At 44.0% G+C, this 288358-nt stretch overlaps 1 protein-coding gene across 1 annotated transcript; it reads right to left on the minus strand.

Moving 5' to 3' along the window:
- Positions 1-36113: 36113 nt before the first annotated feature.
- Positions 36114-218340, minus strand: LOC147732851 (nicotinamide N-methyltransferase-like). Its single transcript, XM_086957396.1, has 3 exons — positions 218178-218340; positions 105724-105931; positions 36114-39990 (listed from the first exon to the last, which is right to left on the minus strand). The coding sequence occupies exons 1-3, from the start codon at positions 218329-218331 to the stop codon at positions 39549-39551; spliced, it is 804 nt and encodes a 267-aa protein (XP_086813522.1). The 5' UTR covers positions 218332-218340; the 3' UTR covers positions 36114-39548.
- Between the last annotated feature and the right edge of the window lie 70018 nt (positions 218341-288358).

Raw genomic sequence — 288358 nt, forward strand, 5'->3', positions numbered from 1 at the left:
GTTGTGCTTCCTTCCAATACTGGACTTTCGTTTGAACATAGACATTACCTCCTTTGTCCGAGGGTTTTATTAATCTTGTTTTATCATTCATGAGGCTCTGTAATGCTGACTGTTCCATACGATTGATGTTACTCTTTAAGGATTTATTTTTCTTACTCGTTCGAAATTTGAGTAGATCATTTACTATAGCTTCTGTGAACACATCTATGGCATCGCTGGCACTGCGGAATGACACCTGGTCCCAGAGGTTAACCACTAAAAAGCTTGCGTTCACTAGATCAACCACAGTCTTAGCATCCTTCACTAAGAAATTGGAGAGGAAGCCGCGAGGGGAGCTTTTGCAAATATTTAAAGCAAAGTGCATCACAGCCGCTATGTATGGGGCAGGAGTGTGGGGCTTCGTTGATACCCTTCCACAGCAGCAGGTGGAAAACTTGTTCTTGCTGTATATTTTGTCTGCTCCTCCTAGCACGTCCTCCTTTGTGTGCCGTGAGGAGCTGGGTCTCTCATTCATCTCTGATCTCGTTAAACTTGAACCAGTACTCGTATGACATAGGATTTGGACCAAGGAGCAGACAAAGTTAAATAGAGATATCCCGCAAGACAATTTGAGTTTGGATGGGGCCGTAAAGAACCCCTGGATTAGGTTTTTAAGTAGCTTCATGAAGGATCTTGGTCACCCGGAATATTTTACGAATCCCGCGACTATGTCATCTGTGTCGGGAAAGGCCCTGAGAATTGAGGGTCTTCAACTATTGGGCTCGTTGAGAATGGCAGGGGAAATAGCAAAACCCAGCGTTATGCACCACCAGTTAACACTTTCCTGTATGCAAACGGAGCCTTAGTTACTATTCGTACCAGGAGCCTTCAATAGGATGCTTCTGACAAGATTTAGATTGCTTAACGTTCATAGATTATTGACAACACTAATCATGAACGACTGGTCCGGAAACATGACACTTTGACTTTGTGACAAGCATTCTGAGCAGTCCACGATTCACCTAATTTTCTTTTGTAAATTTTAGGTAGAGTTGAGGAAAGTGTGGGTACTTCCACTTTTAAGATGTCAAGGTGTAAGGCAATGTCACCCAGCTTTTATCTGGTTGCAGTTACTGGAAGATGAACACATTGCGTGGAGAGTAGCCAAAGTTCTAAAGAAAGCATTCCATCAGAGGAAACGTATGTTATTTGGTGCTCTGTAATCTCTGGGACTTCCTCCCCTGTGAATGCTGGTTTTAAATGTTGTATCTATATGGTTTTATGTTACCTCGAAAATATTGTTGTGTACTTTTAGTCTTTACTCAGTCTAATTCACAATGAAATTTTATATGTATTTTTGTATGTCTTTTTATGATTGGTACAATAACAATCGAATAAAGCTTTCCTTGACTTGACTTGACTTGACTTGACTGAGTTCCTAAGAATTAGATATAGGGTATTCCTAGAGTTTTGCTATTACAAAAAAGTTAGATAAATGTGCATTTTGGGTGCCTTTTAAAGTTTAGGCCCGGCTACGCAAACTGTCGAAAATAGGAAGAATGAACTTTTACAGACTGTTGCTGACTAATGAAAATCTGCTCTTAATTTTTGGGGTTAAGTGTATACAAAGATGGTTGCAATTAGGTATCAACAGTCTACAGGCTTTTTATTCCTCCACTTTAATTGTCTCATTTGAGGAGTTAAAATATAAGTTTGGTATTAACCATAGAGAATTTTTTAAATATCTGCAAGTCAGGGACTATCTGCAGCGTAAGGGGGTTGGTTCAGTGGGCTTTGGTGTAATTGAGCTGGTCGAGAAAATGACAGCACGCGGCGAAAGCAGAATCCGGAATTTATATCATATTCTGAATTCAGAGATGAAAGGTGATCTCAAAGTTCTTGTCAAAATGGCAAGAATAAGTATTGATATCGGATTTGTATCTCTATAAAGCTCTTAATTTCTCGCAATCCGTTCTTATGTCAGCTAATTTGCAAGCTCAATTCTTTAAGACCTGCTTTATGTTATACCACAGGCCCGCTAGGATTGCAAAATGGGGAAGGGCAGAGGTGTGAACTGTCCTCGCTGTTCCATGTTTTGTGCTGATATACTGCATATGTTTGCCACTTTTAGTACCCTTAGCCCTGTAAAAGATGAAATCACCAGTTTTCTTGAATATAAACTAGAGATAAAAGTCAGTCTGACCCCACGTCTCATTTTATTGGGAGTTCAAAAAGAGGGACGGTTATAGAAGGCAAAACCTTTTTTGGCAGTGTCAATGTGTTTTTTAAAGACTGACTATAGCATTGGCTGGCTAGATCCAAATCCCCCGTCGTTCCAACAGTGGTTGAGCCAGCTATTGGTGAGCTACAATCTGGAGAAGGCTATTTATGCTAGGAAAGACAGACAAGCAAAGAAAAGGGGAAATACAATTTGGACACCCCTAAGTGGTTTGTTAAACACCTAGATATGTAAATGGCTCATGGGGAGATTTGTCTTTCCTATATGGCAGTGGAAGACCCAGGAGGTCAGGCTATAACCTTTTCTATGTCTCTTTTAAATAGCCAAACTAGCTTTAAAGGTTACATTGTGTGGATAGCAAGACGGTTAGGAATGTGTATATGTATATAAGGATTGCTCCATTGTTTGCATTTCCTGTGGGCAAATTGAATGCGAATGGGGTATGAGACCCTCAGGTTTAGGATGGGTCCGTCAGTTTTATTGGCATTATTAGAGGGGTGTTATTTATTGTCAATGTTCATTCTTGCACAATGCACTTTATAGTAGGACAGATTACTTTGTTAGGGGTAAATCTGCCGCCCGGTTGGTCAGCTCCAACTCTATAGTGTGGTAAAATAGAAAAGATTGTCTTTTTGGTTATATGGATGGATCTTTGTATGCTCTTCGTGTATAGTGATTAAACTCTAAACGTATGGGGCTTCCAGGGTGTTTATATTGATAGAAAATGTGCATTAAAAATAATTACAAAAAAAAAGAGACAAAAGCAAGTGGGTGGAGGGGCAAGAAGAAGAGGGGCCAGGGTGTGGCGAGGAAGCAACAGGGAGAGGGAATGCAATAAGCGGATCTCCAACATAGGTTTCACTGTACAACCGCACAAAACACGCATCTGCTCAACCGATAAAGTATGCTGAACTTCCAACACATGTAAACATGCACAGATCTCACTGTGAAACTGGAACACAATTAGCAAGGCTGCTTTTACACTGTCCGTCCACAGCTGACTCTAGAACACCTACTCTGCACTACACAAAAGGATTGTATGCCACATAGACGCACAAAGCAAAACTGCCCTGCAAAGCTGCAGATACACAAAACATGACAGTCCACTGGCATAAAAACCCCTGCATACATTACAAAAAATAGTCACTACAACAATTTGGCGGAATTATAAAGGAGCATCAAAACTCTCAGCTCAGCTCTGGATAAATTTTACCTGGTCCCAACATTCTGATTCACGTGACCCTGCGTCATGAAAGTGACTGAAAGGATTTGTCCAATGACTGTGCAGCCATGAGGGGACACATAAAGGCGGGCCATAGGGGGGCAAGCTGGCAGCACTGGCCTGAGGAGTTCTAGGCGCTCACTGTTATATGCTCAGCCCTCTTTCCTTCTGGTCGGATGACTGTTCTGACTGAGAGCAGTGATGGAGCGGCAGCTGAGCCAGCACAACAACTAACTGTGCAGCAGGGACTGTGGTTCAGTGTAGCCCCTGAGGTAATCAATATCAGGGACACTTCTGTTTACATTTCACATTTAACTAAATATTGTATTACTTTAAATACGAAGAGCAGCTTTCACCATTCCACACGTGGGCTGGGCTCCGGTCTGGCACTTAAATCCTCATTACCTTTACACAAAAGGAGTATTCCTGCTGTTTTCCCAGAGCTCTAATAAATGACACTAAATTATAGAAAAAAGTAATGACAAACTTAAGCATGCATCAGTCGAGGAGAGGTGAGGCGCAAGAGTGTAAATATGGAAACAAGGCTAGTGATCCTTAGTTCCTACAGTGTTTATTATTTTATTTACCCCAACAAACATAACTGAATGAACTATGAATGATGTCACTATTACACGTTAGGTTGGCATTTAACTAACAGGAGGGTTCTTGTTTAGGTTATGGAGGGCTGTACTGTGATAACTTTCCACCAGTGCAAAAGCAACACGGCACATCCATTTCTACCACTGGCAAAACGCATGTGCACTAATGCCCTTCTGGCACTGCGGTACTGCCCTATAAGTCTGTCCGTCCTTGGCACCAAAGAGAAAAGCAAAGTATTATTTGATGGCGACCACAATCTTTAATATGTTGCAAGTTCTGTTTGCCTGTTGCAGCAAAAAATGTCTGCCTTGTGTGAGTGCATGTAAATCAGAGCCACTTCTCCCAGCTTTGGTCGTGCAGGCATCATTTCCTCCTCCAATCACCTTCTCTCTGTAATAGAGCAGCCTCCTAGGAGCTGCTAAGCAGTATGAGCTGTGTTCTTTCTTGTGTACTTTGCATGTATCCCTTGTCAGACCCTTCAGTTTATCGCGATTTCGCAATTCACGAAAAAATCGCGAAATCGGCAGATTAACGCGATGGCCGCGATAATAACCATATTGGTTGCGATATTTCAAACAATGCCTTTTATTGGCTGTGCGCGCCGCCGCCCCCACTCGTGTGTGTCAGCAGCTTCCTGGGACACACACAGACAGTCAGTTTTCAGATGGCTGCCAGCCGCACCCGAGTACTTAACAGGTCATTAAAAGACCTTTCACTCGTTAATGAGGCTTTGTGTTTCACGCCCCCGCCTGTTATCCTCGGCTCTGGCAGGTGTCAGGGGCTTGCGGGGGTTTAGGTGGAATCAAGACTAGACTGCGGAGGGGAGGAGCTACCTGGCCCCTCCACGTATTCATTTTACTACTTATGCAATGCTGCTTGCTACATGCATGTTAACTATTAGAGTCAAAATTTCCAGTGCCAAAATACGGCGTGCACGTGAGCTATCGTCATCCGACTGCGGTGCCAGCTAGGGGAGTCCATGGGAAATACCGGAATCTATACTTTCAGGGCCAATATGCTGCATACACTGTAAATGTCAACATCATATATTACAACATTGGCATAGGGCATGTGCAAGAGCATTGAAAGTGAAATATGAAAATGTTTGCATGTGATATACATGCTAACGGTCAGAGTCCTGTATTAAATTGCGGACATGTGGAAACTCCAACAGTTAGTTATTGAATTACCAAAATGCTGAAGACGAAGGAACTATCAACATTATATCTTACAGCGCCACTGTGTGGCGTGCTCAATAACTGCAGCTATCCTTGCTAACAGTGCCAGCACAGTGCAGAGACACCAACAGCATGTTTTAAGTGTGGTAACGTATTTACCGGTAGCCAGGGCTACTGGAATTATGAGGCAGAGGTGTACCAAATTATGTGTCAGTGCTAGCTAAATTATGTAGCAAGAAAAGGCAAATTAAGCTGTGTAATGCGGTACATTCTGTGATAGTATTACTTAATTGTTGCCATCTTCACACATGGTAATATTATCTGGGGAAACATTTCACTTTGTCAGTTCTAATTTACCTCCGAACTACAACAATAAACATCTACAAGATGCCCAGTCAACCTTTGCAAAGGGCCTTCCAGTGCACAAGGACACGTCACCATTTGGCCCGTTTGGGCTCGACAATTTCTACTGAAGCAGGAACAAGACTAACTTGAATGTGGATGATCCCTACCTTGGGCAAAGTGAGCAAAACATGGACTGGAATGAAGCCCAAGTGATTCCCACTGGTCGAAAGTTCAGCAAGGATTCCACCTACTTCCATGTTTCTAATAGGATTTATTTTTTAGAGCTCCCAATAATCGCCCTAGAGCTCCTATTAATCACCCTGGGGCTCCCATTAATCACCCTAGAGCTCCCATTAATCATTGTACCGACCATGACAGATCCCCATTAGTCAGACCCTCCAGCTTATCGCGATTTCGCAATTTGCAAAAAAATCACGAAATCGGCCGATCCGTGCAAATGCCGCGATATTCAAACAAACGCCCGTGAAATCCGCCGTTTCCGTGAGCCGCCAATATCACACAGTGCAGTCAGCACACATGGCATCGGGGAAAGAGCCAGAAGCCAGAATCCAAGGCTGCTCCTGCATGCAAACCCCCATACTGGCACATCGAGCAGCCCGCAGCGGAAAGAGAGCCAGCAACCCTGCCAGGTAGCGGCACAATGTCTGCCATGCCCTGTTGCTCCGCTCAAACTCACCTGCTGAGACTATGGTAAGAGGCCTGCCAAGCTCTCTCCTGATGAAAAGGACCGACTCCAGTGTTTCAGCAACTCCTGCAGATTGGGGCGAAAGCGGTGATGAGCTCTGCCTGTTATCTTGCTGGTCCGTGAGGAGGTGCGATAAGCGGATGCACACACCTGCAAGGAACACGGCACAACTCACAGCAAGAAGGGAGAGCTGTAGAGGCCCCAACCGTAGAACATGGCAGTCGCGTAATAGACCATCAGCCGGCCTGAGACGAGGCCCCTTGCCTGCAAAGCACCCAGCTCACAATGCCCTCGCCACATTGCCTTCACTCCATTTACCAGAGGAGGGTTGCATTTTGAAGGAAGGCAGCTGATGGGTTGGTGACTGCCTGCCAGCAAGAGTGGCTGTGTATGGCACCACGAGGCATGGTGAACTCCCATTCAGACCGGCTGAAGGGGATAAAGGTAGCCAACACGCATGGACAGTAAGCCCCAGCCAGCATCGGCACCTGCAAACCCCAAAGAGCTGCCCCGGCCTGAGTGCATGGTGGCATCTGAACAATAGCAAGGGATATTGGACATGTCTTTTCACAACACCAGCCCCGGGGAAAAGTATGTACAGCATAAAAGGCCTATGCAACACTGGACAAAGCACAAGACAGCATGGCTGGCAGTGCCCCTGTGTGAACTGCTCCAAAATAAGTGAGAGAGATAGAGCATAGCCCTCCGCTCAAAGCTTCACTAGACTGAGCCCCAGCACCATAATTTGCAACCCTGCACATCGAGTCATCCCCAGAAGACAGCTAACGGCGCTGCAGTAGGAAGAAAGCTTCCTCGTGAAGCACCTAGAGCCCCACACTGAGGGCAGAACTCACCAATAAGTCTTCACCCACTGAAGTGCCCAGTCAGGAGGAGACTGCTCTCTGCTTTTACCCGCAGCACCAGCACAGGGTGTCCCTCCCCGCACCGGCACTCTCAGTACATGCTTTTCGAGGGAAACAAAGTGTCTAGGTTGTAATTAAACCAAATATACATAGCTTCATGTTGTTAAATAACTAAAAAAGCTAAGATATTTGTGTTTGTTGTAAGAAAAATGGCCAAATAAAATAACACAAAATTGCCGCTCAATTTCCATTTTTGTGCCTCTAAATTTGCGAATCCATGCCGCTATATCCTGGTGGTCTGCCTTGTGTTGCACAAAATACTACTTTTGTTAAGTAGGCCGAATGTAATAATTGAGTTGACACTACTGTATGCAATATTTTTGATAGCTTAAAAAGCGATGGAAACTCAATCTAAGCAAAAAGTGGCCTTCTTGAACTAGCGTCAGAATAACATTTTTCATTAATTAAGTAAAAATTATTTAAAGGGTACAAAACCTTCGAGTTTGAGTAAGAATTTAAGTGAACACAGACACAGTGAATGAGTAGAAGTGTTTAACTGTAACGCATTTAGGGTGACAGGCCGTAGATCCTTTGCATAATAGCTTCCACTCAACATTCCAAACAAAAGCTGGCATACAAATTGACCTTTTATACAATTGTGCATATCGTGTACGACTATGTTTATCACTCTGGTACTGTTTCTCATACTATACAAGTTTATAATTCCTTCTTGCTGTATGTAAGTTCTTCTTTGTGACTGTTCCTGAACCTGTGCATTTTTGCTTGCATCACTATGCTACTATCACTGAACTTGTGATACGCGGGTATTGTCACTGGACGTCATAATTTAATGTTTGTTAGTGGCCCTAGAGGTTCTTGCTGCTCAAATGGGAGTCATTTCTGATATTTACATGTTTTTTATGTCTTCATTGCTTTATTTTGCAGGCAAGAAAGTATACCTCATTGTCATTGAATTGTCACTCATAATTACACTGAAATTATAAAAATATCAGGCATAGCAATCTGAAACCTTGCCAGCTATGTGCTTGAGCTAAAGTAAGTAGATACAAAAACATGTGTGCCCTCAACAGCCCACAACGAAAGTGGCATACATGATTTTTCTCAGAAACACAAATATATGCTTACATACCACAGACATATTGGCGCACATTCACTTGAATACCATTTCAATAAAGATGTTACTGTAAATCGCGTTTTAATCGTGCTTCCTAAAACAACTTGCATCCGGGAACATAATAAGAATTTAGCCAGCGGTTGGAGATGGCCCAGAAAAGAATTGTATATGAGCTAATTTCAGCACCGTGAATAATTTCCTCTCCCGTCTCCAAGACGTAAGGGATTCAATGGCTGTTTAAAAATCACCCACCTGCAATGCGTGCATTTCTAACAGCAGCTCTGCTCCGTATGCTGCTCCTTCTGCCTGCTGGAGCCGAGGTTCTTCTCTCCTGGGGTGTGCGGGGTAGCTGGAGGCTCGTCCAGCTGTCCATAGGCAGAACGTCTGGAGTCTGGGAAGAGAAGGGGATACATAGGGCCGGACTGGGAACCACAAACGGCCCTGGCAAAGTGTTCGGACACGCACTTTGCCACTTTACAGGGCCAATTTTACAGCTATGCTGCAAAAACGGCCCTGTAACAAAAACGGCCCCCAGGGGCCCAAAACCGGCCCCCACCCGTGCGGCGCACAGAGGGATTGCCCAGTGCACGCTATGGCCAGTCCGGGCATGGGGACGGCCCAGCAGATATGAGCCTGCATCTACAAGTTTTCTGTCATTTTTATCTTTTATACTGGTATTGAAGACTGGCTGCTGCCCCTAAACAGTGCTATGAATAAATCATAGTGTTTCCTAAATGTCAAATACATCATTATCTGATTGTGTTTTTTCATTATTCTGTTCTAAGATTCTTTTCCGCATTGATTTTTGTTCATCTATAACCTACGACCCAACCCAGGAAGGGAAAAACAAAACATTATTGCAAACATGAGAACAGCATAAGGGGGTCTACAACGATATTGCGTCGTTGAGGTTATCGATTTGAATGCAGAGTCACACGACCGATTCCAATTGGCAATGCGATGTATTATATTGTGATACAATGATACTAAATTACAATTCACATTTCTAGGGGTTAACCAGAGAGGGATCAAAGCTCATGCCAGAAATGTAAAAGCGTGTTTAATTACGAAAAGGAACTGATGAAACTTGATGAAATAATAATGGCTAGTGTCGGAAAATAAAAGAGAAAAAATTAAATAGAACGCCACATTTACGTGTACACATTCACCTAAAAAATAAAAATGCTAAGTTAATGTAGGAAATTTGTTACTTGCCTGATGAGAAGGTTTTATGCAGATTTTCCACGCCTTTTATTGTGATGCATCCATAATACTTTGCCAAGCGTGTGATAGTCATGGGGACAGCCAAATTGTGCTTATTCAACCACTCGGGTCCTTATCTACAAGCCCCTTGCGCCGCTGTTACGTCACTTTATCCTATACTAGCAGCCCGTCCCGACGTTGTCCGGGTATGAATTGCTGCCGGCCAGTAGTATATTGTTTTGTAGGATTTCGTTTTGATAGCATTTCTTATCTGTGACAGACCTGTGAATTGCTCCGATTCAGGATGCACTGCTGATGCACTTAGACGTGCGCGTTCAGTAGTGTTTGAACTCGAGTTTCCCTACTTTATTTTTCCTTGCAATATTATATAGCGCGAACTCGACAACATGGCATGAGCACAATTTACATTACAGAAGAACACATTCATTTGTGGTAGGCACAGGGAGACAAAGCGATTTGCCTGGAATCACAGGATGTTGAGCTGATGCCAAGATTTGAACGTAGCTCCCCAGCTCTAAAGTTCGCAATTCTAGAACTTGTGGCGGGAGGTGTGTCTAAAAGTGTATGTCGGTGCTGGCCATCAATGAGAGAGACCTGTGCATTTTTTAAATCGGTGGTGAAAAAATATGAGTATGTTGCTGGATATGTGGGCCGCCGTGCCACCAATGTACTTACCGGGGGAGGGTAAACACCCATTATTCCGCAACTTTCTTTCCCCATACCATCACTCTGCATACTTTCATTACGAAAGTACCATGACTCCGCAATGCCATTAAAACGCATGGCATTACATTTTATATGCTTTTACTGCGCATACATTTACAACGAAATTCCTTTTAAATGCATGAATGGTAAAAGCATGTTTTTCTTAAATGTTTGGCTAAGGTAAGTATGGGTATAGGGGTATATTTTTTGGGGTACTGAGGTATATGTTTTGGGGTGTTTGGGTATTTTAAGTGTTCAGATATAGTTTTGGGTTATGGGGTACAGGGGTAGTTTTAGGGTTTAGGGATAGGTATGGGTTTTGGGGTACAGGGGTATTTTTAGGGTTCAGGGCTAGGTTTGGGTTTTGGGGTATAGGGGTATTTTTAGGGTTTAGGGGTAGGTTTGGTTTTTGGGGTACAATGGTATTTTAAGGGTTCAGGGCTAGGTTTGGGTTTTGCGGTACAGGGGTATTTTTAGGGTTCAGGGGTAGGTTTGGGTTTCGGGGTACAGGGGTATTTTAAGGTTTCAGGGCTAGGTTTGGGTTTTGGGGTACAGGGGTATTTTAGGTTTCAGGGGTAGGTTTGGGTTTTGGGGTAGAGGGGTATTTTTAGGGTTCAGGGCTAGGTTTGGGTTTTGGGGTACAGGGGTATTTTTAGGGTTCAGGGGTAGGTTTTGAGTTTTGAGGTACACTGGTATTTATAGGGTTTAGGGTTAGGTTTGGGTTTTGGGGTACAGAGGTATTTTTAGGGTTTAGGGATAGGTTTCGGTTTTGGGGTACAGGGTATATATATAGGGTTAAGATGGGTTAGTGTTTAAGGGTGTTGGGGTATTTTAAGGAGTAAGGGTGGGTTATGATTATGGGGTGCAGGGGTATTTAAAGGGAGCAGGGTGGACACCCGGAGCTGGAATGTACAGAACCTGGGAAGGAAAAACAATGAAATATTGGGCACAACGCTAGCTTTTTTTCCGTAATCCCACGCCCCGCACACGCCCATACCCCTAGCACACGCCCACAGCACATAATATGAGACATGGCATGAAGGGCAGAACGTGCCACACGCCCCCAGCGTTTATCACGCCCCCAGCACACGCCCATAGCACAACGCAGACACACCCACAAGGGACTACTTTGCTGGCACGGTTCTTTTACCTTTTAAATGTATATGGTGGGCGTCTGCATAGCCTATGTCCTTCTGCTGCAACTGCTCTTTCCAGCGCTGTATTGGGTGTTGCGATTGGTGCTTTGCTTCCTGAGATTACCCGCCTCAAAGGTTTGGGCTCTCTCTTTATTATATTAGTATAGATTAAAAGGGACGCACCAGCGGCGCAAGGGACTTGTAAAAAAGCCACTGAGTTTACAGCTTTTAACAGAGCAGGGCCAACCAGTAAATCCAGCTACAGCTTCAGTCAGGAGTTGGGGAAACTCTTCTAGTTACCAATGTACGCCTGACCTATTAAGTGAATGAATTGGTCCTTAGTTAACATATTGCACCTTGGGAGAGGATAAGTCACTGAAATATGATTGCATATCTTTTTGGTAACGCAGTCTAGAATATATATATGCGTTAAGTACATATCCTGCCAATCTTCAATGCCTTTCATAGTGTGTGTGGGTGCAAAGAAGGGGTCCTTCTGATGGGACCAGCCCCCCTCTCACACTCCCGCGTACATCCACATCACCCGTCCCGATTGATTGCTCTGACACATACTGTAGCGTTCTAGTGTTTCTGAGGGTCTCGGCTGAGCCCAGAAACACCACTACACATTGTATCACCTCCTGGCCAGGCGTGGGCAGAAGGCTATAAATAAATGGGCCGGGGTCGCTTGGGACTTCCGGTCCAACATAGCAGTTGTGGTCTATGTGTCCTCATTATTAGCGTCTGTACCCTCGTGCTATCCTTGCCCCTTACCCTGGTCAGGCTGTGTCCCTGCTGGCACCCAAGGTAGCTCTCAGCCCCCCTACAACATACCTACATGTTGTAATCATACCAGTTTACACCTGGTACGTAATGAGCATAGTTGTTAGCCGTCCCGGGTGATAACGCTCTTACAGTTTACGACCCACTGATGGCAAAATGTTCCAAACTAAACAGGCAGACAATAGAAAAAAAACGCATAAATGTTGTCTCAGAACGTCTGCCATACCAATTATTGGCCCACTGCCACACTATCTTCAGTGCATCTGTTTCAGCAGCAGAGGCCATGTTCTTGCCCGAGAATTCTGTGGTTCATGCCAGGAACAGATTTTAGAATCTTGTGATTGCGGGACTTTGGCCCTTAACGTAAACCATGTTTTTTCCACTTACTTCATCATCAGCCTGATTCATGAAGTGAAATTGCGCCCGCAATCGCTGCGAAAACGCAAATGCGGGCGCAATTTCCGTAATCAGCATTCAACAACAAAAAAGCGAATTCGCTAACACATATTTGCGAAGTCGCTAATATAATCGCAGAATCCCTGCTGCTGAGCATTAGCGATTCGGAAATTGCGACACACCACGGAATCTGCGAAAACAATAGCGAATACGCAATAGAAAATCGCTATCGGCATTCAAGAACAATCGCAATGTGCGAAAAACCCAAAAATCGCTATTTGCACGGCGCTAAATAAGGACAACTCAAAGCAGGTGGTAACCATGAAAGGCATAGAATTTTTTTTTCAAAAAACCGTTGACCTATCACCAACAGGGCCAGGCCTGACCAATCACACATAAGGACATTCAGCAGCAGCATTAGGCTTTCCACAATGCCAGGGATGTACATGGTGGTGAGGCGGCGAAGGCTACAGCGAGCAGCACGGAGGAGACGCATGAGGCAGGCAAGGATTTACCGGCTGCGGGTCACCTTGCTGGGCCAAACCAGAGAACAGATTTATGCTAAATACAGGCTGAATGGGGAAATGATCACCTGGCTGATACAAGAACTCGACCCCATCATGCAGCACCCAACAAGGCGAAACAATTCTGTGCCCACACATGTGCAGGTATTGTGCAGCCTGCACCTCCTGGCCTCCGGCAGTTTCCAGGGCATAGTAGCCGCTGCTGGGGGGATATCCCAGCCCACCATGTCACGCTGCCTCCACACTTTTGTTGACGCCATGCTCAGCCAGCTCCACCGGTACATCACATTTCCCACGAGCCAACAGGAATTGGACCTCACTAAAGTACAATTTTATAATGTTGCACATTTTCCCCATGTCCTCGGATGCATAGACTGTACCCACGTCGCCATCTGCCCACCAGCTGGCACGGAGTATATGTACCGCAACAGAAAGTGCTACCACTCCCTCAACATACAGATGGTCTGCAATGCCAAGAGCATCATCACTGACATTGTGGCCCAGTACCCAGGGAGTACCCATGACTCCTTCATCTTCAGGCACAGCGGACTCCACACACGACTGATCAGGGGAGAGTTTGGGGAAGGACACCTACTTGGTAAGTACACTTTGTCGACAATGTCACATTGCTATGAAGTAACTGCGCTGCACAGGCAATCAACATCTGCTCCTCTCATTCAGGTGACAGTGGCTACGCCCTACGGGAATACCTCCTGACCCCTTACCTCAACCCTGCCACACCTCAGCAACGGCGCTACAATGTTGCGCACATCCGGACAAGGAACTGTATTGAAAGGACATTTGGCCTGCTCAAGAGCAGGTTCCGTATACTGCACAAGACAGGTGGGGCCATGTATTACAGTCCTGCAGCGTGCTGCCGCATTGTGGCTGTCTGTGCTATGCTTCATAACATTGCTACCAAGCGGCGGATACCAGTTGACATCTCAGGCAGTGAATCTGAGGGGGACGACCGGCCACCAGCAAATGCGCACCATGCACGCGGGGAGAACCCAGCTGAAGGCCACAGACGTCGCAACCACATCACAGATAACTATTTCTAGCCCTCCCCCTTCCCCCACCCCACATATCACAATTGCATGCTAAATATAATGATAACACAAGGCAAATGTATGCTTCAAAATAAATGTATTTCTTTGATTCACAACAGAAAAGGGACATGGAAAGAACGATTTACAAAAAAAATACAGTATTCCAGCATACTGCATGTTATTTTGCTTGGCAGGCTTATCCTCAGCCTGTGCCTGTGTCCCTGACACAATGTCAATGCTGCTTCCTGCGCACATTTCCCAGCCGCCTTTGAGGCTCCTCATCCTCATCCTGGCCAGATGGACCAGGCGTAGCCCTGGTGCTGCGCCTAGGTGGGGGGGCCTGCGTGGCAGAGTTGCTGCTCACGCTGGAGGCAGCCTCACTCCCATCGTCTCCCCCAACGACGGCCGGTACCACAGGTTGGAGCAGTGGGACCACGGCGGTGGTCAGGTGCTCCAGCACTCGGGTGATCTCCTCGCAGCACTGGACGAGCTGGTGCTGCTGGGTCATTGAGCGTCGGGAGAGCTGGGTGGTGGCATTTGCTGCCACATAATTGGAGCGACTATAGGTTGCCATCTGGCTCACCAGATGGTGGTGGCGCCTGCGTGCAGCACTGCGCTGCTTCCCCAGCGCAGCAGTGTTGGCCTCCATAGCCACCGCCATGCGCTCAATGGCCGCCGTCATGCGGTCCACCCGCTGGCCCACTCCTGCCACATTGCGGCCGATCTTCTGCAGCTGGAGCTGGATGGCTCCTTGCTGCTGCGACTGCCTCTGGTGGAGACGGAGCATTCGCCGCTCCACGGACATGCAGGCATGGAGATGCCCTTTGCCCCTCCTGCTCTTTTGCCGCTGTGCTGCGGATGTGGCTGGTATTTACAACAAGGGTTGGTGAGGGACAGAGTCTCTGAATTAAGCAGAAAGCTCTCACCCAGTCAAGAGATCAGGGCTAGATCCAACACCGTTTTTTAGCTCACTGCACCATCCCAGTTTCAAAACCTGGCTGTATGCAAATTAGTCTGTTCCTGTCCCAGTGCATGATGTGAACAGGGCAAACCAAACTACAAAAGCCAATTCTTACACTGGGAAGGAAACAAGCTCCCGGGGACCGGTTTCTGGCATTACAGCCGTCTTCGGCCCGGTTTGCTTGAATCCTGATGGTGCAATGAGCAAGGGTCTCACATCTGAGAATACCCTTCCACGCTTAGGGTGGACAAAAATATTTACAACAAGGGGTGGTGAGGGACAGAGTCTCTGAATTAAGCAGAAAGCTCTCACCCAGTCAAGAGATCATGGCTAGATCCAACACCGTTTTTTAGCTCACTGCACCATCCCAGTTTCAAAACCTGGCTGTATGCAAATTAGTCTGTTCCTGTCCCAGTGCATGATGTGAACAGGGCAAACCAAACTACAAAAGCCAATTCTTACACTGGGAAGGAAACAAGCTCCCGGGGACCGGTTTCTGGCATTACAGCCGTCTTCGGCCCGGTTTGCTTGAATCCTGATGGTGCAATGAGCAAGGGTCTCACATCTGAGAATACCCTTCCACGCTTAGGGTGGACAAAAATATTTACAACAAGGGGTGGTGAGGGACAGAGTCTCTGAATTAAGCAGAAAGCTCTCACCCAGTCAAGAGATCAGGGCTAGATCCAACACCGTTTTTTAGCTCACTGCACCATCCCAGTTTCAAAACCTGGCTGTATGCAAATTAGTCTGTTCCTGTCCCAGTGCATGATGTGAACAGGGCAAACCAAACTACAAAAGCCAATTCTTACACTGGGAAGGAAACAAGCTCCCGGGGACCGGTTTCTGGCATTACAGCCGTCTTCGGCCCGGTTTGCTTGAATCCTGATGGTGCAATGAGCAAGGGTCTCACATCTGAGAATACCCTTCCACGCTTAGGGTGGACAAAAATATTTACAACAAGGGGTGGTGAGGGACAGAGTCTCTGAATTAAGCAGAAAGCTCTCACCCAGTCAAGAGATCAGGGCTAGATCCAACACCGTTTTTTAGCTCACTGCACCATCCCAGTTTCAAAACCTGGCTGTATGCAAATTAGTCTGTTCCTGTCCCAGTGCATGATGTGAACAGGGCAAACCAAACTACAAAAGCCAATTCTTACACTGGGAAGGAAACAAGCTCCCGGGGTCCGGTTTCTGGCATTACAGCCGTCTTCGGCCCGGTTTGCTTGAATCCTGATGGTGCAATGAGCAAGGGTCTCACATCTGAGAATACCCTTCCACGCTTAGGGTGGACAAAAATATTTACAACAAGGGGTGGTGAGGGACAGAGTCTCTGAATTAAGCAGAAAGCTCTCACCCAGTCAAGAGATCAGGGCTAGATCCAACACCGTTTTTTAGCTCACTGCACCATCCCAGTTTCAAAACCTGGCTGTATGCAAATTAGTCTGTTCCTGTCCCAGTGCATGATGTGAACAGGGCAAACCAAACTACAAAAGCCAATTCTTACACTGGGAAGGAAACAAGCTCCCGGGGACCGGTTTCTGGCATTACAGCCGTCTTCGGCCCGGTTTGCTTGAATCCTGATGGTGCAATGAGCAAGGGTCTCACATCTGAGAATACCCTTCCACGCTTAGGGTGGACAAAAATATTTACAACAAGGGGTGGTGAGGGACAGAGTCTCTGAATTAAGCAGAAAGCTCTCACCCAGTCAAGAGATCAGGGCTAGATCCAACACCGTTTTTTAGCTCACTGCACCATCCCAGTTTCAAAACCTGGCTGTATGCAAATTAGTCTGTTCCTGTCCCAGTGCATGATGTGAACAGGGCAAACCAAACTACAAAAGCCAATTCTTACACTGGGAAGGAAACAAGCTCCCGGGGACCGGTTTCTGGCATTACAGCCGTCTTCGGCCCGGTTTGCTTGAATCCTGATGGTGCAATGAGCAAGGGTCTCACATCTGAGAATACCCTTCCACGCTTAGGGTGGACAAAAATATTTACAACAAGGGGTGGTGAGGGACAGAGTCTCTGAATTAAGCAGAAAGCTCTCACCCAGTCAAGAGATCAGGGCTAGATCCAACACCGTTTTTTAGCTCACTGCACCATCCCAGTTTCAAAACCTGGCTGTATGCAAATTAGTCTGTTCCTGTCCCAGTGCATGATGTGAACAGGGCAAACCAAACTACAAAAGCCAATTCTTACACTGGGAAGGAAACAAGCTCCCGGGGACCGGTTTCTGGCATTACAGCCGTCTTCGGCCCGGTTTGCTTGAATCCTGATGGTGCAATGAGCAAGGGTCTCACATCTGAGAATACCCTTCCACGCTTAGGGTGGACAAAAATATTTACAACAAGGGGTGGTGAGGGACAGAGTCTCTGAATTAAGCAGAAAGCTCTCACCCAGTCAAGAGATCAGGGCTAGATCCAACACCGTTTTTTAGCTCACTGCACCATCCCAGTTTCAAAACCTGGCTGTATGCAAATTAGTCTGTTCCTGTCCCAGTGCATGATGTGAACAGGGCAAACCAAACTACAAAAGCCAATTCTTACACTGGGAAGGAAACAAGCTCCCGGGGACCGGTTTCTGGCATTACAGCCGTCTTCGGCCCGGTTTGCTTGAATCCTGATGGTGCAATGAGCAAGGGTCTCACATCTGAGAATACCCTTCCACGCTTAGGGTGGACAAAAATATTTACAACAAGGGGTGGTGAGGGACAGAGTCTCTGAATTAAGCAGAAAGCTCTCACCCAGTCAAGAGATCAGGGCTAGATCCAACACCGTTTTTTAGCTCACTGCACCATCCCAGTTTCAAAACCTGGCTGTATGCAAATTAGTCTGTTCCTGTCCCAGTGCATGATGTGAACAGGGCAAACCAAACTACAAAAGCCAATTCTTACACTGGGAAGGAAACAAGCTCCCGGGGACCGGTTTCTGGCATTACAGCCGTCTTCGGCCCGGTTTGCTTGAATCCTGATGGTGCAATGAGCAAGGGTCTCACATCTGAGAATACCCTTCCACGCTTAGGGTGGACAAAAATATTTACAACAAGGGGTGGTGAGGGACAGAGTCTCTGAATTAAGCAGAAAGCTCTCACCCAGTCAAGAGATCAGGGCTAGATCCAACACCGTTTTTTAGCTCACTGCACCATCCCAGTTTCAAAACTTGGCTGTATGCAAATTAGTCTGTTCCTGTCCCAGTGCATGATGTGAACAGGGCAAACCAAACTACAAAAGCCAATTCTTACACTGGGAAGGAAACAAGCTCCCGGGGACCGGTTTCTGGCATTACAGCCGTCTTCGGCCCGGTTTGCTTGAATCCTGATGGTGCAATGAGCAAGGGTCTCACATCTGAGAATACCCTTCCACGCTTAGGGTGGACAAAAATATTTACAACAAGGGGTGGTGAGGGACAGAGTCTCTGAATTAAGCAGAAAGCTCTCACCCAGTCAAGAGATCAGGGCTAGATCCAACACCGTTTTTTAGCTCACTGCACCATCCCAGTTTCAAAACCTGGCTGTATGCAAATTAGTCTGTTCCTGTCCCAGTGCATGATGTGAACAGGGCAAACCAAACTACAAAAGCCAATTCTTACACTGGGAAGGAAACAAGCTCCCGGGGACCGGTTTCTGGCATTACAGCCGTCTTCGGCCCGGTTTGCTTGAATCCTGATGGTGCAATGAGCAAGGGTCTCACATCTGAGAATACCCTTCCACGCTTAGGGTGGACAAAAATATTTACAACAAGGGGTGGTGAGGGACAGAGTCTCTGAATTAAGCAGAAAGCTCTCACCCAGTCAAGAGATCAGGGCTAGATCCAACACCGTTTTTTAGCTCACTGCACCATCCCAGTTTCAAAACCTGGCTGTATGCAAATTAGTCTGTTCCTGTCCCAGTGCATGATGTGAACAGGGCAAACCAAACTACAAAAGCCAATTCTTACACTGGGAAGGAAACAAGCTCCAGGGGACCGGTTTCTGGCATTACAGCCGTCTTCGGCCCGGTTTGCTTGAATCCTGATGGTGCAATGAGCAAGGGTCTCACATCTGAGAATACCCTTCCACGCTTAGGGTGGACAAAAATATTTACAACAAGGGGTGGTGAGGGACAGAGTCTCTGAATTAAGCAGAAAGCTCTCACCCAGTCAAGAGATCAGGGCTAGATCCAACACCGTTTTTTAGCTCACTGCACCATCCCAGTTTCAAAACCTGGCTGTATGCAAATTAGTCTGTTCCTGTCCCAGTGCATGATGTGAACAGGGCAAACCAAACTACAAAAGCCAATTCTTACACTGGGAAGGAAACAAGCTCCCGGGGACCGGTTTCTGGCATTACAGCCGTCTTCGGCCCGGTTTGCTTGAATCCTGATGGTGCAATGAGCAAGGGTCTCACATCTGAGAATACCCTTCCACGCTTAGGGTGGACAAAAATATTTACAACAAGGGGTGGTGAGGGACAGAGTCTCTGAATTAAGCAGAAAGCTCTCACCCAGTCAAGAGATCAGGGCTAGATCCAACACCGTTTTTTAGCTCACTGCACCATCCCAGTTTCAAAACCTGGCTGTATGCAAATTAGTCTGTTCCTGTCCCAGTGCATGATGTGAACAGGGCAAACCAAACTACAAAAGCCAATTCTTACACTGGGAAGGAAACAAGCTCCCGGGGACCGGTTTCTGGCATTACAGCCGTCCTCGGCCCGGTTTGCTTGAATCCTGATGGTGCAATGAGCAAGGGTCTCACATCTGAGAATACCCTTCCACGCTTAGGGTGGACAAAAATATTTACAACAAGGGGTGGTGAGGGACAGAGTCTCTGAATTAAGCAGAAAGCTCTCACCCAGTCAAGAGATCAGGGCTAGATCCAACACCGTTTTTTAGCTCACTGCACCATCCCAGTTTCAAAACCTGGCTGTATGCAAATTAGTCTGTTCCTGTCCCAGTGCATGATGTGAACAGGGCAAACCAAACTACAAAAGCCAATTCTTACACTGGGAAGGAAACAAGCTCCCGGGGACCGGTTTCTGGCATTACAGCCGTCTTCGGCCCGGTTTGCTTGAATCCTGATGGTGCAATGAGCAAGGGTCTCACATCTGAGAATACCCTTCCACGCTTAGGGTGGACAAAAATATTTACAACAAGGGGTGGTGAGGGACAGAGTCTCTGAATTAAGCAGAAAGCTCTCACCCAGTCAAGAGATCAGGGCTAGATCCAACACCGTTTTTTAGCTCACTGCACCATCCCAGTTTCAAAACCTGGCTGTATGCAAATTAGTCTGTTCCTGTCCCAGTGCATGATGTGAACAGGGCAAACCAAACTACAAAAGCCAATTCTTACACTGGGAAGGAAACAAGCTCCCGGGGACCGGTTTCTGGCATTACAGCCGTCTTCGGCCCGGTTTGCTTGAATCCTGATGGTGCAATGAGCAAGGGTCTCACATCTGAGAATACCCTTCCACGCTTAGGGTGGACAAAAATATTTACAACAAGGGGTGGTGAGGGACAGAGTCTCTGAATTAAGCAGAAAGCTCTCACCCAGTCAAGAGATCAGGGCTAGATCCAACACCGTTTTTTAGCTCACTGCACCATCCCAGTTTCAAAACCTGGCTGTATGCAAATTAGTCTGTTCCTGTCCCAGTGCATGATGTGAACAGGGCAAACCAAACTACAAAAGCCAATTCTTACACTGGGAAGGAAACAAGCTCCCGGGGACCGGTTTCTGGCATTACAGCCGTCTTCGGCCCGGTTTGCTTGAATCCTGATGGTGCAATGAGCAAGGGTCTCACATCTGAGAATACCCTTCCACGCTTAGGGTGGACAAAAATATTTACAACAAGGGGTGGTGAGGGACAGAGTCTCTGAATTAAGCAGAAAGCTCTCACCCAGTCAAGAGATCAGGGCTAGATCCAACACCGTTTTTTAGCTCACTGCACCATCCCAGTTTCAAAACCTGGCTGTATGCAAATTAGTCTGTTCCTGTCCCAGTGCATGATGTGAACAGGGCAAACCAAACTACAAAAGCCAATTCTTACACTGGGAAGGAAACAAGCTCCAGGGGACCGGTTTCTGGCATTACAGCCGTCTTCGGCCCGGTTTGCTTGAATCCTGATGGTGCAATGAGCAAGGGTCTCACATCTGAGAATACCCTTCCACGCTTAGGGTGGACAAAAATATTTACAACAAGGGGTGGTGAGGGACAGAGTCTCTGAATTAAGCAGAAAGCTCTCACCCAGTCAAGAGATCAGGGCTAGATCCAACACCGTTTTTTAGCTCACTGCACCATCCCAGTTTCAAAACCTGGCTGTATGCAAATTAGTCTGTTCCTGTCCCAGTGCATGATGTGAACAGGGCAAACCAAACTACAAAAGCCAATTCTTACACTGGGAAGGAAACAAGCTCCCGGGGACCGGTTTCTGGCATTACAGCCGTCTTCGGCCCGGTTTGCTTGAATCCTGATGGTGCAATGAGCAAGGGTCTCACATCTGAGAATACCCTTCCACGCTTAGGGTGGACAAAAATATTTACAACAAGGGGTGGTGAGGGACAGAGTCTCTGAATTAAGCAGAAAGCTCTCACCCAGTCAAGAGATCAGGGCTAGATCCAACACCGTTTTTTAGCTCACTGCACCATCCCAGTTTCAAAACCTGGCTGTATGCAAATTAGTCTGTTCCTGTCCCAGTGCATGATGTGAACAGGGCAAACCAAACTACAAAAGCCAATTCTTACACTGGGAAGGAAACAAGCTCCCGGGGACCGGTTTCTGGCATTACAGCCGTCCTCGGCCCGGTTTGCTTGAATCCTGATGGTGCAATGAGCAAGGGTCTCACATCTGAGAATACCCTTCCACGCTTAGGGTGGACAAAAATATTTACAACAAGGGGTGGTGAGGGACAGAGTCTCTGAATTAAGCAGAAAGCTCTCACCCAGTCAAGAGATCAGGGCTAGATCCAACACCGTTTTTTAGCTCACTGCACCATCCCAGTTTCAAAACCTGGCTGTATGCAAATTAGTCTGTTCCTGTCCCAGTGCATGATGTGAACAGGGCAAACCAAACTACAAAAGCCAATTCTTACACTGGGAAGGAAACAAGCTCCCGGGGACCGGTTTCTGGCATTACAGCCGTCTTCGGCCCGGTTTGCTTGAATCCTGATGGTGCAATGAGCAAGGGTCTCACATCTGAGAATACCCTTCCACGCTTAGGGTGGACAAAAATATTTACAACAAGGGGTGGTGAGGGACAGAGTCTCTGAATTAAGCAGAAAGCTCTCACCCAGTCAAGAGATCAGGGCTAGATCCAACACCGTTTTTTAGCTCACTGCACCATCCCAGTTTCAAAACCTGGCTGTATGCAAATTAGTCTGTTCCTGTCCCAGTGCATGATGTGAACAGGGCAAACCAAACTACAAAAGCCAATTCTTACACTGGGAAGGAAACAAGCTCCCGGGGACCGGTTTCTGGCATTACAGCCGTCTTCGGCCCGGTTTGCTTGAATCCTGATGGTGCAATGAGCAAGGGTCTCACATCTGAGAATACCCTTCCACGCTTAGGGTGGACAAAAATATTTACAACAAGGGGTGGTGAGGGACAGAGTCTCTGAATTAAGCAGAAAGCTCTCACCCAGTCAAGAGATCAGGGCTAGATCCAACACCGTTTTTTAGCTCACTGCACCATCCCAGTTTCAAAACCTGGCTGTATGCAAATTAGTCTGTTCCTGTCCCAGTGCATGATGTGAACAGGGCAAACCAAACTACAAAAGCCAATTCTTACACTGGGAAGGAAACAAGCTCCCGGGGACCGGTTTCTGGCATTACAGCCGTCTTCGGCCCGGTTTGCTTGAATCCTGATGGTGCAATGAGCAAGGGTCAGATCTTGGAGTGCGAGCTGCAGGTGTTGTGGCAGCTGGCGTCGCAGGTGCGGCAGGCACTGGAGGCACATTGGTGGGGGGCCTGACCTTGGCTGGCGGTGGTCCTGCGGATTTTGCTGCAGGTAAGGTGGTGGGCCTGGCTGCTGGTGTTGCCGCAGCGGCAGGGGATGGTGGCAGGGTGGCGGGTAGTGATACCTCCTCCTGGGCCTCCTCGACGATCACCAGCCTCTCACTGTCACTGCTATCGTCTGCACCTGTGAGGGTAAGTGGATACTCATTAGGTGCATGTGACTGTCAGACGTGCAGATGTTACATGCATGCTGGGTGACATTCCCTGGATGGCTGTGGATATGTGCGCTTAGGAACCTTTCAGGCCGCATAGTGGTACAACTACATTGTGGACATACTACGTCTCCCACAATGCCTCAGGGCATTTCCTGATGCACAACATAGGCATGATTAAGGGCCAATGAGTGAGCCTATTTGGGCAGGGACGGTCATAAGGGACAGGGTCGCAGTCGCATGCCACTTACCTTGGGTGTTGTGGGTTGGGCGGGAGGAGTCCAGGGAGGTCACACCAACACACGCCTCCCTCTCCAGGGTGTCCTCAACCTGGTCCTCCAGGGGGGTGTTGGGTGGGACAGTCGGTCCACCACCTCCGGTGCCTGATGACTCTCCGAGACGCGCCGCCACCCTCTCCTTGGCACGCCCTCGGAGGTCGTACCAGCGCTTCTTGATCTCTTCCACCGACCTTGCCGCAACACCAACTGCGTTCACGCTGGAGGCAATCCCCACCCAGATCCTCCTCTTCTCCTGTTCGGGGACCCTCCTTGAGTTTGCACCAAACAGCTGGGCGTGGTGGGCCACCACCCCTTCAATGAGGTTCTCCAACTCCGACTCGGAGAATTTCAGCTTGCGCTTTCGGCTAGCGCTGTTGCTGGGGCCGGGCAGTGGTTCTTCAGCCATGGCGTGCGCAATTTCTGCCGGGTCGGGAGTCGCTATCGGCGGTTTGGCGGCTGCTTTCCGTCGTGTCGAGTCGGATGATTGCGTCACTGTGGTGTTTGGAGGTGGGATTTGGCAGCTTCCTGGTTGTGATGTCATCACGGTGCTCGGAATGCGTAATCCCGTATTTCCGGATCCCGCGATAATGCGACACGCAATCCCGATCGCACGGGATTGCGAGTCGCAAACCCGTGCGATCGGGATTGCGTGTCGCAATCCCGATCGCTGGTGGGCGGAAATTGCGATTTTTCTGCGTTTTTTGTAGGTCGCTAACGGGATTTGCGCCCGCATGCGAGTCGCTATTTTTTCCCCGAAAAATACATGAATGCCGTTTTGCGTTTTCTCAATAGCGAGTCGCTATTATTCGCTATTAGGGACACGCAAAACGGCCCGTACATGAATCAGGCTGCAAATGTCTTAGGCAAGCAGTTCATAACATTTTCACGTATGTGGGCTCCCATTGAATCGTTGCTGGAATCTGGGTAACCCACTGAATCCTTAATAGAAGACGGGGACCCCCGGGCTAAGCAATGTTTGTGATTTGAACTTTAAAACAAAACACAAAAATACAAAAAAACAAGAATACCTCAAACACAGGTTCAAACATCTATTTTTATATACCTTATTCTCTTTTATGAGTTAATTCCAATGTTATTTAATTTTGTACTGCAGTTGCTAGCCCCCTAAGGAGGAATCGCAGACACTCAAGTGTTCTTATGACACACATTAAGAGCCACTGTCACAGGGTATGCCCAAAAGATTTCTCTTTTATTCAGAAGGTATGCTAGGTACGATTAAAAACTTGGGGCCTCATTTATCGTTTTGTTTGCCGTAGGCCAACGCGGCAGGCCTTGCTACTGCGCTGCCCCATGGCAAAGAAAAGGACTTGAATGAGCCGTATGTATTAGATACAGTGCATTCCTGTCCCTTTCCCCTGCACCGGCCGACAATGGGCGGGCACCTTGCACCATGGTGCAAGGATGCTTGCATTGTAGGGATGATTATTTTAGTGGAGGAAGAGCACCCATCCTACTCAAAAACAATCACAAGAGGTTTTTTCCTATTTCCATGTATGCTGCAGAATTCAGTATTTCTCCTTGTGTCTCCCTTATGCCTCCCCTGGGAAGGCGTATGTTTCTAGAGCTGCCTCAGACTTACAATTTCTCATAAATCTGGGTCAGTGTCAAAAAGCCAAGGATATTGCTGGAATGGCCCCCAGCAACACCCATGGAACGTCCCTTTCATGCAGTTTTCTGCATGAAAGGGGCACATATTTCTAAGGCCAAGAAAAGCCAAATAATATTGCTTTATGTGGCCTTATAAATATACCAGTGGCAAATTGCGCCACCATAATGTCAGCAAAGTGAAGTTCCGGTGGAGAAGCTGGAATGTATGTAAATTGATACTTGTATAGCACACTCTTCACCCGCAAGGGTCTCAAGGCACTTGTACGAATACCGCTGTGGAAACCATCCTGGCTTTCCCTGTGAGGCGTCCACGCCTGGGCACCCCCAAGGCATCCTTAGCGTTGTGGGGGCCGTTGTGGAGATTAAGCAAGCTATTGCCCAGAGTTGCAGAGTGGGACTCTATGATTGGAATGGTCACCGAGGCAAGAATTATCAGGTCCGTGCAATTTTTTAGCCCAAGACCCAACCCTGGTCCCAGGCCAGACCTCTGCATCAGGGTCTGCCGCTCTAACCATCGAGCCACACTTCTTCACCATGTATGCTGAAAACAATGATTTAAACATCCACTTAATTTCGCCTATGTGTTCCATCTATCTCTTGTGCCCAATTGGGTCGAAATACAATAAAGAGAAGTGAAACAAACACCGTAATGGGAATGATCAAAGTCCTGCACAAAATTGCTGAATGTTTGGGTTGAGTGCTTGTATGCTGCTGATAAAAAGTGATGACCTCACCTATGCACCAGGGGTACAAAAACATGTTCATTATTAGCAAAGTGTGAGAACGATCATGAGCTTTACAAATGTATGACATAATCATGTAGGGCGTCTATGCTATGGAATTAGTCGCACAAGTCATACTGGGCCGTATATATGACATATGAGTGCCTTTTCCAGATCCTACTTGTAAAAGTTCAACTAAGTTTCCGAAAAAGGTTACTTTGAGAATCCCTGACAATGTGAAGGCGAAATAACGGGCTATGGTTAAAAAGAATAAAAAGTTTTCACCGAGCAAATATTAATTTTTCTGTCTGTATGTCTTGCACGGCTGTAAGTTGTTCGTAATTACAACTCATAAACATTGATGGGAGAAAGTAATTGAAAAATATGAAACAGTCATTATAGAAAATAACACCAATTTGTCTGCAATGACACTCTATGTTTATAAGCGTCTGACTACAGAAGTGCTCCTTCTTATGTCCAGGAAGTAAAAATGACTGTATGTTGGGGTAATTCAGCATCATTGAATATATGACTGGCACACGTGCCTACAAATTTGCTGTGCTAATTAGGCATACTGTCTACACACTTCACAATTGGGTACCCCACAAAATTTTGTGTTGCAGTGTCCACGAAAAGGTGTTGATGAAGTTATATGACAAAAGGAAGACTGAATGTTTTCAGCAATTATTTTTTTACATTAGTTGTAATATCACTGGTAAGCAAACATTCAAATAACAGGTATGAGTGTTATTTCTCAACATTTTGTCTTGCATGTTAATGAATGCAAATAAGATAGGAATCATTCAGCCCTAAAGAAGTCAAATGACCCCTTTGGGCATTAAAGATGGCCGAAACATGTAGTTGAAATAAACGGATCTATGAGAGATTGTTTTCAACAGACATCTTTGCTCATGATTTTATTCATGCCTTGGGTACCCTCTCACTAAAAGAGAAATGTTTTGGTTATATCCTAAGATATCTTAAATTAACTGGATCCCTGTTTATATCCAGAAGAACTTATTTGGAACTCCCAGCACTTCTCATAGCCAAGGAGATAGTATTTACCTACCTGAATGGGGAGAGTACACCAATGCTGAAATATGCCACAAAGAATCGTGGGTGAGGTATTTTTTTCCAATATCTCAGTACACCTCTGATGCACCAGGACACGACCAATAGAGTCCATGAAGAAAAACGTATGTACCTTGCATGTTCAACCAAGTACTACATCTTCAGCACTTGACTCTCAGTGGTAGTGCGGGTTGAGCAGTCCAAGGCTTCTGGGGGGGTAAGTGCAAAGGGTACAGAGATGCACGACTCAAAGTATTGTTGCTTGGATATGAATTTACCTTTAATAAATGAAAAGACAAAATGCATTTGGCAAAACTGGAGCAAGTTGGTTTGATTAAGCGTAGTGGCTGGGAGAGCCACAACAGAGTGTGTCTGCTCAAAGTCTCTACGTATACAAAGTTTTGATTATTATTATATACAGTTCATAAGGTACAGAAAGGAATTTTCTACATTCCAAAAAAGCTTTTCAGTCATAAATCAACAAGGGCGGTCATCTGATAAGGCCAAAGATGTCTCCTGACCTCGGGGAGATCTAGTGTGTGCCTGTGTATATGCGTTCAGTTTTCCGACTTGAGGGACCGTGGTCGCTGCGTGTGATTTGGATGTTGTATCCTGATTGGTTGAGTGTTTCTATCTCCATGTGGTATCTTTCATTGTGGTATTTTGGGGGGGATGCAAGCCCTTGGCCAAATGTGTTTTCTAGGGGCCAGTTTCATCAGACCTATTTGTGGTGCAACTTTCTATCTGTGGGATTGATCAGAATCAGTATTGTGTTTGAGCTTCGCAGAGGACTCTTTCAACCACCTTTCGAGAACTTGTTGTGAGGTAGTCAAGTTTTTCAGTGTTGACAGCTTTATGGATTATGCAGGTTATTTTTTAATATGACTCTTGTATTGATTTGGAGAAAGTTGAGTATCTTAAGAGGCAAGTGATTTTTTTTATAGCTCCTCTCCCGAGGGAGAAGTCTAGCTGATGCATTGAGTGTCGATTTCATAGGGATATGCGTTTTTTGGGTACTGGTGATTGTTGCATTCCGCAGTGCAGTTTAGTGAGGACTAGAGATTACAGTAATTTTTAGATCTTCATGGAGAATGAAGGGTTTGATTTTTTTAGCTGTTTCAATATGTAAAAGGCACTTTTTGCTGAGTCATTGACATCATCCTTCATGCTTAAGTTTTTGTCACGTGTAATCCCTAGCGATTTAACTGAAATAGCGATGGATGGTTTATAGTTTAATGCAGTTGGGTTGTCAAGCAGGTTATGGCTGGGATAAGACTTTCCTTTTGGCTGGATTAAGAGGAGTTCAGCTTTTTGGGGGTTAAGTTTTAGGTGGTTATTGGTCAGCCAGGATTGTACTAATGGAGAGAATGTTCTTTAGTTGATGGATGTCTTTAGATGACAAGATTAAAATGTAGAGTTGGTGTCATCTGCATAGAAATGGTGGGCAATTCTGGCTTGTTACAAGATCACTGGAAGGGGTCCCATGTAAGGGTTGAACAAGCCAGGGGACAGGATTGGTCCTGGGGGACTCCTTGTGGAACTGATGCTGCTGGTTAGGTGAAATTGTTTAGTTTGATTAGATGAGATCATTGGTTAAGGTATGCGGTAAACCACTGAAGGACAGTACCATTGATGCTGGCACACTGTGAGAGTGTGTTTAGTAGAATGTTGTGGTTGATAGTATCAAAGGACGCAGAGAGGTCCTGGAGGATTAGGAACCTGGCCTGACTATCTTCTAGATATCAGTAAGTTATCTGTGATGTTCAAGATTTCAGTCTCAGTACTGCAGACTTTCCTGCAACTCAGATTAGAAGGTGTCTTGTAGGTTGAATTTCTGTATGTGGTTGTTGAGTTGTAGGAGCACACATTTATCAATAGTCTTGGCAAGGAGATGAAGTTTGGCTGTAGGTCGTAATTTTTTTAAGTAATTTGGGTCGACGTCTGGCTTTTTGATGATGAGGTGACAGCCAAGCTTGAAGGAGGCTGGCATGGAGCCACTAGATAAAGAGGGGTTAAGGATTTTAGTGCAAGTAGGAGGGATGTCGTGTATGAGATTTTTGGCAAGATAGGAGGGAAGAGGATCAGAGAGGTGGATGTCGGCTTTATGCATGCAAGTATTTTTCTGATTTTATTTTCTGTGATATTTTCAAAATTGGTCCAGGTTGCAGTGTTTTTCAGTTGTATGTGAGTGTGGTTTGTGTTCTAGCTCACTAGAGGGGGTAGTGTTTGGAGGTACCACCATTTATTGGAGTTGTGGCAGTGGGAACATCATCCTTCATAGAGGGTTCATCATTGGTAAGTAGTGAAGAAGTAATGAAGAAGAGTTCAAGCTTTGTTATTTTTTTCAGAGAAGAATTTGGGGAGCTCTTCACAGCGCGTAGTTCAGTCATTAGTGAAATGTTGTGGGAAGGAGGTTTGATGATTTTTGCTGTTAAAAGTGTCTTTAGGTTTGTTTTGGGAGTGGTCCAGATGTTTTTAGAAGAAGAAGGATTTTACTCTGTAAAAATGTTTTTTGTATTTTAGGTGTTCAGCTTGGTGGAGAAAGGGATGAGTCCCAGTGAGGGTTGTTTCGGCCAGCCTAAGTTGTTGTTATTAGGATAGTTATTGAACCAGGATCTGGAGGGTATACTTCCTGATTTCTTGGGTTTTAAAGGGGCTACAGTGTCAAGAAATTCTGCAATTTTTTTTGTTACAGTTGGAGGTGAGGTGAGGTTGGGTGGAGGTTGAATTCAGGAACTGATTAGGGATTCTAACTGTGATTGAAGGATTTGGTGTATATTTCTCACCCGTGCTTAGGAAGGTTAGTTTTGGTAAGGAGCTTAGGTTGGATGATATTGAGATTTTATAGAATTAGGTGCTGGACGGTCCAGTCGGTGGGTAGGCTGGAACAGAGAGAAATTGTATTATGGTTGGAAATTATTGCAGTGTTAGAGTGTAAGAGTAAACTGACATATGTAGATTTACTCATATGTGGGGCCTATTCGCATAGATACATTTACGCAGGTGTAAATCTACACTTGTACATTTACTCTTTCACTTTTCAGTAACTTTACTAATTTTGGCTATTCACTATTTACAAGTGTAAGATTACTCAAAAGCGTAGACTTAAATGTCTCAACCCCATGATACAGGGGTTGATGTTAAATTTATGAGTGTAAAGCCACTGCTGCCTAAAAAGAGCAAGACCAGCAACACACTCCCATAGTACAAGACTTATATAAAGCCCCAGAGAAAATACTGTGTATTTAAAATAGATTAAATGATTTTAGAAAGATAACACATATAAATTAATTACATTTTTAATTTTTTTTTTAAATAAAACATCTTTCCTATTTTGTTTTTATCATATTTTAATAACCTTTTTATTTAATAATTACTGTAACATTTGTTTTTATTAAAATAACATACAAATTAAATAATGTTTTATTAGTTATATACATCACATGCAATCATTAGTATTCCATTACAAATATAACTGTTTTTAGTTTAGCTGGAATTTTCTTTTATTTAAACATTAGTAAAATATGTTTATTTATATTATTTTAACACATGTAAGAATATTAAATGTTACTTTCAAATTCATTTGTTTATGATGTAGCTTTTGTATTTAGTTCTACAATGAAAATAATAAAATAATTTACAATAATATTTAACATAAAATTATTTGTACTCATTTTTTTCAAGTTTAATAAACTGTTTAACTGTTAGCTATACTGTGCCATACGGAGAACTCCATGTGGGGTGTAGTTTGTAAATAGTGATGGGCTTACTGTTTGTGGATGGGTGAACTCCCAAAACCCCTTCCTAAATCTTCTTTAACCACTCCCTAAACCTTCCTTAAGCCCTTCCTCTATCTCCCATAACCCCTAATTCTTCATCCCATAAACCCTTTCCTTTAGTGGTAAATATCCCCTATTATTTTCTAATCGCTCCCCTCTGTCATTACCACATTACTATTAAAAGCGTAGACTTATGTGTGCGCAGACTCCACAGTCAGGGAGGCAATCTTTACTAAGAAAAAGATAGGGGAGATTGAGGATGAACCTCCACATGTATGTTTGTGAGTGGCATTTTGTCGTAGGTTTAGTAGAACGAGTCTAGTACTAATAAACATCCTACAATATTCAGCTTGTTAAAATGCCCTTTGTAGGTTTACCTTTTGGGAAGAGTTCCAATCTTTTTAACAATTGTTTAACGCTGTATGCATTTGAATTGAATTTTTATATGTTATTCACTTTTATATTTGTAAATAAAATGTTACTGCGGATTAATAAACTACTTTATATGTTTTTAAGCTTTAGTTTTCTGAAATATAATATACCACACCTTTGAAGTTACGATGTCCAGTACAAAATAGTGTGTGTGTGCTTTCGAGGGTAACGTTACATTTGTGTAGTTTGTAGCATTTGTTGCAGACGTTTTCCAAAAGAAACTTTGGAAAACGTGTTTTGGCAAACAATTCAATGACATTACCAAACTCACATTCAATATAGCAACACGGAACTAAGTTAATGGTAATCCTGAAAATGTTCCACGGATTTGTCTAATATTAGTAAGAGGGTGTTTGTCTGCTTATGTTTTTTTTTTGAGGGGGGGTGTTTATATGCTTCTGTTTTTTTTTTTGGGGGGGGGGGTTAACAGCTTTTACAGGGTGTCAGACAACATTTTCCCCCAAGGCAGTGCCCCTAACCCGAAATTTATATGGCAAATTGACACATTTTCGGTTTTTCGTAAGTTCAGTGAACATATGTTGAATTCCACTAATCCTGATTCATACAACAACTGAACAAAATCTTTTTGTTCATGTAAGTATCACTTGGGGGCTCATATTGTATGTAAGTAAAGCCAGAGAGCCTTTCACTGAAACAGATTTTCATCATGGTGTAAGAATATTTGTAAAGAGGCACTTTAACTGTAAGTACTTTCAGGGCATTAAACTCATAAACTTAATTGATCATTCTAGCCATCATCTCATGTTCGTTTAGTATGGAAGTAGATTTCATTCTTTGTTTTTCAACACAAACTCTCCTCACTTTCTTCTAGACTTTTCAAGCTGCACTCTTTACTCCCGGCTCAGCTAAAGTCTGATCTTCCCAAAAATGCTGCCTGAACCCTTTAGTTTTCTAGCACCAGAACCTCAAAACACATACCGATTTCCCCAACTATATACATATCCACTTGCTATAGTCTCATGCTTTAAATGTTTCTACATCCGATCCTCCATTGCCTGTTGTTATGATAAGAGCACTCAGATGCAGTGTTCCCAGTTTGAATGGCCCTCCCAATGCAAATTCTTACTGCGAGTTGACAAATCGAGCAGGCCACTAAGGAGGGCACACAGTTGGTAATTATAGTCGTCATTTTGGGGACACTATCTCCCCTTAAGAATTCCTACACTAAATATTTTGGCCACATAGGTCAGAGAAATTGAGTGCCAGTTTTACAAGGAAAGTGACTCAGTGCATGCCACAAGTCATTTTGCTGCACTGCACTGAGTCACTTTCAAAGCACAGGGATGTGACATATTTACAACAATATGTTGCATCTCTGTGCTTCCCCCTGCGCTGGTGCACAAACTTCTGCCATGCATTGGCATAGGCACCCTCGCACCATGGTACAAGGATGCCCTTGTCATGGGGAGATTGTTTATGTTCAGGAAAGGTTACTTTCTTGCACATAAAGAATCGGAAATTGTGTTTTTCAACTTCTATGTGTGCTGCATTAGCACACGTAGAACTTGCAAAACGGCATTTATTTAAAGGATTGTTTATGTGCATTGTCCATAAACAATCATCAGAGGTGATTTCCTTGTTCTATGTATGCTGCAGAATGCAGAAAGCATTGAAAGATGTAAAAAACGAAGAGAAATGAATACATTTCTCCTTGTTGCACATCCCCTATGCCTCCCCTGGGGAGGTGTAGCATTCAGAACATTTCCAGATTATGATTAGGAAATGTGTCAAGTTCCATGGATGTTACGTGGGAACACCCACAGCAACACCCATGGAACACCCCTTTCAGGCAAAGTGCTGTGTTTAAAGGGGCAGTTTTTACGAGGACAGGAAACCCCTTGCAGGGTGGCTTTTCATGTCCTTGCAAATATGGGGCAGAAAAAAGCGCTGCTGGTGCGTCACAAAATGTGACGCATAGGCAGCACAAAGGGCTTGTGAATCTGCCCCTTAGTTTTAAGTGTTTCAATAAATTGCATTGGATCCATATGACAATAGTATCTAGCACAGCCATAGATAGCACTGATATATTGGTCATATGATCCTGCCAAGGGCTAAATCACTGGTACAGAAAGGAGCTCTATCTGTGAGACCTTTATAGCAAAACTACTTTGAGAAAAAAATGCAAAGGATTACATATTCATTTAGGTGCTCACTTCAAGGCTTTATCTTTCACACAGAACATTTGATGTTAATTGCATTTCCATATTAATCTTCTATGTAGGCTTAAATATTTCCTGATTTTTTTCCTTCAGATGCCATTCAAACCCTAGTCCAAGATGGGACCCAGAACTCCGTCTTGTTTTAGAATTATGACACTTTCACTTTGTGTATTGCCTCATGTCTGAAGTTGAAACCTACATGTTGATTTCTGGGATTAAATATTTAGATTTTTACCCCTTAATATATTTGTTTTCCTGGGCACCCCACCCCTTACATGATTGACAGTACCTTAGAAATGTGCCCTACCTTCCTCCTGCAGTCTGATGAGTTCTGTCCTTTTATTCTCTTAGGTTCCATTCATGCATGATCTAACTTAGACTCTCGTTGAACTAATATGTCTGTTTTGCTTCAAAGTTCTTCGTGGCAGTATCCTCACTCTGAGCTCTGAGACTTGTATTTTTGAACACTGGTTACCAACTTGACATCCGAAGTGGCAAGGGATATATAATTCCAGTCCCCATAATTCGTGCAGAATTTCAGCAAGGAGCGACAGGTTATCCACCAGATATTTCCTCAAGAAGTTGCACCTGTTTTGGCATATCAAATTCTGGTGCTCATGTATTACTTTTAAAAACAAAGATATTGATTTCTAAACTGCCTTAGAACTTTAGAATGTTGAGAGCTCAGTTGAAGACAATGAAGTAGCGAAGGCCTGAATAAACTGGTATATGACCTGCTGCTCTCAACATTCCAACGTCCTAATGTCCTCTGCCTTTCTCTTTGCCCTGCCTCTCGAAAATAAATGGATTGAGCAGGGGAAGCAAAATGTGGAGGCAGTAAAGCAGGGCACACAGAGCCTTTACCCTTAGCCCAGGTATCTCCAACCAGTCTATCACGAGCTACCAGTAGCTCCCAGACACTTTCAGATTAGATTGCAGCCTTGAGTTAATTTTTCAATAAGCACAGGGTAACATGTTTCTTTTAAAGTTAAGGGAAGGCTGTGTTTATTTTACTTGATCCTCATCAGGTTGCAGATACCCGGGCTTGATGATGAAAAGTGCTGGAGTCAGATTTATGACCCAGGGCACAGAAAAGAAGAACTCAAGCACTGAGGCAACTCTTAAATAAAAGTCCCTGTCAACTCAATATTGTAGCTGAGAATAAAATGATATTTCTGAATGCTTTTCAATGGGAGAAAATAAAATGAAATGTTACCTTAAGGATGAGCTCTTCATTTCAATTTTCTCCCATTTTAAAGTGTCAGATTTACAAGAATAAAAATGTCCTTTTTACAGCTGATAGTCATTTTTTATAAATGGGAGAAATTTCTGGTAAAACAACTTTTTCTATGAAACATTAAGCATTAATGTCTTTCTCCGCTTTCAATTAAGCCAAATATGTCTTAATGTTTTAGGAACGTTTCTTCAATTAAAATTCCTCCCATTTAAACAAACTTATTTTTTTGTTATAAATATGGTACCATGTCTACAGGACACTGTGCATAAGACTGTTTGTAAATGTGACACTTGGAAATGGGAGAAAATTTAAATGATGAGTTTTATGGAATGCATATAAACAAAGTTCACGCTTCAGTTTCATATTCTAGACACCGTCCCATATCTATAAGTGAAAAATACAGCCATCATTTTAGGTGGGAAAAATATAAAGTGCAGAAAAATGTTACATTTTCTGAACATTTTTGCAGACCATGTTTCTGCACTTTAAATTTCTCCCATTTGGGTTATACATGTAACGGTGCCAGATATGGCGAAAGGTATGTCCTGTGCCACACGTACATTAGACACAGTCTCTCAGTCACTCATACACATATATCCCAATCATACGCACACATGTTGATACATCTCCAAAGACCACGCTCTCACGGATACTCATGGCAGCCCTGCCATAGTGCCACAAGTCAAATTATTGTGTTCAAACCATAGTATCTGGCTCTTTGGATATTAGGTTAAAAGCCAATTAAGCTAGCTGTGAGTCTTCTGGTAACAATACCCGAGTTGCTTAACCTTCAGTAGCTCATGAGGATTTTCACTGATCAGAAGTAACTCTCACTACAGAAAAGGTTGGAGATCCATGCCTTAGCCCCTCCTGTAGCTCAGTGTCACAAGAGCTTCAGAAGGAGGAAGTGGTGAATGCTTCCCAGCGTCCCGATCTACCTCTCCAAGGAGAACCAGGGGATTATTTATGACAGCCTTCTTTCAAAGCTCTTGTTGTGAATGATCAACAGTGAACAGCCATGGCCTGGCATATGGCTGTTAACAATGGAACTTTCACAACAACAGCTGTGAAAGAAAGGCATCAGAGCCTCAGGGATTTTCTACCCCCCTGTCTCTGATGCCTTTGTATTCTCAATTATGATGTTCTACACTCATGGAGAAGAATGCTGTAATAGCATTATAGCCCCCTGTAGCTAGTCCATTCCAGCTATTAAAGGCCTGCTCTCTTGTTAAAAGTCTTTGCCTTAGCTCAGTCCTTTAACACTATAGTGGACCTTTAATGGCCACAATAGTCCACCACTTTACTACTGCAGCCTATAAAGCTATATCGCATATGTAATACTCAATGCACTTCTAAATTATATTTTGCTTGACCTTTCAGAATGGATGTAACTTTTTGCACCTTGTAAATCTCAGCTGACCACTCTGAAGGCAGATTTTCACTATTGTTGGTCCTTGCCTGAAATAAATGTTATCAATTAAAAATAATCGAGGGTAAACAAATGGCCAAAATGCAATCAATGCCTTCTGCTATCCAAGAAAAGAAGCTATTGTTGACACAGCTAGGCCCAACATGACTGATGATCTTGTATTTCAATGCGATGACGCCAAAATTAAGTCCAGACTAAGTTGAGTTTATTATATTTAAAAGTGTATTAATTTGGGTCACCTAAATATTTTGTGCTGCAAGTTAATTCAAACTGTTACGGATTTTAAGCACCAGCAGTAACTTTTTTATTACATTGTTAAAGAAGGTAGGCTTTAATGCTACATAGGCACAAACACAGGTAATGTAAATGCAAGCTTCTTTATACTACTTATGAGAAATACTCCTGGGACAAAGAAAATCTCAATACAGTGTGCTGACTTCAAAAGAGATGCCTAGCAGACAATTCCTTGCAAAAGCATATCAAAAAAACTTTAAAATGTGAAACCAAAACATAAGAAGCCAATCATTCAACACAGTAAAAGCAGAGAAAGTATTGTGAACATCATATAAGGAAACAGGAAAGAGAGTTATTTTTCTACATGTCATAGCACAAAATTTCTAAAAGAGTTCATGATGACCATGTCCTTGGTGGAGATTCCGGTCCGGATGCACTTGCATCATCACTTTGTATATGTAGATGGAATAGTTCCCATTTCTGCTCTTCTTGTGGTTGTTTCTGTCTTTCCTGGGAGGTTCAACAGTGCTCTCTTGGAGCCCTTTTTGGGAGCTGGAACAGGCCTGGTTGGTTGAGGCATGATCCACACTGAGCACTTGTAGTGAGTAATTGTCAATAGAATAGTGGTGCTTTTTTTCATCACATATAACATAAACCCAGAATTAATATTTCATAAAGGCACTAAATAATGTTTTTTGATTTTATGACACGATTTATCCAGTTACACAGTTGAATATATTGTTTCCCCAGGTATTCTGGGATACCAGGTGTCATCCTGAGAAGTCAAAGCACGTCAATATAGCTCATTTGTTGATGCTGAGCTTGCACTTGTGATCCATTATTAATGTATTTGTTGCTAGTTAAATGTCATGGACTCCACATGCAATGGTCCGATCAAGACCTTCATTACCTCATTCCATGAGAGAAAACTAAAGAAAATAGGATAGGTTTTCTTCCCTTGAGTATAAGACAATAACAAAGGGATTATTTCTGCCCTCACTCTTTTCTATCTTTTCATATAACATTTTTTAATCTGAGTTAAACTATTTTCCCTTAAGTAAATTGATCAAAAAATGTTTGATAGTTCTGCGATTTCCATTTGATGCTTCAGCAATATGTCTAGATTCAGGGCTCCATTGCGACAGGGCTGGCCCGATTAATTCCTGTATGTAGGTACAGGTGGTTATCATACTTACGAGAATTATGGGTTTAGTGGCTAGCACCACTCTTCTGCTGTTTACCGAGAATACATTTCGGCAAATCAAGCCTGTTGAAATGTATCACAGGAAAAATGTCCAATAATGAGAGAGACATGCGGTTTTTCCAGTAGTCACCAAAGGCCAAATGCTCATAATGAATTGTCATGTATCACATCCGATATATTCCAACACAACGGAATAAGATGCTATGGGGTGCGATAAATATAGGCCCAAATACTTGGTCCCTAATATAAGGGACTCAGGGGCATATGTACAAGCCCCTATCGCAACAGGAACGTCACTTTTTGTGATGTTCCCATGGGGATAAGGGCCGTGCCTTATGTACAAGGCAGCGTTAAGCCACTTGACGTGGCTAAACGCTGCCTTGTACGTAAGGCACCATTTCACGCTATATTTAGCTTGAAAGGGGTTTGCAGTAGCTGTTGTGGTAGGCCTTCCACCGCAACACCCATTGTATTTAACGCTGCCCCCTATGTACAAGGGTGGTGCATATAGGAGGCAGCGCAAAAATTTGGACCAGGAAAAAACTGGTCTTAAGTTGGCAAAACTAGGGGAAATGCATTATTTCTCCTCGTTTTTGCTTTTTCCATGTGTGCTGCCTTGTGCAGTTTTTGGAGGGCATCTACAACCAACCGCCACTGCAGTAATAAAAGTATGTTTGCAGAGCAGATTTCTCTTCTGCACAGGGAAATCAAATAGATGTATTTGGATTTTTTTAATAGTGCAGTGCCCACGTGCTACGGTTGGGTGCCTTAGTAACTGCACATCTTTTTTTATTAATGAGGTATGTCCCACATCTCTGCCCGTTCTGGCCACCCCACCATGGCATTTCACTAATAGCATATTCTACGTTGGTCACTTATGCAAGTAGCAAATTGGTCACCAGCAGTAAGGAAACAGCACAAAAGCTGCATTTAATTTGTTTATACAAGAAACTCTAGAGACTGAATAAAATATAAGCATACTATTATGCAAAAGTCACTGACACTTCCTACACTAGTTTAAATTGAACATCTTTGGCACAACAGAATTAGCATACTATTATTTGTATTTCTGAATAATATTAAATAACACAAGAGTTGGTTCATTAGTTTTCTTGCAGCTGATGTAAGGGCACATGTAGTGGTACTCTTTTATATATTTAGGAACTAAAATGTTGTTTTCTTGAGATTATCAATTTATTAGTGACTCCTGATTGCTATGGAAAATATACAGGTGTCAGAAAACTCTATGGTACATGCCAGGTACATTAAGGAAATGGATTACATAATCTACTGATGTACTTGCTTTCTTATGCTGTGAGACCTAGAACCCTACAGTCGTAGGGCATTCTGGGAGTAATCTACCCTAGGAGTATACTTATTGAGGAAATTCCACCCGAGTGTGGAGACTCCCCCAAGACTGGGCCTCCCACACGAGCGCGGAGGATTGAGTAGTTTTACTTACATAGTTCCCCCTGCCTCTCTACTCTTGAGATCGAGGCATTGGAAATTATTTAGCCATCACCCTTGTTTACACTCAGCATTCTTCAGAACAAATGCATAATTCAAAATACAAAATTACCTGAAAGGCAAATAGTGAGGCTTTAGACTTTAATTCTGCAGATTTTATTTCTGGAGATTGTTTTAGCCTCTTGAAAGGAGGGATTTCTCTTGAAAAATTCAGACAGGAAAGGTCCACAAATGTCGCCCACAGTGCCTGCCATGTTGTGCATGGAACTTCTGGGGGGTACCACAGGCACCCCCCATGTGCACCCCCCACCCCTCAGAGTACCTGGGGGCCCGCAACGGGCCCCCGCAGTCTATTCCTGCATGCCTTTCCGTGGCGGCAATGCCGCCACAGAAAGGCATCTTTTGGCACTCATGGTAATATGGCTGGCGGTGTCTAACAGACACTGCCACCACTTTAAACCCTTTTCTGCCCGGTCAACTCGATGACCGGGGCAAAAAAGCTGCGGATGGCCTTTCCATCCGGGGGGGTCCCCCCGCCATAGTAATATGGCGGGGAAATGGGCGGCGGTTGGGGTCGGATCACAGGCGGATCGCCACCGCCATGTTGGAGGTGGCGATCTGCCCGTGATCTTAATGGGCCCCTAAATCTCTTTGTGCCCTAATTTAACCACTTGCTTATACCTTTCCAAAATGTTTGATTTTATACTATTGATTTACTTAGATGTTTTTTGCGCAAGTAAAAAGATAAACCCGTAAACATGAGCATCGTTAGCACAATCAGGCTTCTTGTTAAAAACAATAGGCTTCATCTTCATCTCTTTGATAACATACCCATTACCAGTAATTGTGGTCTTGACAAAGTCTTCACTAAGGTTTAGATCAGGAAATAGTTTTTGACCAACATGGTATTTATTACACCCAATGACTCCAATCAATACTAGATGCCCACCTGTTTTTAAGAGTGTTGTGATATTTCTAAGGGCCTGTGTGTAGCTGTTCAAATCTGTGCAAGCAGCTTCTAAGCACAATGAAGTGACCAGGCAGTCTGCTGGTGGCAAGATGACTGGATTAAGTGGATTGCTCTCTGTGACGTCACATTTAAGAACTTGCTTGACTGTAGCTCTTATCTTCTTTTCCTTCTCAGCACATTTGGTCCTAGAAATGAATTGGCAACATTTATAGTATACAATTAACATGTTGATCTTCAACCGCATTTACAGAGCATACAAGCATTGCTTAAAACATTTCAATATCATCTAATTTATATGTTCATTTACTACTAAACAACCTGTTTGCGACCTCTTGTCTAACTTACTGTCTCTATTAAAGCAATTGTATCTTGAATAATGTTGCCTGTTAGAGTATTTCTGCCTTGCTGTCTGCTTAAAGCTGCTGGAGATAGGCGTTTCGGTGAGCTGGTGTCTCTGTGGCTTAAGGTCCATCAGGTCAGGGTTTTTTTGCTGATCGAACCACCTAAAATTCTCACACTGGAAACCCTGCAGATTTCCAAATCTCACTGAGTCAGTGGTTAATTTGTGTGGTGGTAGGAGGGAGCCAAGAACATATTCCAGTCCACCAGAACATAGCTTGACCTGCAGGCATCATTCTATCAATTCGGTAAAAGGGGATTCTCTATCATCACCAACAACGTACTGTCCTTCTGTTACCACTCTTCCTTCTTGTACATAATAACATATGTGTAGACTCGCTCTGTATAAGTGCATGTGCATTATATATGTATATATATATATATACATATATATATATATATATATATATATATATATATATATATATATATATATATATATATATATATATATATATATATATATATATATATATATATATATATATATATATATATATATATATAATTATAGTTAGGACCTAGTTTCCAGGCGAAAAGCATTTGTACATTTGCCAATACCTTTAGGGCCAGTTGATGAATCTCATTGACATTTTCTAAACTGACATGACGCTCCCTTCAGCTGCTATCTTGAAAGTCTCAGGGTGATCCATCGAATGGGGACAGAGAGCAGGGAGTGCCTATAAGCAATTTTCCCCTTGTTAATTCCCACAGGACCTTTCGACATGGCTACAGCCCGAACTGCTAAATGGAAATACACCAAATATGCCAGGAAGGTAGATGTTGGTCCAGGGAAGTTCCTTTTCGTGATTTGGTGTAAATCTGTTCAGTAGTTGCAGGTGATATGTAAAAGTTTTTCAGATATGCAACTGGGGACGTGAAGGATCGGCGTACCCACCTAAGATCTTGTGCTCTGATTGGCTGCCAACCCCTCAAACCAGGAAACATTGGCAGCTATCTTGTGTCTCGATTGTACCAATTAGCAGGAAAAAACATTACAAATAAAGAAAAAATGGTAGGGTAGAAACACCCTCACCCCCTTTCCTATTGGGGAGCCCTACAAGAGCCATGCAGGAACAAAAGAAATATTCAGTGGGAGTTGAGCTGGGAGCTGAGTGCTGGGCAAGTTGGTGCCCTAGTAACACGCCAGCTACCTACAGCTCCTTGATCTGAGTCTCCTGTTAGTGGATGCGTGACGGTCTGGAGAATGAGATCAGGCATTTGCATCTGAGGCGGTCCCTGCTGGGTGTAACGGGAGAGAACCCTCACAGCGTCCGAGGCAGTTTTCCTTGTTTTGTCGTTACTGCGGCTCTGAAAATAATCTGTTGCCTTTCAAGGTCTTCTCCCTTTTGCTTTGCTCCAGCAGTCCCACGGAAATATGGAATGTACCAAACACTGGAGGGTCTAGTATCATTCCAGAAACAAGTATCAGGGAAAAAAATGGAGCAGAAATCCTCTGATTGGGGATAAGCCTACCTCTCACCCGCTTCTCCTGTGACTTTGGTTAAGGCATATGCAAGTATAAGAGGAACAATTCAAACCCCAGAAAGCCAGCTGCAGCTGGATGAAGCAAGTATCTTTCCGAGATATAAAGAGGATGTACAGATTGAGGATCAAGTCTCGACTCTTGGTAATGAGGGCGTAGGGTTGGCCAGCAATACATGGATCAATCTGGAACTACCATTGACTGGAGCAAAGAGTTGGAGATTAGATGGGGCAGAGTTGCAAGCCACAGGTAGGTCTCCTTATATACTATGAGAAGTTATTTTCTTTGACCGATGTCTCAGACCTTTCCAATTTGTGTAATATTGTTTCATTCTTAACTGACGAGCCGGCTTCTTACTCTTCCTCTAGTAGTTGCCCAGATATCCATCTTATCTAGCACACCATAAAATATTGTTGTAAAAAACAGAAGAAAGGAGGAAAGATTGTTTGAGAGGGTAGTGATAAGAGCAGGGGGTTATTTCATTGGTGTATCTGTGATGGGACAGAAGTCGTAGAGCACGGCTGGCTGCTAAAAGTTACATGGAACAATTAAGAAAGTAAAACAAAACATGCTCGGAAATTGCAGTAAGAATTACTATGGTTAAGAAACGCACAGAGTATTTAGACACTGAAATGAATGCACTAAGAACTCAGAAATCCTCTCAGGAAACAGTCATGGTGAAGGTCCTTTTGGAAGTTCGAAGATAAAGACAATGGGTAACAAAAGAACAATCTGAGATTCTTGGGGATGCCAGAGGGGGTGGTGGGACAGGACACAAGAGTCTATATGGTCATTGTACTAAAAGGAGCCTTCTCAGAAAAGTGCAACTGGAATTGGAATGTTGAACTCCAATTGGCCCATAGATTTCCTCTGATGGGGAAGAGGTTGCAGCCTAATGATCCTGAGAGGTCTCAGGCTATGTTGGTTTATTTCGGAACTTCTTGTTACATCAAGAAATATATGATCTAGCTCACCCCAATGCGAAGAGAGAGGTTGAGGATTTTGCTTTTTTTGTTAGACGTGCGTTTGCGCTCGCCACGGAAATGGGAAATGGGGGTTCAAGTGTTTTTTCAAAACCCTGCCCAGCTAAAATTCTGTTATCAGGGCTACACTCATAGTTTTACGTCTGAGATTCAGGCCCAGGAATATCTAAAAGAACTTGGTGGAGGGTCAGTCACTGTTTCTAAAAATACTCAGGAGCTCATGGGCGAAGTAAGGCATAAATGGGCTGTCTTCCCTCTGTGATTGAGGGGTTGGGGATAAACCGCACTCTATATGCTGTGTTTTATTCTCTCTTCTTTTTTGGGCACCTACCTTCTATTTGTTATTGTATTTCTTCTTTTTGACAGGGAGCTGGGTGTGGGGGGGGGGCAGGAGATGTCAGCTCCCTCCAGTGTCATTATTCAGGCAAGTTGCCTGATTGCTGAATTGGTGGTAGGGGTGGGTGGGGCCCTGGTTGTGGGTCGGGTTCAGAGGGTGGGTGGGGTTTGCATTGGGAGGGTGAGGGTTGGGGGTACTACACAAGCAAACAGATTAATATTTCAGAAATTTGTTATCAAAGAAGAAAGTGTGTATCTGCCTGATTTTAGGTGTTTAGGGGTGGGGAAACTTAATTGGATGGCAAGAATCAAGTTTAAAAACTAATGAGTTGAGAATTGCAACCATCAATATTTGCGGGCTTAGTGATGGGAAACAGAGTTATAGAGTTGCTTTTGAATTACAAATATTAAAGGCTGACATTATTTGTCTCTAGGAGGCGCATAATGAAGAGTCACTGCTATCACTGTTAGTCACTCTTGGGTTTAAATTGATTGGTGAGACAACGGAAGGGACACGCATTTATGGTGTGGTTATTATAGCATGTAAACCATTAGGGCACCTCAAACTAGTCCATACAGATAGTCATGGGGGTGAGTTATCGCAGAATTTAAATCGCTGGGACAAAATTCACTTTATGTTCCACCTATGAGTTTTTATCAGATGACCCCGGGTTATTTGACTGGCAGCCAAGGGAACAAGCTGTGACAAGCAGATAGGAGGAGTGAATACTGCAGCAGCAGGAGGTCCTGGTCCAAGAGGTGAGCTACGAGATCCGGCAGGCGCAGGAGCGCAATAAAAATGCCCGAGGGAGCCTTTGCTTTACTTACTGCACATTGCACTTTGTCCTTCATCCCTTGCTATTTTGGTCCAAGACGAGGAGCTACGAGATACGACTGGCGCAGCAGCGCCATAAAAACGCTTGAGGTTTCCCGCGGTGCGGGACGCGGACCGGGGCGAAAACCGGGCCAAGAAGGGCCCGTCTGAGCCTATCAGAGACCGAAGGAGCCCGGCCCTGGCCAGATTATTTACACTTATTCTGTCACCCTGAGCACACTAGTAATACATTGGTATTTGGTCTATTTGTGTTTAGGAAATAGTCTCTAATCTCTCTTGTTAGTTTCAGGCCACGTCATGAGTAAACGCAAGTTGTTAGCAGGGAAGTGGGTTGTGGGGATGCTGGATGCATTTTTGACAAGGGCTGAGTCTGCCTTAATGCATGAAATTGTTTTAACTGAACGTAGACTTTCGCTTGAGCCATTAGCAACCCGTCTCACTCATTACCCCTTACATAGGAAACTAGCATCTCCCAAATATCCAACCGTGATGAAACTACTCTGCCCCATTCCCCAGAAATTGATAGAGAAAATTCTAACCCCTTTGAGGCCCAGGTGTCTCATGCCGATTCAGTTAGACCAATCGTCATTACCAGGAGTCAAAAAAAGAGAAATAGTCAAGCGAGGGGCGTCACTCCTCCTGCGAAGAAGAAAAAGGGGCAATGTTCCAACAGGCAAAAAACATGTGGACGTGAAGCCACGGCTGGTGTGTGTGGGTTAAATCAGGATTTTGTTCTTTCCCCTAATGCTAGTGAACCAATTAGTAGATCTATAGCCTACAATCAAGGGGTGTTCTGGGAAAAGTTGGAGGAAACATTCTCAACCCTCTTAAAGCCTCTATATACCTTGTTAGCTAACACTGAGGGGAGGCTGCTTAGTCTGGAAAGACATAATAATTGCCTTCCAGTAGTGAGGGCTGATGGTCTTTCAGGTAGCTCTATAGCCCCTTCTCTTACTAATAGAGGTGATCACTGGATAAATCATTTTCAGGGTAACACTTTATTGAGTGAACCATCATCCCAACTTGAGTTGATCCACCAAGTTACATCAGGCAACCCTGTACAACCCCGGGGCACTTAACCAGCACCCGCAAAGGTAACACAACAGGAGGTTCCCTATCCTGGGCGGGGCAGATCCCAGGGGTATGACAATATCACATCTGATTCTGAATGGGTGACAGTAGGAAGGGAGGGTCTATTGCCGGGTGAAGGGGCTCATAATTGAACCAGGCTGGGTATCCAATTGTCTGTCCAAGGTAGTTCACAGGGTTTAGGAAGATTGCATCTTCCGCCAGAAGCAACACTGTATTCTGTAGTGTTGGTAAATATTTCCCCATTGCCATTAGGAGAGGTCGAGCACTGGTCTACCCTGTGAAACAAAGCCTTGCATTTCTTAAGTGGAAAAACAGGACTGAACTCTACACTGTTCACAGAATTCAAGATGGCCCAATGGATTGGGTGGTTTGGATTACCCAATAAAACCCTGCCCGGTGACTGTGTTGTGCTATCCTTTAGGTCTCAAGCCTTAGTCCAAATAATTTTAGATAGGGTGGGAAATTGGCCAGTCAGGAGAAAATGGATAAGTGTTGTCCCTCTAGGTTTCTTTTACCAACCCCCTAGATCCCCTCAGTTTCCCTTAGCACAGGGTTTTATTGGAGGCCACCACGATACAGATATGCTGTCACAATTAACAACTATTTTGAGCCCCTCAATGACCTGGAAGATATCGACTGACTGTCTTGTATTTCCCAGCAGTCAGAACCGGGTGGTGGGCTAGCATTAGGTCGAGACGAGGGTCCCTCAGAACAGGCAGACAGCTCAGTTTGCAGCAACGTCCCTACATGCAGTTGAAATCTGACCCAATATCGAGCGAAGGTGATCCAGTATTTCTGGATCAGCGACCAGAACCATGTGTGCAATGTATTAGCCCAAGGGAGAGAAGATGGCTCAACTAGATCATCCCCTTAGGTGTATTGCCAACTAGTCCTTTGCCTATCCCCACGGACCCCATCCGGAGGATTACCTCATGAAATATCTTGGGCTGAGCTCTAAAATCCAACACCCTGCCTGGTGGGAGGTCATACCAAACGTTGATATAGTGGGACTGCAGGGAACATGGTCCCTGGATCCAATTCACATCGATGGTTTCAAGACGTTTAACACCCAGTCTGATAGGGTAGAAATGCAAGTTACACTGGATGAAGTGAATAGAGCGCTCTCCCATAGCCTGGGGGGCAAGGCCCCAGGACCACACTTAGTGTCGGTTGATTTATTTAAATCCAATATCTTCCTTTGGGGCCCTATAAGAACCCAAGTCATAAACGCCAGTTTTAGAACATAAACACTAAAGACCTGGATGGAATCAATAATCATCCCAATATTTAAAAAGGGTAATCATCATGACCCGGGGTGCTACAGACCAATTTCTCTGCTTGACTCAATGGTAAAAGTGGTAGGTCGTATTGTCCTGGAGCGTTTGCAAGACTGGGGGGAAGACAATCAGGTACTGTCCGACTTATAGTATGGCTTTTGAGAAGAACTAGGCACTGCAGAACAAAACCTAAACCTGTCTATTCGGATTTGCAAATATACAAGAGCAAAAAAGGGCTGCCTGCACCTGTTCTTTGTGGACCACAGAGGTTTTAATGGCACAGACAAAAAATGCCTTGCAGAGGTTCCTTGACAGATTCAATGACTTCATGAAAGACCTATGCCTTAGCATTAATGTCTCGAAAACTTTTGTCATGAGATGCGGCAAAAGGTTCCAGAGAGTAAGGGAAAAGTTTTTGGATGGCAGAAAGATAGCCACAACCAGGAATTTTTTGTATCTCGGCATCTTATTCAACCAGAATGACACCTGGTCCCAGATGTTAACCACTAAAAAGCTTGCGTTCACTAGATCAACCACAGCCCTAGCATCCTTCACAAAGAAATTGGAGAAGAAGTCGCAAGGGGAGCTTTTGCAAATATTTAAAGCAAAGTGCATCACAGCCGCTATGTATGGGGCAGGAGTGTGAGGCTTCGTTAATACCCTTCCACAGCAGCAGGTGGAAAACTCTTTCTTGCTGTCTATTTTGTCTGCTCCTCCTAGCACGTCCTCCTTTGTTTGCCGTGAGGAGCTGGGTCTCTCTTTCATCTCCGATCTCATTTAACTTGAACCAGTACTCCTATGGCATAGGATTTGGACCAAGGAGCAGACAAAGTTAAATAGAGATATCCCGCAAGATAATTTGAGTTTGGATGTGGCCGTAAAGATCCCCTGGATTAGGTTTATAAGTAAATTCATGAAGGACCCTGGTCACCCGGAATATTTTACGAATCCCGCGACTATGATATCTGTGTTGGGAAAGGCCCTGAGAATAGAGGGTCTTCAACTATTGGGCTCGTTGAGAATGGCAGGGGAAATAGGAAAACCCAGTGTTATGCACCACCAGTTAACACTTTCCTGTATGCAAACGGAGCCTTACTTACTATTCGTACCAGGAGCCTTCAATAGGATGCTTCTGACAAGATTTAGATTGCTTAACGTTCATAGATTATTGACAACACTAATCATGAACGGCTGGTCCCAAAACATGGCACTTTGCCTTTGTGACAATCATTCTGAGCAGTCCACGATTCACCTAATTTTCTTTTGTAAATTTTATGTAGAGTTGAGGAAAGTGTGGATACTTCCACTTTTAAGATGTCAAGGTGTAAGGCAATGTCACCCAGCCTTTATCTGGTTGCAGTTACTGGAAGATGAACACATTGCGTAGTGTCAGAATACCAACCACTTTAGTATTAGTACACAGGAACAGAGATGCTAGCTCCCAAATCCCTTCAAACAGCAACCCGGAGCTTGAACCAACAAGTCTCCCAGTCTGCTACCTTAGAGGGAAGGGGGAAGTGGATAAAATAACAAAAGCGAGAAGAGAGAGAGTTCTGGTGGTTCCTCTCATAGTCCGTCTAGCAGACTTCCGTTGAAGAATTACCTGCAAGAATTTACGATGATTAAAAACCCCTCCTGTAACCTACCCACGTACTCTATCACTCAGGTCTACTCTTTTGTTTTCCTACCATGCTAATTCCAGAACTCTGCTTCTCTTCTGATTTCTTTCTTTCGTCACAAGATGTCATGTGCTTACAGGCTTCACCTAGTTATTCTTTCTGTAAAACACAAAACTCACTTAATATCGTGTGCCTTCTCTATCCCTGACCTTTCCCTATTATAGTTTACCACTACTTACTTTATTAAATCTTCTGTGTGTTCTAAAACTCTGTGGTGCCTGTTTGTTTTCTTCTTTTATTCTTGTGGGTCTTTCTCTTGCTCTATAATAAGATAGTCCTATGATTAGTCTTAACCTTCTTTTGCTTAACTTCTGTACTAAATATATGGTTCTTATTAAACTCACTTATACTGTTGCGGTGTTGTCTTTCTCTTTAACTCTGGTCCGTGTTGTCCTTCTTACTTGATCTCCTTTCACTATGTTTTCACTAGAGAGAGTACTCTGCAGATGATTCACTGAACTCTAAGGGCAGCTATGTATTCAGGTAAGTCTTTAACTCCAAAATTGCATTCTTAAACAGCGACTTGGATTAAGTAACCTAATATAACACTTAGCTCTTGTTGTCTTCTTTTTCTTCTCAGCTCTGTTCCTGTGGCGAGCCGGAACACTCGGGCTTCAACTTCTCCGGCTGGAAAAACTACCTCAGCGACGTCTTCTTAACTGTCACTCGAGGTCTCTAAGGTGCCGACTGACAGAAACGGCACAGTTTGTTTGACAGAATTAGGAAAGCGGGTACGGAACTCTAAAAAGGGGCAAGGAGGGAGGGAGTAAGGGAAAACTAACTAACTAATAAAAGGGTGAAGGGTACTAAGAGCTTTCCGAACGGAATTGGCAAAACTCGGGGTCTCTCTGACACTGGTCACGAAAACGTTCTTCCCCGGGCAGAGACTCAGGTGAAGTGCGCAGTTCCCCGTACTCGCGCGCTTCACCAGCAATCGATAATTACTGTGGTGATAAGCTAGACCGCTGACCCAGCTGAGCATTGGCGGCCATTCTTAGGTTCCATTGGCAGACTAATTTAGTCCATAGGTTTCCCTGAAGATTATTCTGTTTACAGTTTCCGCCAGACCGCGCTATCGTACCGATCTGGAAACTTGGGGTTCTGACACGTGGAGAGTAGCCAAAGTTCTAAAGAAAGCATTCCAGCAGAGGAAATGTATGTTATTTGGTGCTCTGTAATCTCTGGGCACTTCCTTCCCTGTGAATGCTGGTTTTAAATTTTTTATCTATATGGTTTTATGTTACCTCGAAAATATTGTTGTGTACTTTTAGTCTTTACTCAGTCTAATTCACAATGAAATTTTATATGTATTTTTGTATGTCTTTTTATGATGGGTACAATAACAATCGAATAAAGCTTTCCTTGACTTTAATTGACTTGACTTGACTGGGTTCCTAAGAACCGACACTGTGGTCTTAACCCATTATTATGTGTGGAGATCTGAAAATTCATCTGCCTGTGAATTAGCTATGTGAAGATCAATACAAATACACAGGGAAGAAACCTAAAGTATTTCAGTCCCTTATAGGAATTTGTAAAGACCGCAGGCTGACTGATAAAGAGACCCAAGGAAAGTGGATACACTGACTTTTCCGCACCACATTTGATGCATTCACGATTAGATTTGTCCTTGTCTCCCATACACTTGGGCAAGAATGTAACATTGAAAGTAACCCATCGGTCATGTTTGATCATAATCAACCTATTGGAGGTTTGAGTGTGCTCTTTCAATTAATGAAAAATACCTGCAACATATGATGAAATGGATCGCAATTTCCTTAAAGACAATTTAGGGAGCGCCCTGTTGGGTGTAGTATGGGCCACCTTGAAATCTGGGATACAGGGGAAGACTTTGCAGTTTACTTTAAACAGGGTAAAAAGAGAAACAAAAAATGCAGAACCTCTTTACTATATTGGTGGCAGAAGGAAAGAAATTAATTATGGCCACACAGCAGAAAGAGAACGTACTTGTGGCCCAAATGAGGGTAGCTCTAGCCAAAGCAGAAATTAATGAAATGACAGCAATAAAAACAGCGGACAAATTTACGGTATGGAGGGCGAAAGTCTACGAATGTCGTGAGCAAATAGGACATCATGTGGATATCAGAGCTAGACAGAAGGGTGGGCAAAGTGAAATGCAAGAAATAAGAGACTCTAAAATGGACATAGGCTCTGACCCAGTTGGCATTAGGACTGCATTCAGATATATTAACAAACCCTATCTACAGAAAGTGTCAAAGTAGATGAAGAAGTTGTCCCTTTTACTAACTAAATTCAATAAAGATGAATGGGAGGGTATGAAAGGGTCCCCTTCATAGGAGGAAATCTTAACTGCATTGAGTAACCTTCCTGCAGGCAATGCAGTTACAGACAGCTTACTTACTGAATTTTATAAGGTGTTTGCGCCAGAGCTGAAAGATTGCCTAACTACATTGTTTTCACAAATATTTAATGGATTACTCCACTGCACTCTTGGTCACTTGCAAACATTCCCCAAGAAGAATAAGCCTGTTTCTAAACTCGGCTTTTACCAAGCGATTACATTAATTAATGTGGACTTTTGTTTATCTTCAATAATAAATAAGGTGGTATCTGAACGATAGCACAGGTTTATACCCGGCAAAAGTAAAACGGATCATATCAAAAGCTGCTCAAGCTGCAGGAGAACCTATGGCATTAATTCTGCTGGATGGAGAGAAAATATTTGATAGGGTTTCCTGGCAGTTCCTATGGGCTGTAATGCAGAGAGAAGATCTTGGGCCCAAATACATCTACAAGCAGTTAAGGCTCTGTGTCATAGCCAAGAAGTCAGATTGTTTGTTGCGGGAGAACTTTTTAAGTTGCTTAAGATCCTTTTGGGGGACAAGGGTGTCCTTGTTCCCCACTCTTATTTGTGATGTGTATTGATCCGTTTGTTCTCAGGCTTGAGCAAAATAACTTATTTCCCCCTATGTCTTTTAAGGGATGGGGTACTAAAACTCTAGCATATGCTGACGAAATAGCACTTGTGAACCCAGTATATTGTGGCATGGAATTGCAAATTTAGCGGCACAAAAAGCAAATGTATTGGCACAAAAATGGAAATGGAAAAATGGAAATTTTGCAGCATTATTGCAACACTTTATTTTACTTGGGATCATTCTTTTCCTGTCTTAAATCAATGGAAACTGTTTTTTACAGACTTTTTCACTTTGAAATAGCCATGTTTAAAGTGCCTGGGAGTGTTTTTTGCTATATTATCCTTTGTGGTAACATTCTGGAGCAGAGGTTAAAACCAGCACAGTAGCACAGGGAGACTTCAGAGACTCCACTGACTCCACTGACCACTGACCATGGAGACACCCCAGATCATGGCGATGTGGATCAGTTTCAACAAAGCTCGCAGATGTTGCACAAACTTTTTTAAGCACCAGCGTCTCATAAATGACCAACATCGACTTAACTCTACGTGTGATGTATCAGCGACATACAGTTACCAGACCACTATTTCATCAATTAATGAGTGACACGGTGAGTCATCAACATGCAAATGTCACTCATTTGATCTGCAGAGAACGCAAGGTCTTGACTTGCAGGTGCCTCAACACACAAACCCCTGGAGTGGCCGAGGATGCTGTGACCCGGAAGTTTCCTGTGTGCCAAAGTCACTTAAGCGGTAATACCAATGGGGTAACCCAGTCACATGCAGTACCTGGCGATGGGCACATTATACGAGTAGTGGTTTTACAGTGTTTTTTTAACATATATATATATATATAAATATAAATATATATATATATATATATAAATATATATATATATAAATATATATATATATAAATATATAAATATATATATATATATATATACATATATATTACCTACTGGCGATAGCCAGTAGGTATATATAGTTAGGATTTTTTTCCTATGGGACTTTTGAAAATTCTATGTCTAATAACTTTGGCGTTTGTGGACGGAATCGGCTGAAATTTTCAGGAAAATGGCACATTTTGTTTCTGAGCAGCTCCTGAAAATTTGGGGGGGGTTCGTCAAGGGGGGGCCGTGAAAAAAGGGGGGTCCCAAAACGCGTTTTTCCCATGTTAATTTCCATAGGGCGGTTGGACTCACTTTTAGCCCGAACGGCTGAATGGATTTTCACGAAACTTGGCAAAATTGTAGGGACTGTTAGCCCGATGTGCCTTTGCTAGGTCTCAATATATGTGCTTCAGTGGATTTTGAGAAATTAACGTTTAAATCAAGATATATATCTGTAACAGCGCTCCGGGCAGCGATCCGGTTAGCGAACTTTTCGCGTATCGGAACTTTGCAAAGCGAAGCTGATTGGCTCTCCGGTGTCTGTCAACATTCTAAACAGTCCGGTGCGGCCGCCATCTTGTCTCTCGGTAGGATCGAGAGACAAGAGGAGGCCAAAACAAAGGGGGAAATGAAGGAAAGGGGGCAAGGTAGACCCCTCCTGACCCCCTGGGATTGATGAGGGGGATATTATAGAGCCACGCCGGGCCCAAAAAAAAAAAAAAAAAAATCCGATTTTTTCGCCGTAGAGACGCGTCTTGGTTCGCGAACCGGGCAGCTAACCGGGCAGCTAACCGGGAAGCTAACCGTCAGTGTAACGGGAGTCTGAGGAGTAGCTGATTGGCTGTCAATATTGTAAACAGTCCGGAGCGGCCGCCATCGTGTCTCTCGGTAGGATCGAGAGACAAGAGGAGGCCAAAACAAAGGGGGAAATGAAGGAAAGAGGGCAAGGTAGACCCCTTCTGACCCCCTAGGATTTATGAGGGGGATATTATAAAACCACGTGGGGCCAAAAAAAAACAAACAAAAAAATCCGATTTTTTCGCCGTAGAGACGCACCTTGGTACGCGAACTGGGCAGCTAACCGGGCATTGATGAGGGGGCTATTAAAGTTCCCTGGGGGGTGAAAAAAAAAAATTTGCGATTTTCGCGGTAAAGGTGCTTCCTGGTACGTTAACCGGGCAGCTAACCGGCAGCGTAACGGGAGTCCGACATATTGTGTTTTTTGAACGTTTGTGATATGTGCACGTGTGGATTTTGTCTAATTAAGGTTAAAAAATATATATATATCTTTAAGCGTGTTCTGGCGCGCTTACGTTTTGGGTTTGGTTTGCGCTGCAGAGACGATACGTCACGGTTATGCGATGCATCATGAGGCGTCTCACGGGCTACGTGATACGTCACTTAATAAAGAATATATTTTACAGCTATAGATATTAGCTTTTAAAAAACCAATGAAATTCACAGAAAAAACCATAGGTTATAGACCATATATAGTTAGGAATTTGCATTTACAAAACCTTGAAAATTCACTGAAAAAAACATAGGTTATAGACCATATATAGTTAGGGATTAGCATTTAAAAAACCTTATTTTATTTGCACAAAACCATTGAAATTCCATATATAGTTAGTTGCACTAACTATATATCGCGGACCCGCAATCCACTGCTAATGATGTCACATATTACATCATTCATGACATGGTCAGTGACATCACTGATGACATCACTGATGACATCTCAAATGACATCACTGATGACATCACTGATGACAACACCCAGTGACTGTATGTTTCTGTAAAGTTAAAATATGTCTTACATATTGAAGAATGAGTGGATGTATAAGTGTCTGGATGAAGGATTTAGTAGGTGCATGACTGACTGTATGAGAGAATGATTAAATGTGTCTCACTGAGTGCATGGGTTAGTGATTAAAGTGTCTTAATTTGGCAATCAATATTTATGTTCTTCTGTAAACTGCTGCATGTTTAAATCAGTAGCTATATCAGTAACTATATGGGTTATTGAATGGTTGCCCAAGTATTTGTATGGGAGACTGAGTGTGTGTGTGGGTGGCTGGGAGGTGTATAACTCTGTGCATAGATGTGTGAGCGGTTGATTCCCTAGGTGTATGGGTTCAAAAGTGCATGTAGAAACAGCTGTATGGACAGTTGACTGTGTGCATGAGTATATTGGTGAGTGAATGGATATCTCAGTTCTACATGTCAAAGTAAGTACATATGTAAAGCACACTCCATGTGAGAGTTGACATATATAAATAACTGAACATAAGAGTCAGTGAATGTGAGAGTGGCTGTATGAATCATTGTGAACTTGTATCAAGGATTGTATAAGAGAGTAAATATGTGTTAGTATATGTTTGAATAAGTAAGGTGTGTATAACTGTATAGTTAAGGAAATGGAGATGTGATTGATTCTTTGCATGACTGAATAGGTGTGTGAGTAACTCCATGGATGTGTGACAGTCTGTGAGTGCCTGTTTACACTGAGTGTATCAAAGGTTATATTAGAGTCTGAAGATGTATTATCACATAAATGATATCATCAGTGATGTAATCAGTAATGTCAAATGAGATGTCAGTGATGTCATCAGTGATGTCATTTGAGATGTCATCAGTGATGTCATCAGTGATGTCATTTGAGATGTCATCAGTGATGTCATCAGTGATGTCACTGACCATGTCATGAATGATGTAATATGTGACATCATTAGCAGTGGATTGCGGGTCCGCGATATATAGTTAGTGCAACTAACTATATATGGAATTTCAATGGTTTTGTGCAAATAAAATAAGGTTTTTTAAATGCTAATCCCTAACTATATATGGTCTATAACCTATGTTTTTTTCAGTGAATATATATATATATATATATATATATATATATATACACAAAAGAAATAATACATGTACAACATAAATCAATAGCACAGCATTGTATCATCAATGAAAATCCCTAACAAGATATGATCTATCCTATTTGCTGTAAAGGTCTGGTTGGGAACAATGCTTATCATTTGAATGTCGACGTTTCAACCCCTTAAAATAATTGTTTTGAAAAGTTTGAAAAGCATCACCGTTGGGTCTTCATCAGGACTTAAGATCAATAATTGTGTATTGCCTTCTGAAAATGTATCTCGAGGAAATGGAGAAACACTGGAGGTATTGAATAAAGGAATTACACTATTAGATCGCTGTGTAGAAAAGAGTGCAGTATATTTAGAAATAACCATCTCCTTAGACTTAGAAGTAATTGTTAAAAATAATTTAGAACCATTTATGGAAAAGCTAAAAGAGATCTGAGCAGATTGATTAACTTGCATTTGTCCCCAGAAAGGAGGTGCAATATACTAGCGATGATCTTTTTCCCCAAAATCTTATATTTTTCTGCACCATCCCCTAGAGTTTGAGAATATATGGTTTAAAAGAATGGAGGATCTGATTTCTCGGTTTGTCTGGGCATACTCTAAACCCAGAAGGGCTTTACAATTTCTGACACTGACAAAGGATAGAGGGGAGTGGGGTCCACCAAATTTAAATTATACTATTGGGCTACCATGCTTCAAAATTGTCTGTGGTTATTGTAAGAAAGGTTGCCGGGTCAAGTTGGGGCGGATTACTCTCCCACTCCCTTTGAGGTATCGATTGGTAAAGACGTACAGGGATGTTTTTGGAGACAAATCGAGGTTAGCTATTTTAAGTGAGTTCATTTTAAGACCCTTCAGAGCACTTTTAAAGACAATGGGGATAGGAAGGATTGAATTTCGATACTGCAATAGGTAATATTGGGAATCTACCATAGATTTTTGCTGATCAATATTTTTTACGCTGGGTGAGCACAGGAATAAACAGGGTATGATATTGTTTTCTTCTGTGGGGATTATCTTGTTTCAAGAGCTCAAGAATGACTTTAATATTCATCAAAGAGATTTTTGTAGGTATCTTGAAATATGGGATTTTTTGACATGTAAGGGAGGAGGCCTGGCTGGGTTCCAAAGGCTCGACCTTGTGGATTTATTAATTAGCAGATAAAAATGCTCCATTGGCGGTATTTATAGTTTTCTAAATAAACTTATGAAAGACGATTTAGTTAAACATTCCCGGAATTGGCAAGAGAAATTGGCCAAATCGGAATATAGCTTTCTGAAATCCTTCTTAATGGCAAAAACCACTTTATTGTCCTCAAAGTTGCAAGTACAATATTATAAAGCATGCTTTTTTTCTGTATGATACACCCAACAAGATAATTAAATGGGGGAATGGTAAGGGATCACGATATCAAAGGTTCCAATTGAGTACTTTCGACTATAAAGGAAAAAAATACTAAATTAATGATAAGCTAAAAATTAAAATACATTTGATTCTAGCCATAGTTTTGCTGAGGGTACAAGAAGGGGAGAGTTGTACTTGAGATAGAGTGCTTTTATTTAAATCTCTGACCATTCTTCCAATGTGTATTGCTTCAGCCTGATTGGATGTAAACCCACCCGTATTTCAGCAATGGTTAGCCTGGGTTCATGCAGTTTGCAATCTAGAAAAAGCTATCTATTCATTAAAGGGGCACAGGGTAGAAAAAAAAGGTCTGTTGAGGTAGGCTCCACTTATAGTTTGGATTAAACAAGGTAGACAAGGTAGCAGGCTTGTTGATTCTGCTTTATTAAACAGAATGTATTTGAATTATAACAGATTTTCACTATGCACATTTAGAGTTTAAAGAGTTGTCTTTGCTAGCTATACTTCTAAAAGGTCTGGGTTTTCCCCCCTTTTTTATATGACGGTGATATCTAATAAAGTAATTTTTTGTGATTATCATTAGTTGTGTTGGGGAGTGGGGGGGGGTTTGGGATCTACTCCTCGGATCAACTATGCTTTTTTGTGTAATTGTATTGAAATATAATGATAATAATAATACAAAAATATATTTAAAAAAAGGGAGTTGAGCTGGATCAGCGACTCCCACCGCAAATTAAAAAAAATAAGCGCGGTCTCCCGCACTTCATTCGCAATCAGCCCCCACATGGGCCAGGTCCTGGGGGCAAGTGTATATACTGATGAGGATTGCGCACATGGCCCCCCTCCTTGAAAAAGTAAAGCCCTGGAGACCACCCCCACTCAGAGGCATTTTGAAAATTGTATGAGGCTGCCCTAGGGACCCCAAATGTCCTGAGGACTGCCACCTCCCCAGTGCATATTATTATTGGATGTCAGGGGACCTGTACCGTCCCCCCACAGCCCCTAAGACTGCCAGCTCCTGGGGACAAAATTCAACAATAATGTAGGGGGGAGTTATGCCCCTTTGCATCCCCAGGGCCACTAACTACCTAAGGATAAATTGAAATAAGTGTTGGGGGCCCATGGGGAACCTCTGCAGCCCGTGGACTGCAATCTCTCCTGGGGAAAATAACAAAACAGAGCGTGTGGGGCCCCAGGGCCCCCCACTGCCCTGCGGACCTCTACCTCCCCAGGGCTAGGGATGTATTCTGCATTGAAGGGGGGGGGGGTGGCCCATCTCCTGCAGTTTGCTATGGCTTGGCAGAGCATTACGGCTCCCGCCAAGCCATAGCAAACACAGCTCCACTTTGAGTAACCAAGAGCAGAAAATGCTATTGCCTCCTCAAAGTGGAGCAGAATTGCTTTTGGACAGAGGGAACTGCATGTTTAGCAGCTACCTCTGTACAAAAGCAATTCTGGCTCCGCAGGATGTGAGGAGCCAGCAGGGACTACAGGGGCATTGAGGCTCCCCACCCGGTCCCCAACAAAAATGACTGGGTGCCCTGGGTAGGACCAGGGCAATCAGTTTGGTGGCCCTGCCGCAGGGGATGCGGTTCCCGTGACAAAATCAGCCCAGGAGGGTGGCTCCTGGCCCCCCTTGGATCTTTTAAAAATATAATGAAGGGCATCCCCCGAGAATGGAAAAACCCCTGGTGAAGGAGAATCTAATTCTGCTATGACTACTGGTCTAAATGCTTTATCCGTCCCTGTTACTATGGGTTCAGTTGCTCCATTGTATCAGTCCGAAAAGGGACCATCTCAAGTACATGTGGCAACAATACCTACTAGATTGTCGGAAATTAATCTCATCACATGAGAACTGAATAGCTAGAAAATTAATCAGAATGTAGCATATGCCAGAGAAAATACTGTGACACGAGGAAATGGGATGGGAACTAGTGAGAGAACAATATCTATGATGGAAGGAAGACCAGACCCTTTGACTGGTACTTCTGAAAGAATTATAGAAACACCAAGTAGAGGCCCACAGTCTATGACAGGGAAGGTATCACAAATGGGGACTTAACTATTGATGACACCTGATGCACTGCATTTAGTTGAAATTGGTGGGGAGGCCCAAGAAGGAGAAGTAAGTAAATCCATGGGGCCCTCTCCAGAAGAACTTGATGAATGGATTAGAGATATTGCTCCAATGACTATTGGAAAGAATATTGCAGGGAACAACTGTAAAGAGATGGACGATAGTACAGGTAGTACCTTAGGTATAGGTAGGCTAAAAGTAGAACTAGAAGAGATAAGATTGGGAGCACTTAGTCCAGAGAGGTTAGCAAAATACTGTGACAATGAGTTACTGTTCATGTACAACATCATAGGATAATTTTTCTTTCCCCGAATATTCTAGTCCCTTATACACAACGAAAGATTAATAGGAGAGCCTAAGTGAGGCAAATATACATCGTATCGCATGAGTTACAACGCATATGATTGCAATGCGGTTGTTACAACGACTGTGTTGTTACATTGCAGTACCATTACAACGCAAGTCATTACAACAACTTGTTCGAGGCGGGCACACTAAACTTAGGAATAGTATCATTTACTATTCCAACACCTTCCCTACTGTTGCACACACTGGAGTTGGAATAGTAAATTATACTATTCCTGCACCCCATAGAGCAAGTCGCTGTAACGACATGCTTTGTAATGGTACTGCGATGTAACAATGTGGTTGGTGTAACGACCACGTTGTAATGCCATGCATTGTAAGTACATACGATTTAAAGGACTATATTCACCTAAGTGATGTTGGTAGCAGGTGGTAGTAGGTTCTAATAGATTCGAGATATTTAATGAGAAATGGGCACGTTGATTTTGAGCCTAAGCTATACAAGAGGGGATAAGTGATACGCAAACTTTTTTCCTCCTCAGACCCTGCTTTCCCTGCATCAGTTTTCTGGTAGCTTGACGGATGGTTTAGCATTGGCAATCAAAATTGGGATGAAAGGTTGATGTTGATGTTGATGTATAGATTCCTATAAGTGTAAGGTTCAGTGAGAATCTTTGATTGAATGATAATCCTGATGACGAAGAGACGACCAGACCAGGTATTTGAAAGTATAGATAGGATTGTGGAATTGTGATCCCAAAGGTGTTATGTCTTTTATTTTTCTGAAAATTATTATAGATGCATTGTCTTAAAGTTGAGAATGGTTCCAACGTGGCCTAAGATCCTGGGATATACACCTACGGGTAGGTTTCAGTGTGGCATACACTGAGTACATTTGTCTGTTATTTTAGGAGTGCTGTGCATGAGACATCATAGTCAGTGCCACCAGTGAAGAGAAACTTTGCGAGAGTGTGACAGGTTAAGATCATTGGGAATTGTCCTAGAGTGCACCGGGAAGAATCCTAAAGATTTTCTTTAATGTGAAATCAAGCTGGACGATGTTTTACAGAGTGTGAATGGAAAATTTGTGACTGTATGAAAATCTGTAATTTCTTTTAGTAGAGAAGACAAGAGTTGATTTATGTTTAATGCATGTGCTGTGTGAAATCATGTTGAAAAAAAGAAGAACACTGAAATTGTAAAGGGAGCGTCAGAGCTGCAAGGTGTTGAATTGATGTCCTAAAATAGATGATGAGTGCAGGGAAAAACCTGTGAAGAGATGGACGATAGTACAAGTAGTACCTTAGACATAGGTAGGCTAAATGTAGAACTAAAAGACATGATATTGGGAACTATTTGTCCAGAGAGATAAGCAAAATACTGTGGCAATGAGTTACTATTCATGTGCAAATGTACTACTCAAAAAGCTAGGAACATACCTGAGCAATTTGTTGAGGTAGCTCAGAAATAAGTAGTGGATGTACATAAATCAATGGCATTGCAGAAGACATATCATTTGGATTTTAATGACAAAGATTTGGAAAGTTTAAACCCATCAGGAATAAGATTGCAGATTAAAGGGTTGTTAAGTACCCTCAAACGATGGGGAGAAGTAGAGAGATGGGAAGGCAGATGGGCAAAAAAGTAAGAGGAAACAGTAGTGACTCTGCCTCTGTATTCCATTACTGAAAGAGAAAATGGGGAAGAAGAGACAAAGGCATATCCCATGAAAGAGGTGCCAGGTGGAGGTTATGTTCATGTCACTTTGACTAGGTCTGACATATTGTCATTCACAAATGATTTTCCAAAATTGAGAGACAAACATGTTGAGTGTTATATGCAAGTCAAGAAATTTGTAAATGATTCATAGGTTTTATTAAAGGTTTTGGATACCTTACTTCACATTGTGGTCCTGACTGATTTATGTATAGGGTATAAGATTGCGGTGATTGTCCAGAAACAGAATCTGCTAGAGATTCGAAAATAAATGCACCGTCACCAGATGTAATGAAAAAATACAATTAGTTCATTACCTATTTGAAGGGAACGATTTTACCAAAGGAAGCAGATTAAGTGAAAAGAGACAGGATGACTTAAGAATTAAAGGAGACTGTGCATGCTTAATATGAGCCACTTCAACAGGCATTCAAGCAATGTAGTGGAATTGACAGTGTGTCAGAAAACGATATGGGACATTTTGTATATCGGTTTGTGTATGGTATAAGACCTCAAATAGGTGCAATGATAAATCAATGATACAGCAGCAGTTGATTTGTTGGCAGAGTAAACTGATTCTGCTCGAATGAAATTCTTCGGTATGCAGAATATTGTGGATATGACATAGATTCTCAGCATAAAAAGTTGAAAGAAAGGTTAATGTTGGCTCCGTTGAAGGCAGCGAAAAAAGAGTAACATGGGTTTTTACATGGATTTTTTAGGAATGATGCAGGGAAATGGTCAAACAATCATTGGAATGCAAGGTGTAGCAGGAAGCTTGCCACATAATTTGGTGTCTCAAGGAAAAGGGACTTCTATAGAGACATTGAGAAAGACTTATGCATGTCACATTTGTGGCAAGTGCGAGCATTGAAAGCACAAGTGTAAATTCAATCCAGCAAATCAGGTGACTGGACAGCCATACCAGGAAAGGTGATGCAGTCTCAGACAGGTGATGTGATGCAGAGTGAGCCAATGTAGGGACAGAGAAATCAAAATTTGAATATGATGCAAGCTTCTATGCCTCATTTGAATGGTAAGGTGTAGAAATACAATGTGAACATGGGTTTCCAAACCAACAATCAGATAAATACGAATGCACAATTAGCTTCACAGTACCTAGTGCAAATTGCTGACAGTGATTCTGAAATGTGCCAATGATCGTGCCTGGGGGGGGGGGGGGGGTAAAAGAATGTGTGCTCGGCGCATCCTTAGAGGAAGACCAGTGCGGTCCCTATGTGGATGGTAAGGTAAATGGAATACCTATTTTATTCCTTGTAGACACTGGTGCTACCCGTTACACTGTGAGAAGTGTAGAAATTCCCAACCTAACCCTCTGGGGAGAAAGAATCCAAGCTGTGAGAGTTTTTAACTAATTGATATCAACCCCTGTGACTGAACCTGTACAGGTAAAGATTGGGTCATTTGAAGTTTTACATACATTTGTGGTGTGTGACTCAATTCCAGTAAATTTGTTACGAGGAGATCCCTGGTGTAAACTGCATTGTTCCATCTATTGACAACGTAAAGAAATATAATTCGACACTAATGATGAAGATGTGGTATTCAAAATGGCCAAACAGAAAACAGAAGTGGACAGATTGTTTCCTATTCTCACATAAAATAATTTGCTGCTTGAATTAAAAGACACAGTGCTACCAGACGTTTGGGATTTTACAGGAAAGGATATCGGATTGATGAGGGGAGTAGCTCCTATCCGAATAACTCTGAAGTCAAATGTAGAGTTTCCTAGAATGCCTTCTTACAATACGATTCTGGAAACCATTGCAGGTATATCACACTTTATTTAAATGTAGGTATACCAGACATATTGTTTGATTTATATTCCAGCGATTTTTAATGGGGCGTTTTTTGATTGTATTGTAGTACGTAAAACGCCAATAAAGTTGCCCCAACATACAGGCTAGACTTTTATTGTCGAACTAATACGAATGCAGATTTATTTATAAGCATACTCCCAACTCTAATTAATCGGGAGTGCTTTTAAACATGAAATATAATTATCCTTATTGCTTAATATATTTGGCTGGTTTGATTTAGACCTTCACCCACATATAAGTTTTTTGAGGCATCTATCTTTACAGTATTACACCAACAAGGAAATTAGATTATCAAAACCGGCAGTTCGAAATCATCTTTGTAGTGTATTTTTTTATTATAAAGTTGTTTCCTTTCCGTTTTTTAACAGCTAACAACATTATATCCCCAAAATACCAGGGACCCTAAATACGATAGGAAGTATCAATACCTCGGGTATTTTCAAGGTAACAGAACTATTAATGTATTGTTTATTCGTATGCTATTTATAAATCACGGCGAGTGAATAAATCATGAAACTAATTAATAATAATACAGGCCATATCATCAGGCTACCAGTGTACCACTAAAGTTCGGTTTTCTATTGAATTGAAAACGGATTTTATTAATATATTTCTATCTTAAAAAACAATAGGTGATTATGACCTCCATATCTGAATTATGTTCAGGTTAGTTTGTTTAGACAAGATTAAATAGCATTAACAATATTGAGAGCTATTGATTATTGTTATAGAAAGAAGAAGGAGGTCCATATCTAAGAATTAGCTGTCTTTTAGGAACAAGCGTCTAATCCTTAATTCCTACATCAGTCGAAATTATTTTTTTAGTAAGTAAATATAAACATCATACAGAGATATACTCGCTTCATTTATGTAAAAAATTAACATAGTTCTTGATTTCCCCAACTTTTATCTTTCAGATATTTTTTTATCAAAACAAAGAAAATAACTATATCGATCAAGCATTTATATGCTTTTCTACGAGCTATTAAGTAAGTGTCTTTTAGAGCTCCATATGTTTTCAATTAAGTTTCTAGCATTCTAGATTTTTTCTCTTTTTACCATATCAAGGTTTAAGTATACATGTGTTTTCTTAAAGTGATGTTTTGAGTACTCAAATTTCATTTTGTTCAGGCTGTCAGTAGACAGTAGGCCGTTTGAACGGATAGGGGCTAAGTCAGAAATAAAAATGATATTTTTATATCTTAAAGGCAAATGTTCATAAATGTCTCAAAAATAATGTATTTACAGGTACATGCATCAAAGGATTTTGCGATCGCAAACGGTGCGAATCGCAAAAAATCGGCCGTTTGCGATCGCAAAATCCTCTTTTGGAATGCATGAAGGTTCAAGGCCCTCGCAATTTAAGAATTCGCAAATATTTGCGAATTCTCAAATTGCGATTGCATTTAAGGAATCGCATTTTGCGATTCCTTAAATGCAATGCAAGAAACCATTTAAAATTGCGAATTTGCAATTAGGGGTTGCAAATTTCCACGAGGGGTGAACCTCGTGGTAATTTGCGAAAAATTATCAAAATGCTCAAATTAGCATTTTAAACACTGTCATGTTACAGACACACATGTCCTTAGGACATGTGTGTGTGAAACATGCACTTTAAAATACATGTCAGGGGTGCAGGAGGGGGTCCTTTGGACCCCCCTGCACCCATGGAATGCATTAACATTTTGCGAATCGCTAATTGCAATTCGCAAAATGTCAATGCCTTCCCATTGATTCCTATGGGCCTTTTGGCCCATAGGAATCAATGGGAATTGCGAAATCGCGAATTAGAATTCGCATAATATTTGCGATTCGGTAAAAATTGCGATTTTTACAGAATTGCAAAAATTATGTGAATAAATTGATGCATCCCATTTTGCGATTCTTTATTTGCGATTCCTTAAAAATCGCTAATAAGGAATCGCAAAACGTTTTTTTGATGCATGTCACCGTTAGATGTTTTAACGAAACAGTGGATTATCATAGACTAAGATAATCAGAGGCTTTGATTTTTTATTGAGAATAATAAATATTATTTGTATATTGATTATTATATAGTAGTTTTAACACTTTTATAAAAAAACATTTTTTGTAGGTTATGGTAATTTCCTGAGAAGGCGTGTGATATGCCGAAACGCGCAGCAATAATTAATTACTACAAGAAGAAATAATTTTATATGTGTCATATTTTTGTGATTTAAATGTGAACTATTTTGTAACTGTATGTGTAACCTTGTATTTTAAGAATTGTATTGCTTATGTTATTAATTTTTCAGGATGCTTTGAACTACATGGTTTTTAATATGAGTGAGAGATCTATAGAAATAATTGAATAAAACTAGTAACTCTTTTTAGACATTTTTCCATCCATTTATTTCTGGCTTATCCTCTGTTTATTGGTGCATGAATGATCCTTTAGTTGCCTAGGAACTGTTTTCTACATTCATATCACCCTTTATTGACACCCTGATTGAACAGGAATCTTAAGCAAGATTTTGGGAAGTCCATGCAATTTATCTATCATGGCTATTTGAAAACCAAATCGAAAACATGGGTTTTTCAAGGACTTGCGGAAAATAAACCAGATTGTGATATCATGTTGTCTGGTTGTTTTAAATCTTGCTGTAATTATATACCAGATCCCTTGCAAAGCTGAGTAGTTTTCTGTTATTGATTTGTATCACTCCCTTTTCTCCATAGCTTTGCATCTACATAGCCAATATTTGTTTACATTATGGTTCAGAAACTGTGTCTTGGCATGGTGCCGAGTTCCACAATGGTATACAGAAATTCCTTTGGTTGTCAATCAGATATTGAAAAGAAATTTTGAATCATTGGGGAAGCCAAATTACTCTGTGTTAGTACAATACATAGATGATTCATTCGTGGCGTCAGGTACCCAAGAGGCTTGTGTTTGTGACACTATTGCTTTGTTGAATCCTTTGGCAATAAGTGGCCATAAAGTGTCACCAGTGAAAATATAATCTTGCAAAAGAGAAGTTCTTTACTTGAGACACCACAGTGGGAAAGTGTTGCAGGACCAGATTACTGCCATTGTGCAGATGAATCCACTAAGCACATAAAAGGAAGTTTGCATGTTCTTGGGAATGGTTGGCTACTGCCGACAATGGATTACAAACTTTTCCTTGGTAGCCAATCCTCTTCAAAGGCTTACGCACAAAGATGTATCAGATCCAGTCCCATGGGATGAATAATGCATGTGCTCATTTAATGAACTGTGGGTCAGATTGTTAGGATTTCCAGCGTTGTGAATTCCTGACTTTATCAAGAGTTCTACTCTGTTCTGCAGTGAGCGTGAAGGTTGTGCACAGTCAGTTCTAATGCAAATAAATGGAACTGCTCACAGACCTGTTGCATACCTCTCAGCTATTTTAGATTCTGTAGCTGCAGCGTTGCCTGTATGTCTAAAAGTTGTTGCTGCAGCTTGTGTGAGTCTGGAACAGTGCAAAAGCATTGAGCTGGGTCATCCTGTGAAAGTGCACGTGCCCCATTCTTTTGATATTTTGCTTACACATATCAGAACACAACATCTCACAAGTAGTCGATTGACTAAATATGAACAAGTGATTTTGGAAGCAGAGAATGTGACTCTAACAACATGTACGAGGTTAAATCCAGCTACCTTGATGCCCTTAACCGGACATGAAGTTGTGATTGATGAGGCATGTCATAATTGACTGCATGTGACTAAATTGTGCACTAAACAACATCCTGATATTATGGATGTTACTTTATCGAATCAGACCATGTGTAGTTTGTGGATGGATCATGTTTGAGAGACTCTGGATGTACTTTGCGAGCTGCATATGATATTTGTATGGTAGTGTAAGTAGTGCAAGGGTCATGGTTGAAAAGAGGATATTCTCCTCAAGTGGCTGAGTTAATTGTACTAACCAGGGCTTGCAGCATTACTGAACAATTGAGAGTCACTACCTTCACAGACAGCCAATAAGGATTTGGGGTTGTCCTTGATGTTGGGCAGTTGTTGTCTCAATGTGGGTACATGACCTCTTAGCGTTTACCCATAGGAAACGGAGAACCATGAAAAACCTATTGGTGTCACAGCAACTGCCGGCACTAATTGCAGTAGTGAAGTGCACCACACACTGCCAGGGAAAGGGTTATGTGACAGTTGGAAACTGCTATGTGGATGGGACCACATTCTATTGCGCTCTAAATTCTCACGTTTTTAATGGGTATCCGTTAAAGGAACAATCTGATACCACAGAATGCAGACTAATGTTTTTCAGTTGTACAAACATGGGAAGAGATCAAAGAATTACAGGATGCAGTGCCACAAATTGAAAGAGAAGGATGGATTAAAGCAGGGTGCCTACATCGACAGGAAGATGAGTTGTGGGTATCCCTTGACAGGAGGCCAGTCTTATCCAACCATGGTCCTGCACATGTGGGAAGAGATGCTATGTTGTACCTCTTTTGACAAACCTGGTTTAATCCCTGATTCAGAGCCATTGCAGAAGTCCTATGTTAGAGATGTGTGGTATGTCAACAACAAAGTGCAGTGAGAAAAACATTTGTCAGCACAAGTCATATTAGAAAATCAGCGGGTCCTTTCAGCAGGATGCAGATTGACTTCATGGAGATGTCCCTGTGCAATGGATTAAAGTATGTGTCACTGATTTTGTGTCAGTGCTCTCGTTGGGTGGAAGCCTACCCTACAATGTGTAATGACAACTTAACAGTAGCTAAACTGCTACTTAGAGAGCTAATACCAAGATTTGGATTTTGGATCTCTTTGGAATCAGATATAGGATCTCATTTTAATAATGAGGTGATATGAATGCTTTGTGCAGCTCTCAAGATTGAACAGAAGCTACATTGTGCCTATCGACCTGAAGTGCCATGATTGGTTTAACATAGTTACAACAAGGGGTGGTGAGGGACAGAGTCTCTGAATTAAGCAGAAAGCTCTCACCCAGTCAAGAGATCAGGGCTAGATCCAACACCGTTTTTTAGCTCACTGCACCATCCCAGTTTCAGAACCTGGCTGTATGCAAATTAGTCTGTTCCTGTCCCAGTGCATGATGGGAACAGGGCAAACCAAACTACAAAAGCCAATTCTTACACTGGGAAGGAAACAAGCTCCCGGGGACCGGTTTCTGGCATTACAGCCGTCTTCGGCCCGGTTTGCTTGAATCCTGATGGTGCAATGAGCAAGGGTCTCACATCTGAGAATACCCTTCCACGCTTAGGGTGGACAAAAATAGTTACAACAAGGGGTGGTGAGGGACAGAGTCTCTGAATTAAGCAGAAAGCTCTCACCCAGTCAAGAGATCAGGGCTAGATCCAACACCGTTTTTTAGCTCACTGCACCATCCCAGTTTCAGAACCTGGCTGTATGCAAATTAGTCTGTTCCTGTCCCAGTGCATGATGGGAACAGGGCAAACCAAACTACAAAAGCCAATTCTTACACTGGGAAGGAAACAAGCTCCCGGGGACCGGTTTCTGGCATTACAGCCGTCTTCGGCCCGGTTTGCTTGAATCCTGATGGTGCAATGAGCAAGGGTCTCACATCTGAGAATACCCTTCCACGCTTAGGGTGGACAAAAATAGTTACAACAAGGGGTGGTGAGGGACAGAGTCTCTGAATTAAGCAGAAAGCTCTCACCCAGTCAAGAGATCAGGGCTAGATCCAACACCGTTTTTTAGCTCACTGCACCCTCCCAGTTTCAGAACCTGGCTGTATGCAAATTAGTCTGTTCCTGTCCCAGTGCATGATGGGAACAGGGCAAACCAAACTACAAAAGCCAATTCTTACACTGGGAAGGAAACAAGCTCCCGGGGACCGGTTTCTGGCATTACAGCCGTCTTCGGCCCGGTTTGCTTGAATCCTGATGGTGCAATGAGCAAGGGTCTCACATCTGAGAATACCCTTCCACGCTTAGGGTGGACAAAAATAGTTACAACAAGGGGTGGTGAGGGACAGAGTCTCTGAATTAAGCAGAAAGCTCTCACCCAGTCAAGAGATCAGGGCTAGATCCAACACCGTTTTTTAGCTCACTGCACCATCCCAGTTTCAGAACATTGCTGTATGCAAATTAGTCTGTTCCTGTCCCAGTGCATGATGGGAACAGGGCAAACCAAACTACAAAAGCCAATTCTTACACTGGGAAGGAAACAAGCTCCCGGGGACCGGTTTCTGGCATTACAGCCGTCTTCGGCCCGGTTTGCTTGAATCCTGATGGTGCAATGAGCAAGGGTCTCACATCTGAGAATACCCTTCCACGCTTAGGGTGGACAAAAATAGTTACAACAAGGGGTGGTGAGGGACAGAGTCTCTGAATTAAGCAGAAAGCTCTCACCCAGTCAAGAGATCAGGGCTAGATCCAACACCGTTTTTTAGCTCACTGCACCATCCCAGTTTCAGAACCTGGCTGTATGCAAATTAGTCTGTTCCTGTCCCAGTGCATGATGGGAACAGGGCAAACCAAACTACAAAAGCCAATTCTTACACTGGGAAGGAAACAAGCTCCCGGGGACCGGTTTCTGGCATTACAGCCGTCTTCGGCCCGGTTTGCTTGAATCCTGATGGTGCAATGAGCAAGGGTCTCACATCTGAGAATACCCTTCCACGCTTAGGGTGGACAAAAATAGTTACAACAAGGGGTGGTGAGGGAATTGGCTTGGTAGTTTAGTCTGCCCTGTTCCCATGATGCACTGGGCCAGGGACAGACTGATTTGCATATAGCCAGGTTCTGAGCTGGGATGGGGCAGTGAGATAAATAACGGTGATGGATCAAGCCCTGATCTTTGGACTGGGTAAGAGTGGTCTGCTCAATTCAGACACTCTGTTCATCACCACCCCCTTTTGTAAATCGATGATTGGTTTAACAGCACAATGGAACATTAAAGTTCCGGTTGGCAAACGTGTGTGCGTCTACTTCTCTGAAATGGCCTGATGCTGTACCCTTGGTGTTGATGAGTTTGTGAATCATCCCATTCAGGAGAACTGGTCTGTCAAGATAATAATGGGGAGGGCTATGAGACAGCCTGCAGTCCCAGCAAATCAGCTTGTGAATATAACTGATTATTTGGTACTCAATTACTGTAAAGGATTGGCTGATGTGGTGCATTCTGTGACTCACCAGGTTGCAAATGCTGTAACCTCAGCACAACAGGAGCAGTGCCATGATCTGTGCCGGGGTGACTAGGTACTAGTGAAGAAGCACTTGTGAAAAACTTGCTTAGAACCTCGGTGGCATGGCCATATCAAGTGATACTTGTAACCACAACTGCTGTCAAATGTGGTGGTCTGCCGAATTGGGTAGACTCTGCCCACACTCGCCAAGTCCCATGTCCCCTTGAAACTGCAGGACCTGTAGTGGATGAGACATGGTAGCAGAGAGAATTCCAACTCAGGTCAGTCACTGTGTAGAAGGGGCGCCAGCTACTGGGTCTCAAAACACGGATTCAGACTAGAGTCAAGGAGAGTTGATCCTAGTTGTTAACACGGGTCAAGCTGAAGGGTATCAAACTAGGTGAATCATTGACACAGCTAACGTGAACAGTGTAAGGGAAAAGTAAGTGCACAGAAGAGACCAATGGCCCATAACAAGTGAAAGGCTGAGGCACATCCTGATTGAAGGGAGAATACCTCTAACTGTGATCAAAGTTTTGAGGCAATCTGAGCAAAGTGATACAGATGAGCCTACAGTGCGCAGAACGAAAAGAGCAAGTGTACCAAGTTAGAGATATGCTGCTCCTGAGTGGATGTATCTAGCAGCTGGAAATGACTCTGAGAAAGCATGTTAGGCTTTCTGCTTCAAAGACTGCAACTCACAAAAACCACCTTGAAAGAACTGTTACGAGAAAAGTAAAGGAGAAAGGCTGTGAAAACATTTCATGTGACAAAGTACACTGCAATATGCCGAAAAAGTGAACTAAAATACTGCAGAGACAAGAAAAAGAGACAGATTGTTAAAAGGCACAAATAAGGTAATTTCTGCAAACCTCACCTTAGAAAGCATTATTTAAGCAAAAAAAATGAGTTACCTCACTAGGAGTTGGAAAATCCAAATCAGTCTTAAGGCATAAATGCATATATGCTTGCTTCTTAACTATATCTGTCATAATATTTGTATTGTTCCTGATAATAATAAACTTACCACACACTGTATAGGTGGAGCCTAATATTAACTCAAACCCAAGTACTAAACTGATGGAAGAACATAAGGATCTGGGTGTAACTAATGGATTAACCTATGCTAGTTTACACCATGATCAGTCTAATAATGGCCTCTCATTAAACGTGTTTGCAAAATTACGGTATGAATATGCATTTACCTTGTTTGCAGGGGATTGCTATGTGTTCGTGCAATTACCTTCCATTAACATATGGTATTTCTAGTAGTGTGTCAACCAGCGTTTTCCATTGCAAAGGACTATTTCAATATTACTATTCAAGTTACAACTTAATTTTATCTGAAGTGCCTGTCAAGAAAAATGTAAATGTTGCACCGGATGCACAAAATGCAGAGATACTGGGAGAATTCTTTCAACCTACATAAACCCCTTGGCCGCAGCAGTAATTCTGCTGCGGCGGTGTGGGGGGTGAGCGCGGCACCGCCATGCTTGGGACTAAACCACGCCGTCATGAGTCACGGGCGAACTGTGCTCATGACGGCGTGGTTCCGTCACGACCCCGCCCACTCACTAATTCGCCTGCACAACCGGGGAATCAGTGCCGCTTGGGCGGAGCGGCCGCAGCATGATGGAACCACTCCCTCATGAGCACACGCCGGCCGTGGCTTATGACGGCATGGTTCCGTCATGCGCAGGGAAGGGGTTAAGTATAGATACAGTGTATGCACATCAACACAATCTGAGGTGTGCTTTACATAGCATACAGAAGGATTTAATTAATTCTGAGGAAATAAAGAGGAAATCTGAATCGCAAATAAGGATACCACCATGGGCACACAGGGAGGGTGAAATGAAAAAAGGGTAAACACATGCTGCCAAGGCTCTAGAAAGCCAAACGCGCCCTCCACGAAACGGGAACACCCGCGGTGGAACGTGGCATAGGGCAAGGTGAGGCAACAAGTGAGCAAACTACGAGCTACAGTATTGTGCAGCCCATGAGGAAGGGGGTGGCTCCCTGAAACGCGTCAGGCGTTTGAATGAAATGTGAAGCGGCAAGGCATGCTGAACTGTAAACCCGGAGGGAAGAGACCTACAGTGTGCCTCTTAAATACTTAAGGCGCTTCGAGGATTGATGTTGTTACACGGCGGCCTGGCCGTGAAGAGAGCACCATCGCCTGCTGTCACTGAAACGGAACTGGCGGCAAAGCGAGGTTTGAAGTCCCGGACTTTTGGGACTGTTTGGAGCACAGGACTCTGCTTTTAATACAGCATGTCAAATCGCAACACAGCCTACTTAAGGCAAGTAAAGACAAGGCATTATTAATGATTGGACACTCAACCTTACTAAAAGGAATAAAAACAAACAGCATCAATGGACCACAAGTCCCAGTAAACCCTGTTGGCATGACGCACGAAGCACACGCCCACTGAGGGGCTTGTTTCTAATAAAAGGTCCAAATGAAATTGATGCAATATCGTGTGCCTTCATTTGCAGCCCATGAGGAAGGGGGTGGTTCCCTGAAACGCTTCGCCGAGTCTGCCCTTTGCCACCAGAGCCGACTGTAGCCCCAGGAGGGGGGTCTGCGGTAAAGAACTTGTGCTGTAAGCGCTGTGGGGCCAATATTCGAAGCTCCACGGGACTCCACTGACCAGGAGTCCATGCGGGTCAACACCTGTGCTTGGTACCACCCACATCCTCATCGCCACCTGAAAGAACCTTGCGGAACCCGCTGGCGCAGGTCCCGCTTCGCCGAGTCTGCCCTTTGCCACCAGAGCCGACTGTAGCCCCAGGAGGGGGGTCTGTGGTAACGAACTTGCGCTGCAAGCGCTGTGGGGCCAATATTCGAAGCTGCACGAACTCCACTGACCAGGAGTCCGTGCGGGTCAACACCTGTGCTTGGGACCGCCCACATCCTCATCGCCACCTGAAAGAACCTTGCGGAACCCGCTGGCGCGGGTCCCGCTTCGCCGAGTCGGCCCTTTGCCACCAGAGCTGACTGTAGCCCCAGGAGGGGGGTCTGCGGTAAAGAACTTGCGCTGCAAGCGCTGTGGGGCCAATATTCGAAGCTGCACGGGACTTCACTGACCAGGAGTCCGTGCGGGCCAACACCTGTGCTTGGGACCTCCCACATCCTCATCGCCACCTGAAAGAACCTTGCGGAAACCGCTGGCGCGGGCCCCGCATCGCCGAGTCTGCCCTTTGCCACCAGAGCCGACTGTAGCCCCAGAAGGGGGGTCTGTGGTAAAGAACTGGCGCTGCAAGCGCTGTGAGGCCAATAGTCGAAGCTGCACGGGACTCCGCTGACCAGGAGTCCGTGCGTGTCAACACCTGTGCTTGGGACCGCCCACATCCTCATCACCGCTATTTAACATCGATCACTTCCCACGCAGCGGGACGCGCGTGGGACGTGCCGGGCGAAGCCTGGGCAAAGGGGGGCCGTCTGTGGCCGTCCGGGGCAGGAGGAGGCAGGGCTGGGCCACCTCCCTTACATCTATCAGCAAAAGGTATAGTACACCTATAGTTCATTGCTTGTTTGTGGGGTTGAGGCTCTGGAACAATGGGGAAAAGAAAAAACCCAGAGGATCCCGTTGATGTTGCTGGAGGGGCTACCAAGGGAGGAAAGCATGCTATGAGACAGAAATGCAAGACCGCCAGAGAGCGCCAGCCAAAAGCCGGGGAAAATTGTGTTATGGAACAGATGGACAGAATTGATGACTTGATCCTTGATTGTACTGATTTGCTAGTAGACACCCCTGGCCTAGGGATAAATGTGAGCGATGTAGCTAGTCCAGGGGTGGGTAAGGGTAGTAAGATCAAATCAAGGGGCCAGCAGTTATTCCTAGAATGTTTATGGGTAAACTTCCCATAGGGGATAATTCCCCAGCATCTAAGACTACCGAGGTCAACTTAAATGAGAGTGAATTAGATGTGGGTCAGAATGCAGAAAGCTCCACCAATTTACCCTGTACTAATAGGTTTACTGTCTTAGCCCAAATAGAAAATTCCAATCTAGACAGCAGGAAGGACATAATAGGAACTGGTCTAAGTCCAGCAGAAAGTACCCCCGAGATATTTCCCGGGGCACCTGATTATCATGACAAACCATTGTTTGACTTAGTGAGACCATTTATGCGCCCTAATTAAGGGTATGCAAGTTAAGATTGATAATTTAACTACTGTTGTTAACAACTTAAAGGTGGAACAATCTAAAAATGCTGTAATTCCCAAAATCCCTACTTCTAACCAGGCAAGTGCACCAACTCATGTAGGAAATGTCACTGCCTTGCCAAGTAAAAATCTCTTACCAAATACCGAGGTACCCAAAGATAGTAGAATTAATGAACCTGTTAGATCAGGGAATTTAGGGCCTGTGGAGAAACGCCAATCCGATGGGCACAGCTCAATTCCAACAGAGGGTGCAACATGGCAACCTGCGGATAATCGACCATCTAGATTAATTCAAGTTAGGCAAAATCCCCCACCTAGCAGGCAGCAAATGGGCCACTTGGGACCAAACACTGGTTTCTCTAAATCTAATTTTAATTCCACCAAATCATCCCTAGTATATTTGATTAATATACCCAAGTTACCTGTTGGTAGAGAACGTGAAACCCCCGACTCTCTCTCCAACAAAGCTATCCACTGGATTAGATATGTGAGGGGATGTAGATCAGTGATAAGGGAGGATATACAGTGTGCAACTAGGCTAGTTTTCCAGGGTGATCCCTATGACTGCATAGAACTTACTTTTAAAAACCCAATGGTAGCTGGAGAACTATTAAACTTGGAATTTAGATCTTGTTCCCCAGATCACTCTAGGATCCAGATGAGAGCAACTCCCCGTCAATCCTGGGAATTCATAAAAGGGAAACAGGTTGATAGTTCATATGGGGAAAGTTCGACATTAGATTTGAACGATTGACTTATATTTCCATCGCCAATTGAACTAGTCAATGAAGCAGACACTAGTGACACCCCAATTGAGGAATCTGGTTGTACCCTAGTAAATTCTCCCATAAACCAGACCCAACTCGTCTATCTCGCTGATGAACCTATTCCCCCTAATACTTGTCAAAATTCCATAGGGAAGGCCTGTCTTGTACCTTGTGTTAGTGACCCGGGATCTCTACTTTCATGGAACATAGCGGGCCTAAAAACTAAGCTAGAATCACCTGAGTGGGCATCATTCATTAGAGATCATGAAATATGCCTATTTCAGGAAACATGGGCAATGGAGGAAGTGTATTTCCCTGGATATTTAAACTATAGCATCCCTGCAGTGAAGGAAGGGAGGGGCAGGCCATCCGGAAGATTAACTATTTGGTTAAGACAAGACCTGGGGGTAGTAGTAAAAAACATTCCCACTAACTACAGAGATCTCCAGGTCCTAAGACTTAAGTTTCCAAATTCTGTACCAGTCTACATCTATATTTTTTATGCGAGAAGTACGGGGGTAGAAAATTGGAGGTTCTTGTGCTCTTGGAAAGCTTACTGGAAAGCCACTGCTCTCCTTTCAATGTAATAGTGGAGGGGGATTTTAACGTAAACTTTGAGCCTCTTATGAAGGGAAGCTGGAATGTGCCGGAGGAAGAGGACAGAGAGTGGGGGATTCCTAAATTGGAACTTGAACCCGTTAATAAATGGTCAGACATAGCGGTTCAAATGAATTCTATTTGCCTAAATAAAGGCCTAAGAGCAGTTAATGGAAGGTCTGAAGGTGATAAGGCCGGGGCACTCACATTTAGAAGTGGCATATGTAAGAGTAGAATAGATTATATTCTGCTTAACATGGGCCTGTGGAAATATCTTCAGGACATGAAGATTATAGACAGGATTGAGAGCGACCATAACCCTTTGTCTATTAATCTTACCTACTGGAAATCTCCTGATCATCTTGGGGCCGTATTGACTCCCACTCCCTCTCTTGATATTGTGACATCAAATGACTTGCACCACGTTCGTTGGCCCAAAGTTTCCCTTCATAAAGAGAATTTGGATTTTATAACTAGTAAGCTTGGGCAGGCGAAATTAGATGTATTATTGTTATCGGAAGGGGACAATAATATTTTAAAATTACAAGATGGAACTAGGATTCATGAGGCTCTTTTTGACAAACTTAAAAGCCTCTTTGTTAAGCCCTGCAGGAGGGAAGGTTCCTGCGCATCGGAACCACCACGCTGGTATTCTGGTGAATGCAGGGAAGCCCGCCTTGATCTGGGAAAAGCAATCAAATCTGAGTCCATTGAGAATTTTAGGGCAGCCAGACTGAAGTACAAAAATGCTGTCTTAAGAGCCAAGCGTGATTGGGATGAGAAAAGGTGGAATGACCTTAAGGAAGCAGGTTCCTGCAAAGATACCCATAGGTTTTGGACTGTCTACAAGTGGGGCGTGGAGGGCAACCCGGTTAAGCCACAGAATTGGGTCCCCCAAGAAAAGTGGGTAGAATATTTTCAGCCACAATATGCCAAGGGCCAGGACCCGCAATTAACAGTGGAAGTCCCTTTTGAGCCCTTAGCTGAAGATCCTTTTACTTTGAAGGAAGTTCAGTGTGCACTAGACCTAGTGGTCCCTGGCAAAGCTCCAGGTACTGATGGCATACCCGCAGATCTTTTTCTGCAAGACAAGAATTCATGGGGTTGTTATATACTTCTTTTGGCAAATATAGTCGCCAGGGGAGCCCCCATACCTAGTTCTTGGAACGGGGCTGAGATCATTCCCGTTTATAAAAAAGGTGATAAGACACTGCCAGGCAATTATCGCCCCATCAGCCTGATTGACACCTCTCAAAAAATATTTGGCAGGCTGGTTTTAAATAAAATTCTTGATTGGGAACGCAATAACAAGATCTTATCCCACTTGCAGGCAGGGTTCAGAACTTCAATCACCACGGTCGACCAGGTGCTACATTTTGCTATGTTGTACTGGAAGACCGTGCTGATTGGACATGGAAGTTTATATGCCGCTTTTATAGACTTAAGAGCGGCATTTGACCTGGTTCCTCGTTCTACTTTATGGAGAGTCCTTGGTGGCATGGGCTTGCCAGGGCCTCTCTTATCGCTGGTAAAACGACTCCACGAGAAAAATTATGCTCAGATTAGGTGGGGGCGTCCAGGGAATGTTACGCCGCAGTTCCCAGTGGAAACTGGAGTACGCCAGGGTTGCGTCCTGGCACCAACTCTATTCTCCTTATATATTAATGACGTGGCAAAGATTTTAATTGACTCCAATATCGATGCACCGATTCTTGCTGGAGCAAAAGTCCCTATTTTAATGTTTGCCGACGATTGTCTTTTAGTTTCAAAAACTCCCAGCGGGCTTCAAATGGGCTTGAAGCTTTTTGAAGATTTTTGTACCGCTCGGGGCTTAGAAGTAAACGTGTAGAAATCAAAGTTTATGACTTTTAACGCTTCTAAATCTTTTAAGGGTACTGTGAACATGAACCAGCGTCCTTTGGAAAGGGTCCAAGCCTTTACCTATTTGGGTGTATGTATTGACCGCAATTTGTCTTGGAAACAACAAATTGAATTGGCCACCCTAAGACATAGGCAGTTAACTGGAGCTCTGTGTTTGGAACACCAGAAGTCTTTCACTAAGCCTATATCACCGGTACTGGCGGTCTATAATGGTAAAGCAGTCAGCTCCGCTTTGTACGGGGTTGAGATAAGGGGATGTGAAACCCTCAGGGGGATGTCAATCTCTGAAAATTCCTTTATAAGGAATTTAATAAAACTCCCTCAGAGTACTCCTATGAATCCCCTCTTTTATGATCTAGGGTTATCCCCAATAGCTTCCTTACGTCCAGTTTTATACTGGAGAAGGATTTGGACTACGCCGGAACTCGAGATTTTTGCAAGAGGCCTCCTTGATATTATTCATAGTGACATCTTTCATAAGATCAAGTGGTTAGAGCATGTTCGGGGCCTCTTGACTTCCAGTTGGGGCATTCACCAGCAAGTGGGCTTCAGGGGCCAAAGCTGTTTGTCCATCATGCTTAGCCCGTCTGGAGACCATTGGACACCTGCTTTTTGAATGCCCAGTATACATGGAGCCCCGGAGAATTTGGCTTCGCCCGATGTGCAGGTTATTGGGCACCGACCGGGGGTCGGTGGCAGTTTGTATTATCCGCTTTTGTACTGATATGACTGTTTGTATAGCAGTGGCAATATATTTGGGCTGGGCCTGGATTATTAGAAGTAGAATGCTCAAAGAATAACATGTAATCACCGTACTGAAACCAATTTTTACCTATGTACATATTCACTTTAATTCCTTAGATGAAATAGTTTTATCTGCAAATGAACTTGAGGGTTTTTATGTATATATGTACAGCTTTTTAAAAAAATGTTAGTCCTATGTCTAAACTCTATTTTTATGTACTGTTTGCTTTTATGACTATCGTCGAATAAAGCCTGTCTGAACTATAACTAGGCAACATAAGGAAAAATAATGCATAATGAAAAACACATCCTAATAATACACTTGCTGGGGCCAGTGAATGTGATAATATCCTCCTACTTGTAGGATGGTGGGGTCAATATTTAGCAGGAGTAGATCCTGTATTTCCAGGAGCATATTATGTTTGCGGGAGAAATGCCTATTATAGGCTACCAAAACAATGATATGGATCTTGTTACATGGGTATTGTTTTTCCAAACATTTACCATGTGGGACAAAACAGTGGAACCAATGAAAGAAAACACACACGCTTGAGAAGGGGAATTAGTGCTGCTGAAAACATAAGGGATATTTTTGGTGCCGTAATACCCTCAGTTGGGTCATTCTAAATTTACACAAATTTCAGACACTTTCAACTGCAGTTGATCAGCTATAAAATGATGCTGCACAGGGATCCCTTGTTATGGATACTGAAATAGTTGATATCTGATCTATGGTTTTACAAAACAGACTTGCTATATATGTACTTCTTACAGAGTGTGCTGCATGTTAAAGGTTCAACAGTGTTGCATACAAATCCCTGAGAAGAGCAAAGATTTGCAGACATATATTAGAAACATTACTACCCTAGGAAAAGAATTAACAAAACTGAAAGCAGATGCTGCATGGGTATCAATTGGAAAGAGATTTTCATCAGTTAGAAATTGGTTTGCCTCGTTGGCTGGTAGCTTAGTGGGAGAATATTGACACCATTACTCACAATTGCTATTGGCTTACTAAAAATAGTAACAATTTATTAAAAATGACTTGAGAGAGAGAACATTTTAGAAGTACTTAATACTGACATGTATTTCATGAAAGAATCATATTTGAATTGATAAGAAAAGATTAACTGCATTCAGAAAATGTGTGCACTTTAATATTATTAATATTTCGTGATTTATGAGATTTTTGCTTAGGCCTCTAAAGATTTTATTTTCTTAGCTAACGTTAAGTCATGTGGAAACTGTCACCCCAGCTCCATGAGAATTTTCTCTAAAGTTTTTTTTGTTTAGAGTTTTATATAGCGCAAACTCGACCAGAAGATATCAAAGCACGTTACATGAGCACCCGTTTTGTTACAGATGGACACTTTCATTTTGTTAGTCACAGTGAAATTAAGTGATTTGCCCAGAATCACAGGATGTTGAGCGACCCTGCTGAGACTCAAACCCATTTCCCCATCTTTGAGGTTGACCGCTCTAGCTGTAAGACTACATGCTCCCCCCATTTTACATTTGTATTCTTGTTTACAATGGACTCACTTCTCACATGTAGCACTCTCTATTGAAATTGTAACAACTTTGTTGCATCCCAGCCGAAAAACATCTGGGAACGTACTGAGGATAGATGACAAAATGTGCTGCCTACTTTCAAGGATGTTACTAGACACTAAATAACTGGAATTTAATAATGCTAAAGAAAACACGAGAAAAGGAGTACTTAGTTGTTCCGAATTTGTATATTTTACAGATCATCACATAACAGCCCATTGTGAGTGTCCAATGAAACTACATGGACTGATGGAATCAATACTTTAAGGGGTGTAAACTTGGATGTATTGGAGTATAATTGCCAAAATTAAGGAGAAGTCAAAGGCTGGCTTGTTGTCTGACCAATCCCTGCCCGTCATGCTGTTGGGTATTTCTTTGATCTACGCGTGTTGCTTGTCCTGAACTTTAGTCTTTCCTTGCCTCTAATCACTCGTTCTCAGTGGCTCAGACGCTAACGAACAGAACCTGTGCTATTGTTGGTTGATAATCGGGCGCAGGAAGATAAACTTTCCTGGCTGAAGGGTTATTATGACTCCTGATGTGGCTATCAAAGCTACATAACAGACACAGACTGATTTCTTGAGGATAGAACCTGAAACGGCATTGATTTGATTTGCATGAGCATCACTGAACCTGTAATTTCTCATGCACTTTGTGGTTTTCTGCACAATGGTAAGCTGTTACTAAATCTGATGTTTAAAGTATTTCTGTTCATACTGCATTCTTGAGGCGTTAGATAAATGTTTTCTTTTTCTTTTTTTCTTTTTTTTATCATCATCATCATCTTTATTCGATGTACCGAAGGAATAATCATAAAAGGTATATACAATAGGAAAAATCATGCAGTTTAAGACATGTATGTTAAATAAGCTAAAAATTCTAATACTTTTTTATATGTAAAGTGACAGAGCATACACTTGAAGTACTAGGACATCAAATCTAATAAAAGAATAAAATGTGTACAGGTATGGTGCCAGGGACAAACTTTCCCTTTACAGTACCAGACCCACAACACTATTTAAAAAGAATGTAAAAACTATTTCCTAAAAACAACATGCTCTTTCTTTTGGCTAATTCACACATCAAAAAGCTGACAACTGCAGGACATACACAGGGGTCATTGAGTTGCAACAGGTAAGATAGGGCCGTTTTACACTTGGAAAATGTATGACTATGTATCAGGGGTGGTAAAAATCTCCTTGTGAATGGCAAATAAAATTGACAAAAGAAGACAAAGTGTGAAATTGGTTTTCAAGAGTGCTCATCACATGGACAAATCCAAATGGAGTCCGAGGAATACTGAACTAGGGGAAAACAGATTAACCAACAGAAGGAGCCTAACCTGAACCTTGCCAGAAGGGTTATCTCATACACATTTGACACATATAATAAGTATAGAGCAGTAGTTTTGACCATTTGGATACTACAGTAGTCTCGGACTGCAGGTTTGGCCACTTCCGTGTGTTCCCTGGTTGCTGGTTTATACTTAAAAAATCAGTCCTGTACCCAGTTTCTATCTTTCTTCACAATGGTCTCGGGATGCTGAGACAAGTGTGCGCATCCCAGCACCGAGAAACTCTCGCTGATAAATTTTAACCATGGGATAATGAGATCCTGAAATTGTGTGCAACATTACAAGTGGAGAAAAGACACTATTGCAATTTTCAGCCAGAGGCTTCTAGCATGGAAGAGCAGGTAACTGGCACACTGAAGTCTAGACTACCAAAGTGTGTGCTTCGATGTCTTTGAAGTGGCCCGATGCTTTTCCTTTTGTGTTGATGAGCATTAGCAGTCCTGATTCGAGGACAGGACTGCCCCCCCCCCTCCCCCCATGAGATAATTATGGGCAGAGCAATGAGATTGCCAGCTGTACCTACAAATGTGCTTGTGAACATTACAACTGACATAATTCTTGATTGCTGCAAAGGTCTGGCTGATATAGTGTGTTCTGTGTCTCACCAGCTTGGAACAGCCACTGCCCTGCCACATCAGGAGCAGTGCCATGACCTCAGTCCCAGCGACTAGCTCAGAGCCAAGATGGCTCCCCGGTGAAGAGCTCCAGCCGGGGTCTCCCAGCAAGACATAGCCTTTTTGGCAAAAATCCCTGGATTTCCACCTCCTCCGGGGATAAACCTACTCACCTGGATTTCTGTCCTCAACTGCGGTCCTCAATGCTCCATTCCTGCGCTTGTGAGCACGAGATTCTCATCATAATTATGGGATTGAGGCTTTCTTGCGTGGAGTTCCAAGACCAGCATGGCTGATATCCGGTGAAGCCGCTCCGTTCAGCTAATGGGGAGTCTGGCCCAGGTAACTCGCCGCGGCCAGCACCTACCCTGCAGGGCATTGGGCACAGCTCCCCTCTCAACTCCGATGCTCATCTTCCTCCTCCCCCGCCTTCTCTCTGAAGTCCCTGGTGAGCAACGTTCGGCGGAACCCTTTACAATGCTACCGCTGCCTCTCTGATCTCTGAAGGTGCCGCTGAGGAGCCAGGCGGAGGTTCTACCCTCCTGTCTCTCCCCCTGCCTCCGGGCTCGATTGCCGCTGCCTACCCCTACAGTTACCTCTCCTACTGCGCCTCCCACAAGTCAACTGGGACGATTTGGGATTTAGCGGAGGTAAGAACTTTTGGCACTGCTCTATGTGGCGTTTTGAGCCTGCCACTCTCCCGTCCATGCCGGAGAGGCACCCATGCTTGTTCCTACTTTTCTGCCTCCTGGTCTATTGGTCTGATGCCCTGGCACCCGTAACAGTTCCTCCCGTGACCTATCAACAACGGATCAGACAACGCTGCCCAGAACATTTGCACACGGACTGCACAGCTGTGACTCGAAAATAGACTGCCCCCACCCATGACTGTCTGGCTCTTTTCCCCATCTAATGCCTCTCCATTAAACCAGCTCTTATTTTTCTTTTTTCTCTGGACTTAGCCCCCCTGGCTTCTGGACTTGAACCCTTATGCTCCCCGCCATTTTGGGACTATCTTCCACTGCCTCTCCTACCCTCGATCCGCCATTTTAGCAATCCCTATCCCGTCCTCCATTCCCGCTGGTCTCCTGCTGGGCGACTTCGCGATTGTCTCTCATTCGCCACGTACCTGCTCCTCGTTTTTCTGATTTTGTTGACTTCTCTGATGCCTTTTCCTTTTTGTTTCTCTCCCACTTTCCCATCCTTATTTGCTTTCCATACCTTTTCCTTTCTGTGCTCCCCCTTTTTTCTTACCCTGCCCCTTAAGCTGTTTGTTGCCTCCGTTCAACTTCTGCCTTTACTATTATACCTTTTGTTATTTGTTGCCTCATCATGCGTCTTCTTATTGCCATCCTCGAGTATTCTCATATCCTTAACTCGTGGTTTTTTTTCTACTCTGTAACATTGTATAATTGTCTTGTAAACTTGTGTAACTTGCTTCGTGCTGATACTCTGTAAAGCGCTCTGATACTTTGGGATCTAGCCAGCGCTGTATAAAACTCATCAAAATAAATAAATAAATAAATAAAATTGGTTCTGGTGAGGAAACATGTTTGGAAAAGGGGCTTGGAACCTCAATGGAGTGGGACTTACCAGGTGATTCTGGTAATGACCACCTCTTCCAGAATTGTCAGCTGTGACTGAGAGACAGCAAGAGCAGGTTAGACAAGCTGTAGGGAACCAGCAAGTGTCTAAAACAGCTCGCTTGGTCTGAAGAGGGGCCTTGAGGAGTCAACCGTTGAAGCTGAGGCAGGAGACTCTCATTCTGTGGCGTTGACTGAGCCAAATTCTGACCATGACAAAGGGTCTACTGCTGTTATAACACAAGTGGGAGCTGGAGAATGTTGGTCAAGAAGGCAAGAGAGGAAGGAACTGAGTTTGAGTGAGAGATGCGTGCTAAATACTATTTCGGAGGGTACGGAGGAATCTAGCCCGAGTGGCAGTGAGGTCGAAAGGTTTGCACTCAGGAGATAAAAAAAAGCTGCAGTACACTATCGGAGGTACACTTCCTCTGAATAGACATTGTTTGTTCCAGATGACAGAGAGAGAAAATGTTGGGATTATGAGGATAACAGTGCAAATCAAAGAAAACCTCAGTGAGCCAAAATTGTGGCTGAACAGTGTTTTGAATTTACCTTGCCATTGAATAGACTGACATGATTTATTATTAACATGATCGCTCATTGAACTTGGAACTGTTCATTCGCTAAAGACATTTAAATAGACTTTTTTGAGTGAATTAAGAAGATTACCTAGGCTGATGAAGGGTGTCTTTTAGAAGAACATAGAGTACAGCTAGGGAAGACGCACAAAGACTTTGTCAATAGTTCCATAATACATTGTTTTGCCATTTGCACAGGTGAAAACTGACAGATTTTGTTACTGGTGGGATTGTATTCACCAACATCTTCTTGTTTAGTGGAGACAAGATCTAGAAATACTCCTAAAACACTACTTCCTACAGACGGTAGTTTACATTCAATGGATGGTAAAAAAATGTAGGTAGATCCATCAAGGGGAGATTTTTCTGCAAATGTTTATTTTAAATTGCTTTATGAGTACATTGACACTATGGATGCAAGGAAATGCTATGCCGGCACGCAATTACCAACAGCAGCTGCAAAGGGCATCACCTATTACTACATTTCTCTGACTTATGGGGTTGCCTGTAGCCTTTTGATGAGTCTTTTGCATGGACAAGGTCATTTCCAATTCTGATTTAGTTCTTTCAGAGGTTCCCATGTTTAAGCATTTAAATCACCATTCCAATGCCTAAGAGATGGAGACAGCGAATATGATTACACTTTTTAATATGGAGGAAATTGGCAATTATTCATGGGACATCAGAAACCTGTTATTCCTGAAGTTTATTATATTTGTGGGGAATATTCATACTTCAAATTAACCTAAGGATGGTATGGTGTGTATTATTTAGGTATAGTTTTTTAAAAAATGTATCAAGTGGAATATTTTTATGATCTTCTGTGGGATGCAAATTCCAACCTTACAAGAAGTATTACTGGTGCTGATTTTGTGGAAGATATATTTGTGCAATGATCCCATATTTAGCTGTGATTTTGAATGACATCAATATTAAAAAGTTGTCCACCTTAGAGGATACATTGCCCAACTAATACAGCAGGAACTTTATTGGTTATAGATTAAGAAATTGTAGCTATAAGATCCATGGTTTTACAAAACAGGCTTTCTTCAGCCAGCCTCCTTGCAAAAGAGGGAAGAGTTTTCAGGATATTACTTTTACTTTACTTTAGAAATCTTTATTTCGACCGTTTGGTCATAAAAGATACATGTACAATAAAATCACATAAATTCCGACACAGTCATATAAAACATCAATGCATGCAGTTAAAACCATAACCAGACAATGCAAGTGATTATTTAAGAAGTAAGCAATTCTACAATCTACCCAGCAGTTTTTAAAAGACGACTACGCGTATGCCAAACATTCATAAAGAATTTGGAAAGTGCAAAGACAATTGGGCCGGAAGCATCACTTTTCAAAATCCTGTACATCGGTCCATATTCCCTGCCACCCAAATTCTTAATCAAGGGCAGCAGCCAGTACTTTCTTGCTGCCTTGTATGCCGGGCAGAAAAAGATCACGTGCAAGTCGTTCTCCTCTTTGTCAGGACAAAGAGGACAGGACTTGGTAGAAGGGACTTTTGACCAGGTACTACAAAAGGACCGTAATGGGAGTGTGCTGTATCTCCACTGGAGGAATAGCTTTCTAGAGAGTATGGGGTAAACAGGGTCCAAAGCTTTCTCAAATGTATAGAGATCCTTGGTTTGCAGGAATATAGAGGAAAGGGACCCCTCCGTCTGGGTAGCTATAGCCCTCACCCTTTTGTGTTCGTGGTACAGCTTCGCCAATGCTCTCTTAGAGAGTCTTGGTGCTGTATCTGCTGGTTCAGTCCACAATTCAGGGAGCCCCATATCTGTGCAAACTGACTGGATATTTTGGACCCAGGGGATACTAAGCACCTTAGGATGTTTTAATAATTCGACCAGTTCCGCCCTATAATTGGCGAGATTGTCACTGCTCCAAAGCCTGCGCCAGAAGGCAATGGGTCTTAGGCTTATCTCGTCGGCAAGTGGCCGTAGCCCTAAATCAAGCCTCAGGGGGAGAAGGGGTGTGCTGGGGGGAAGTGCGGTAATTTGCCTTAAAAACCTGTTTTCTGTATGAGACAAATTCCGACATGGAATGTGCCCCCACAATTCAGCCCCGTACAAAATAGCCCCCCTTGCCTGTGCCTTATATATCTGGATTAGGGCCCCCAATGGACGGTAGGTCGAACCGGTCATCATCCGGGAAATACCCCCGGTAGTTTGTACTAACTTAAGGTTAGCCCTAGTTTGATGGCTCTCCCAGGTCATGTTTTCATTGAGTGTCACGCCAAGATATTCAAACGTGGCTACTCTTTCCAGTCGTACTGCTCCCAGTAGGGGATTTGGACGCTGTTTAGTGTTTGGATTCAATACCATATATTTGGTTTTTGAGGCATTGATTTCCAACCCTCTATCCTGGCAGAAGGCCACAAAAGCATCAAGTATCTTTTGAATGCCCATGGATGTTTTGGATACCAACAGTGTGTCGTCCGCGAACATTATTGCGGGTACACTGTTGCCATTCAATTTGGGGGCATCTGTGTAGTCGGTGGCGTTTAGATGGGCGATTACCCCGTTAACAAAGAGGCAAAACAGGGTCGGCGCCAGCACACAACCCTGTCTCACCCCTCTGCCCACGGGAAATCTATCAGTCAGCTCCCCCGACCTCCCACACCTCACCTGGGCATAATTATTATGATGCAGCCTCTGCAGGGTCAATAGAATATCCGGTGGGACACCCATCCCTGCTAAGATGACCCATAGTTTACCCCTAGGCACAAGGTCGAAGGCGGCTTTTAGGTCCACGAAAATCGTGTACAGACTACCGCCTTCAAACCTTACTGTCCTCCAGTAGATCAGATTTAGTCTGAAGACCTGGTCCACAGTTGATACCCCTTTCCTAAAGCCTGCCTGGTATGGACTGAGGGCGCCCACCTCCTCAATCCATTCCTGAAGCCTGTTCAGGAGGACCCTGCCGAACAGCTTCTGTGCTACATCTATCAGGCTAATTGGTCTGTAGTTGGCTGGGAGCAGGGGGGATCCTTTTTTGAAAATCGGGACCACCTCGGCCCCCAGCCAAGTACTGGGGATTTCCATCCCACCAAGGACACCATTAAAAAGGGCTGTGAGGTAGGGCGCCCAGACAGTGGACTCCTGCTTGTACAGGTCTCCCGGAAGCCCGTCTAGCCCAGGCGCCTTCCCCGAAGCCAGGCCTGAAATAGCAGCTGTTACCTCACTCAATGTTATTTGGTCCGCCTGCAAGCCCTGTCTCACTGGTTCAATTATCACAGGAATTTCTCCAGGCTCAGCACTATATAGCGTCTCGAAGTGGGCCAGGATATTAGATGTCCAACAAAGCTGTACTTACATTCCTGAAAAGAGCAAAGACTTGAAGAAGTATATTATGAACATTATTGTTAGTCCTGGCACCATCGGCGTGGGTCTCCCTTCAATTTTTTTTGCTGTTGTCTCCTATGTTTTTGCTATGTTTTGCTGGTCTAGATGCTTTGGCACTTTTCCACTGCTGTTCAGTGCCAAAGTGCAAGTGCTCCCTGTTGTAAATTGCTGTAATGGATTAGTGCCTCCATGATTGGCTTATTTGATTTACTTGTCAGACCCTAGTACAGTGCACCATGAGTCCCCAGGGCCTGTAAATCAAATGCTACTGATGGGCTTGCAGCACTGATTGTTCCACCCACAGAAGCAGCTTGTGAAATATGGCTCAGGCCTGCCATTGCAGAGCCTGTGTGCAGTCTGGGACTGCCATGTCGATTTGGAAAGTGCACCCACTTGCCAGTCCCTAAACCTTCCCTTTTCTACATTGTAGTCACCCCTAAGGTAGGCTGAAGGTACACCAATGTGCAGGGTGCATTGGATGTGAAAGGTAGGACAGCCCTGGTGTGTGTGGCATGTCCTGATAGTAAATTACAGCCAATTTAGTTTTTTACTATTGCAAGGCTACCTGTTCCCATAGGCCAGAATGGGCAGTTTGATTATAACCTCTTATAATCATAACTGACCCAGGAAACCAGGTAGAAAAACGAGTTTAGTATGCCTGAACTCAGAATGTTAAAATACATATTTTAGTGTGGGTGATTTTTACATTCTGTGTATGAAAATAGCCCTTTTAGAAAGTAGGTATTTTCTTGCCTACCCATCCAGTATTACTCTGCTAGGTTTGTGTATTCCATATCTGGTTGTGAGTGACAGGGGGCTGGAGAGGGCTTTAGCTCCAGCAGTCTGATGAGTCAGGGCTGGGCTGAATAGGACCTGGGCTGAATAGACAGTAGGGGGAGGAGATTCCCTTTCACTTGCATGAGCCTACATCGAATAGAGAGTAGGGGGTGGAGATTTCTTTTCAGCTACTTGGACCAGTTCTGCTTTCAACAATGATGTTTCCACCTCCTGCCAGGAAGCTGCACCAGGGAGGACAGAACTGGTTTTCACTAGGTACAGACACTCTGTGCCTTCAGAAAACAAAGGATTTAATGGTATAAATATTGGGACTCAGACCCCAGAACTTTAGATCACTTCTGGGAATCAATGCAAACCTTTGCCAAAGAGAGAAACCAAGAAAGCTGAAGGAGGAGACTGTCCCTCTGCGGTTTGCTGTTTGGGGTTGGCCTGCAGTGGTTACTTATTGCCAAGGAAAGGAGAAGAGGAACTTTGTGTGTACTTTATCATCTCGAGGAAGATCTCCAAGGGCTTGAAGCTGAGCTTGCCTCCTGTTTTGAAGTCTCAAGGACACAAAGACTTCACTTCCAGCTCCCCTGAATATCCTTGCTGGGAATTCTGCCTGCAGAGAGGTGTCTGCTGCTATTTTTGGGACCTCTAGAGACTATGTGTGGCTGGGAGCTGGAAGCGGGACGCAACGAGGAAGAAGGGTGTAGCTGGTGCAGCTGTTGCTGTTGCATCGCCAAAAAAGCTGTTTGCCGACGCACTGCCGAAGAAGTGCATTGCAGCACCGGAGAAGCGTGTCGCCGCTGCAGAGGTTGCTGTTGCATCACCGGAGAAGCATGTTTCAGGGCCTGTCGTCGCTCAAGAGTCCACTGTATTCGCCGCACGGCCATGGGTGTGATCGCATTGCATCCAAGTTGTCGCATCAAAGATGCCATTTTTCGCATCCCACCGGATCATCGCATTGCATCGAGGCGCTATCTTGTTGCATTGTAACCGGAACGCAGTAAGAAACTGATGCATCACCTCCTCTCTGGTAAGGAATAGACGCATCACATCCCCTGCACTGCAGTAAGGAACCAACCCATGACCTCCCCCGAAGCAAGGAACCGTCGCATCACCTTCCCAGCTACCCTTTTGTTTGTATTGCGTTAACCATCCCCGGTACTTTAAGTGTACAGTGTTGCATTTACCATCTACATTCAACTAAGCTATTTCTACCATTTTAAAGTCATATTCTTGATATTGTATTGTGGATTTTTGTTGTTTGGTCTTGTGTTAAGTCTAGTAAAGAATACTTATTTTTCTAAACTGGTTTGGTGTCCATTTGTAGTGTTTTCACTGTATTAATGTATGTGTTCACAAATGCTTTACACACTGCCTCTGAGATAAGCCTACCTGCTCGTGCCAAGCTACCAAAGGGGTGAGCAGGGGTTTGTTTAGGAGTGTATCCCCCTCTACCTGACTAGAAGCAAAGGTCTCAATTTTGGGCAAAGGTGCAAACCATTGCCAACTAGAGTCCCCCAATTCTAACATCTACTCATTAGAAGGCACATGTGAATAAGTTAGAAAGGACAGGTGCTTGGGAAGCGATTTGAAATGGATTTTCAGCAATAGGTAGATGGTTTGGAAACCTAAGAATTGGAATATTGGGTCCATTTTGAAGTCCCTTGTGATAATTGCTTTTTGGACAATATTTCTTGTTCTAATGTTTATGGGGTACAGGTGGGTGCACGCAAGAATGGTAGTCAATAGGAATAGAGCAGATGTAGAATTAGAGGAGAGTGAAATAGATACTAAGATGATATGAAACATCTGGAAGAGTCCAGAAAAAAATTATGAAATCCATGAGCTTTTGATAGGTCCATCTGATAATAGTCATATCTTGATTATGATGGCTAAAATTGTCAACAGAGGGGGGTTTGGAGCAGTGCAATTTAGACTCCACCCTTAGGTGTCATAGAAGTGCAATATGTATGTGCACTTGATACTATATATTTTGTGTGCCTCAACTTAATTTATGTGAATGGAAGCCTTTTTACGTATTACTGAAGTGCATTCACTGTGTAACTTAGGGATTTATCAATGTGTGTGTTCTAATGTTTAGGTTAACATGAATATTTGTAGTTCTTCATATTTGCACCTATATTTCAAGTTATATTACATTTATTGAAAGATCATTGGATATGCAAGCATAAATTCATTTCTTTGTGTTTTGCATTGAATCTGAAGTTATACGGGCATATATGATCACATATTCGAAGTTGAAATGCTTGTCTAATCTTAGCTTCAAGTTCAAGTTCAAGTTCGGGCATTTATATAGCGCACTACTCACCCAGAGGGTCTCAAGGCGCTAGAGGAAGGGGTTCATTATTCATCGAATAGCCAGGTGTTCAGATCTTTTCTGAAGGAGATGTGGTTCTGAGTAAGGCGGAGGTGGGTGGGGAGTGAGTTCCAGGTCTTGGCAGCCAGGAAGGAGAAGGATCTGCCGCCCATGGTGGATTTTCGGATGCGCGGGACTGCGGCGAGGGCTTGATTGGATGATCTTAGTTGGCGGGTGGGTTTGTAGAAGGACAGTCGAGTGTTGAGGCATTCGGGTCCTAGATTATAAAGGGCCTTGTGTGCGTGGGTGAGAAGGCGGAAAGTAATTCTTTTGTTGACGGGAAGCCAGTGGAGGTCTTTTAGGTGTCCGGAGATGTGATCTTGGCGCGGGATGTCTAATATGAGTCTCGCTGACGCGTTTTGGATGCACTGGAGTTTTTTCTGTAATTTTGTTGTAATTCCTGCGTAGAGTATGTTGCCGTAATCCAGTCTACTCGTGACCAGTGCATGGGTGACAGTCTTTCTTGTCTCGAGGGGGATCCAGCAGAAGATCTTTTTGAGAATGCGAAGGACGTTCAAGCAGGAGGACGAGACGGCGTTGACTTGTCTGGACATTGAGAGAGAGGAGTTTAGAATGAAGCCAAGGTTACGTGCATGGTCTGTGGGTGTGGGTGCTGTGCCCAGAGCGGAAGGCCACCAAGAGTCGTCCCAAGCTGAGGGGGAGGATCCTAGGATGAGCACCTCCGTTTTGTCTGAGTTGAGTTTTAGGCGGCTCTGTTTCATCCATTCGGATACTTCTTTCATGCCTTCGTGAAGATTGGTTTTGGCGGTGTTGGGGTCTTTGGTGAGGGAAAGGATTAGCTGGGTGTCGTCGGTGTAAGAGATGATGTTGAGGTTGTGTTGACGCGCGATGGAGGTGAGAGGACTCATGTAGACGTTGAAGAGGGTGGGACTGAGTGAGGATCCTTGAAGTACGCCGCAGATGACTTCGGTGGCCTCTGAGTAGAATGGGGGAAGTCGGACTCTTTGAGTTCTCCCAGCAAGGAATGAGATGATCCAGTGCAAGGCCTTTCCTTGTATGCCGATGTTGCTGAGGCGTTGTATAAGGGTGCTGTGGCAGACTGTGTCGAAAGCGGCGGAAAGGTCGAGTAGGATGAGGGCCACTGTTTCTCCGTTGTCCAGGAGTGCTCGGATGTCGTCGATCGCTGCAATGAGGGCGGTTTCGGTGCTGTGTTTGGCTCGAAACCCGGATTGAGATGGATCAAGGGAGTTGTTGGATTCAAGGAAGGCGGCGAGCTGGCTGTTGACAGCTTTCTCGATGACTTTGGCTTGGAAAGGGAGGAGGGATATGGGTCGGTAGTTTTTCAGTTCTGAGGGGTCTGCTGTGGGTTTTTTCAGAAGGGCGCTGAGTTCGGCGTGTTTCCAGATTACTGGAAAGGTAGCAGAGTTGAAAGACCAAGTTGATGACATCGCTGAGTTGGGGTGCGATGATGGAGTCAGCTTTGTTGAAGATGTGGTGGGGACAGGGGTCAGAAGGCGAGCCAGAGTGGTTTGAGTTCATGAGGCGAATGGTGTCTTCAGTGGTGATTGGGTTCCAGGTACTAAGGTAGTTAGTTGGAGGAGTGGGATCTGAAGGGGGTGGGGCGGGTTGATCACTGGGAGTATTCTTTAAGCTGTAAGCTGTTGTGGATGTCGGCAATTTTGTTGTAGAAGAAGGAGGATAGCGCATCGCAGAGGTCTTGGGAGGGAGTGATGTCGTTGGATGCTGAACCAGGGAGCCTTTTTGCTGGCTGATTTCAACTGGTGCTTTTTCAGGGGTGCTAATTCGTCCACACTGTGGGTAATCCATTGCCTGAGGGTGGTGGCCGCTTGGTCTGGGTCCATTGAGAGGGTGGGAGGGTTTTGGTTGAGGGATGTGAGGAGTTGGTCGGTGGTGATTTTGTTCCAGTTTCTCTGAGGAATAGGTTGTGGATGGTTGTGGGTCAGGGTGGTTTTGTAGCTGAAGTGAACACAGCTGTGATCCGTCCGGTGGAGAGCTGTAGTGCGATTGAAGGAGATGTGCTTGCTGGAGGTGAAGATAGGGTCGAGCGTGTGTCCGGCTGTGTGAGTGGGGGTGTCAACAAGTTGTTTGAGTCCGAGATTGGCCAGGTTGTCCAGAAGGGTGGTGGTGTTGCTGTCGAGTATGTTTTCAAGGTGGTAGTTGAGGTCTCCTAGAAGAATGTAGTTCTCGGAGGCGAGGGCGTGCGGGCTGACGAAGTCTGTGATGTCGTCGCTGTATTGAGTGCGGGTGCCTGGAGGCCTGTAGATGAGGGTGCCTCTAAGGGTGGTCCTGGGGTCGGTGTGGATCTGAAAGTGGAGATGTTCGGCGTTTGCAAGATTGTCGTCGGAGCTGGTTGTGATTTTGATGGTGTTCCTGTGGACGATGGGGATGCCTCCTCCTGTTTGATTGGTGCGGTCTTTTCGAATAATCTTGTAAGCGTCCGGTATGGCTATGGCGATGTCGGGAGCAGAAGATGTGTTCATCCATGTTTCAGTAAGGAAGGCGATGTCAGGTGACGCAGTGTCGATTAGGTCCCAGAGTTCTGTTGCATGTCTGTGGACCGAGCGGGTGTTCAGTAGGATGCATTTCAGGCGGTTGGGTTCGGGGCTGTGTGTGGAGGAAGTGGGTTTGGTGAGGGTCCTGAAGCAGTTGAACTTGCAGGAGAGGCAGGCGAATGGGCCGTGGGTACGTCCTGGGGTAGCTTCGCAGCATAGTGGGGTACATCCGGGGTTGAGGGCGAGGAGAGTAGCGGCATCATATGTGACTCTAGAGGGTTGGGAGCGGCGGGGACCAGGGGGTCTGGCACTGGGCGCGGTCCAGGCGTGGACAGGCGTAGACGGGCTTACCTTTGGCGCACCTTCGGCGCGCATGGGGCGCGTCCGCTGCGCGTGGACGCTGCGCGTCGTCTGTACTGACATATGTAGATAGTGGAGGGGGAGGGGCGAGGGAGGGTCAGCAGGGAGGCGGGAACGTGATTGGAGGGACGGGCTGGGACTGCACAAACAACAAAATGGCAGCAGCAGTAAACAACAGTGATCAGGGAGAGGTTGGGGCGAGCAGTGAGCACAATAATAAAACACACAGCAGCGCTATGGTTACAGCGCGTTAAAGCAGAGTGCAGCGCTATGAAATGTGGCAAAATGAAATGCAGTAACAGCACAAGTAGCGTCTAATCACAGGCACAATGCGACTCTAACAAATGTGGCCAAATCAAATGAAGCTACAAAGCACAAGTAGCGTCTAAACACAAGGCACAATGCGGCGCTATGAAATGTGGCGAGATGAAATGTGAAACCAATTGATTGCAAGCAAAGCCGAGGCAGCGTGGAACAAAAAGCGCTATGATACCAGGAGGAATTGCGTGGAGCGACCGCTTCTGTGCAGGACAGGACGGTCACAGCTCTCAGGGGGGGTGGGGTCGGCCTCTACTCTTAGTGGGAGGGAGGGTCAGCAGGGAGGCGGGAGCGTGATTGGAGGGACGGGCTGGGACTGCACAAACAACAAAATGGCAGCAGCAGTAAACAACAGTGATCAGGGAGGGGTTGGGGCGAGCAGTGTGCACAATAATAAAACACACAACAGCGCTATGGTTACAGAGCGTTAAAGCAGAGTGCAGCGCTATGAAATGTGGCAAAATGAAATGCAGTAACAGCACAAGTAGCGTCTAATCACAGGCACAATGCGGCTCTAACAAATGTGGCCAAATCAAATGAAGTTACAAAGCACAAGTAGCGTCTAAACACGAGGCACAATGCGGCGCTATGAAATGTGGCGAGATGAAATGTGAAACCAATTGATTGCAAGCAAAGGCCAGGCAGCCTGGAACAAAAATCGCTACGATACCAGAAGGAATTGCGGGGAGCGACCGCTTCTGTGCAGGACAGGACGGTCACAGCTCTCAGGGGGGGTCGGGTCGGCCTCTACTCTTAGTGGGAGGGAGGGTCAGCAGGGAGGCGGGAGCGTGATTGGAGGGACGGGCTGGGACTGCACAAACAACAAAATGGCAGCAGCAGTAAACAACAGTGATCAGGGAGAGGTTGGGGCGAGCAGGGAGCACAATAATAAAACACACAGCAGCGCTATGGTTACAGCGCGTTAAAGCAGAGTGCAGCGCTATGAAATGTGGCAAAATGAAATGCAGTAACAGCACAAGTAGCGTCTAATCACAGGCACAATGCGGCTCTAACAAATGTGGCCAAATCAAATGAAGTTACAAAGCACAAGTAGCGTCTAAACACGAGGCACAATGCGGCGCTATGAAATGTGGCGAGATGAAATGTGAAACCAATTGATTACAAGCAAAGCCCAGGCAGCGTGGAACGAAAAGCGCTACGATACCAGGAGGAATTGCGGGGAGCGACCGCTTCTGTGTAGGACAGGACGGTCACCTAAAGACTAAAGGCCTTAAATCTCAAATGCATTTTCCTTGTTTTGAGTGTTCTTTCTATGCAGGTGCATTCTCATGATTTCATAACTAGAGAAAAGAGTATTGCTGTATTATTGATGGTGAGGCCTGAGAGGAGAAATGTTGGCACCATCATGAAGAGCTAAGAAGCTGAAGAAACCTCCTATTCATCACGTTTCAGGAATGACGAGATAGTCAAGGTTACAGTGACTGTCCAAGATGTAGGATGGGAGATTTAATGAAGGTTGCGGATATCTACTGTGGAAACAGGAAGGAAAGAATAGTTGCATTTTTGGTGATGTGAAATTACATTATTGTTCTAGAACAGGCTTCTCCGAGTAGCTCGTGAGCTACTTGTAGCTCTCCAGCTACCTATAAGTAGCTCTCCTGTGTGCGGCCTAATCAACTAAGCTGGAAGCTTGTGCATGGTTGAATTCATATGTGTACTGTTAGACTTGGCATCTTTTGGCATGTTTCCCCTGAGTTTTTGCTGACCTCCCGGTTTTTTACTCTGTTTTTGCTGGGGTAGCGTTTCTGCACACTTTTTGCACTGCTGATCAGTGGTAAAGTGCAAGTGCTCCTGTAGTAAATTGTGTTATGGATTGGTGTTTCCATGATTAAATATTTGATGTATGTGTCAGTCGCTAGTAAAGTGCCATGCGTGTGCCAGGGCATGTAGATCAAATGCTGTTGGTGGGCTGCAGTGCTGGATTGTGCCACCCACAAAACAGCCCATAAATGTGACTCTGGCCTGTCATTACAGAACCTGTGCGCACTCTGGTACTGCCATGTTGACTTGGCATGTGCACCCACTTGCCAGGCCCTAACCTTCCCTTTTCTTACATGTCAGCCACCCCTAAGGTGGGCCCAAGGTACCCTGTGGGCAGGGTGCAGTGTCTGTGAAACGTAAGATGGCATGTCCTGTTAGTGACTTAATGCCAATTTCGTTTTTCACTATTGCAAGGCTACCTGTTCCCCACAGGACAGAATGGGAAGTTTGTTTATAACATTTTATAAACATAACTGACCCTGGGAACTAGTTAGGAAAATAAAGTTTAGTATGCCTGAATCTAAAGATGCATCTTTTAAGGAAGGTGATTTTTACATTCTGTGTTTGAAAATACCACTTTTAGAAAGTAGGTTCTTTCTTGCTCAGGCATCCCATGTGCCTCTGCTGGGATGTGGATTGCCTGTCTGGGTTTTGGAGGACAGAAGGCTGTGAAGCAGGAGTGGCTCCAGATAGTCTAGGTGGGTCAAGGAAGGGCTGAATAGACCTAGGCTGCAATTGCATGGGGGAGCAGATTTCCTCGCACCTCAAAGGGCCTGGTCTGCCTCTTACAAGACCCTCTCCACCTCCTGCCAGGAAGTCACACCAGAGAAGGAAGAACTGGTTCTGGCTGGGCACAGACACTCTCTGCCTAAGATCAAAGAATTTTGGGATATACATATTGGGGCCCAGACCCCTGAACTTTACAACTCTATTGACTAAGAAGACTGCCAAGAAGAAGAGCCAGAGAAGCTGTGAGAAGGACCTACAGACCTACAACTTTGCTGCATGCTTTGCTGTGTTGGCCTGCAGTGGCTGCTTCTGTATTAGGCAGTGAAAGGACTGGACTGAACTTTCTGCAGTCTACTTTGTGAGTTTCTCCAAGGTGCTTGAGGTAGAGCTTGCTCCCAGTTGACGAAGTCTCAGGAACAGCACTGGGGCCTGCTTGTTTTGTGCTGCAACAGAAGAAAAGCAACTTGACAATGTCCATGACACCCCTGCCAACTCCGTGTCTTGGAGGCACCGCAGAGGGCACCGCAGCACCGCGACCTGGTCTCCCTAATGCCACCACCGAGCCGCTGATCGCACCGCAAGCTGTGGGCACCACATTCCGCAACACCTCGCTTCACGACGCCGCCTGGGTATCACCGACGACACCACTCCATGCCGAAATCTACACCACAGATTGCACCATGGTTCGAGGGCACTGCTCAAAGTTACACAACGTACCGTCCTCATCCTGCACCACAGCGTTTGCCTACCGATGCCTTCGACTCCAGTGTTATGTGGCATGGCTCTGACTTTGAAGGTGCAATCCTGGGAGTTGAGTGAACTCCATCATTAAATGGTATATCAGTTGGCATATTAGTTTGTTTGATGGAATGCACAAGAGTTGGTGTAGGATAAAATGATGGATGACGTGAGAGAAGAAGACTGACACTTTTCGTATTTTAGAAACTCGCAAAGAACCAGAATGCACTTGCAAAGTCTAATGTGGAATACCAACGACCTGGGAAATAGGAAAGAGAAAAGTGGTGAGGAGATGTAGGCCCAACACGTCCTTCCCACAGGAAACGCATATTTTGAGAACCTCCTTTGGTTTCTTGGCTGTAGTAAATTCATAATTTGCTGGCACTTTCAGGATTCTTTAGAGGGTACCAGGCAATGGAATACCCTTCAGACTCTTCAACGTTTGAAGGAACTCTAATGGTTACTGTGTGTGGATGGAGGGACTGAGGGAAGTTGTGAGTGTATCCTTGTAATTGTCTATGCCCCTCACAGACAGCAAAAGCTGACCCTGCACTTAAGTACACCAGATGCAATGCAACTTTTTCATCGCACTACCATTACAACGCAGTCATTACATCGCAACATCCCTTACATCACATTCCATTACAACACAACCATTACATCGCATGACATTACAATGCATACCATTACAGTGCATGCCATTACAACACACAGTACCCTTACACTATGCAACACTCACCCTACTGTTGCACCCCCCTGGAGTTAGAATAGTAAATTTTACCCCTACACTATCCAACACTTACCCTACTGTTGCACCCCCTGGAGTTAGAATAGTAATTTTTACCCCTACACTATCCAACACTTACCCTACTGTTGTACCCCCTGGAGTTAGAATAGTAATTTTTACCCCTATACTATCCAATACTTACCATAAATGCAATGTAATGGTATGTGTTGTAATGATATGCGTTGTAAAGGTAGTATGCGGCGTAATGGAATGCGTTGTAAAGGTAGTTTCTTAAAATGCGATGTCATATCATGCGATGTAATGGAATGCGTTGTAAAGGATGTGGGGATGTGAAAAATGTGTTGTAAAGGCATACGTTGTAAAAGTATGCAATGTAACATCAAACAACCTGTTATGGACTGTGTACCCATTCTGGGAAATATTGAAAAGGGGGAAAGGGATGAAAACAGTGTGGGGGTAATGAAAAGCCCCAGAAAACAGAAATGATGGAATAGGAAAAGTACTTTCAAGATGGACTTAAAATGCAAGTAAACATCTGCTGCTATATCATAACAATGTACTAAATGCAGCCTGATTAAATAAATGAGTTGATAATAGACAATTTAAATTAAATGTTAGGTTGTACAGAAATATGAGTGTGATTCTCAGGGTTGAAACTGACATCATAGTGTCTCTTATTATGCCACACCATTGCCAAAATATTACGTTAATATTGCAAAAGGGATGAGCTATAGAGTGCAATCAATCACTCACTGTAATTGCTAAAATTCAACTAGGAGCTAATTCGTATGCAACGAGGAATTGTGTCATGGTCATGTGCTTTCCCCAAAATGGAGACAACAAAATCCTACCGATATACCTGCTACCTCAGAAAACTAGCTCTTCCATCTTTTCCCATTTGGATTTCCTACAGGTGGTATAAACATGCGCAAAATTTCCCATTGTTTCCTGCAAAATGCACACTTATCTAACCCTTTTTTAAAGAGAGTACACATGCATTTGTAATGGGAACTAAATTGACAATGTATGTGAATACACATACAATTCGAGTTTGAGCAGTTGCAAGACTTGAAAGCGTTGGAACAATGATGTTTACTCCTCTTTATCAAACGTAAAAGTGTATTCAATTCATCCACCTGGTTGATTATCTCTTCTGTTTCATGTGTGAGAGAAATATATTAAGGTTTTGATTTTATGAATCAGGGAATGCTATTGTAGTAATCAGTACCACCTTCTGTGTGCCTAATCGAAAGTTACATTCACAAAATGTTCTTGTATCATACCTTTTCTTTCTTTCGATAACTTTATTTCTGTCTCAGCGGACCATAAAAGTACAGAGTAAAATGCATACAAGCACTACAATAAAATGGATAAATAACATAGAACAAGACAAAGACAGTCACAACCATATATGTACACCTACTACACAAAATTAAAACCATTCCCTAAGTATCACATCATAAAATCAGATTAAACCATTCGGTATAGTTATCGAAAAAGTACATTAGATTTTCTACAAATATTTGAATCATCCAATTATTTCGTAAAAAAAATCTTAGTTTATGCCACAACCCGTTGAAAAAACGGGAAACGACAAAAACGATAGGGGGGTGCGTATCATATTTTAGTACTCTAAAGAACTTAGAACATTGTCTAAAGCCTAGATTTCTACAGATGGGTTTCACCCAGTGTTTACATACAGCCTGGTAAATGGGACAGAAGAAAAGGACATGGATCTCGTTTTCAAGATGGTATTTACATACTGGGCACTCAGTATTTTTATTTATGTCCCATTTGCTGGTAAATGACATAAGCGGAAGACTGCCCATCCTGAATTGCATGTATAATTTCCTTGCCGAAGCTGGATAAATCAGGTCTAGGAAGTCTTCCTTTTTTTAATCCTCTTTTACTTGAAGGAATTGAAATGTCAATCTACCAGCTGTAGAACTCGCATGAAGAGACAATAGATTGTGATGCCTATAATGGTAAACCAGATCTGCCCTGGATATTGCCGGGCACGCTACTTCTGGTGTTCCCCATAACTCAGGTAAACCCATCATGCTACAATGTTTCTTGATGTGGGATAGCCACAGAATTTTATTAGTTCTTATTTCAGCCCAGACATCCCTGAATTCATTTTTATAAGGAGCTAATTCAGGAACTGACCATAATCTTCTCCAGTATATAAGTGGCCTTAAAGCCACTTCCTCCTCAATAGGGAGTAGCCCTAGGTCCAGCCGGAGAGGTACTAACGGGGTACTAACTGGAATTTCCAACAGGTTCCTCATAAATGTGTGCTCTACCCTTATAAGGCTAGTAGGCCTATGGTGCCCCCAAAGCTCCGCCCCGTAGATGGAAGCTGCTCTAACCTGTACTTTATAGATTTCAATAATAGGAGCAGCAGGCTTAAACTCAGATGCTCTGTGTATCTTCGATATTCCTCCCACCGTTTGGGTTAACTTTAGAGCAGCCTTTGCTACCGGAGTATCCCATTCCAGATGTTCCGCAAGGATAATGCCCAAATGCTCAAAGGTTTTCACTCGCTACAAAGGAATGCCATCCAATACTGTATTTGCGCGGGTCTGCCTGGGTGGATTGAAAATCATAAATTTGGTTTTAGATAAGTTTATCTCCAGGCCTCTCAATGCACAGAAGTCGGCGAAGCCATCCAGGGTACGTTGGATACCTATTGATGTCTTGGACAACAACAGAGTGTCGTCCACGAACATCAATGTAGGAACCCGACCTGAAACTAGCCTTGGGGCATCAATATCCTTGGCACCAAGTAGGTGGTCTATAAGCCCGTTAATATATAGACTAAAAAGGGTGGGGGCCAGGACACACCCCTGGCACACCCCCTTTTTTACCCAGAAGCGAGCTGACAGTTCTCCATTCTTCCCGCACCTAACTTGAGCATAAGTTTCGGAATGGAGCCTTATTAGAACATCCAAGAGATATAGTGGGATACCAAGATCTAGAAGTACACTCCACAGTTTTTCCCTGGGGACCAGATACAATGCAGACCTCAGGTCAACAAAGATGAGGTAGAGGCTGCCACCCTCCACGCTCACTATTTTCCAATACAGGACCTGAAGTCTGAATATCTGGTCAATAGTTGATGTACTCGTCCTAAAACCAGCCTGGAAAGGGCTCAAGATCTCATTTTCCTCAACCCAGGCCTGCACTCTTTCTAGGATAATTTGTCCCACCAACGTTTGAGTGATGTCTATCAGGCTAATAGGCCTGTAATTGGATGGTAGTAGGGGACAACCTTTTTTGTAGACCGGAACTATCTCTGCACCACGCCAGGTATCTGGCAGGTCCATTCCCCTTAGGATGGTGTTAAACAGAACACAGAGATATGTGGCCCATATTTTTGGTTCTGACCGAAATAGGTCCCCTGGAAGCTTGTAAAGACCGGGCGCCTTGTTAGGTAGTAACTTGACGATAGCAGATTCAACTTCAATGGGAGTAATCTCCTGTACCCCCCCCCCCAATCGATACTCATGGAGGAGGCTTAAAGTTGAGAATGATAAATCGTCAATGCCCGGATATGCATAGAGGGTTCCAAAGTGGGCTTTCCACACTGCTGGTGCTATATTGGGTTCTGTCGCTGATCTACCCTCCCTCCCCCATCACTAACTATTGCCCAAAAAGATTTTGAATCCTTGCGCTGTAGAGCAATTCTAAGATCATCCTATTTGTTAGCTTCCCAGTCCTTCTTCTTGAATTGTATAACCCGCTTGTACTGCAACCGAAGTTGCTTTATCCTCGGCTTATCCCTGGCCTTTATAGCTTCTGTTTTGGCTTTACGACAGATGGCATTATACCAGGGATGAAGGGGGACCGGTTTTTCTTTAATACTTCCTTCCTGATAAAATACAGCAAGCAGCTTAGAGGTCCACTGATTGTGTATTTCTAACGGCCTACCATGCAGCCCTACTTGAGTGGCCAATGGCCCGACCTCAGCCATTTCTCTGAGGTACAGCACTGCCTGCTGGTATATATGTGCTAATTTATTTGGGGAATCTTGTATATGGGGCCATTTTACTCTCCACCTATTGTTATGTAGCAAGAGAGGTTGTTGTATTGGATTGGGCACTACTATAGGATTGGACTGGCCCCAGCTCCCTGGCTTAAATGTCATAACTAGAGCGTTATGGTCACTATCTTTCCACAGGTGGATCTGAAAATCCCAGACCCTATCCCATGATCTAGATTCGACCAAAATGTAATCTATAGTCGAAATTTGTCCTTCTCTATTGAAGGTGGGTAGGCCAGGTCTATCCGATTCAAACCTCGCATTGCAAGCCCTCAGAGAAAAAGAAAGGGTAAACAAGTTTATTTGGAGGACCAGCGGCGTCCATGCTCTGACAGGTGGTATCATGGGTTCCGGAATATGCCAATACTGGTTCTCATTATCTTGGTCATCTAGGCTTGCGTTGTTAAGGGGCTCGAACTGGCAATTAAAATCGCCCCCTATTATTAAAATAATTTCAGGGTCGAGAGTCAGTATGTAGTCTCTCAATTGATCAATGACTCTGGACTCTTGCCCACTCTGCGTAAGCCTTGAGTAGATATTAATTAGGGTGATTTGTATGTTAGCTGGAAGGGATAGGAGAACACATTGTATGTCCTGGAAATTTGTTGACAACCGCTCTACTTTAGCACCGAGGTGCATACCCACCCAGGTGGTTAATCCAACAGATGGTCTACCCCTACCCCTCGTTGTGGCTGGTATGCTAAAGGGGGCAAAACCTCTCCATTGGTTGTCTTCCAGAGCCCACGTCTCCTGCATTAGACAGACATCATACTTTTCTACAAACAAACCCCAATCTGGGCAAAATAACTTGTTTTTAATCCCAGCCAGGTTCCATGAGAGAATTTTAATATCACTGTTTGCCTCCCACACTGTGAGCTTCTTTTGTGCCCTGTTGCACCTGACTACCCCAGGTAATAAATCATCAATGTGCATCCCCACCATCCCAAGGTTAGGCCCCTTCTCCCTCGGTGCTCTATCTCGGACCCTTCCCGTAACCATTGTAGTACCCTTACTACTTACACCCTCCTGTGTTACTAAAGACGGAGCACCAGACAGTGCACCAACATGCTTATTCCTATTGACCCCCCCTGCCAATACCTCTAATTGCCTCAGGTGTGCTCTCAGCCCCATGATGACTATGTTGGTTAATGGGGCGTTCAATACCTGGTAAACCTTCCCTGGCATCTGGAGAACCTGTTTCATCAACATTGGCGAATGGGGACAAGCTGCACCTCGACCGTCTACTTGGTCCAAAATGCTAAATCTGTTATTATGATGGAACATGGCCAGTGCAGGGATATGGTTATGGGCTCCCTTCCAGTTGACGTACCCTGTCTGGACTTTATGACCCAGGATGTCCCCATCCCCCCAAGGCTGCCCTCTTCTAGTAGAATCAGAATTAAGGTTAGTGAAAATGGCCGGGTAAAAGTAGGTTAGGGGGAGAGATTTGATTTGCTTTACTGAACAACCTACAGCCCATGTACAGATATGCTCAACAGACCATCTGTTCCTAAGATTAATTACAACACAATCGCCCTGAATATTTTTCACCCGAGGCCCCACCCAATCCACTCGTCGGGCAAAAAGGATTTCACTAGATACCTGATTAGGGAGAGGCCTGTTGTAGTTCAGCCAGTGAATGCATTTGTTTTTAAGCTCACGGTAAACCTCCTTTATTCCCTGACTCAAAACAGAAACCCTACTAGAACTACCACGTATGGTATAGACTCAGGAGGAAGATCTATAAGTGGTAGTACATTCTTTGATACATCAGAGATCTTAACGATGTTTGCTGGAGGTTGATGTCTTTCTACCTCTCTGTCCCCCTCATTCTCCACTCCTGTTCATTGCTAAATCATTGAGCACAACAGTGTCACTAGGTTGATTTGGCCGTTCATCAGGTAATACAATTGGGGCAGATCATTCCACTACATTATTGGGGGCAAGCGGGGTTACAGGTTGGCAGACTGCATTTGTTGTCCTAGTCAGCCCCTCTGGATTTCCAGTACCACCTTCAGCCCGCATACCACCCTCTACCTGTGCGGGGACAAACAAGGTTTTGAGGTGCGAAAGTCTGTCTTCAATGGAGTTCAATCTATTATAGATAGGAAGACAAGTCTCAGTAAATATGTTTTCCAATTTGGCCCAGAAGTCTTCCCCAAGCTCGGTAGGGAAAGCATCACCAGTACTTAATGTAGTCATAGACCCGTGTACAGTGAGTTGGGGTGTATCAGGGCCAGCTGCAGTTCTTGTTGGTGGGCATGTCCCCAAGTTGCTACATTTCTGGATTTTCACTTTTCTGTTCTTCAGGGTGGATCCACCACCCTTTCTTTTGACTATTGGATCTGATGCCAGATTAGTAGCCCCCAATTTAGAACTAGATGCGGACCGGGTTTGCAGTCTCGGTATTGTTGGTCCAGGATGCTCGTGATTTTGTGAAGAGATACATGGATCGGGGGGACTAGACAAGCTACCGGCAGCTTGTGATAACTGGTTACCCTCACCAGTATGGCCTGAAGACACAGTATCAGCAGTTAGTTGTGGCACTGGTGACGACGCCAGGGCCAGCCTGCCCATTGACGACCGTTTGTCAAAAGCCGGCTCCTTAGATAGCCACTTTTCAGTCATTTCAATTTCATGTGCTAACACTGAGGATGCCCTGGTTAAAAATTGGTCCAATGTGCCCACAATAGACCCACCTGGTAATGACTTTCTCCCCTTTCCCACCTTAGCCGTAGCCATTATCTAATTTTATTATAGTACAGCTACTTCGATAGTCCGTAGCAGCATAGATACAAAAGGCAGTCTTAATAATCCACCATGAACGTACTAACCTTCATATGTTGCTTGAATGAAGGATTAAAGGGGGGGGCCCCGTCCCGTCTTCGTCTGTGCTCGGACGGGCTCAGACGGGCCCGCCCTTGGCCCAGGCTTGGCCCAGGCTTGGCCCGGCGCGCACGCGCAGCGGGTGCCGCGAGGAGTGAAGTACCGGCTCAGGGAGGGGCTGATTGCTCCCTGGTGTTGTCGGGACCAGGGGCGCCTGTAATGTAGTCCTTGCTGCTCTCCACAGGTTCCAGAAACTGCCCCCAACAGAGTCTCCTTTCACAAAGCGGCACCCGCTGGTATCATACCATTTGTTGGGGTTTGTTTTCTGTCAGTGATGAAAGGAGCCACTCATCTGCCACCGTCTATCAACCAATTCACACCAAAATAAGCTCAAAGGGGAATGATCATGTGAACAGTCACTGTTGAGGCTAATGAAACAGTGCATAATTCAGCAGTAACGATATCCTCCATAGTAATCATGGTGTCAATCACAAGAATCAATTTTAAGTTTATCTGCTTTACCTGCACAGAGGGTTTTAGTAAGTTTCAGTTTCTATTTGAATTTTCAAAGAATGTACGTACTTCCCTTAAGAATAACTGTCATAAATGCCCAGTGTTACTCACATACTTGCATGTTTTCATATTACAATGTACAAAATGCATTTTCACATGCGGAAATGTGAAGTTCATGTTTTCGCCCTACAGTATTTTATTGTAACTCCAGAAGTGACATATTGTTCATTATTGTTGCTCGAAGGAGAAACTGCTTGTCCTTGGACCCACTAATTGTAAGGGTGCTACCTCCTATTTCTCACCCTTGAAACAGATATACTTCTATCCTTGAAGAGTAAGGGGCAGTATTGTTGCTTTAGCTGCACTTTTTGCCGCTAAAGCGGCGATATTCTTATCGCCCTATTAACAAGGCGGCGCTAACATGCATCAGCGCATGTTAGCAGCCGAATTTCTAATGCTACACATCTTAGCGATATACACCGCTAATCAGATGCAAAGTAGGCGTTCCTTACAAAACTCCATTGAATAACATCGCAAACACAGCTTTGCAGTATTATCAACGGTGCCCCAGACCCACAAAGCGAAGAGAAAAGGCGCACTAAGCCCCCATTATCGCATTATCCTAACACCTGAATAAAACCTGACTTAGCATTAATGCCTATGGGAGGTGGATTGTATGGTTAAGTACCCACTTCTCTATTACCAGGATTTTCATTAATGCTGTGAAATCATCGCTGGATTTCAGACGCTAATGATCATTATCGCAGTCTATTGCTAGATTTCTTGTCACCTTTTAGATAAGCGTTGATAATAACGCGCTAACTCGGCGATGAAATCCAGCGATAGCTGGCAATAGAAAAAAACACGCTAAGCGCGTTCTGCAATATTTATTGCAGTTTGTTGATAATATGCCCCTAAATCTATATACATTTTCTGGGTGCTCACGTCTTTGCGTATCTATAAACTTGGAAGGTGTGCTTGCACCATGGAATGGTCACAATCCCTTCCTTCTGAGCGGACATCACTGTGAGATTTGCACCGTACAGTTCTCCACATTATTGCCCACATGCATCAAGGTAAATTGCATTCGCAAACGGTGCGAATCGCAAAATTCGGCCGTTTGCGAATGCAATTTCCTTTTTTGGGATGCATCATGTTTTTTTATTTTTTTGCAATTTAAGGAATCGCAATTATGTTGCGATTTCTTAAATTGCGATTGCATTTAAGAAATCGCAATTTGTGATTTCTTAAATGCAATGCATGAATATTTTTTTTTGCAAATTCGCAAATAAGAAGAGGTAAATTACCATGAAGTTGAACTTCATGGTAATTTGCTAAAACTTTAAAAAATGCACAAAAGTGCATTTTTGAAAGTTTCATTTTACACACACACTTGGGGCATGTGTGTGTGAATTTTTTTTTTAAAGTTACATTTTAGGGGTGCAGGCCTTGGACTCCCCCCTGCACCCTTGAAATAGCATTCTCATTTTGCGATTCCTTAATTGCGAATCGCAAAATGAGAAATCGCTTCCCATTGATTCCTATGGGCCTTAAGGCCCATAGGAATCAATGGGAAGGGATTCCTTAATTGTGATTCGCAAAAATTGTGAATCGCAATTAAGGAAAATTAAGGAATCGCAAAAAATATTGCGATTTTTAAATGCATAGCATTTTGCGATTTCTTAATTGCGATTCCTTAATGTTCGCAATTAAGAAATCGCAAAATGTAACAATGATGCATGTGGGTGAAAGGGAATTAGTGAAGTAGATTGTTTTAAAGCATTTTGAATGTATAACCGCCAAAATATGCTTTCTTATATTTACCTGTCGCCTTCCAGCTCACAAACCATGTTTAAAACTGGGGTCCAATCAAAAGCGCCCGGCTCATTTCTCAGCCACCTCTCATATGCTTGGCGAGCCACGTCAGTCCAGTCACTTGCAATGATTTCCTTAAAGCACTCACACGCTGATATAATCGTATGGATGGAGGGTCCGGAGCCAATGTCAATAAGGAGATCACCTTTCACTTCACCTGGAATACAAAAGAGGAGTAGGTCAGGCTGGAAGGAGAAGGCAGTGCAGTTTTCGACAAAAAAGTTCTTCTGAAAGGTTGATTTCTCCCAATAAACTGAATGACTAAAACTCAATAAAGAAAGCCAATTGCGCTATTTACTGTAAAATAACTTGACGGTAAATGTACTTGGGAGCTAGGCAGGGATGGGACAACTTCCTTAGGGGGATTTGTACATTGTTTCTTTATCTCAATGTGGGTCCTTCTCACAGACGTGCTTCTGTTCCGTCAAAACGGTCTCTGCTCTCTCTCTTACTCGTTCCTTAACATGAATCTCCTTCCTTCTCACATATTCGTCCTCCTCCCTCACTTTTTTTTCCCGTTTCAGGCTTGCCCATCTCTTAAGTCCTTTGCTCCTAACACTTCTCTCACTCCAACAGCTTTGCTCACGTCCTCATCTCTCTCTCACTAAAAATCTTTATTTGTTCCTTTGCTTGATTTTTCACCTAAGCATCCTTCATCATTCACTCTTGGGGTGCTTTTCTAGGTGCTGATAGGAAGAACACACACTTGCAGTGCGGGGGGAGTGGCTAGGGGGAGTGGCGGGGGGGGGGGGCTACAGCTGCAGCTGTTCACCATTTCCCAGCCTATGCTCAAGGCTCAAGAAGTCTCTCAGTGAATCACGTGAAAACCTTCACTGCAGGAGAAAGTGCTGTGTGCACAAAAACTTTGGACTCATCTGTTGATAAAAAGAATAACACAATAGAGTGTAAATTGTTGATAAGTGCCATATATTCACACTACTGCAAAAATAGATGGGAAGATCTGGTACAGAAATGTCTAAGACCAGTTAGCACCAAGAAAAAATCATATGCATTCGATGTGCAGCTCTGAGTGACGTATATTATTGCTACTAAATTGTCCCCCTGTACTGGAGTTCAGAGGATGAAATGCAGAGTGAGTCATGCCTAAATCTTAACTTAGGGCTTGGATATGACACACAGTTGTTTATTATAATGTTAAGTTGCGGTTTTATTTAGCACGAGCAAGACCTGTAATTGCCAGAGCACTTTACACAACAGTCACATACTTCAAAAGAGCTGTTAATGTAAGAAGACTATAAACATTAACATTTTGATATTGTGTAAGAGCAGTTTAGATAATATTAGTGTCCATTATGATTGCACTAAAAAATAAAGTTGCATATACACGCAATCAAAGACTGCTGATTTAGTATGGCATTATCAATGTTTTACTGTTATTTGAAATCATAGCTCCTCCCGACGATCTTGTATTTTTTTGTGAATATTTGGTAGTGAGCAGTGGGTGCATTCAGCAACTGGTCCAGGCCAAGTTTTACTAATGCTTTGTATTGGGGTTTGATCACAAAAGTGACACCAACCCAGCACAAATAGTTGGGATGGGACTTATTATCCAACACAAACTCGGATTTGCATTGACAAGTTTTCTAAACGAACTCAAAGTATCTCTAGGCATTTTTCTGCTTCATGGGGCATTCCATGCACGGCACATGGGCATTCTCATGCAACTGTCCATTGATTATTGGAGTAAATTCCAATCTACTAACATTTCCAGACCAGTATTTGAACCAAAACCTTATACCTCCTAGAGGCCGGCATAATGTCGAGAAATGTTTTAATTTCTCCTTATTTGGTTAACTTTGCAGTGTATTGCACACAAAAGTGGGAAAAGTCAGACAAATAGATTCTCTACTAGAAGGGTCCATTTTAAGTACAAAATCTATGGTTTAGAAATTGCACGTAGGGTGGGTGGCTACTGCGCCAGACAAGATGGCCGCCTGAAGGGATAGCTCAGACGTACCGGGACCTGCTCTTGAGCCGCCGGTGTGCTTCCAGCGCTGTTTCATGTCAGAAATTGCCCGCATATGTAACCGGAATATGTGGTGACTCGGGTGAGCTAATTTTTGTACTTAAGTGGGCCGCGCTTATTTATTTTTCCTCTGTCGACGCATCTCTGTCACAGCGCCCGCCATCTTAGGCGCATATCGGCAACATGCATTCGCCGAATTGGAAATATCAACATTACTGAACACTCTTGTTTCTTGCAGCTGTCCTCTTATATGCGCATCTCACCTTTATCAAATAAGGATTTTTTCTGCCCTATACAGCGCGACGTATGGCTATTTTCTCCTTTACTATCATGCGTCACAAAATGTCTGTCATTATGTTTCCTCAGTGAATTCCATCATTTGTCTCACTCATTGTATGCTTCAACTCTCACCTCAGGCCAATTGAGGAATAACTGGAATTTTCATCTACAAATTAACACAGCTGCATTTCCTTGTTTTATATCATAATGTCAACTTATCAGCTCTTCTGATTACTGTTCTTCTGCAACTTGATGTCACCACCTGCTTCTGTTACTGGTTGAGTGCGTTACAAGAAGTGTAAACGCATCCTTGAAACTGGGCACACCCGTCAGGTTCGTCATATAGAGACAGACTCCGTTTTTAGTTATGACAATCAATTGTTTATTCAAAGAGTTATCATATTCTTTAGTTGCAGAGGTTCATAGGTTCATGTTTTCCAACATTTTTGTTCGACCACTAGAAAATAATTGTTTGTGATTTCAAAAATGCTCCGATGCATTTCGGGCACGAGGTGCCCTTTGTCAAGGAGCTCTGTGAACACAATAAAACGCTTTTACAAATCAGAACGTGACTCAAATAGGATTGCATTTAGATAAGTTGCATTTTTCTTGGTGTACGAAGAAGTGCGTGGAAGACATGCATAGTGTGGGGTTGAGTGATGACTAAGTACCTTATAAACCAGTGTGGATGGCTTAAAAACGGGGTTATATTGATCGTGATGGGCAGGAAGGTCAGGGAAAGTACTGACATTCCTGGGTCATAGAAAGTGTTGTGTCTCTGAAAACAAAAAGGTGAACATGCGTATTAGATGTGGTTTGGACCCGGAGTTAGCGGATAACGCGGGTCCATGTCGGGGCTTCGACTTACTTGGGTGTGCAGGAAGGGGTGGGTCGACTCAGGATTCCACGGCGGAGTTGTACACAGCTCGCGGAATGTTAGCGGAGTGAGAAAGTGTTGGTTATAGTGCGGCTCGCGAAGTGGCGGTCACGTGATTTGATGGTGAAAACGGATAAGGGACTAAGGTGTATCGGTGAATGTGGCGGCCATCTTAAAATGGGGTGTGTGATTTATGCGACTGGTCAAGTGATTGTAGGGGCACGGGGGAATGTAAACAATATGTAATGTTCGTATACTCAAGCTGGATTTACAAAATATGCAGAGTGAAACATATTTCCCGCCCAGGGTACTACAGAAAACAACTAAATTCAATTTGGTCATTAAGACCGTATGGCTTCATCGCCTGTAGTCTATAGATCCAAGCTGTTTCGCGTTGTAGAAGTATTTTATTATTGTCTTTTCCTTCCTTTTTGCAGACAGTTTCTAGCACCAAAAATTTCAACTGGGCCACATTGTGATTGAGTTCATTGAAGTGCATTGCAATGCTTGATTTTTGGTTTTTGGTGCAAATGTTTGATTTGCGCTCGTTTAAGCGGACTTTTATTTTTCTGGTGGTTTTGCCCACGTATATCATGCCACATGGGCATTTGAGTAGATAGATCAAGTTGGTTGAATCACATGTTGCATCCACGTGCAATTTGATTTGGAACCCTCTCATGGGGTGACTTATACTGTTTCCCTTAATGATATTTTTGCAGCTGTTGCAATTGTGGCATGGGCGTGTGCCAGTGTGAGAAAGTTGTTCCATGGGTTTTTTTGACAGGATTTCTTTCAGATTTTCAGTCCTGGTGAATGCAAGATCGGGGGATTTTCAAATAGGTTGCCAAAGTCGGGTTCAGATGGCAGTATGCGCCAGTGCCTGAGGATGATGCTCTTGTATGTTTTGCTGGAAGTGGAGTATCTGGAAACTAGTACTGTTCTATTCTCCTCTTTTTTCAGAAAGCCCTCAAAGGATCCACGAAAAAAGAGGAGAATAGAACAGTACTAGTTTCCAGATACTCCACTTCCAGCAAAACATACAAGAGCATCATCCTCAGGCACTGGCGCATACTGTCATCTGAACCCGACTTTGGCAACCTATTTAAAAATTCCCCGATCTTTGCATACACCAGGACTGAAAATCTGAAAGAAATCCTGTCAAAAAAACCCATGGAACAACTTTCTCACACTGGCACACGCCCATGCCACAATTGCAACAGCTGCAATAACATCATTAAGGGAAACAGTATAAGTCACCCCATGAGAGGGTTCCAAAAATAAATTGCACGTGGATGCAACATGTGATTCAACCAACTTGAGCTATCTACTCAAATGCCCATGTGGCATGATATACGTGGGCAAAACCACCAGAAAAATAAAAGTCCGCTTAAACGAGCACAAATCAAACATTCGCACCAAAAACCAAAAATCAAGCATTGCAATGCACTTCAATGAACTCAATCACAATGTGGGCCATTTGAAATTTTTGGTGCTAGAAACTGTCTGCAAAAAGGAAAGAAAAGATAATAATAAAATACTTCTACAATGCGAAACAGCTTGGATGTATCGACTACAGTCGATGAAGCCATACGGTCTTAATGACCGGATTGAATTTAGTTGTTTTCTGTAGTACCCTGCGCGGTACATATGTTTCACTCTGCATCTTTTGTAAATCCAGCTTGAGTATACGAACATTGCATATTGTTTACATTCCCCCGTGCCCCCTACAATCACTTGACCAGTCGCATAAATCACACACCCCATTTTAAGATGGCCGCCACATTCACCGATACACCTTAGTCCCTTATCCGTTTTCACCATCAAATCACGTGACCGCCACTTCGCGAGCCGCTCTATAACCAACACTTTCTCACTCCGCTAACATTCCGCGAGCTGCGTACAACTCTGCCGTGGAATCCTGAGTCGACCCACCCCTTCCTGCACACCCAAGACATGGACCGGCGTTATCCACTAACTCCGGGTCCAAACCACATCTAATACGCATGTTCACCTTTTTATTTTCAGAGACACAACACTTTCTATGACCCAGGAATGTAAGTACTTTCCCTGACCTTCCTGCCCCTCACGATCGATATACCCCCGGTTTAAAGCCATCCACACTGGTTTATAAGGTACTTAGTCATCACTCAACCACACACTATGCATGTCTTTCACGCACGTCTTCGTACACCGAGAAAAATGGATCTTATCTAAATGCAATCCTATTTGAGTCACATTCTGAATTGTAAAAGCGTTTTATTGTGTTCACAGAGCTCCTTGACAAAGGGCACTTCGTGCCCGAAATGCATTGGAGCATTTTTTGAAATCACCAACAATTATTTTCTCGTGGTCGAACAAAAATGTTGGAAAACATGAACCTATGAACCTCTGCAACTAAAGAATATGATTAATCTTTGAATAAACAATTGATTGTCATAACTAAAAACGGAGTCTGTCCCTATATAACGAACCTGACGGGTGTGCCCAGTTTCAAGTATGCGTTTACACTTCTTGTAACGCACTCAACCAGTAACTAATCACGACGTACATGGACGGTTACGTCACTTGTTGGAGCACTCAAAATCATCTAAAAATCACATGAAACCTTAAAACAACACCAGCAGTGTAGCACGCCATCAATTATCAATATTGTACCACCTGCTTCTGTCTCACTTTTTTCTCTTCATGAAGTTGTCAGCTCTTGCCAAGTGATAGCTCCTCTGGAAAGCTTAGATATCACGGTTACAAATAAATATGCACGACAGTTACTATACTTCTTGAGGGACAGATATCTATGGGAAAGCTGCTCAAACCCAAATTTGTTTTTGTTTCCATGAATCATAATACTTTGGTTACTCCTCCTGCTTCCTCATTATCAGACTCAGACTCTTCTCTTATCACAGGTCAGATGGCTGGAGTACCTTCCAATCGCAATTCTCCATCACAATCTACTTCAAGCAAACCTTCTCCATATATTTCCTCATCTAAACGCTTGAAGCATGACCCTCCATCTCCTGAAAAATCATCATCTCCCATTTCTATGGAGTTGCTTTTGGAGGAGACACACGCATTACGCCTGTATGTGGAGGAAACTAATAGTAAAATGCAATTTCTTGAGAAGTGGTCTACAATGGAAAGCAGAGTGTCTTCAATGAAACAACAATTCTCAGAGGTACAAGAAAACTCTCAAAGACTTTCTTCCTTAGAGAAAGCATTCCTCAGTCTTCAACAACATACGGAGGATTTGGAAAAACAGAAATAGTAGGACTAACCTACACATATATAGTCTGCCAGAAACTCTGGAGTGGGACAACCCTGTCTCTTTTTTCTCCTCCTTTCTGCCGAAACTCTTGGACATGCCCTCTACTACTTACCTTAGCATTCAGAGAGCTCACAGACTTTGTCCTCATCCTTCACTTTCTACATCTCCGGTTAAACGACGAGGAGTCATCATTCTCTTTTTGAAGTTTACAGATCTGATCTCAGTTCGTTCCACAGCTAGAGTTAAACATCAAGTTTCTTGGTTTGGTCAAAAGGTATTTCTTTCTCAAGATGTATCCAACGCTACGGCGACCAGAAGGAAGGACTTCCTGAATCTTCGTGCACCTCTTCGAGCTCTTGGCGCTAGACATGGACTGTTTAACCATTGCATTTTCCAAGGGACATACCAAAATCAAACATGGTCTTTTCAAGACCCTGCAGAACTTTGGAACTTCATTCATATTTATAATTCCAATGCTATGTACACTGCTGTTTCTTCAAATGATTGATTACCTAATCTTTTTTCTTTCACAGGGTTCCTGTTAACTCCATCTCAATCTTGTTGTTTGTATGTTTAGTATAGAAATATTTGGATTGATTCTGCTGGTATTATGTCTCTGTTGTCCCTTCTAATAGTTTGTAAGTAAGTCCCATTTGTTTTCTCATTCATGTCCTATTAGTCTGTTTTAGTTTGGCCAATACCTAACTTTATCCTGTCTATCTAATGTGTAATGTTTCTTTTTTGTATATTCATGCAGGTTCATCTATTTATTTCCACTACATCTGGTCTGCTTTTCCTTTACCCCCTAGTCCTGATATGGCCGGACTTCCCGTGATTGGGTGGTTCATCTTTTCGTGTGTCGTTCTTGCCCCAGTGTGTCTCCTTTTGCCCCAGTGTGTCTACTTTTGTCCCCCACAGGTATTTGTTTCAGTCATCCTTTTTGGATATGTACTGCCTCTTCTAGACTCTATTGTGTCCTCCCCTCCTCTCTCTTTTTCTGTTTTCTGTTGGAGATTTTTTCCTTCTCTCTTAATCTGATTCTTTCCCCTTTCTCTTTTCTCTGTCTCCTTTTCCTTATTCTCATTTCCTCTTCCTTATATTATCATTAGCTGACTCCGAAGTCCTCTTTTCTTTGCCCCCTCTTTTCTCTTCTATATGTATTTATTATTTCTTACGGATTTTTCTACAACATGTTTACTTTTCATTGCATTTTTAGCTTCCCCTTGATTATATACTCATTTGCATCTCCAACATGCATTATTGTGTATATATAATGCTACTCTTCTACATTCAGAGTTATTACATGGAATTTAAAAAGGTTTAATAACCCTATAAAGAGGCAGAGAATTCTTTCACATTTAGCTTCATTTAAGTCTGGTTTAGTTTTATTACAGGAAACTCATCTATCTGAAGCTGAAGCTATCATACTCAAGCGCAATTGGGTGGCTCTGTTTTGACATCTCCTACAAATACAACGAAGAATGGGGTCATTATTCTTTAATTGTTCTGTTGTAACACAAGATATTGATTCGGATGGTAGGTGGATTTTGGTCAAGTTATTAATCAATAATATCCCTCTCACTGTGTTTAATCTTTATGGTCCTACTCAACCTGATCCCACTTTTTGGCCTACCATTACAAACACGTTTTTTCAATATAAGGATGAATTTTTTATACTTGGTGGAGTCCGTAATCTGATTATAGATACCTTTATTGATCACAAATCCCAAGTATGTTGTACATCTCATGAAACTCATAAACAATGTCTTAGTACTCTAACCAGACCCATCTACTTGATGCCCGGAGGTTATGTAATCCTGACCAATCAGAATTTTCCTTTTCCTCCCCTCCACATGGTTTCCTTTCCCGGATTGATTATCTTTTTCTCTCTAAATCCTTGGCCCAGAATCTTATCTCCTCTTCGATCAAGCCCATTCTGATTTCAGACCATGCTCCAGTGGTTGTTGATTTTGACATATTTCCTCCTAGTTTTAAATCTTCCAAATGGAGATTTAATTATTTTCTTCTACAAGATCCATCTTTCTCTTCTTCCTTCACCTCTTTTGCTGAAGAATTATTTTCTATAAATAACACCTCTTCTATATCCCCAGTCTCTGTGTGGGATAGTTGTAAGGCCACTGTGCGTGGTTTTATTGTTGGTTTTGTCTCAAAAAAGAAGAAACAGTCCTCCACTAAACACAAGGCTTTATTGGCCTCTATCAAAAAATTAGAACTTCAGTTCTATACCTGTTCATCGGATTCCATTCTCCAGGAGCTTATTCGGGCAAAGATCGATTTTAATAAGATATCAACAGATAATGATTCCTTCACCTTACTCCATAGCAGCGCCAGCTATTATTGTGGCCATAATAAAGTTGGTACATTTCTTGCAAACTATCTAAAATCCATAAAAGAAAGAACATTAATTACGTCTATTCAATCTTCAGATGGTACAATTCTTTTCAAGGATCAGGATATTTCAAATTACTTACTTTACTAAATTTTATAATGAACTTTATACTCCTGAAAATACCCCATTGGATTCACAAATTGATGATTATCTCAGTACCATTCCTCCCCCTCCTTCTTTGAATTTAGATTTTACTCCTTTAGATATAGATCTTTCGCTTCAGGAAATCTCTTCTTCTTTGAATTCATTAACTTTACCGAAGTCCCCTGGCCCGGATGGGTTCTCTGTTGAATTTTATTGTCACTTTTCTAATCTGTTATTACCAAAACTCTTTTAACTCCTTCAACATTTCTCCTCCACTGGCACAGCGAACGTTACCTTTATGGAGACTTCTATCTGTCTTATCCATAAAGATGGTAAGGATCCTAAATTTTGCAAGAACTATCGTTCTATCTCCTTGATAAATGTTGATTATAAGATTTTAGCCAAACAATTAGCATTACGTCTTGAATCCTTACTTCCTCCTTTAATAGGCCCAGGAATAATGTAGATTTATTAAGGATAGACTAATCTATGACAACTCCCGCTTATTTTTTAACGTTCTAAACAAGGCTTCTACTTTACCTTTTCCTCTTGCGGCTATTTCCATTGACACAGAAAAAGCCTTTGCTAGAGTAGACTGGTCCTTCCTATTTAGATCTCTTCGCTGGCATGGATTTGGTGCTAACTTCATTTCTCTTGTCTCTCTTTTATATGCTACTCCCTTTGCTTCTACCATCATTAATGGTAATGTTTTATCGCGATTTCCACTTCATCGTAGGGTCAGAGAGGGTTGTCCATTATCTCTCCTTTTATTTGTCATGTCTCTTGAATTTTATTCTCTCGTATTCACCATAACTCCTCTATTTCTGGTTTCCCATAGATGATCATCATCTAAAATTGTCTGCTTATGCTGACAATATTCTTCTGTTCATTTCTAACCCGGACTCCTCCATTCCTTCATTACGACAAGAAATCTTCGATTTTTCTGCAGTCTCAGGTTACCAAATTAATTCTGATAAAACAGAAGTTTTACCAATCACTAAATTTTGTCTCAAACAACAATTTGAGTCTACATGCTTTCAGTGGAACAGCTCTAAAATTAAATATCTCTCTATATGGTTCTCTAACTCTATTGCAGAATCTGTTAAAATAAACATGATTGTTGCTCTTTATCGTACTTCCAAACTCTTGTCTTCCTGGAATTCTTTCATGGGGTGGGGTGGTCTTGGTTTTATTAAGATGATGATTACTCTGATTCTACTATACTATTTTTCTATGATTCCAGGCACATTTCTGTCACCTTCTCTTCTTTCCAAGTTTCTATGGAAAAACAAAAAATCCAGAATCTCTTTATTTCACTTAAGGAAATCGAGACTTGTTGGGGGAGTAAACTTTCCAGACTTTCGGTTATATCATAGGGCTTTCTGTTTAAAACAAGCTTCTAATTGGCTACTTTTGGAACCTTCTCTATTCACTCCCCTTTGGGTTAATATTGAACATTGCTTATTAACTCCCTTTTCATTTAATGAAGTTCTTTCCTTTTCTGCCAAAAATTCCCTCACTTCTCTTCCACTTTTTAAACATACATGTTCATTGCTAAAACCTTATTTTCATCCTAAAATTATTTCCAGAAATTTTTTTAAACACTCTCCTCTTTGGCATAATCATCTTATCACCATTAATAATAGATCTTTATATTGGTCTTCCTGGAGGGCAAGGGGATTATCTGGGTCAAAGACTTGTTTGATGGTACCACACCTTCTTCCTTCCCAATTGTTAAAGAAACATTCAAATGTCCTAGTACATTTTTATATAAATGTTCTATTCTTATGGAATCAATTTTGAATATCTTCTATTCCCTCCCTAATGATGCTTCTTCAAAAACACAAGGTCCACTTCTAAGAATCTCGGCAGCATGTCCTAAAGCTTCCCTAATTTATAAAGTCTTCTACTCTGCATCTCACCATATCAAAACCAAATTGGAGCTTGCTTGGGAATCTGATTTAGATTTTCAATGTTCTTCTGATATGTGGAATAAGATATTGGCTCGGTCGTTGAAGATCTCAGGATCCGCCTCCACCACTCAATCTATGTTTTTTCTATACCATAGATTATATTTCACACCTACCTCTATACCTAATTTTGCACACTCAGATAACAAGAAATGCTGGTCTTGTGAATTTCAATCTGCAAATCTTAAACCTTCTCTTTTCCTGCCCGTCTATTGTCTCTATTTGGACACAAATTTGGTCCCGCTTATCCACCATTTTTAAGTTCCATATCTTCATGTCCCACCTTCGTCTCTTTATATGCAGTCTATCAGTGATCCTCACGCTACCATCTAGTGAAAACGGGTTGTTTGATTTTATGTTAGCTTTAGCCTTTCAACAAATTGCGTTAAATTGGAAATGTTTGTCGAAACGTTCAACTAAGTCATGGTGGAATACTGTATGCCAATATCATAGGTTAGATGTTGCTTATGCATCCCACTGTAATCCACATGTTAATAGAGATGCTTTTTGGCTACCATTAACTATTCATTTACACAAAGTTTCAAGTAATGTTGTTTCTCAACATCATTCTGAAAATGTCCAACCCCCTTGAATTACTTCCTCTTTACTCTTTCCTTCTCTCTCTGACTTGGGCAATGTTTTAAATCACAAGTTTACTTGTTTACCATATATTATTGTTTATGGTGCATAATTTCATATTTCTTTTTAATTATGGTCTGTAAAATACTTTTTCTACCTCTTCTTTCGCCTCTTTCTTCCCCTCCCCTTCTTTTCTTTTTCCCATACTATCCCTAAAATGTAAACAGCTTTCTACTATGATTTTTGCCTACTAAATTTGACTTACTTGTTATCTTTTATATTATTATGCTTTAGGCTTATGTTCTATTGTATCTATTTTTTGTCTCAATAAAGCTTTATAAACAAAACAAAAAAACAAAATTGCCCGTACAGTTTCACTATGGTGCAAAGGTTTGTGTGTTGGTGCATGAGAGCCGAAATTGTACCAGCGCTTGGGGAGAGAAAACAATGTACCACTTTTTAGTAGATATTGTTAATTTTTTCCACTTTCTTTTACATAAGGCAGGGAAGCAACTTTGATTTTGTGCTGCCTAGCATAATAAATTATTACTTGTGGCCCCTAGTGTTTCACAAATACACATGATAAACATGGCCATTACGAATGAGCGCAAAAGGCATAAACCTTTGTCTCACTTAATGACTGTCCATTAAATTTGGCTTTACTGTCCACATTCAGGTGGAAAGTAGACTGCATAAACCAAATCAACCAACATGCAGGGTGAACAATCAGCAACTCGAATTAAAGCTGTTGAAATCATGTTGAGTCCAGAAATCTGGGCTCAGCAGGCATTGACCCACTTCTATTGAAATGTAAGTGTGTCGGCATACTGGGACAAACACTGGTTGGATGAGAGCCTGGGCCTGGGAAGCACCGCAGAGCACATGGCTGTGGTGCCAGGTTGAGGGGTGCCAACAAATTTAGGTTAATCCGAGGAGAGATGTTCAGGACGAGACAGGAAGCTAACACCCATGGACCGGCCAGCTCACCGCCATATCAATGGAAAAAGCAGCTAGGCACTGCAATAAGGCCAACGATCCACATGCAACTCACTGGATGGGTGAGAGTCAATGCCGTATGAGTTCACATGCTCTCCAGGAGTTGTGACTAGGGTTGTACAGGCTGGAGGGGAGCTTTGGAGGCTTGAATGGCATCAGCTAGTGGAGCTGTCCTGATGCACACCTGGGCGGTGCTACTGTACATCCGCCATTTTGCTTGTTCTCTAGCTATATAGCAGAAAATGTATTAAACCCTCAGACAATTGAAATGGTTATTATTCAATTTACATCAGAGTCCAAGCAAAGAAGACTTAATGGAATGACAGGAACATGGGAGGGATCTGGATGAAGGGACTCAGGAGAAATTAAGTTCAATCTGCTTCTTCAAAAAGAACTATTAAATCTGGGGAGGTGCATTTTAGGAGAATGTGTACATATGTGTACATATGCTTGATACATGTTCTTTATGTCAGTGGTGTGGATCCCAGAATGTTTACTTTAGGCATAGTTTAGTCTAAACCTTGTGGAATCTGAGTTACTGCCTGAATGCCCTCTCTCAAGATGTGTTTTTTTAGGTCTTGGCTACAGACAGGTTGGTCTTTTCAATTGTTTCCAATGCATTGCATATAATTACAGTAGATGTTTGGCCAGTACTTGCACAAGATTTGAGTGTTCTGTACTCTACATTTCTCACTTGTTACTGATATTCTTCAGTGTTTCCTACCCAGGAGCATTTAGGTCTCATGGTATTCTGATTGGATGAGGTATCCTGTCTTCAGAAATGTGTAGCACGTTTTACATGATATTTTCTGCCCCTTTTTTCTCTGCTCCATTGCAATATACATCATTTGCTACTGATAGTGTACCTGTCTCCCACTTTGTTAACGGTAATTGGTTAATTGCTGTTCTAGTGTGTTTTCTTTAAAAACACTGTTTTTTGTTTCAGGCAAAATATTTTCTATCCTTCCACACATTCAGTTTTATTCATGAATTTGTTCTTATTTTTTCTAAAGATTTTTTTACATTGAGAAAATAAGAATTTATGCTGCCATTTAATTTACACTAAATGCAGCCATTTACTGAGTTAGGAACTCTAAATGTACACATTTTCAACAGTGAACTCTCCCTTATAAACTTCAGTTATATTTTATAAAAATGATGGGAAATGAGTTCGGAATGCAGCTATTAATGTGTGAGGATGTACCCCTACCAACTTAACACATCTACTCTAGTTAGGTCATAACACAGTTCTGAGAAGCTCTGCTTAATCCCTGGTAGCTACGGAACGAGCATCTGGCTATCCCCAAACAAGTGCATGTGCAAAGTTTTAAGTAGTACCAACAGTTTTGAAGTAAAGATCATAAAACAAAACGATTTCCAAACTAATTTAGAAAAAATAGGGAAAATGTAAACCGCAAATAGACACCAAAAATCCTTAAAAAAGGTGAAGAAGCACCGGAGATAGGATTTTTGACATTTTAAATCAAAGGCACCAAAAAGAAGTAAAATGACAGTCAAATGTCAGTGTATAGGGATGCCTCGAACTGACAAGAGATTTAAGGCTCATCACAGTGGAGCAGAGGTTGGAGCTGGTTGGTAAACGTCCCCACTTAGATAGCGAATACATGCTATTCAGCAGTTAGTACCCTGGGGAGAGGCAGGCTGTTGTCCTCTGAGCCAGAGTCATTATCTCTCCCATGCAATAACACAAAGGAGCCCAGAGGGAACAAAAAGGTACAAAGGGGATCGCCCTCCACTCTAGTCAAACAATTCACAAAAAGATCCCTGTACCAAGGACAGATAGTATTATCTATCTACTCAACATGAGTGTACACTGTTCTGGAAATATTACTACAATTTGCCAGAAACAACCCCCTTTCTCTTCACAGTGAGGTGTGTTATCTCTAATGTCTTGCTGTCCACAAAAAAACAATGTTTGTATCTAAAAGACCTACAAAAGTTTCAGGGTGGCTATCAACTCAACGTGCCCAATGATGTCTGCCCTCAATCAGACAGTACATCCACCCACAATCAAACAGATAAAGAAAAAAAATTACAAAAATGTGTGGTGGGAAGGAAGGCACCTCACGGGCGAACAACCCTCGGGGAACTTGGCAGATGTTACCAATTCTATGCCCCTTTCTCATCATCGGTTGCCATTCCAATCCCAAAAGAAATGAGTGTACAAAACATAGAAAAAGTACAGCACAAAAGCACAAGATGCGTGCAAAGAGGTGCTAGACAGAAAGCTTACATCAATAGCTCACTGATGTGACCAACTTAGAAGAGTGACATAAAATCATCAGACACACTCACTATATATCTTTATTCTTCGTATTAGTGTGTACTGGTGAATTAAAATGGCTGGTAGCCTAATAGTGCATACCACTACCTGATACCGACATGTTTCACTGCCCCAATGCTTTTGGCAGATTCATCAGGGTATTAACACTCGGTCACTGCACCGATTTTGAACACCTCTTTTTAAACACCTGAGTCAGCCCTGTCCTCTCATACCGGCTGATCAAGCCACCGTCCACTTCATTTCCTGTTGATTGATGCATCAATCGTACAGCTTGGTAACCCGGACCTTCAATCATCCCAGGGATGATTGAAGGTCCGGGTTACCAAGCTGTACGATTGCAGTGACCGAGTATTAATACCCTGATGAATCTGCCAGTCATTCTGCTCTCAAATCAGTTAGCTAAGGGCGAGCTGTGCCCACTCGTGTTTTCCTGTGCTCTGTAGCTGGAACAGGGCCGGAGATACGGATCCCTTTTTTGGGGCCTAGGTGAGCCTCAAATGCCTGGGACTGGAGTGTCATGGCAGACCGACGCTGTGCGACGTGGATGCAGCCAACTCGGACTGGAAGTCGCCAGTCGGCGGAAGTCCAGAAATTCACAGCTGTTGCAGCATTCAGCTGTGGAAGATGTAAACTAAGGGGCATATAGCAACACACGCTCCTCCTACCTTGCTGCCAAGGTACTCAGACTGCTGCGGATCTGAAGACACACCCATCGGAGCCCGCCCGGGGCTGCACTGTATGCAAGCGGAATGCATAGCCCACCGGATTCCTCGGCCTTGCTCTGCCATTGGACTGCCATACTTCCCAAGAGGCACAAACATCACATAGGGTAAGTTCTTCTGAGGACAGCTGCATGCGCAAGATCATTGTCTGAAGGCTGCAGGGGAAAAGCACCAACAGCGACAGCTGAGAAAGCTGTGGCCTCTCTGTCACTCCACGGACCTATGAAGGTAGTGTGCACTATGGCTGGGACCCTCTAGGCGGCTTGAGGTGGAGGAAGTGCATTATTGGCATAAGACGCTTTGCTGTGCACTGAGACCCGGCTGCACTGACTTATGTGGGGGTGAGCACAGGTGCGGAGAGATAACTCTACACTGGCAGTGCACAGCCAAAAATCGCCAGAGACTGTCCTTTCCTCTATGCCTGCAGCCAGATAACTTACACCCTGCCCTGCAACAAATACCCCTCAAGACGCCCTCCCGTGGCTGCACTGAAACTGTGATAAGTGAGAGGTCACCAGGGGGGACTGCGCACAATGTCATTTGAGGACGCTTTTGATGCTGCCCGGGGGTGCTCTGCCAGCTATTTATACTACAATCATCATCTGTACCGGGGGGACTTAGTAGCAATGACCAGTTTACAGCCCTTTCTTTCCCTCCCTTCCTGCTCCTCGCTCGTGGGGTGGCAGCCAGCTCGGGCACGGTCAACGTGCCTAGCTATTTGAACACGCAATTGCAGGGAGAAACGAGTTGGAGAAGGGCCCAGCACGGGGTCCCAGGACCACTAAGCAGGTTCAGTCAAATAAGCTTGATCGCTATACCCTTCCCAAGGGTTCACCTGCAGACATGCGCAGCTCACCTAAGGCAGCGAAAGACCTTGAGAGTGCCGCCTCGGAACTGACGCTTCTGGACGTCCTGTCAGCCATCAATGGTGTCAAAGATTCACTAGAGCACAAAATGGATACAATCTCCATTGATGGGAATCTAATCTGAGCCGACTTCAGGAAAATGAATGAGAAAGTCAAGAACTTGGATATCAGGACAGCCAGTCTAACAGACGACATCTCCCTACTCCAAAGAGAAGTGCAAGATCTTAAATCCTTCCGCGAGATGGCCGAGCGCAAACTGGATGATTGCGAAGGGCGTATGAGACGCAAAAACATCTGCATCCTTGGTGTGCCAGAAAAAGCGGAAGGGCCAGCACCAGACTTGTTTGTGGAAGACCTCATACTTAATTACCTCAAGCCCAGGGGTCTGGGGAAATTCTTTACTATTGAGAGGGCGCATATAATTCCGGGAGGGTGGCCCATACCTGGGGCACCTCCACGGCCGCTGTTAGCACGTGTCCTTAACTTTCAGGACAGAGATGCAATCCTTCAGCATGCTCGGACCCCCTCCGCTATGAAAATGGAGATCTCACATTTTTTCCAGACTTTACGCAACTGGCTCAGAGACAACGCCAAACCTTTATGACCATCAAGAAGAGGCTCAGGAAGAGGGGACTTAAATACGCAATGATGTTCCCGGCTGTAGGAGTGTAGGGTCTGCTTCCTATGGTCACCCCCACTTTTTGCCGTGATTCTCTCTTTTTTCGACTTTAGTGCGGCTGTGGGCCTGCTAATCAGTCCCACAGCCCAGCTGTTCTCTCTCTAAATTGATACCATGTACTTTAGGTACATACCTGATTAGGTATTGGGTCACCTTTCTAAGCCCCTGTATAGTGTACCATAGCTACCCAGGGCATAGGTACATCCAAGGCCTACCAGGGGCTGCAGCATATATTATGCCACCTCTGGCTGGCCATCCAAACTGACACCACAGGCTGATCACTCAGCTTGGGTAAGGTGGTGTAATCCCCCCTTACTTAGATATAGTATATAAATATCTACCATATATATAGACACATTGTAATCTATAAGTCACTCCTATGGCAGGCCTTAACAATCCTGGAGGCAGAGTGCTTGGTTTTATGTGAGAGGGTGCCCTAGCATGAGCTGAGCTCCTCTGCAGCTTTCGGAACCATCTCCTTATAGTTGTTCTATGATATAGACATACCATATACTTATAAGTGCATTATAATCCTCGCGGTTAATGCTAACTTTGGTTTGTCTTTATCAAAACATGTTGTGTAAGGTGTCAAACACTTTGGAATACTACCCCCCACCAGTTCTGGCGGCCGGGGTAGCATTCCACTCTTCTAGAGGGAGAAGACATGTAGCTACTGCTTTACCCGGTTAAAGTTAAACAGAGCCTCAGCATCACAAAATGGATGCTGCTGCCACAGACACAAGTCTGACCTCCTGCAGCTGGGGGAAACTCCAGCAAGGGAGGCTTGACAAAAGGTTTCCTGTCGAGGGAGGTGCTAGCACCTCCCCAGACAGCCTGTAGTGTATTGGGGCAGGGTGGGTTGAACGGAAAGATGCTTTTCCAGACACTGCCTGGTGGACACAAGGTGCTCCATGCATAGCCCGGTTCAAACCAGTTGCTGGGGCACTCCAGCCCTGCTCTGGCGTGAAACTGGACAAAGGGAAAGGGGTGTGACCACCTTCTTCCCAGGTCCACCCATAGGAGGGACCTAGCAGGTAATCCAGCCCCTAAAATCAGTATAAACATAGGAGCTGTGTCTAGAGAGTTTAGATTATCCAGGACTGAAACTCTGAAACAAAACTCTTGGACCTTTGATGTTCTATATCGACTAGAAGACTGAATATATCTCCCTTGTGGTCAAGGAGTGACCACCCTGTGCAGACAGGCACCACCAGTAACTTGCTGGTTTGCTTTGTTGATGCTCCTGCTGGAACCCGAAGACTAAGCGACTCAAGAACTGGACTTCCAGACTTCTCCTACTCTGATCCACATCCACAGCAAAGCTGAGACCCATGGCAGACACGAGAGACATGGGACCAGACACCCTGGACTTCCTGCATTTTGCTAACTGCTCAACTCCCGAGATACCCTTGCAGTTGTGCATTGGGGTATGAGAAGCCCCAGACCCGAGCACAATTTGCACCAAATGTTCAGCCCTCCACACTCCACGAGTGATGCGTGGGGCCTGCTCCTGCATTTCAGCTCAACGCATCTTCCCGGTTGCTAGCCTACTGGCTAGTTAGCCCTCTGAAGACTTCCTTTTGAATTTCCACTGCTGGCCTGATTACTCTAGTCTTGCTCCAGCTTCCCTGCAAAGGAGAAGCTCCCCAGACCTTGCTGGTCTGCCTCAAAGCCAACCTTCACTTCCTGCGTGGGTCACGGTGGCCAAGGCTTGTTGGGTCCAATCTGGATACCAATGCCGCAGTCAACTAGATCCTTTATGTGACAGCTCGAATCCAGCTCCTGGTTGTCATCAGTGCCTCCTGGTCCTCGTAGCTGCAGAGACAAGCTTCACCTCCTCACCTGTAATCTCCTTGACATCGCCTGGTACCTTCCTGGTAGTGACCCAGACTCTGTCCCCTCTGCTTTCAGGTTCTTCAGTACCTCGATCCACCCGGACACTTTTCCCCTGGTCTTCTGCTGCACTTCGTTGCAGATCTCCATAGGAAACATCGACGAAACCCGACACCTAAAGACACCTATGCACCCCGCTTCCCTGGGTCAGGTAACTCGAGTACTCTGGTGTTCACGTGTTTAGACACTGCACACGTCTCCCGTGGGTCTCCTACTTCCTAACCTGTGGTTGTCTAGTGTAGCCCCAGCGATTCCCTAGGCTCTAGGCCAATTCCCTATTCCTGAAGTGGTTCTTATACCACTTACTTAGTATTTGGTTTGTGAGGCCCCTAGTGCAAAACTGTATTTGTGCAACTTATCATATGCTATTTAAGTAACTTGTGATGTACTTCGATCTCTGACCTCATAAAAAAGTCAGAGGGGTTGTGTTAGAAATAAATACATATATATTTGATATATACCTTGTGTGGTGTCCTTTAATTTGGTATTCAAGGGATTATAATTGGTAAAACAAACAGCTTCACATACTCTTTGGAGTTTAGCCTAAGACTGCTGGTCCATGCTACCACTAGGATAGCTTGTCTAAAAGGTTGACTTTACAACCACCATCAATAAGGGTATTTTAGACTGGTGCAAGGTGCCAACTAGAATAGTGGACATCATATGCCAGGCTAACTTCTCACACCGGCCCGTCTCCCGTGTGTAGGCAGAGGGACAAGCTTGGTTCTTTGACAATCCTGCATTGGCTTCAGACTGGCTCGATAGCCGAATAGACAACGGATCCAGAGCCAGAGAAGGTGATGGGCATCCGGACTTGCAGGCTTAGGGGTGAGACTCATGGGGTACAGTTAGCCCTCTTACAGTTTGCTCAGGTTTTGGGGTACAAATGGCTCGTTTGTCCATTTCAGATTATTATGTTCAGTCTCACGCCTGGGGTGTTTAGGGGATACCTATGTCAGAGAAATACTATTTAGAGAGTGGTTGGGGGGGCGGGGAGACAGAGCAATGATTTCTCCCCCTTCTTTTTCTGCTTTTAGTTAACTCATTGGGGCGACAGGCACTCTGCAAGTTTGGACTGGGCAGTTTTACACCTAGGGGCAGGGTAGCAGGGTGGTGGGAATTGGGAGCTGGGTACGGGTGGGAAACCGGGAAAGGGGTAGATGTGAAAGGGTTTTTTGTATGATTTGTATTAGAGTTGTTACATGGGCAAATTCTAAAATCCGCATGACCGAGGCTATAGATGCCATTAACAGTTGCAATGCATACGCAGTAGGGTAAGAGTGCCAGGATCCTGAGCTGGAATGTCAACAGGCTCGGGGACAAGGTTAAACGCAATATAGTTCTTCAATATATCAGGAAATAAGCCCCAGACATTGTTCTACTTCAGGAGATGCATTTGATAGGGAGTTTGTGTAAAGCCCTGTGTAGGTCGGGATATAAGCTGGTGGCTCATGCTGGGTTCACCACAAGCTCAAGAGGAGTGGGTATAATGCTTAAAAACACTTTCCCCCTAAATGTCGATCATACCTGGACGGATGACAGGGGATGTTACGTAGGCATTACTGGGTCCTGGGAGGGACAAACTATCACACTCGTTTCTGTCTATGTTCCGCCTGGCCTCCAATCTACCACATTCAAGGACTTGCGTACCACTCTCCTCTCACTACAAAAAGGAGTTTTGCTGCTGGGAGGTGATTTTTACTCTGTGGGGTCGGGAACTCAAGATCACCACCCACTGCGCGAACTTGGGCCTTCTACAGATGGTTGCCAGACTTCCTTGAGACCATGGGGTTGGTGGACGGCTGGCGCACCTACAATCCTGAGAGTATACAGCACACTTTTCACCCGGGGGCTCATGGCAGTCTATCCAGATCAGATTATATTTTGATCCCCAGCCCCCAAATCTCACTCAATCATGAAATCAGACACCTGGCTAGGGGCATTTCTGATCACTCACAGCTATGGGTGCATATACTCCTTGATCAGACTAGGGTGGGAAGAATAGTCCCTATTAATCCTTGGCATCTTCGTAACCCCAAAAACTTTGTCAACGACTCACTAGGACAATGGACACTTATTTTGCTGAAAACTTGGGTACGGTAGACTCATTCCATACACTATGGGAAGCATTTAAAACAGTGATTAGGGGGGAAGCTCTGTCTTTAATTTCTGGACAAAAGAAGGAACAACATAAGGAAATAGCCCTTGTAGAAGACAAGATCTATCACTTAGAGAAAGAGATGGAAACGACAGTCACACCTGACTCAGCTCACCTATTACGACTTAAACAGGAAGAATACAAGGGAAAGAGCTAGAATGTTGGGTAGAGAGAAACTCAGCAGAATTTATGATCTCGGGGACAAAGCCGGGAAATGAATAGCCTGGCTTGATAAACGTGAATGGGCAAGTAGATTGGTCCCAGTCCTACAAGATGTTAATAATGTTTGCATTACTTAACCCCAAGAGATAGTAAACCGCTTTGCAAGACATTTTGACCTAGTATACACCGCTGTGGCATCTTCCACAGAGAAAGAATGCACGGAATTGTTACGGACATCACACTCCCCTCTATTTCCTTAGCGGATCAGAACCTCATATATAGCCCTCTGGCGGTAGATGACATAGCGCCAGCGATGAGACCATTAACACCGGGAAAAGATCTTGGCCCTAACGGCATACCAATCTATTTATATAAACTCAGCCATGATAAACTGTCTCCTTATCTCAAAAGCATGTTTGAGGAAAGCAGAGAAATAGGTGAGCTGCCAATGGACCAACACATTGCCACCATTGTAACCATACACAAGGAAGGTAAGCTCAAAACAGATTGCACTTCCTACAGACTGATTTCCCTTCTCAATGCTGAGCCAAAGATCCTCACCAAGGGTCCTAGCTAGCCATCTAATTAACGTAATCTCGTAACTGGTACACCCAGACCAATCTGGTTTTATACCATAGAGGAACATAGCATTACACTTAGGTCGTGCCCACAGCGTGCTAGGCAGAGCCGACACGATCCTAGAGCCTGCTGTCCCTGTTTCTCTGGATGCCACCATGGCATTTGATACTATTGAATGGCCTTACCTCTTAGCGGTCTTCCGAAAGGTGGGATTTTGTTCTGGAATTTATTCGATGGGTTTGTCTCCTATATTCGGAACCAATAACACAAGTTGTGGTCAATAACAAAAAGTTGGACACCTTTGTCTTGAGTTGGGACACGCGCCAAGGATGCCCTTTCTCTCCACTCCTCTTTGATCTGGCACTGGAACCCTTGGCTGCATGGATCCGCCGGGATCCAGTTATTGTGGGCATGTGGTGGTCACCTGAGTGGGAGGACAGAATTTCGCTCTATGCGGACAACATTTTACTTTATTTAACAGAGCCCAAAAAGTATTTAATTGCAGTCCTGGACATATTAGCTGTGTTCGGTAGATATTCTGGTTTTAGGATTAACTGGGCTAAATCCCACCTTTATGTCCTATGGGAAGGCCCTCCCACCCTTCCCTGCAACTGTCTGATTCAGGCCAATGCTACGGATTTCAAGTACTTGGGGATATTTCTCTCCCTAGACCCTACACTTTGATATGAAAAAAACATACTACCTCCGATGCTCCGCTTAAAGCGAGACATTGCCAGTTGGAAGTCCCTTACCCTCTCTCTTTTGGGTAAGGCGTCTCTTTTTAAAATGATGTGCCTACCCTGTTTTCTTTATGTTTTGCAGAACTCACTTGACCCATTCCCCTCAAAATATTTTAAAGACATTGAGCACCTTCAGAGATACCTGCTATGGAACAGATCGCCACGTATAGCCTTGGGTAAACTCACATTAAAATGGTACGATGGTGGCATCAGTCTACCTGACATAAAGAGGTATTACTGGGCAGCACACCTAGCAGCTATTAACCATAGAACATATGGAGACCCTAACAACCCAGGCTACAGGATGGATAAGTGGCTTCCCCCCCGGTGGAAATTAAAAAAGATCCCTTTTTTCGAGACCGAATCGGTCCAAACTAACAGGGCCCACGGGACACTCCATCAAGGTATGACATGCTGCAAATAAATCCCTTGGATAGGAACGCAAATTGACACTAGCTACCCCCTTATGGGATTCTGCACTGCTTGGTAATCTGTGGACCTCGAAAGGGTTTGACAAATGGGACATAATTGGCATACCACAGATAAAGGATATGTGGGAGAAAGGAGGGGTGAAACCTTTTGCTGCCCTACAGACTCAACATGAACTCGCTGACACTGAGATCTTTCGATACCATCAGGTTAGCCATGAACTACATTCCCTCATCCCAAGAGGCACGTCCCTTCCTGATTCATCCCCGTTAGAGGACAGAATACTGGATGGTCATGTCCCTGATATGACCATTTCATTAATTTACAATAAATTATTAAATCACATGGACGATTCTCTCTCAGCTTTGCGGCAGAGGGGGGTGGAAGATGGGATAGAAATGGACAATGAGTATTGGCAGGAGGCAATTTCCTCTCTTCGAGTGGTGGCCATTTCGGCTCAATTAGGGCTAGTCCATCTTAAAATCCTGCACAGGTTATATATGACCGCCCCCCGGCTAGTACTGATGGGGATGGCAGAGACAGGACACTGTCGCAGAAAATGTGGCCTAATATGCACGTTTATGCACATTATGTGGGAATGCACAATAATCCAAAAGTATTGGAGGGAGGTACACGAAGTGATGAGTACTGTCCTTACTTTTACTATTTCCCTTGAAGCACGCAGATGCCTACTAAAAATATGGGAGCCGACCGATCTCAACACCTACCAAACACAGTGGGCCACTTTGGGCTAAATGCTGGCAAAAAGAAAGATCACACAGGCCTGGAGAGTGGCAGCCCCTCCTCCTCTGGTGCATGTTCAGATAAAAGACGGTGTTTACGGCCCGAGGATGTCCTAAAAAGTGGACCCAGGTTTGGTCGCTGTGGCACTCCTACTGTGGAGATATTTACGTTCCCCCACGGAGTGTTGAACATGATGATTTGCTTTCTCCTTGAAAAGTCTTCACTGCATGAAATTAGTTGTAGTATTGCCTCGAACTGTCAAGCATGTATTTATATTGCACTGATTTAAATGTCAAAATGCCGATGTTTGTTTAATAAAAAGTTATATAAAAATATAAAAAATAAAAGAAATAGGCAGATGACTCAAACTCTTTTTAAGCAATTTCATTTTAGAGAAAAGAGGATGATTGTTTAACTAATAGATATGATTAGGATCATGCAAAAATAGATTCCCAAATACCTCTAAAAGGATACTGTTATAACTAGTACCCAGTTCCCCGGGGAAAATCCCGGTCAAATGATCCAGTAATAAAAGATCCATTTTTGATTTGTAAATTTTAAATGCTCCTAATTCAACACAATTCCCAATAATTTCAAACAATTCCTAAATTGATTGAGCCATTGCAGATGAGTATTCCATCCGATTACCCACATAAAGCTTGAGATTCAGAGAAAATAGGATTATTGCTTCAATCTCTAGGGATGCTCTAATAGCCATTAATAGAAGCTCGGTGTAGAGAGCAAAAAGAAAAAGCAACAAAGGTCACCCTTTGTTGCCTGGTGCCCTTAAAGATTTTGAATATACCCATTAACCTTAATCATCTAATACGTTTTAGCACCTTTATAAAGATTTCTTAAGATATCCATCAACTGAGATCAAAGTTGCACTTTCCTTAGTACCTCAAACAGAAATGATAAATGAACCACATCAAATGCTTTTTCCTAAAGTCAGCTGGAATTTTATTGACTGAAACATAAATGGCTTCAACCAAAAAAATGCATATTTGCATACAGGTGCGTATCATCCTGCCATGAATCCATTCTGGTCTCTAAGAATAATCTGAGGTCATTCTACCGCTGGCCTTGTCGCAATTAATTGAGCCAAAATGTTATAATGGGTGTCAGGAAGTGTTATTGATCGGATAAGAACTCAAATTGCAGGGTTCCTGCCCTCTCTTCAGACAGCAAGCACTATTACCTCTCAAAAAGGATAAAAGAATGCTACCACCAGATAAGATATAATTAAAGACCTGTGCCACCGGGGCTTTCAACTGATCTACAAAGACATGGTGCAATTTTGAAGGAAACCCATAATCGCTGGCGTCTCTACCCCGAGATAGGCTCTTGATTGTCTCAACTAACTCTTCCTGCATTATTTGCTTAACCTGGCCTGCTACTTCTTATGTCGATAACCTAGGGACATGACTTTTCTCTAGATAATCAACAATAGCAGAGAAAGGTAGTTCAGATGTTTTTGTGTAAATATCCTTAAAATGTCTCCAAAAAAGATGCTTTATTTGCTTGAAAAATAGATACATTGCTGTGCTGACAAAATAGTATTTCATTTCTTTACTCATGATCAATTAATTAATATCATTACATGTGAGCGCCCGAGTTTAGGGTTAACCCAGAGGTGCAAATTAGCAATTAGTTAGCAGCATACAGTTGCGAGGGAGTGTGTATAAATATATATTGTTGCTTGAAAAAATACATTGCCATTTAAAAATTAGGGGGCATATTATCAAGAACGGCGTTAAAATTATCACTGCTTTAGCGGCAGGAAACTGCAGCTAAAGCGGCGATAAGGGGCTTGATAATATGCCCTTGTGAATTCCCATAGAAGCCCAGGTTAACACCAGAACCTGAGCTTCTATGGGAATTTACAAGGGCCTATTAGCAAGCTCATTATCGCCACTTCAGCAGCAGTTTCCTGCCACTAAAGCGGTGATAATTTCAACGCCGTGCTTGATAATATGCCCCTGAGTTCTATATATTTTGGGAACAAAAATAACAATAAATGTAAGTCCTTGAGATGTTACGAACAGGTATGTTGAAAGTACATCTTTTAATGCTGAGGGTACAAGAGAAAGAGGTACTAGAGCAAGATGGTTTGTTCCTGTAGTGTTATACTCGTAGGGGCAGATTTACAAGCTCCTTGCGCCACTTTTGTGTCACTTTTAACATAGGGAAAGTGACGCAAAACTGGCGCAAAGGGCTTGTAAATCTGCCCTGTAGTACCTAATGGGAAAGTTCCACATGGTGTACATCTCAGTAGACTGTAGTCTTGACTCGGGGGTGGGCCTATTGAGGCAAATTTAGGTGTTGTAGCCTAGATCGCAGTAACTAGAGACATTTTGCATTCAGCTCCTACAATGCAGTTCAATTCTCAGGGGCACTTAGGCGTTGTTGTCTTTTTGCCTGTAGTGTCACAGTTGCTGTTCATTTACTGCCCCCTGAGCTGTGGTGTGTGTATCCTTATCACACTCTCGATCGACTAGGTATTTTGTTTCCGCTATGGGTCTTGTTTGGCGTTCTCATGGTTGATTGATCAAGGCTTGGATGTTGTTCACCAAACGTTTTGCCGTTCCTTTCCTTGATCCATGCACTAAGGTTGGCCGCGTGCAGCGTGGCTTGAATGTTGTTGGTGAATTTTTCTAGTCTTGCAAGAGTGTGTGCATGTTGTTAGTAAAGCAGAGGTCGGCTAGACCCCTACAATGTCTATGGTCATTACTTCAAGGCAGAGTGGGATTAGAAGGCACTGGCGATCGGTAGCAAAATGAGAAAAGCAACATAACAGATGTAGCCAGGACTCTTGGTGTTAATTGCAGAGTCTGCAGGATGCATGCACTGGTGGCCCGCATCAGGCTATGTGTGACCCCAGCACTCTTTAACCTTAGGTGTTGGAGGTGGGCCCAATGGGTTGCCCTTTCATTGAACCAGACTCCCAGATAGTTTTAACTGTTGCAGGGGGATATTCCCTGTTCACCTGTTTGTCTTAGCACAGATTTCTTTTGGCATGCTTTCCTTAGTTTTAGACTGATTCACCAAGGGCCAGATGTAGGTAAATCCCATTTACCGATTTTGAAATACCGAATTATACCGATTTGGTATTTCAAAATCGGTAAATGGGATGTAGGTCCCAACATCTGGATTCGTTACCGAATCCTTAACAATTCATTAATTACTGATTCGGTAAGTACCGAATCGGTAATACCCATTCATTCCTATGGGCTTTAAAGCCCATAGGAATGATTAGGCATTACCGATTCGGTATTTACTGAATCGGTAATTAATGAATTCACAAGGGTGCAGGGGGTGTCACTTTGACACCCTCTGGCACCCCCAAAACAGGCACAGGTGCCATGTGGCAGGCATACCTGCCCTAAGGGCAGGTCTGCCTGTCACATGACATAGGTGTGCATGCACACATGTGCATGCACACCGGAATCGGTATTTTACCATCAAATTGGTTTTGATGGTAAAATACCGATTCGTTAAGGCTCCTGGGACTCTGAAGAGTCCCACCTACATATGGGTGGCTTCAAATCGGTAAATTTACTGATGTTCTATTTTACCGAATCGGTAAAATTACCGAATCGGTAATTTTACCGATTCGGTAAAATATTGCCCCCTACATGCCAAATCTTGTAAACCGGTCGGTAAAGGCCGAAAATACCGATTTTCGGCCGTTACCGACCGACCTACATCTGGCCCCAAGAGCTTATTCACCAAATTAGACATATAGAGAGCGTTAAGGGCTCTCTGTAAGCCCGTTTTTGTGTGAACAATAATGAGGGTGTCATCTGCGCGTTGTAGTGTCTGCAGACGTGCGCTCCCTAGTCTTGGTGTAATTAAGCATTCGTGCTCTACATGCCTCACTAAATCGGCAGTGAAAAGATTGAAGAAGAGTGGGGCTAGAACGCAACCTTGTTTTAAGCCTTTATTTGTGGAGATTTTTTTGGTCACCCTCGTGGCGCTGGTTTTGAGCCTAACCCGTGATGCAATGACATTATGGCTTTGAGAATTTGAGTGGGAATCCCCTAGGAGCTTAATTTGTGCCATAGAGTTCACCAGTTGACTCTTTTGAATGCTGTGCTGTAGTCCTTGAAACAGCAGAACAGTGGTGGTTGTTTGTCCCATGTGGCTCTCTTTGATGGATAGCCCAACACCAGTATATTATCTGTAGTTGAACAGTCTGATCTAAATCCTGACTGGGTGTGGGGGAAAATTCTATTTTCAGCTACCCAGGCATCCACTTCACCTATTAAGATGTGAGCATAAGCCTTGGCTTCGATATCCAATAGGGCTATTACCTGATAGTTTGCTGGATTCATTTGATCACCCTTTTTGTGAATCGTAAATAGGATTGATCCTTGCCATGTTGGCGGAGTTGCAGCTGTGGGGAAGGTGTACTTAAAGAGGGGCATGAGAAGCCCTACCCAGAATCTTTAGGCTGATTTTAACACTCCTTCCAGTATTCCGTTGGGTCCCAGCACACCACTGTTTCGCATTTGTTTAATGATTTTGATTACTGCTTGTTAGACCTGGTACCATTAGCGTGAGTCCGACTTCCATTTTTTTACTATTGTCTCCTCTGTTTTAATATGTTTTGCTGGTTTTAGATGCTTTGGGCACTGTGCCACAGCTATTAAGTGCCACAGTGCAAGTGCTCCCTATTGTAAATTACTGTAATGGATTAGTGACTCCATGATTGGATTATTTGATTTAATTATCAGACCCTAGTACAGTGCACGATATGTGCCCAGCGCCTGTAGATCAAATGCTGCAAGTGGGCTTGCAGCACTGATTGAGCCACCCACAGAAGCAGCTTGTAAAGTGTGTCTCAGGCCTGCCATTGCAGAGCCTGTGTGCAGTCTATTACTGCCATGTTGACTTCGTAAATGCACCCACTTACCAGTCCGTAAACCTTCCCTTTTCTACATGTAAGCCACCCGTAAGGTAGGCCCAAGGGCAGGGTGCATTGTAAGTAAAAGTTAGGACATGTCCTGGTGTGTGTGGCACGTCCTGATAGCGAATTACAGCCAAATTCGTTTTTCACTATTGCAAGGCTACCTGTCCCCATATGCCAGAATGGGCAGTTTGATTACAGCACCTTATAATCCTAACTATACCAGGGCACATGGTAGAAAAACGAATTGAATATGCCTGAATGTTAAAATACATCTTTTAGTAAAGTTGGTTTTAACATTCTGTGTTTGAAAATGCCACTTTTAGAAAGTGGGTATTTTCTTGCGTAATCATCCAGCCTGCCTCTGCTAGGTTGTGTATTGCATGTCTGGTTTGTGAGTCACAGGAGGGCTTGGGCTCCATCATTCTGATGAGACTGGGAATCGCTGAATAGGACCTTGGCTGCATAGAGAGTGGGCGGGCGGAGATTTCCTTTCAGTTCCCCCAGCCTTCATAGAATAGAGAGGGGGGGGGGGGAGATCTCCTTTCAGCTACCTGGGCCAGGTCTGCTTTTAACAATGCTGTCTCCATCTCCTGCCAGGAAGCTGCACAGAACTGGTTTTCGCTAGGTACAGGCACCCTCTTCCCTCAGAGGACAAATGATTTACTAGTATAAATATTGGGGTCCTGGCCCCAAGACTTTAGATCACTTCTGGACATCAAGGCAGACCTTTTGCCAAGGAAAAGAACCAGAGAATCTGCAGGAATTGGACTGCCCCTGTGCCAGAGTGTTGCTTTCTGGGGTTGGCCGGCTGTGGTTTCTTTATTGCCAAGGAAAGGAGAAAGACTTTTATTGCAACTTTCATCATCTTGAAGAAGATTCTCCAAGGGCTTGAACTGTGCTTGCCTCCTGCTGAAGTCTCAGGGATACAAAACCTCATCACCAGCTCCCCCCCTGAATTTCCTTCCTGGGAATTCTGTCTGCAGAAGCCTGCATGTTGTTGGGAGCTGGAAGCGCAACTCAATGAGAAGAAGCGTGTCGCATCCGCAGCTGTTGCCGTTGCATCATCGGAGAAGTGTGTCGCCACCGCATGGGTCACCGTCGCATCACCAGAGAAGCATGCCTACGTCACAGCTGTTTGTCATCGCATCCCCAGAGAAGCGTGTCGCCACTGCAAGGGTAACCATTGCATCACCAGAGAAGTGCGTTGCAGGGCCTGTCGGGGCTCAGAAGTTCCAAAGTTGCAGCACGCCCGTTGGGCGTGCATGCATCGTCTTCAAATCGTCGCATCGCATAAAAGATGCCATCTTGTCGCATCGCACTGGAATGTCCCGTCGCATTGCATCGAGGCGCCATCTTGTCCCATCGCAACTGGGACGCACCACAAGATCGTTGTATCACCTCCACTCCGGTAAGTAACAGACGCATCGCCAACTTTCAGCAAGCACTAAGTAATAGACGCATCGCCTCCCCTGGAGCAAGGAACCGGAGCATCGTTCTCCCTGTGAACCTTTTGTTCATCATGCGTGATGCATCCAAAGGTACTTTGTAAGAAACGTGTCACATTTTACCATCTCAAGTGAAATTAGTTATTTCTACCATCTTAAATTCATTTTCTTAATACTGTATTGTGGATTTTTTGTTTTTTGAGTCTTGTGCTAAGTCTATATAAAGAATACTTATTTTTATAAAAATCTGTTAGTTGTTTGACGTAGTTGACCAATGTCTTGTATGCTACTCCATTTTCCTTGCACTGGCGTGATTACTAAGTTGATTGACACACTTCCATAATAAGGCGGTATTTTTTGTCTTTAATGATAGAAAAGAGTTTTTACCATTGTGCTGCAATCTGTTTGGTTCATTTCTTTCAAACTTTTTTTCCTATACTCAGCTTGGAGGGCAGTGAGTTCTTGGCTCTGGACTTTGTGTGCAACTCTCCTTCTTGCCTTTAAGGCCTTTTGGAGCTTCCGCTTCATTGTCGGTGTATCTTTATCTTCATCGAACTGAGGACTGGTGATTGAGTCTGCCGCCAGTTTTTGTGGGGTGCCCTTCAGTTGTAGATCTGCTAAAATATTGACCCAGTTTTCCAGGAGTACCTCAGCGCTTTGTGTTAAACCTAGTTCTTCATTAGTGGCTGTCCAGGTGGTTAGTTTGGGCCCCAGAATCAGGGACCATGTTATTCTACAGAGTACTTTGCTGAAATCAACCCCCGCTGGTTACCCGATTGCTGTATACTGCAATTAATCGTTTGTGTTAAATCTGAATATTGCTCTAATGTAGTGTAGTTCCTATATTGCCAATAGGCTCTGCGCATTGGAATAATGTATCCTATAGATGTGATGTATTACTTATGTCTACTAGGTCTCTATCGAATATATTAAACTTAATTCTGAGTGCCAGCTAGCTCAGAGGTCATTAGAAACTTTCTCGAGTTCACAAGAAGGGATTAGTTTCTGACAAACGCTTAAACATGACAACTTTGTTTCCCCAAGATAAAACTGATCTTCAGAGTCATGGAAACAAAAGATAGATATTTTACTCAATCATTCGTGCATGCTTCATTTCACCAGAGGTGCAGAGAAATAGAGAGACGGACGTTTTTCAATAAAAGGTATTTATTGAACAGTCTTCTTTCTCATGCGAAGGTAATTAACTGCTACAATCGTAATACTGGAGGCAAAGTATAATGCGTACAGTAAGAAGAGTATTATCAAATAATACTGTAAAAGCATTGTATGGCTCCTAGACCATAGATAAATACATACTTAAATAACAAAGGCTAAAAAGTACTCTACTGGTCCTTCTAAAATATGCCTAACCCGATGTACCTTGCCTGAGTCTAGTACGAGGGAAGAAGTAAGTGTGGTGTAGCATAAGTTTAGTATTCTTTTTGCTAAGAATCTAACCAAGATCTCTCTTAGGGCCTATTCAGCTCCGTACCTTGGTTTTAGAATGAAGGAGGTCAGTCTCAGGACTCGTTTTCCCAACACCCCGCAAGGGGAGCTTGGAAATACAGGAACTGGATTTCTCGGCAAGAGAAAAGACAGCATCTCTCTCAGTGCATCTGCTGGAGTGTCGGCTTCCTTCAGCACTTGTTGTAGCAGGATGCGTCGGGCAAGTAGATAGTTGAACTGCTCCAAACCACCTTGTGCTGGCTTGGGCAAGTGTGGGCATATTTATACCTTGAAGGTGCCGAGTTTGACGTAAAGGTGGACATAATAACGTCATCAAAGAGTCTCAGTTCTTTGAAAACTCCATGAGTTCTTGGATAAATCAATATTCAAGCAATGGGAAGTCCCTAACTGCTGAAGCCGCGTTTTCCAAGAAATCGTTGTGGATTTTTGGAACTAGTGGAAGAAGCCATGCTGTATTTGGACAGCATGGATTATTTCTAAATATGGTTATGATTTCTATGCCTATATAAGTTTATGGTGATTTATACCTATATAAGGGCATGAATCGGGAAAATTACACTAGGGTCCTAAAATGCTATACAACACCTACTCCACTTTATTATGTTCGACATTACTAAATCTCAGCACTAAAGCATATCTAAAGCATGTGTTTACAATCCCACCCAAAAATACATAAAAAATGAGTATTTGTACAGTAGGCATTTAAAAGCAATGATTTAATTTCAAGCATATAGTATGATACTAGAAATGCTAACTGAATAAATCAAGGAAATATACATTAAAAAAATTTAATCGAGACCATCCCATAGCAGAATATGGAAACTGTTTCTGTTTGTGGATAAGGTAAATATCGTTTCTAGGAAGTGTTCAAAGAATTCTTGTTCTCTAATAATAGTTCTACTTTAGGTTTTGGAAAAAGTCAAATACAATCGTAGAAAAATAGAGTTCCAAAGCTAGAAGTTTTTGTTTTGAAAAACAAAGGTCGAATTCAAAGCTGATAGAACGCTGTGTGCTAATTTCAAAAGTTATTTTCGTGTCAGTAGAAAACTTAAATCTTCTAGGCTGGAAAAGAAATTGTCTACCACAGTAGGTGAAAGTTGAACCACTTCATTAATAGATCAATCCTACACAGATGAGAAGCATCGCCGTCAGCGTCAGTCGCATTAGCAATGTTCACAGTAGATGGTACCTGTGTGCCTGTTGGTCCACGTATCTCAACCTCAGCTGGAATTGCCGGTGAGACCTCAATGAATGCCGTCATCAGGATTGGTATTCGTTGGGGGCAACACAATACAGGAGCCGTTACCGAACCAAGCAAAGCGTCAACATCCGTTGGCAGTGCTGATGGAAAGGTTAGACAGATATCCAACATGTATTCCTCTCCACAAAGCAGGCATCGTAGAATAGGTAAGATGCAATCTTGCCAGAATGGTCTGAACAATAGAAACCATGTGGTATTCAGATCTCTCAAACGAGCCAAGCCAAGAATCTGTGTTATGCGTTCACGATACCTTATTGCCAGTAGAGTGTTCTCCATGGTAATCTGGGTAACGCTGGTGACTGGACTTGCCATATCGGAGCAGAAAGAACAAAAATAGTATCCCTGCAACGAGTCCCAAGATGAGAGGCAGGCCGCCGAACACAGAGTGCACGAAGTTAGGAAAAATGCCTAGGACTGCTTCAAAGGGTACTAACAGTCCCGAAAAAATCGTCTTAAATACATGTACAATACCACTGGTATCAGACATGTTTAAGATACGACCTAACATTTCTGCAAAATGTATGGGGCAGTTCGTTGATAATAAGGCATGTATCTCCGCAGAGGACCTTGCAACTTGCAGACCATACCTCTCTGGATGAGGTCAGTGGCACAGTTTTTTGAAAAAGAATGACTTTCATTCTGTTAAAGTATCAATTAGTATAGAAGAGATGTTCAGTGAAGGCCATATCAGCGACTCCCCATCTGTCTTAGTTCTGGGAAACAATACTTGCTTACAGTAAGTGACCCTGGCTGACACACTAATGAGATAGGCTATTCCTGGCATCATTCCACAACAGCTGTGATCATTCAACATTATGTTGCTCCCATTGGAAAGCTGCCTAAAAATTGGATCTATCACTGCTGCCGGGGAACCCTGCAGGTGGCATGATAAGTTGTTTAAAGAACCATCACAGGCTCCATGTAAATTAATGCCCTGACATAGAAGTGTACCACTCAATTTGGTTTTGCAATTTTTACCACTAAGAAATACTTCCTTTTCCCCACTCCTACATTTGTGTGTGTATGGTAAATCCCAGGTCAACTTTATGTATTCTTTACCCAACCTTTCATACAGGCCTGCTGGTATGTGTTTTAAGCGATACTGAAACTGGAAAATCGTCACTGGTATCGTGATGGTGCCATGTATTATCCATTCAACGGCTGGTTTCTCAGAAACTGTTTATGGTAATCTTCCAGTTTTTCTATGGTCAGCACCGTATAGTCTGCTCCCCTCTGTGCCAAAGACATTTGTTTATCTGTAAGGTTAAATCCAGTAAACAATGAAGTGGTGTTGATTAGACGCCAAGGCACATAGCCTGAACGAAGGTTTTGTAAAGTCCAGCCTAGCAGCATTATAGAACGCAATTGAGACTGTCCATGTTGTAACATGAGCAAGTCTTGTTCCATTATGTCTTTGGCAGAGGATACAATGCTGTCCAAAGAATAAATTCTGGATGACAGAGTTGTTAACCCATTGTCAACTACAGAGAGAGCTTTCTCTAAATTAATACAATCAATTTCTCGTATTCGTTCTGCAGTTTCCATTTGGGTGACTTTCCATGCTTCATTATAGGCAGCGTATATACCGGCGTATATGAAACGTTTATGACGTTGTTTGCGAGGTCCTAGTAAGAATTCTCTCAAATCAATGCCATCTTTAAGTAAAGTTAAGTGTTGTTTTATATCTGGGAGTACAGATTTTTGTAGCCACTCAAGGCACAGTTTTCCTACACGGTAAGTTGTTATTATCCCTGCATGTTGTCTCTGGATATATCTTGGATCTGGCCTAGTTACTGTAAACCCTTGTGTCTTGTTCAGGAATCTATCTTGACAGGTATTCGTGTCTGTGGGCCAGATTAACTATTTTTTCAAATCAGGATTAGTTCTGTTTTGCTGTAAAATATAATTTATGTCTACCTCCTCATCTGTAGTTCTATTACTATCAGGTGTGGGTTTAGGTATGGACGGTTTGTTTAAGTCTTTTATCTTAGCCAGGCCAAGACAAGATGTCTGTTGAACAGTTTCATTTAAAAACATTATTTATTCTTGGATGATGCAGGCCCTGAATAAGGCTTCTAAACCTAGTACCTGCCAGTCTTTTGTGCCCCAGACAATTTTTGTCTCAATGTTGTCTTTCCAAAAGTCAAAACCTAATACGGACAATTGACCATAAAATGCTGCAGAATAAATTTGCTTAGTATTAGTCAACATATTTTTCATGCCTGTCTTATTAACATTTTTAAGGTAAAATGTTTCTGGATTTGTGACATTAAAGCCTGAGAAGTATGGGAATTTTTCATAAAATGTTTTAGAGCTACCTTTTTGTGGCGTTGGACAATGTTCCCATTGATTATAATTTAAAACATTTCTAGGGTTTGCAGATTTGTGCAAATAATGGTGACCAAAATGGTTAAAACAATACATTTGTTCATAATCTGATGAAGCTTCTAAGTATTCATGTTTTGCAAATGTTGCTGACATTTCTAAGTCTGCCATCATGTTCTTAACAGTCTCAAAGTCCAAATCATTAGAAAATGTACTGGGTGAAACAAAATCAATCAAGCAAACCTTAAATTGGTGTCGAATATTCAGCAGCTCAACAGGGCCATAAATGTCATAATCAGTTCTGTCCCATGCTATACCACCAGGTAGAGGAACGGCTGTGATGTTTACTGATGACAGGTCTCTTTGTTCACGATGAGATGATTTGTGTGGCTTCAGGAGCAAGTTGATGTTCTTACTTGCTGTGTCAGTTTTACTACATTTTCCATCTATCAGCTTTCCCAAACCTAAAACAAGAATGAGCCATAGTAGGAGAAAAAGTACACCTAACACAGTCCAAAATTCAACCCATGGTGAAACCAGATATGTATTTGTAAGCTGTTGAAAAAGTTCTGTTATTTGTTCCTTGAAAGTTATGTTTGTTGGCATTGTTGCAGGCTCACTGGGATCCTCAGAAAAGGTATCAAAGTTGATGAAATAGCCAGACGCAGTTCTGTCAATTGTTGGTATTGCATCCGGATTATTTGAAATCGCTGGATCTGCTTGTTCCCTTGACATATTAGTATAGTCAGATGCTACATCATTGTAGACGGGAGCTTTTTGACAAACTGGTATTTGGATTTCAAGAGGCACAAGTTCCATGGTTTTGTTGCATAGTCCTTCTTTTCTCACTGCAGATTCTTCAAATGGGATGAATCTTTCAGTTTGAACCTCTTGGATAGTAGCAAGATTTGTCCGTCTGCTACATCTTTGGAGTCCACTGGGCCTACTACTTATTATCGGCCACATGGTGTGGTTTTCCCAGGTCAATTTATACGGACCGGTTCTCCTTTCTTCAAGCAAGGGGCGTGAGCAACACTGTTCTTGATCTGTGGACTGCTAATACAGGTACTGGTTTTCTGTAAGAAGGTCCAAATTCCTTCTTATCCTCTATTTTCTCTCTGACCAGATCCCCAATCTTTGGAATCCAGACAGATCTTGCTGGGTCAGGTGGTTTTTCTTCAGTGGTTGTTGGCTTCTTTATGGTGTTGCTTAAACTTCTTCTTATTTCATTTAAGTTCTGTAAAACAGCCAAACGGTCTTTGATATCAAAGGGTTTTTGTTCTACCACTAAAGTATGACAATCGAGGTCTGCGACCATCATTCTAGTACCAAAAAGGATTTCATATGGGTGATTCCAACCAGAGAATTTCTTGGCAAGTTGTTAAGACTACGTTGGACATTTATTAGATGTTTGACCCACCTGTCACCCTAGCCTAATACCCCAGCTGTTATAGATTGTTTTGCTTTATGTCATAGTTTTTTCTTTCCACAACCGAATTTCCCTCAGGATGGAATGGACTTGAGTACCGCAATGCAACGCACAAGCTGGCCATAGCCTCCTTGTAAGCTTGAGAGCTAAACGCAGGACCCTGGTCAGAATGTAGCATGCCAATTGCGTATGTGCTGATAAAGACTCGGAAATCTTGTACAACGGTTCGGGCGTCATCCTAGCGCTGAGGCCACATCCAAATGAATCTTGTCCTAATAGTTGTGGGACCGCTTTGTCCATATGGACGTCTGAGCATGGATAGTCTAATGCTATCTAACAATTGTGTCTGTACTGGGCTGGCTACACTGTAGTCAGGAATCTGGCAGCGCTCTAAGCTGTGATCTCTGTAACAGACATCGCAATTAATTCCAAATCCGTAAATGTGGGCACTTATCCCTGGTCACCAGTACATCTCTTTTAATTCTAGTATTGATTTTGAGATCTCCTGATGTATCAGACCCTCTCCCATATGTGCTTCTTGAATCAAAGCACCTCTGCGATTCCTGTTTGGAATTACCCTATCCCCCACTCCAGGGATTCGAGCAAAGGGAACGGAGTGTGCATCAATTATGTATGAATATTCAAGTGGATAGTTTAGAGGTAATGCTGCACCGCAGCCTTTGCTTGTGGCATTGATCGATAGCATTGTTTCACCGTCTATTTGTGTTTTTGAATGAGTAATTGCAGCTACGGAAGCTGTTTGCACAGCTGCTTTCACGGCTTCATCAGCCAATGAATTCCCTGCATCGTGAACGCCATCATGATGATGACTCAGTGTATTGATCACGTGAGTCTTTTGTAGTTCTTCCTGTAATTGAACTACTTGCTCCCAAAGCAATTTATGCTTGATTGCGCCACCTTTTGCGTCTTTGAAACAGTTTTGAACCCAGTTCTGCAAATACTCATTGTAAGACTGGAAGCAGTAATACGAATCGCAGACTATGAGTGTGGGGAATTCGCGTTCGGTATTTTCAAGCGCCATCTTGAAAGCCTGTAGTTCAGCTCGCTGAGTTGTACAGTCTCCGAGAGATTGAGTTTTTGCGACCATAGGTCTGAATTTACCATCGCGCCAGCGACCTTTAACAATCGCGCACGCAGCACTATAAGCTTGTTTACCCCAAATTGCGGGCTGTGCTGATCCATCTGTATATATTATACAGCCGTAATGTTCAAGGGGCAGAGTTTCGGTTGGCAGAGGACATTCATGTTCATACTGGAGAAATTCTTGTGTTTTTAATTTTGGGTCAAAAACGTATTCAACGTCTTTTGCAGAAAGAGAACTAACCCATTGTATCCATCTTGGATGTAAAGCTTTTGCATTCGGAATGCTCGCTTTTGTCACTGCCTCTAAGGCAGATACAGGAGTAACGACCTTTATGCGTTTACCCTGTACGAGGGCTCTCTCTTTTGCTACTGCACTTTGAACTGCTGTCAGAATTTTTTCTGTTGAAGTGAATTTCATTTCAGCTTGTGTGTGCAAATGTGATTTGTATGCTAATGGTACCTTTTCACCTTCATTAAAGGTCAGGTATGTGAATCCGCATCTCCCTGGGATGATTCGGATTACAAGGTTGTGTTCGTTTATGCGTGTCTGTAAATGGGTTGTTGCTAACATGTCTGTTTGCAATGAACGCAACATTTCTGTGTGTTTTTGAGTCCAATTAGTTTGTTTGAAATCAGGTTTGATTAGTTTGTAGAGAGGATTAACCCTTTCTGCATAGTTTAGAATGTACGTTCTCCCGAAATTCAGGAATCCTAGAACAGACTGTAAGTTTTTCAGTGTTTTTGGAGGTTTGGGCAGGGCACATTTCTTTAAAAAGTTTGCTGCCAGGCTTTTGCCTTCACTTGAAAGTTCGTATCCTAAGAATAGGACGTTGAGATGGGCAATTCTTGATTTCTTAAAATTGAATTTGTACCCTTAAGAGGCGAAGCCAAGTATTATGGTGTTCACCCTGTTCAAGTGCCTGTCCAAATCATTGTCTGTAAGATAGATGTCATCGACATAAGATAATGCCTCATCATCATACGTTTGTAGTCACTCTGTTACTCTGGCTGAAAGTAACCCTGGACTATTCTTGAATCCCTGGGAGAGACGACAGAAATTACGCTGTGTCCCCATAATTGAGAAAGCGGTCAAGTACATGCTTTCAGGTGCAATATTTTGACAGAAGAAACCGTTTTAAATATTTATTGTTGTTTTATATTTTTTGCGTACAATGTTATTAATCAGTGCTGCACTGTGTGCATTTTTTACTGCAAAAGATTTGCAACAAGAATTTAAATGTCTGTAGTCCAAAACTAGATGATATGTATTGTCTGGTTTGGAGACAGGAAACAAAGGATTGTTCATGGACGAGGTGCATGTTTCAATTACCCCTTGGTATTCAAGTTGATCTAGGATCTCCCTGACCTGTTTTTTAGCTTCTTGCTTAACTGGATACTGCCTCTGAGCAGTAGGTTAATATTTTAACTGGATTTTATGGTGAGGAGAATCATCATCCCATCCCACATGATTTTTATATAAAGCTGGAGTCTGTGCTACAGCCCATTTTCTGGCATAGGTGTATTTTTTATGAATAGGAATATGATTTGAGAATGTTGGCATGATGAGGTCTTCGCCATGTGGGCACTCCCTGACAAATTCAGGTTGCCAGTCTGTTTCAGCCAGAAGGATGTCATAACCCTTTGATAGCTTCTCCCAAAAGAGTGCTTTTGTTTTTCTAGTTATGTCCCCCTCTATCCGGAGTGTTACTTCATATAAGGTATGTGGTACACTACCCCTGGTATCGGCAGTTACAACCTGAATGTATTCATTCAGGTCCACTGTCTCCAGATGATCCTTTAGGATCTTGCGAGCTATTGTAACTTCTGCTGCACTGTCCAGCATTGTCTGGGCCCACTCCCTGTTCTTGAGTTGTGTCCTCAAGATCTTCAGCATGTCTGATTTTAAGACTTGCTACCTTCTTTTTAGTGAATTGAGTTTTCTTATTTTTTGGAACGTGTTGATCCTCTTTGGACTTCATGCGTTCTTCCTTGTGTTCTGATTGTCCTCTTCTTTCGGATTTCTGCGAGGAAGTCTGAAAGGTACAAGAGGAACGTGTATCAGTATCTTGATATCTATCAGGTTTTCTCAAATTATCCCTATTTCTGAGGTTATATCTCTTTCCAGAGGGCTCTTTTTGAGGAGACCTACCTCTGGATTGAGAACGCTTTTCTTTAGGAAGTGTCTGTCTAGTATTTTCCCACTTCTTTTTAGGAGTAGTGAGTGTATTTTTAATAAAAACTTTTTCAGGGTTTTCTGTCGGTTCAGGTTTTACTGGTTTCCCTCCCAAACTATCTCTACCTAGTTCTTCATAGGATTTTTCTATTATTCTGACCAGTTCATATGGTTGCTCTTTTACATCAAGTTCTTTTAGTTTTTGGTGGATTGCCACGGATGCTGCTTCACCTTTAATATTAGCTAAGATTATAGCTGAAACCTGTTTGAAATCCTTCAGTAACTTCATATCGAGATTTAAAATAGGCTCTGCCCCGTATTCATGTTGAATCTGTTTCAGGACGTCTGGTATTACCGCCATAGATGGTACACCATGAGTTTTTGTGTAGATTGCAGCAAAGACTGTACCCCAAGTGTCACAGTCCTCCAGGTGTGGTGGGATCCCCATTGGTAAACAGATTGGTAGAATCCTGTGTTTCTCATGAGGTGTACTATCAGGAAATACTGCCTCGATCAGAGTGATTTTTTGAGCTAACCAGAATGGAATGTGTTACCTTTTTGTGGGTAATTTACCAATGACTGATTGTATGGTATGTGGTGTCATTGTGTTTGTGTTCCCTTGATGAAGGGTTTGCTGTGGAATTCTGATAGTCGGTTGGACTGTTAGAGTCCACATGACATATTGAACCAATTGTCTATATATTTTGATTAATTGTTTTAACTGAGCTAACAGTTCTGGACCTGTCATTTGTTCATTGGCAGGATGTGGTGTATAGCTAGCTAGTACCGGTCATGTTGCTCCTGGTCTACCTAGTGGACCGAGCCTGGTGATGTGATTTCGATGTTGTAGGGAGCCTTTAAACCAGAGCTGACGCTCTTGGTAAGTTAGTGGAATTTCGATGTCCTTGAAAGGAACGTATTCCGCTGGATGTTCCTCTATCTTATAGAAGTGGAACACATGTGTTGTTGGATTTGCTTGTGGAAAGATAATCCATGAATAGAATACCTCTGTCTGCCGATATTCATGTGCCTCTATGACAAATATAACCCTACCACGTCTCGGTGATAGGCCATTTTCTATGAGCTTTATAGCTATTGTTTTCCTTACGTTTTCCGGGATGATTATAGCATTCCGGGTCATCTTGTTAGAGACCTGTAACGTCTAAACCCGGTCAGGTATTATTTCCTAAGGATCCACCATTCTCTTCATCGGTATCCGACATTTTGTTGAAAGTTTTGCAGAGCAAGTTTCAAGGAAACGAAGATAAGGTGCACAATATTTTGGAATACTGTATCCTTCAACGTTGAACAAAATCAAAGACTAATACATAGGATTTTCGTCCTACTCAGTTATGGCGGATATTTTATCCTTTTACCCACTCCAGATGTCTATTAGCATTAAATTAGTGGCTTACCAAACGTTGGATGCCATGTAGTGTAGTTCCTATATTCCCAATAGCCTCTGTGCATTGGAATAATCTATCCTACAGATGTGACGTAGGACTTATGTCTACTAGGTCTCTATCGAATATATTAAACTTCATTGTGAGTGCCAGCTAGCTCAGAGGTCACTAGTTCACAAGAAGGGATTAGTTTCTGACAAACGCATAAACATCACAACTTTGTTTCCCCAAGATAAAATCAATCTTCAGAGTTGTAGAAACAATAGATTGATATTTTACTCAGTCATTCGTGCATGCTTCGTTTCACCAGAGGAGCAGAGAAATAGAGAGACGGACGTTTTTCAATAAAAGGTATTTATTGAACAGTCTTCTTTCTCATGCAAAAGAATTGAACTGCTACAATCATAATACTGATAGCAAAGAATAATACGTACAGTAAGAAGAGTATTATAAAATAATACTGTAAAAGCATTGTATGGCTCCTAGACCATTGATAAATACATACATAAATAACAAAGGCTAAAAAGTACTCTACTGGTGCTTCTAAAATGCGCCTACCCCGATGTACCTATCCTAAGTCTAGTACGAGGGAAGAAGTAAGTGAGGTGTAGCATAAATTCAGTATTCTTTTTGCCAAGAATCTAACCAAGATCTCTCTTAGGGTCTAATCAGCTCCGTATCTTGGTTTTAGAATGCAAGAGGTCAGTCTCAGGACTCGATTTCCCAACACCCCACAAGGGGATCTTGGAAACACTGGAGCTGGATTTCTCGGCAAGAGAAAAGACAGAGTCTCTTTCAGTGCGCCTGCTGGAGTGTCGGCTTCCTTCGTCACTTGCTGTAGCAGGAAGCGTCGGGCAAGTAGATAGTCGAACTGCTCCAAACCACCCTGTGTTTGCTTGGGAAAGTGTGGGCATATTTATACCTTGAAGTTGCCGAGTTTGACGTAAAGGTGGACATAATAACGTCATCAAAGAGTCTCAGTTCTTTGCCAGGTAGAGCAGTATTTAGAACTGGTGACAGTGATTGAGGGGTTGATATTGTTAAGGGGCTTTCTGGTAGGTTGATTTGGTGATCCGAAGGTTCCGTGTCTTGTTGTGGATGGCTTGCAACTGAGTGGAGGGGGGTTCGCTAGGGCTTTAGATAGAGTCAGCCATAGCTGTCAAAACTGAAAGCAAAGTTGACTACTGATCGATAATTGATGCACATGAGCAGAAGCACTGGATACGTGTTTTCAATGAGGTACATTTTATTGGTCTGGTATGCCAGGCACTGAGCTATAGAGTGAAAGTCTATTTGAAGTTCTATTTTGGAAGATTGCCATAATAGAGCTTTGGCCGTTCTACATTGAGGGTTACTGGATGTTAGAGATTCGGATGTAGCCATTGCATAGGAGTTTTATGTGTTTTGGGAGCCATGATGGGTCTGGTTGGGTCCGTTGTATGATCAGAACAGCTGTGGAGTCTGCTCCAGTGTTTGTTCAAATGTAGTTTCTATGTTCTGTAGAAATTATGTTCATAGATCCCACATATCTTGTTTGTGAAGTGCCTCTGACTTATCCTGGGCAATATCCAATGCTGTTTTTCAAGTGGAAGATATTGGTGCTTGATGGATTTGGTGGATCTTTGTCTGACCGGGGGGGCAATGGACTGGGTCTGGTGGCTCCCCAATGCTTGGGCAGGGGAGGGATCAGTGCTTTAAAGCTTGGGTCCCCGGTCTTGGAGGTCCAGGGACAAGCTTTCTTGGTGGTTGAAGGTAATGATGGCCTCCTTTTTGGAACTTGAGTCGCTCTCTAAGAGATCTTTTCCGTTGGAAGATGGGGACCCCTTGGAGGCTTCGGAAATAAAATGTGGTAATCAGACTGGGAGCTAAGCATTTTGCGTTGAGTCTCATTTGGTGAGATCCTTGGTTCAAGCTGGTGTACTGTGTACTTGTAACGGTTGTGAACCATGTGCCTGCTCCCTCTTTTCTACCTGATGCAGACTTTGACCTACTAACAGGTTTCCTTTTGAACACCTTTTACTTTTATGGGGTTCCTTTTTATATTAATGTGAAAGTTTCTGCACGGTGAGGCGGAAATCTCTAGTCAATATCCACCAGACACAGTTCAGAGTGCTCTGGGGGTGACATAAGGTGAAGTGGGTGGCAAGGGCTTTTCGAGCTAGGTTTGGTCTTTGCATCAGTCCCTCCCAGGACTTATACAGCCATCCTGCTGGCTTTGGGTTGACCGGTACTAGTGTGCTTGGTCTACAGCAGGGTTGCCGCTGAGTGGGATTGGGCTGGACCCGTGGCTGATTGGTGGAGTGAGGGGCAGTTGGAGTGATAGCCTGGAATGGCCTCCTGCAGCCAGTACTGCTCTCAGGAGGGCTGGTCTGCCTTAGACCACCACACTCTCAGGCACAGACTTTCCTTACCGCACCGGAGGAGCCATTTTTGGAGGCGCGGGCCCTGCTTAATGCCCCAGAGGACCTTCCACACTCGTCTAAGGGCCTCAGTGAGGACAATGGGGTAAGAGGGGCCAGTGGGGTCCTTTTGGTGGAGCAATCCTTTAATGGAAGCCACTCCTGTCCGTCCTCCTCAGAATAGCACTTATATGCGGCGTGTGAAATCAGAGTTCTGGTCACAGGCAAGAGCAGTCGATTACCAAATCACTGAGTAGTTCTCCACAGAGCTATCATGCGTAATATCTTTTTAAAGTACTGGAGAGCTTCAGACAACTATTTTTTGGCCCTTTTTTTGTGGAATTCAAAGAACTTGACTGAAGCAATTTAAAATCACCTTCTACTGTGAAAATCCTCTAAAGCCAGCCTCAATTCATAAAGTGATTCTGGGGTGTCTTTTATGCGAAACTATAGTAAAACAGACGTTTGAATTTTAACTGTGACAGCTGCCCATCTCCCAGCTCTCTTATGGAGAGTTTTATTAACTGTTAATATGATTTTGTTCGCAGCTTCTATTGTAACACTCAATGTGCAGTGTAGCCTGAAGAACTTTCCAACTCTTTAAAAGGAGTTCATAAGAGAGTCTCTGGTTTGAAGTTTTAGGATGGGTCTCTCACGGATCCAATAGTGACATTGTTTTTTAGATAAACAGTTTTTTATTGATTTTAGCAAAGCAAACCATGTATCAGTCAGTACAAGGTAATCAACCCATGATGATCGCTAATCAGAAAAGACATGCATAATCAACAGAGAGAGTATTGCAATCCAAAGTGATCCCATCATCTACCCCAAATCTTCTTGCGTTTATAGAGGCAACCCAGCACTGGGTAGATGGGAGCCCCCCTCTTTGCACATCAGTCCATGGCCCTGTGCCATGGCTCTATGTCCGGTGCAATTACTAAGTTCCATTTCTGGGCTATATCCCTCTTGCCGATCAATGTCCCAAGTCCCACAAGGTATTGGTCGTACCTCCTCCCACCAAGGTCTTTCAGAAGACCAAGGAGGTTATGCGAGGTGAGCTGTCCACAGGCCTCCCCAATACACTGGACAGAGCCCCAGAAAGTAAGGCCCAGTAGCGTTTAACAACAGAACACATCCAGACTGTGAGGTAGAAATCATCTGCCTCTTCCCTTTAGCGAAGGCAAGTGGATGATGGATTCTGGCTCACCCACAAAAGGATCAAATATGTAACATGCAAGAAGTTCACTTGTATCTTGGGGCGCCTTGAGGAAACTACTAACTCTCCCAGTGCCATAAGGGCATCCCTCTATTCCTCGTCATCTAGACTGCCAACACAGGATCCCCAACATGCCAGCAGGAGATAGAGCAGTATTTCCTCTTTTTGTCAACACTGGATATACTGCCTTGACCCAGGAGACACATGTAGTTAACTCTCTATGACCTAATGTCAGGTCCTCCCTAATGGATGTTTAATGGGAGTCCGGGCATGATGGAGCTGCAGGAACTTTTAGTATTGGAACAGGTAAAGCTTGAAATTGGTTTGCAAGTTCAGAAAGGACCACATGTTTGATCTCTGCCACACATCACCCAATTTTGACATACCTATAAGGTCCCATTTCCCAAACCTGGTCAAGCTGACCACCTGGCTGAGCCAGTTATCCCTCCAGAGGGGGGCTGGAGTATAAGCTTCCCATACTAGCCAGTCTACTTCATCACAGACCACCACACACCAAACATCACCCTTGTGAGTTCAGGGAAACAGCGGAGGACAGCTGTCATAAACGCCAGCTCAGCCCTAGAACACGAGTCACTCCGGCCGTCACAAAACCACTCATTCAGTATCATGAGTTGGGAGGCCCAGTATTACGGTCACAAATCTGCAGCCTCCAGGTTGATTGCACACATTTCCCGAAGGCGATGCACGATATTTGATTGGCCCAAAAGAAGAAATGCACCACTGCCTTGTACTCCAGTGAGCCAATGTTTGGGGAGAGGATGTGGAAAAATTTGCAAAACATATGAAAAAGCTTGACAGGACAATCATCGTAAACAGGGCCATCCTCCATAAGATGTTGGAGGCAAGTGAGTCCATCTCTCCAACGTCCTCCTTCATTTTGTTAACCAGGGATTTCAACTTTAGGGACCAGCCAAGTATGAAAAGCAGGGAAATATAAATACAGAGATAAATGAAGCTCAATCTGTCGGTTGGAACCTGTGTTTGACAGGCCTGGTCCCGCAGGTTGCAGGTCAATGGGATATGGAGGGACTTGAAGTGATCAATAGCAGATGCTTACCCGTACAGGTTCAACGTATGAAGCAGTCTAGGGATCACAACCTCCGGGTCAGAGAGAAAGAGCAGAAAATCTTCTGCATATAATGCATTTTTGTCTTCTAGGCCCTCGCACCATCAGAATCCCCGGATCTCAGACATTGCACATACCCATGTTGCCAGTGACCCCATTGTTGGGGTGAAAAGGAGAGGGGATAGGGGGCATCCCAGTCTGGTGCCCAGCTGTATCGGGAAGGCCTGCAACAGTTCCCTGTTCACCCGTACTTAAGCAGAGTGGCCAGTGTTTGACACATCCTTTGCACACTTTCCCCTAACGTTTTTGCCTTCTCACTTCCTGTTTTGACTGCTTGTGCTTTAAGAATCAGGGCACTTTACCACTGCTATCCAGTGCTAAATGCATGTGCTATTTGCCTAAAACCTAATAACAATTGGTCTATCCACAATTGGCATATCTGATTTCTTAAAAGTTCCCATAAAGTGCACTACCTGTGCCTAGGGCCTAGAAATCAAATGATACTAGTGGGCCTGCAGCATTGATTGTGCCACCCACTTAAGTAGCATTTTATACATGGCACAGGCCCGTCCCTGCAAAGCCTGTCTATGCAGTTTTAAACTACTATTTTGACTTGGCAAGTTAACCTACTTTACAGGCCCAAACCTTCCCTTTTATTACATACAGGTCACCCGGAAGGTAAACACTAGACAGCCCATGGGCAGGGTGCAATGTATTGAAAAAAAGCCGGACATGCTCTTTTAAATTTAACATGTCCTGGTAGTGAAATACTCTTAAATTAATTTTTCAGTACTGGAATACACTTCTGGGGTGGGTGACAGCTGGCTTCTGGCATTCCCTCTAAACAGCCACACACAAAAAAACAGGGGTAGGTTTGACTGAACAGCCATCTGCATATTGATGGGTCATCCTGAGAAAGGATGAGCTGACACACTGCCCTGTCCCCACAAAAAGAGTTGAATACCCCCCTGTAGTGAGTCTGGAGCCAAGACATGAAATTCAGATTATTGTACACTTCAAAGCATCTCTTTGAAGTCACCCTACTTCAAAGGCCACACTGGATATAAGTACTGGGCATCTGATGCCATGAACTAAGAATTCTTCTGGAACTGATGGCATTCTACCTGGAAAAATGACTGCTGTGCTGCCAGAAGAGACTGCCACTTTGCTTAAACTGCTTTGCTGTGTTGGCCTCCTGCCTGCTGCTTTTCGCCAGGGAGTGAGAAGGACTGGACCTGACTCTTTACATCCCCAGAACCTAAGGCTCTCCAAGGGTTTGTTGGCTGGCCCTCTGTTCTGAAGTCTCAGGGCCATCAAAGACTTACTGCAACTGTAATAGGAACAGGACTTTGCATTCTGTGAGTCAAGCCTTTCCATATGGTGCAATGCCAGTCCTGGGCCCTTAGAAGTGACTTTCTTGTGATGATCCAGCAGAATCCAGGTATCAACGACTTTGGGCTGATCGGAACCAATGCATCTGCTTTGATGAACTGCGTGGCTTAATGACAATGGACAGCGTGGCTCAATGATGACGGGAAACAACACTTACAACACAACTTTTACAACGCACTACCTTTACAACAAAACTTTTACACCGCAACATCCATTACAACGCATGCCATTACAACGGAACCATTACAACGCATGTCACTACAACGCATACCACTGCAACGCATGTCATTACAACGCAGTCATTACAACACATACCATTACAACGCATACCTACACTATCCAACACTTACCCTTACATTATCCAATACTTACCATACATGCAATGTAATGGTATGTGTTGTAATGGTATGCGTTGTAAATGTAGTATGCGTTGTAGTGGAATGTGTTGTAAAGGTAGTTTTAAAGAATTTGTTCTAATGGAATGCGTTGTAATGGATGTTGCTGTGTAAAAAATGCGTTGTAAAGGTATGCATTGTAAAAGTATGCATTGTAACGACATACATCCAATGATGACGCATCACCTGCATCGCAAAGGGGTTCATTGACAAGGCTTTACTGACCTGGTGCATAGTCTTAATCCAAGGGATTTACGACAATGCATCACTCTCTCTGCTCCTCGCATTGGGACAACGATATATCTTCCATCCAAGGTACTTTTTCAGCAGGACCTGAATGATTCCTGTAACTGGCTTGCCCTCCATGGCAGTCAGCCTGAAGTTTGAATTTACCCCAGTCTAATATAACCAGATGTCCCTGGTTGGTGCTTTATGACTCTAAGAACTATAATTTAATTTAATATTTAAAAAGTCATAACTCCAGTTCTACTAATTGCATATTTGCAGTTTTGGTTTTGTTTTACTCATAAAAATGTTGGCAGGGTTTATAAACTGGTGTGATGTCCTTTTGTGCTGTTTTTACTGAATTACTGTATGTGCTGTGCACAAATACTTTAATCATTGGCTCCTAGTTAAACCTGACTGCTCTGTGCCAAGCTTTCAGAGGGTGAACACAGATTCATTTAGACTGTTTTACTGACTTTTTTTTAAAAACAGATTTTAATGTTTTTCTGGAGAAAAAAGAAACATATCCGCATTTTATATCGACATTTACAGTAATTTTTGTAGATCTCAGCACATACATACCGCACAGTCTCAGTGTTCCCTGCGTAAAATATTATAACACAATGATACATAAACATGTATTCAAAGGTGATCTTAGACTGTATGCTCTATCCGTACCCAGAATATGCAGATCTTCTGAAATTCCAAATGATCAGAAAAAGGAAAAAAACAACATCATACCCTCTACCTTTATCCCAGCTAGTCTTCAGTAATATGCGCATGATGGGAATGTAGTGTTAAGTAGAAGGCCAGAAAGGAGGGAGGATGGAAGGAGGATCCAGTGAGGAGGACCACATGGACATTTACCCACCAAGTGAATAATTCGTCTCACTAATGTGCTGCAGCCCCAGTGGGATACCAGTGGAGGGGGCTGGGAAGTGTATTTGAAGATTCATTCCCATTTCCGAAGGATGTTTAACTCTCATCCGCCTGGGACATTAATGTTTCTAGAAAGGCGTCCCACACCATGGCTATAGACTGCTTCCTGAGTCAGCTGCATTCTTCCCTAGGCAAGGCCTGACCTTCAGCTATGCCCCAATGTATAGGTTCCTCATACCAACTAGTCGCTAAGGAGGCATGAGGCCATTTCCATCACCTAGTGATATGTCACTTTGCTAGCAAAAGTGCAAATCCATGAAGGAGGATAGGGTTTTAGAGGTTTTTAGGCATGGGAACAAACCCAGCAGACAATGTTCCATTTAGTTCCAGTGGGGGACCCCCACACATCTGTCAGTAAATTGTGTAACTCTGCCCAATAGGCTTGCAGAGAGGGGTATGACTAAAGTATGTGAACTAGGTCTTCTAGGTCAGTATGGCACCTGGGGCAACCAGAGAGTGCCGTAGGGAATATCTTGTGTATCTTGAGTAGTGTAAAGTAAGCTCTGTGAAGGAATGAACATTCAATGAATTTGAACAAGGAATGATAGACAACTTTGGTGGGGTATTTGAGGATAAACTGACACTCCTTGTCATGCAGAACGCAACTTAGGTTTCCTTCCCACCGAGTGTGGAGTGGAGCTAAGGAAATGTGCATACAAGCCTTTGTAAAGCCAATACACTGTATGACGACCAGTGTCTACCTCCTACAACAATTGTATTAAAAAGAAATTGTCTTTGGTTCCACCCCCATTGGCCCGGGTGCTTGGCAAGTCATGTTTGTGACTAAAGTCTTGGTGCTTTGTAAGCCCTCTGTCAAGAAACATGTTCCCAGTCGTATGGCTATCAACTGATTTCCAATGCTCCAACCCAGCAGACGTGAGTGAACCCAGAGGTGTCAGCAGTTTCCGCAGCAGTATATTGGGTGCAATCGGAAAAGGGTATGCTGTGTATTGCTGGGCCTGTTTCCAACAGGTGAATGCATTAGTCAACAGTAATAGTAGTTGGGGAGCCACTCCTGGTAGTAGCAGTGTGTGCAGTACACACATTCACAGCATTGGTGGAGTGAAATCTATTTTGGTTAGGTGGAGTCCGTCCAGACAGTAAGATCTCCATTGACATTGGCCTACATAACAATAAGCCCGAAAGTCCAGGGCTCTCATCCCTCCCTCAGTTAGTGGCAGCTGCAATTTGGCTAACAAAGTGGTACAAAAGGGGGTGGTGGTGGACGGAGCATCTGAATCACTCAAACACTCACACCCAGTCAAAAGATCTGGGTTTAATCCATCACCGTTCTTTAGCCCACTCTACCACCCCAGTTCAGACATGGCCATATGCAAATCAGTCTGACCCTGTGCCTCATGGGAACAGTCCAGCCCGAACTGTCAAGCCATGTCTTCCCTGGACCGGAAACAAGCTTCCGAGGACCAGTTTCTGGCATTCCAGCCGTCTTCAGCCCGGCTTGCTTGAATCCAGTGGCAAAGTGAGCAAGGGACTCACATCTGAGCATACCCTGCCACACTTATGGCGAACAAAGCGGTACAAAAGGGGGTGGTGATGGACGGAGAATCTGAACCAACCAAACACTCACACCCAATCAACAGATCTGGGTTTAATCCATCACTGTTCTTTAGCCCACTCTGCCACCCCAGTTCAGACATGGCTATATGCACATCAGTCTGACCCTGTGCCTCATGGGAACAGTCCAGCCCGAACTGCCAAGCCATGTCTTCTCTGGACCGGAAACAAGCTTCCGAGGACCGGTTTCTGGCATTCCAGCCGTCTTCAGCCCGGCTTGCTTGAATCCAGTGGCAAAGTGAGCAAGGTACTCACGTCTGAGCATACCCTGCCACACTTATGGCGGCCAAAAGCGGTACAAAAGGGGGTGGTGATGGACGGAGCATCTGAATCAATTAAACACTCACACCCAGTCAAAAGATCTGGGTTTAATCCATCACCGTTCTTTAGCCCACTCTGCCACCCCAGTTCAGACATGTCTATATGCAAATCAGTCTGACCCTGTGCCTCATGGGAACAGTCCAGCCCGAACTGCCAAGCCATGTCTTCCCTGGACCGAAAACAAGCTTCCGAAGACCGGTTTCTGGCATTCCAGCCGTCTTCAGCCCGGCTTGCTTGAATCCAGTGGCAAAGTGAGCAAGGGACTCAAGTCTGAGCATACCCTGCCACACTTATGGCGACCAAAAGCGGTACAAAAGGGGGTGGTAATGGACGGAGCATCTGAATCAATCAAACACTTACACCCAGTCAAAAGATCTGGGTTTAATCCATCACCGTTCTTTAGCCCACGCTGCCACCCCAGTTCAGACATGGCTTTATGCAAATCAGTCTGACCCTGTGCCTCATGGGAACAGTCCAGCTCAAACTGCCAAGCCATGTCTTCCCAGGACCCGAAACAAGCTTCCGAGGACCGGTTTCTGGCATTCCAGCCGTCTTCAGCCCGGCTTGCTTGAATCCAGTGGCAAAGTGAGCAAGGGACTCACCTCTGAGCATACCCTGCCACACTTCTGGCGGCCAAAAGCGGTACAAAAGGGGGTGGTGATGGACGGAGCATCTGAATCAATCAAACACTCACACCCAGTCAAAAGATCTGGGTTTAATCCATCACCGTTCTTTAGCCCACTCTGCCACCCCAGTTTAGACATGGCTATATGCAAATCAGTCTGACCCTGTGCCTCATGGGAACTGTCCAGCCCGAACTGCCAAGCCATGTCTTCCTTGGACCGGAAACAAGCTTCCGAGGACCGGTTTCTGGCATTCCAGCCGTATTCAGCCCGGCTTGCTTGAATCCAGTGGCAAAGTGAGCAAGGGACTCATGTCTGAGCACACCCTGCCACACTTATGGCGGCCAAAAGCGGTACAAAAGGGGGTGGTGATGGACGGAGCATCTGAATCAATCAAACACTCACTCCCAGTCAAAATATCTGGGTTTAATCCATCACCGTTCTATAGCCCACTCTGCCACCCCAGTTCAGACATGGCTATATGCAAATCAGTCTGACCCTGTACCTCATGGGAACAGTCCAGCCCGAACTGCCAAGCCATGTCTTCCCTGGACCGGAAACAAGCTTCCGAGGACCGGTGTCTGGCATTCCAGCCGTCTTCAGCCCGGCTTGCTTGAATCCAGTGGCACCTGCTTTAAATAATGAAAATATGGGCGAAATATGCGGCAGGCAGTCCGGGGTGGGCACCCGTGCCGCAAGTTATCAAAAGGGGGATCCCCACGCCGGGGAATCCATCGAGGACGGCGAGTGCAGCTCAGGGCTGCACTCTACAACCACAGCGCTCCCCTGAAGGAGAACAAAGCACTACAAAGGCCAAGTGCTGCCAGGCGCTTGGGGGCGCCAAGGAAGTCCAAGGAAAGTCCAAAAAGCAATGCAGGCAAAGGGGGGGCACAGGCTGGGCCCAGGGGCCAGCTCACAGGGCCCTCCAGGCAGGGAGGCAGTCCCAGCAGCGGTCCTCCTGGCACCCAGCAGCAGCAGGCCCCCCTCAAGATAGGATCCAGGAAAAGAGCATTTACATGGGGTCACAGCCCCTCTTTTATACACCAAATCCCTTTGTTTAGGCTGCAGGGTGAAGGGAAAAACCAGTCACAACTGGTTTTGGAGCACTCTGTTGTGCTCAGCCACTCTTCCCATTCACTAGTCAGGCTAGGGTCATCATTAGCACCACAGGGGGCGGAGCCAGCATTGTGTGGGGAAAGCCCAGCCCTATTCAGGTCCCAGGTGCACTCCTCCCTCACATCACTCATGCAGATCTCTCCACTCACCACCGGGGCAGACCCATCCTGACTTCTGGAGCCAGGCTCACCAGCCAGCTCCAGCCAATCACAAGCCAGACGGCCAATTCACATGATTTACACAGACATGCCAACTTCTAGAAGTGACACTTCCACACTAGACACATGAACGCCGCACACATCATCACGCAGCATTTAATCACATGAGCCCGCACATACCTAACTCGCACCTGCTCTCCCCACACATCACGAACTACTAGGGTCACATACATTCGCCATGCATTCCTATGGGAGGGCAGGCCAACCTCACCAATACCTGGGACACAGCCGTAAAGTGTGCAGAAGCCAAAAATCACTAACACCAGGTCACAATTAAAAGCAAAAAGTTTAGGGGTGAACCTGCCAGAAGGGCCAAGTCGAACACAACCCCCTTCCAGCCAAAACACAGGGTAGACCAAACACCACTGTGATGGGCTTCCCTGCTTGGGGTGATAGAACACGGACGCGGGCCCGCAACTGCAGGGACACCCTCCTGATCTACGCCACGGTGAACCCATGGGGTTCCTTTTAAAAACACAGTCTGGAACAACTGTGCTACCCCACTGGTACTCCCAAGCTGTCCGTGGCCAGGACCAGTCCCTGGGCCACCCACGTGCCACTGGTCCTTGCCTGTTCACAGAGCGGGGGTAGTAACCCCTGGTACATAGTAGCCATTCTCCGCTCCTCCTGTCTGTAGGACAGGGCTAGACTGCCACTGGTTCTACAGCCTAGCGTCAACACCCTCAGGCGGACCAGGAGTCGCCGGGGAGGCTCTCCTCCCCCTACCTCTCCTCCTAGGGTTCCTCCTCCTTTGAGAGGCATCCTTAGAACACCATTCTCCCAACCTAGGGTTTAACCCCTCAGGCTGCACCGGGGTCAGAGGTGGGCTCTCCCACCCTCTGCACCCCCTGCCAGAGTTCTCCACTCTCCCAACTGGAGTGGTACCCCTGGAAGATGAACGATTAAGGACACTGATTACAGACGTCCTTCCCTCAGGTCAGGCGGATCCTGAACCTGGCCTCCCAACCTTTGGTCTAAAACCTCTGGCAGAATACTTGCCTGGCACTCCAGGACTTCTGAGGCTAACACATGACTCATATGTTGTGTGACCGTCTGTCTGGCGCAGATCTCCAGTCCCCTGTCCACCTGACAGTGCGGGACGATCCCCCAGAATAGAAGTGGTGTCACCCTGGTCACTACACGGGAACTGAGCCCAACTGGGTAGTCCCTGACCCACGGGTTCTTCCACTGGGGAACACATCCCATATTCACTCCTCACTTCGGACTCCTGTGCCCTCCCAACTGGAGTAGCACTGCCAGACACTAGAACCACTGTAGCTCTACTTACAGATGCTCCAGGTTCTCTAGATACTAGGTGATCTTCCTCAAGTGGTCTCACAGGACAGCCTAGGTCCCCAACCTGGTGTTCCCTTAAGAAACTTGTAAACTTGTAAACTTGGGGATTTGTAGAGCGCAGTTGTTGCCCGTGGGCGTCCAAGCGCTGGGGAAATCGTAAACCTACAGTGCACATGAAGGGGACAGAGGAATAAGTTAGCAAACAGATGTGAAGAGATGAGTTTTCAGTTGTTTGCGGAATATATTAAGGTTCTGGGTGGCTCTAAGATGAAATGGTAGAGCATTCCAGGCCTTAGCTGCGTTGTACATGAACGTTCTGCCGCCTGTTCTGGATCTCTTTATTCTTGGGACAACTGCCAAGAGGGTCTGGCTAGAACAGAGATTCCGCTTCAGGATGTATTGACAGATCAGGTTACGGGTGATGATAGGACCCATGTTCCAGAAGGCTTGGTGGGCTATGCAGAGCGCCTTGAACAGAACGCAGGTTCTGAGGGATTCGAGCATCTGGGGACTCTCGGTCACACACACTCAGTCACACACTCACTCTCACTCCACTGAGACAGGTAGCAAGCCCCTACACCCCTCTCGGTACTCTGGGACCTAGCTGGGCTACTCTGAACCTCCTCCACCACGCTGGGCTGGAAGACACCTGAACCACTACTTTTGGAATCACTAACTAATGACTCTTCAGAACCTCTAGCACTCTCCCAGCGGTCTGCTTCCTTTGTCAGATTCCAAGGACAAAAGTATCCAAAGCTCAACGGGTGCTGGCGCAACCCTGGACAACAAATACTGAGCAACTTCTCTTCGAGAAACATATTCACTATTCCGTCCACCTCCTGGTCCGGGCTAATCGCCAGCCAAACATCCAGTGCATCCGAAGAGTCATCCACAAAATCCCCCCAATCCTGGTGAGACAGTTTCTTACTTCCACTGAATTTCAACCTTAACTCCTCTTCGTGGGAAACAGGCTCCATACTTTGGGAACTGGGAATGGGACTTCCTGCACTGGCGTCTATATCGCTTCCACCACTAGACTCAACCCTCCCTGGGGAGTCCAGAAAATTAAAACTGTGCGCAGGGGATAATCTACCCTCCAGAGCTTATTTCTCTCTGGTGAAGGCCCTCTCAGCCTCCTCTATCCTCTCCTGCACTAAGACCCTTTCCGTCTCTAGCTTTTGTCGTTCAAGGGCCAACGTCTTAAGACTCAACTCATGAGCCCATAATGCCATTTTCTCCTCTAAGGCTAACTTCATATTCTCCATATTCTCATAGATCTCCTTCTGGAGTTTCTCTAAAGCCAACTGGTGCTCCCTTTCTTCTCTCCTATCTACCCACTCCTCTGGGGACAGGAAAAGGGATGGGGCGCTGCCTCCAACACTGGACCCAGCAAGGGACTCCCTATCTATGGGGTCTTCGCTATATACTGGCGTCCATGTACTGTCATTATCTTCCTCCTCTTCAGACTCTTCAGTGCTCCCCTCAGACCCACCACCCTCATGGTGTGAGACCCGGGCCCTTTCCTCACTGAGCTCACGTTCCCAGTCATCCTTCTGCCATTGGATTAAGTTATCCCCAAGTTTGGGCTGGGTGTCTGATTCATTCAATGCAATGTCTTTCTCTTCACAAAACTCTATTAACTCATGCATGAACAGACCCCAGAAATTAAAAGGAGACTCCATCTTGGCAAGATGCTCACAGACATGTGCAACACAGGGGACTTAACTGTCTGAGCTGAAGCAAGAGTACACAATCTGAAAATGACACTCTTAGGAGAAGAAATAATGGAACTTCAAAAAAATAATAATCCCCAAAATGTGATTATCTAAGATGCAGAGTTTTGTGGTGCAGCCAGGTGCCACTGCGGTACATCGCAAACACAAATCCGGATCCCTTCCGCTGCCACCAATGTTAGAAAAGGGGTTTGCGGTTGGCTAAGGCTTGCTCCAAAGCCAGGCAGAAACCACCACTCTAGGTAGGGAAAGGGAGTTACACTCCAAAGATAATCCCTGCTCACCCTCTAGGTAACATGACACAAACAGTAAGGTTTGTCCCGGAGGCAATGTAGGTTAAGTATTTGCGCAAGCACCCAGCAAAAACACCCAAGGCCCACCACAAAGGAAACTCCACACAAGGTTATATATAGAAATAGCCTTTGTATTATACCAAACATATTAGATAATAAACACACACTTTACAATGCGCCGACAGGCACGGGCGAAATTTACAGGGGATTATTTACCTGGGACAGGGCCTCGTGGGCCACTGTCAGGAATAAGCACTTTTAGAACTAGCACTTGGTAGAATTAGCACTTTGTAGGAATAACACTTAGCACATATAGTTGTAGCACCAAATAGCAAATGTAGCACACAACCAGTAATCACTGGTCAAAGGTAAGTACCACCTACACAACCCTAACCACCTTAGGAAAATATCACGCAGGGAACCATGGACTCACTAGTATAACTATACTAGGAAAAACAACCACCTAAGCATAAAAACACATTCAGAGGTATAGGCACAAAGACATTATACATGATGCAGAAATCACATTAGGCAAGTAACCTTATTTTGCGCAAAGATCACATAGGGCCAAAACATGTACCCCACGCAAGGGCACAACACCAGAACTGTCCCCAAGGCCAACTGGCCTCTCAGGGTCTGAAACGCCCTGTGTCCACAATGTTAGGGCAGGCTGCACAGGTAGCCAAAGAAGATTGCGCAAAGGAACTGGCCTAAACGGAGCAGCTGCCCACTAAGTGCAGGACAGCTGTAGAACTGAGCCTGGCACCAGCGTGCCTCCTGCCTCACTCGGGGCTTCTCTGGCAATGGCGGCGCACGCAGGACTTCCTCTAACAAAACGAGAAGTCCCGCCCGCCATCAGGCGCCAGGATGCCTGACTTCCGGATTACCGTGGGCAGCGCGGCGGCCCTTGGGGTTCCTGGTGGTCTCCTTCTGCTGGGCAATGCGGGGTAGGCACCTGCTTTAAATAATGAAAATATGGGCGAAATATGCGGCAGGCAGTGCGAGGTGGGCACCCGTGCCGCAAATTAGCAAAAGGGGGATCCCCACGCCGGGGAATCCCTCGAGGACGGCAAGTGCAGCTCAGGGCTGCAGGCTACAACCACAGCCCTGCCCTGAAGGAGAACAAAGCGCTGCAAAGGCCAAGCACTGCCAGGCGCTTGGGGGTGCCAAGGAAGTCCAGGGAAAGTCCAAAAAGCAATGAAGGCAAAGGGGGGGGGCACAGGCTGGGCCTAGGGGCCAGCTCACAGGGCCCTCCAGGCAGGGAGGCAGTCCCAGTGGTGGTCCTCCTGGCGCCCAGCAGTAGCAGGCCCCCCTCAAGATAGGATCTAGGAAAAGAGCAATTACATGGGGTCACAGCCCCTCTTTTTAAACCAAATCCCTTTGTTTAGGCTGCAGGATGAAGGGAAAAACCAGTTGCAGCTGGTTTTGGAGCACTCTGTTGTGCTCAGCCACTCTTCCCATTCACTTGTCAGGCTAGGGTCATCAGTTGCACCACAGGGGGTGGAGCTAGTATTGTGTGGGAAAAGCCCAGCCCTATTCAGGTCCCAGGTGCACTCCTCCCTCACATCACTCATGCAGATCTCTCCCCTCACCACCGGGGCAGACCCATCATGACTCCTGGAGCCAGGCTCACGAGCCAGCTCCAGCCAATCACAAGCCAGACAGCCAATTCACATAATTTACACAGACATCCCAACTTATAGAAGTGGGGGAAAAACTGGGGAAGGCTTGGGTCCTGTCACTGTCCGGCCTGGACCACTACTGTAAAGTAAACAAAACAATAGCCAGGCAGCTTGAATCTATGCAATAGTGAGCAGCCTAGTATAATCAATTGCTAGGTTGGACAACCATTTGTATTGAATTAATTTTTTGTTTTATAAAAGATTTTTAAGAATTTTTTGGCATCAAAAAATACAACACAACATTTACAAAGATACAGAAATACATTCGATATACTGAAAAGAACATATCAAACGAAGTACTCAAACAAGAAAATTGTAACAGACAATTAACATGGACAACTGTACTATGCCTCCGATCAATCAATCGTTGAGGCACCAATCCTGGATACAGACTGACCAAGTGGACTAACAGATTGAAATAATAGCCTACTTGTTACCACCTACACAAGATACACAGTAAAGTTTGTCACAAAGTGCTATGACTAGGAATAACACAGGAACTGTTCAGCGATTTACAAGTGTGTTAATTGATTCCTATCAAGCCCTAGTTATTTAGTATATTGGAGGTAAGAACGTCGATGCGTTTCGAACCCAATCAGGTTTAACAGGTTCTCCTCAGGACATGGACTGGGGGGTCGTTGTCACTGTGAAATAATAATTAAAAAACGGTGTCAGTGAAGGGGCTAACTCAAACAACCTCCTCGCTCAGACTCAAACACTCTAAAAATAAAGGTACCTTATTGATGAGGGGTTCGGATCACTCCCTGTGAACAAATAGCGTAAAGATCTCAGTTACATACGATACTCCACTGTCCCAGTTGTGCTACACTTGTACACTTATAAGACCATGACATACCTCAAGGGTGCGCAAAGATTGCGGCAAAAAGGGGGGTGCCGGCACACGTCAGTTGTTCATTGTGCAGATCTATGTAACTGGAGAAAGCAAAGGGACCTCTTAGTATTGCCCGTTTTTACCTCTACAATGCTCGGACATTCGGGAAAGTTATTAAGTCCTACCTTTGTATTTGGGCAGATTTTATCTCACTGCACGCGTGTGGAGGCGGCGGCCGTCGCACGGGCTTGTAAACTGTTGATACAAAGAGCGAGCGTTTAGGAAAATGTTATTTTCCACTCTCTCGGTACAGTGTAGCACAACTGGGACAGTGGAGTACCGTATCTAACTGAGATCTTTACGCTATTTGTTCACAGGGAGTGATCCGAACCCCTCATCAATAAGGTACCTTTATTTTTAGAGTGTTTGAGTCTGAGCGAGGAGGTTGTTTGAGTTAGCCCCTTCACTGACACCGTTTTTTAATTATTATTTCACAGTGACAACGACCCCCCAGTCCATGTCCTGAGGAGAACCCGTTAAACCTGATTGGATTCGAAATGCGTCGACGTTCTTACCTCCAAGATACTAAATAACTAGGGCTTGATAGGAATCAATTAACACACTTGTAAATCGCTGAACAGTTCCTGTGTTATTCCTAGTCATAGCACTTTGTGACAAACTTTACTGTGTATCTTGTGTAGGTGGTAACAAGTAGGCTATTATTTCAATATGTTAGTCCACTTGTTCAGTCTGTATCCAGGATTGGTGCCTCAACGATTGATTGATCTGAGGCATAGTACAGTTGTCCATGTTAATTGGCTGTTACAATTTTCTTGTTTGAGTACTTCGTTTGATATGTTCTTTTCAGTATATCGAATGTATTTCTGTATCTTTGTAAATGTTGTGTTGTATTTTTTGATGCCAAAAAATTCTTAAAAATCTTTTATAAAACAAAAAATTAATTCAATACAAATGGTTGTCCAACCTAGCAATTGATTATACTAGGCTGCACACTATTGCATAGATTCAAGCTGCCAGGCTATTGTTTTGTTAACTTATCGAAGTGGCACTTCCACACTAGACACATGAACGCCGCACACATCATCACGTAGCATTTAATCACACGAGTCCGCACATACCAAACTCGCACCTGCACTCCCCACGTATCAGGAACTACTAGGGTCAAATACATTCCCCATGCATTCCTATGGGAGGGCAGGCCAACCTCACCACAAGCACTCACTTTACCCTGGGACACAGTGGTGAAGTGCGCAAAAGCCCAAAATCACTAACACCAGGTCACAATCAAAAGCAAAAAGTTTAGGGGTGAACCTGCCAGAAGGGCCAAGTCCAACACTCTATCTATGTCCACTGATAAGATCTTTAAAAGACAGGAAAGTGACCACCTTTAATTACGCAGATGACCTACAACTCAAGTTCTGAATCGACAACTCTCCCAAATCAATAACTTACTTTTAATCTACCATGACGTTCATCCAGCAATGGATGAATCTCAACCATTTAAAACTCAACCCCAGCAAAACAGAACTAATCATGACAGGCGGAGGTCACAATCATTGGGGCCCACAATATTGGCCTAGCAAATTGGGACCCCCCCCTCCACCTCAGTTAAAAGCCTAGGGATCACCATAGGTAATGACTTGTCCCTAAAAAAACACGTAAGTATGGTGGTCTCCAACTGCTTCCTCCAGTTATGCAAAATCAGAAAAATAAGCAGGCTAGTGTCCAAGGCTACACTGGTCCAGGTGATGATAGCGTTGGTCCTGTCTCGGCTAAACTACACAAATGCTACTTACCTGGGACTCCCACTCGGCCTCACTAAGCGACTTCAGCTGGTACAGAACCAAGCGGCTCGACTGATACACAAACAGCCCAGATGGCAACACGCTTCCCACCTCCTCAAAAAACTGCACTGGCTTCCTGTCCCCCAGCGCTGCACCTTTAAAGTTGGCTGCCTGGTATTCAAGTCCCTGAACGGACGAAGTCCCAAATTCAACTACAATCTAATCTCTTGCTACACCCCACTCAGAACCTTCGTTCAACACAACTCCACCATCTGATAGTACCCCCCTAGAAACTGAAACACCAAGGGGTTTGCAGGTTCGCGACCATAGCTCCACGATTGCCGAACTCCATTCCCCTGGAAATCAGACTCAGCACCAACCTGCTCAATTTCAGGAAATCACTTAAAAGCTGGTTATTCACACAGGCTTATGAATAATCTGTTCCAGACGGGCAAACCCTAGTTCTCTCAGCGCCATGATAACAAGTGGTGTACGAGCGCTCTACAAGACACTGATAAGATAAGAGATAATGAGGGCTCATCTTTCCCTCACCAAGGTCCCTCCCATCCTATATAGGATGCGCTGATAGGCACCATAAGCTTGTCAAAACAAAGAGGAGAAAACCCACTGCCCATCCATCTATACATTAGTAATTTTACTTGTATTATCTTCACGACTGCAGAAACTGTCCTATCTTTTTATAAGAAGAGTACTCTGCTGTCGTAAAGATGCTACATTTAGGACTACAGATAATTTTTGAATAGCAAAAAAATAGCAAACTTACACCAGTCTTTCGCTTCTTTCGGAGCTCCTGCATAATCGTTGAAATCTGGTCTCTCTCACTTTCTCCTACTTGTGCTCGGGCATCCATATCAAATCTACAACCAGCATATGCTGGCTTATTAGGGTGTGAATTAGCAGTACTATTTTGCTTGACTTGCTTTTCTGATCCTTTCCTACCAGTAGCAGGCCTGAACTTATCATTGACCTTAGTCATCAGTTCATCAGTTAGCAGGTTGAAACACTTAAAAGTACTAAAACAGATATTAAGGTCATTTTATATCAGCGTATGTGAGCACTCTTGATCAAATAAGTGAGCCGGGGGAGCTGGGTACAGAAGGTGGGAGAAAAGTAGAGCCTGCAACCACACGAGAAAGTCAGCACCAATCTCCGTTCTCCTGCCTCTGCATCTGTCAACTCGAAGTCCACCCCCGCCCTAGCCCCAGCCTCCAGCCTTATAGATCATACACAGGGCTTACGGTGTTCTCCACAGTTGGCATTGACACTTTAGTAGACTCCATTGCCTCCTTTGCACTAGGGTAAAAATAATAAAGAGTCACGGGGAGGGAGCAGGGGGATATCAGTCCTAACAGCTGCCGAACTTTGGCTTCAATACAGAGCCTGGTGGCAAATGTCCAGCGCATCTTGTCTCCCTCTGGCCGTGCTGTATGCACATATCCTCTGAAGCAGGGCTCAAGTCGAGGGTACACATGGGTAGATGGTGTCTCACCATGATTTTCACAGGGTGGGTGCTGTCTATCCTGCCAAGTGATTGGGCCCCACAGAAATACACCAAACTTGTCCTAGTGTAATTTTAAGACACTGGGACAATTTCAGCAGCGCCTCCAGGGTCTGCTTTTTTTTTTTGTCCTCATTTGCTGAACTCTCCTTCCATAGAAAGCGCCAACTACCTTCAATAACCTTTGGCACAGGGCAACAAACCTGATCCACTCTTAAGCCAAAGCAACAGTACCAAATTGGCGGGAGAAGCTTTCAGGAATCTTAACTCCATCGAGGCGTCTTTTAGCCTATTGGACCCAAATTGTTCTCTTTATTGGACAAGGCCACAAATAGGTTCAAGGAGTATGTCAGCTCAATCATTGGACCCGGGGGAAAGAAAAAAAAGAAAGAAAAAAAAAAACCAGCGGATCTGACGATCAATCTAACTCCACTGGACCAACAAGTTCCAAAAGGTGAGGTTTTGTTTGCTATAGGACCTGGCCATATCCACCTTTGAGATTTCATACAGAGACATAAGACAACCTGCATGTGACGGTGAGTTCGAATCAACCCAGAATTTGCAGATCTGCCGTCTTGCGAAGAGAATTGCATAGAACAAGAAGGACCTTGCAGGCCCCGTAATGTTTTCATCCAAGCCAAAAATTATAAGGGATAGGGTGAATGGTATTGTTGTTTTAAGAATCGAATCCAAAGTACCCTTTATTTCGTCCCAGAAGACTTTATTGTGGGGACAGTCCAGAAACATGTGAATGTCGGAGGCTGCAGGGTAGAGACACTTATTACAACACTTCCCTGATTGAAATTTAGATAACCTAAGGGGGGAAAGATATGCGCGATGTAGCGTAAATGAATGGTTGCGCCTCAACCAAGCAGGCTTAACTGTTTTGAACAAGAGAGTAAATGATCTTGTCCATATCTCCTCACATTGGACACCCAGGACGTCTCCCCACAGTTCGTCCGGGAGAGTAAGCTCCCCGTCTACCTCCTCTAAAATAGACCAGTACCAAAAGGCTACCTCTTTTCCCCCCACTTGCCTCTCTACCAGTTGTTGTTCCAGAAAGCTACTCCTTCCAACTGGGGCCTTTTTCCTAATCAGCTGTCTGGACCAGCTAGCAAGTTGTATATATTTGAATTTGGAAAAGGCTGGTCCTAGCCTCTCGTATAGAACTTCCCAATTAACCAGTGATCCTTCTACTAGCAGCTCCCCCCATGTTAGAATCCTGCCTCCTTTATGGGGATTGTGAGCCTATCTTTTAAGCACATCGGGAGCCCTGGGGAGTCCCAAATTAGGGCGAGAGCTGAATATACTCTAACCCTACTCTTCTTCTGATTTGTGTCCAAGCTTTCGCCAAGGATTGTAGGGTCTTCAATCTCACCTTCTTGAAGTATCTCTGATCTCCGAATTTAAATAGAAATCCTTCAAGCGGCAATTTCGCCCCATATAACATAGCCTTGAACATGACCCCTTTTTGCGGAGCCTGATGGAGTTTTCAACAGCATCCTTGAATGAGACAACAAAAATGCCCAAGCATAATATTCTAGGTCTGGCAGAGCAAGTCCTCCCTTTTCCCTCCTCCTCCTTAGTTTCTTCCATGCCAGCCTAGTCGACTTGTAGCACCAAATAAAGGAATTAATATCCTGCTGACATTTGTACAGTTGTTTGGAGTCGAAAGCTACTGGGATGGAGTTGAAAAGAAATGCAAACTTGGGGAAAATGTACATTTTCACCAGGCTTATTCTCCCAAGAATCGTCAGAGGGAGAAAATACCAAGATTTTAACAGTGCCCTACATTCTCTATAAACCCTGTACAGGTTAGTCTGTGCCAGGGTATTAATGTCCTGAGTGATTTTAATTCCCAGGTAGCGCATAGATGGAGTCGCTACAAGTTGTGGGTTATCAATGTTCCAGGTCATGATCTCAGTTTTTTCCACATTGATTTCATACCCCGAGATACTTCCAAATTCTTCCGCCCTTTTTACTACTACTGGAAAGGCTCGAACTGGATCAGTTGTATAAACCAGGATATCATCCGCATAGAGTCCTACCCGTTTTTCCCAGCCTCCGAATTTAAATGGGGGGATGTTTTGATCTTCTCTCAATGTTTGCACGAAGGGTTCAATATATATATTGAATAGGAGCAGGGAGAGAGGGCAGCCCTGCCTTGTACCTCTCATAATTTGGAAGGATTCCGTGAGGGCAACATTGACCAACAATCTGGCTCTAGGGTCCCGATATAAAAGGTTGATGGCTTGGCAAAACTTATTTCCAAAATGAAATCTCCTCATCACAGCGGCCAGATAGGGCCAGTTGACCCTATCAAATGCTTTGGTAGCATCTAAGGTTAAGGTAGCCAGGGGGAGACCAAAAGCTGAAGCAATATCTATTGCGCCTACCAAATCCTGCGTAAGTTAAGACAACTGGCGTCCCCTTATAAATCCCTTCTGGTCTTGATGGATAATCGAACCTATCTCTCTCCCAAGCCGTGCCGACATTATTGCAGCGAAGATCTTATAATCATTGTTTAGGAGAGAGATAGGCCAATACGAACCGCAATTTGTTGGGTCCTTACCAGGTTTGGGTATCAGGACTATAGTTGCTTCATTCCATGTCTCAGGGGGTGCCCCCCCCCGTTTTCAAAGATGTCATTAAAAAGGGCAGTCAAGATTGGAATAACAGGGCCCAGTACTCGGTAGAGCTCCCCAGGCAGGCCATCTGGTCCTGCAGCCTTCCCCTGCTTCAATTTGCTGATAACCGTGTTAACTTCTGCCTCAGTTATAGCCTCATCCAAACGATTATTCTGCGTTACTGAGAAGGTAGGCAGTCTAACTGTATCTAACCACAAGTCCCTGGCAGTTTGGTTTTCTATAATCTCCTCCTTATATATATTCCGGAAGAATTCCTGAAAAGCGCTTCCAATTCCTGGGTTTGAGGTCCTAGTTGTGATCTCCCCTTCCACTCTTATTTCCCTGATGTAATGTTTGGCTTGGTCTGATTTGACTTTCCAAGCCAAGATCTTACCTACTGCTTCACCATACTCGAAGTGTGAAAGCTTACTTGCCTCCCACTTCTTAGCCACCCTTTCTTGAAATAAGTTTTCCAATTTTAGTTTTAGTTCTGTTCGCCTTTCTAAGTTTTTTGAGGGTCCAGTGGCCGAGCCATTCCCCCAATCAAAGAGAGTCAATTCCCTTTCTATATTTAAGATCGCTTCTCTATAAACCCTCGCTCTGTAAGAGGCACGGTTGGTTATGCACCCTCTTAAGTAAGCTTTGAAAGCTTCCCACACCATCACTGTCTTGGCCGAATTCAGATTAATTAAAAAAAATTGGGCTGACTCTACCATAAGAAAGCCTATCTCCTCTTCCTCCAGCAGGATCATTCGGTCAAATGACCAGGAAGGGTGTTTACACCGCTGAAAAAGATTTAAACTAAAAAGGATAGCTGAATGGTTGGACATATGCGAGGGAATATAATATATCTCTTTCAAAGCGTCTTTGAGACAGTAGCTGAAGAGGGCGTAGTCAATTCTTGACCTATGTTTGTATTTGTGGTTGTGAAATGAGAGTCCTAGAGCATTCCCCGCTCTCTCTCTCCAAAAGTCCGCCAGACCCAGAGTAGACGTTATTGCTAATAGTGTTTGACTGGAATTTGAGTGCTTCATTGCTCGGGAATTAGGTGACTTATCCAACTTTGGATTTAAAACAATGTTGAAATCTCCCACCCATATTACCGGATCTGTGGAAGAAATCAAATGGTTCTCGATCTTATTCAGGTATGAGGGGGTCGTCACAGTTCGGGCCATAGTACCCTATTAAAGTGTGAGGACAGCCATCTAATCGAATATTTAGGAGAAGCCATCTACCGCTATGGTCCTCCTTATAATCCATGATTTGAGCTTTGGCCTGCTTTTTGAATATAATAAGAATTCCCTGTGTGTTAGAGTTATGATCCGTATAGAAGTGACTGTCTACCCACTTCATCTTCTTCAACATATCATTGACCTCAGATTTAAGTAGGTGTGTCTCCTGGATAATGATGACCTGCGCGGGGGAGTCTCTCAAATACTGTAGAATTCTAAGTCTCCTACTTCTCACACGCAAGCCATTAACATTCCAGGATAGTAACTGCAACCCTATCATTCCCTTTTTCCCTTTCGTTTTTCTCACCCACCTATAGAAGCATCCTCTCTAATATACTCAATATCTTGTTTATTACCCTGTCTTGCCCTATTCATGGGGCGCTTAAGGTAGTTAAGGATCGAAATATTAGAAATGAGGACCGGCATACAAGGACTTTTTAGCTTTTTCCCACCCCCTCCCTCCCCTTCGAAACCGCCCCCCCTACTTACGCTGACCAGATGGATAGCCAGCTTTACGTCTATGAACAGACTCTCTCCTCTTGCCCTGCCGAACCTATGTCTAATTAAGAGAAGGCTGTACACAGACATTTTGATTGATTGTTTTTTAAGCAGGCGTTGGTTTAACAGGATGGAGTACCCACCGCCTTCCCCATTTGTGACAAAATTCAAGACCTCATATAGCCAGCAGTAAGCATGAACAGGATATTTTATTGATGCGTTATTTTATATTCCACTTTTTTGTTCGATTTTTTTTTTAAGAGCACATTTTAAAGCAAATTTCCTGTCATCTCTTTTTTTTATGTTAAAGTACGCTGCTCTCTTCTTTTTGTTATATTTTGGTATATATTTTTTCTAACTTTTAGTTATGAACTTTTCCAAGCCCTCTGTATGGTGTTTATTCTAGAAGTAGAGAGGAGTAGAGAGGCCTTAGTGACCCCCTCTTGAATGGTCACTGATGGATGCTAGCAACTCGTCAGCTTCTAAGAGGGAACGGATGTTGTGCATTTTATTATTGTACATTACCCTTAAGAAGGCAGGGAATCTCATCTGTACTGTAGCCCCTAAGGCCCTAAAACGCTCCGTTTTCAGGCCCAGCTCCCACTGTCTATCTGATCGGGAGCCTTTAGCGATTTTGCTTTTAGTGCGATATCCAAAATTTTTTCTTTTATCGTATAAGTGAGAAAGTTCACCAAGATCTTCCTCGGTTTCACTCTCCCTGGGTTAAGACGGAAAGGGTCTCTGTGGATCCACTGAATGTCTTTCTCCAGATCCTCCGTTGTTTCCTCTAGGCTGAGGGCATTCTTCAAGGGCATTCTTCAATAATGACACCATGCATGCCTTGATGTTGGCCCCCTCTTTCCCCTCGGGGATCTTTAAGAGTCTAAGGTTATTCCTTCGTGAGTAATTTTCCAAGGACTCAACCCTGTCCTTCATTGTGTCTCCTTCTCTCCGAAGGCCTTGAATTTGGTTGTCTGCTTTTGTTCCAAGCAGCAATGTGCAGGATTTTACCTTGTCCATAACACATGCCAACGTTAAGGGACGATCAGGCTTCTTTTTGTTGAGTATCCTGGAAGAGGACAATCTGGTGTCTCACTTCTAAATGTAATATAGGGGAAAAAGGCACAGAGCTTATCACTTCACATGTACTTAAGAGGCACCTTTTTGACTTTGTTCAGTTTCTGTATATAAGTGATATGCAAACACTGTAAGAATCTCAGTGTGTTGGTCTGTCCCAGTATGTACACAAATAACAATTTAGATGCCACAATTTTGTTTTATTTTTTTTATAGTGCTTTAGTGCAACTCATCACACATACACATTATATATTGACAATAAAATCATGTGGGTGTAAATCGATGTACAGGACGTGTTACATAAGACAGTGAGGTGTAGGAGTCACATGTAGTTCACTGTCCTATATTAGAAGGATTACAAATTATGAACTGTAAAGTAAAAGTAAAAAATAGGATCTCTGTGTTAAAAGCAGTAACCCACTAACCCATTTACATAATATAAAAATCGGTCATCTCTATGTTACATAGGGCCATATGTATCAAAGTTCCGTTTTGCAAATTCTAAATAGCGATTTTTAGGGAATCGCTATTCAAAAATCGCAAAACGGGATGTATGAAACAAATCGCATTTTTTTTGCGATTTCTTAATCTTCTTTATTTGCGAATTTGCAAATTGCGAATTCGCAAATAAAGAATATTTTCCCATTCATTCCTATGGGCCAGGAGGCCCATAGGAATGATTGTGAAATGCATTTCATTTTGCGATTCGCAATTTGCTAATCGCAAAATGAGATTGATTTCAAGGGTGCAGGGGTGTCTCGAGGACAACCTGCTGCACCCCTAAAATCAGCATGTGTGTGCATATGGCGCACGTACATGCCCTATGGGCATGTATGTGCGTCACATGCCACATTCAATAATGCAAATTAGCGCATTTTTAAAAGAAAACGCAATTTACCACCAATTGAAAGTTGGTGGTAAATTGCGATTTCTTAAGCTAAATTCGCTATAGTAAAATGCTTCATACATTGCATTTAAGGAATCGCAAAATTGCGATTCCTTAAATGCTATAGCAAAATAAGGAATCGCAAATTTTTGCGATTCCTTAAGATGCGATTTTTTAATACATATCACAAAATGCAAAACAGCCTTTTGCGATTCGCAAAGGCCGAAATTCGGTGAATTACGGCCTTTGCAAATCAAAAAAGGCTTGATACATATGGCCCATAATGTGCTTTTCAGGAGACAATAACTCTCTATGTTACTTTGTGTGAAACTGGGACTAGACAAAACACAGATCTTTGCAGCAAAGGCATTATCCGCCAGAGTTATCTTACCATTATTATTATTCCCTGAGCTTTAGCTGGCACACAAAGATAGCTGCAGCAGGTACCTGAAACCCATACAATATTTTAAAATACAGACTTTGCAGCCAATTAAGCAGAACAGATTAACTGCCGCATTTCTCCTTTTTGGCAATTTCTTTGTTGCAAGGTTTTAAAAAATGTATAGTGTATATGTATAGTTGAGGCCCAGATGTTGTGTCTTTGCATTAATTTTTTGGCACAACCCAGAGCAAAATCTAATTTGTTTAATATTGTAATGAGCTCAAATGTAATTATGATAAACCTGCTAAACATATGTGACGTCTTAAGTTCTGATGCCACTTCCTGGTAGGTCTTCCGTTGTGATGCCACTTCCTGTTATGCCACATGTGGTGTCATGCACTGTGATGTCCCTTCCTTCACATAAACAATAATTCCTGGCATTTTGGTCTTTCTATGTGTGCTCTGAAGCACACTTAGAAAAAGCAAAAAGAAGGAGAAGTAAATTGTATTTCTCCTATCGCCATTCTAAGGCCTGCTCCTGAATGGTTTTAGTTTTTGGCGCTGCCTCGGATTAACACATCCATGCAAATATGGGACAGCCTCAAAAATCAAAGGGTGCTGGAGTTGAACGCCCACAGCAACACCTACTGCATGCTTTTTTCACGCAGATATCTGCATGAAAGGGTACCATATTTACAAAGAGGTGTTGGGCCAAAAACGTGGATTCAGGCCACTTTGTACATATGGAGCAGGGCAGTAGGCCACAGGAACGTTGTTAAAAGTGACATTCCTGTGGAGCAATGCCCTTTTAAATATGCCTCTTAGTTCCCACCCCCTGATGTGCACTTTCCAATACACTGGAGTGAGTGGAATGTAGGCATTGGGGTGTTTCCCAGCCCCGTTACCAATGCCACTTGCACTTCTGGCATTTGTGAAGCAGTCTTGACAATCCATATAGTGTCATTCATACCCCCAGCCCTTTAACATGGCACTTGCATAAATTATGGATATACAAGTTGTTAGAAATTGGATTTTGGTTGGCTAGGGCATGCGCCAAAGTTGGGCAGAAAACACCACTCTAGTCAGGATAAGGAAGTTACACTCCTCAAATAAACGCTGCTCACCCCCTTGGTAGCTTGGCACAAACAGTTAGACTTATCTTAGCAGCAGTGTATAAAGCATATGCACATAACCAACAGTAATACAGTGTAAGCACTACAAAAGTACACCACACCAGTTTAGAAAAATATCCAATATTTTTATTTACTTAAGACAAGACCAAAAATGATAAAAGTCCACAATGCAGTACTCAAAAAGGTTCAGTTATCAAAATATGCTTCAAAAACACTTCCTTGATGTCGATAGCTCCATCTGGGGCTATCCTGGCGTCGTGAACAAACAAATCCAAACAGTTCTGGCTGACCCCAGCATTGCGAGCCAGTTGCGTTGTAGGGAAAACCCGCAAACAGTACCTTTTAGAAATGCAGGGCATTGGCGACCTCTTGTTGAGTTTCCAAAAGCATGGCATCCACAGGTGTCGGTTCCCGAGGTCGGTGCAGGAGGCGTAGGGGCCCTTGAAGTCACAGGCGTTGCAGAACAAACTCCTCTCTGATAAAGTCAGGAGCCCTGGCATCAGCAGGCATCGAGTGCTGCAGTGTGAAGTGCAGCGGTGCGAAGTGCAGCGGTGCGGTACTCTCAGGTAGCGGTGCGAGCAGCAGCTCAGTGGCGGTGTCAGATGGCGTCGTCGGTGAGACCAGGATCGCGGTGCGAGGTGAAGGCGGTGCTCTATGCGGTGCTGGCAGGTCACGGTGCAAGCAGCTGTGGTGTCGAGCCTGAAGCGTTGTTGTCAGCTGACAGACTGGAGTCGATGGTGCCAGCGTCGTTAGGCCAAGGCTGCGGTACGGGATGAGGGCGGTGCGTCGTGTAACTTTATGAGCCGTGCCCTCAAACCACGGTGCAATTAGCGGTGTAGATTCCGGCGTAGAGCAGTGGCGTCAGGGATACCAAGGCGTTGTCGTGAAGCAAGGCGGTGGGGAGTGCAGTGCTCACAAGTCGCGGTGCAAGCAGTGGCTCAGTGGCGGCACGAACAGGTTTTGTCAGTGAGGCGAGGGTCACGGTGCAGCATTGCGGCGGTGCCCTCTGCGGTGCCTTCAGGACACGAAGTCGGCAGCAGCGTTGTAGACGTCGTCGGGTTGCTTTTCTTTTTTGCAGCACAAAAGGCACAGTACCCATTGCTGAGGGCAGAAGAGCTTGAAGACTTTGCTGTTCCTGAGACTTCTTGAACAGGGGACAAGCTCTACCTCAATCTCTTGGAGAAATTCACAAAAGAAGATTGCAGAAAGTTCAGTGCAGTCCTTTCACTGCCCAAGACAGAAGCAGCCACTGCATGCCAACACAGCAAAGCACACAGCAAAGTGGTAGTTCCTCCTCACAGCTTCTCCAGCTCTTCTTCTTGGCAGTCTTCTTGATCCAAAACTGTTCTAAAGTTGCAGAGGTCTGGGCCCCAATATTTATATCCCAAAATCCTTTGAACTCTTAGGCAGAGAGTGTCTTTGCCCAGCCACAACCAGTCTGCCTTCTCTGGTGTTACTTCCTGGCAGGTGGTGGAGACCGCTTTGTCAGAGGTAGACCAGGCCCTTTGAGGTGTGAGGAAATCTCCTCCCTCTACCACCATCTCAGCCCAGGTCTATTCAGCCCATTCCTGACTCACCTAAACTATCAGGAGGCACTCCTGCTCCCCAGCCTTCTGACATCCAAAACCCAGACAGGCAATCCACATTCCAACAGAGGCACAGAGGATGACTGAGCAAGAAAACACCTACTTTCTAAAAGTGGTATTTTGAAACACAGAACGTAGGAAATCACCTTCTCTAAAAGATGCATCTTTAGATTCTGAGTTCAGGCATACTAAACTTTATTGCTTACCTAGTTCCCCAGGCCAGTTATGTTTGAAAGATGTCATAAACAAACCTCCCATTCTGTCCTATGGGGAACGGGTAGACTTGCAGTAGCGAGAAACTAAATGGGCCTTGATTCGCTACCAGGACATGCCACGCACACCAGGGCATGTACTACCTTTCACATACACCGCACCAGGCCCACAGGGGTACATGGGGCTTACCTTAGCGGTGGCGGATATATAAGAAAAGGGAAGGTGGGGGACTGGCACGTGTGGGCACTTGCCAGTTGACATGGCAGTATCAGAGTGCACATGGGCTCTGCAATGGAGGTCAGAAAGCAAAAATTCAGGGGAAACATGCCGAGAGATGCCAAGTCTAACACAAGGCCCCTTCAGCTGAAAGTAGGGAGAACTGCCCACCCTATTGGGAGTTCTCTTTTCTAAGGTGGAAGAACCTGGGCAGACCATCTTCTGTGCCAGGACAGTGTTCCACCGTAAAGTCCATTCCCTGGAGGGAGATGGACCACCTCAGCAGTTTTGTATTCTCACCCCTCATTGGCATCAACCATTTGAGGGGCCTGTGATCTGTCTGAACCCGGACGTGAGTCCCAAACCGGTATGGTCTCAGCTTCTTCAGTGCCCAGACCACAGCGAAAGCTCCCCTTTCTAAAGCACTCCACCTCTGTTCCCTGGGGAGTAGTCTCCGGCTAAGGAAGACTACAGGCTGGTCTATGCCCTCTTCACTGATGTGCTGCAAGTGTTCTTTCCAGCTGGAACTGAACACTGCAATGTCATCCAGGTCGGCGGCACTGATATCCTCTAGAACAGCCAACACCTGGTTGATCAACCTCTGAAAGGTGGAAGAGGCATTCTTCTACCCAAAGGGCATCACACAGAACTGGTAATGTCCTTCTAGGGTTGTAAATGCTGACCTCTCCTTGGCCCCATTGGTCAAGGCAATCTGCCAGTACCCAGACGTTAAATCAAATGTGCTAAGGAACTTGGCAGCTCCCAACTGATCAATGAGCTCATCAGCTCTGGGGATGGGGTGGCGTCAGTCCTGGTGAAGGCATTGATCCCACGATAGTCCCCACAAAACCGCAGTTCTGGAGTGACCCTGGGTGCAGCGACCCTTGGGACCAGGACCACTGGGCTGGCCCAAGGACTGTTGAAAGGCTCGATCACACCTATAATGACAACATCTTAGAGTCCTCCTCCTTGATGCTGGCCTTGACCTGGTCAGTCAAACTGTAAATCTTGTGCTTCACAGGAGGGCTGTCACCGGTGTCCATGTCATAGGTACACCAGAGAGTAATGCCTGGGACAGGGAGAACAGTGGGGCAAACTGTCCAAACAACCAGTGACAGTTGCTCTGCTGCTCTGTTGTCAGTGTAGGGGAGAGGATCGCACTTTCTACTGACACATCACCCTCCTTGGTAGACTGGAGGTCGGGGAGAGGCTCACTCTCCTCCTCCACCCCATCATCTGTTACCAAGAGCATGCTCACTTCAAAACTCTTCAAGTGGGGCTTGAGGCTGTTTACGTGGAGGGCCCTCAAAGGGTTCCTTGGAGCCTGCAAATACACCAGGTAGGAGCTTGCAAATACACCAGGTAGGTGATATCACTTTTGCGCTCTACCAACTAAAATGGCCCAGTCCACTTGTCCTGCAAGGCACATGGTTCCACTTGGGCCATGACCCACACTTTTTGCTCTGGTTGAAATTCGACCAGAGTGGCATTCTGGTCATACCACTTCTTCATTGCTTCCTGGCTTGCTTGTAGATTTTGGTTCAAAGACTAGTAGAGGGTGGTGTTGGTGGCATGGCCTTGAGATGGATTAGGTCTTTTCTCAGTAATCGCCACCAGACTATATGGTCCCCCTCTCTGAATTTAGGGGTCCTGTAGGGATCTATTTTAAGCCCAACTCTATGTAACATATATCTGGCCCCTATTGCAATTTTGACTGAACAACACAGGGCTAAAATTATATAATATGCTGATGATACCCAGCTGTTGTTCACATGTGAGAAAGGGGCTGAGTTTGACGGTCTGGCAATCAATGCTTGTCTCTCAGAGGTGTTTTCGTGGCTAAAGGAAAATCTGATGAAATGTAATCCGGATAAGTCTGAGATAATCTTTTCCAGCCACCGCCCCTGTGAGACTTGGATTAGATGGTGGCCACAGAATCTATCTCCCCTAGCTCTTCCGTAACTATGGTTAGGAACCTCGGAGTTAGACTGGATGCTGCGCTTTCTATGAAACCCCAGATCCAATCTGTTGCTGGGACCTGATTTGGGATTTTAGGAATGCTACAGAATTTCTGGCCTCTGCTATATGTCCCTCACAGAAAAACCATTGTCCTGGCATTGGTCACCTGGACTACGCTAACTTTCTGTATCTGGGACTTCGCAGATTTCTAATTGCTCGCCTGCAGGTGATCCGAAATTCAGAGGTCAGGGCGAATTTTCTGGCAGCCCCTAGGACTCATGTATCTCCTTTGCTATCGGCCCTACACTGGCTGCCTATTCAGAAGATAATTCAATTTAAAGCTTTAACTTTGGCTTTTCCAACTGTAATTTGTTCTGCTGCTGCCTGTTTCCGCGTCCCTTTTCCTTTGCCTGTTATGTGGTTCTTTGCTTAGAGCCGGGACACTCTCAGGAGTAGCCGCGTACTTTATAAATACCTAACTAACATAACATACCATAACAGGTTCGCCTGAGCGGGTTTCCTGAAGCGGGCAGTTTGGCTTTAGAAGGCCAGAATGTAACTAAACACATCCTGGGGAGCTTTACTGGGAGCTGCCTCCCAGCCTTCCTTCACCAAACTCAGAGGTCCTCTCACAGGGTGACCATACAGAAGCTCAAAGGGACTGAACCCAAGAGACTTCTGTGGTACCTCCTTGTATGCAAGCAGAAGGCACAGCAAGATGACATCCCACTTATGCCTCATGGTTTCTGCTAGACCCTTAATCATGCCCTTCAAGGTCTGGTTGAATCTCTCTACCAGACTGTTACCTTGTGGATGGTAAACTTATAGGTTACGCCACGCTCCTTCCACAGGGATGTCACATACTTGCATATGAAATTGGTTCCACTGTCAGAAACCATCTCTTTGGGGAACCCAACTCGGTAAAAGATCCCCATAAATGCCAGGCCCACCACCAGTGCCATTGTTATCCTGAGAGGGATTGCTTCTGGGTACCGGGTGGCATGATCCACCAAGAACAGGATGTACCTATTGCCCATGGCTGTCTTGGGATCCAGTGGCCCCACAATGTCCATCCCTACCCTTTCAAAGGGTGTCGCAGCAACTGGAAAAGTTTAGAGAGGAGCTTTGGCCTTCCTCTCACTATTACCACTTGCCTGGCAAGTTGGGCAAGACCTGCAATGTCCATCTGACTGCCATCGCATTTGGGGCCAGATGAAGTGAGAGACAAGCCTGTCAAAGGTCTTGTCCTGCCCCAAATGTCCTGCCAAAGGCACGTCATGAGCCAGACCTAGTAGGAAGGTCCTTGTTAGACCTGTCAGCCCTAGGGTGGTCTTACCCTGTTTTTTTCCCCTTTGCCTTGTTTTTTCCACCATCTTTTTTTGTTGGACCTAAGTCTCTGGGCGCCTTACCACTACCAAACAGTGCTGAGGTGAAGGTGCTCTCTCCCAACAACATGGCTGCCACAGGCCCCTGCTACTGCGGAGTGGCCCTTTTAGACACGCACTAGTAGTCAGGAGCAGGTTTTCTGCCCATAGCCTAGAATGTGGAAGCTCCTGGAACCTTCCAGAATAGGGGAGAGGTTACACTTTGCCACCTTCAGAGAGTGGTCACCTGACCTAGGGGTATACGGGGAAAGGAGGGAAATCTGCCTGTCAGTTGGGGCATCAATGGACCTGGGGGAACCTCTGCAGGAGTTTAGGAGGGTGGGCCTAGGGGAGGAACCTACACCACTGGAACTGCTTTCTAAGTTAGGTGAGGGACTCTGCCAACCCACTGATCTGGCCCAGTGTAGGGGAACCCAGGGAACCACCTCCAGTGAGCCAAGGGAAACCATCCTTCCTATGAGCCATCAACTCAACCCCCCCTTCTTCTCCCCCCAAGAACCCGCACCAGAAGGGCGCTGAAACTACCAGGTGCCGCAAGGAAGCACCTATCTACCGTAAGGACTGCTGGGGTATCAACCAGGTAATAGCGCTGCACCATTCAAGCGCTTCCCTGCAGAACTGTGCCCCCCTGTGCTGTCCTGCCTAAGCTGTCTTGCCCTGGACTGGCCAGAACTGGGTTCTATCTGAACTGCTATCTCCCAAAGCGCTGCGCTGCTCAAAGCGCTATTGCCATCCCCGCAGCTGCAGAAGGCTGCCTTTGTGCCCCATCACGCTGTACTACTTCAAGCGCTGTGCTTTCTAAGCGCTGTCGCCAATCACCGCCACCGCCCGGTACCTGACCAGCGCTGTGCCCGTGAAAGCGCTGTGTGTCGATCACCACTGCAGCCCCCAGGCACTGTGGGAGGAGAGGGCCTGGGTCCGAAATCACCACCGCGGCCCCAGCGCCACGTTAAGGAAGTCGGCGGTGTGGCGCTGCTGCTTGGGAGGCAACTGGGCGCCTGTTACCACCGCCGCAGCCCCAGCAACCCATTCACGAAGACTCTGCTACTGCCTCTGTCCTCACGGCGGACCCCGGAGCCAGGAGAGGGCCGCCGCAGTACCAGGGAAGGCCGTGCTGGGCTTAGGAAGCCGGAATTCACCGTCACGTGACGGGGCGCTGGCCACATCACAGGCCACGCCCCTGCCAGCCACGTAGCCATTGGACCAGGCTGCTCCGCCCTCACAGGCTGCGCTCTGATTGGCGACTGCGGGCTTGCCCCCACGACACTGCTCCCGGATTGACCCTGAGGTCGAGGAAGGCCCAGAATGCCCGGGCCCGGCTCGATAACAGCATGGGGCTCCACCGAGGGTGAGAACCCCCCCCCCCACTAGCCGGCACCAGCCCTGGGCGACCGCAACACCACAAGGAATACCGGTGAGGGGGCTCCCGAGAAAGCACGAGCCCCCCCCTTGCCTGCCCACAACTTGCACAAGCCTGCAGCATGCCGCAAGGGCCTCCTCAGAGGTCGAAGAGCAAGGTAATACCCCCAGGGAGGAGGGAGGAAGACTGGAGTGAAAGCGGGGCCTCTAGTGAGCAGTGAGGCATCCCCGCAACCACCCCCCCTCAGGGAACTGTAGTTGGACCCAGTTGGCCCTAGTTAACCTGATAAAGACCTGAAATAAGGAGGTACAGTGACCACAGGCCCCTTGAACTGGGCATTAGCCTAATTGTTGGCTGTTTTGGGCCTAAAGCGTCCCTTGGCTACAGGGAGTTCTTTACAACCTGCCCTGTAGCAGGGAACTGTGTTCCTGTTGTTGGATGTGCCATTTAAGTAGGGGTTTATGCATTTTAATGAACCTCATGTCTAAGAGATGTATTACATTGAAGTATCCTATGAAATGTTGCCTGATTTTTAAAGGGATGTTGTGGCCTAGGCCTATACAATGAAATGTTGCCTGATGAATTGATGCTTAGTTCCTTGCAATGAGTGACTTACCTGCAATGAGACAAGCCTAGATAAAATAATCTTGTTTTAAACAACTAGCTGGTGTAGTGTCATTTCATTGCGTGTGTTTCCCTGTCTCAGTGTGAGTGTGTGCTGCACTTCTGCTTAACACCTAGACTTCTGGAGCCTTCCTACTTGTGCCAAGCTACCGCAGGGGAATTGGTGACCACAGTTCTTACAGTCCTGAAGCACTGTGGTACCACCAGCGCATGGGCTAACCCAGGCTCACTAACCTTAGGCTCACTGTATAGGAGATCACCTACCAGTAGATCCAATGTGATCCAAACTGATCACCAGCTGCCTTGTCTGCAGACTGCCGCCACAGACCTTCTAGAGAGGTGCACTCCTTCTGCTCCTTGCAGAATGCCTCCCTGGTGGGACGGCTTCTTGCTGCCAATGAGTCAGCTCAGAGATGTCCTCCAGTTTAGCTACCTGTTCCCCTGTAGGCACTGGGGCGGCCCCTCGAGGTCCACCTCCTCCCGGTCTGTGGGAATGTCAGAGGATGGTTTCCTGTGCCCCTTGCCATTTCCCTTGGCAGGGACTTGGGCCACTGTCTCAGGCTCCAAGTCTCTTGATCACCCTCTCTGTCGGCCATTGACTGAGTGGACACACATGTCCACTCTTGCAACCCAAGCATCTCCAAGTGAGACTTGAGCTCAACATCCTTCCATAAGGACTGCTGCAGGTCGTTACTAAGCAGACCACATACAGGCATGGAAGGGTTCACAACCACCCTCAAGGGACCTGAGACCACCCCACTCGAAGGAAACCTGCACCACCAGTTACTGGTGCCCTGAATTATTGTTCACAGCAATCACTTGGTGGAATGCCCTGAGGACTACCTGCTTCTCAGAAATCAGGTGACACCGGACTGAGGTCACACTGGCTCCAGTATCCCTGACAGCCTTTACCCTTTTCCCATTGATGGCCACCCAGGTGCTGTATTTCTTTGTGTTAGAGCACCTGGTTTCCTGGGACCATCTCACTGTCCTCTAGTGAGACGAGGGTCATTTCTGCGGGTCCCCCCCTCCTGTGGGTGCTCCTCCTCCCCAAGCACTATACTAGCCAACACCTTGGACTCCCCACTGGTGGGTGTCGTGCCCCCTTGAGGCACATGGGGTCCCCCTTCATGTTACCCACCTGGTCACATGCAAAACACTTGCGGGGGCCAGTCTCAGCAGGCTTTTCTGATGAGACCATTTATTTCTTATCTCAGGGGGGGTGGGAACCTTTACCCTGGGTGTTAGTTTGGGGACCCATAGAGAACTTCTGTGCTTTACCCTTGTCCCCCTCCCCGCTTTTCTCCTGGGGACCGTGCCCACCTTTGGCTGAGTCTCCCCCAAACGCTTTCTCGTGTACCCTGGTACTCACCCAGCAGTCCGCCCTCAAAGCAAGCTTCCTGGAGTCAGTCAGCTTACTATCAACTAGGTGCTGGCTCAGATCTGAAAAACATAGACTAGACAAGTGCTCACATGCAATCAAATTGTAGAGCCTCTGAAAATATGTCACATTACTGCCCTTCGCCCAGCCATCCAGTGACCGCCAAAACACACCAACACATTCCAGCCAAGTGTTGGCATCAGACTTCTTACTTGACCTGAACTGATCCCTGTACTTTTCAGGAGTGAGACCATACTTAGTGAGAAGGGTGTCCTTCATGTCAGCATAGGTGAGGTGATACCCCTTACCTAAAGCTATTTAAGTATCCCATGCTCCTGCTCCCCAATTCTCCTCAGGGACCCCTTGTGTATTGCTGCCTCGTAACCCTGAAACCACCTTTGTATGTCATTCCCCTTCTTGAATTCCTTGCCTACATTCTTAGGGATGTGCACAATTCTGTCTGCCTGTCTTGACGGGTTGCTGCCACCAACCGAGCTGGCTCTATTCCTCTGATCCAGCTCCTTTATCCTAAATTCATGCTCTAATATCATCCTTTTCTCCTCCATGGCTAATTTAAGCTTCTCCAGTTCTACTGCAACTCTACTTGCTTCCCGCCTGTCCTCAGGCCACTGTCGCCTGACCTGGAGGGTTCTCCCCTCCCAAAAGCACATCCACCCTAGGAATAGGCTCCTCCGCCTCTCCACTGAGATCACCAGACTGCTCGCTGGCATGTCTGGCTGCTACCCAGGCCCTCAGTGCCTTTTTTAGCTCCTCCTCCCTAGTGAGGCCTCTGAATTGGACTTTTAGGTTTTTTGCAAAAATGTTAATTGCTTAACATTGTAGGAATCCAACCTATCATCCTCAAAGGCAATTTCCAGGGATGTAACAGATGATACTCTGGATTCAGGCATGATGAAGTAGCAAGTTCAAACTGGCATGATCAAAAATAGGCCAAAAAGAAAAACTAGTATGTTGGACGTAATAGTCTGTGACATGGTAGTGGTGCACACCAATCACTGTAAGTCAGTGCAAAGACAAGTCCTATCTTCACCACTGACAACCAATGTTGGAAATTGGATTTTTGATATGCTAGGGCATGAGCCAAAGTCAGGCAGACACAACCACTCTAGTCAGGATAAGGGAGTTACACTCCTGAAATAACCCCTGTTCACCCCCTTGGTAGCTTAGCACGAGCAGTCAGGCTTATCTTATCTGCACGCAACCATTAGTAATACAATGAAAGCACTCCAAAAAGACACCACACCAGTTTAGAAAAATATCCAATATTTTTATATACTTTAGACAACACCAAAAATGATAAAATTCCACAATACAGTACTTATATCCACAATACAGTACTTAAAAATCTTCAGTTATCAAAATATGCTTCAAAAACAGCTCCTTGATGTTGATAGCTCCATCCAGGGCTATTGCGGTGTCATGCACAAACAAATCCAAACAGTTCTGGCTGACCCCAGCATTGCAGGCCAGTTGCGGTGTCAGGAAGTCTCGCAAACTGTACCTTTTAGAAATGCAGGGTGTTGGCGACCTCTCGTTGAGCTTCCGAAAGCACGACGTCTGCAGGCGTCGGTTCTGGGGGTCGGTGCAGTAGTCATCAGGGCCCTTGAAGTCACACGTGTTGCAGATCGAACTCCTCTCTGATGAAGTCAGGAGCGCTGGTGTCGGCAGGTGTCGAGTGCTGTGGTGCGAAGTGCAGTGGTGCAGCGTGCGGTGCCCTCAGGTCGCGGTGCGAGCAGCAGCTCAGTGGCGGTGTCAACATCGGTGAGACCAGGGTGGCAGTACGAGGTGAAGGCGGTGCTCGTCACGATGCTGGCAGGTCACGGTGCAAGCAGCAGCAGCATCGTGGCTGAAGCGATATCGTCAGCTGACGAACTGTTGTCGATGGTGACGAAGTCGGGAGGCCAAGGCTGCGGTGTGGGATGAGGGTGGTGCGTCTTGTAACTTTATGAGCTGTGCCCTCGAACCACGGTGCAAGCAGCGGTGTAGATTTCAGCATGGAGAGGCTTCGCCAGGGATACCAAGGCGTTGTTGTGAAGTGAGGCAGTGCAGAGTGTGGTGCCCACAGGTCGCGGTGCGAGTTGTGGCTTGATGGTGGCATCAGCAGACATCATCGGTGAGATCAGGGTCGCAGTGCAGCATTGCGACGGTGCCCTCTGCGGTGCATTCAGGCCACCAAGTCGGTAGAGGCGTTGTAGATGTTGTCGGTAAGCATGGATGAATTTTGTGAATCTGGCGTTCGCGAATGTGCGTATTTTCGAACTCGCAATCCGCAAAATTCGCGAATTCTCGCGAATTTGCGGATTTTTTTGTTTTTATAGTGTTCCCAAGGGTTTCTGCCAGTTTGTGAGGATTTTGTACCAGTTCGCAATTCCGAACTTACTTGTCGGCATGCAATGGTCGCGACTATGTTGTTTCTACGTCTGGTTCATCATCACAGGTTCCCAGCACCCTCTGTTTCAACACTGCCACCCTCTGTTTCACCCATGCCACCCTCTGGTACATCAATGCCACCCTCTGGTTCATCATCATCACTGTAGATTATGGGGGGAAAAAGCAAGCACACCTGCCCTGCTTCAACTGACATGAATTAATTTAGGGTTGATTTATTAATCTGTCACTGTTTTAAAATTCCAGTCTGGCCCCTGCTTCCTTATCTGTAATTTGCTTTCTGTTGCAGTGCAATTTTTTTTTCCAGGACCTTTGTGGCCTACTTGTAGCTATTCTATGATCCGGCTGTGAGGGTCAGAGCAGGGTCATACAATTGTTGCAACTAGCAACTGAACCCTGGAGGGGCCCCAGTCAGGAAGCACTACAGGGAATGGTTACTAATGATGAATTTGAACTTTTGCACCTGCTGAGTGCTTTCAGTTTAGCAAAACTCGTTTTTCTGCAGAACAGCAAATGTAATGCCCCACACAAACTTACTTGTGAAAGTTGATTTCTAATCCAAAAGTGATCCAAAGAAAGTCAAAAGGCCTCAAATCCAAAAAAGGTAAGGCAAATGTCAACCTGAGGAGTTATTCGGATAAAAATCATCATTTTCAGAAGGTATATGCTGCTTGCTAGTGGATTTCTTGTGCAGAATTGCAAATTTTGTAATTTTGCCAGTGCGAGATTGTTGCTGCCTGCCGCACCTACATGTTCGCAATTGCGAACTTACGCCGCACGCCGCAAAATTGTATCACCAAGAAAAAAAAAATCCGCTGCGTGCGAATTTGCGGATTTTCGGTAAATTCGCGAGCGTTCGCGGATCGCTAATTTACCGAAAATCCGCAAAATCCGCGAGCGGAACGGATTTTCCGCCCATGCTTAGTTGTCGGGTTGCTTTTCTTCTGTTGCAGCACAAAACACACAGTCCCCAGTGATGAGGGCAGAAGAGCTTGAAGTCTTTGCTGCTCTTGAGACTTCTTGAACAGGGGGCAAGCTCTACCTCAAGCCCTTGGAGAAACTTACAAAAGTAGATTGCAGAATGTTCAGTCCTGTCCTTTCACTGCCCAAGACAGAAGCAGCCATTGCAGGCCAACACAGCAAAGCAATCAGCAAAGTGGTAGTTCCTCCTCACAGCTTCTCCAGCTCTTCGTCTTGGCCGTCTTCTTGATCCAAAAAAGTTCTAAAGTTTCAGGGGTCTGTGCCCCAATATTTATATCCCAAAATCCTTTGATCTCTTAGTCAGAGAGTATCTGTGCCGGGCCAGAACCAGTTCTGCCTTCTCTTTTGTGACTTTCTGGCAGGTGGTCGAGACAGCTTTGAGGTGCCAGGAAATCTCCTCCCTCTTCCCCCCTCGCAGCTCATGTCAATTTAGCCCGTTCCTGACCCACCTAAACTATCTGGAGCCACTCCTGTTCCCCAGCCTTTTGTCATCTATAACGCAGACTGGCAATTCACATTCCAGCAGATGCTCACAGAATGACTGAGCAAGAAAAGACCTACTTTCTAAAAGTGGTATTTTGAAACACAGACCTTAAAAATCACCTTCTCTAAAAGATGCATCTTTAGATTCTGAGTGCAGATAAACTAAACTTTATTTTCTTACCTAGTTCCCCGGGCCAGTTATGTTTATATGATTTCATAAACAAACCTTCCCTTCTGTCCTATGGGGAGCGGGTTGCCTTGCAGTAGCGAAAAACGAAATGGACTGTGAATTGCTACCAGGACATGCCACGCACACTAGGGCATGTCCTACCTATCACATACACTGCACCAGGCCCACAGGGGTATCAGGGGCCTACCTTAGGGGTGGCGGACATGTAAGGAAAGGGAAGGTGGGGGACTGGCATGTGTGGGCACTTGCCAGTTGACATGGCGGCATCAGACTGCACACAGGCTTTGCGATATCAGGCCTGAGTTACCTTTTTGGGCCGTTCGTGTGGGTAGCACAATCCAGTGCTGCAGCCCACCAACGGAATTTTGATATACAGGCCTTGACACATGCAGTGCACTTTACTAAGAACTGACACATAAATCAAACAGGCCAATCATGGAAACACCAATCCATAACACATTTTACCACAGAGGGCACTTGCACTTTACCACTGATCAGCAGTGAGAAAAGTGTGCAGAAACACTATGCCAGCAAAAACAGAATCAAAACCGGGAGGTCAGAAAGCAAAATCTCAGGGAAACACGCCAAAAGATGCCAAGTCTAACACAAGTATCCCTGTGAATTCTCAGTATTTTCAATTAATGGTTTCACGCTTTTAGAATTGTTTTAGGTTTCTTCCATTCCCTAATGGACATTTATATAGTATTCATCCTAGAAGTTATCTATACTCTTTGCTGCATGTGTGGGCCTGTATTTTAAGTTTTATCTGGAATCATTCCTAGTCTGGTCTGTAGAGATCTCAAGTGATCCCAATTCAGGAAAATAGACTGTAGCTCACTCAGTAAACCTTTTTTGTCTTTGCATTTTTGTGATTGCAGTATTTTGACCTCATCTGCAGAGAGCTTTACTTGTCTCTGTTTGAACACTCATTGTGAACAATACAATACATAGATAGTGGCTGTGGCCCAGCCCCTTAATTATAATTGAATGGCTTTTGTCTTTCTGTATCCTTCAGTACTCCAATGGATTATGTGTTGCCTTGCTTTATCCCTGCTGCTACATCTTCCTCCCTTCCTCCTTGGTAAAGTGTTGTGTGGAACTGCATACCATCCCCTCTCTAGCAGACTGTGTAAATATGTCCAGATCATTTTGTAGGGTTAATTTGTTGCATCACAAGAGAGCTGCTTGCCTTAACCCTGTGATCAGACTGATCAAACCCCATGTTATCCCTTAGGGCTACGCACTGCATTACAGAAGAGAGCAGAAACCCTCAGTCTATTATTTCATTCTATGCTGGCCATGTGAGGCCCTATTGCACATAACTCCCCTCCACTCTGCTCTTTCCTTTCTATGTGGCCATTTTAGCGGCAGAGAAGGGGCTTCTTCCCATTCACCGGCTTCTGCAATCTCCCTCATTCCAGTGCTTTAAGTGAGGCCTGAGAGGAATTTCAATTGCACTGGAGTAATCAGAATAATTTTGGTAATTCAGCTTTACTCTTAAGGGTGGAATTACAAATATTAGCACAATTATGCCTACCTGTGTAATTAAGAGTAATTTTGAGGAATAAATCCTACCACAAAAGCAGATTTAGTGAGTCCCAGCTGCTGCTAATGCTCCTGTTAATGTATCCTCACGTCCATTTTGGATGCAAGGGTGCATTTTTCGCTTAGAAACTAGCTCGAATTGTCAGGAGTAAGTTAGGGGAAAATCTTTCCCCATTGCACATTTAGCGAGGGTGAGGAGATGCTTGGGCTCGCTGTTCATGTTCGGTAACATTTATTGCTATTTCTTAGCGCAAAAGGCATCCTTCTGTTAATTTTCGATGAGATAGGGCATTTTTGCACTCAAAAAATATTGCTTAATGAAGGCTTACTCTTCTCTCACAATTCTCAATCAACCAATCAGTATTTGTGGAGCTCAACTAATCACCCATGAGAACATCCAGATGCTAGGATGTGGCTGGGATAAAGAGAAGAACCAGGTCTTGAGTCCCTTTCTGATTTCTGTGAGAGAAGGTGCTGTTAGGAGGTGGAGGGGCCGGTCGTTCCATGACTTGGTGGTGAGGTAGGAGAAAGAGCGTCCTACCTGGTAACGGTGGTGGATGAGGGTGTGTGTGCGAGGGCAAGTGAGGCAGATTGAAGGTCACCAGATGGTTAGTGGAAGTTCAGGCGGCAGTTGATGTATGCCGGTCTCCGTCGCAGAGGGCTTTGTCTGTGTGGGCCAGCATATTGAATTGGCATCTCTTTCTTACCAGGAGCCAGTAGAGACTCCTAAGTTGGGGGTGATGTGGGTCCACTTAGGGAGTTTGAGGCGGTATCTGGCCTCTGAGTTGTGTATCGTTTGGAGTCTCTGTAGGTGCTGGGTGGTGATTGCATCATAAAGTGCATTCCCGTAGTCCAATCGGCTGGTGACTAACGCTTGAGTGACAGTGTTCTGGTGCTGATGGGGAGCCATCTGAAGATCTTTCACAGCGTGCAAAGAGTTTGGGAGCAGGTGGAGGAGACTGCATTGATTTGGCATTTCATGTTGAGTTTATTTTCCAGTATGAGATCGAGGTTGTGGGCGAGGTCTGTCGGTATGGGTGCGGGCCTGAGTTTGGTGGGCCACCAGGTCTGGTTCCATGAGGAGGTGTTATTCTGGGAGATCAGCACTTCTGTCTTGTCAGTGTTGTGTTTCAGGTGTTTGGTCTTCATCCAGTCAGTAATGCTTTCTGGTTTAAATTTTTATTGTTGCATTAGAAGGATCACAAAGGTAATGAATCTGCATACGGTAGAGCGTCAACATTCCGCTCTGGCCGTCAATCACGCAACTTTTCTGATGTTGTGAAACATAGTACCCCTCAATAGAACTCTTGCTTTCAACCAGCAACATAGAAAAAAAGAAAACAAAAACCATAGAAGTCTGTTATACAGCAGGCCTCCACCTCCTCCCTCCCATCACCCACCTCCTGGTCTCCCCTTTCCCCGCTCAAGTGGTCCCACAGTTCCTTGAGTGGGAACCGGGCAGTAAAGTACATATTTACAATCATGGCATCCCCGCATTCAGTCTATCTCAAACAGGGTCCCATGGGCCTCGCGGCATCCAGTCAGTAATGCTTGTCATGCAGTTGTGGACGTTTGTTCTAGTGGTTGAGGTGTCTTCCGAGAGCATCCTGATAAGCTGGGTGTCATCAGCGTAGGAATTATGTTAAGGATGTGAGTTCTGATGATGTCATCTAGTGGCATCAAGTTCATGTTGAACAGGGTGGGGCTGAAGGAATAGCCCTAAGAGGTACTGCAGATGATGCTCTTTGGTTCCAAGATGAAAGGCTGTAGGTGGTATCTCTGGGTACGTTCAGTGGGGAATGAAGCAATGCAATTTAGGGTGTCTTCTTGGATCTCGAAGTGGTGGAATCTCTTGATGGAGATGCGGTGGGATATGGTGTTGACAGCAGCTGAGAGGTCAAAGAGGATAAGGGCTACTGTTTCACCTCAGTCGGGAAAGGTTCTGATGTCGTTGTTGGGGGCAATCAGGGCGGTTTCAGTGCTGTGGTTGGCACAGAAACCGTATTGGGAGACATCCAGCAGGTTGTGTCTCTCCAGGTTTTTGGCAAGCTGGGGTTTGATGGCATTCTCAAGAACTTTGGCAGGAAAGGGAAGCAGGGAGATGGGTTGGTAATTCCTGAGTTCACCGGGGTGGCAGATAGTTTCTTGAGGAGGGATATGACCTCTGCCTGCTTCCATCCTTCGGGGAATGCAGCAATGGAGATGGATGAGTTGAGAATTGAGGTGAGCTTGGCACCGATTTCCTTGCTTCCCAGGTTCACAATGTGGTGAATGCAGGGTTCCATAGATGCTACAAAGTGGATAGAGTTATGATGGCTGTGATGTTCTGGGTTGTGAGCAATTCTCATGTGTTGGATGAGTGGTTGTGGGTAGCATGTGTTGATGTGAGGAGGTTGCTGTGGTAGGTGGGTTGGGATTCTAAGTTGCTGTAGATGGTGGATGTCATGTTGTTGAAGTAGCTTAGTAGGGTGTTGCAGAGTACCTGGGAAGGGAGATCGTGTTCTCTGTGGCTAATGGGCAGGAGAACTCTCTGACGATGGTGAAGAGTTCTTTGCTGTTGTTGCTGTTTGCTTCGATGAACTCTACCAGGGTGTCTTTTTTCATTTCCTTGAGGTATTGGTGGTAAATGTTGAGGGCTGACTTCAAGGTGGTTGGGTATGTTGGATCTCTGCTGCCAACAGGCTTGTTTGGTCAGTCTGCTGGTCTTGGCTGTCTTGATGGGTGGGCACTCTGTCAGCACAGTTGTTGACCCAGTCGGCAAAGTTCTGGTCATCCTGTTCCAGGTTAGTTGCAGGGATTGGCTGGCTTGTGCTGGAAGTGTACGTCTATTGGGTCCCTGTCACTTTGTTCCAGCTCTGGTGGAAGAAACTGGAGTGCTTGGTGATGGAATGTGTGGGTCCTGTGATAGTGAAGTGGAGGTTGGTGAGGTCAGACCGTGTGAGTTTGGTGAAATAACTGTACTTGATTCTGTCACTGGCGGTGAAGATAGGGTATGCTAACATGTGTGTAGCAATGTGGGTGGGGTTGGTGACCAGTTGGTTGAGTCCGATGTTGCACAAGATCACCAGAAGGTTGGTGGTGTTGGGGTCTTTTGGGTCATTGAGGCAAAGATGAGGTCCCAGAGGAAGATGTAGTGCTTGGAGTCAATCACTAAAGGGGCGATGAATTCGGTGATGGCATAACAGAAGTCGTGCCGTGGTCCTCGGGGTCTATTGGTGAGTGTCCCTCCAATGGTCATTCTGTTGTTAGTTTGGAGTTGGAAGTTGAGGTGTTCCATACTGGGCATGATGTCATCAGTGGAGGGGCAACAAATTGCTTCTTTGTGGATGATGGTAATGCCTCCTCTGTGTTTGTGGTGTGTTCTTGCTGTACCATTTTGTATCCATTGGTTGTTTTGGTGGTAATGTCAGGGTTGGAGGAGGGGTTGAGCCAAGTCTCTGTGATGAAGATTACATCAAGCGAGGGTGGTGATGGTATCCCAGATTGTGGTGGTGTGATTGCAGAGGGATTGGGCATTGAGCAGGAGACATTGGAAAAGTTTTGTGGTGGGTGCGGTTGGTGGTGTGGGTGTGGCGAGGCTTTCGGTGCAGGCTTGAGGTCCTAAGTTGCAAGTGAATTGGCAGGGGTGGCAGGTAAACTGTCCTTCCGTTGATCATGGGGATGTGATGCAGGAGTTGTTGTCATGGTGTGTGGGGTCCAGGTCCCAGAGTTCTGCAGCCCAGTTACTCTGGGTAGCAGGAGGACTAGGGTTTGTGACACTGGGTGCAGTCCAGGCACAGACATGCGCAGATGGGCGCAGACAGACATATTTTGGTGCACCTTCGGAATGTCTGCTCAAGGGTCACGCTATGACCTTTATTAACCTCTTGGCTGCTAATGACAAGGGTAACTCGTCATGGACTTTCCATTTATTTCAATGGAAATTATATGATAAGAATAATAATGCCTTAGCAGTAAAGGGGTTGAGTAGGGTGGGGCTGGGTGCTCATGAGTGGGAGGCTTCGAAACTGGTGGGATATGTTAGCGGAAAGGTGGCTGGCATGCTATCCAACAAAACAAAAGATAACAGAGGCAACAATACTAAGGCTGATAAAAAAAACCACAATGTGGCTTAATGGGAAAAGAAATGGTTAGTCCTGGTATATGGCTAACAAAACAGAAAATTCTGAATAAGGAGGCTAAACATCTGTGATGTCGAAAAACATTGACAAATGTCAAACAATGTTGAGCTGAGTGCAGAAAAGCAGGGCCGGCCGGCAGCGGCAAGCGGCAGTAAACAGGGTGAGAGACAGAAGCAGTAAACAGTGTCAGCATCAGGGAGACCCGCTAGACTGCAGTGGGGGTAGCTAGCCTTGCTCAATGGAGTCACTCTGTGGCCTTCATTAAGTAAGTACTGGGAGGCAGGGTGGGTGCTGGGTGGCGGGAAGCATGAGGCTCAGAAACCAGCAGGAAAAGTGAGCAGTGAGCTGGACTGGTTTACTATCCAACACAACAAAAGGGAACAGAGGCAACAATAATAAGTCTAATATAAAAAACACAAGGCCTACTAAAAAGGAAAAGGAAAGTTAGTCCTGGTATATTTGTAACTGAACAAGAAAATAAATTCTGAATTACCAGGCTATACAGCTGTAATGTCGGAAATCAAAGCCAAATGCCAAACAATGCTGAGCTGAGCACAGAGGGGCTGGAGCGGCCAGTGGTGGCAAGTGGTAGCAGGGAGCAGGGAGCGAGTGGCAGAAGTAAACAATGGCAGCGTCAGGTAGACCTGTTAGACTGCAGCGGGGGAGCTGGTACAGGACCTGCTCAATGGGGTTACACTGCAGCCTCCATTAAGGAAAGGTGGGATGTGGGTGGCGGCAAGCGGCAGCCTTTGAAAACAGCAGGATACATTAGTGGTTAGGTGGTCCGGCTGGCTATCCAACAAAACTATAGAGAACAGAGACAACAATAATAAGACTGAAGGAAAAAACACAAGGCTGACTAAACAGGAAAAGAAATGATTAGTCCTGGTATATTGCTAACATATCAGGAAAGTAAGGTCTGACTAAGCAGGTTAAAGAGCTGAATGTTGGAAAACAATACCATACAAGGCTGTGTGCAGAGGGGTGGAGCGACCGGCGGTGGCAAGCAGCAGTGGGGAGATGGGAGAGAGTGGCATCGCTAAGCAGTGGCAGAGTCAGGGAGACCTGCTAGACCCAGCGGGGGAGCTGTCACAGGTCCTGTTCAAAGGGGTTGCACTGCGGCATCCATTACGTAGGTCCTGGGAATGAGCGGGGGCTCAGTGGTGGGAAGCAGGAGGCATAGAAACGGTGGAAATGCGAGCTTAGGGCCGGCTCGCTATCCAGCAAAACAAAAGAGTTCAGAGACAACTATAATATGGCTGACATAAAAATCACAGGGTAGATTTACAAGAGAGTGATGCATCTCTTAGATGCATCACTTTCCCTGCGCCACCATTAGAAACTCTTGCGCCACTATGGATGCGATGTATTTACAATACGGTGCACCATGGCGCAAAGATTGACAGATGTGTCAGAAATTCTGACGCATCTGTTGATGCAAAAGTCATGCATTGCTGGAGTTGTGTCGCAAGCACAACGCAAGTCAAGCATTGCAAGGGGAGGCAGCGTGACGCATCTTTCTAGATGCGTCACGTTGTAAATGGGCTGCATTTTTACGCTGCTGCTACATCACAAAAAGTGACGCAATACACCACAAAAATTACACAAGGTGGTTGTAAATTTGCCCCCACTAATCTAACTAAACAGGAAGAAAAATGGTTAGTCATGGTGTATCACTAACTAAACAGGAAAGGAAAGTCTGGCTAAGCAGAATAAAAAAGCTGTAATGTTGAAAAACAAAGCCAAATGCCAAACAATGATAAGCTGAGCACAGAGAGGAGGGAACGGCTAGCGGAAACAAGCGGCAGTGGGGTGAAGGGAGAGAGCAGAAGGGGTAAATAGTGGAAGTGTTATGAAGACCCAATAGACTGCAGCGAGATCATCCGGCCAATTCTGTAAAATCTTGCTGAATTTTTGAGTAATTCTGCATGATTACTCCAAGCTGTATCACGTGAGTTACACCCACCCCTACATTAAATGAAGTGTAGGTCTCTGTATTGACTTCTTATCATACTTGCACCTTCCCTTTGCAGTCAAATGCTGTATCTGCCTATCAAAAGTAATACAAAATAAAAAGCATTGGTAAAGCCTGTACCTCGGCCTTTAAGAGCCGAAAAATATTCCCACTTGACGTTCATCTGTTACTTTACGGAAACCAGACCCAGAGTTTCCGATCACAACAATAACAATTCAAACAAGCATTTGCAACGCAATAGGTCTTGCATTTACGCAAGCTTGAGCTATTGGCATTGTAAATGAAAATGCCTTTTATTTATGTTTTAAAAAACAAAAACATAAATAAAAGTATTGTCATTTACTATGCTACTAGCTCAAACTTGTGTAAATGCGAGACCAATTGCATTGCAAATGCTTGTGTAAGTTTTAATTGGTTGTACGATTTAAAGTTGAGAACAGTCCTTTTAAAAAAGATAACACAAATCAAAAAAACCTGCACACACACTGGCTCTCTCTTTCCCTCGGTCTCTCGGGCCACCACACAAACACATACACAAAGGTACCAAAAGTTTAATCCTCACCTCCCCCATGTCCAAAGGCAGCGCCTCTCAGCCTGACCTCTACCCCTGAGTGGTGAGTCATACAGCCGTGGTCACAAGACCACATTTGGTGCCCGGAATTGTATTTTCCCAGGCTGTGAAGAGCGGGCTGTTGCCGTGGGGCCCGGACAGCCCACCAAAGCCTTTCTTAGTGGCGCAAAAAGCAACATTTGCGGGTAAGGTTTATAGCATGAGTGCTTTAGGACACATTTAAATGCTGCTTTTAGATGCTTTTGTTGTTGTTATTCCACGAAATAATCCAGATCCATCCTGTTTGAAATGGGATGCATGTCAAGAGAAGGGCTGTTTTAGCGGTTTTTCTACTTCACAAGTGTCACAAACAGCGGTAACTTAAATGGATGTAGTAATAACTTTAATTCTACTGCATTTTACGGCAATAAAATGCTTACCCGAGTGTGTCTTGAAAAAAGGCACTGAAATGTCACACCTAAGTACAGTCAAAAAATAGCAAAGTCGCACAATGTGAAAAAACTTGTCAGCTATGCACGTATGTTTTCAAAAACATATAGTGTGTGCTATTTGGGTGGTCTTTGCTACATGGTTGTAAGAGGCAATTTGGTTGCATCTGACCTAATGGCTGCCCTAAGTTCCTCAACAGCAGAACCTGGCCCTAAGTGCTTAAAACAGAACCCGGCCCTAAGTCCCTCAACATCAGAACCCGGCCCTAAGTATCTGAACAGCAGAACCCTGGCCTAAGTGTCTTGACAGCAGAGCCTGGTCCGAATTGCCTCAACAGCAGAACCCTGGCCTAAGTGCTTCGACAGAAGAACCTTGGCCTACGTGTCTCAACAGCAGAACTCTGGCCTAAGTGCCTCAACAACAGAGCCCTGGCATAGGTTTCTCAACAGCAGAACCCTGGCTTAGGTACCTCAACAACAGAAGAGAAGATCCCGGCCCTACCATTAGTCAGGGCTCATCCCTGCACAGCAGAGTGAGTATAAAGGATGATGCTCCTGTGGTCTGCTAAAGAGCTTAATCCAAAGTGGAATTACCAACCGATGAAACCACCTCATCCATAGGAGTGGTGACCAATGAACAGCGGTTGGTTGACGTCACTCTTCTAGTGAGTGTACACTTGAGGCTTCACTACCTCTTTATTTATTATAAGATTGGGTGCTCGGAGTTCCCCAATAGTTGTTGTTTTCTTTCAGTGGGTAATAATGAGGACGGTGTAGTTGTTGTTTCATTAATTTTCACTTTGGATTAAGTTGTTTTTTAAAGGACATCATTTTGAGTGCTTTGTTCCTGAAAGACTGCTTATAAAAAGGAACTCCAGAGACAGGACTGACTGACCAGGGCTAGGCTTTCATGCAGCAGCTGATGGACAATGAATCACACAGTAGTATCACCAATGAAATTGTGTGCTGTGCAAAACAAACAGAGCCGTGAGCAGAAGGAAGGATGAAGAGAAGCCTTAAACATAAAATACTCTGAAAGTAACCAGGAGACTGTCAGATTTGCAAACGGTGTTGTTGCGTGGTTTTTACTTCCTGTCGAGTCTGTTTCTCAGATGCGCTAATAGATTTTGAATTTCACGGGTGAATGGAGGTGCAAAAAACCACGGACAACTGGAATAATAATGATATTATACTATGGGGTACTGGAGACAAGGACACAACGTGAAGAGATGCAGCGAGAATGCGCTGCACCGCTCGGCAAGTGGGCGGGGCCTATGGAAAACAGGGGTGTCACCAACCCCACTTTAAAAGAAACTGGACCGAAAACCAACGACTATACTTCTCGCAAGCGATCAGCGCATGCGCTACAACGCAGGCGAGACCTAAGGGCGAGGGCCTAAGGGAGACAGGGAGGTTATCAACTCCACTTCCAAAGCGAGCAGCGCATGCGCTGCAACGCAGGCGAGTCCTTAGGGGTGAGCCTAAGGGAGACAGGGTGGTCACCAACTCCACTTTCAAAGAAACGGGACAGAAAACCAACAACTATAAATCTCGCAAAAAAGCGGCGCATGCGCTGCAACGCAGGCGAGACCTAATAAATGAATTGGTTTTCACAGGTGCAATTTCCATGTGTTGCAGCACGTGTTTACATACACAGTTTATGGCATTTTTAGTGCCCTTTATTAAAAAGTGCCTGCATAAAAGTTATTGTGAATCAGAGCCCATATCCGTAGCAGTTTGTACTGCGCGCACATCTGCTGCCTCATACATGTTCCCCATTTATTCATAACCGCAAGTGCAATTTTAAGAATTGGCAGTAAAAAGTCTATATCATGTGATCGTTTTCTATCTCCTTCACCTTTATACTGTAATTGAATACTAGCTGCTGCCCCCAAACAGCGCACTGGATACATATTTCTTTCTAAATGCCAAAAATATCATTAACTGTCTGTGTTTTTGCATTAATATGCTCTAAAGCTCTTTTTTTCAGCATTGATTTGTGTACATCTATAACACGACAACACATCCTAGCACAGCGAAAAACAATACATTATTGCAAACATGGAACCCGCGTTTTGGGACCTCCAAACAATTGGGCAGATGAGGTAATCGATTTGAATACAAAGTCACATGACCAAGTCCAATTGTCAAGGCTATGTATTATTTTGTGGTACAATGATAGTAAATGACTGTATCCTATTTGGTTGCATGGGTCACTTCTTTCTGTGTGAAAACCAGAGACAGATCAAAGATCCAGCCAGAAAATTTAGAGGATATTTAATTACGATATGGCCGACAATAGGGATCGTCAGAGGTCCCACCTGCGACCCCTGGCATGCCCCTTGTGACTCATGGCAGTGTCTTTGCGACCCAGTGGCAAAATCAGTGCCAGGAACAGAAGCTATTCGCCCTTATGAATGTCAACAGGGACTTCTTTCCTTGTATTTTGTCTTTTTTTTTTTATAATACTACTAGTGAATAATATCACATTATTCGCTATTACTTTAATAAAAATAGTATTACAACGACTATACTTCTCGCAAGCGATCAGCGCATGCGCTACAACGCAGGCAAGACCTAAGGGCGAGGGCCTAAGGGAGACAGGGAGGTTATCAACTCCACTTCCAAAGCGAGCAGCGCATGCGCTGCAACGCAGGCGAGTCCTTAGGGGTGGGCCTAAGGGAGACAGGGTGGTCACCAACTCCACTTTCAAAGAAACGGGACAGAAAACCAACAACTATAAATCTTGCAAGAAAGTGGCGCATGCGCTGCAACGCATCGAGACCTAATAAATGAATTGGTTTTCACAGGTGCAATTTCCATGTGTTGCAGCACGTGTTTACATACACAGTTTATGGCATTTTTAGTGCCCTTTATTAAAAAGTGCCTGCATAAAAGTTATTGTGAATCAGAGCCCATATCCGTAGCAGTTTGTACTGCGCGCACATCTGCTGCCTCATACATGTTCCCCATTTATTCATAACCGCAAGTGCAATTTTAAGAATTGGCAGTAAAAAGTCTATATCATGTGATCGTTTTCTATCTCCTTCACCTTTATACTGTAATTGAATACTAGCTGCTGGCCCCAAACAGCGCACTGGATACATATTTCTTTCTAAATGCCAAAAATATCATTAACTGTCTGTGTTTTTGCATTAATATGCTCTAAAGCTCTTTTTTTCAGCATTGATTTGTATACATCTATAACACGACAACACATCCTAGCACAGCGAAAAACAATACATTATTGCAAACATGGAACCCGCGTTTTGGGACCTCCAAACAATTGGGCAGATGAGGTAATCGATTTGAATACAAAGTCACATGACCAAGTCCAATTGTCAAGGCTATGTATTATTTTGTGGTACAATGATAGTAAATGACTGTATCCTATTTGGTTGCATGGGTCACTTCTTTCTGTGTGAAAACCAGAGACAGATCAAAGATCCAGCCAGAAAATTTAGAGGATATTTAATTACGATATGGCCGACAATAGGGATCGTCAGAGGTCCCACCTGCGACCCCTGGCATGCCCATTGTGACTCATGGCAGTGTCTTTGCGACCCAGTGGCAAAATCAGTGCCAGGAACAGAAGCTATTCGCCCTTATGAATGTCAACAGGGACTTCTTTCCTTGTATTTTGTCTTTTTTTTTATAATACTACTAGTGAATAATATCACATTATTCGCTATTACTTTAATAAAAATAGTATTACAAATAGCTGGAATATGACTTTCAGTGGCAGCGTAGGTAAGTAAAAAAAATGCTCATAAATATGTATATATATATATATATATATATATATATATATATATATATATATATATATATATATATATATATATATTACCTACTGGCGGTCGCCAGTAGGTAGTTATAGTTAGGATTTTTTTCAATGTTAAATCTGAAAATTCTATTTGGAATAACTTTGGCGCCGGTTGACGAATCTGCCTGAAAATGTCCTCAAAATGGCCTCGCGGCGTTCCGGTCCTTCCCTGAAAGTTTGGGGGGGATTCGTCAAGCGGGGGCCGAGATAAAAGGGGGGTCCCAAAACGCGTTTTCCCCATGTTAATTTCCATAGGGCGGTCGATTTCACTTTTAGCCCGAACGGCTGAATGGATTTCCACCAAACTTGGCAAAATTGTAGGGACTGGTAGCCCGATGTGCCTTTGCTATGTCTCAAGATATGTGCTCCAGTGGATTTTGAGTAATTAAGGTTCAAAAAAATATATATATCTATAGCCGCGCTCCGGTACGCGCACCGGTACGCGCACCGGGCGCTTACCGCGACTTGCGCGCAGAAAGCTGATTGGCTCTGGGATGTCTGTAAACATTCTAAACAGTCCGGAGCGGCCGCCATCTTGTGTCTCGGTAGGATCGAGACACGAGAGGTGGCCAAAACAAAGAGGGAAATGACCATAAGGGGGCAGAGTAGACCCCCCTTGACCCCCTAGGTTTGTTGTGGGGGCCATAAAAGGGCCCCCCGGAGCAAAAAAAAAAATAAAAAAATTTTTGATTTTCGCGGGGTGAGCGCCCGGTACGCGCACCGGTACGCGCACCGGTAAGCGTACCGGGGAGCGTACCATGGGGAAAAAGAATGACAGTTTTAAAAGTAGCTGTTTAAAAAAAAAATGTTTTGTTGTTTTTTTTATACATACACATACATATATATATAAATGCATATGCATATATATATATGCATATATGTGTATATGTGTGCGTGTAGAGAGAGGTAGAGAGGTAGAGGTGTAGAGGTAGAGAGGTAGAGAGGTAGCGGTAGAGAGGTAGAGATTAGTAGAGAGAGAAGAAGAGAGAGGTAGAGAGGTAGAGAGTAGAGAGTGAGTAATAGAGAGTAGAGAGTGAGTAGTAGAGAGTAGTAGAGAGCAGTAGAGAGAGTAGCAGAGAGTGAGTAGTAGAGAGTAGTAGAGTGAATAGTAGAGTGAGTAGTAGAGAGTAGTAGAGAGTGAGTAGTAGAGAGTGAGTAGTAGACAGTAGTAGAGAGTAAGTAGTAGAGTGAGTAGTAGAGAGCAGTAGAAAGTGAGTAGTAGAGAGTAGTAAAGAGTGAGTAGTAGAGAGTGAGTAGTAGAGAGTAGTAGAGAATGAGTAGCAGAGAGAATAGTAGTGAGTAGTAGAGAGTGAGTAGTAGAGTGAGTAGTAGAGACTAGTAGAGAGAGAGTAGTAGAGAGTGAGTAGTAGACAGTAGTAGAGAGTGAGAAGTAGAGAGTGAGTAGTAGAGAGTAGTAGTGAGTAGTAAAGAGTGAGTAGTAGAGAGAGAGTAGTAGAGAGTGAGTAGTAGAGAGTAGTAGATAGTGAGTAGTAGCGAGTAGTAGGGAGTGAGTAGTAGAGAGAGAGTAGTAGAGAGTAGTAGAGTAGTAGAGAATGAGTAGTAGACAGTGAGTATTTGAGAGTAGTGGAGTAGGAGAGAGTAAGTAGTAGAGAGTAGTGGAGAATATTCCAAAGTTTGGCACAGCACCACTTTCACAATGAGTCCAATCAAATCATATCACTTAGAGTCCTTATTGAAGCGCTGAATCTTGGTGTATATTCAAATGCTTTTATTTTCCTTAAGTTTATGTACCACAGCCAGCCGAAAGGTTTCGTTCTGTACAACAGAACTTCTTCAGGGCGTTCTTATTTCCTTCAAGTTATGTCGGTATCCAGTTGTCATATAACTAGATATTTCTTCCAAATGTTAGACGAGACATAAGTATATTCTTATTCAAAGTGACTAGGTATCAATTTTACCCACACAATTCGGGCAGACTTGAGTAATTTATAGCATCCTCAAAGTCAGTCTTTCAAAAATTCCAAAGTATAGGACATGATGATCCAAATCCAAATGTTTCTCAAGAAAAGTAATTTACAATCGTTCGGAATATCGGTGTTTGGGCAGATACGATCCAGGGAACCCCAGTATGCAAGGGGAATTAGTCCCCCCTCTACAAACGCGCCAGTGGCCTGCATTGCAGAGAGGTGTAACAAGGGTGTGGCCTCATTACACTTCTCTGCAATGCAGCTCCCTCGCGCATACTGGAGGCTCCTGGTGGACCAGTTGACCCCAGGGACCCCCAGTATGCAAGGGGAATTAGTTCCCCCTCTGCAAACGCGGCAGTGGGCTGCGTTGCAGAGAGGTGTAACAAGGGGCATAGTCTCATTACACCTCTGCAATGCAGACGCATACTGGAGGTTCCAGGTGGGCTAATTGGCCCCCAGGGGCCCCCAGTATGCAAGGGGAATTAGTTCCCCCTCTTCAAACATGCACGGGGGCTGCGTTGCAGAGAGGTGTAAAAAGGGTTGTGGCTTCATTACACCTCTCTGCAATGCAGTCCCCTGGCGCATACTGGAGATTCCTGGTGGGCTTTCAGGTCTTATATAGTTAGGAATTAGCATTAAAAAAACCTTTGAAATTCACTGAAAAAACCATAGGTTTCACACCAGTTATAGTTAGGAATTAGCATTTAAAAAACCTTTGAAATTCACTGAAAAACCATAGGTTTCACACCAGTTATAGTTAGGAATTAGCATTTAAAAAACCTATTAAATTCACTGACAAAACCATAGATTTCACACCATTTATAGTTAGCTGGAAATTTTACTGACATAAAACCATTGAAATTCCCACGTTATAGTTAGTTGGACTCACTATAACTTGCGCGCCTGTAATGCACTGCTGATGACGTCACATATTACATCACTCATGACATGGTCAGTGACATCACTCATGACATCACTGATGACACCATCCTTGTGACAGAGTGACAGACCTAATTTCAGTGTAATGTAACGCTTGAAACACATATTCAAAAATAGAAACAAACATTTTCAAAAAAATGGAGATACCCAAACCAGTAACAACAACCAATTCAGTAATTCCACCATCTATATACACATCCACTCATTCACCAACAGTTCTATATAGTCACTCATATATATACTCACTCATCATATGTAGTGATACACCTATACATCCTGTTACACATCAGCAGTCATCCAAAAGTTACTCACACACATACTCACACATGCAAATAAACTATTGAACATCCATTTATTTGCATATACATTTATACACACACTACCACCTTACTTCTAAGGAAACTTACCCATACTTACTCTCTTAAACAATCACTTATAGAAACACATACTTATTTAAACAGGAACTCCTACAATCTCTCACTATATATACTATACTCACTTATATACATCAATACTCACATATACTAGATTAAAACATATGTCGTTACTAATGAAGACACTAGTGAGACAGTCATTCACTCACTAACACACACATATACACACTCATCCACCCATACAGTCCTGCACATATGCTGTCTTCAAAACACATACAAACAGTGAGTCAGTCACCAACCCCTGCAGCCACTTATACACAAAGAGAAACACTGATACAAACATTTAAATATTTAAACAATACTCGCTAATATATGTATTCACTAAGATACACGTAATAAGCCAATTACCCAACCAATTTTTTTAAAAAAAAACATCCATTTACACACTTATTTAAACATTTATTCTTCCATCGACCTTTACAAATACATATATAAAACAAATTTATTTTTCAGAAAGACACACATTCACTGGATGGTGTCATCAGTGATGTCATGAGTGATGTCACTGACCATGTCATGAGTGATGTAATATGTGACGTCATCAGCAGTGCATTACAGGCGCGCAAGTTATAGTGAGTCCAACTAACTATAACGTGGGAATTTCAATGGTTTTATGTCAGTAAAATTTCCAGCTAACTATAAATGGTGTGAAATCTATGGTTTTGTCAGTGAATTTAATAGGTTTTTTAAATGCTAATTCCTAACTATAACTGGTGTGAAACCTATGGTTTTTCAGTGAATATATATATATATATATATATATATATATATATATATATTGACTGAAAAAACCATAGGTTATAGACCATATAAAGTTAGGAATTAGCATTTACAAAACCTTGAAAATTCACTGAAAAAACCATAGGTTATAGACCATATATAGTTAGGGATTAGCATTTACAAAACCTTATTTTACTCACACAAAACCATTGAAATTCGCATATATAGTTAGTTGCACTAACTATATATTGCGCACCCGCAATCCACTGCTGATGATGTCACATATTACATCATTCATGACATGGTCAGTGACATCACTGATGACATCACTGATGACATCATCCAGTGACTGTATGTTTCTGTAAAGTTAAAATATGTCTTACATATTGAAGAATGAGTGGATGTATAAGTGTCTGGATGAAGGATTTAGTAGGTGCATGACTGACTGTATGAGAGAGTGATTAAATGTGTCTCACTGAGATCATGGGTTAGTGACTGAACTGTCTTAATTTGTGCATCATTATATCTGTTGTTCTGTAAACTGCTGCATGTGTTGATCAGTAGCTATATGATTAACTATATGGGTTATTGATTGGTTTCCCAAGTATTTGTATGGGAGAGTGAGTGTGTGTGTGGGGTGGCTGGGAGGTGTGTGACTCTGAGCATAGATGTGTGAACAGTTGATTCACTAGATGTATGGGTTCAAAACTGCATGTGGAAACAGCTGTATGGGTGGTTGTCTGTGTGCATGAGTGTATTGGTGAGTGAATGGATATGTCAGTGCTTCATGTCAAAGTAAGTACATTTGTAAAACACAGTACAAGTGAGAGTTGACATATATAAATTACTGTGTTTAAGAGCCAGTGAATGTGTGAGTGGCTGCATGGATCATTTAAAACTTGTATCAGTGATTGTAAAAGAGAGTAAATATGAGTTAGAATATGTTTGAATAAGTAAGGTGTGTATAACTGTATAGTTGAGGAAATGGAGGTGTGATTGATTCTTTGCATGACTGACTAGGTGTATGAGTAACTCCATGGATGAGTGAGAATCTGTGAGTGTCTGTTTACACTGAGTGTATCTAAGGTTATATTTGAGTCTGAAGAGGTTCATCGTATTATCACATGAATGATGTCATCAGTGATGTTGTCAGTGATGTCATTTGAGTTGTCATCAGTGATGTCATCAGTGATGTCACTGACCATGTCATGAATGATGTAATATGTGACATCATCAGCAGTGGATTGCGGGTGCGCGATATATAGTTAGTGCAACTAACTATATATGCGAATTTCAATGGTTTTGTGTGAGTAAAATAAAGTTATGTAAATGCTAATCACTAACTATATTTGGTCTATAACCTATGGTTTTTTCAGAGAATTTTCAAGGTTTTGTTAATGCTAATTCCTAACTATATATGGTCTATAACCTATGGTTTTTTCAGTGAATTTCAATGGATTTTTAATAGCAAATATCAAAAGCTGTCAAATGTATTCTTCTTTTAAAGGAAAAATATATTTTATATCTTTTTAATATAATTTTTTTATGCATCTACCAAACCCTGACCTCTTAATAGTGCACTGTGGTGGAAATGATTTTGGGACTATGACTGGGGTTGGTCTGGAAATGCTTTTAAAGGACACCTTTCATCAATTGATGACACTTTTTCCCCAAACTGCCTTGGTATATTCCAATATATGCCAAAGACAGAAATGGAACTGGTCCAACCAATTTTGTCCACAATTTGAGAAAGCACGGAAACATGTGAATAAATCTGTTTCTGCTTACATGAGAGACTTTAGAATGGGTTTAATATACAACAATAACTTGCGTTACAACATGCAAGACATCTACAGAGGAGATGGTGTGCACTTCTGCGATGAGGGGAATAGAATATTCCTCCTGAATTTAAAACTGTGCATTGGAACCTACTTGTAGGTACCTAAATTAGCCACAGAACCCAATAGCTCTTTTCAGAGCTACCCTACCTCTGATCATTCAAAACGTTTATCTTTTTCTAACTTTTTTCACTATTTTTCACCAAAGTATGCTCCCCGGTTTGCTTACCGGTGCGCGTACCGGGCGCTTCTCAAGCGATTTTTTTTTTGCCTATATGAGCGTCCTAAGCCCCCCTCAGAAAACCTAGAGGGTCAGGAAGTGTCTACCGTGCCCCCTTCTGCCCATTCCGAACATTGTTTCCCCTCCATCTTGTGTCTCAATTCTACCGATACACAAAATGGAGGACTCCCGTAACGCTGCCGGTACGCGTACCGGGGCGCGCACCGGTGAGCGCTCGCTAAAAAAAGGTGGGAAAGTAATTTACAGAAAAACCACTGGAGACACTTTCATCAAATATAGAATAGGCCCTACTACATAGCAGTCCCTACCATTTACCCACATTTGATAGAATTAGATTGAGAAAATTATGCTGTACGCCTGACAAAATATCCTGAGGTAAATTACATGACAAAAACACATATGAAGTGTTAGAATTGACAACCAATTAAAATGTTACTTTTATTTTCTACTATTATTTCAAGACATTTGATTGGTTATGTACCTGAATATATATAAAGAAAGAGAGAGAAACACAGCCATTTTGACTACTACTTCCTGAAGTACATTTCAAGAGCATATTCACTGACAACTTTAACTTCTTTTTCAAAGGTAAGATATAATTTAAAACATTTGAAAGGAGAACTATGTTATGCACTTTAAATGAATTTAGGAAAACGTTTTCAGATAGTTACATACTGTCCCTTTATAAGAGTTAGTCATTGAGAAGACTTAATTATTTAAATTATTGATTGAGTTAGGCTTCTGTGGTATAATTATGAATTTACTTAGGCTTCATCATGGCACTTTTTAATAGTTCTACTTCCTGCCTGAAACCATGCACTGCCCAAAAATAAGTTCACTGTTAAAAACTCACAAGTACCTGTCTGAACTTAAACCCAACAGTGCCCTATCTCCACTGATATATTTATTTTTTATGCAATTTACAGCAAGAAAATGGAAGCAAAGCAAAAAGAAAATACAATTTCATTTTAAATTAAGATTGAAAACAATCCTAACGAAGAAAAAGAAGAAGTAGACTTTATGGATAAATCAGTAGACCAAGAATTAGTAAAATGTGCTGAAGAATGTGATTCTTGGAATGAAAAGGAGGACATACCTGATGATTTAATGTTACAAATTCTCTTAGATTTTGAAAAATCAGAACAATAAATTTAAATTTTAAAAGTTAAAATTGTTTGAGACATTATTCTTTTTAATATGAAAATTATGAAATAGTACCCAAAAAGATAAAATATAAAGTGAGACTTAAAATATACTGTGCAACTTTTTTGTGTTACATAGTAAGTTTGCTCATAGTTACTTCCTTTCTCCCACTATATTATCTCCAATGTGTATTTAACATCTCTTTATCATCTCCTGCCTCCATGTTCTTTCTGCTTTCCTGACAGACTATGTTATGAATTCCATATACCACAATAACTTCGGAAACAACATGCAAGATATCTACAAAGGAGACAATGTATATTTATTTTTAGACTCTGCATTGGTACCTACATGTTGGTACTTAAATTAAAAAAAAAAATACAACAAAAAGAACAATCAATAAACATACAATATTTGAAAATTCTTTCATTTTTTTCCCCTATATTACGCTCCCCAGACCGCTTCCCGGTGCGCGTACCGGGCGCTCCCCCCGCAAAAAAAACATTAATAAAATTTTTAAAGCCCACTCATCAAACCTAGGGGGTCAGGTAGGATGTACTCTATCCCCTTATGCTCATTTCCCCCTTTGTTTTTGCCACCTCTTGTATCTCGATCCTACCGAGACACAAGATGGCAGCCGCTCCGGACTGTTTAGAATGTTCACAGTCACCGGGGAGCCAATCCGCTTCTCCTCGCGAAGTTCCATTACGCGTCAGGTACGCGAACCGGGGCGCTAACCGGGACGCTGTCACAGATATATATATTTTTTTGAACGTTAATTTCTCAAAATCCACTGGAGCACATATCTTGAGACCTAGCAAAGGCACATCGGGCTACCAGTCCCTACAATTTTGTCAAGTTTCATAGAAATCCATTCAGCCGTTCGAGCTAAAAGTGAGTCCAACCGCCCTATGGAAAACTCAATGTTAAAAACACGTTTTGAGACCCCCCTTTTTTCTCGGCCCCCACTTCACGAAACCCCACCAAACTTTCAGGGGACGCTCAGAAACAAAATGTACAATTTTCCTGAAAATTTCAGCCAATTCCGTCCTTCAACGCCAAAGTTATTCAACATAGAATTTTCAGAAATCCCTATTCAAAAAAATCCTAACTATATATACTTACTGGCGACCGCCAGTAGGTAATATATGCACCAGCAATTCCGACCACTTCTGTTTGTACGGCGAAGCAGGAACTAAGACCGACCACAGCATGTTCAGGCAAGTTAAAGTTTTATTTTCGTTCCTTCACAGCCAGCAAGACGCGTTTCGGCTTCAAGAGCCCTTGATCACATTCAGCTATCATATATATCACATATATATGTCATGTGCGTGCTAGCAGTTTTGAGTGTGTTTATTGAAGAGAGTGTGTGAATGTCTGTGTGTGTGGGCAGAATATGTGTGTAAGTGTAAATGTGAATATGTGTGAATAAGTATGTGGGTGTGTGTAAGCATGTGTATGTGTGATTGAAAGTGAAGTCACTTCCACAACCCCTAGCATTTTGTGAATCCACGTCCATGAAAATGCAGTAATGAAACATGATGAAATAAGAATGGTAATGGCAAGAAAATGATCAGGCGCCCCCCACGACTAGAGGAGAGGCGCCCTTAGATGCACCACGGGATCAAGCTGAGCTCCTTGTGGGCTAGTGGTGGGGTACTGTGGGTGACGTTATGAACGGGGATGGACCCTCTGATGAAAAGGAAACAGACTCTTATGGGGCTATTTAGGAGGGTACGTCTTGGGCCTCCTCCTCTTTGTCTCCCGGGACCCTCTTGAGGTAGCTTCAGGAGCGTCAACAACCACCCACCCACCCGGCAGTATAGCGAGTCTGGTGGCGGAGAGCTGACAGTTAACAACAAAGGGGCAGACACAACAATAGTGGTTCAGTGCCTGGAGGGACCCCACGGAGGGGGTAAAATTGCAGTGTGCTTTAGGTTTGTGGGGAGGAGGGACTGGCCTGACGGTGGTCCTCGACTCTACTGCTCTAACCTGCCACTTATGGACTGAGGTCAATCTTGGGGATGCTGCCTGTGTTCAGGTATCCCCAGCAGGCCAGTGCGCTATGCGGTGTCCTGGATTTCAAGATGCAATTTTCAACAATTTGTAATTGTTTGCTGTACGGCATTGGGGTCTGGCGGCGCATTGTGCGCAGTGGAGCGTTCAAGTGTATGGTCAACTTGATACAATGATTAACTGTAAAGTGATTCTTAATTCCTTACTGCCTTACAATGATACTGACGTGAGATTGGGATGCCATGATAATCATATATATCATATATATATCCAAATAGGATACAGAGTGTGATGCTATGTGTAATTATATATATATATATATATATATATTCACTGAAAAAAACCATAGGTTTCACACCAGTTATAGTTAGGAATTAGCATTTAAAAAACCTATTAAATTCACTGAAAAAACCATAGGTTTCACACCAGTTATAGTTAGCTGGAAATTTTACTGATATAAAACCATTGAAATTCCCACGTTATAGTTAGTCGGACTCACTATAACTTGCGCGTGCAATGCACTGCTGATGACATCACATATTACATCACTCATGACATGGTCAGTGACATCACTCATGACATCACTGATGACACCATCCAGTGAATATGTGTCTTTCTGAAAAATAAATATTAGTGAGTTATGTTTTAATATTTAAATTCATATATTAGTGTTTCACTTTGTGTATAAGTGGCTACGTGTGTTGATAAGTAGCTACATGCGTATGTATATGGGTTATTTGATATTTTTAGTAGTATCAGTATGAGTGTCTATATGGTTTGGTGGAGGTATTACTTAGCACATAGATGCATGAGTGACTGACTCTTTGTTTGTATGTGTTTTGAAGACAGCATATGTACAGGACTGTATGGGTGGATGACTGTCTATATGTGTTTGTTAGTGAGTGAATGACTGTCCCACTAGTGTCTTTATCAGTAACTACATATGTTTTAATCTAGTATATATGAATATTGATGTATATAAGTGAGTATATGTGAGAGTAAGAGATTGTAAGATTTCCTGTTTAAATAAGTATGTGTTTCTATAAGTGATTGTTTAAGAGAATAAATATGTGTAATTTTCAATAGAAGTAAGGTGGAAGTGTGTGTATAACTCTATATTCAAATAAATGGTTGTTCAATAGTTTATTTGCACGTGTGAATATGTGTGTGAGTAACTTTTGGATGAATGTCGGTGTGTAACAGGATGTATAGGTGTATCTCTTCATATGATGAGTGAGTATATGTATGAGTGACTATATAGAACTGTTGGTGAATGAATGGATGTGTACATAGATAGTGGAAGTACAGAATTGCTTGTTGTAACTGATATAGGTATGTCCATTTTTTAAAAATTTCAGTTTCTATTTTTGAATATGTGTCTCAAGGGTTACTTTACACTGAGAGGAGGTCTGTGACTGTGTCACAAGGATGGTGTCATCAGTGATGTCATGAGTGATGTCACTGACCATGTCATGAGTGATGTAATATGTGATGTCATCAGCAGTGCATTGCACGCGCAAGTTATAGTGAGTCCGACTAACTATAACGTGGGAATTTCAATGGTTTTATATCAGTAAAATTTCCAGCTAACTATAACTGGTGTGAAACCTATGGTTTTTTCAGTGAATTTAATAGGTTTTTTAAATGCTAATTCCGAACTATAACTGGTGTGAAACCTATGGTTTTTTTCAGTGAATTTCAAAGGTTTTTTTAATGCTAATTCCTAACTATAGGTTTCACTTTATAAATAAGACTGTTAGCACTCTAGTTGTTCTTTTTAACACTCTGGTACATTCTGTCATTGGGCTACAGTTGGGCTACATCTAGTTGAATTTTGGGCTACATTTACAATTTTTGATCTCTGGTGGCCATCTTTGGGCTACATTGGGCTACTTTGGGCTACATTTGGGCTACATTTTGGCTCTAACATATATTAAGCCCAATGTAGCACAATACATATTTTTATAAAGTTAATTTTTTTACAAACCACTTCAGAATAGGGCTACCTGTCTCTACAATTATCCCATTTTTTTTTTTTTTTTTTTGGGGGGGAGCGCTCCCGGAGCGCGCCCCGGAGTGCGCCCCGAAAAGCGTATTTCTGAAAAGCGCCCCCGGGCGCGCTCCGGGGAGCGTCTCGTAAGCGTCAATATCGCAAACGAAAACATGATCGTGACGTATCGCGTAGCCGCGACCGCGTGATACGCACGGCGTAAGCGCACCCGGAAGTACTCGAGCGAATACGATCGCACAACGTAAACTTCTGGCGCGCTTATGCTGCGCGACCCGGGCCGCGCCCCCGGGCGCGTAGCGTAAGCGCTTTGGGTCATGTGAGCAGAAAATAACACTTTTCATTGGTTCATAACAGTTTTAGTTTCATAATGATGAAGCCCCTGGTCTTGTGACCTGAAAATAACACTTCTCATTGGTTCAGGACAGTTTTTTTTTCTAAATGATGAAAGACCCCACCTTTTTTCCTTATTCTGACTTCGTCCTTTGACTGAGGAAGACCTGTTTGTTGCTCTCTCTACTTTTTTGCTCTAAATAATGGCTTCATTAGTAGCATCAGCTGGTGCATCTGCCCCACCACCACCACCACCACCACCAAGAGGACCAGCTCCAAATTATATTGGTGGTCAAGAACAGGAGGAGGAGGAAGAGGAAGAGGAGGAGGGGAGAAGAAGATGGCTGCCAGAAGAAAATACACCTTATAAACCCAAACCACACATTATTTGGCAGTTTTTTTCAATTCCAGAGGGGAAAAAAAAGGTGAATGCTCCCAAGGTGACTTGCCTCATCTGCAATGATGAACTTTCACGGGGCAACCCAAACAAGAAATATTCTTTTGGTAACTATACCATGATTCGGCACATGACAAGAAAGCATCCAAACAACTACTCTCAAGCAGAGTTCCGGGAACTGGCCAGTAACCTCCCCCAGTCATCAAGGACCCCCTCCCAAAGAAACCAACCCACTTCCTCGCAACCAGAAACATCTGAGGTGATGCCTTGCATTCAGCCGAGATTTGCTGATTTTAAAATTACTTGTACTGCTTGTGGCAAGCTTATCTCCTATGGGGAACAAAGTATTAAGCTCATCGTCCTTGCAGGTGATAATCACAAGTGCCCCAAAAAGAAATAATTTTTTGGGTTTTTTGTTTTTTTGCTCCAGTTGAGCCAGTTTCAATTCCCTTTTTTGTTTCTCCCCCTAAAAAATACAAAAAAAAATATAAAACTGTTTTGAAAAGCCAAAAAAAGTTCAAAAAGTTCAAAAAACACTAAAAAAATATAAAACAACAAAAAGAAGAAAAAAAAAAGTTCTTTTTAGAACTACCCCAATTTCTAAATAAAAACTTCATTTTTTTGAAAACTGTCATCTTTTTCCCTCATTTTACGCTCCCCGGTGCGCTACCTGGTGCGCGCACCGTGCGCTTCCCCCGCGCAAAAAGAAAAAAAAAATATTTTAAATGCCCCGCGGGGCCCTTTTATAGCCCCCACATCAAACCTAGGGGGTCAAAGGGGTCTATCCCTGACGCCTTATGGTCAGTTCCCACTTTGTTTTAGCCGCCTCTTATGTCTCGATTTTACCGAGACACAAGATGGGGACCGCTCTGGACTGTTTGGAATGTTTACAGACACCCGAGAGCCAATCAGCTTTTCATGCGCACCTCGCGTGTCGCGCCTGGAGCGCTCTCCGGTGCGCGCACCGGTGCGCTGCTATAGATATATATATTTTTTTGAACCTAAATTACTCAAAATCCACTGGAGCACATATCTTGAGACATAGCAAAGGCACATCGGGCTACCAGTCCCTACAATTTTGCCAAGTTTGGTGTAAATCCATTCAGCCGTTCGGGCTAAAAGTGAAATCGACCGCCCTATGGAAATTAACATGGGGAAAACGCGTTTTGGGACCCCCCTTTTATCTCGGCCCCCGCTTGACGAATCCCCCCCAAACTTTCAAGGAAGGACCGGAGCTCGACGAGGCCATTTTCAGGAAATTTTCAGGCAGATTCGTCAACCGGTGCCAAAGTTATTCCAAATAGAATTTTGAGATTTAACATTGAAAAAAATCCTAACTATAACTACCTACTGGCGACCGCCAGTAGGTAATATATATATATATATATATATATATATATATATATATATATATATATATATATATATATATATATATATATATATATATATATATATATATATATATATATATATATTCACTGAAAAAACCATAGGTTTCACACCAGTTATAGTTAGGAATTAGCATTTAAAAAAACCTATTAAATTCACTGACAAAACCAGTTATAGTTAGCTGGAAATTTTACTGACATAAAACCATTGAAATTCCCACGTTATAGTTAGTTGGACTCACTATAACTTGCGCGCCTGCAATGCACTGCTAATGACGTCACATATTACATCACTCATGACATGGTCAGTGACATCACTCATGACATCACTGATGACACCATCCTTGTGACAGAGTGACAGACCTAATTTCAGTGTAATGTAATGCTTGAAACACATATTCAGAAATAGAAACAAACATTTTCAAAAAAATGGAGATACCCAAACCAGTAACAACAACCAATTCAGTAATTCCACCATCTATATACTCATCCACTCATTCACCAACAGTTCTATATAGTCACTCATATATATACTCACTCATCATATGTAGTGATACACCTATACATCCTGTTACACATCAGCAGTCATCCAAAAGTTACTCACACACATACTCACACATGCACATAAACTATTGAACATCCATTTATTTGCATATACATTTATACACACACTACCACCTTACTTCTAAGGAAACTTACACATACTTACTCTCTTAAACAATCACTTATAGAAACACATACTTATTTAAACAGGAACTCCTACAATCTCTCACTATATATACTATACTCACTTATATACATCAATACTCACATATACTAGATTAAAACATATGTCGTTACTAATGAAGACACTAGTGAGACAGTCATTCACTCACTAACACACACATATACACACTCGTCCACCCATACAGTCCTGCACATATGCTGTCTTCAAAACACATACAAACAGTGAGTCAGTCACCAACCCCTGCAGCCACTTATACACAAAGAGAAACACTGATACAAACATTTAAATATTTAAACAATACTCGCTAATATATATATTCACTAAGATACACTTAATAAGCCAGTTAACCAACCAATTTTTTTTTTAAAAACATCCATTTACACACTTATTTAAACATTTATTCTTCCATCGACCTTTACAAATACATATATAAAACAAATTTATTTTTCAGAAAGACACACATTCACTGGATGGTGTCATCAGTGATGTCATGAGTGATGTCACTGGCCATGTCATGAGTGATGTAATATGTGACGTCATCAGCAGTGCATTGCAGGCGCGCAAGTTATAGTGAGTCCAACTAACTATAACGTGGGAATTTCAATGGTTTTATGTCAGTAAAATTTCCAGCTAACTATAACTGGTTTTGTCAGTGAATTTAATAGGTTTTTTAAATGCTAATTCCTAACTATAACTGGTGTGAAACCTATGGTTTTTTCAGTGAATTTCAAAGGTTTTTTAAATGCTAATTCCTAACTATAACTGGTGTGAAACCTATGGTTTTTTCAGTGAATTTCAAAGGTTTTTTTAATGCTAATTCCTAACTATTTAAGACCTGAAAGCCCACCAGGAATCTCCAGTATGCGCCAGGGGACTGCATTGCAGAGAGGTGTAATGAAGCCACAACCCTTTTTACACCTCTCTGCAACGCAGCCCCCGTGCATGTTTGAAGAGGGTAAACTAATTCCCCTTGCATACTGGGGGCCCCTGGGGGCCAATTAGCCCACCTGGAACCTCCAGTATGCGCCTGGGGCTGCATTGCAGAGGTGTAATGAGACTATGCCCCTTGTTACACCTCTCTGCAACGCAGCCCACTGCCGCGTTTGCAGAGGGGGAACTAATTCCCCTTGCATACTGGGGGTCCCTGGGGTCAACTAGTCCACCAGGAGCCTCCAGTATGCGCGAGGGAGCTGCATTGCAGAGAAGTGTAATGAGACCACACCCTTGTTACACCTCTCTGCAATGCAGGCCACTGGCGCGTTTGCAGAGGGGGGACTAATTCCCCTTGCATACTGGGGGTCCCTGGATCATATCTGCCCAAACACCGATATTCCGAACGATTGTAAATGACTTTTCTTGAGAAACATTTGGATTTGGATAATCATGTCCTATACTTTGGAATTTTTGAAACACTGACTTTGAGGATGCTATAAATTACTCAAGTCTGCCCGAATTGTGTGGGTAAAATTGATACCTAGTCACTTTTAATAAGAATATACTTATGTCTCGTCTAACATTTGGAAGAAATATCTAGTTATATGACAACGGGATACCGACATAACTTGAAGGAAATAAGAACGCCCTGAAGAAGTTCTGTTGTACAGAACGAAACGTTTCGGCTGGCTGTGGTACATAAACTTAAGGAAAATAAAAGCATTTGAATATACACCAAGATTCAGCGCTTCAATAAGTACTCTAAGTGATATGATTTGATTGGACCCATTGTGAAAGTGGTGCTGTGCCAAACTTTGGAATATTCTCCACTACTCTCTACTACTTACTCTCTCCTACTCTCTACTACTCACTCTCTACTGCTCTCTACTACTCACTCTACTACTTACTCTCTACTACTCTCTACTACTCACTCTCTACTACTCACTCTCTACTACTCTCTACTACTCACTCTACTATTCACTCTACTACTCTCTACTACTCACTCTGCTACTCTCTCTACTGCTCTCTACTACTCTCTACTACTCACTCTCTATTACTCACTCTCTACTCTCTACCTCTCTACCTCTCTCTTCTTCTCTCTCTACTAATCTCTACCTCTCTACCGCTACCTCTCTACCTCTCTACCTCTACACCTCTACCTCTCTACCTCTCTCTACAGGCACACATATAGACATATATGCATATATATATGTGCATATGCATTTATATATATGTATGTGTATGTATAAAAAAACAACTAAACATTTTTTTTTCTAAACAGCTACTTTTAAAACTGTCATTCTTTTTCCCCATGGTACGCTCCCCGGTGCGCGTACCGGGCGCTCCCCCCGCGAAAATAAAAAAAAAAAAAAATTTTTTTTTGCCCCGCGGGGCCCTTTTATGGCCCCCACATCAAACCTAGGGGGTCAAGGGGGGGTCTACTCTGCCCCCTTATGGTCATTTCCCTCTTTGTTTTGGCCACCTCTCGTGTCTCGATCCTACTGAGACACAAGATGGCGGCCGCTCCGGACTGTTTAGAATGTTTACAGACACCCCAGAGCCAATCAGCTTTCTGCGCGCAAGTCGCGTGGCGCGCCCGGTGCGCGTACCAGTGCGCGTACCGGAGAGCTGCTCTAGATATATATATTTTTTTGAACCTTAATTACTCAAAATCCACTGGAGCACATATCTTGAGACATAGCAAAGGCACATCGGGCTACCAGTCCCTACAATTTTGCCAAGTTTGGTGGAAATCCATTCAGCCGTTCGGGCTAAAAGTGAAATCGACCGCCCTATGGAAATTAACATGGGGAAAACGCGTTTTGGGACCCCCCTTTTATCTTGGCCCCCACTTGACGAATCCCCCCCAAACTTTCAGGGAAGGACCGGCACGCCGCGAGGCCATTTTGAGGAAATTTTCAGGCAGATTCGTCAACCGGCGCCAAAGTTATTCCAAATAGAATTTTGAGATTTAACATTGAAAAAAATCCTAACTATAACTACCTACTGGCGACCGCCAGTAGGTAATATATATATATATATATATATATATATATCCAAGTAGGATAATGGTACTCTCCTTGAAGATGGTGGAGAATTTACATGTTTTGAGTTGAATAAATTCTATGCCTTGGACACTAATAACTGGTCTGGTGATTCCTTGGGCTTAGTACCGTATTTCGGTCTGACAGGGGCCTGGGTGGAGAAGGATGATGGGAAGTGGAGCTGGGTGGAGAAAGAGAGTGTCACGTTGTGCGCACACTATAACACTGAAACAATTCAATAAAACGTCGCATTCACGTGCACACATTCACCTGCTAAAAAAAATTGCAAAAACAATGCAGTCATTTTGCTACTTGCCTGATGAGAACGTTTTATGTAGATTTTCCAGTATAAAGGTCAAAGTGGGATATTCGACATATTCTTCAGAGTTTGGATTGTAGTAGGTATGAAAAAATCTCTCTGCATCAAACTCCTTTTGATACAAATCCTTCAAGTCGGCTACGGATTCCATAGCTTCAATATCTGGAACAAAATGTGGAAATTGTATCTCATACAGCGCCTTTTATAGTGATGGGGACATGATGCTTTGTCAAACGTGTGATAGTCATGGAGGCAGCTTATGTAACCACTCCGTTTACAATGTTCCTTTGCTTTGAGCCAAGTGAGGCGAGCCAGAAAAAAATCCAGCAACAGTTTCAATCACGAGTTAGGCCAAGTAGTTGTTGACTTGGTACACATACTGCACCCTAGTGGGATGTGGAGGGTTAAGTCACTGAAATACCGTGTGGGTAATGCAGGCTGGTTTTGCAATCAGTGGGTAGGACAGGCAGCCGATCTCGTGCAGCGAAGAGGTCCATCTAATGGCGCATTGACAAAGGGGGAAGCGAGGCACGATTACAAACTTGAGCTGGACTGTATGTTGAAAACAATGCTCTATACATCCACTTAATTTTGCCTTTGTGTTCAGGACATCTCTTGTGCCCAATTGCATCAAAATGACATCACGGGTAGTAAGTGAATAAAACGATCAGGAGAATGATCAAAGTGCTGCACTTAATTTTCATTGATGAGTATTATATGCATCAGTAGTTCTGAGTTTATTTCATTTGCACGTCTCCCGTCTCTTTTATCCTTTATACTGAAGGTTGGGCGCTGCTCTCTAAACAGAACTCTGAATAAATCATATTTTTTTTAAATGTCAAATAAATCATTATCTCATTTCACTAATATGCTCTATGATTCCTTGTTTTAGCTTTGATTTGTGTTCATCTGTAGCTTAAAGACCCATCCTAGCAAGGGAAAAACAAAACATTATTGTAAACACGGGGACAGCCGTGATGGAACCTCCAAACATACGGTCAGATGAAGTAAGTAGTTGACTTGAATACATAGTCACACGGCCAATTCTATTTGGCAGTGCTATGTGATATTTTGTGGTACAATGATAATAAACGACTGTATCTAATATGATTGCATGGGGTAACATCTTTCTGGGTGTTTACCAGAGAGGAATCAAGGTTCGTGCCACCAAATTAAGAGAATATTTAATTACGACACAGAACTAGTGAAACGTGGTGAAATAATGATTAATGTAATCGGAAACAGTTAAACAAACCTGCTAAAATAAAAATAAGAAGTAAAAGCAGCCATTTCACGACCTCCCTTATGAGAAGATTTTTTCAGAATTTCCAGTGCGAAAGGGAAAAAAACAACCCTGGACATTTGCATCAGAATGTAGATTGTAGTACATTTGAAATTAGTTCTCAGTATCAAATCCTTTTCACAGAAATCTTTCAAGGCGAATACAGATTCCATTGTGTTAGTTTAAATATCTGAAACAAAAACTCAAAGCGCCTTTCATAGGGGTTGGAAATGGATCATTAATACTCTGCCAGGCTTGTGATGGGCCTAGTGAAAGCCAAAGAAACAGAGGCGTAACGAAACTTGAGCTCCCCATCCCCCCAAGGCTTCTGGAGGGGTCACTGCTCCGGATTTAATCCGGAGCTCTCAGGCCAGAGTAGTGTGCTGAGGGGGCCCCATGCTGCTCAGCCCCCTCCCCAACGCCGTGGTTGCAGGGGCCTGTGTTACACCACTGCAAAGAAAACGTATGTGACCTCTGAGTTCACAATTCTCCTCATCTTTGAATAAAGCAGCGCTAGCCAACAAATCCAGCTACAGCTTCAATCACGAGTTGGGGAAGGTCTGGTTACTAAATTATGCCGACCAGTAAGTAGACGTCCTGTTCCTAACCGCACATTCTTAGCCGGGAAAGGGGTGGGGGAATTAGGTCATAGAATTGTGACTGCATGTCTTTTTGTCAACACAAACTAGATATTCATCAACTAGGTGGGACAGGCAGCTGGCCTTGTGCTCCATTATTGAATGAATCTCATTGTCTGATTGGGCTGGATTTGTTTGTAAAATATTCACATTTAGATGCCATGGCCACCCGCCTTATAATGAGGCACATGGACTGCAACCCCTTCCCCCTCCCCAAAACTGCATGGTTGAGGTCCATGCCTCAGGCTAACTAACAGAGTAACAATTAACAGGAGTCAGACCCGTTAACCCAGGTGAGAGCGGGCAAAATAGGCAACAAAAACAATGTCTCAACTGGAGATTATTAGCAAAGGGGAACAATTCAAAAACAGTGGAATAAATCACAATTGGGAAGGGGAACAAAGGAAGGGAGACCACAACGTAAGGGTAAGGTAGAGTGAAATAATCTATAATTGCATAAGTAGTTAAGTAGCACTACGGTACATAATTAAACAATGACCATAAGACACAGCGTGAGCACTGGTCGTGCTAGTGAAAGTGGACGGTCCAGTGACATAAAGTGTGAAATCAGCGACAACGGCGAAAAATAGGTAAGTTTAAGGTGGTCAAAAATGCAGGTTATATACAGTGTTGTACACGTTAATCAGATAAATAGACCACAATAGCGCCTGAGTTCTAGGCTGGATAGTCAACGGCATTACAACCTGAATGATTGCTGGTCATCATGAGGACAATGGACATTAGTTTCAGGGTAGTACTCTTAGAGGGAGGAAGGGGAGAATGGATCAACCCAGGAGTGGTGAATGGAACAAGTTAGAGGACTAGAGACAAGGGGTGTAGGATAAGAGGAATTTAGCAAATGGTTTAGGTAAATGTATTGTTATTAATTTTCCATTAAGTTCAATTTTAGTTTATTCCAGTACATCCCCTAGCCCTCACATGCACGGCGCCCACACTCCTTAATTCCACTCTTCTCGCCCTCCCCCCCCCCCCCCCCGGGGCATTCTACGCACAATAACATCTACTTTGTGATCAGGACATTGGCTTCAGAATGAAAAAGCTTCGGCTTTACAGTGTCAGGTGTAGTATAGTTACAAAGGAAGTGGTTTCCCCAGCATTGGTAACCATGTTAGGAGGGTTCCGCAAACTAATCATGTGGCTTATTCACCAGTTCCAAATTTTGGAAAGGTGGGCAGCCAGGTTGATCACAAACACCTGATCTAATGAGCCTGCTTTTTTCACCATGCCCACCACTTATGGTGCTCAGACGCATGGCTAAGGCATTCATGCAGTTTCATACGTGGCCTATTTATAGGGGATTTGAATGACTTCTTGTAACTTGCAAGACAGGACTTTCACCTTGGATTTTTTTAACATCCCTCTACTTTGTAGGGTCTGTAATCCTGGTTCACTTTAATTATACGCATTGTACCAAAACGAGATTACACAGTTTACTAAAACAAAAGCACATGACTGGATTAGCCTTTCCGTAATGATGTAAAGTCATTATGTAAATACACAACAGCGTCCCTTTATATTGATCTTTGTCAAAATCAGTAAGGACCTTGGTTTCCATGGGTAATGTTGGGGTCATTTTTCCCTGATTTTTCCTTGCGATTAAGGGAAACCATCAATTGATCTAGCCAACAACTTTTGCTCCATGCAAAACCAGAGCACACCACGCCATGAGTGTCATTGTTTTTTTAACCCATATTCCAATGGATCAAAGAGGACATTTTCTTTACAAAAATGTTGTTATTAGCAAAACAACAAATAACTTTTCGCCTCCATTCCTGAGTATTCGCCCCTTCTTTACTGTGCCTGTCCATCCACTTTTGTCTATATGTCTTTCTTTGCCAGCTCAACTTTCCCCAACTTCCATTAATTCAACAGATGTACTTAATTTCCCTCTTTTTAGATCTTCTCTTCTTTCTCCCATATATCTCTAGCTCTCTCTTTTGCTTACACCCTGCATAGCACTTGCTCTGTCTTCATCCATATTAGTACATCAATTCCTTTCTCTTCTTCATGTTTGTCTCTCTCTTTCGAGCTCTGTCTTATTCTTGGTCGCTTGGTCTCTATCTTTAGTTGTACTTTCAGGTACCCTTTCTCGTGCTCATGCTGTTGAATATCTTTTAGCAGCACTACACCTACCATTTTCCTTTTTAATGTGGGTGATATGTGAGAGTCTATTACAAACATTTTACAGAGACATGCTGTGTTTATGTTTAATGTAACTTTCATAAAAAGTTTATTTGAGACCAAAACAGCACCTATCAAATGAGAAAGGGAGGGCGTCAGAGACAATATTTACAGCAACAACCAATCATCGAGAACAGAAACAACCCCAGACCCAAGGATGGGAAGTCAAGGAGGCAACACAACCCCTTGGGAAGGGTCAACAACAAAAGGGACCCAAGTCTGAAACGCAGGACCCCAACGCCACACAAAAAGCACAGACAGGACCCGCAAGAACAGAGGAGAGAGCAAAAGAACCCAGCTTCCTACTCCGCCCAGCTGAGACGATGGTCACCAAAAACACCACCAGCAAGGCGAGGAAAAAGAAAGCCCTGGAACACAAGTCGGCACAAAAGGATACCCCGGAAGGGCCCGCAACACCAATGGAAGAACACAGGAAGGCGGAAAGCAAAGCCCAAGGACAATGCAGGCAACAACTATGAAGCAACATGGCCACCAAAATTTCCAAACCGCAAACCGAGGTCTGTGGAACGCCCGCAAGGCCACCCACTGAGCCTGAAGAGCTGAAGGGGAGGCAAAGCCATCAGAAAGGAAATCAAACATCCAAATGGGAAACAGAGAAAGAGGCCAATCAAGAAGAAACGCAACAACGGGAAAGCAACCCTCAAAGGCGAGAAAACAATCCAGAAGAGCAGCCGGAAAACAGGAGCCCTGAAGGAACCCCACCACCTCGAGGAAGCAATCCAGAGACAGAAGGCTCAACAATACAAGCCAGAAGATGACCCAGAACCCCTCTTGGAAGCAGAGGACCCGCAATGGGAATGGAAGATCCGGGATCACCCAGCACTCCTGATGGAACGAAACCAAGGGCAGCGACCCCAGCGGGAGAACCACCAACAGAACAAACACCTCCTCCTGGTGAATCCAGTACAGAGCTAGGGGAACCAAAATTAGCAGAGAAAGGGCGTAAGCAGGGAGCCCGACTACTGGCATGACAGTGCATCCAGCCACCATGCCCTGTGCACGGGAGGAGAGGGCAATAGTGACGCAGGTGAGCCAAGAACTGGACAGAAAACAGAACCACCATCGGGTAGCCAAACCAGGCTGGCAACAGATGGAATACAGCCTTCGGTAGTGAGACGGAGGAAAGAACCTGCGCAGGCGATCCGCCAAGCAGTTCCCCAACCCGAGGAGATAAACTGCCTGAGTGACAAAACTGTCACCCCGGGCTGGGACAGAACCACCAGTGCAAGTAGCCAAAAGGAGCCAACCTCGCAACCCCACTGTAATTCGAGGTAGCCCCTCACTAAACGTCTGCAGCAATCTAGAATCTCAGGTGGTCCCAAATCCAGGAACTTACCAGGCCCGACAAGATCAACCCTTGAGAGTAGACGAGATCAGGTGGTAAGAGGGCGGCATGGCCATCGTACCCAAAAGACCGTCCAGACCAGAACACAATGTCCCTGAAGATCAGGGCAAATCTTTAGACAAGGCAAATTAAAGGCCTACATGTCCCAGAAAGTGGACCAGCAACCCGCTGACCGGTGACCACACTGACCCAGCTAAGATCGGGAATCCAACGTTGCTCCCCAGTGCCACAGGCTGGCATCCGATGAAACCACCCTGGAAGGGTAAACCAGAAATGGGAAAACCCTGTGTAGAGTGAGTCCACCAACCACCAACCCTGAATGGACTGAATCAGCAGAGACACAACCACTGTCAGGACGCAATCTGTGGAACAAGTAGCCCAACAGGGATGGTATACCAACTGGTATAGAAGGAGATGCTTAGTGACATATGCCGACATCAACACCTTCACTCTCAACCTTCGACGGACGGGGCATAAACCAAGGCCAGGAGACCACCCATTTCCCTCTCCAAGGCCAGGAGACCCCCATGAACACCAAGACAGGGACGAGCTCCAGACGGGAACCCAGGTGGACCCATGAAGTATCAGGCCCTAGCAATCCTGCAAGACAAGACGAGTCCCCTCAGAGTAAGAAGAGGCATGGATCAGCTAGTTACCAAGGAATGGAACACCGGAAATTCTTCCCTGTGATGGATCCCAACCAAGGGGGCTAACACTATCGCAAAAACCTCTGGGGTAGAAGACAAACCAAAGGTGAGAATCTAGAATCGGAAGTGCATGTCCCCCGTGCAAAACCGAAGGAACACAGAGAAGAAGGGCACAAGGAGGTAGGCATCCCGCAGATCCAAGGAAGCCTCCACAACCCGCTGAACCAGTAATGGAAGGACGTCCCATAAAGAGAGCATTCAAAATGCAATCGAAGGGAGAAAAAAATACACCAGACACAAGAAGGAGTAAACTCCAAGACCCCTCTGACAAGCCGCAACTGGACAAAGGGCTAAAAGTGCCTCCCACCTTTGGGCTGCAGATGGCAGGGGTGCAAAAATGAAAAAGTCTGGGTGTAGGGAGCCAAAAACAATAGAGTAACCTAATCATATCCACCATATCCCAGAGGGACGAACCAAACAGTAAGACCCATGAAAAAGGGACGAACAGAAAAAAGTCCTTCAGGGCAGCGTCTGCCTACCAATGACACCTCCACCTGATGACGACCCTGTATATCCACAGGAGAAACAAACAACAGAGTGAATGAACACACACACAGATGAAGTACAATCCCTCACCTGGACACACAGCCTGCCAAGTCACACTGACATACCCCACGCTGACACACAGCCATATTCACAGACCACATGCCAGTAGCAATGGAGGACAACAAATAGGAAACCTAAAGTGAGGTGCACACAAATGGAAGGCCAAGGAGCTAACCACCAATCATGTGTATATCACAGGCAAGAGAAGGAACATCTAACAAGACCCTCAGCCCATCAAATCACACAAGGCTGGCAAAGTGAGTGAAGTCAAACCACAGTCACCTCTGTGCAACAGATCAGGGAGACAGCAAGGCAACCCATGTATAGGCACAGGGATGAAAGGAAGAGTATGAAGTCAAACAGTGATGAGCCACACATCTGTATCCAACTACTTGACAGGAGTATGTCAGCAGCACAACATACAGGGCCCATTGCAACACTCCATGACTGTCAAACACAAGTAGGAACCTTAACAAATACCCCAGCCCCCCACCATCACACCTGCAGTACGCAACACCAGTGTCAAAAACACAGACGGGTGCCAATTATGTCCAATCAATACACTGACAAACAATCACACTCCCTGAGGGGTATTCAAAAACATCACTCACACACACAGGGATGCCTGAACCAATATTTGCACAAAAACAACAGCCAAACACATAACTCAATAAAAACACACACAGAACTACAACAAGACTGAGACATGACCTGTGCAGCAAAACTGTGAAAACTGTGGAAAGGCAATGGGAGCACAGACAGAACAGGAGTACACAACCTCATCAGTCAGGAACAATGCACAGACAACATACCACAACACAGACAAGAAGTGCATAATCACAAAAGAATCATGGACACAAACTAGGAGCAATGGGCCAATAATGATACACAGACAGACATACCACACCACCCATCATGTCAACATGATGTCACAGTGTACCACATACCTGCAAATGCACAAGAATGACAAGAGACAGCTCAAATATGAGAGGAGAAAACACCAAGGACGCACCTAAAACAAACAGAGGAACTGGAATAGACCTGAGTTCATTTTATTTTATTTTTTATTTAATTTCTTTATTAGATAGAGACCACAGGTACAAAAATAACCAAACATTCGATTATAGTGGGTTATACAATGCAGGATCGGATCATAGAGATTACAGATATATACAAGATGTTTGAGACTAGAGGACAACTTATGCTACTGAAAAATAAACCGTTCCCGTATATCATTCATTGCTTGCATTGACAAGATCAAGTCAAAATACCAGCGTCAAGTCACCTACATTAAATCCTACCAAATCACATGCAAATAAATGACTGATCAATTTATAATAATGATAATAAAGAAAAAAGAAAAAACAGAAAACAAAAAAAAGGACAGAAGCCATGTAGGTACACTAGATAGCTTAACCTCACAATCTTATATGTCCATATATGCCCTAACAGCGCCCTATATTGCCTGGCCCAGTGCCTTTTTCCGCCTCCCCTCCAAAATATACAGATTGTATTCCATATTATACATAAAGAGAAAGCGAGTTCTCCACACATCAAATGAAGGGGCCTTAGTTTGTAGCCACGCTGAGGCAATGCACAACCTTAGCACTGCTGATGCAATGAATATCAAATACTAAACTTCATTACCGTGATCTGTACGCAATCCATCTGTATCTATAGCCAACAGAATCTGACTTGTTGAGAGTTGTATAGGAACACCCAGAATCTCGGATAGAAATCCGTTTGTGTGTCTGAACAATTCTAATAATTTTGTGCAAGTACCAAAGATATGCACTACATCAGCATGTAAAGTATTACATCTAAAACACTTTCCATCTGGGTCTCCCCCCCACTTTGCAATTTTATCAGGCGTACGATAAAGATAAAACAAAGTCTTATAATGTTGTGTCTTCAAGTTGGCGGATATAAATAACCGTTCAGCCAGTTCAATCGAGAACTCCAACGGTATTTCAGGGTTCCTTAATCTTTCTTCCCATTTTATTCGGTGTGATTCCAAATCTTTGGGCATTGCCTTTATAATTATTTTATACAGTGCCCGATGCGTGCGCGTTTTTTATTTGCCTCAATAAGAGGATTAGCCACGTTCACTATGTTCAATTTAATAAGATATTCACGCAGCTGCAGATACTTGAAAAAGTGCGAAGTAGACAACTGATATTGTTCCTTCACTTGGGAAAAATATTTTAACCCATCTGTATTATAGAAATCTCCAACTGTTATTAAGCCTCTTAAGCGCCAGTTAACCACTATGCGATCCCAGCAAATACTGAGGTTCTTGATCGGTGCAGTTAATGGGGTATAGATGGACACGCTTCCAATATTATATTGCTTCCTTATTGCCTTCCACTCCTTATACGCAGCAGCAATCACCTTAAACCTTGTGCGCTTGTAATAATTCCAGTCTATGTTGATAAAGAGCCAATTCCTAGCTTCAGCCCCTAAAAGTAAGAATATATAGAAGGTTGCAGTGCTGGCTCCACAGGTCCCTGACCAGTTAATAAGATATTCATTCGCTGCAGCATACATACATAATAATACAAAAGAAAATCAGGGACTGCCCAGCCACCCACTGCCCTGGGCAGCACCATATATTTCTCGGTCAAAGGGAAATCCTTGGGTACGCTAGAGCAAGTACGTATTGTGTTGCTATGTAGGTTCTACCCAATCATGCACACTTTTCTTCTACAGAATCAAGGGAAAAATATATGAAAATTAAAAATAGATTTCCACACTAAAAATGAACGTTCACAGTCTTTTTATTATTATAAAAAGTGAAGACTCCTCTTCACACAAGAATGAATTAAAATTTCAAAGAAAACTCTTTGAACAGATACAATAAAATTAAATAGACAGTTAATAGCAAATCATTACACACATGTTCAAAAACAATATCACATTCATAAGAATTATACGACACGAGATAAAAAGGAGAAATAATCAATACAAATACCATACAAAAATACAATTGGATCCTTTTCACAAACCCCCTAACACTGTGGCCTTAAGATTCTCCCGCCACTGTTATTATAGATCCATTGGTCTTTCTTTAATATTGGTGGTGCAGTAAACAGTAACAATAATACATGAATATCTGTTACTTCCTTGACCTTGTTTGGATTCTAATACAGTAAAAATGAGTCAACGCGTTTCGGTGTTATATCTTATAAATCATAATCTTTTATTGCGTGATTTAAAAATAAACCATTGCAAGTACAAAACATTTAAAAAGTTCAAGATTGCATTTAGAATGTTACATTCATTAAAAGTCAGTATGTATAGATGATAACAAATGAAACTTCCATTTTAAAAAGTCATATTCATAAAAAGCCAGCAACAGCAAGTAAAATTTTGGCAGCATTATTCCAATGGGGGATCGCAAACTCTGGGCAGCTCAGCAAGTTTTTTTGCAGCGCGCTCCATGAATCTTACTAGCGCACAATTTAATTTAGTGTTCCTAGGGTCGAAACAGGCCAAAACTGCTGCTCTACAGCTTCTAATCATGTGTCTATTCCAATGATGCTTTAGTAGGGCCCGTCTCTCTGTCAACAGTAGAGGGCACAGGCATATGATGTGTATAATGTCTTCTTTATGGGTCCCACAAAGTCGGCATTGAACTTTTCCATGTTCTCTTTTCCATTTTGGCCAATGAGTCAACAGGTTAATAACTCCCAGTCTCAGTTTTAAAAAACGTAGTTTCGTCCGAGCACTGAACGATGTAGTAAGGTACGGCTGTGGGATTAGCAAGGCATAGGATTGAAGGGTCATCCACCCATGACTTCTTTTTGCAAGGCTGGCTTTGTCTTCCACTATTGACAATTGTTTGGTGCTGATTTTCGCTAGCCTTTTAAATTCCATCTGACTAGCGTGCAAGTTCCAGAGGTCATTTAGGCACAGGGTTTTTAAGCCGTTTGACCAGTATTCATGTCCTGCTCGCCATGAGTTGTTATCAATGCTGGCCCACAAATGGTATCCTAAACTTCCCTCCTTTGATAACCTCAATTTGTGACAGCACACGAGGAAAGACATGGCTCTGGCCAATTGTTGTTTGCAGATGCCAAGTTCCAACCTAATTTGTGCCGGTGATGTATGGTTTGGTAATTTGAACACAGACCTGTAGATCTTAGTAATTATTTTATCTAGATGGTCACTATCCAATCCTTTTAATGCTTCGCTTCCGTAGGTTAAGGTAGGAATGATTTTTGCCTGAGCCGCCTGTAGTGTGGGTGCAAGAGTAGGGCCTTGTAGTTTCTTTTGAATTAGTCCGATTGCAAAAGCGAGTGCCGTACCCTTCCTTTTTTGCTCTTCTAGGTGGGATTTGTATTTTCCATTGTTGTTGAAAGTGACTCCAAGGTACCTTTGGCTATTTGATTCGACTATACTTTCATTATTCAAAGCCCAAGACAGTTTTTTGACTTTCCTTGAGTGCACCGCTACAATTTTCGTCTTCCTGTTGTTGATGCGAAGCTCATTGTCATTAGAGTAGTCGGAAGTAGCATCCAAAAGTCTTTGCATTCCGATCTTTGTTTTGCTTAACAGTACCACGTCATCAGCATATAATAGATTTGTCAGCGGCAAGCCAGATAGTTTGGGAGCGTGGGAGTTGACCTTATTAAGAGCTTCAGGGAGGTCAGCTAAGAAAAGATTAAAAAGAGTCGGGGCCAAGACACAACCCTGTTTGAGGCCTTTTTTCGTCGGAATCGGGCGAGACAATCTTGAGCCGTCCCCGATCTTAATTCTAACCCATGTGTCCTGGTGTAGGAGTTGTATGGCTCTTAGGAGGGCCTCTGGAATGTTAAGTCTGGACAACTTCTGCCAGAGTTTACTTCTGTTGACATTGTCAAAAGCCGCTTGATAGTCAATAAACCCCATATAAAGTGAACAAGAGCAGAATTTCGCTTGGTCAATTAAGCATGAAAGGGTCATGAGATTGACTGAGGTACCGGTGTTTATTGTGAAACCTGTTTGATTTGGAGGAATTATAGAGTTTTCATCTGACCATGCCCTAAGCGAGTTGAGCAGCACTCCCGCAAAATACTTTGCTTCGTTGTCAATGAGTGCGATGAGACGGTAATTCCCTGGGGATTTTTTGTCCCCCCCTTTGGAGATTGGTGCAAGGATGGATCCACGCCAGGAGGGCGGTATGGTGTTGTTTTGCAGACATGTGTTAAAAAGGGGGCTTAGTTTCGCAGCCCAGAAAGTTGCATCTTCCTTGAACAGAGCTTGAGGAATTCCACCTGGACCAGGCGCGCCATCCTTGCGTCCCTTTTTTATTATTTTTTCAATTTCGACCTTCTGGACTGTCGCAAAATTGACGCAGCTTTGGGTCGAGTGACGTTCTTTTGTTGGTGTCATTTTGTGGCCTAGCTTCTTTAAGGAGTTTGAAGTGTTCGGGAGAGGTTCCGGGACAATCTCTGTTTGTGTTAATGTGTCCATGGGAGGGGGATTTGGATGGTTAGTGAGCAGTTCCTGGTCATTAAAGTGGGAAAAGAGAAATTCAACCCACTCTATTTCAAGAATTTTCGAGGAAGCAACTTTGGATGTGCGCCCAGATGCACTATTGATTGTGCGCCAAAACCTGGCAGAGTTGTTTGTTTTAATGTCATGCTGCAGTTTGGCCCAAAACAGGTTCCATTGACTTGTGCGTAGTTCACGTTTTGCTTTCTTGAGGTGATTGCGGGCCTCTCTCAATTTTATTATTTTAGTGGGATCCATTGGATCAGTTTTTAAAGCACGCCATAAGCGATTCATCGATCTGGTTGCAGATAGTATCTCAGAATTTGAGCGCGGCGTATACTTTTGATCAGTTTGACTTGTGTGTTTTGTTTGTTTCGTGAATCTGTCAGTAAGTTCAGTAGCAAATGTTGACCAGTTGGCACATATGTTGTCCGGGCACGTTTGGCGCTCAATTATTTGTTTAGCCTCTGCTGATATGAGTTGAAGATTCTTAAAGGAGCATTTGATGCGTTTGAGGTTGATTGTAAGGCTCTCAGATGGCAAGTCCTTTACCTTTTTGTGTTGTGTGAGGCAAGTCCTCAGAATAATTTCTTGCGGGCAGTGATCACTTTCTGTTCTGTTTCCAAGACAGTATCCTGCTACTTGATGGAGCAATGAAATGCTGACGAAGGTATAATCAATTAATGAAGTGCCTTTTTTCGATAGATAGGAGAATCGAGGTGGCTTGTCAGCAGGATAACGCCCATTTAAGGCTCTTAGGCCCAGATTTTCAAGGTTACCTTGTAGAGAACTTCCATGTGGATCGTCCTTGTGCCAACCAGGCTTGGCTTGCGGTGGGATCACCCAGATGCTATCATGTGATTTGGTGACCTCATTTTTTTGAAGGACTGACATTAACCACATGTTAAAGTCACCAGTGAGTAGGATTTCTGAGTTTAGAAAACCTGTTTGCACTCTTACAACTGACGCTGTTACTTCGTCTACAAAGGATTTCCTGGATGCTGTGTTTGGGCGGACGTAGGCATTCATGAAGATTAACCTCCAATTTTGGCCATTGTTCAAAGTAAGAGAGATTCCCACACATTGGAGGCGATTTGATGAGCCCGGAAGGTCCCAGGAGGTGACTGCATTTTTTGTTGATATATAGACTGCAAGACCGCCACTCCCTCTTCCTGGACGATTCAGTTTATGTGCTGGAATATGGTGGGTTTTAAAGCCTTCTAGGTGCTGCGGTGCCATAAGCCATGTCTCTTGTAATAAGAGTATGTCGAAACCCCGAAAGTAGGAAATGGTAGCGTTGTCCTCGAGTTTGCTCGTAAGGCCATTTATATTCCATGAACAGATTTTTAAAGGAATCTTTTCGTGGCAGTCCACCCTGCTGGGATGTCAACGTAAAAGGCGGGTTGTATTCAGGGCCCCGGCCAGCCATGACCATGAACCCACCTCGTCCTGATTCCTAGTTATTGTGATCCCGTCTTCTTTTGCTTTCCTCATTGGGTGGACAGAAGTGGGAGTTTTGTTGCATGCACCCCTGAGGACGGAGTAAACTGTACCCCTCCCTACACTTTTATGTTCAACACCACAGCTTCCCTGTAGAACGTATGGATAGCCCTCTTCCCTGCCCGGTTGTATCAGTATTCCCCATTGCTTGAAGGTGTCGATTGACCCTAGAATTTTGTTCATTGCCTCTGCGGTTCTCCAGGTGATCTTTGTGGATTCGTTTGATTGGCCTTGACATGGTGCAATGAATTCTACCGATATTATGTCTTGAGTGGTAATTTCGTCTGACAAACCTGACGCTTGTATCAGCTTTAAGATGTTACCCCGATTTAGGATGTCATGGCTGCCTTTAGACTTGTATTCTGGATAGAAGAGGGTAGAGAGGTGGTTCCCACTCTGCACTGTGCTATTTGGCCTGGGCATTGCCTCTGTTTTGTCCATGATTGGCAACTGCGCAATTTTTATCAAAGAACCCGTAAAAGGGACCTCGTTGCGCACAGAATTGGGCCTTTCATTGTTTACATGACCGAAATTCCAGTTTTCACTTGCTGGGAGTGCGCCCTGTTGGTAGTTGACACGATTTACTGTATCTTCCTGCTTTAAAATGGGGCCTCCAGGTGGCCTTGTCGCGAGACTCGGAGTATGATTCACATCTGTTTCATTCTGCTTGATGTGTGTGTTAGGGGGAGCCGAGTTGGTAGTGGTTTTTTGTTCTTTTGCTTCAATGAGCAAGCATTGTCCCGGAGGGGCCGTTGGTGGTTTCTTTACTGTAGGCGGGCTGGAAATGAGGCTCTTCCTTTTGTCACAATCCTGGTTAATTGGTTGTGCTTCTGTTGTTATTCCTGGGTCAGTGGGATTTCCTTGCTCATCGTCTCCAGAGACACCAGGACGTCTAAGGCTGTTGAACATCGGGTATAGGTTTAGGACTTGTTTGCTCCTTCTCATTTTATTTCGTCCTTTCCGCTTCCTCTGTCTTTTGACTTTTCCCGGAGGGTTTTCCTCTTCTTGCTCAATTGGGGAGAGAGGGGTGGAACTAACTCTGCTAGTGACCTGGGGAGATTGCTTTCCTCTCGTGCCGCCACCTTGCACCGTATTCTCTTCAGGTCGTGGGGAGTTGACAGCTTCTTCCTCTCTTAGCCTTGAATTAAAAACTGTTTTGGATTGACGAGCTTCGCTTGGATTACCTGAATCTGTATCGCTGCCATTTCCAGAGATAGGTGTAGCTTTTGCTATTTCTTTTAAGTCTGCTACAAGCTTTTCCATTATACCTGGAAGCGAACAAAGTTTCTCCACTATTGGTGAGCAATCGCATCCTTGCTGCGGGCGATCTACAGTTTCCTGGGCCCGTCTAATCAGGCTGTTTAGATTTGAGATCCTTTCGTCGATTTGGGCAACGTATACGGCAAGTGTATTTAGAAGGCTGATTTGAATGTCCATTTTGTCAGCCTGGTAGAACATTGCATCTGCTGACTTTTGAAGGATAACAAGGGCGGTTGCCCATGCTTTTTCTTGTGAGGGTACCTCGCTTTTGTCCTGCCTTGGAGTTACTGGTGGCTTAGGAGGGCCAGGATTTGAGTTCCCATATGAATTCAACATTTTTGCCCATTCCGTCGAATCGAGGTAGGAAAGCTCCTTCATAGCACCCTCAGCATCATCTGTGTTCGTTACGATTTCAGTGTGCACTGGCTCAGATTTGCACACACGGTGTAGGTCCTGTTGGTTACAACCACCCCCCCCCAAAGGAGGTGCCTGGATTTTCCGTCGCAAAGGCTGTATTGGTGCCCTTGATGAAGTGAAGCGCAGATTCACCGTTTTGACTGCACGGGATGCTGAAGCTGGCTTCAGGAAGCATTTGGTTAAGGTTTCCCAAAATGCTGTTTTTTTCTGCCGCTGGTTTTGTGTTGATTTCCTTTGTGTTGAGGCCAACGCTGGATATGGATAAAGCGAATCTGGATGGAGCAGAGTTGTGGCGACATGCTCTCAGTCTTGGGGGAGTCTTCCTTACTGGGCTCCACCTGAGTGCGGTTCGAACTGCCGTTAGCGGTTTGATGGAAGCTGTGGTTGACTTGTGACTGCATTGAGGAGTTCCTAATGCCCCATTTGCTGCGGGGCCCTTGGATATGATCACCAGTGGGCTTAGGGGAGTTGGAAGCCCAGTGATGTTCTTGTTGCTAGAAAAAACTGTTGACCCGGCGTCCTTTATGTAGTTGAATTTTGTTGTTATCTTTGGTTGATTTCCAATAGGTTTACTGGCCCTTGTATCAGGACACTTCCTGAAGGCCTGAGACTCGCTATCGATTGTGATATCGGTGTCGCTCAGCAGCAGAATAGGTGACCGTTCTGGGTCCGAGACTGCCCTCACGTCTCTCCCTTTGCTTTTCTTTTTCCTTTGGGGAGCAGTTATCCTCACCCTGCCGGATCTCATCTCAAGGCAGCAAAATAGATGAGGAGCTTAACTGAGGAAAGGCTCACAGGAATACTGCTGGACCTCTGCTACGGCAGAGCTTCAAACAGCTGCTACTGGCCACTAGTCGCTGGGCACAGGTCCCTTTTCACAAAGCCCAGATCACTGATCACTTGTTCCCGCTTTCTCTTCTGTTCGCCAGCCCGCACCCCCAGCACTCAGGGTGATGGCGGCGACGACGGTACAGTCTTTAGCCGTAGGGCTCAGTTTTTAGTGGGGACTGGGTGTGGGTGTGGGTATGGGAGTAGGTGTGGTTGTTTTCCGTCGTGTCCCACCAACCCAAACCCCAGAAGGCAAGCAACAGTTTTAGATAACACGAGCCTCAAACGCTGCACCCCTACCTCTTCGGGTGTGGTTCGGTCACAACACGTGATCCAAGGACTGGGTCCGACGCCTTGGAGCGGTCTTTTGAAGCAGCCGGACTCCTCCTGTCAGTACCCTCAGCAGACTTGGCCTGGCTTGGCTCGGCACAGCAGCTCGGCGCCACTCACACTGTCTCCCTAGCGCTGTCTCTCTAGCGCTGTCTCTCTCCCTGTGATACTGAGAGCACAGGGCAACCGGCAGCTTCAGGGAGTTATGGCCCGATTGGGGGGGCCAAGTGGGGCCAAAGGTGGCCCTGTCGGCCAGCTCCAGGTGCGGCCCGGTACTTAGAAGCCCAAAATGCTAGAAACGCCAAACCGCCGCCAAACAGCCTCTCGCAGCCGGTCCACTCTTCGCTCTGGCTCCGTGCTCCTCACAAAACGCGGCAGGCAGGCAGGCAGGACTCCCCCAGTCCTAAGGGCTCGCTTCACGCTTCACGCTTCACCTTCGCTACACCTTCGCCCTCGGCCCCCAACAAAGCTTCGGCCCGTTTCGGTGTTATATCACTTGATGTTGTAACACCTTCATCAGAACATGCCGTCTCTTTGGGGTCACCGGCTTCTAGACTTATAGTTAAAAATCTCCTGTAGGTATTGTAGGAGTCCCCCAGGAAAAACAGCCGTCAGGGAGGCCTCCTCCAGACGATCACTGTTGTTCTAGGTTTTTATATACTTCTGGGGTGATATAGCTCCTCAAGTACAAAAGGTCTTTCCCTTGTTCTATGGTCAGGTGGGCGTGGATCCCCTCCTCTTTTTGATTTGTATAAATATCTTTATAGGGATTAAAATGTTCTCATGAACGGGCATATAGCAGTATATCTCGGCTTGGGAACTGGATATGTTCTGCTCAAGTATCAGTTATCGCCTCTTCCACGTTCTTCTCCTTCTCATATATTTCATAGCCCATCGCTCTTTCCCCTGAGACCACATGAACCTCATACAGATTGCTTGCAGTTGTGAAATGAGTGCACAGGTAATTTCTAATGGTAAACATCGATAAAGATATAGCACTTTAGGTAATACCATCATTTTCAAGACGTTGCATCTACCTACCAGTGTCAGATGTAAACATTCTAACTGATCCAACTGCTTACGGACCCAAAGTGTCAGCTTCTGCCAGTTAGCCTCTACCGTGGCTCCAGCGCTAATCTGCACTCCCAAATAAGTAACCACAGCTGAGACTCGTGGATCATCGTAAGACTTAATATTCATACAATGTATCTGAGTCTTAGCGGTGTTTAATTTATACCCCAATGCCGATCCATAGAGTTGTGCTAAATTTTCAATTTCAGGCATAGCCATAGTTGGCCTTGGTGACAGCACGGCTATGTCGTCAGCATACGCCAATACACCGTACTGCTGAGATTGTATCCTAACTGGAGGCACCCGACTGCTCTTTTCTATCATTTTTAAAAAGGGATCTATGTACAAAGCAAAAAGCAGGGGGGAGCATGGGCATCCCTGCCTTGTCCCTTGCTGTATTGGCACCACTGCTGATTGAAGCCCCATTACTTTAATACGTGCACTAGGTTGTTGGTAGAGCACCTGAATTGATTTAGTAAAGTTTGGGCCAAATCCCTGAAGTTTCATCAGGTCCCATAAGAAGGCCCACGACACTTGGTCGAAGGCCTTCTCTGCATCCAGTAATATGAGACTCAGTGGATTCCCCGACACATTTGCATGATCGATTAAAGTAATCACCCGGTTAACGTGATCAGTTGTGCCGCGCTTTGGGATAAACCCATGCTGATATATAGAAACCAAAGAGGTTATCACTTCTGAAAGTCTAGTAGCTAAAATCTTTGAATACACTTTCCCATCTGTATTTAGTAACGAGATAGGCCGATATGAGCCTGGTAGGTCCGGCGGTTTTTCCTTCTTTCTAAACACTGCTATACTAGCTTCACCCCATGTAGTAGAGTGCTTCCCTTTCTGCGCCATTTGGAATGTGGCTAACATGTCCTGTTTAAGAACTTGAAAAAAGGATTTATATACTTCAAGCGGAAGCTTGTCAGGTCCAGCAGCCTTTCCTGCTGGTAATGCTTTAATAGCCGCTTCCAGTTCAAACATCTCTATAGGGGCCTCCAGAATATCTGCTAATCCTTGATCTAATTTTTACCAGTCATTTTGCCCAAGGAAGGATAAAGCTCTATTACTGTCATATTCTTCTGCCGTATATAACCGGGCGTAGAATCTTCTAAAAACTTCTAGAATTCCACTCTCAGTTTCTTCATTTTGTCCAGCTTCATTTTTCATACTTTTAATCCGCTGAGCTGCTTCCCTAGTCCGCATTCTCTGAGCCAAACACCTCCCGCTTGCCTCCCCATACTCATACACCATCTGTCTCCTAGTCTCAAAGGTCTTTGCTGCTTCCTTGCTCCAGTGATTGTTAACCTTAGCCTTAACTCGGGTCACCTCAGCTGATTTATAATAGGTATCCCTATTATGAATGATATCTTGAGTCAACAGCTCCTCCGCCTTACCTAAATCCTGATAAAGTTCCTGTAGCTTATTTCAAAGCTGTTTTTGAACATACAATCCATAGCTGAGCACCTCGCCCCTAAAAGCAGCTTTGAACGTGTCCCAAACTATCCCAACCCCTGCGCTTCCCCTGTTCAAATTAAAGAACTCTAGCACCCAATCCCTCATATATTCTTGAAATTTATCTTCAAGTAATAACTTGCGATCAAAGGAAAATTCACGGGGCTTGCGGGATGGATATGATATCCGAATAGACAGCACTACTGGCCCATTGTCAGAGGTCACTTGGGGATAGACCTGTATTTGTGCATCGTGAGGCAGATTATGCGAGACTAAGAAATAGTCTAAGCAAAACTGTTTTTGGTGAGGGGCCGAAAAGAAAGTATATCCGAGATCAGTCTTCCTAGGATAAGCCCATGCATCTGTTAGCCCATGTGCCTTCACCATAAGTCTTAACGCCCTATATACCTTTGGTTTCCTGCCTACATACATATATTGATCACTACCTAATGATCCAGAATGGAGGTTGATATTTAAGTCCCATTATAGGAGCAGGCCAGGTCGCTAATTCAACATTCAGATGTTCCAGATGTTCCAGGACTACAGCCTCATCAAAGTTTGATCCATAGATGGAGCAGACAGTGCATTCAAAAGTTCCTACCTTACATTCCGTAATTGCCCACCTACCACCACTATCCTCCAAGGCTCATCCACCACCAACCTGGTTTTTCCTTGCTAGTATAGCCACCCCACGAGTTGTAGTAGACTGCTTAGTGCACACCAGCACACTATACCCCAGATCGCTTAAATACTTTCTCTTAGTCCATGCTAAATGTGTTTCTTGAAGTGCAATAATATCGCAGTTAAGCCACTGCAGTTCCCGGGCAACTCGTTGCCTTTTATTTAAAGCATTCAATCCTCTCACATTTAACGTACCTATTCTTAACATTCTATCTGCCATCTACCTCTAAAAAAAAATACACTCGGCTCCCTGTCCCGCATTGCTTCCCCATGATCAATAGAAAGTATACCTGTGGTCTCTTTTTTTCCCTTTTTTACCCCCCCCTCCCTTTGGCCCCCCCAGTCCCGCAGACCCCACACCGGGACTCCCCTCCCTACCCCTCTCCCCCCTTTAACCACTCCTTGTGAGCAAAAGGACATCGTCCTTAGTGATGCGAGCGTGCAAGAATATACCTGAGTTCAAGTGACAGACGCACAAGTAAGGCACACCACACTGTCACACACATCTGAATGAAATACACCACACCAACAAAACAGTTCACACACACTGACATGCAAATAGTACACCACACACAGAGCATCTGTCATCTACAAGAGACAACACAGCCCAAACACTGCACACAGCCACATCAAACACACAACAGATGCATATGCTAATAAATCTCATTGCAAGCACACCAGACAAGGACAAGGCAACATACACTCACAGCACTGCATGCACACCAAGCAGTGTGTGCACATCAAACATACCAGTTCCACACAGATATGAGTGACAAAACATGAACAACCACACCAACAATCAAAAGAGCACACAGACAACACCACACTCAGGAAGTTAAGCAGTACCTCAGCAAACACACATACTGCTAACCCAATACCCTCCGATGCACAAGTCTGGGATCCCAAAGTGGAAACAACGTGACCAGAGGACTGTGCAGCACAAACAGTTGAAATGCATATGAGCAACTATGACTGCAAAACAGTACAAGAAAATCACATATAGCCAATTGGGAAAATGTCCTGAGTGGCACATTCCTCCTATGCACAGATCTGCACCACAAAGCACAGTCTTACAAATGAATTGATGGGGAGGCACAAACACAGGGAACCCAAGGGAACAGCTGACATGAAAGTAAAGTGTTGTGTCCGTCAGTAGTGGACATGGCAGGAGTGTACCATACACAAATAGATGGAGTGCAGACTCACAATGGGTAGGCATCTGAAGCACAGATAGGGGATAGTATGACACCACATGCCATACTGGAGCCAATAAAGCCACATGTGACAGTAATGCAATGGAAAACACATCCACAATGTCAGTGTGGCTGCGCAGGTCTGCACAGTGACCACAAACAGTATCAAGACACATGGCTAATCAACAAAACACAACAATGACTTGCCAGTCACACACTCCACATACTCACAATTGCCACCAACAACAAGTAGGAGTCAGCCAGAACTACAAGAACACACCAACACACTGCACAGTGCACAACATTCAACTCACACATGTGCACACAATCACAATCACAGGGCTGAATATTCAGACAAACAGGCACTCAACTCCTGAGTGACACAAGTGTGCAGTTGACATTGCAGGGACACATAGACATCAACATTCCCGACAAAGTCACCCCCTTCACATAGCATACTTCTTGATCACCCAAGTGCACACATTGAAAGTAACCCATGTGACTTGGATGAATGTCCATCACAAGATGACCATGCACAAACACTGCTGGGCACACATTAAGTAAGATCACACATACAAGATTTTCCTGGCCAGCCTGACTACAACCCTGTGGATAGAATCCCACTCTGTGCTAGCAGTGCCTCAAAACCTGACATTTGTACAATACAGCTAACATGAACAAAGTATGCCAATGATAACAGTATTTCATCAAAAACCACAATCTAGCACCAACAAGCTTGAGAGTCAGGAAGAACTGAAGTCCCTGTCAAACCTGTAAAAATAGAAAAAGTGAGACAAGCCTTTGGCAATGTTGAAGTGGCATACATATCATGTGTCACAGTAAACCATACCCACACAGAAAACACTTTAAACAGTAAGGGCGCTGACAAAACAGACAACAGAAGCAACTGTCTTTATCCAGATATTGCACAGATAGGCACCAATATTAGACAAGAGCAAGGCCAGTGGCCAGTCCAATGTGCAGAGTAAGTACACGAGAAGCTGCACAGGCAAGTGGAAAACAGCAGGGAACAACAAGGCCAGTGGCCAATCCAATGTGCAGAGTAAGTACATGAGAAGCTGCCCAGGGAAGGGGCAAACATCAGCGAACAACAAGGCCAGTGGCCAGTCCAATGTGCAGAATACGTGCATGAGATGCTGCACAGGCAAGAGGGAAACATCAGTGAACAACAAAGCCCGTGGCCAGCACAAAGTGCAGAGTAGTTACATGAGATCCTGCACAGGCAAGTGGCAAGCAGCAGGGAACAACAAGGCCAGTGGCTAGTACAATGTGCAGAGTAAGTACATGAGAAGCTGCACAGGAAATGTGTGTGACCGTACCCTGCCATGGTAAGAAACACAGTCAGGGGGGTAACACTGGGCAGTACAGGCACCGATGTGGGCGAGACAGGTGTGTGAGGGGGACTTCCACTCAGGCTTGCTGTCAGTCGGATTGGGGGGTGGCTGAGGGTCGGGGACAGTTGGAGCACTGCAGCGTGTAGAGAGGCCCAGATGAGGTAGAGGCATCAGTGGCTTGGGAAGCCGGAGGGCTGCTTGGACCAGGTGGTGTAGTGGCACTTGTAGGTGGAGTCATGATGCTGTGAGACACAGTGTGGGGTGGAGATTGTGGAGGGGTGCCTTTCCACTTCTTGGGGACTTTAAGTGGCTTCTCTGTCTTGGGATTGATGGAAAGTGGTTTGGACACAACAGGCACACTCACCACCAAAACTGCATTAGGTGCAGACGGTGGCCCTCCCTCTGGGGACATGTTGGATCCAGCGGTATGCTTGGTGTAGTCTTGCCTTTGCCCCTCCATCCCCTATTTACCAGGTGTACCCCCTACAGTGCTCTCCATTTCCTGCTTCACAGGGCTTTGGATGGGAGTTGAGGTTGTGGGTGGATCGGCCTTGGAATTCTTCTTATGTGTACTCTTAGCAGGCCACCTACTCAGCGGGCACAGAAACTGTCTGCTTGTTTTTGTGAGACGCTTTTGGGACAGGAAAGTCCTTGGCTGGGGATGCCTCTGAGGCATGTGACACTGAGGCCTGCTTCTTGGCGTTGTGGCCCTTGGTGTTGCCTGATGGGCTTTTTTCTTTGCGCTCTGGTGTGGCTTTAGTTTTCTGTGGGGATGGTGTCTGCGCCCCGGACTGCTTGGGCTGCTGCTGCTGTGTGCTGCGTGTCCTGTATCTTGCCCTTGAGGTCTGTGGTATGTAGTCACTATCCTCAGATGTGACCACTGGCAGGAGGGTGGACAAAGGGACTGGAGCTGGACTCAGGGATTGTGCCAGTTGAATGGCTGCCGTCCTGCGGAACACAAAGACTGGACAGTCCAGTGTTGCCCACCCACGTCTGAATGAATGCCCTCAATGAAAGCAGCTACCTGTGCCAACATTTGGTCTAGGAAGGCATTGAGGAGATCTGTCTGGCCCACACACAGCTGGCACAAAAGGTCCACAGACTCAGCAATGGTGGCAGCAGGGGGGCAGGGGCAGCGATGCCTGGGGCGAAGGACACTCTTCCCTTCTCACTGTTCCAAACACGGGCAGCAACAGTGGAAGTAGCTGGGAGGGTGGGTCCTGTACGCTTTGTGGTGGAAGAGGAGGCAGAGTCCCCGCCAACAAGGATGCATCACCACTGGCGTCAAATCACGTTAAGGTTTGTGTTCCGGGCTGTGATTCTTCAAGCAGACTCCTGTCCCCCTCTGAGGCGCTGGTCACATCTGTGTCACTGTGCTCGTGTGCAACAGTTGTACTTGATGCTTTACCACTGGTGTCCGTCCCCTGTCCTTCCGTTCCCACAGGAGATGCAGGAGAGATAGAGATGTAGGGTCATTTAATTGGCATCAATAGAACAAACATATGCAAGCAAAGCATCACTAAAGATAATGAAATCAAATGTCCATGTTGCACACCACCCTGTGCAATAACATTGTGCAACCTCAATTTTTACCTCGAATTTTGCGCGTCAACAAGCAAACGGGGCATAAGTGAGCCATGTGATGACTACACAGCACAATATTCTGCTGGTGGCTCCGTTCAACCAGACACACAAATAGCACTGAGCACACCTAGGACCCTGATGGGGGCAAAGATGTACCCCACACAATATTGCCACTGCCATATCTGGATGGAGTAGAAGGGGACAAAACAGATGCAGACTCCAACATAACAGTCCACAGTGGCCATAAGCTTATGACATCCACCATGTTGTACTTTGGGGTACAACTACTGTTGCACACTGGTGTCAGATGTCTGAGCCTCATAATTCTGAGATCAGGCAATGCACACATTGATGAAAGCACACTCAGATTATGCACACTGCTGTTTCCTTCCATGGTATTTCCCAGACTACCCCAATACAGACGATACCTGAAGCCCATTACTCAAATTACATTAGGAAGTACTGGTAGGGCAAATGCATGACAACTGCAACCAACACAGAGGCCACTTACAAGCCACTGCATCACACTACCAACATCACATAGCCCAGCACTGGCCCAGGCTGTGAGCAAATGCAGCCACTCACAACCTAAGTCACCCTTCCAAGAATACTCATCCCTAGCTTGCTGCTGATGCTCCTTCAAAAGCGCATCCAGCTCAGGCTGTGTCACAGCCAAGATGCAGGCCAGTTGTAGTGTCATGCTTCACCTCGCCAACCTGCCAGTCTGAGGGAGCAGCCCCAGCCTCATCTCGGCCACGTTCTTGCTCAGCCGGCAAATGTCATCCCACTTCTTGTGACAGTGTGCGCGCCATCAGTTTGAGACACCCAATGCCCGTACCTTGCATGTGACTGCCCTCCACACGGCCTTACGCTGGTGGACTTTGAGCTGCAGGCATGGGCGACAAGAAGGGGAAGAATCAGTGACACAGTGTTATGTACCAATGTCTCTCAGCACAGGAGCATGATAGTAACTTATCCCAAATTCACAGATATGTCTAACAGAGACAAGAATGTATCTCACATGAAACATCAGCATGGAAGAATCAAACGTAAATGCATGCAGGTATGAGGGTGGACACATTACCTCCCCTTCTCATACACATGCAGGATGCCAGCACAGAAAGCGATGTGTAGTCTGCCCACATCTACTGTCCATTTTTAGGTTGAGCAAGACATACATTACATATCAATAAGTGTTTGGGGATAGACTCACTGTGTCCAACACTGCGCAGGCCTCAAACTCCTTGCCCTGTGAATGGCTCACTGTGTCATGGATGTCACATTGAGGGACATGATCTTACAAACCCACACCCTTCTCACAAGGCCTGTCGTGTGCAATCTACAGGGCTAAAATGGCTCATTGATGGACAGTCCCGCAAAAAACACGCACGTACCACTCTATACATTCAGTGATGTGTCCTTACCAGATTGGGCAGTAACTGTGCAGGCCAGGTGGGCTCACACTGAGGTCCAACGTTGGGCATGTCACATGAAGGGACAATTTGAGAGCAGAAACAGTGCCTACACATGCAAGTCTGTACACATGCTGGGGGAAATGGAGAGTGCTGCGCACAATAATACGGCAATCTGCTGTGTCATAGGTGAATGCCCACCAGGAGTGTCACCCTTGGGTAATGAAGGCCTGAGCATAGTGCTGAACTGGAGATGATGGACAATTTTGTGCCAGACACAATTCCATCACTACCCTCTGGACGAAAACCCCAGCTCAGGCCACAATTGGGCCTGTGAAAGACATCAGGGACTCACAGAGCCATTCACACAAGCAATCACTGCCCTGAATCCTGCATTATCAACTTGCTGCATCACTGTATGGCTGACAAGACAATACATGTCCCTCTAATCTTGATGTGCAGGCAGGGAAACATGTGACATAGGCTACACACCCCTTTCCCCAGGAGACAGCATGCTAGGCAGTGCACAAAACAACCCCACACTCTCAGGTACATACTGTAGCAGATCAACTTCATATGTGCCTCCCCTGCACTCTCACTCCCACTCTGGAAGACTTACCACGACATATGGTGCACCATATAGCCTTGGATACTGTGTAAGCACCTCGTCCACCAGGACCTCCAGCTCCTCGGTGGTGAAGGGACTGACCCCGATCTTCTTGGGCCTCACCATCACTGTGGCCAGGAGACAACAACAGCAGCAGTTGGTTTTGAGGGGTGGCAGGCAGCAGTCCCTGGAGACAGCAGCGGCAGCAGTTGGTTTTGAGGGGTGACAGACAGCAGTCCCTGGAGACAGCAGCAGCAGCAGTTGGTGTTGAGGGGTGGCAGGCAACAGTCACTGGAGACAGTAGCAGCAGCAGTTGGTGTTGAGGGGCAGCAGGCAGCAGACCCTGGAGACAGCAGCAGCAGCAGTTGGTGTTGAGGGGCAGCAGGCAACAGTCCCTGGAGACAGCAGCAGCAGCAGTTGGTGGTGAGGGGTGGCAGGCAGCAGTCCCTGGAGACAGCAGCAGCAGTTGGTGGTGAGGGGTGGCAGGCAGCAGTCCCTGGAGACAGCATCAGCAGCAGTTGGTGGTGAGGGGTGACAGGCAGCAGGCTGTGTGAACTGCGGAAATGTGAGGCTCTTCCCCACAAATGTATAGCCCCCTGGGGTAGTGTCAGTGGTCTAAGCTGCTGCAATTGGTGTTCCAGGTCAGCCTTTTTCAAATGCATCTAATGACTGGCTCCGCGTTGACGGAGCACGCCTACCGCGATTTTCAAAATTGCATTAGGCTACCGTGATTGCGGTTCCCATTGACTGTCAGGCATGGTCCATGGCGATGACACTCCGCAGGGCCCAAGCGGTAGCTACCGTGATTTGTGTGGCATACATTGATATGAGTGACTGTGATTTGGGTGGCGGAGCATGCCAACTGCCATTTGGCAATACTCATATGCCTATCACTATGTCGAGTGTGTCTTTAGCATTGGCGGTGACACACCACTGAGTCCAGATGGTAGCTACCGCGATTTGGGTGCCATACATTGATATGAGTGACCATGATTTGGGTGGTAGAGCATGCCAACCGCCATTTGGCAATACTCATATGCCTATCAGTACCACGAGTGTGTGTTTGGCATTGGCGGTGACACACCACTGGGTCCAGGCTGTGGCTACAGCGATTTGGGTGCAATACATTGATATGATTGACCGTGATTTGGGTGGCAGGGCATACCAACTGCCATTTGACAATACTCATATGCCTATCACTACCACAAGTGTATATTGGGCATTGGCCGCAACACACCGCTGGGTCCAGGCGATAGCTACCTAGATTTGGGTGCCATACATCGATATGAGTGACCGTGATTTAGGTGGCGGAGCATTCCAACCTCCATTTAACAATACTCCTATGCCTATCACTACTGCAAGTGTGTGTTGGGCATTGGCGGTGACACACCGCTGGGGCCAGGCAGTAGCTTCCGTGATTTGGGTGCCATACATTGATATGAGTGACTGTGATTTGGGTGGCGGAGCATGCCAACCGCCATTTGGCAATACTCAAATGCCTATCACTATCGCAAGTGTGTGTTGGGCATTGGCGGTGACACACCGCTGAGGCCAGGAAGTAGCTACCGCGATTTGGGTGCCAAACATTGATATGAATGACCATGATTTGGGTGGCGGAGCACTTTGACAGCACACATGGACACATCATGCTGTGTCAATGGCCATGGGCAGTTATGGACAGTGCACAGTGGTCACATGATTAATGGCACATCATTGTGCTCACAATGCCAATGTAACATTTACCTCACTGCTGACTACACATGTCATGTTTGTGTATGTACACACATGTCACTTGTGATATTGCTGGACATGCACACAGAGCAGTGTTGTGATGGTCTCTCCAGTGTGTAATGATAAAGAAAATCTTACTGCGAGTAAGAATAACTTGTAGTACTCTTGGGCATAGAATATGCTAAATGTTAGTTCACAAATGTATTCCAAATGTATTCCAAATGGATGTATGACGTTACAACACATACCATTACAACTACCTACCATTTCAACGCGACTATTACAACGCATACCATTACAACGCATAGCGCTTAGAGGTGCTGGATAGTGGTAAGTATAATTTACTATTCCAACTCCAGTCCCCGTGGACACTAGGGAAGGTGTTGGATAGTAAATTAAACTTATTCCCTATCCTAGAGCGCCCCCCAGCGCAATGCGTTGTAATGGTATGCGTTGTAAAAGTTGCGTTGTAATAGTAGGTAGTTGTAAAAGTTGCGTTTTAACAGGTGTATACCATTCCGGATGAAAGGTGGGTTTTTACTCCAGGATATTTGTAGAAGTTTCAACCATTTATTCGTTTGACATCATATTAACTTCATATGATTGAACAGTCACGACGTATTTTTCAAGAGTCAATCATACATATACAGCATGTATAAGATCCACATGGTTTTAGATTCCCCAATGCATTTCGCACAACAGTGCGCTTCCTCAGGGGGTCTGTGAAATGAAAGGAAATAGGACTACTAAGTAATGGTGAAATGAGAGGAGCACGGAAATACAAGGTAATGAATAATGTGACTTCAAAAAATAATTGTCACCAAAATAAAACGTAGAATCTTCCACGTGCAAGTGTAGTGAAATGTGTAAATGAAATAAATAATGTGAATATAAGAACATCCTAGGTATATATATAGTGACAAAGGACTCGCCTTAAAAAGGTGCCAGACTTAGAATCCTGAAAGAGCTAGAAAATGCCAACATAACATCCCATGTGAGTACGCACAAAAATAAATGGGTGAAAAAAGAACACGCAACTATTAAAGTGACCAGAAGATCCCGACATTGTGCCTGGTAGATAAAGTCGCCGCTACAATGGAGAAGTGGAAGAGTCTAACGGCAGAGCACCGTGTGTAGGCGAAAGCCAGGTTCCGTACACAGGAGGAACCCGGAAGACGCCACGCATGCGCGCGTGAGTGTATAAAAAAATAAAAAAAAAAAAAAAAGTTAGAGAGAGTAAACATAAAAGACGAGCGTACTCGCACCTAACAAAGTAAGACATAGACAAAGGAAAGAGTTCTGGATACACTAAGATCGGAAAAAGCTGAACAATTAGAGAAAGTCAAGACCAAAGGATGGGATTAGATAAGATGTGGGAAAATAAAGTAAGCTCAGGTAAAACACAAAATGTATAATTACTCCAGTGTGTACACATGTCAATGTGTGAAAGGGCTGAGACAATCACAGTGATGTATGTCTTAATGAACAATGTGCAGGTGTGACTGCCTACTTTTCTTAGCTCATGCACACACTTGTTGTTTATGCGCAGACTGTGCTCAATGTGTTGTTGATGTGTGCCCTGTTCAACTTACGCCTGAAGGTGTGGCAGGTACAGCAGCTAGGTATGAGACAGTAGTGTTACAGTTTTACACATATGCTTTATGAAATACTCTCAGGCCTGCTCATGCTAGATGTGGCCATATCCCTTTGTGCATTCACATAGTCAGATATTGTTTTGGAGGTACTTGCTGTGTGAAAGGGGACAAGTGTACGAGTAGTATAGCTGAAGGTGTCCCTACATGTAAGGTGGTCTGTAACTCAACTGTGATGACAGTCCTTGTTGGTGTTGTGTCAGTCAAAATGTGAGATGTTGTACACATCTCATGGTGTATTGCATTGACATGTGTCCGCTTTCATATCAACTAAGAGGAGACCAAATCTGCATCGTCCCTTCACAATGCTGGCAGACATGGAGAATGAGGAAGACATCTGGAAATTCCATCTGGATAGAGCCACCCTACAAAACCTATGTGCTATGTTGGACCCCCACCTGCAGCCTCGCAGAACATATCCAACTGCTTTCACCACAACGTCTAAGGTGACGGCGGCCCTGCACTTTTTGGACACTGGATCATTCCCGCACACGGTGTCCAGCTCAGGTGGGATGTCGCGACCTATGTTCAGCATGGTGCTACGAGATGGCCTGTCCGCTATGATTATCTACAAAGACAGATATATCCATTTGCCCAGAGGGGATAAATTGACGGGTGTTAAGGCTGATTGATATGCCCTTGGGCACATCCACCATGTTGTTGGTGCCATTGATTGCACACATGTTGGGCTCGTTCCACCACAGGCAAGTAAGCACATCTACAGGAATAGGAAACATTTCCATTCCATTAACGTGCAAGTGGTGTGCCAGGTGGATATGATAATTTCGCACAAGTGTGCCAAATTTTCAGGCTCAGTGCATGACTCATATATCGTGCGTAACAGCATTGTGCCCCAGATGATCTGCTTCCTGCGCGTGCATTGATTGTGGGTGAGTATGCAGAGTCAGTTGGCGTGCTGTGTGTGTGACATGCTGTCTCTTCCACAGTTGTATTACAAAGTAGGTCTGTGCATCTCACACCTAGGTGACTCCGCATGGTCCAACTGTCCTTGGTTGCTGAGCCACTGCGGAATCCTCGTACACCGGCTGAAGTAAGCTACAATGATGCCTATGGGAGAACCCGTTGTGTGATGGAGAGTACTTTTGGTCTCCTCAAGTCACGGTTTCGCTGCCTGGATAAGACCGGAGGTGCCCTGATGTACTTGCCCAAAAAGGTATGTCAGGTCATTGTTGCATGCTGATGCTCTACAACCTGGCCTTGCGCAAGGAGATCCCACTGCTCTTGGACAGTGATGAGCCAACCCATGTCCAGTGATGAGGATAGTGGAGAGAAGGAAGGTGTCGACCTGCGACAACAGCTCATCAACTGCTACTTCACTTGAAGGTGAGTGACAATGTACAACGGGGCCATTATCTGCTGATGTTGTTGTTGTTGAAAAGGTCGATGTGAGCTTTGTGACTGCAGCCTGTTGTTTGCTCAGTGCTGACTGACAATGTTTAGGGAACAAGGCAGTTATGCACAGCTACAGGATGTCTATGTCGGTACTGTTGCTCATTGGACTGTGTGCAGATTGGAGTATCTTGATGACAAGTGTTGTATGATGGCTGTGATGCCACTGCCTAACTAGTGACTAATTTTCTTTTGTGTTTTCCTAGGTTGCTTTACCCTCTCCTTGCCTACAGACAATCCGTGCTCCTGTGACATTGTAATCATGGCTAACATTGCACATACTGTGATAAACATGGAGCAGACACAACAACATTGATGTGTAAGGAGTGTTCATTTACAATGGGTATATGTGACAGGGGAAGTGAATATTTACAGAATTGTGAAGGGTGAAGCAATGAGTCTTCAGTGATGGTAAGAGTCCTCACCACATTGATTTGGTAACCCAGTCCAACAGGCAGATGCCATTAACATGGCTGTGTGGGGAAGGACCGTTGACAAAGTCAATGGCTGGGTAAGGAGGTGTGGCATCATGGCTGGCTCCTTGGACGACGTTTGGCAGGTGCTGTGCCATGGGTTACTCCCAAGGATATCTTCGGATGGACCCTTGGTTTTTTGGCATGGGGAGCCACAGCAGCTGTGCCAGTGGAGTCTGAGGAGTCACCCCTGGCCATGTTCACAGGGGAGGATAGGGAACTGACCTCCTGCGTGCCACCAGAGGGAGGTGGAGGTGTTGTTTGTGCCGCAGGCCCGACCCTCAGTACAGCCATAAGCTGGGCCAAGATTTTCACGATTTGACCCATGCTGTTGTCCATGGATCTCAGCAGCTGTTGTAGCTCATGGGCATATTGATGAGCCTGGCATGTTCAGCCCGTTTGTCCCTAGACCTATTCATAGGCCCCAAGGACTCTGGTAAGGTTTGCCAGGGCTTCGGTCTCAGGGTCCTGTTCTCTTTGACTCCCACTTGTCCTCCCACCTGCCCTTCTGTCACTGACCTGTTGCCTCACCACTGTAAGTCAGTATAACGTAATGGAGTAACCCGGTTGAGTGCAGAACCTGGGAATTTGCCCATTAAGTAAACAGTGGTTCTGCCACCTATTAGCTTTAGAAAGAGTGAAAAATCATTTGTAAAATTGGTCCCTCGATTAAGATGGGACTCGCATTGAATTAAGCATATCCAATTTAAGTCCAAACAAATGACAATCGTACTCCTGAATCAGTATTTGATTTTATAGTAATTAAATGGAAGAAATGTACTCAAAACATGAGAACAAAACAAATATATGCACACACAGATATACACTTAGATATTTACACTTGATTTGGTGATGTAAAGTGAAAACAAAGAATATATTTATATATCAAAGCATAATATATACATAACAAATAAACAGATACTTAAGACACACATTTAACCCCTTTGATGCGCCTGTCGGGCAACGGCCATCGTGAGCACTACCTCCGTAGTGTTGCGCACGTCTGTTTGGCGACGCGGCCCTGCCCACTCAATAAAACCGCCGCACCACAGCAGAATTGCAGCCGCGGTTAAGTGGTTAAAGACAGAGAGAAATAAAAAGAAAAGTGATTCAACCCAACTAGCAAATAGTCTAGTTATTCTGTATTAGTATGGATTATCATTGACACTTGATGGCACACGTCGACGTTTCGACCCCTGGACAATAGAGCGTTAATGTTATCATCTGGGAGGGTCTTCTTCAGGACTATAGTTAAGGTCTATGTGTGGCCTTAAACACGGTTCCAATTGGATACCAAAATTATGGTTTACGGCAGCACTGCAACTTGTAAAAATCAAGTGATGGTTGACCTGATCCAAAAGTTTCACCAATTTCCTGTGTCCTCCAGACACATCTAGCTTTGGGCATCAAGGCTTACAACTTGCCTTTGAATACTCTCAAGCCTTCTAAGCATCCGAATGTAAATTTGGAAGCTGATGCCCAAAGCTTGATGTGTCTGGTTGTTAGGCCCCAACATACATCCACATTGTCATGAAGCAGAAGGGAATAGTCCATGGATACCCTGAGCAGCAGAAGCCGGAAATTTGAGGGCACACAGTGCCAGTGAATTATCCATCAGCAGGAAATTGGTGAAACTTTTGAATCATGTCAACCATATCTAGATTTTTACAAGTTGCAGTGCTGCCGTAAACCATATTTTTGGTATCCAATTGGAACCGTGTTTAAGGCCACACACAGACCTTATCTATAGTCCGGAAGATGACCCTCCCAGATGATAACATTAACGCTCTATTGTCCTGGGGTTGAACCATAGACGTCGCGATTGCCTGCTGGGCGGAAAAGGCCCTTAAAACGGTGGCGGTGCATCCATATTATGATGTCTGAGGTGGAATGACTTTCCATGTTGGTTTACCGTTACGGTGGCGGTCGGACATGATCCGCCCGCCATCGTAATGTTCCCCTTGTTTTTAAAGCCATCCAAGATTTTTGGAGCAGTATGGCATTTTTGCAGCAGTATGGGGTTTCTCCATGGCAAACATGGCTACTGGTGCATGCTTCCGAGTGACATTCAAATTTTCTACAGTGTCAACACTTGCAGGTATCATTTCTCTAACTCCCTCGCAAGAGATCCAGTGTGCAGCGATGCATATGTAATCAGTGGCTTGGCAGCAAGTCCACATGGCTGTTGTCAGGTGGATAGTTTGAACAGCACCCTGCTGCAACGCTTGTCCAACCAATTCCAAAATATTGTGATGTAGCGCCAAAACAGAAACCCTGCAAAAATAGGACCAGTTGGCAACATTCTATTTTAGGTAGATAGACGTCACAAATTCTTGAAACCCCACTCCTGCCACAAAAGAAAAAGGGAGAAGGTCCAGTGCTAACATTATTAGCCAGCTTATGTTGTACCAATATGCCGCTGGCTGGTGGCAATCATACTGCCCCTCCTACCTAAACCTGGCAGGAATAGTAGCCTGGATTTTTTTATTTTCTGGTGCCACTGATTCAGGCGACTTCTTCTTGAGATTGAGAGCAAAAGGTGGGAGGCTCAATGTGCATCTCAGCGGGGCAGTCACTTTATGGTCTTACCTTGGTGTCGCAACCTGACTCTGGTGCCATTGCAATGTTGTTGATGATACTACTGCACTGCTGGGGACAGGGCTGAATTGCATAAAGAAAATGACACCCTCTTCTTCATCTTCACCTTCCACCCTGATCGGAGCAGATTCATATTCCCTGCTCTCACCCCCTTCACCAACACTAACTGCAGTGTTTTGGCTAAGATGGTCCTCCAGCAGATTGGGTGGTGTTTTCTCAAAGGGTTGTTTTTGCCTACAGTACCATAGTTTGCACGAAGCATGTCACCAACTACTCGCACAACTGCAACACCCACCACCACACCCACAAGCACCGCCACACCCATAATAACCACACCCACCGCCACAATAACCCACACACCCAAAAGCACCACACCCACCACTAATTCCATAAGCACACCCAAAATCACCATACCCATCACTACATCTACAAGCACCTCACCAACCATCTCAACAGCACACTCATTCAAACACACATCTACATACAAAACAAAACCCACTAAGCAAACACACACACTCATTCAAACAACATAAACCTGCCAAGAACCCAATACCAAATTTACTAAACATATACAAGACCCACAAACAACTGCAATACCAACAGACAGGTGTGCATCACACACTGTTACTCCAAATCCCAAACCTCTCTCACTCATCCTGCCCTTTATCCTCATGAAGATTTTCTAATTTCTCTTGCCTTGACCTCATCCAAACCCAAACCCTCCCCTCTCAAATCCAAAGTCACACCTCCCATACTTCCCAAACCCAAAACCACCCCTCCCAAAACCCACTTCAGTAAATCCAAAGCCATCCTTCCCACCCGTCCCAAACCCATCCATCGCAAACTCACCCCTCCCAAGACAGATCATTGAGGGGCCTGCTCTGTGCCCACTATAAGCCCTTTCCTGAGGAGATTGCCCTTGGCAGTTCAACAGGAGGCATGTTTAGTGCTACAGCATAACAGTGCATTTCACCAGAGACTCTATTGGAGTAAATGAAATATTTTCTGAGATGAAGTATCTCCCTTGTTTAATAAACCACTTCTTTGATTTCACCAAGTTTGACCAGATGTAAAATTTATTTTTTGCATTTGGTTGATTCCTAGCAATGTTGCTAACTAAAACATGAAGGACATATTTTTATTTATCATTATAGCAGGAAATGCAAAATATATTTATAATGTCAACTTTGTTAAGTGCATACACTGATTAAAATAGTATGTTATGGTCATTTGAATTTACATGTAGAAGTTTAAAACTGTTTTTTAATTTATTAATACAGGGTGGTAATTTCCACTTGATTAGTGATAAGAATAAACTCATGTGCATTACACCTTAAAAAATATGTTAAGTAAAATCTGATAAAATACAAGCACTGGACAAGGGGAAATGTTTCATGAATGAAATCCATGCAGACAGGCATGACCAAGGGCACTCCACCACTTGCAAAACTCTGCGTAGTGTGGCGGAGTTTTTTGGTCACTTCGTGGAGTTCCGCGTAGCTCATTTGCTTTATGGTCAAGCTGCAGAGGCAGAACTTAAATGATCCGGTCCATAGCAGTAAAGTAAGTTTCAAAGTGAGAAAAGGTGTGTTTCTGCCTTACATCCATTCCAATCTGCCAGCTCAGGTGTGGAACATGCTCCAACACAACGGCTTCGGCAGGAAGGCACATCGTGATTGGCCTGGCAGACAAAGTGGAGGTGCTCCTTCTGACAAACTGATTTCCCTATGGTTCCGTTAAGGTGTATGAGAAATTCTGATGGAGACAGTGGGGCTCTGAGGGTCTTTTGTCCACGGACCTGCCATCATCTAAATACAGTAGGGGGACCACCAAATCGGTGGGGGGAGAATCTCATGGAAAATCTACTGTAGGACTATTGCCAACAAGATCTAAATCAGGCCCTTAGAGTTTGGTATTGTGTACTGATTTATTAATGACATTTGTTTTAGAGATAGTAGCAAGTACCTGATCATTAGGGAGGTGGGCAGTTCTAGGCCCACAGCACAGAAGAGCAGGATGGGGTGTCGGGAAAGGTGGAGTTGAAAATCGGGGAGTAACCATTGGTCAAATCTACAGCTGGAAAGCGTAACATAACTATAAAAACATGGCTGTTACATTAACACAACACCTAATGGGAGGGCAAACATTTACAGTCCTCCCCTGGAATATCAACGACCTGGGACACAGGTTGAAACAGGGCATTGTGGTCAAGTATCTAAAGAAGCATGACCCAGATCTGGTCCTACTGCAGGAGTCACACCTAACAGTAAACAAATGGGGTTTTCTGACATGGGCCACAATCACCTGCTGGCCCATCCTGAATTTAGAGCAGACCAGCAGATTCTAGAGGGGGTGGCTTTTGGCACATAGGTAATTGCCACTCCAGGTGGATGACACTTGGGTGGATCTGCTTGGATGCTATGTCACCATTAGTGGCTACTGGAATGGCAGAGGCCTGGTTGTGGCAACATGCTACTTCCCCCTGGTCTGTAATCAGGCAAATTGATCAAACTGGAGAACTGGTTGAAGGTAAAGCTTGAAACGCTAGTGATTATGAGTAGAGACTTAAACCTAAAGCTTCAGGTGGACATCCGCAGGATAACTATGACTGAAACGCATCCCTGACCAGATACCTATCTTCACGATTTTCTGGAAGCAGTCGGAATGGTGGATCTATGGAGTGAAGAACATCCCCAGGAAAGACAAAACTTAAATGCTGCTAACTCTATGTGCTCTCTCTCCTATTCGGATTACTTGTTCAAGCACACAAAATATCTACCCGGGGGCATGTTAGACCTCACCCCAGTGATCACAACCCTCTACTCAGCCCAGAGTCGGACATGGGTGGGGTGGAAGCTAGATATCTGAGAACTGACGGACTGGAAAATGGGACAGTCAGTGCAACAGGCTACTTTCTTTTATTTTCAAAACAATGTGGGGGTAGTACGCTCTCATGTTACAAGGTGGGAAGCCTACAAAACTGTGCTCAGGGGGTCATGTGATTGCACACATTGTGGAAAAAATTAAATAAGTGAAGTGAGAGGGAGAGCAGGGACATGGAGGATCAAGTGGCATGGTTAGAGGTGGACCATGTAGTGAGTCCCACCTTGGACCAAGCTCAGAAGGGGGAGACTATAGGGGATGAATAGAAATCACTGAAACAGAGCAAAGCTAGGACATAACACAAGCACATGCAGAGCAGGCTCAGTGAGTCAGGCAAAAAGGAGGTGAAGATGCTGGCATGGCTAGCCAAGAGAGAAGAGGGACACAGGTGGATCTATGGAGTGTCCAGAAATAGTGGGGGAATGGTGGATATGCCAAACCCCATCACATCCAAAAAAAATTAAAGGGCATAAGGAGCACTCCGTTTTATTGTTCTCTTTTAACAATGTATCCACTGGTGCTCCGATTTGTCAGGGTAGTCAAACCTGCTTCGAATTACTAGAGGTTACGATTGGTATTGGGGCCAATCAAACCGGGCACTGTTCACTTGGCGCTCCGCGCTTTAAATATACTACACTCTTTTTCACTTTGTACTTATTTTTATTCTTGTTCTTTATACTCGATTTCTATTGTTCATGTGTTTTTTTTACTTATTATAATGTAACACAAACATATGATTCAATTCATCATTTTTGTAAACATTGTAACATAATTTGCACTTTCAATACTTTGGCTTCATGTTTTTACATAAAACAATGTACAAAACATTAACAAAAGAGCCCTATGCATTTCGGCGCCACGACGGTGCCTTCATCAGGGGCGTGTCTGTGAATAAAACATATGAAAATGTGTAAGAGTCTAGATTCAATGATGTTCATGGGGGGTTAAATAACTGAGTTTTTTATTGATATTGTACCTGGTGTTTACTATGATGGGTATCAAAAATCGTGTCGCCTTGCTTGTTGGACTCAGTGTCCTGTCTCTGCAAGTAATGATAAATAAATAGATGACCCATGTTGGTTTTGAATAGTCATTAACTTGTAAGTCTAGAAATTAGGTATTTAGGAAGATGGATGGTAACATACCTGTGGAAGATATATGTAATCACTGTAAGAATAAGAATGATATATATTAGGACTATGAAAATCCCATCCTATCTCTAACATGCTTAAGTAAAATGAAGGAGGCAAAGGATTTACCTTATCTTCACCCGAGCTCTATATCTGTGAGAAAGCAAAGACGAAAACGCGATTACTAACTCAAAAATCGAGCTGCTGAAAGTTGATGTAAAGCCACGTTCGAAAAACGGGGCCGTTCATACCTGTGTAGCCAAAGATTTCCCGATGTATTCGAAGTCCCTCTCTCAACCGGTCTTCTCACGCTCGGTAACTGAAGCTGACGCCATTTAAAGCTCCGTTGTTGTCAACCCGGAAGGGAATTAGTAAACATAGAAGACGGCCGTGACCGTGTTGCTGTTTGCCAGACAAGCCGATAATATGGGCGCCATATTAAAGGAGTGTAAAAAAACGGGATAAACGCCCAAGCTGTGGGCTTAATTCAATCTCTGTTGCCAATTATATACCCGATGTAGTATACTTAATCTGTTAGAACTCCGAGAATATAAGAGAATAATATTACGCAAAAAATACTGTGCGTGGTGAAAATCTCAATCAAAAAGGTACTGTGGCCGAAAGATCTTATTAAAGTTCTGTTTGACCATCGAGTTATTTTAAAGCAAAAGATCCTATTTAAGAGTAATGAACTGGATCAAGCTTTGTAATTAGAAACGACTTGAGGTTGACGAAATGGCGCATTTGTTGATGGCTAGATACGATCTGTGATGACAATTGTTGCTCTTTGTAATTCGAAAGATCTATCATATGTCAGTCGCTATGGGAAAATGTTATGGTGCTGATAAGCAATTTGTAAAAAACTTTTTGGCATGATGGTACTATTGCTAAAAAATCCCAAATAGTCCTGTATTTGCTAACTAATCATATTACAGCGAGACGTCCTGTCAAGATATTTCTCCAATGGAAATAAATAAAAAATATATGACAAGCATGATCATACTCTAATGACTGAATTAGTCAATTATTAACCCACTGGGGGAACACTTATTGATGTATATGTCAGATTAACATGTGTCAAATGATATGGTGTTTCAGAACGATAAGCCTTTCTACAAATGTACATGTGTATCATGCGTTAATTTTTGTTTTTGATACCTGTTAATACGCATAACCTGTTCAGCACAATATAATTATTAAAGTCCAGTTTTTGCTACTACGTTTCTCATATAGACATTTTTTAGGAGTATTCAATCGAACTTTTAGTTGAAAGTTTACTAATTGAAACTTGGCCAAGTCCCTCAAAAGTATACGGACATGGCTTCTGGTAGAGTTTCTCAAATGTGTTAAATCACAGATAGTGACCTCACTATGGGCCATGTACAGTGCAGTCAGAGAACTGCCCCCAGACCTGCATCAGGCTGACATTGTACTAATCCACAAAGAAAGGAAGTCGTATGGAAACTGCACTGCATAATTTCACTCCTCAATGTGGAGACAAAGGTTTTGGCAAAAATGCTGCCAATCAGACTTATCAGAGTATTGTAGATGGTGGTCGCTCCTGAGCAGTCAGGGTTTATGCCCAACACATCCCTCAGGTAGATTTTAAGATGCTTATTTGGCTGGCTGTCCTGGAGAAATTGTCTATAGGGGCAGGAAATACATCTGGCCCGGGACACTGAGAAATCTTTTGGCTCAGTGGAGTGGCCCGATCTATTTGCAATCCTAAAGAGGACGGGCTTCGGCCCATCCTTCTTAGAGTGGTTCAGACCACCTTGAAGTGGGTCAGACCTATTGTCTTGATTTTGGGTCAAGGGAACACTCACCGAAAAATGTAAGCCGTGGCAGGTTGTGAGGCAGGAGTGTTGTACTAAGTGGCCAGTGGACCATTAGCAATGTGCAGCCTGAAGTGGTATCCGGACAGGGGAGGCATATTCTAGCTTTACACAAACAACATTCTACTCTATTTAGCAGATCCAGATGGATCAGTGCCAAGAGTTCTGTGGCTCTTCATGCTGTTCAGGAACTTTACCAGGATTTATATTGATTGGAGTAAATGAGTGGCCTACCCATTGAGTGTTTGGAAGCCGCAGAGAAACTGGGTATATCCACTGCAGTAAGAGACAAGGGGGTTCCAATATGTGTGCATATACAAACCTCCAGATCATGAAACATTCCTAAAAAAAACCTAGGGGAGAAACTGGATGGGTATACAAGAGATGCAGAATACTGGTGGAAGCTGCTCTGTTCATGCTGAGCAGCTTCTCACTGCACAAAATCATATATCTATCCAAATTCCTCTATATTCTCCAGCAAACCCGTATGAAATACCTGACCGTTTCTTCTGAGGTGTTGAGGCCACAACATGGCAGCTACTATGGGATGGAGGGGTTCCCAGAATGGCACTGGGATCCTTGACCAAAAAATATGAGACTGGGTAGGTAGACATCCCAAAACGGAGACTCTATTACTGGCCAGCAAAACACGGCAGAAAACTTCCCTGCTGACAGAAAGAACAATGGACCTGGGGCTTCCTGAGCCACCTACATGGGACAGGCAAGACAACCTCCCTGCCAACACCTTCAGCCATGGTAGTTAAGATTTGGGAGATTCGATGACCCTGCTGGGGTAGAAGGGGAAAGTGACATTGAGATACCTATGTGGGTATTCGTGATGTTAAGAACATCCAGACGGTGGAGGTATGCAGAAAGTGGGCCCTTATAGACATCTTCAAGTTGGGGAATGTCTTTGAAAGGGCATATACTCTCTTTCATGGAGCTCATGCAACAATTCAAGCTAACAGGGGGCAGTTCTTTTGTTTTCTATTAGTGTAAAACATACTTTGGGGTGGAGTGAAGTGGCGGAGGAGACACCATTGAAGTTTAGGCCATTAGGACCCATGGTACACAAGCATGCAATCTCCCACTCGTCTGGCAAACTGCCTCCACCCGTGACACTATTAAATACAAATGGAATGAGACCTAGGGGTCCTAGACATGTAGCTACACCAGGGAATTGGCCATATGGGCAGGGATCTGGCTAATGCAGTTAAAAGTAATCCTTAGGGCACAATTCATGCGGGCCCGCCAGTTCACAATGAACATGATTGATGGTGACCCATGCTTAAGAGGGTGCTGGGAGGCAGAGACATTAATGAACACAATGTGGAGCTGTCCTGCAACAAGGGCATATTGGGAAACATTAGGAGCCAAGAAATCCCATGTTTTTGACTCTAAGGTTGACTAAAATCCGTAACTGATGATGCTGGAAATTTGGGGCGAACTCACTCTGAACAGGTATTCATTGAAATATCACCAATGTGACATTGATGGTGGCATGACCATGATCCTAAAGATGTTAGACTGGGAGCCAAACCTGAACTAGAATATGAAGGCAGAGAAGCTGGTTTATCATGTACCTATATGTTCATAAACATTTGAGCAAGTGTTGGGCCCCATGGAATGAGACTGGGCCTGGATGATACGGCTGTACAAAAGGGGACCCCATAGCTGAGATGTCCGGAGAGAAGCCAGCTCGCTGGAATTGTAGTTGTGTGGCAACAAGGGCGGTGGTAGCATGAGACTTGGGCCTCCTTGATTGTGTTCTTTGTTATTTGTCTGTTTGTGGAATAAACTAAGCCTGCACGTGGTTCAAAGAGTTTCGCAAGTGCAAAAAAAACCCCTGCACTACAGTACACAAAGCTCTGCAAGCTGCTGAGTGCTTTAGATAAGTGCAGTTTGCAGTGAATTTTCGGCACTGTGCAATCATCGCAAAAGAAACAATGCACAGCGCAAGTGGGCACTGCTTCCCTTCTGCCGCTCAAGCAGATTTATTTACTGAAGCAGCAGCTTTCTCAACATAAACGGACGGTTTTTCAAAGCAAGTGGTCATGAGCATATGCAGCCATTCGCAATGAGAAATCTAACCGCCTGCATTAAGAAATTTCACCGGGAGGTTGATTTTCCACGCTCGCACTCGGCAACTTGACGTTGATGCCCGCGAACAAGGAAAAATCTTTGCGGGAGGTTGATTTTCCACGCTCACATTCACCAACTTGACGTTGACGAGCCTGAGCGAGGAAAAAAACTCTGCTCCATAAAGCAGAGTTTTTTGGAACTCTGCAAGCTTCTCGTAATGCAGAGACCTGCAAACTCGATGAGATGAGATGAGCGAAGTTCTCTTCCTAGGAATAGAATGAATTAGGCCTGGGTGGTGGACTCTGCTCTGTTCGTGGAGTTTGCGGAGTGTTCGGCACTCCGCGGAGCTATCAAAGTGCAGAAAACTGCGCTCTGCGTAGTGCAGCAGAGTTTTTTCCCACTCGCGAACAGAAAGTTCGTAAGCTGCTGCTAAAGTAGAATTTCTACCCAAGCAGCAAGAAACCAAGCGCAAACGGCTGTTCGCACTCCAATCTGCCGGTTTTGGAACTCCACAGAGTTTTTTTTGTCCTTTTGCCGAATTCCACATAGTGAAACTCCGTGAACTACGCCCCGGCCTGGAATAAACATCAATAAACAGATGTTAATAAAAATAAACTGCCCAGACAGGGGATCTGGATCGAAGCATGCCAGAGCGCTTTTGACACCCTAAAGAAAACTGTGTGCAAATCATCTCTGATTAAAGCCCTTGACTTCTCTAGGGAAATTGTTGTGCAGAAAGATGCCTCAAAAAATGGCATAGGAGCATGGCTCTCACAACCAAACAAACAGGGCCTGAATCAACCTGTATCCTTAATTAGCAGGAGATTACTTCCAAAGGAACACAGGTGGGGGTGCAATAGAAAGGGAAGCCATTGTAGTGGTCTGGGCACTGAAGAAGTTGAAACCATACTAGAAATGGGAGGTAACATTCACTCCCCTCGTGAGGTTAGAAAAATGTGTGAACTCCACGCTATGTGTGTAAAATGAAGTTCCTTCTAAATTCAGTCATCCAGTAAGTGGCGTAGATTTTTTCCAATGGCACGTGCAAGGCTTGTATTGGTGCATGTTGGCAAGTGCAACAACACTTTCCTGCTGCTAGTGAGCGTGCACAAGATTTGGCGGCCGCTAGCACAGCATCTGGCCACAACGATGCCTTCCAGCACCATTTTCCTGATGCCAGCGAGTGTCAGTGACTGCTGATGCTTCTTTAGCACATTCTCTACTTGGGAAAATGATAAATCTAATCAAAAAGGCATTTTTGAGTTAATATTAAACTCCAACAAACGCTTCAAGTTATTTTTAGTGCCAGAAGCCTTTTTTTAAATTTACTTTTTATTTTCAACAAGAAGGAAGTGCCCCTTAGACTCCAACTTCCTGTTTATAGCCAGCAGGCTCTTCATCTTTTGGTGACTTTTCATTTGGATTTTGAGGTGGAAGGATAACTCTCTTTGCTGCATATATACCTTGAATTTAAGGGCGTTCTTTTTGTGATATCACAAGTTCAAACCTTTTCTATAAGGGGGTTGTTTTTTAATAGAGGGCATGCACCAGTATTTATTTGTATTTTTGGTTGATTTGGGGGTTTTATTGTATTGGGTGGCCTGGAGTTTCAGTAGGGGCCTAGTTTTTCATTTGCATTAACATTTAAAAAAAAAATAATTAAAAAAGTTGCACACCTCACTACATTTTCTCCATGTTAAATTTGGACTATTCGTTTATTTGACTATGTTATTTAGTCTGCCCATAGCCTTCTAGCCAGTAGTCCCAGTACTAGGCGTGGGTGCATGAAACAACTGTTTCTGTGATATATGTTTTTTTTAAACATAACTTAGGGGTGGGATGGTATTAGATTAAATTAAAAATGTGGGTTTTATTTTTTGCATTTAACATTTTTTCTGCAAAAAGTGTATTTTTATGCCTTGGGTGGATGTGTGTTGTGGTAAAATGTTTATAGCACACTTGAATTTCGTTGTTGGCATTTTTTAAATAAAGGTAGTTTGTTTTTTCCGTGTTACCATGCCTCCTTTGTCTGGCCAGTGTGTGTATATGTGTATCATAGTCCACTATTTGTCTTTACTCAATGTGGACGGGGGACATTTTGTGTAGTCAGTGTCCACAGGCCTGCATATGTGTAGCCAGCCAGTGTGCTTTTGCCATAGGCCTGCCTGTGTCCTTTGTTGTGGTCACGACTCCTTGCTCTCTGCTGTTGTTTGACCATTTGGTCAGAAGCCATTTTGTGTAGCCAGCCTGTGTGCTTTTGCTATAGACCTACATGTGTTCTTTGTTATGCCCATGCCTCCTTGTTTGTTGTTGTTGGTTGACCATTTTATAGAGCCATCCTCTCTTTCCAGTTTTCAAAAGCTATTTTCCAGGGAGATTGCTAGGACATGGCAATGCCTTTTTGCTTCTGTTCATTGTTTTTAAAAAAACCTTTACCTGATATCAATTTAATAATAAGCTTAGGGATCTTATTAGTATATGTATTTTATGGATAGTATTTTATATTATATGCATTTTTGCATTTTCCACCTGTACCTCCTTGCCTCCCAAAGGGTTTCTCATGGTCCACAATACACCAGCAATACATTTGTTTTTATTTGTTTTTTCATTTTATTTTTTTACATTTTCCCTCTATCCACTCACCGTAGGCCTACAGCCAAGAGCACACCAGAATTCATTTTCAAGTATTATTATGTTTTCCCCTGGACCCCATGCCTGCCATAGGTGTACACCCAACATTTAAGGATCATGCCATTTTCCCCTGTCCTCTCCTGACTGTCACAAGTGTCTACCTTTTTATGCAAGTAAAGCAAAAAGTTTCATCTGTATGTCATCATTCTGATGGAAAAGTAAATGTATTATGTTATGGTGGTGTGGTTTGACTTTGGAAAGGATACATTATTGTTGTTAATTATCTAGGATAATAATTTAAGTAACCACACTACATTTTAATTTTTTTATCTGTGGGAACAATGGAGGGGTGCACACCCAGGACAGTATTATGTTAATAAAGTAGCTCGATCAGTTTCTTCGTTGAATCAATCTTTGTTTTTGCAAATCCATATGATTGTTAAAATACATCAGCCAACGCGTTTCGTTCATGGATTGAACTTCGTCAGGGCTGGAAAGATTTAAAGAAACATGAATATACACATAAGTGACACAAAGATTACAAGGTGAACAACACAGTTATCACTAACACATACAAAAATTGACAAAGAGCAATATCTACATACATAGGTTGTGGGGCCACATCTGTACATATGTCAATAAAAAATACTAAAAACAATTAGAGGGTCACAGCTGTGACACAACAAGTTGTGTGACGTTTCTAAATGCAAATAAAGTTGTCACAAGAGAAATACTATATAGTCAAACATGAGCATGTGCGTGATGGGATAAGATAATCATTCAGTATGCAGTATCTTAAAGTCAACAAGTCATAAGTTGAGAGGGACACATGGACGTAGGAAGCGTGCGTCTGTAATACGCTTGGTCATATGGGGTATTAAATGCTAATGATGCCCTCCGTATATATATGAGGAAAAATGCATGAGTAGACAACTATAGTGTGGAAATCAAAGCTAAAAGGTGCTAAAATGTATAGGCCAATAACACTTACAGCAGTTACTATACATGGATTGGATATGTTTAATACATTCAGGGAAAGTTGGTAGTGTTGAATCAGTATATAAATAAGCATCTTGTAATGAGAAACCATATTCAAAGCCCATATGTAATAAAAGGTAATATTAATAAATAACATGAAAAAGGTCAACACTGTCATACATGCAGAGCTCAAAAGTCGGGTGCTTCAGGGAACCCAATATGCATTCAAGAGTCACAGATAGAGTGGATAATCAGTGGTGCATCAAGGGGATAAACAAATCTAACACCTGGTCTCACATGGCTCTTATGAGGATAGGAAATCGGAAAGTTACATACCAAAGTTGATTTAGGATGGAGACTTAACTAGGGCGTTCTTTAATGTAGAAAACGCAGTCCCCAGTAAAACCACTTGCAAATGTGCAGTGGCCTCCTTGATAAAGGCCAGCAGAGAAAAAGCTAGAGATAGAGACAAGTCATAAATCAAAATCAGTCCTGGTCGGACAGCAGCGTGCTCACGTACGATCATAAATCAAAATGTGAGAGCAGCAAGAGTGCCCCCAAGTCAAAAACATAGGGAAAAATGGGCAAACGAAATGGCCAAAGTACGAAATGTGGAAAGTCAACCTGTCCTATGTGCGGAAATAAGGAAATAAACGGTCGTACTATGGAGAGAATAAGCAGACAGAGTTAAGGCTAGAGGGCAAAAGGGCAAGGGTCATGGCCAGAGTGATAAAATTAGAAGGGCAGCCTGACCCGTGAGCGGAAATAAAGGATTAAACGGTTGCACTTGGGAGGGAGATAATGAGGACCCATGTAGACCTGTGTATGATCCAGTGATGCTGCACCATGATGCCTAACAGGGCCTGACATGTGCAACAAGAGGTTAGGTCATGGCAGGTGCCCAAACCCGCTGGATGCGGAAGTGAGGTGGGAGGAACACTCCTGGCAGTAAAGGGGAGAAGAGATGGGCCAGAGTAGGCTTTAGCGATGTGGAAAGCAGTGGGTGGGATGACGTCAGGCAGTGTGTGAATGGGAAACACTGTGTGAGACAGTGTATGGGTGAAGGTGGTAACAATGGTCTGGGATCATAGAAGGTAATGTATAAGAAAGAAAACACTTTCTGTGGCTGTGTGTATGAAACGGCTGAAAGGGTTGTGAGGGAGCATCGCTCACATGCAGGAATGAATGTAGTGAGCACAGGTCAAGCGAAAGTGGATAACACAGCTGTAGTGTCCTCTCTCTTCTACATTAGTGAAGGTTCTGTGGAACCTGGAATTCTGTGGTTACTGATGTTCTCTAGGAGTCAGTTACTCCTTGGTAGCTGATGGATGGGGTATTAATGAATAAACCTCTATTCTACATCTCCAACATTTCTGTATTTATTGAGAACTTTTCATTGGCATCGAGGGTCAACAAGGAAAATAGAAAAAAGAGATGAACACCTCAACATCAAGCTAAGTAAAATGAAGAGTGCGTAGAAGTGAAAGGACTTGTGAAAATTAAAATAACTTATGAGAAGAAGGTGAGAGGAACATTTAAAGAGAAAAGGGTACATGAAGAAGAAGATTACGAACAAAAGTGTGTCATTTAAAAAATAAGCGTATTGTTTATTCTTCCCCTGCGGCTGTAATACAAGTTGGGAAGTTATAAAGCTTCTCCTGCGGTAGATTAAAATTAAAGGTGGGAAAACAAACGGAGGAAAATACGTATATATATTTAAATATATTAAATTTGTAAAAGCTTTGAAAATGAGCAAGTTGTTTGTTCTTCTCCTGCGGCTCTGGTAAAATCGAGTAGTTAAATCTTCTCCAGCGGCAGTTTAGAAATAATTTAGGGAAGACACGAAAATTGAGAGGAGTTTGTGCATGTACCTTGTTAAAAATTGTTGCTTGGAGCGGCTGTAGAAGAAGGTGTGTTGCGGATTTCTGGCAGTTGGAATAGGAAACGGAGATCCTCTTTTGTCGACTGTAAGAAACATTTGATGATGTATTAGAATGTTGTTGGGATTCAGCGCAGAGCGTACTGCATGAAGAGTCTACGTGGCAACACGGCATTTGTGTGATCGCATTTCTGGCGTGTGTCAACGTCTAACATCAACGGAATGAGATAATGCAATAACGTGGTGGAAGACTACAAGATTACAAGACTACGCGTCGTTTGTGTGATCGAGTTACCGGCGTTGCAAAACGTGTGAGATTGAAGATAAGAGATAACACGTAATCTTGTCTTCAGTCATCAGTGTACTTGAGTAAGAGCTTATGTAGGATTCAGTTCAGTTCAACAACAAACAGGAACAAGAGGGAAAGATCATTGGTCAATGTCATTTTGAGTGAAGTGTATTCAAGAAAAACTTTTAGTGCAATTTTAAATGCTCTTTGCTTTATAAAAAAAATGAAGGCTGTATATAAGAATATTATAAGATATTATTTAAAAATGTAAGAGTTTATTCACTTAAATCAAAAGTTTAAAAAAAATTGTGTATTTTAGAATGTTATTTGATGACATAGTGAAGTATTCATTTATGTTATTTCAGTAGTAACAGTTTTGTATGACTACAATATTATTTATTGATGATTTAGGTATGGTGAAAATAGAAAGTAAAAAGAAGAATGAATCTAATTGAGTTTAGGTTTAAAAATGCAGAATGTGACTACTCCACCATTTTTTCTTAGTGATCCAGGAGAACCAAAAGTTAAATGGAGTAAATGGAAAACAATTTTTGCAAATTATGCAAGGGTATGTGGCACAAATTTAAGTGCAGAAAGAAAATATTCTTTATTGTTAAATTGTTTAAGAGGAGAGGGGCAGGAGGTGCTAGAAAATTTACCAGCTTTATCTCCTCAGGAACAACGAGGTTTAGATGTGTACGAGGTATGTCTATTACAGTTAGATAAACACTATTTACCTCGTGTGAGCACAATTATGGAAAGATACCATTTTGGAAGAAGGGAGCAAGGAAAAGATTAATCAGTTGAGGAATATTTAACTGCTTTATGAAAATTGTCCTCTACTTGTAAATTTAATGCAGCAAATGAAGAGCGTTTAAGAGATCAGTTTGTTTTAAAATGTAGAGAGGATAAGATCAGAGTAGAATTGTGGTTAAAGGATGAGCCAGCTTTAGAAGAGGTTATAGGTATAGCAAAAAGGGTGGAGCATATGTTAAAATGTGTAAATGAGTTAAAGAATGACAAAGGAAAGACTGAGACAGTAGTTGAAGAGGTGAAAGAAAATGTTTTTCATGTAAAAGATGTAATAAACTTTGTCAAAGATTTAAGTAAAGAGGAAACATCGTCTGCTACTATAACGTGTTTCAGGTGTGGAAAGTCTGGTCACAAAGCCAACTCAAAGTTATGCCCAGCTTTGAGTTTTGTGTGTCATGGGTGTGAAAAAAGAGACATTTTATAAAATGTTGTAAATCTAAAGATAAGAAAGTAATTAATAAAGACATAAAAGAGGTTATATGTCAGGTAAAATAGAAAAGAAGTAATGATCATCCAAGTGGAAAATTTAAGGTTGATGGTATGGTGTTAGAAATGAAATTTGACTCTTGCTCACATATTTCAATTATTTCAAAAGAAATTTATGAAAAATGTTTTCAAATGAAAAACAGGCTTTTTAAAATGGAAGTAAGTCCAGGGGGGTATGGTGGTTCTCGCATAAGCATGTTGGGTTACTTTAATGCTTCTATTGAAATGGAAAAGAAAATAATTGTTGGAAAAATCTATGTTTCAAAAATTGGGGATTGTTTAATTGGGTGGCCACATCAGCGTTTATTGGGGGTGATGTTGAATCCTAATTCTAATCCACAAGTTCAAATTCAAGAGGTAGAATCTGATAGTAACTCTTTTATGAAGGAGTTTCCACGTCTTTTCCGCTCAGAAGTAGGTTGTCTCAAAGGTTACAAGCATAGTATTAAGTTAAAGAAAGATGCTTTACCTGTCATTGCTAAAGTAAGAAGGATTCCGATATCTGTACAAGAAAAAGTGGAACAAGAATTGAAGATATTACAAGAACAGGGTATTATTGCTTCTGTGGAGGCGACAGAATGGTTGGCACCAGTTATTGTCGCGAACAAACCTAATGGCGAGATAAGATTATGCTGTGATTTGAGATCACTCAATAAAGAGGTTATAGTGGGTAAATTTCCATTACCAAACAGATGAGTTATTAACTTCTTTGGGTGATTCCAAAGTATTTACGACGTTAGGTCTTACTCAGGCTTATCATCAGATTGAGTTGACGCAGGATTCACAAGATCTAACAGCTTTTATCACCCCCATGGGTGCATTCAAGTATAAAAGGATGCCGTTTGGTCTTGTGTCCGCTGCGTCGGTTTTTCAGAGGGTTATGGCCTCTATTTTAAAAGGAATAAGATTGGTAAAATGTTACCAAGATGATTTATTGATTTATGGAAACAATAAAGAAGAGCATGACAAGACTTTGAGATTGGTCTTAAAGAGGTAAGAATCTGCTGAACTTACTTTGAAATATGAGAAATGTAAATGTTCAGTTAGTGAAGTTAATTATCTAGGTCACAGTATATCAGCTTTGCAAATTTCACATAAGAAAGACTTGGTAGATACTATACAAAATTTGATGTCTCCACAGAACAAAGAAGAGATGGTTTCTTTTTTAGGTATGGTTAAATATTATGGTAAATTTATAAGGAATCTAGCAAGTAAATCTAGTAATAAAGGAAATTTACTAGGAAAGAATAAAGAATTTATGTGGTCAGAGGAATGTCAAAAAGAATTTGTGGTTATAAAAAAATATGTAGTTGATGCTCCAGATTTACAAGCATTTATTCCTTTTAAAGAGACTTTTTTTATAACTGATGAGAGGTCAAAGGGCTTGGGTGCCATACTAAAGCAGAATAGAGGTGGAAAGGAAAAACTTATTGCTTGTGCTTCTAGGAGTTTAAGGGGTGCAGAATTAAATTATTGGGTGATAGAAAAAGAAGCACTGGCAATCTTTTGGGCTCTGAGGAAATGTAAAAATTTTCTTTGGGGTTTAAAATTTAAAGTCTGTTCGGATCATAAACCTTTAAAGGAAATCTTCACGATGAAAGGTTTGGATAGTGTTTCTACACGGATTAGAAAGTGGGTCATTGGTCTTCAGGAATTTAATTTTAGTGTGGATTATATACCAGGTGTAGAGAATGTAACTGCAGACTGCCTTTTACGATTAGTTGGTGATGTTTTTGAAGGTGGTGTTGAGGAAGAAATCTGTGAAAATGAGGTCAATGTTTGTTAAGTCACTTCTGGTGTAGTGTAGTTCCTATATTCCCAATAGGCTCTGCGCATTGGAATAACATAAACGGCAGTTTAGACGTAGGACTGAGGTCGACTAGGTCTCTACTGAATATGTTAGACTTAATTAGGTATGCCAGCTAGCTCAGAGGTCACTAGAAACTTTCTTGAATGAACAGGGAGGAGTTAGCTTCCCTGATTAGACAAGAAGGGATTAGTTTCTGACAACCGCATAAACATGACAACTTTGCTAACCCAGAATAAGGAGTATATCTCCAGAGTCGTCTGAAAACAATAGATAGCTATTTCACTCAGTCAATTGTGCATACTTAATTTCACCAGAGTGCAGAGAAATAGAGAGACGGGCGTTTTCAATAAAAGGTGTTATTTATTGTGCAGTCTTCTTTCTCATGCAAGAGAAATGAATTGCCACAATTGCAATACTTGTTATAAAGTAAAGTGCGTACAGTAAGAGGAGTATTATAAGATAATACTGTAAAAGCATTGATATGGTTTCTGAGCCATATGATACTTAAAACTGATAAAATATATACAATTACATACAATGATAAAGGTTGACTAAACGTACTCAACTGGTGCTTCTAAACACACCTACACCAGTGTACCTAACCTAAGCCTAGTACGTGGGAAGGAGTAAGGGAGTTGCAGTTTAAGTTAAGTTAGTTTTGCCAAGAGTCTGACTCAAGAATTCTTTAAGGGTCTAATCAGCTCCATACCTTGGTTTTAGAATGAAGGAGGTCTTGTATCTCGTTCTCTGGACTCGATCTCCCAGTAACCCGCAAGGGTGACTGGAAACACTGGAGCTGGATTTTCTCGGCAGGAGAAAAAGACAGCGTCTTTCTCAGTGCGCCAAATTGGAGGGATGGCTTCCTTCGGCTCTCGCATCAGCTGGGCTTTGGATAAGTAGATAGCCGCTTTGCTCCAAACCACCGTGTGTTGCTTAAGGCAAATGCTGGTATATTTATACCTGGAAGGTGCCGTGTTTGACGTAAGGTTGGACATAAGACGTCAATAGGAACTGTCACTAAGAACTGGCAGTTCTTTCCGGACTCGCAGGAGTTCTAGGACAAATCAAAACAAAAGCAGGGGGAAGTCCCGGGTTGCTGGCGGTTTGGTTTGTTTAAAGAACGCGTTGTACTTTCTAGGAGTTTAAGGAAGTAGCCTTGCCATATTTGGACCGCATTGGCTATGACTAAATATGGATATGATTCTTATGCCTTTATAAGGATATGATTTGTTATAACCACATAAGGGCATAAATCGGGAATATTTAATTAGGGTCCGAGATATGTTTACAACACTGGTGTTATACTTGAAGAGGAGTGGTTGGAAGAAAACAGAAAGGATAGTGAAATTTCAAATGTGATTAATCTGATTTTGAATAATTCAAGATTAGACAAATCTTTGTCTAAAGTTGGCATTTGGTCGTAAATGAATTATCTGTGGAAAATGGAATTCTTTGAAGGGGTTCTAAATTAATTCCTCCTAATTCTTTAAGAAAGGCTCATCAAGGTCGTTTATGCATTGTTAAAACCAAGGAAAGAATTTGTTGTTCATTCTGGTGGCCAGGGATATATCTGGAGATTGAACGAGGAGTAAGAGAGTGTTTGCAATGTAAAGTAAGTGATAAGATACTTGTTTCTCGTACTGCTCCTATGGTGTGTCTTCCGAGTGGTCCTTGGGAGTATATTGCAATTGATATTGTAGGTCCACTTGCTGGTGAACATCGCACTCCTTATCTTATTGTTTTAATTGACTTATATTCAAGATGGGTTGAAATTTCATCTGTATCAGAAGTCACATCTTCATGTGTGGTGTCTATTCTAAAGCAAATTTTCAGAAGAGAGGGGTTTCCAAAAACTATTCTATCTGATAATGGTCCTCAATTTTGTTCTAGCATGATGTCTGATTTTTTAGTATCTTGTGGAATTATACATAAGAAATCTTCTGTGTATCATCCAGAAACAAATGGAACTGTGGAAAGATGTAAATGGGTGATAAAGAAAAATATACAACTTTCCAGAGTGAATAGTTTAGATTGGAAGGAGGAGTTGCAGAAATGTATTTTAGCACACAGATTTTCACCTCAAATGTTAGCTAAAAAGACCCCTTTTGAATTATCTAAGGGCAGAACTCCGAATACAAGATTATGTCCAGGATGGATGTTTTGGGGAAAAAGGGGAAAACTATAATAGTATTAGAGATTGGAGAATCAGAGAAGAAAGACTTCGGTTTAAAAATAAAATTTGTTTTGATGAAAGGAAAAGAGTAAAGGAAGGGAAAGTAATAGTTGGCGATGTGGTTAGAGTCAGAGCACCTGTTGGAGCTTTATCTTGGTCAAAGTATTCTGCCCCATGAGTGTTGTTAAATGTTTTAAAAATTCTGTAAAATTGGAGAATGGCAAAATCTGGAATTTAAATTGTTTAGCCATTGTTAAAGAATGCACTTTAAATAAGAATTTATTTAATGGTAATTCTTCCTGTTCTAATGAATCTGAAAGATCTCAAGTCAGGAGCAGCACTCGTATCAAGAAAATTCCTACCTATCTTAAAGACTATAAAAGTTAAGGTGCACTTGTTTTTCACGTGACTAATTATTTTCTTGCATTCTGTATTTCATACTTCTTTTGTTTTATTTAATTCTGAGTTTGAGCTTTTGTTATAAGAAAGAAGATGTGTAGTGTCATCTCTCTTCTACATTAGTGAAGGTTCTGTGGAACCTGGAATGCTGTGGTTACTGATGTTCTCTAAGAGTCAGTTACTCCTTGGTAGCTGATGGATGGGGTATAAATGAATAAACCTCTGTTCTACATCTCCAACATTTCTGTATTTATTGAGAACTTTTCAGCAGCACAGCAATGGGGACAGTAAATTTCCGTTCAATCATGCTAAATACGAAAAGCGGGAAGTAAAATATAAGGAAGAAAGAGATGGGGGCTCCCCGGGGCAAAGTTTAGCAAAGCTAGAATCATGCGCTTACCTGAGATGTAGGTCTCTGTATCTCAGCTACCCGTACAGCGAGGCCTAGGAGGGCCCAGAGAGCCGTATTTAAGGAAACTGAAGAACGCGCAAAAAGTTAAATGGTGATGCATGAAGACAGACTCAATTGGCCGTGGGCCAATAACTGTAAATCCAATAGAGATCATGGTCCTGTGTTTCAGTGACTTCATGGCATCGGTGCGGGAAGGAAAGCTCTCCCTTAGGCCGTTGCTAAGCAACCTGAAAGCTAGATCGCTGTGATGGAAAGGAAAAAAGACTGTTAGGGGGGTACAACTGTCAAAGATAATGAACTGGAAGTAAAGATTAAAAGAAGCGGGTCTGACCACAATGAATAAAAGGAATAAAAGAATGCCTCAGGGCACTGGGGTGAAGCATTAAACGGGAAATATGGCCTGGAAGTAAAGTTGGCTCAATCGATGGTTCGCAGTGACTAAGAAAAGTGTGACTCCGTCAAGGACAGTAAACAGGAAGAAAAAGGGCAAAGTAATAAAATTGGGCAAACAGGCATAAGCAATGTTAAAGCTGGTAGAGCAGGCGCGTCATTGCATAAAGAAAATGGGCACGAGCTGGTAGTACAGCCTATTAGGACCGTGCGCCCTGTATAATAAAAGGGACATGGCAAAATTGTAATGTGGGGCCAACCAATGGTGCGGCCAGGGTGGAGACACCGCTGAAGGCAAAACTAACAAATACTGCAATGAGGGCTGTCTGGGGAAACCCAGTGGTTCCAAGCCCAAACGTACGCAGGTATCGTGTGGTAGAGCTCCCATGTACTATGCCTCGTGAGACAGAATAAAGTAAGGGATTCCATGCAGGTGTTCCCAATGGATGCCGTCGGGGTGCAAAGCCCTGTAGTGCGGGCCAGGCGGTGTGGGCCTCCAGCAAAATGGGTTATCCCTGTCCTGGGCCTAATGGGACAGTTGGGAGTAAGGATTGCATGGGTCGGCAGAGTGGAAAACAATATAATGCAAGCCGAGCTGGTGGGCGTTCAGCTAATGAGGTGGGAAGTGTGGGTCTAGGGCAAAAGGCAAAAAAAACATCATGGAGAGCAAGTAGCCTCTCCCTGGGTGGAAGCACATATGGTTCTAGCCAGGCTGGGAGTACATTCTCCACGTGGAGTGGGAAGTGAGGGTCCAGAGGCAATACCAATACAGAGAGCAAGTAACTTCTCTCAAGTGTGCAGCTATGTAAACTATCGAGGCTATCTGTGTTGAGAGGGGGGTCAGTTCAAAAAGTAGTGAAACTCATGGTCTGTGTTCTGTCCCTTGGAAACGGATTGCAGTCTACAGATCCATTTGGATTACATCTGGCGTAACATGAGTTCTCTGTTGCCCCCCAGTTATTGGGTGGTACGTGGTCTATACCACAGAAGCTGAATGTGTTGTTACCACTGTATGTGTGAGGAAAATGCTCTGTCATGTGGTATCTGGTGTCATTGTTTATGAGTGCACGCTGGTGTTCCTGTATTCTTTTCTTAAGACTTTGTGTTATGCGGCCCACATATACCATTCCACAGGGGCATTCCAAGTAAGTATGGGCGTAAAATCCGCTCCGCTCACGGATTTTGCGGATTTTCGGGAAATTCGCAATCCGCGAGATTCGCGGATTTCCCGCAAAATCCGCTAAATTCGCACGCAGTGGATTTTTGCGGCACGCGGCGTTCACTTACCGTCATTCAGCGTTTGCCGAGTTGTTTTTCTCGATATTTTGCGAGTGCTGCGCCATTTTGGATCTTGCTGCGGGATCCCGCGAGAATTTGGCGAGCGAGATTACGTAATCGCGACTTGCCAACTTGCACAGCGAGAGTTTGTCAACGCGAGTACGGCGTGATCACGTATCGCGGGATTCGCAAATGCGAGCTTGGAGATGCGGCGAGCAGCAACAATCTCGCACTCGCGAAAATATAAAATTTGCAATTCTGCACAAGAAATCCACCAGCAAGCAGCATAAACCTTCTGGAAATGATGATTTTTATCTGAATAACTCCTCAGGTTGACATTTGCCTGCACTTTTTTGTCCATTTTGGGGAGGGGGGGGTGGGAGGAAGGAAGTGCCCCACAGTCTTCAACTTCCTGTTCCTGTCCAGCAGGCTCCTCTCAGTGCTTTGTCCATCTCCTGGTCACTTTTCATTTGGATCTGGAGCTGGAAGGATTACTTTTTGTGGATGCTGCTGGATATTTGGATTTGAGGCCTTTTTGACTTTCTTTGGATCACTTTTTGATTAGAAATTTCACGAGTAAGTTTGTTTGGGGCATTACAGTTGCTGCAACTACAATTTTGGCATTTTCGATTTTTGGGCTGTTTTGGGGCCTTTTGCCCAGGGGTACTCAGTGGTGGGTGGACTGAGTCTTTCTTGTGGGGTGTCTTGAATTTAAACATCATGGAGGGCATGGATGGAATGGGATTGTGCTGATTTTTCAGTGATTTTCGTTTTTTGGGGCTGTACTTGTGGCCTTTTCACCAGGGGTATTGAGTCTTGCATGGGCCTAGTCTTTCTGTGGGGTGTCTTGAACTTAAACATCATGGAGGGCATGGATGGAATGGGATTGTGCTGATTTTTCAGTGATTTTCGTATTTTGGGGCTGTACTTGTGGCCTTTTCACCAGGGGTATTGAGTCTTGCATGGGCCTAGTCTTTCTGTGGGGTGTCTTAAACTTAAACATCATGGTAGGGCATGGATGGAATGGGATTGTGCTGATTTTTCTGTGTTTTTCGATTTTTGGGGGTGTTTATGGGGACAGGCCATGCGGGTGGGGGCCGTTTTGAGTTCTGCTACAGACCCTGGCCATGTGCTGGGAGGCAAGTGGCCATTTTGAATGCAGGCAGTGTTGTTAGGCCTGCAACCATTTTGCCTACTTTTCAACCTTTATGCCCAGGGGTAGTGAGTCTTGCATGGGCCTAGTCTTTCTGTGGGGTGTCTTGAATTTAAACATCATGGAGGGCATGGATGGAATGGGATTGTGCTGATTTTTCAGTGATTTTCGTTTTTTGGGGCTGTACTTGTGGCCTTTTTACCAGGGGTATTGAGTCTTGCATGGGCCTAGTCTTTCTGTGGGGTGTCTTGAACTTAAATATCATGGAGGGCATGGATGGAATGGGATTGTGCTGATTTATCAGTGATTTTCGTTTTTTGGGGCTGTACTTGTGGCCTTTTCACCAGGGGTATTGAGTCTTGCATGGGCCTAGTCTTTCTGTGGGGTGTCTTGAACTTAAACATCATGGAGGGCATGGATGGAATGGGATTGTGCTGATTTTTCTGTGTTTTCGATTTTTGGGGGTGTTCATGGGGACAGGCCATGTGGGTGGGGGCCATTTTGAGTGCTGCTACAGGCCCTGGCCATGTGCTGGAGGCAAGTGGCCATTTTGAATGCAGGCAGTGTTGTTAGGCCTGCAACCATTTTGCCTACTTTTCAACCTTTATGCCCAGGGGTAGTGAGTCTTGCATGGGCCTAGTCTTTCTGTGGGGTGTCTTGAATTTAAACATCATGGAGGGCATGGATGGAATGGGATTGTGCTGATTTTTCAGTCATTTTCGTTTTCTGGGGCTGTACTTGTGGCCTTTTCACCAGGGGTATTGAGTCTTGCATGGGCCTAGTCTTTCTGTGGGGTGTCTTGAACTTAAGCATCATGGAGGGCATGGATGGAATGGGATTGTGCTGATTTATCAGTGATTTTCGTTTTTTGGGGCTGTACTTGTGGCCTTTTCACCAGGGGTATTGAATCTTGCATGGGCCTAGTCTTTCTGTGGGGTGTCTTGAACTTAAACATCATGGAGGGCATGGATGGAATGGGATTGTGCTGATTTTTCAGTGATTTTCGTTTTTTGGGGCTGTACTTGTGGCCTTTTCCCCAGGGGTATTGAGTCTTGCATGGGCCTAGTCTTTCTGTGGGGTGTCTTGAACTTAAACATCATGGAGGGCATGGATGGAATGGGATTGTGCTGATTTTTCTGTGTTTTTTGATTTTTGGGGGTGTTCATGGGGACAGGCCATGTGGGTGGGGGCCATTTTGAGCGCTGCTACAGGCCCTGGCCATGTGCTGGGAGGCAAGTGGCCATTTTAAATGCAGGCAGTGTTGTTAGGCCTGCAACCATTTTGCCTACTTTTCAACCTTTATGCCCAGGGGTAGTGAGTCTTGCATGGGCCTAGTCTTTCTGTGGGGTGTCTTGAATTTAAACATCATGGAGGGCATGGATGGAATGGGATTGTGCTGATTTTTCAGTGATTTTCATTTTTTGGGGCTGTACTTGTGGCCTTTTCACCAGGGGTATTGAGTCTTGCATGGACCTAGTCTTTCTGTGGGGTGTCTTGAACTTAAACATCATGGAGGGCATGGATGGAATGGGATTGTGCTGATTTTTCAGTGATTTTCGTTTTTTGGGGCTGTACTTGTGGCCTTTTCACCAGGGGTATTGAGTCTTGCATGGGCCTAGTCTTTCTGTCGGGTGTCTTGAACTGAAACATCATGGAGGGCATGGATGGAATGGGATTGTGCTGATTTTTCAGTGATTTTCGTTTTTTGGGGCTGTACTTGTGGCCTTTTCACCAGGGTATTGAGTCTTGCATGGGCCTAGTCTTTCTGTGGGGTCTCTTGAATATAAGCATCATGGAGGGCATGGGATTGTGCTGATTTTTCTGTTTTTTTTCGATTTTTTTGGGGGTGTATAACTGAACTGATGTTCCTCTGTCTTCCATTGCTTTTAGGTGCACAAGACTCAAGAGAACCACCAGTGCCAGGAAGAAGTCCAGCAGCGGTGTGTGTGCAGCATAATGTCACGCGACGTCACATCTGGCCTCAGACAACTCTGCAACTCGTGCAACTGCGGCCTGCTGTTCTGACCTGCTCTGAAGAAGATGGCCCCAAAAAAAGGTCTCCGTAGCTCCTCTAGCAAGAAAGTTGCTAGTAAGGAGCAGAAGAAGCAAGTTACCAAGGAGGCTGGTGTGCCGGCCGCCACGTTTTTTGGGAGTAAAAAAAAAGTACGCCTGCAGCTGCAGCGGGATCTGCTGGGGACCAAGCTGGGAGCAGCACCCCTGCTCCATTGGGCTCAGTGCCTCCACCACCACGCCAACTTAAGTCAAAGCCCTTGAGTGCTTCAGAGGCAGTCAGTGTACTTCTTCAATCACCATCGACCAGTGATGTTGGCTCATCGCAAGAAAGTAGCAGCAATGTCTCTGAATCAACACAGGTTGTTGTAACTCATCTGACAAGTGTTGAACAACCACAGCTGCAACAACAACAACATGTGCAAGTACAAGCCCAAGTACATGTGAAAAGAGAGGCAGCGCAAGGAGATGCGCAAGCAGAGGTGCATGGAGGGTCACAAGTGCCCACAATAGTTGTTCCTCCCGACGTAGGGGCACATCAGGAAATCGACAATCAAGGCGAGGTATCATTTGAGGAAGCCACTCCTCCTGATGATCATTCATTGTCTTCCACACTCCCAGCAAGGAAGAGTTCAAGGGTGAGGTCTACATCTTCTTCAAGCACACCTGCTTCTGATGATCGGGATGAAGATTGGGAACCACCAAGGCTGTCTGAGAGTGAGGCACACCATGATCTGACAAAGATACCTAAGCGTAAAAGGAAGGTCGTCGAAAAACTCATAGCTATGGAGTGTGATGAGGCTCAACAAGAAGTGACGCATACTGCTGCTGATGAAGCCCCTCACGACGACGAGCCAGTCATCATAATGGTCACTGCAGCCCCAGCGGGCATGCAGCAAAGAGACATTTTGACCCTATCCCGAGAAGCTGCTGAGCGTAATGATGATGTCGACGAGGAGTCAATGGAAACACAACAATCATTGGATTTGGAGTTAACTCGTACACCAACACCTACCGCTTCCATATTTCTTCCTCGCAAGAAGGGACCTCCATCCACCTCGACCTCAATTAGTGGTGGTGAAAGTGCAAAACGTACTGAAGTTCGGCAATCCACATCCTCCACTTCATCTGGCATTAGCAGCAGGACCACCACCACCAGTATCGCCGCCTCCTCCGGCCCCCAAAGACATTTCAAGTCTCCAGTTTGGGACTTCTTTAGTGTTTGCCCAAAAAAGGAAAACGTAGCCATTTGTAGCATTTGTAAGCTTCGAGTTAGTCGTGGTAAGTTTGGTACCAACTATGGTACCGGAGGCCAGAGAGGTCATCTTAGGAGAGCGCACCCTGTCCAATGGTTTGCGCACCTAGAGGCGGTCAAGGTAGCCCGAATTGCACGTAATGAAAACGTTGTTTTTTCATCTGATGATGACGAGGAGGAAGAAGACGATTCAAACACTTCACTTACACCCAGTACCCCTGTCAGCAGCACACCCCATGTGAGCCACACTAAGAGTGTGGGAGAGAGTGAGACATCAATGCGAAAAAGTTCATCAGCGAGCGTAACTGGGTCGAAGATATCATCATCATCCCGTAAATCCTTGGTCCAGGGCAACATTAAAAAGATGTTGTTTACAGAAGCGCAATATGAACGCAACCACCTACTGACGCGTCTGTATAACACTAAGCTGGCTAAAATGCTACCTCTGGACCTTCTCCCTTTTTCTTTTGTAGAAGGGGTTGGTTTCCTAGAATTAGTGGCAGCGCTCTGCCCTAAATGGAAGGTTCCTAGCCGGTTCTATTTTGCCCGAGTTGCGGTTCCAGCACTACATGAAGATGTTCTGAAGGTGATTGGGGCAGCTTTGCAGAAGAGTGCTGTTCACACTATACATCTGACAACAGACATGTGGACCAGTGGCGCAGGCACTGATTACATGTGCATCACTGCACACTGGGTCTCTTTTTCAGGGGCTAAAGCAAAGCTAAACGCAGGTGTTGACCCGGACATTGTTTTTAAAGCTGCTCGGAAACATGCAACACTAGCCATGTTTGGTTTGGAGAAACGTCACACAGCAGAAAACATTTTGGATGTCTTTAACACAAAGGTCCTTAAATGGCTGTCCCCAAAAAAACGCCAGGTTGGTTATGTTTCCACGGACAATGGCACCAATATAGTTAAGGCCATGAAGCTGGGTGACTATTTCAGAGTGCTGTGTTTGACGCACTGTATAAACCTGGTCGTCCAAAAATTCTTGGGTAATAAAGACAGTGCAGCGTACAGAGTATTGGACACCTGCCGAAAAATGTGCAACCATTTCAGCCATTCTTTTAAGGCCCGGAAGCAGCTGAGGAGCCTGCTATATCAACGTCAAATGCCAGTGAAAGCACTCATCCAGGAGGTGGTAACACGTTGGAACTCAACCTTCTACATGCTTGAGCGTCTGTATGAGCAGTATACGGTACTCGATCACTATTTCTTAACACAGGGTACAGCTCAGAAGGAGGACCTGAGGATGGGTGCGGCGCGATGGAACATAGTTAAAAGCCTGACACGCATGCTTCGTCCTTTTGAGTTCTTCACGCGTGCAGTCAGCAAGGAGGACTGTAATTTGGGAAAAGCTATCCCATTGTTGTACATGCTGGAGCACCAACTGAAGGAGGTGTGTTCTGTGTTTGAAAAAGATGAAAAAAACCAAGACTCTTTTGTTCTGGCTGAGAAATTATTAGAGCACCTACAAGGTGATGAACGTCTTAAAATGATCCACTCAGACCAGCATTACATTTGTGCTACTATTCTGGATCCACGCTACAAAAAGGCGCTGGCAGGCCAAGCATTCTTTCCTTTTGCTGATGAAGATGTTACAATCTACAAACAGTGGATAGCCTCCTCAGCCAAGAGGTTTGAAAGAGAACGGCAGCAAATTGAAGGAGAAGGCAGTACATCAGCATCAGCAGGCCATCCCCAGTCACAACAATCCTTTTCTGCACCTGTGGCTGCAGCACAAGTGACCTATCAGCCGTTAGAGAGACCGGCAACCGGATCATCTGCACCACCAGACGCAACAGTAACATTGGAGGCTGAAGAGGATTGGCTAGCTCGGCTTGGGTTTGGTTCTCAAAAGGTCACAGCAACAGCTAAGCAAAGAGGAGGAACCTTGGAGGAGAACCTTAATTCGATGGTCAAGGACTATCTGAATGACTCAACAGAGGTCTATGTTAATGCTGACCCATTGGCGTATTGGCATGGGAAAAAAGAATTGTGGCCACAGCTCACCAACCTGGCTTTAAACTACTTGTCTTGCCCACTCGCAAGCGTGTCTTCTGAACGTGTTTTCAGTGCTGCTGGTGGCATTGCAACTTCCAAACGGAGCCGCCTCTCGCCCAAAAATGTGGAGAGGTTAACAATGATCAAGATGAATCAGCACCTCATACCACCAGATTTCAGAGTACGAGAAAGCGCGCCGGATGAAGACGAGGTGGCCAGCAACATAGATGAGGGAATTTCTACTCTGTCAGGTGACACTGAGCTCACCCTGCCTGAATTTGCAGAGTATGATGACGAAGCCTTATTCTCATTCCTGGACCGTGATACCGAGCCCTGAAAATGAGACAACGAATCAATAACTTTCTTTTTCGTCCTTATTCACTTTTATTCCTGTGTGTCTGTCTTTCTTTGTTGTGCACAGTTAATATAATTCAAACTTTAATCAGATAATCACAAAAACAAGCCCATCAGCAGAACTGTCTTCACTTGTTTGCTAATTGATTTGAAGGTGCCGCAGTCTGCATTCCTCAGGTTCACAAGTTCAGAAGAACATGCTCCTCTATCCTCCTCCTCCAGACTCCTATTTCCATCAAAGCAGAGGGCTGGTTTACGCCAAATGAAAAAAGACTCAGCACTTGTGGGGGTGTTGTTCTACCTCTTTGCAGGTGAGTTGACGGCTCTGGGGCCATTGCTGGGAAGCTCTAAAAGTGGTTTGGACCAAATCTGAGGTGCAATTTTTTTTGTGTTTTTGCTGACTTGCTTGCCTTTGAGGTGCTCTTAGGGGGGGTTCCGTCTGTTTGTGGGTGAGTTTCGGGGTCTGTCAGCACTGCTGGGACACTCTAATCTTGATTGCATTTGCTTTTCAGGAAATCCGTGGTGGCAAACCCGACTTATGGCCTAGCTACGTAGCGCGTTTGGACCGAAGGCCGAGAAATATTGTAAGTAGGAGATGTTGCTTTTGGCCTGTTTGGGGGTGTTATGCTTCTTGGCGGGTGGGTTGGCAGGTCTTGGGCCATTCCTGGGAAGGTCTAATACCGGGTAGAAGTGGTTGGGACAAAATCCAGGCCGATTTTTTTTTTGCTATTTCTGACATTTTGCTCAATGTAGCGTTTTCGGGGGCCGGTTTGGGGGCTTCCTGGTGTTTGTGGGTGGGTTTCGGGGTCTGGGAGCACTGCTGGCTATGGATACTTTACTTTGCAAGAGGTTTGAAGCAAATCCATGGTGGCAGAGGGGAGTTAGGGCCTAGCTGCAGAGCGCGCGCGGAGTGATTTGGGAAATTTGGGAAAAAATGACTAAGTCCCCATTTTTGTACTTTTGCTCTTTGGCTGTTTGGGGGTCTTCTACGCGTTTTCTCTTGGGTTGACGGCTCTGGGGCCATTGTTGGGAAGCTCTAATACCGGATAAAAGTGGTTTGGACCAAATCCGAGGCGCAAATTTTTTAGTGTTTTTGCTGACTTGCTTGCCTTTGAAGTGCTCTTAGAGGGGGTTCCGTCTGTTTGTGGGTGAGTTTCGGGGTCTGTCAGCACTGCTGGGACACTCTAATCTTGATTGCATTTGCTTTTCAGGAAATCCGTGGTGGCAAACCCGACTTATGGCCTAGCTACGCAGCGCGTTTGGACTGAAAGCCGAGAAATATTGTAAGTAGGAGATGTTGCTTTTGGCCTGTTTGGGGGTGTTATGCTTTTTGGCGCGTGGGTTGGCGGGTCTTGGGCCATTCCTGGGAAGGTCTAATACCGGGTGGAAGTGGTTGGGACAAAATCCACGCCGAAAAGCCTTTTGGCACTTTTTGTAACTTAGGGTTCGTTAGCCCTAGCAGCAGGATTGCATGTGTTTCGGGGTGTACTCCATTTTTGCAACTGAGTTCTGGGGTCTTAGAGCACTCGTGAGAATGTGTAATTTTGGTTGCAAGTCATTTGAAGAAAATCCTGGGTGGGAAAGGGGGGATTTGGCATAGTTAAAGAAAGCCTTTGCCACTATTCTTAACTTAGGTTTCGTTAGGGTTAGCAGTATTTCTATTGCATGTGTTTGGGTGGGGGGGTTTTCGAGTCTAGGAGCGATGCTGGCTATGGATACTTTTGCTTGGTTGCTTGCAAGTGGTTTGAATGCAACCCAAGGTGGGTAAGGGGGTATTTGGGCCTACTTTTACTTTCAAAGTACGTTTTGTCACCAGTTTTCTGCTAGGCCTCGTTTTTTCCGATTTGATTGGGGGTCTTCTACATTTTTGCGACTGGCTTTAGTAAGGGTCAGGGTGGGAGCACTGCTGGGAAGATCTAATTTTGTTCTAAAACACAGTTTACAGTACACCTAGCTTGAGGGGAAAGATCCGCTACATTAATTTGCCCATACTTATTTATCCTTCAAAAGGTGACTCAGACAGAGTACGCACTGTCAAAAATATTGTACTGTCTACTAGGAAAATCAAAGTGTGAGTTTTTGCACTCCACAGCCTACATACCTTATATTTATCTATCAGTGGTTTTGTAATATTATATCACTTCCTGTTTTTCGTTGAATAATTCCAGGCCGGGTTTCAGTCTGTGCAATGGGAAAAAAAGGATGGAGTTAGGCTTCACATTAGCGAGCCGCAATGCAGCATCCGCCAGGCAGGCAGTGGACAGGGTGTCTTCTGGTCACCAACATTGATGGACGAAGCGTCAGATGGAATGGAGGAGTGCCGCTAATAAGAGGATTTTTTTTCTGCATGCAACTTACTTACCAAATTCAACAGGACAACTACAACAACATACAGATACAGTATCCATTGTGTTTTTCTATGACTGTGACTGCATTTCTTGGATCTCTCTCTGCTTCTAAATTGAACCCTTAAAACATCACTTACTCCACTGCACTATCACATCTGCACCACACATAGTCATTTGTAAGTGCTCCTACGTAATTCGCAAGTCGCAGCACGCCCCAGCCCGTAGAGGACTGGGATGGCCCCAATGATGAAGCATGTCACCAAGGGGCAACCCTGGTGAGTGAGGGGACACCTAGAAAAAGAGCAATTTCTCCTTTTCTATCTACTACACCTTCTAGACCAACCCCATTGAGTGTTGTGAATGGATTTATAGTGACCAGCAAGGCTCTCAGGTATCTGCAACAGAGACCTTATCTTGAATATAGTTATCAATAATTCCACACACGCCCTGTACTGTTGCATTCTTTCTTCCACAGTTGTCAAAAGTACTACTTACGTTTCACTGACATGCATGCACTAGTGCATGCACTTTCAAAGATTGATGGATAGGTTTGTACCCAAAGATTTGTTTATGTTCAATTGTTTGTCCATGCTGTGCTTTTTTTACAGGGTGTCTTCTGGTGGTGACCAACATCGATGGACGAAGCGCCAGCTGCAATGGAGGAGTGCCGCTAATAAGAGGATTTTTTTTCTGCATGCAACTTACTTACCAAATTCAACAGGACAACTACAACAACATACAGATACAGTATCCATTGTGTTTTTCTAGGACTGTGACTGCATTTCTTGGATCTCTCTCTGCTTCTAAATTGATCCTTTAACATATCACTTAGTCCACTCCATTATCACATCTGCACCACACATAGTCCTTTGTAAGTGCTCCTACGTAATTCGCAAGTTGCAGCACGCCCCAGCCCGTAGAGGACTGGGATGGCCCCAATGATGAAGCATGTCACCAAGGGGCAACCCTGGTGAGTGAGGGGACACCGAGAAAAAGAGCAATTTCTCCTTTTCTATCTACTACACCTTCCAGACCAACCCCATTGAGTGTTGTGAATGGATTTATAGTGACCAGCAAAGCTCTCAGGTATCTGGCAACAGAGACCTTATCTTGAATATAGTTATCAATATTTCCACACACGCCCTGTACTGTCGCATTCTTTCTTCCACAGTTGTCGAAAGTACTACTGACTTTTCACTGACATGCATGCAGTAGTGCATGCACTTTCAAAGATTGATGGATAGGTTTGTACCCAAAGATTTGTTTATGTTCACAATTGTTTGTCCATGCTGTGCTTTTTTTTCTTGTCTCACAAAACCTTTCCCAAAAACCCCCGTACCCATCCATTTTTCAAACCCTAACCCTCTTCCCCCGGGCTGTGTGGTTTTGATTGATGTGTGACTAAATTACAGCAATAAATCCACACACTTGCTGGGGAGGATAAGGTGATATAAACAGGCTGGTGAAGAAATCCGAGGATATATTCTTACTCTGCTTGACAAAGACCCATGGCTAATGTCAAAGAACTTCAACCGAATTAGTAGTTATACTTTACCATTTGTTAGGCTACAATGTGGCACTGTTCTAGTGTACTGTCACCTGCTATATTCTCTATTGTACCGTTGTATTGCTCAGGAGGACAAACCAGATTTCATTTTCTTTTTTTTCATAGGCATGCAACTGCCACTGTGTCACACCACTAGTACCACCGCTATGAGGAAATTTTATCCGCCCAGGATTGCCAACCTTATTCGCTGTTTCCCGTGGAGCCAGCCCTGGGCCTAGCCCTACTTGCAAACAGAAATTACAGGTAAGATAGGCGTTTGGTTGGAGGTAGTATAATGGAGTATTAGGAGAGACGAGAGATTGACGGTAGTACTACTAAAGTCACAGGACTATTCAGGAAAACAAACTTACTGTTAAACCCCCACCCACCAGACTCAAAAGCTGTGAAAAATAGGTATGGTCAGATAAAGTTTCAAAAATTATATTTTTATAGCCCTAACAAAATAATCTCCTGCAAGACCCTCCCTAACCCCAACGATTGTCCTTCAAAAGTCCCCAAAAAACCCAACTCCCAATTCCCACCCCCCAAAAGTCTCTAAAAAAGGGGCAAGGGACACTATGGCAGGGTGCTGTTGCCTTTAGCAGCCAGTGCATCATGCTCCTTGCGGAGGGTGGCAAGTTCGAAGCGGAGGCCCTCCACCAAGTTCTTATAGTTCAGGACCTCCTGCTCCAGGTAGGACAGTCTGAGGGATAAGTGGCGCCGGTGTGCCTTGCAAATCCTGTGGGGGGCAGCTGCTGTCTTTGCTGCTCGGCGTTGGCGTTGGGCTTTGGAAGCCCGGCTCCGTACCGCTGGAGCACTGCACTGGCTGGCAGCCCGCACGGAGGAGGATGCAGCTGTCCCCGTGGACATTGTTGTTGTACCAGACTGCGTCTCCTCCTCCTCCAGGGCCACCAGCCACCGATATTCAGCGACAGTGGCATCCAGCCTCCGTTGCCGGGCCATTCGAGCCAGCTCCTTCCTCCTTGATGGTGTCTTGGATTTGGAAGGAGCAACTACATGAAGAAAGAAAGACATAGTCTGCAAACAATGCTCCTTAAGATTAACACAACAGTTCAAGTAGCAAATTGAAAGCACAGTACATAACTATTGAGGACAGTATCTATGTAACCTCCGACTTCTTCATCCTTGCTCTAACATTAATGGGAGTTTAAGGGACAAATTCTACAAGCACTATGGACTTCCATTACAGTCCACTATGAGAGTACACCAGTCTTATACTTCTTCTTCTCTCTTGTTTAGGAAAATTGGTACGTTATCTTATGCAAGCCGGCATAATGCCAGCGCAGTGAACTTGCACCCGAGAAAAACAGACGCACACCATGGTGAGTGAGACAGACTTGCGTTACTGTACCGGTCCAGTACATGCAGGTGGTGAAGCTCTTACTTACTTACTTACACCCTTCTTTCGCTTTTCGTTCAGCCCTTCCATCAAGTTCACCTCAGATCTGATTGGGATTCTTCTCGCCAAAAACTTCACAGCTAAGTCGAAGTACATTTAGAGGAGCCTACTACCTGGTTTATTTATAATACACCCGTGCAGAAAGCACACTCTGCAGTCTTCAATCTGAAATGAGTAAGAAATGTATAGCTTACCTCTGCCCGCCACCACCGTGTCATCCCCCACAGATTTGCTCGGCACTTGCACCGCCTCCTCCCCAGAGTTGCCCTCCTCGTCCAATGCCACCACCACCTCGACGCTGGCCCCGCCTCCAGATGTTCCACCTACAAAGTACATTTAATAATGTTAGAATACACCACTCACTACTATATAATATTTGGTCTAGGAGGAAGAAAGAAATGTGAAAAAAACTGTATACAATTTAATAATTTGTGACTGTCTACTGTAAAGCAAATATGTCCCTTTTTCAATGGAAGGCTGTTGTCTTGCTGCACTTTTTGGCACAACTGATGAATGCTTGCTTTTTATTTTTAACACGCACCACTTTTTCTCCTAACAGACAGAAGCTTGACTTCTAAGAACACGAGCAGGATCAAGTTCAAACCAGGTGAGAGCTCGGCTCGACCACAAGAAATGTGTCCAATTAATCGTCAGCACTAAGCACTTTTCCATTTCCAGTTAAACGTTTACTTTTATGACAAACTTGATTTCAATAAATGTGTTTAATAAAGCTTTTAAACTCAAATAGACTCTGTGGTTTTTGGGCCTCCAGACTAGAGTGGATGAGCTAAAGGTTTTGGAATTTTTGCAAGCATAAGTCCGTGCCTCTGCCATCGGTGACTTTGGGAGCTAAATGACTCTGCCACACTATCTAGTCAGTAAGGAGATTGGGGGTTCAACTACAAAGTTCGTTATCACTGAGGTATGTGGAAAGTCTAACAGCACCTATTATAATTGATAAGCTAAGCAATGCATTATTTAGTGTCCATAGTTGTTTGTGCAGATTTGTCCCTCCAACAGTAGTAGAATGGATTGTCCTCCTATCCAAACCAAAAGTAAAGTAGTATCTTATTCTTTCTTGGTGGTCATTCACCTATTTATTGTTGGCAATTGTCAAAGCATAAACATTTAGAATACTTGAAAAGACATTATGGACAATCCCAGAGGACTGCACTCAGTGCATAGAGCTATTGCTGACTAGAATGGGAGTCCAATGGAAATGCCAAATGTGCAATCTTAGTTAGCTACACAGACAGACTAATAAGAATAATCTAGTAATACTACACGGAGTCATAGTCGAGGCAGGATAAGAATTTAGATCCGGTCTACAAGAAGATCAAAGACGATTTAGAAGAAATCGAATGAGGAACGCTAGGAAAAAATAAGTACTCTATATTAAAATTAAAACTTACTGGGGCCAGCAAAGGAGCCCTCGCCTGCCCGGTCCTGGCCTGCATCGTCAACAGCACCCTCCTCCTCCTCCTGTGTCCTCCTCTTGCCCCTGGGGGAAGCTGATGTACAACATGAAAGAAAGAAAAACAGAAAACATGGATGATATTTGTCAACCAAATCAAACATTTCAAAAGAACTAACAAAATATTTTTGCGAAATAGCAAATAGACAACTACTCCACGGGATATATTATTGACCAATCTCATGTGGTCGACTACGTTATTACTTTAGTATTGCTTGATTTGCGGACCGTCGAATTGGAAATTACCTTATGTAACTCACTAAACAAAGTACTAAAAAGGTTTGCCTAGGATTGGCAGGCAGCAGTCCGCAGCACGCGAAGTGACAGCCAAAGTCCATCGTGATTGAAGATCAGCGACAACACTAAAGTTTCCTACTACATTAACCAGTCATTAAAATACTCAAACTATCAATCCACCACCACTATTTCTTCTTATCGCCATGTGTACAAAGGAAGGACTGGACTTGAGTCTGTAGGGGCTGATTTAGAAGACCCTTGCGGCTCTTTTGCTCCATTGTTGCGTGACTTTTGTGACGCAGCGACAGCACAAAAGAGGCGCAATGGTGCGGCGTATATTAACAACGTGACGCATATGGGAGATGCATCACGTTGTAAAGCCCTGCGCCAATAAGGGGGCGTTCCGGCGCAAGGGAGGGCGTTCCTGCGCAGGAACACATCCTAAAAGTGGCTGAGGGAAATCTACAAGATTTCAATCAGTCACTTTGAGGACAATGATTCGTGACTCAAACCCTGCGCCTGCTTGAAGCAGACGTACGGCTTGACGCAGCATTTGGGAGATAGGGCACCCCAGAGCATTGATGGAGCTGCACCATCGTTGCGACGCAACTCCGGCAATGCGCCGCCTTTACGGCACAGATGCGTAACGCTTTGGTGACGTTTTGGGCCCATGGTGCACTGCATTGTAAATACGGCGCGCCATGGGTGATGATGGCGTGACGCACAATTACTGGCGCATCACTGCTACTTTGCAGGGATGCGCCGGTAATTAAAAATCTGAACCTTAGTGTGTAGCATTACGCAGTTCTTTAAACTACACTCATACATAATTTCACAGGCCAATGAAATGAACAAAAAATCTAAAACAAATAAGCATAGTAGCAACACTACTGAGAAGAAGGAGAGCAGTGTACCTGAAATGCACAGAAGATTTTGAAATATAATTTACCTACAATGTAATGAGCAGCATTATTGCTCTTGGTAAAAAACAAAAATTTGCAATATAATAACACAGCAGGAGAAAACATAGTAGTAAAGAAATAGCTACTACTACTCACCAAGCCCGGGGATCTCAAGGCCAAGGAGATCGAGCAGATCTCACTCACGGGTCAGGACATCCGTCCAGCGGTGGG

Source organism: Lissotriton vulgaris, chromosome 2_1, assembly GCF_964263255.1.
Source record: "Lissotriton vulgaris chromosome 2_1, aLisVul1.2, whole genome shotgun sequence".
Taxonomy (NCBI): Eukaryota; Metazoa; Chordata; class Amphibia; order Caudata; family Salamandridae; genus Lissotriton; species Lissotriton vulgaris.

Coding starts and splice junctions, on each gene's coding strand:
- LOC147732851 (XM_086957396.1), bottom strand. CDS start 218,331: ATGGAATCCGTAGCCGACTTGAAGGATTTGTATCAAAAGGAGTTTGAT. Junction 105,932..218,177: donor ACATAAAACGTTCTCATCAG/GCAAGTAGCAAA, acceptor TTTGTATTCCAG/GTGAAGTGAAAGGTGATCTC. Junction 39,991..105,723: donor TGTGAGCTGGAAGGCGACAG/GTAAATATAAGA, acceptor ATTCATTTCTAG/GACCAAATGTGCTGAGAAGG.